Raw genomic sequence first — 288,358 nt, 5'->3', positions numbered from 1 at the left:
ATTTTCTGTATCTGTTCATTAGGAATTTTGCCTTTCTGTGCAAAGTCCTTTGCTAATTATTAGGTAGAGGATATAAAGAATGCTGTTTGAACTGAGCCTTTCTGAGTGCATGTGTTTTTCATAGGAAGACAAAAGGTGCAAGTGACAGTCTAAGCTGTGGAATCCAATCCTGGAAAAGGACTTAGTTGGTAACTTGTGGAGGACTCTATGGGCAGGACGGAATTTGATTTTATATTTGAGCAATGGAGAAGCATCATAGTTTTTGAGAAGAGGCAGGCACATGAATAGTTTTGAAATTTTGGGAGAATCTAGATCAGAACTGCTGTTAATTACCAGAAGAAACTGAGATGGGGAATCAGGCTATGTGACCTTCTAGAGGTGAAGAGATGTAGTGGCGTGAAGATGGAAATGTTAGAGTTGGTAATGGGATCGTGTCAGAGGAGTGGTGGACTTTTCATCATGGCAGATATGGGATGAAGCAAAGGATGATAAAGTCTTAAAGGGTAAGAGGCTAAAGAAGAATTTGGATTTGGGAGAGATTCTGAGACAGGACCTGGTGATGTGGTATGGGGAAGGCTGTTAATTCCAAGGCTTCTAGCTTGAGGGCACGGTGGTGCCATTATTAGAGGAGGAATACTGTAGGCAGAGGGAGTTTGTTAAGGAGATATAGTGAATTCTGGTTTGGACTTGTTAAGTTTATGATGCCCGTTGGCCCTTTAGGCTATATCCAGAGGGGGTCCTAAATAAGAGGGACATAGAATCTGGAGATGAAAATTTGTGTAAGTGGTAGTCTGGTGTGGATGAACACAGATTCTTATTTGCAATCATTGGTTAGGTGAAATTGCATGCATATATTCTGTGTTTATCTTTTTAGTAAAGAATCCATAGCATTCATTAGATTTTCAAAGGGTTCGTTATCCCAGAGAGGTTAAGAACTAGTGAGACAGAACAGAAAGACCCAAGAAGGAACCTTGGCAAGCAAGTAGTTTTAGGAGGTGGCAAAGAGGAAGCTGAGGACAGGTGAGATGTAAAAGACTTGGGGAAAAGGGAAAAATGGCATGAAAGAGAGAAGTTGAAGCTGTACACTTCATGATCTAATTAAGGTAAGTATCTATGTTGGATAAATTCAGGTTGAAATATTTTCTGAATGTGACTGAGAGGTCGTGAGGTCATCTCCATAGAGATCCTAATGGAAGCCTTGAGAGAGGGGAGAAGATGAGAAAAAATGTGTGAGCTGAGCCGAAGGAATGCCTGACTTTAGGTGTCCACAGTGGGCTAGCTACAGAAGAGGAAGAGGAGGTGTGGTCAGAGACCAAAGACCTGGGAGTCCACATTGTCAGCGGAGCCGGGGGACATAGTGGTCACTAGGAATCGGTAGTGAGGAGTGTGGAGAGCACAGTGCAGCTGGAAGACAAGCTATTGGGTTTGTTGACTTTCAGCTCTCCTAAAGAAAACATAGTTTTAACCAGAATTTCATTGTGCTCACATTCCTGCTGGTACAGTATCCGGTCCTGTTAAGGTGTCTGTGATTACGGCAGGCTAGTCAGAACCACCATTTAGTCAACGCTTTCTGTTACTTTTGTTTGTTTGTTTTTAAGCATACATTAATCAGTTCTCTTAACCACACTGCAGAGCTGGTTGCTTTCAGTAAGTGGAAATTTGAGACACAGCAAAATTAATTTGCCCACAGATACCCAGCTGGGAAGTGATAGAGCATGTCTGCCTGGTACCTCAGTGATACTCAACCAAAGATCAGAGTTGAGAAAATACATGCTTTCAATAGGAGAAAATATCTATTGTCTGCTTTCTGTGTGATTCACTTTTTTAGCCTTTTACAAAACCTTTCATGCAAGGTCATTCAGTTAGAATTCATTGAGCACCAGTTCTCTGCAAGGACTCAGGGGGCACCTGCCCTTCAGTAGCTCCTGCTCCAGACAGTGGGGTGCAGTTGGATAGGAGCCCAGAAGGCCCGTGGGGAGTCCTGTGGGGGCAGAAGGCCGGGGTGGTGTGGGGCTGCCTGTGTCTGGCTTCACAAACCTTGGCGCTGGGTGTGGATGTACGACTGGGAGTTTGCCTTGAGACGTGCACTCCAGGTAGAGCAGAATGCACATGCCAGGGCACAGAGGTCTGAGCACGGCACATCCCATCTGGTCAGGAAAACCAGAAGTTGTCTGGGAAGGGAGGGTGTGGGTGGGTGCCTTGGAGAGAAGACTGGAAGGGAGGCAGCTGGGATGGGCAGGATTGAGTTCTGAAGGACTTTGTTTTCTCAGGAGCTGGGACTTGAGTTGGTGGGTGAAAGTCACTGAAGGATGCCCTTTTTCTGCTAGGTTACTCATCAAATTTTGTGTTTCCCTTGTCTCTGACTTTCTACCCATTGTACTTGTTCTCTTTTCTTTATGCTTCCTTAGGGATACTCAGTCAGTGGGTGTGATTTTTACCCCTTCTCCAGGGAACTGCGAAATGTATGTGGGTTTTGTTTTGCTTTTTGTTGTTACATTGATTGGAGGTGTTAATGGCCTTCGGTGTGTATGTGGTGGAGGTGGACGTGCCACACGACCCACGTGCAGTGTGCAGGCAGCAGTCAGTCCCTGCAGCGGAGGAGCATCCTGTTAAGATGCCAGTGGTGTTTCCCTTCAGCCCATCCCCAAGAAAGGCTGGGCCCTGGGCAGGTCCTGCCTTCCTGTGAGAGTCATCTCCTCCATGAACTTCCTTCTTACTCTGGGCTCTAGCACTCCGCCCATCCCTCCCTTGGAACTTTGCTCGGTTTTGGTACCACCTGGTTGAAAGGCAGGACCAGCGGTAGTATAAATCCTCTACAGAGGCTCCAGACTAGATTCCTAGTTGTGCTGGCTTAACTGTTAATGTAACTTTTAATAAAGAAGTCTCTTGTATGGTTTTTGGAGCTCGAAGATGTGAGGAGACCATCTTACATGAGCAACAGAAAATCCAGAGTTTCTGAACAGCTTTGAGTGCAAGTAAAATGCAAAGAGAATTCATTTTGGTATTAGTAACACCCCTAATAATGTGCTCCTGGTGGGGACTGCAGGTGATAGGTCATTCTGCTGAATTTATTTTGTATGTTCTCAATTCTGAAGTAATAAAAATATTTTCTTGTAAAGCATCCAGGTTGAGTTTTCTGGGAACTACATACAGTTTATTCCTCACCTTGCTCGCAGCAATGTACCTACTAAGTAGAGGACGACCGACTGCCCAACAGACATCTCTAGCTACCCCACCCCTCTTCCAGCCTGCTCTGCCTGCCCACCGGCCTGACCCTGAGATGCTCTTTCTTCCTTTTTGCTTTTCTTTCCTCTTTCACTTCTTGGGGCTCCTGTACATTTGAAAACCAACATTATACCCAAGGTCTGTCTCAAATGCTGAGTGTTTCAGCACGCTCTGCACTCTGAACCCATCTGTGGCTGGTGGGAGCTGGGGGTGGGGTGTAGGCGTGAAGTCTGCATGGACTTCACCGTGACCAGCTGATTAGCATTAGTTGCAAGCTTGTCTTAGGTGCTGTGGTTTCAGTCGTTTTCATCCTGACCTTTGCGGTATATATTTTTTTCACTTACAGATAAGGAAACCAGGTCTCAGGTAACTTGTCCAGGGATCACAGGTTGTAAATGTATAAGAGAACTGAGATTTGTTCTAGACCTCAATACGTGTCATTTTTCCCCCATGATCTACTCTAGACTTTCCTGTGTTACAGCGAGTTACCTGGAAGCGTGCTTCCTGCAGTCTGAGTTCCTGAATGTGTTGGCACCAAGGTATAAAATGATGATCGTCATGACCAACTTGGGCCTGTTGTGGAGATGCAAGATGCAAAATAGTAACTTTGAACATCAAGGGCTAATTGCCTTTTACAACTCTACGAAGTTCATTTCCTTATAAGTAAGTTTGTGATCCTAATCTTTCCCTTGTGAAAAGCAGTAGCCAAAACCTTCTTGGTTTTGACTCTGAGAAATGAGTTCTGCCTTTTCCCTCTTAGACCACTCTGCATCTGTAGGTAGGGTGACTGTTCATTTCCAGGTAAAAGTTTGGGGCTTCATGACTGCTGGGTCTGAGAATCATAGATGAGGTTCAAGTCTCTAGGCTTCCTTCTTCTCAACTGATAGCTGTTTCCAGCGGATAGAAAGGAGCCTTCACTTGGACTGAGACTTCTGAGTGTATTCAAGAGGTATCCAAGGACCTTAGCTCCAGTCCTGCCATCCCACATCTCTGTGAGGATTGTCAGGGAGTCAGGGACTGCTGCAGAAATCATCTCCTTTACAACATTTACATTAATGTGTGCCAGAATTCATGAAGGTTGTGCTTGTAAAAAAAAAACAAAAAACAAAAGGCATATGGGAGACTGTATTTCTTTCACTGTGTCCATTGTGTTGGTGGGAAAGTAATTGACAGGTTAACCGAGTCTGTGATGAAGTGAGCTTGGTCATGTGATGGACACAGGTTGGAGCGATGACTAAGAGCTGAAGTTCAAGGCCTAGTAGGGGAGGCAGGTGTGTCAGCAGATGAGTTCAATCAGGGTTAAAGATGCAGTCCTGAGGGCTGTGCAGGATTGAGGGACCGGGAGAAAGAGAAGACATGCTTCTACAGGGTTGGGTGTGAAGGGGCAGTAAAGAGTTTTGGTTTCTTCCACTTCTCACAAATATTAACTCAAAATGGATCATAAACAAATAAAATGCAAAACTATAAAAATTCTAGAAGATAACACAGAAGGAAACTAGGTGACCTTGAGTTTGGCAGTGAGATTTAAGATAACATCAAAAGCACAATCCATGGATGAGCAAATGATCAGTTTGAATTCATTAAAGTTAAAAACTTCCCTGTGAAAGAATGAAAAGACAAACCACAGACTGAGAGGAAACATTTGCAAAAGACATGTCCACTAAAGAAATTTTATCTAAAATATACAAATATTGATTAAAACAATATCTTCAAAAGGAAGATATACTTATGCAAATAGACATAACAAGAACTCCAGCATCAGACATTATTACAGATTTGCAAATTATGACATACCACTATACTCTTGTCAGAATGGACAACATCCAAAACACTGACAATACCTACTGCTGGTGAGGCTATGGCACAAGAGAATTCTCATTCATTGCTGGTGAGAATGCAAAATGATATATCCACTTTTGGAAGACAGTTTGGCAGTCTTAAAAGCTGAACTTAAGCTCCACTATACAAGCCAGGTTAGTAATTGATCATTATTATTAACTGATAATAATTTTCTTATTTTGGGTTGTATATATTTTCAAGTATCACTTGTGTAATTTTGAACAGCTAACCTTTTCCTCCTCCCCCTTGCTGGTCACAGATGTTATTCTTTTATGTTAATAGTGGCTCCATTTTCTAGCATTTGTTCTATTTCACAGCTGTATTAGTTGTTTGTATCTTTATTTCTCTTGGCAGCTTGATTTTGAAAGGTACCCTTCTGGAGTTGCAGTAAATTCTCCCTAACCCTACTCCACCACCTCCCCTCCACCCCCCACCCCACCCCCCGCCACGTCTTTTACCCTTTGTGAAAAGAAATTAAAACACTCACATACTACGCAGATTTAACGATTCTTGATCTTTTGCCATATTTGCTTCATCTAATTGTTTTGCAGAATTTTTAAAAAGTAAATTACAAATACATAATTTCATAGTTGTAAATATTTCACTATGTATCTTTAAAAAATAAGACCAATTTCCTACATCATCCGAATATTATCATACTAACCAAAGTAATGGTAATTTTCCTTAATATTTCTTGTATCTAGTCCACATTGGTGTTTCTTAAATTGTCTCTTTCACTGTTACTATTTTTCCAACGAGGATCCGATGAAGAACCAGATTTCGCAACATGTTGTTATATCATAAAGTTAAACCCATATGTCTAGGAATTCAGGAAAAGTCGCCAGGGATCAGGTGAAATTGTCAAGAATTCAAGCTCACAAACCAAGCCGAAAAGCTTCAAAAATTATTTCCTGTGGTCTCAAAGATTTATGGGAAATGTAGTCCTGAATGTTTCGGGCCCACCGCTCAGCACTCTGGGAAGGGGTCCCGGGAGTTCAGTCTGCGCAAGCGCGTATCCCGCTCCGCCTTCGGTTCACCCCCTCCGCCTAAGTTGGGCAGAATCTCGGCGTCTGCGGGTAGTTGTCGGAGGCAAGGCTGCCACCGGAGGTGAGAGCATAGGGACCCGGCTCCGCGCGGCTTAGGGCCCTGCTGGGTCGGGTAGACCCTCTGTTCGCGCTGACGGGAGCGGGAAGTCTCGGGAACCTCCATTGGGCCCTCCCCTCCCCCAGCCCCGTGGTCCGGGCTGGGCCAGCCCGGCCTGCTCGAGGTGGGCCTGAATCCTGGTCAGGAGGTGTTCGGCGCTGGCCGGGTGCGGGTGCCGCCAGCGGCGGGAGGAGAATGCGCCTTTGTAACGTTCTTGATGAACACGAGGCTACTAATCGTATCTTGTGCAGTTACTGTGAGAATAAAATAAATCTGCAAAAGATTTTGAGAAGTGATTGTAAGAATCACTGTGTAAACTGCTGTCATAAGACACTGTTCCCTTTGGCGTTTCGTTTAACCCTCATAACCCTCATAAGTCTGCTTGTTATAAACATGCCTTTTTTTTTTTTTTAATGAAAGGAATTTCAAGTGGGCGGAATGATACATACTCCAGGACACAAGCTGGTAGGTAGGTGAGAGGTTGCAAATACAAATAGATTTTACTCCCTGTCTCTTGCTCTTCCTAATACCCTCCCTGCCCCCTACCGAGTTGCAAACTTAAGAGCTCTGGGCAGCCTGTCTCCAAATTCCCAAAGACATGGTTGTGAAGTGACTGCAGACAGGATCTCAGCATGTGGGAGATATGTACTGGGATTTGTGGGTTCCTCGCAGAGCCCCTGGTCAGAGTGAGGCTCTTGAAAGTTCCTGAACTGTCCAATCTGTCTCCATTCTCAAAAGCAGTCTAATAATCTAATGCAATGCTGCTGGCCAATAGAAAGACAATGCAAACAAAATGTAATTAAAAATTTTTCAGTAGCAACAGTAAAAAGTAAAAAGGGTGAAGTTAATTTTACTGATACATTCAATTAGGTACATTCAAAATATTATTTTGACTTCAGGTGTGGTAGTTGAACGCAGCTAATGGCTGCATAATAGATGGTACATTTTTAGTGAATTCCAAAAGAGTCCGATTTCTAGTGTTGGATGAAGGTTTCAAATAAGTGAATTTGTTTCTTTGGCCCCTCTGGAGTAAAGTAGCTCTTCTAAGATAGGAAAGAGGGAGTCGCAACAATAACTGCCACTTGGAAGAACAGCTCATCTGACAGACACCTCACCAGAGCTTCAGAGCAGAGGCAGAAAGTTCTAGAAAGGGGCAGATCTTGAGTTGCTCCATCAGAAACAGTTCTTGATCCCTGTATAGCATGACTGAAATTTGGTGAGTCAGACTTGGTGATGTCATCGCATGTGGAAACCATCACAGACTGTGACAGTGGACAGTGTAGACCGACTTGCAGAAGGTGGTAACCTGGGGTGGAGAGAGATGTCTGACCGTCAGGCCGCACCGGAAAAGGCTCTTTACTGGATGGCTAGTGAGGATATGATGTCCAGGCAAAATATAAGCAGCCAGAGCTGATGAAATCATAGACAGCACCCCATTCCCTTCACTCTCCCCTCACTCTTTCCAGAAACTGAGCTGCACTCACACCATGAGAATAATTAGATGCCACATTTGGTGATGGACAATAACATAGAAAAAAATTACCTATGTTCCTGAACAGAGATAATAATAAAATGATAGTGGGTGAAGAGATTTCTGTATTGGCCATTTATAGAAGCCCCAAAATACTGGGTCTGAAACGAATGGTTATAGTCACACAGAGCAGAACCAAGCACAATGATGTTTACTTAACAAAGATAAGTACTATAACCATGTTATTAAAATATCTTTTTAAAAAATTGCATCCTTTTTAGAACAAAGGATTAAAATATATATTTTTTGCATAATACATTCCATTTTTATTCAGCTCTAACTCATGGTATAAACTCAAAAAGAACTTGATTAACAACCCAGCCGAAGTAGTTTTTTGACAACATTACGTTTAACGAAGGTAGAGGATGTCGCCTGTGGTACCTGAATTTGTTTAAACCTCTGTTGTTTCAGTTTTGTTGTGGTTGTTTATATTATTGTTGTTAATTATTAGAAGGAAACATAAAGGTTTTTTGGGGGGGACTATTGAGCATTTTTATTTCTTTTTTTGGAAACTTTTTTTATTGAGTTATAGTCATTTTACAGTGTTGTGTCAAATTCCAGCACAGAGCACAATTTTTCAGTTATACACGAACATAATTAAATTCATTGTCATTTTTTTTTCCTACTGTGAACTACCACAAGATCTTGTATATATTTCCCTGTGCTATACAGTATAACCTTGCATAAAGCTTTAATTTATAGGAAAAAGAAAGCTGTTTGCCGTAGTGAAAATGCAAGGTTGAGACCACATCGTCCTATCAGAGGTGCTCATGTTCAGGTGGCGCTACCTGTGTGTGGTGTTCCCTGTCCCTTCTCAGGAATGTCAAAAGGAACATTCTCCCGTAGGGAAGCCTTTGCTCCAGTCGGTGCTGTGAGATTGTTAGACAGATGAATATAGGAGATGAGGTTTCTCATGACCCCTTTTCTCTTCTCTCCTTTCCAGCTGAACCTTCACAGTTCTTTACATTTTCCCGGGAGCAGTAGAAAATGGACGTACGTCAGGTGAGTTCAGTTTTTAATGACCTGTTTGTTTTGCAGTGGATTTTGTAAGGGCTTAAGTGTCTGTACATTAACATGGAAAAGCAGAAATAGAAATGGATAAGATGCATTCAGAGAAGATCTAGAAATACCGTTGACCCTTGAACAAAGGTTTGAACTGCTTAGGGCCAGTTACACGTGGATTTTTTTAACAGTAAATTCTGCAGTACTGCGCAGTGTGTAGTTGGTTGAATCTGCAGACATGGAACCACAGGTACAGCGGAACCACATATTCAGAGGATCGACTGTAAGTTATACATAGATTTTCATCTGTGCAGAGGTTGGGCACCCTTAACCTGCCCACCCCCCACCCCCCCAGGGTAGTTCAAGGGTCACCTGTACAGATGAATAGCAGAGCAAAGGTGGCATGTGGATATAAATAAGCAGGACCTCTGATATTACAGATTTATCAAATTGGAGCTCCAGATTTATTTGAGGTTTTTGATAGCCGTGTCAGTGTTCATGTCAGACACAGAATACTTCTTTAAAGGTTGACATTGGTGAGAAAATAAAGCCAAATGATTCCTTATTGAATGTAAAGACAATTGAAGATAAAAAATATCTTTTGTTGTTCTTCAAGTAAGTGATTTAGTTAACATCCCAGTAACAACCCGAAGATAATGTAGAATGTTGCTTTTACTTGCTCTTCAATAAAAGTAGAAGGTGTAATGCTAAACGTGAACTCAGTCAATTCTACTATTGAGAAACTCAAACACAGAGGTTAAGTTAGACATTTTTTTCTGACGAATCAACTGAATATCCTTAAATTTACTCTCCATAGATATCTTGAGTACTCATGGTACTTGGGTAGCTCAGCAGAGAGTTTAAAATTCTGTTTGTTGTCTTTCAAATGTTTCAGCCCTTTCTTTCCATTCACACTGAGACCTCTGCATGATGCCTTGATTCCTCTCACTTACCTGTGATCTCCAGTGACCAAAGACTTGATTATAATCAGATCCATTGGGTTTTGTCTAATCCTTTCCCTGGTTAACTTTTCTGTATCACTTGCCTCTACTTCTCGTATTACCATTCTGCAAAGTTTCTCCCCTAGTGTCTGTGACACCCTCCACGGACTCTGTCCTTCCCCTGCTGATGTCTTCATGGAGTCATCTGGTTTCCCTTGTCCTTTTCCACTGCTCATCCCATTTCCACCCTTGGCCCTTTAATCGTCTCTTTTGCCTCGGAATGACTGTCTTTTCTCATTAAAAAAAAAAAAAGCTTAATTGATACTCAATTCACATTACTTCAGCCTTATTTAAAGTACAAAATTCAGTTTTTTTGAGTATGCACCCAGATGTGTGCACACAACACCAAAGTCAATTTCAGAGCATTCTCATTACCTTAAAAAGCAACTGTATATGCTTTAGCTATTCCCTCCTGCAACTCCATTGCACTCCCTACCCCCAGGCCCCAGGAAACCACTAGCCTACTTTCTGTCTGTACAGATTTTCTTAGCCACTCCCTGTATTATTTCTTACAGGGCAGTTTTGCCTGTGGTGAGTTCTGGTTTTGTTTATCTAGGAAGGTTTTCTTTTTCTTTCAGCACTTTGAATCTGTTATACTACTGTCTTCTGTCCTCAGGTTTTTGATTAATAATCAGCTTTTCCTACTGTTTGTACATGATGAGTCACTTTCTTAGTGCTTTCAGTATTGTCCCTTTGTCTTTGCCTTTTTGACAGTTTGATCATCATGTGTCTAGGTGTGGATCTCTTACTCCATGTTTACGTTACTCGAAGTTTGTTGAGTTTCTTGGATATGTAGATTACTATTGTAGTATTTAATTATTTGATTGCGGTGTGGAGGAAGGTAATTAGATTTATTTTTAGAGGAGGTACTAGGAATTGAACCCAGGACCTCTTGCTCTACCTCTTGAGCTATACCCTCCCTGCCTTGGATATGTAGTTTGATGCTTTTCATCAGATGTGGAGACTGATTGGCCAGTATTTTTTCAAATATTCTTTCAGACTGTTTCTCTCCTCTCTGTCTGGGACTCTCATTATGCATATGTTTGTAAACTTTATGCTATCCCATATTTTACTTTTTGTCCTTATTTTCTCTTTGTTTTTCATACTGCATAATTTCAATGGGCATATTGCCCAGTTTGTTCATACTTTCTTCCACCTGCTCAAATCTACTGTTGAACCCCTCTACTGAAAGTTTCTTTTTCAGTTTTTGTACTTTCAACTCTTGGGTTTCCATTTAGTTCTTTTGAATCATTTCTGTATCTTTATGGATATTCTTTATCTAGGGAAATATCATTCTCATCCTTTCCTTCAGTCCTTAGACATTGTTTCCTTTAGGTCTTTAGTTATATTTAAAATAGCTGATTTAAAGTCACCACCTAGTAAATCCAACATCTGCTTCCTCAGGAGCAGTTTCTGTTGATTACACTTTTTCCTGCATATGTGTCTCAATTTATTCTTGTCTTGATAATTGGACATTTTAAATAAAATAATGTGGCAACTCTGGGAATCCAAATTTCTCCCCTCCATAGTGGTCATGTTTGAAATTTATTTGTGTGGTGACTTTTATGAATTAATTCTGTAGAGCCTGTCACTGAGGCAGTTGAAGTCTCTACAGAAGTTTCCTTAAGTGCCTGGAACCAGTAAGTCTCCCAAGTTTTTGGTAAGGGGCTTGTGTGCATGTCAGGGCATTCTTTCAGTGGTCATGCAGGCAGTTTACAACTCTGCATCAGCTTTCACACCAAACCTTAAGGTCACCTAGAGGTGAGAGCTTAGGGCCTGCTCACATCTTTCCTGAGCATGCCCAGCACTGGGCATACGCACAGCTCCATGCATGTATATGGCCTTCTAGGCTCTCAGGAATATGTGGGAGTTTTTCGGAACCTTTATAGACATCTCATTCTCCAGCTTTTCCTTTTAAGCTTTTTGATGATGCCATTGTTTGCCCCAGCTGTTACCCATTGCCTCAGGTAGTAAGTTAAACAAATGCCTTTGAGTGCTTTTGACAAATGCCTCTGGGGATAAGACTTTTTGCACTATATGACTCTGAGTTAGCTCGAATAAAGACCTCCAAACAGACCAAATAATGCGTTTTCTTGGAGTGAGTCTTTGACAGAACTCTAGTAGTTACCAGGCTGCTCATTTTAACTGCTTTTGCAGGCTAGTTCTTAAAGCACTTCAGCATTGGAGAGAGAGGGACAGGACAGGATAAGTTGAAAGGTATCACTTTCTTAGTGTGTTTCAGCCTTTTTTTTTTCCCCTTGTGTAAGTATTCCCTAGGTTGCCTTTATTAATTTCTATAATTTTTGCCCTTTTTAAAATTGATTTTATGGAGGAAAGAATTTTCTTAGATCCCTACTTCATCATTGTCACTTATATCATTTATTTGCCTAATTTTTTGAATTCAGCTGATTTTTATTCAACCAGATACTAGAGAGATGGGCAAAAATGAAAACAGTGTCACTTTTCTCATTAATTTTTTTGTTTTGTTTTGGGAAATACAGTTAACAGATCTTTTTTTTTTTTTAGATTAGAATAAAATTTTATGGGAAGTGTTCCTGTTCTTTTATTTGTTTATTTTCGTTACCAACTCCTAACATTGAGCTTCACACAGAGGAGGTATTTACTCAATAATACTGAAAATGTGAATGAATAAGTAATTGGATAAATAACACTGGGAAAAGGCTGTTTCTGTCCTCTTATTTCTTAATCTAGTTCCATTTCTTTCTATTTTTAATTGTGATAAGAACACTTAGCATGAGAGCTACCTCAGTACATTTTTATGTGTACAGTACAGTCTTGTCTGTACAGCAGATTGTAATGATTTTGTATAACTTAATGATTCTGTATAACTGAAACTTTATACCCAGTGAATAGCTACTCCTCATTTCTCCCTCCTTCCAGCCTCTTGAAATCTTTTCCATGGAAACTTTCCCTTTTCTCAGTTTCTAAGACTCTACCCTCTCATGATTGTATTATTACCCTCCAGAAAACTGCTTTTCCTCTGGCTTTGTGGCCCCTACCTTTTTTTTTTTTTTTCCTTCCAGCCTCTTTATGTTAAATATCTATTAAATGCTGTTTTTGGTATTTTTCTTTCCTCAATCTGTATGTGCTCAAGTTGCTATCTAATTGCTCCTGACAACTTCAGTTACCACCTAAATTGCTATGAACTTCTTAATGCTTGTCTTCACCCTAGACCTCCTTTCTGTGGTCTAAAACCAGGTGTGTATTCATTTAAGGGACATTTCCAGCGTTGTTTTCTACAGCCTTTTAGTAGCCACATGAACAGATCTGTCTCGCTGAAACTTCTAACCCACTTTTTCCCTTTTTCCCCCAAATATCAGTGTTTGGCGGCAGCATTCAAGAAGCTTCTCATACCACTAGATGGGACCTACACAAGAAAGTAGTTGTCAGATTGTTTGCTATTTCTGCTCTCTGATTATATCCCTGTCCCTATATCTGCTACTTAAGTGTAGATAGTTTTCTTTTTTTTTCTCTCTCTCTTTTCCTTGAAGTATAGTCAGTTCAAATGTGTCAGTTTCTGGTGTACATCATAATGTCCTAGTCATGCATATATATACGTATATTCATTTTCAGATTCTTTTTCATTATACGTTACTATAAGATACTGAATATAGTTTCCTGTGCTATACAGAAGAAATTTGATTTTTATCTATTTTGTATATAGTGGTTAACCTTTGCAATCTCAAACTCTCAAATTTATCCCTTCCCACCCTCTTTCGCCCAGTAACCATAAAATTGTTTACTATGTCTGTGCGTCTGTTTCTGTTTTTAGATGAGTTCATTAGTGTCCTCTTTTTTTCTTTTCATTTCTTTTTTTATTAGATTCCACATATGAGTGATATCATATGGTATTTGTCTTTCTCTTTCTGGCTTACTTCACTTAGAATGATGACCTCTAGGTCCATCTATGTTGCTGCAAATGGCATTATTTTATTCTTTTTATGGCTGAGTAGTATTCCATTGTGTAAATATACCACAACTTCTTTATCCAGTCATCTGTCAGTGGACATGTAGGTTGTTTCCATGTCTTGGCTATTGTAAATAGTGCTGCTATGAACATTGGGGTGCATGTATCTTCTCGAATTAGAGTTCCCTCCAGACACATGCCCAGGAGTGGGATTGCAGGATCATATGGTAAGTCTGTTTTTAGTTTTTTGAGAACTCTCCATACTGTTTTTCGATAATGACTGCACCATACTACATTCCCACCAGCAGTGTAGGAGGGTTCCCTTTCCTCCACACCCTCTCCAGCATTTATCTTTTGTGGACTTTTGAATGATGGCCATTCTGACTGGTGTGAAGTGATACCTCATTGTAGTTTTGATTTGCATTTTTCTGATAATTGGTGATATTGAACATTTTTTCATATGTCTGTTGGCCATTTGTATGTCTTCACTGGGGAATTGGCTTGTTTAGATCTGCTGCCCATTTTTGGATTGGGTTGTTTGTTTTCTTGTTATAAAGTTGTATGAACTATTTATATATTCTGTAAATTAAGCCTTTGTCAGTTGCATTGTTTGCAAATATTTTCTCCCATTCCATAAGTTGTTGTTTTGTTTTGCTTATGGTTTCCTTTGCTGTGCAAAAGCTTATGAGTTTAATTAGGTCTCATTTTTTTTTTTCTTATCTGAATTTTTGCTTTTATTTCTATTGACTGGGTAGACGACTGCCCTAGGAGAACATTGCTGAGATTTATGTCAGATAATGTTTTGCCTTTGTTTTCTTCTAGGAGATTTATTGTGTCTTGTCTTATATTTCAGTCTTTAGGCCATTTTAAGTTTATTTATATGTATGGAGTGAGGGAATTTTCTAACTTCACTGATTTATGTGTAGCTGTCCAGTTTTCCTAACACCACTTGCTGAAGAGACTGTCTTTATTCCATTGTATGTTCTTGCCTCCTTTGTCAAAGATTAATTGTCCATAGGCCTGTGGATTTATTTCTGGGCTCTGTTCTGTTCCATTGATCCATATGTCTGTTTTTATGCCAGTACCATGCTGTTTTGATTACTGTAGCTCTATAGTATTGTCTGAAGTCTGGAGGATTATTCCTCCAGCTTAGTTCTTTTTCTTCAGTACTGCTTTGGCAATTCTGGGTCTTTTGTGATTCCACATATATCTTAGGATCGTTTGTTCCTGTTCTGTAAAAAACGTCCTGAGTAATTTGACAGGGATCGCATTATGTCTGTAGATTGCCTTAAGCAGTATGGGCATTTTAATGATACTGATGCTTCCAATCCAAGAGCATGGGATATCTTTCTATTTCTTTGGGTCTTCTTTAATTTCCTTAATCAGTGTTTTGTAGTTCTCCTTGTATAAGTCTTTCACCTCCTTGGTCAGATTTATTCCTAAGTATTCTATTGTTTTAGGTGCAATTTTAAAAGGGATTGTTTCTTTACTTTTCCTTTTGATTCATTGTTAGTGTAAAGGAATGCAACTGATTTTTGTATGTTAATCTTGTATCTGCTACCTTTCTTAATTCTTTTATTAGCTCTAGTAGTTTTTGTGTGGCGCTTTTAGGGTTTTCTACATATAGTATCATGTCATCTGCATATAGTGACAATTTTACTTCTTCTTTCCAGTTTGGATCCCTTTTATTTTTCTTGCCTGATTGCTGTGGCTAGGACTTCCAAGACTATATTTAATAGAAGTCGTGAGAGTGGGCAACCTTGTCGTCTCCCAGATTTTAGTGGGAAGGTTTTCAGTTTTTGACTGTTGAGTACTATGCTGGCTATATAGGTTTGTCATAAATAGCTTTTATTATGTTGAGATATGTTCCCTCTGTACCCACTTTGGTAAGAGTTTTTATCATAAATGGATGTTGAATTTTATCAAATGCTTTTTCTGCATCTATTGAGATGATCATGGGGTTTTTGTCTTTTCTTTTGTGGATGTGGTGTATCATGTTGATTGATTTGCGTATGTTGAACCATCCTTGTGACCCTGGGATGAATCCAGCTTGATCATAGTGTATGATCTTTTTTATGTGCTGTTGGAGTCTGTTTGCAAATATTTTGTTGGGGATTTTTGCATTTATGTTCATTAGTGATGTTAGCATATAATTTTCTTTTTTGGTAGTGTCTTTGTCTGGTTTTGGTATCAGGGTGATAAAGGCTTCATAGAGTGAGTTTGGGAGTACTTGTTCCTTTTCAGTTTTTTGGAAGTGTTTGAGAAGAACTGGTATGAGTTCTTTGTATGTTTGGTAGAATTCCCCAGTGAAGCCATCTCATCCTGGACTTCTGTTTGCAGGGAGGCTTTGTATTGCTAATTCGATTTCATTTCTAGTGATTGGCCTGTTCAGGTGGTCAGTTTCTTCCTGATTCAGTCTTGGTGAACTGTACGTTTCCAGAAACATGTCCATTTCTTCTAGGTTATCCAGTTTATTTCCATGTAGATTTTCATAATACTCTCTTAGGTTTTTTGTATTTCTGTGTATTGGTTGTAATGTCTCCTTTTTCTTTTCTTGTTTTGTTTATTTGTGTTCTCTCTTTTCTTCTTGGTGAGCCTGGCCAGAGGTTTGTCAATTTTGTTTTACTCTTTCAAAAAAACTAGCTCTTGGTTTAATTGATTGTTTTTTTTTTCTTTTTTTTTAATCTCTATTTTATATATTTCCTCCCTGATCTTTATTATTTCCTTCCTTCTGCTGACTTTTGGGGTTTTTTGCTCTTCTATTTCTAATTCGTTTAGATGGTAGATTAGATTGTTTGAGATTGTTCTTTTTCAAGGAAGGCCAGGGCTGCTTTTGCTGCATTCCATAGATTTTCTGTGGTTGTGTTTTCATTGTCATTTGTCTCAAAATATTTTTTAATTTCTTCTTTGATTTCATTATTGATGCATTGTTTTCTTAGTAGCGTGTTGTTTAATCTCCATGCTGTTATTTTTTCTCCTTTGTTTTTCTGTGGTTGATTTCTAGTTTCATGGCATTGTGATCAGAAAAGATGCTTGGAATAATTTCTATCCTCTTAAATTTGAGGCTTCTTTTGTGCCTGAGTATAGATCTATCATAGAGAATGTTCCATGCACACTTGAAAAGAATGTATATCTTTTTTGGGGATGTAATGTCCTAAAAATATCAACCAAGTCCAACTGTTTTATTGTGTCATTTAGTGTCTCCATTGCCTTACTTATTTTCTGTCTGGAAGATCTCTCCAATTATGTTAATGGGGTGTTAAAATCTCCTACTGTGGTTGTGTTCCCGTCAGTTTCTCCATTTATGTCTTTTAGTGTTTGCTTTATGTATTTAGGTGCTCCTACATTGGGTGCATTTTTGTTAACGAGTGTAATATCCTCATCTGTATTGCTCCTTTAATCATTATATAGTGTCCTTCTTTATGGCCTTTGTTTTAAAGTCCATTTTGTCTGAAATCAGTGTTACTACTCCTGCTTTCTTGTTGTTTCTATTTGCATGAATTATCTTGTTCCATCCTCTCACTTTCAGTCTGTGTGTGTTCTTCTGCCTAACGTGGGTCTCTTGTAGGCAGCATATTGTAGGCTCTTGTTTTATTATCCAACCTGCCGCTCAGTTTCTTTTGATAAGAGCATTCAGTCCGTTGACATTTACAGTAATTATTGATAGATGTGTTTATTGCCATTTTGAACTTAGTTTTCCAGTTGATTTGTTATTTCCTCTTTGATCCTTTCTTTCTCTTTTTGTGGTTTGATGATTTTCTTTTGTATAATCTTGGTTTCTTTTTGTTTTTTGTGACGCTATTGTGTACTTTTGATTTGTGGATCCTTCTGCTCTCTGATTATATACCTATCCCTATATCAGCTAGTTCAGTGTAGATAGTATTTTTTCATACTGGTCTTTGGTAAATTATTCTTTGCTCTTCATGAATTCTATACATTTACTTATACATAAGGTCCCACATGTATACTATCTCCACGACTTACGTGTATCTCTAATGTGTCTCCCATTATTTACAGTGATGATGTCCAAGGAGGGATTGACCATTCTAGAAATCTCTAGAATACCCAGGATAATCTCTTGGGATATAGCAGAAAAGTTGTAAGAAGTCTGTTTACTTTTAATTTTTGTATCTTAAAAAAGATCTGTAACTTCTAAACTTTTTAAATGAATCATGGTAAGTTAAAAATCTTTGTACCTAATCGAGTAACTCCAAAGTTAAAGACAAATTAGGTCAAAGATAGGCATCCTTTATAATGATTTGTTTTAGAGCCTTAGAAGTAAACAGGAGAAGCAGTAGTTTTCAAGGGTGTTTTCTTTGTCACCTAATCCTGAACTTTTGAACAAAATTTGTTGTTTCAGGGTTCAGTGTCATTTGAAGACGTGACTGTGGAGTTCACCCAGGATGAATGGCAGTATGTAGACCCTGCTCAGAGGACCCTGTACAGAGATGTGATGCTGGAGAACTACAGCCATCTCATCTCAGTGGGTGAGCAGACTTTACCAAGTGACTCCGTCTGGAATACATTTCCTTTTTTTAAAATTAGCAAAAACAAATGGACCTTTTATAGAGATTAATATTGTTTAGGCTTTTGAGTAAGATTTCTAAGGTAACTGAAACCTTGAGAGAAACAGAAACAATGGGTCATTTGTGTTCCCGTTGAAAACTTCAAATGAGCACATTCATTTTGGTCCACCTTGGGAAACTAAAAAGCCCATGGATCTGGTCTGTATGTATAGCTTCAGTTGTTATGTTTGCAGGGTATTGCTTTCCCACACCTGAGGTGATTGTCAAGTTGGAACAAGATGAAGAACCCTGGTCCTTAGAGGAAGAATCCCTAAACCAGAGGTATCCAGGTGAGTGAGCACCGACAGAAGGAAACACCTGGGGTATTCAGACATTGAAGGGAACACTTTGAAAGCTTTTTTTTTCCTTTGAAGCAGCTTTATTAAGATGTAATTCATATATAATATAAGTCACCCATTTAAAGTGTACATTTCACTGGCATTTAATAGATTCATGGATTTGTGTAAACATCACCTGTCAGCTCTCTTCACCTCAAAAAGAAACACTGTACCCTTCAGCTACCACCTCCCTATCCCGTGTCCTCTTCAGCCCTAGCAGCCACTAATCTATGTTCTGTCTCTATAGATTAATTTATTCTGGACATTTCATATAAGTGGAATCACACATTATGTGGTCTTTTGTGATTGGTGTCTTTCACTTAGCATTACAAGGTTCATAATGTAGCACGCATCTCATCACTACTTCATCCTTTTTATGGCAAAACAGTATTTCGTTGTCTGGATATACCATATTTGTTTGTCCATTTATCAGTCTGTAGACATTTGGGATTTCAGCTTTTGTCTGTGATTGAGTAATGCTGACATAAATATTTATTAACAAATGTTTGCATGTAGATATACTTTTATTTATCTTGAGTTTATACACCTTGGAGTCAAATTGCTGGATTATATGGTAACTCTGAGAACTGCCAGGTTTTTCCAAAGTGGCTGCACTGTTTTACATTCTTGATGACAACATGTAAGGGTTCTGATTTCTCCCTGTCTTTACCAACACTTACTTGACTTCTTTTATTCTAGCCATCATAGTGGATGTGAAGTGGTATGTCATTAAGGTTTTGATTTGCAATTTTTGTAAAGCTGGACTGGCGTAACAAAATACCATAGATTAAACAACAGAAATTTATTTCTCACAGTTCTGGATATTGGAAGTACAAGATCATGGTGCCAACAGGGTTGATTTTTTTTGTGAGGCTTCTCTTCCTGGCTTTCGGATGACCTCCTCACTGTGTTCTCATGTAGCCTTTCTTCTGTGCATGCGTGGAGAAAGTTCTGATGTGTCGTCTTCTTAAAAGGACAGCAGTCCTACAGAATCGGGACCCCACCCATATGAACTCATTTAACCTTAATTACCTCCCTAAAGGCCTTATCTCCAAATACTGGGGGTTAGGGCTTCAGCATATTTAACAAATTGTCCATAACAATTTCCCTGACCAGTAATGCTGTGAAGCATCTTTCATCTGCTTATTGACCTTTGACTAAACTAATAAATAATTCCAGGAATTTTGAAAGTTATAATTACAAAATAATTCTTAAAGTAAATAAATATACCTTCAGTGTGCATATTGGCATTTTATGTTATGAAGCCATTTGAAGAGATAGCGTAACATAAAGATTGATGTAATTTAGATCAAGGCTATCTCCTAGTCACTAAATGTAAATAACTGGATTATACTGATTGGCTCAAAGGGGTATTCTCAATAAGTATCTTAGAAAGATTGTAATAAAAGGATAATAAAAGTTATTACGTGAAAATAAATTTAGGGTTTCATGTTCTGTTACCATTCAAGTTTGAATTCAGGCAGTGCATTAACTTGGAGACCTTCTAGCTCAAGGTTAAAGTAACCCTTTCAGCATTTGAATGCCTGCACCAAAAAATATGTTACCAGTGATCACAAAATAATGGAGTACTAAAAACTTAAAAATCAATAGGAGTAGGAGATTATTTCTCATCTGATTAAATAATAGATGCTGTGGATATTAAATAAGTATTCTTACAGAGGATATAAGTGATAATTGTGTTAAAGTGAAATAAATACTTGTGTATGTGTATGCTGAAGTCAAATAACAAGCCTTTCAAGTTCCCATGGAATATAATCATAAGAGTGAAAATATGGTTAGTCCAAAAAGAATACCCCAGTAAATCCAAGAAATTTAAAGTCACCACAGATAATACTCTCTTAACATATTTGATAAATCTAGAAACTGATAAAATGAGTAAACAAATTCTTTGGCATGGAAACATTAAAAATTATGTCTTTAAGCAATAGTATATAAAAGGAAATCAAATCCAAAATTGCATGACATTTATAAAATAATAAGTGTACTTATTAGAAACCTTAGGATATAGCTAAATTAGTTAATAGGTAAATTTTTAGTCTCATATTTATGTTAAATTAAAAACTAACAAGTATATACTTGTGAAAACAGAAGAACTTGAAAGTGAAATTAAAAATTAATAAACTAGGAAACAGAAATTTTAGAATGGTTCTTAGAATAGAAATCTAATAGATAAAACTTTACCCCCAAAACAAAAGAAGAATTTGAATAATAAATACAAGTGGGGATATATTTGTAAAGATTTAATGCAATATCAAACTAAATCTTATTCATAAAGGAGAGCGATGTGGGAAAGACTTGCTCTTCCAGATATGAAAGCTTTATGTAATGCTCAGGGTAGTTAAGTGGTGTGGAGCTGGGCGTGGGATAGTTTAATAAATTAGAGAACAGTAAAGAAAGCACAAGAAAAAATGTGCTATATAGATAAGTTGGTCTTTGACAGGTGGCACTATCCCCACAGAACAGTAGAGAAAGAATCCTGAGGTTACCTGGTGGATCAAACAAAAAATTTCATTCAGGTAGCTTAAAAACCTGATTATCAGAGCAAAACTAGAAATATTCTATATGATGATAAGGAAAATTTGTTTATAAACCAGCTTAAGGAGGGAATCAATAAGATATAAAAAGTATTAACCAGGGGAAAGATGGAGCTGTTTTCTTTTCTAATCCTATCTGCTAAGTACAGTTAAATATGTGCTTATATATTTAGTACATGTATATAAAACAAACGTAAGATGATGAAAGTTGGAAAGAATGAAGATGATCTTAACAATATTCAGTCTTCCAATCCATAAACAACATACACTTTTCCATTTATTTAGGATTTCTTTTATTTCTTTTATCAGTGGTTTTCAGCATTCAAATACCAAGTTTTTCTCTTTCTTTTCTTTCCTTCCTTTCTTTCTTCCTTTCTTCCTTTCTTCCTTTCTTTTCTTCCTTCCTTCCTTCCTTCCTTCCTCCTTCCCTCCCTCCCTCTCTTTCTTTCTTTCTTTCCTTCTTTCCTTCTTTCTTCCTTTCTTCTTTCGTACTATGGTAAATCATCATTTACCTGATTTCAAATTCCAGTTGGTCATTGTTTGTATATGATTGGATTTTTGTATATTGGCTTTGTATTTTGCCATTGTAAAACTTACTAGTTCAAGGAGCTTTTTTGAAGATCTTTATGTGGTTTCTGCGTAGACTTTCTCTGTCTTCATTTTTATTCTTGCCTTATTGCATTGATTGAGTAGAAGTGCTGAGAGTAAACACCCTTGTCTTTCTCCCAAGTCTTAGGGTTAAAGCATTCACTTTCTCACTTGTAAAGTATATATGTTAGCTGTAGGCTTTTTGTGTAGATTCCCTTTATTAGGTTAGTGATTGGATTTTCAATCTTGTGAAATATTTTTGCCTTAATTCATGAGTTTGTGGTTTTAAACCCGTAGATGATTAATATTATGGATTATATTGATTGATTTTAAAAAAATACTCCCAACAGTTTGCATTCTTGGGATGAATCCCACTTGATTGTGATTTACTATCTTTGTATATTGCTGTGTCCTTTGGCTCCTTTTTTTTTTCTTTTTCCAGGATTTTTGCACTTGTGTCATGGGGGATTTTGGTCCCTAGGTTTCTTTTCTTAAACTGTTTTTGTTTGGTTTTGCTGTGAGGATAATACAGGCCTCATAAAATTGTTTAGGAAATAGTTCCTTATCTTGTATTTTTTAGAAGAGATTATGTAAATTTGGTATAATTTCTTACTTAAATGTTTGGTGGAAATCACTAGTTAAAACCTTCTGGTCCTGAAGCTGTTTTCTGGAACTACATATTTTTTGACCACATACTCAGTTTCTTAAATAAATACTGATCTCTTGAGGTTATGCCATTTTACTTGTAGTTGGTTTTTGTTTTTGTTTTTAATTTTTTGAGACGTTTGTCCATTTCATGTGATTTGTCAGACTAATGCACATAGAGTTTCTCTTAATGTTCTTCTGTTATCTCTTTAATGTCTGGTGTGTCAGTAGTTATATCCCCTTTTGCATTTCTTTCTGATACTGATAATGGGGGCTTTTTTCTCTGCTGGCTTTTATCATTTAAAAAGAAAAATATATTCAAAAAAACTAAACTTTGGTCTGATTGATTTTTCCCTGTTTTCAATTTTATTGTCTTCTCTAAACTTTATTTTTGCCTTTCCTTAGCTTCAACTTCTTTTTAACTAGTTTCTTAAAGTGGAAGCTTAGGTAACAGATTGCAGATCTTTTTTTTTTTTTCCCTAGTATTGGGTATAGTCAAAAAGGTTTTCTCTTCCATTGTACCACCTTTCCTCTCTGACATTTGGCTAGAAGGAACAAGCTTTTCTTGGAGCTCTTGTCGTTGGGTTTGTTTTGCAGGTTTATCCAGCACTACAGTACCCCGTATAAAATATACGGAACACAGAAAGAAAAGCCTTGAACTTCTTACTCTGTCATTTCTTATAGTCCTAAAGTCCACCTTCATTTTCTCTTGTAGCATCTTCATTTGTTTTGGTAATTTTTTCCCTGTTTGGTCCAGGAATTTTTAATTGGAAGAGGTTGGACCCGGCTGCTCCATCTTGGCCAGCCCTGGAAATAATACCTATTTTTCTTTTTTTTAAACAACATGGATGAGGAGAGAGTGTGTGTGTGTCTTTCTGTTTATGTGTGAATTATTAAGCTTTGGAAACATGACCAGAAACAGTTGGGTACAGTGTGTAACATAACATACGACCTTAAGTTTCTCTCCATAAGAAATGTAGGACTCATGTTTTCAATTTTTCTCATTTTAGGATGTTACAGAGTTGATGTCCACATTGAGGGGAACCAGGAAAAGCAAGAGAAACCTCTGTGGCAAGTAATACTCATTGATAACAAAATATTAAGTAAAGAACAGCAGAAAGTTTTAGAGAAACCATTTAATCTCTGTATAACTCAAAATTCTTTAGGAAAAATGGCCTGTAACTCTGACTCATGTAGAATGAATTTGCCAGTTGTTTCTGAATTAATTATTAGTGGTAGAAACTCTTCCAGAAAGAAGGTTGATTCCATGAATGTGTGTGAAAAGTTGCAGCTGGTTATTCAGCATGAGAAAACTCTTACTAAAGAGCAGGCTTCTGAATATAACAGAAACGTGAAGGCCCTCGGTTACATGAAAGATCATCATACCTTTCAAACTCGGGAGCAATCTTTTGAATGCAGTGAATTTGGAAAGGTTTTGCGCAAGAAGGCTGCCTGTGTTACAGCTGAGAGTTCACAAACAGAAGAGGAGTCCTGTAAGGATAATGAATTTATGGAAAACTGTGATAAAGCAACTCTTTTTAACCACAGGAGAACTGGTAGAAAGGAGAAATGCTTTGATCTTAATGAATGTGGTGAGTCCTGCGACAGAAGCACTGCTGGGGAGTGCGGTGAGGTTCACACAGCTGTGACACACTGTGAAGGTAATGAAGGTGGGAATAGTTGGGGCAGGAGTTCACTCCCCACTCAGCCTCAGAGAACTGTTACAGGACAAGGTGCTCTTGAAAGCAGTAAGAGGGAAGGAAACTTGAGCCACAGCTCTGCCCGTGTAGTACCTCAGAAGACACAAACTGGAGGTAAACTCTGTGTTTATAATGGATTTACAAATGCCTCCTACCAGAAATTAGACCTTACAGTACATCGGAGAACTCACACAGGAGAGAAATTCTACCAGTGTGATAAATGTGGGAAAGCCTCCCATCCGAACTCAGCCCTCCGTGTACATCAGCATTGTGACACAGGACAGAAGTCATTTGAATGTATTGAGTGCAGGAAGTCCTTTTACCATAAAGCACACCTCATTCAGCATCAGAGGATCCACCCAGGGGAGAGATCCTATGAATGTAAGGAATGTGGAAACTCCTTTTGCTCAAATTCGCATCCCATACATTATCCTGGAACTCTTACTGGAGTCAGTCTCTATAAATGTAGTGACTGTGAGAGAACTTTTGCTGATAATTCAACCCTCAGAGGACATCAGAGAATTCACACAGGAGAGAAACCCTTTGAATGTAATGACTGTGAGAAAACTTTTGCCCATAATTCATCCCTCAGAGCACATCAGAGAGTTCACACAGGGGAGAAACCCTATGAGTGTAATGACTGTGGGAAGACTTTTGCCCAAAAGACACACCTCAATATACATCAGAGGATTCATACAGGAGAGAAACCCTTTGAATGTAATGACTGTGAGAAAACTTTTGCCCATTGTTCAGCCCTCAGAGCACATCAGAGAGTTCACACAGGGGAGAAACCCTATGAGTGTAATGACTGTGAGAAAACCTTTGCCCATAATTCTGCCCTCAGAGTCCATCAGAAAATTCACATTGGGGTGAAACTCTACAAATGTAGTGAATGTGAGAAAACTTTTTCCCAGAAGACACACCTCAGAGCACATGAGAGGATTCACACAGGTGAGAAACCCTATGAATGTAGTGAATGTGGGAAAACCTTCTCCCAGAAATCATACCTCAGTGGACATGAGAGAATTCACAGAGGGGAAAAACCTTACGAATGTAATGAATGTGGGAAAGCTTTCGTCTATAAGGCAGCCCTTATTGTCCATCAAAGAATTCACACAGGAGAAAAACCTTATGGATGTGAATGACTGTGGGAAAACTTTCTCCCAAAGGACGCACCTCTGTGCACATCAGAGAATTCATACCGGGGAGAAACCTTATGGATGTAATGAATGTGGGAAAACTTTCGCTGATAATTCAGCCCTCAAGGGCACATCAGAGAATTCACAAAGGGGAGAAACCCTATGAGTGTAGTGAATGTGGGAAAACTTTTTCTAAGACATCGCACCTCAGAGCGCATCTGAGGACTCGCACAGGGGAGAAACCCTATGAATGTAATGAATGTGGGAAGACTTTCTCCCAGAAGTCGTATGTTAGTGCACATCAGAGAATTCACACAGGGGAGAAACCTTACGAATGTAATATATGTGGGAAACCTTTTGGCCATAATTCAACCCTCAGGGTACATCAGAGAATTCACACAGGTATAAAATCCTACAAATGTAATGAATGTGGGAAAACTTTCTCCCAAAAGTCACACCTTAGTGCACACCAGAGAATTCACACAGGAGAGAAACCTTATCAGTGTAATGAATGTGGGAAAGCTTTTTCCCAAAATTCAACTCTTGGGGTACATCTGAGAATTCACACAGGGGAGAGACCCTATGAATGTTATGAATGCCAAAAAGCCTTTGTCCGTAAGGCAGCTCTTAGAGTGCATCACACCAGAATGCACACCAGAAAGAAAACGCTTGCATGTAGTGAATTTGGGAAGTTCTGAAGGGAGTTATACCTTGTTAGACAGCACAGTAGAGGACCCCATGTCACATGGACTGGCAAGTTATTTCCCTTAACTGTTTTCCTTTTCCACTGGGTATATAGCTTGTCTTTCCTTCATCTGGGTGGGGCTGATCATAGAGTGTGATGCTGTTACGTTTAAGCTAAGTCTGGCCTTAATAAATCACCTTAAATTCTTCCTGTCCTGTGTTTTACTGGAATGGAGAGCTATCCATGGCAGACTTGAGTGCTGTGTATTGAACATGGTAGAGCACAGGATGGAAGAAGGTAGAGTCAATAACTGGGTGAAAGGAATCTCCACTGATAGACCTTTACCAATTTTTTTTAAGCAAAAATTAAATTTTTACTGTTTGGCTGTAAGGATTTTGGTATATTGGTTAAGTGCACATAGCTTAGCCAACTCTCTGTTAGAATTGGGTGAAACCCTATGAATATAATAAATGTCAGAAGACTGTATAAGAATTTAACCTATCATTGTATATCAGAGACATTACATGGCAGAAAAAATGTCTGTCAGTATTCCTGAATGATCAGAAACATTAAATAAAAATCAGAAACCTCAGGGAAAAATACAAAAAAGCCTTTTCTGCAAAGTAAACTTCATTAAACATCAGATAATTAAGATTAGACTAAAATCTTACATTTTGATAAACTGATAAATAACACTTTTTAACAAATACTGAGTTTGCTGTAGATAAGTTTTTTTCTGAGGAAATGTATCAGTTTCAGAATTGAAGATAAAATTCTCAAGTAGAACTGTTGTACTAGAAACTTGTATTATATGTAATACCAAATTGTTTAGAAAATATGTAAGAATATTTACAAACTCACTGTGGAATGTGATGTTTTTAAAATGGAAGAATAACTTGAATTCTGTGGTCACCACCAGTATGTGTGACCAGTCTCTGAGCTATGTGGTACATATATATGAGTCTATGTAACAGAATCCATTATTGCTGGTGAGTTCTGTTAGAAGACAGTAGCTAAACCTGCTCTGGGCCTGTCCACTTTCCCTTTTTTTTTTTTTTTTTTTGTTTGTTTGAGTGACTGTCCTCCTTCTGTTGGCTTTGCTCTAACAGCTTGATGCTAGATATAGCATGGCCTGCCTACTATGTCTGAATCTGGTTCTGTCTTTTCTAGAACATTGGAGATTCATGAAATTTTCTAAGCTTTCTTGTCTGTATGTATGTGTGTGTGGGAAGGAAACCATCTGCATCAGCAAAAGGCTTGTTTATAGTTTTCATATCAGATGAAGGCAAGGGTGAAATAGTTGATAGGGAAGTCATTTGGTGTAGATGCATTCCTTGTGAATTAGGCTAAAGCTCAGTCATGCAGAAAAGGGAAGACGATAGGACTGCAGGCCTAAGATAGAGCTGACAAAATGGAGTCAGTGTGGTTCAGCCACATATTCCATACCTGATAATCTGTATGGCCCCAAAGGGCATCTGAATCTAAACTAAGAGAATATTATACACTTGTTCTAAGCCTTTCTTAGTGCACCAGAGTTATCTTAGATTCTTCCCTAATGTAACAGTTGCTTATTGGCTCCCCTCCATTTAGCAACAATCTCACATTGCCCCCATTTATATCATTAAGTTTAAAATAAACATTTCTCGGTGATGTCATTGATAGTGATAGCGATAGTGATGGTCACAAAATGAGATGACCAGGGCTTCCTTCTGAGGTCATTCCCGATCAAAAGGGTTGGGTTGTATAAGGACAGAGAAATACAGCTATCCCTTCCAGTAGGCAGCAAATGTGCATAGTCAGGCCCAGCTTGGTAAAATAAAGATTATCCAAACCATCAATCCCTTTGGAATTCTTGCCATTAATCACAGTAATAGACATAGGCTTTGGTTTTGGAATGTTTCCAGGGTCTTGGACTTTAATTTTAGCCCCACTATAGGGACTTCCAGATCTGGCTTTGAAAAAGAAAATTGTGAAATAGGGATAAATTGTACATAAATTCCTTTTTCACTCCCTATGCCAAGGACTGAATGTTTGTGTCCCCTGAAAATTCGTATTTTAAAGCCTTACTCCCTAGTGTGATGATATTTGAAGTGTGGAATCTTTGGAAGATAATTAGGTTTAGATGAGGTTAGGATGGAGCCCCTATGATGGGATTAATGCCCTTATAGGAAGGTGCAGAGACCAGAGCTCTCTTCTCCGTGTCAGCACCCTGCTCTCAGACTTCCAGGCTCCTGAACTGTGACAAACAGATGTTTGTTATTTAAGCCACCAAGTCTATTTATTGCAGCTTATCTAAGACAATCTATTCCATCTACCAAATACTAACACAAAAGCATAGTAATTTATCAAATCAAGACCCATCCTTAATCCCCTCATGTTAAGTTGCAAAGCACAACACCGAAGGTTTGTAGACCAGTCCTTTGGTCCTTTGTCACCACCTGTCTATTGAAGCAGATGTTTTAGTTGCCCATTACAATTGTTTAATAAACCATTACTTTGAAGTTAATAGAGAATATAATGTTTCCTTCCCCATTGTTGCACTGCATGGGCAATAAAGTGAATACCTTCATCTGAAGAAATGTAACCAAGAGGATAAAGTGATGCAGTATATTTTATGCCATTTCTTTGATAATATTAGAAGCATTGGCTTTAATCATTGGGCACTTGAAGCCAAACCCAGAAATGGTAGCAAGTTTTGTGAGTATCCATTTAACACCAACCAGAGCAGGAAGTACTTGATCGCTAACTACTGGATATTCTTATGAAAATTTAGCTGTTAATCTTGTGTGGATTCCCTTGTTATGTGATAAGTCATTTTTCTCTTACTGCTTTCAAAGATTTCTCTTTGTTTTTAGCTTTAACATACATAATTTAACTGATGTATCTTGGTGTGAATCTCTTTGTGTTTATCCTACTTGGAATTTATTGAGCTTTGTAGATGTGTAGATAAATTTTTTTTCTCAAATTTGGGATGTTTTCAGTTATTATTTTTTCAGATTTTTTTCCTGCTGCTTTCTCTCTATCCTCTTCTTCTGGTACCTCATTATGCAGTTATGCATAGGGGATACATTTAATGGTGTCCCACATTTCTCTGAAGTTCCATTCATTTCTGTTCTTTGGATTATATAATTTGACACAATTCATCTTTCAAGTTCATTGATTTCTCTGCCAGTTCAAATCTACTGTTGAGCCACTCTAGTGAATTTTTCATTCAGATAATGTGCTTTTCAACTCCAGAATTTCCTTTTATCATGTCTTTCTCCTTATTGGTATTCTCTGTTCTTGAGACATTGTCATCATATCTCCTCTCCCTCCTTTAGCATGGTTACCGTTAGGTCTCTAAACGTATTTGTAATCACTGCTTTGCAGAACTGTCTGCTAGCTCCCACATACGGGCCCTCTCGCAGGTAGTTTCTACTACTTGTTTTTCCTGCATACGGGTAACATTTTATTTCTTTGCTTGTCTTGTAATTTTTTTGAAGTGGGTATTTTAGATATACTGTAGCCTCACTGGCTACTGATTCTCCCACCATGGGGCTTTTTGTGTTGTTTGCTTTTTGTTTTAATGATTTGACTGAACTATTTTATTGAAGTCTGCCCTTACAGTGTCTGATGTGACCTCTGATGTCACTCCTCAGAAAACATTGTGTTAGCCATGTGCACAGTCACCCTAGGTGACAGTGGTTTTAGCAAGGCCCCCTTTATTTCTTACCCTGATTTCTCTTTTAAGCTGTTTACCTCCGTTGGTGTCACACCCCACTGTTAGCTAATTCCCAGCGATTAGTAATTTTGACTCATTTCCTGTTGATTGCCTTATCATTTGTGACAGTGTTCTGGGGCATAAATTGCTTCACAGCCTGATCCTCTCTTCAGGAGTAGTTTTTGAAGCCAGCCTTTGAGGGTTTTTTTTCTGACCCCAGGAAAGCTTTTCTTAGTTGTCTCTTTTCGCTAGTCTTCTTTGGTAAACTAGCTAGCCTATACTTTAGCTTGCTGTGGTCATAGAACTACATGTCTCCTCTTAATTGTTTACTGCCCAAATCTCCATTTCTTTCAAGAGTCTGCTTAGGTTGAAGCTTCCCCATAATATGTTAAAAATAAAGTCCGATCTTTGGGGGGAAGCTGAAGCTTAAGAGCTCTCTTTTTATGGCATGTTTCTCCCCTGCTAGGGAAAAAGATCTCTGTACCACTGCTTCAGAGCTGGAGCTGGATATAGGGCTCCTCTTCTCTTAGACGATATCCCAGCTTTATGTGGGAGGTGCTGGGCTGGGGAAGTAGCCTCTGGTCTTCTCATCTTACCTGTACCAATATGGGACCCCTGTCCTGTGAGTAGGGTTGGGGTGAGAGCATCAGGGTCCTGGTATTTTCAGCCTACCATGCTTGGAAAAGACCTTTTGCTCTATGAGTGGTGGCTGAGGGAGGAGAAGGAAGCCCCTAACCTCTTGGATGCACTTCCCTGGAATTTAGCCTCTGTGACAAGGAGCTGGGACAGTGAGCTGTGCTAGTGCTTGCCTCTCCCAAGGAGATACCATAACCCTTGACTGGAAACTCGGGGTAGGGGGAATCCATCTTCTTAGCTACACCCACCCAGAGTGGAGCTTCTGTAACACTGAGTAATGAGGAAGGACTGGAGAGAGGGAGTATAGGTCATGGCTCAAGTTCTAGAAACTCACTACTGAGATTTTATAGATATTCTTGAAGATATTTTTCTTCCTTTTCTATATATTAAGATAATATCCAGAGGCTTTAAAAGTTTTTTTTATTTAAATAATTGTAACTGGTTATGGTTGTTTCAGTGAAAAATATTTAATGAAATGTATCTAGATACCAAAATTCGAAATATCTGATACCCCCAGCCTAGTATTAGCAGGAATGCCAAGAAGAACAAAAATGTGACCTATAATGAGGATAAAAACTAATCACTATAGAAGACTCACATGACACAGATGATGGAATTAGTAGACCAAGCATGTTTAAAAATCTTTTGTAATACCTGCTATTTAAGTTTCAACATGTGAAGAGATTAAAAATTGTCATTCCTGTCCTTTTAACAATAAAAGCTGAAGGAAATGAAAATCAGATTTTCCCCTGAACCCTTCAGACAACTGAGGTCACTGGACACACTGTCCCTCCCAAATCAAGAGAGACAGGCACTTCCAGAAATACAGTTGAGATTTTCTTACCAGGTGCAGAAGCCACAGGAGCCATAAGCTGATAGGAATACTTAAATAGTAACTTTGATGAATTACTGGAGGCTGAATATGGAAAACTTTGAGAGAGAAAAACTTCTCAATTCTGAGAGTACCAGTTTTAGGGCAGCTCTGACACATTGAAAGCTTTACTTCCAGGAAACCCACTAGGTTCTCATGGTGGAGATTTGAGAAAGATTCCTCATGGCTCTAGTGGAGGCAGAGAGGGGCAGTCATTATAGAATATACCTAGAGCCTTCTCCAAAGGCATATTCTTCAAGACCAAGAAAAAAATAATTTTGTCAGAGCTTTCTCCTCAGTAGGGGAAGGAATTATTCCCACTCCAGCCCACTTTAGCCTTCTATCACCTAAGGAGGGAAAAACCAGAGTGTCAACAGGGGTCAGGGCTTCAATGAAATAGATTGAGAATTCTGCAGCAAGGAAAGAGAGTTGAGGGTTAGGGGGTGTTATACCATTGGAGAAGGGCCAGGGACACTTATAAAGGTCACACACCTGGGACATAGACTCAGTGATTTCATTAGAATATTAAATTCCCTCTCCCCCATACCACAGCACGGTTCTTACATAGTAACAGTGAATTACAACTGAAGGACTTGCAAAACACAGACTCTCTGGGGGAGAGTAATTAAGAGGATACAAAAATACATGAGAGGAAATTGAAACATTTGGTACCCATAGTTAGAGCAAATGTTAACACAGTCCAATTGTTAGCTATAAATCCTCGCACCACAGGTCTGTTTGTTTCTATTACCCAATACAACTTTTCTGTCTTTCAATAAAAAATTACAAGACATGCCAAAACACAAGAAAAATAATAGTCTGAAGAGATAAAGCACAGCCATCAGAACCAGACTCGGGCATGACACAGTTGGAGTTATCAGACAGAAAATGTAAAATCACTGAGATTACTACATTAAAGAGTCTACTGGAAAAAGTAGACAACATGCAAGAACAGATAGGTAATGGAAGCAGAGAGATGGGAACGCAGTGGAAAAATCAAAAAGGAGATGGTAGAATCTGATAAAAGTTTGAAAGCTCCTGCAATGTGGTAACAACAGCAAAACCCCCCCAGCAACCCAATTAAAAAGTGGAAACACCTTTCTCCAAAGAAAATATACAAATGGGAAATAAGAACACAAAAATATGTTCAGTGCCACTAATTAAGAAAGTGCCAGTCAGCCCCACAATGAGAAACCACATACATTGATATGGCTATTATAAATAAACAAAAAACAACAACAGAATATAACACGTGTTGGCAAGGATATGGAGGAACTGTTGGTGCATTGCTGGTGGGAATGTAAAATAGTGCATCAACGATAGGTAACAGTATAGTGGCTCCTCAGAAATTAAACTTAGAATATAATATGATTCTGCAATTCTGCATCTAGGTATATACCCAAAAGGGTTGAAGTCAGAGACTCAGATATGTGTATGTCAATATTCATAGCAACAGTATTCAAGCTAGACAAAAGGTGGAAGCAAGCCAAAGATTCATTGATGGATGAATGGATAACAATACATATACGTATATACATGTGGCATATACATACAATGGGATGTTGTTCAGGTTCAAAAAAGAAAATTCTGATACATGCTACGACTTAAATTGTGTTAGCTTACTAGGGCTGCCATACGAAAGTATCTCAGACTGGGTGGCTTAACAAACACATTTTTATGTTCTCACAGTTCTGGAGACTGGAAATCCAAGACCATGTGTTCTTCTGACATTTCGCTCCTTGACTTGTAGGTGACCATCTTCTCCCTCTGTCTTCACGTGGTCTTTCCTGTGTCTGTGTCCTTACCTCCTCTACTTACAAGGATGCCAGTCATACTGGCTTAGGGCTTGTGATGTACAGTTTGTGTCCCCATAAAATTCATTTGTTAACCCTAATCCCAATATGATAGTATTTGGAGTTGTGGCTTCTGGGAAATTAATTGGGGCATGAAGGTGGAGCCCTCATAAGTGGAATTTGTGCCCTTATAAGAAGAGTACAGAGAGAGACATAGCTTTCTTTTCACTATGTGAGGACATAGCAAGAAGCTGGCCTTTTGTAAACCAGGACAGGGGCACTCACCAATAACCCAAGCCATCTAGTCTATAGTAGTTTGTTACAGCAGCCTGAATTAAGGCAGGGCCCATCTATATGACCTTATTTTACGTTTATTACCATTTCAAAGCCTCTGTCTAAATGCAGCCACATTGTGAGGTACTGGAGGGTGGGGTAGAATTGGGGTGGGGATATAAATTCAGTTGATAACATGGAAGAACATTAAACCATTATGCTAAGCCATAAACAAAAGGATAGAATATAATTCCATTTATATGAGGTACCTAGAACTCTATGACTCTATGAGGTTAGACTCAGACAAAAAATAGAATAGTGGTTACTAGGGGCTGGAGAAAGGGAGGAATGGGGAGTTATATTTTAATGGGTTTAGAATTTCGATTTGAGGTAATGACAAAGTTCTGATGAAGATTTTATGTTGTGATGGTTGCACGATGTGAATATATATATTACTGAATTTTACATTTAAAATGATTAAAATGGTAAACTTTATGTAATAAGTATTTTGCCACAATGCAAAAAATGCTAGAAATATAACATACAGTGACAGAAGGGAAGAATGCCTTTGATGGGCTTACTAGTATATTTTGTCATAGCCAAGGAAAAACTTGGCTTGGAGATATGTCAGTTTATCAGAGGAGGAATAAGTAAAATTAAATATTTTATTTTTCATATTCTTAACTGATCTAAAACATAATTTTTTTAAAGCAACAATTGTCACAATGTGTGATTATAAGGGGTGTGTGTGTGTATATATATATATATATATATATGAAATAAATGACAGCAATGTCACAAGGAGTAGTCAGGAGAAGAGAGTACTCTGCTATCTGAACTACATGTGAAGTTATATAGTGATATTTGAAGGTGGACTTAGAACACAAAAATGTATATTGTAGACTGTAGGGCAACCATTAAAAATTCTTACAAGAAAAGTATAATTCTTTTCACATTTCCCCCACTTCATTGAGTTATAATTGACAAAATTGTGTATATTTTAAAGGTATAATGTGATTGTTTGATACATGTATACATTATGAAATAATTACCACAATCAAATTAATGAACTCATTCATCACCTCACTCATTCATCAAAGAAGTTAAGACACAACAATGTAAACTACCTATAACTCAAAAAAAAGTTTTTTTTAAGTTAGCTTTTTGTGTATGAAAAATCTTAAGACCTAGTCTCTTAGCAAATTTTAAGTATACAATACGGTATTATTAACTATAGTCAACATGCTGCACGTTAGATTCTTAGAAGTCATTCATCTCATAACTGAGTGTTTGTACCCTTTACCAGCATTTCCTCCACATTCTGGCAATCTCCATTTTACTCTCTATCAGTTTAACTTTATCTCTTTTTATTTTTTTATTTTTTATTTTAATTTTTTAGACATCTTTTGTTTTCTATTTGTTTATTTTTTGAGGGGAGGTTATTAGATTTTTACTCAGTTATTTTTAATGGAGGCACTGGGGATTGAACCCAGGACCTCATGCATGCTAGGCATGTGCTCTACCACTGAGCTCTACCTTCCCTCCTGTTTTTCTTTTTTATAGATTACACATATGTTTATGTATTGTCTTTCTCTGACTTATATGGTATAATGCCTCCAAAGTTTATCCATGTTGACAATGGCAGGATTTCCTTCTTTTTTAAGGATGAAATATATATCGCAATTTCTTTATACATTCATCCATCAGTAGATACTAAGTTTATTTCCATACCTTGGCTACTGTGAGTAATGCTGCAGTGAACATGGGAGTGCAGATATCTCTTTGGGATAATGATTTTATCTCCTTTGGGTTTACAACCAGAAGTGGAATGCTGGATCATATGTACTATGTTTAACTTTGAGGGACCTCTATATTTGCCTCCTTATGTAAGGCAAACATCTTTTAGATACAACACCTAGAGAGTGATAGATAAAATTTAAAGAATAATTGATAAATTGGACTTGGTGAAAATTATAAAGCCTCTGCTCTTCAAAAGGCATTATCAAAAAGTGAAACTGTTTCTTTGACAGATGTACAACATGATTTGATATATATTTTGAAATGATCACCACCATAAGTCTAGTTAACATCTATCACTGTACATAGTTACAAAAAAAATTTCTTGTAATGAAAAAGAATTCTAAGATCCACTTTCCTAGCAGCTTTCAAATATGCAATAAAATATCACGAACTATAGTCACCATGCTATCAATTACATTTTTATAAGCTAATTATTTTCTATCTGGAAGTTTGTATCTTTTGACTCCCTTTACTCATTCCTCCCACCCTCCACCGCTGCCTCTGGCAACCACCAATCTGTGCTCTGTATCAATGAACTTAGTTTTTGTTGTTGTTTTTAGTTTTGTTTTTGTTTTAAATTCTACATATAAGTGAGCTCATGCAGTATTTGTCTTTCTCTGTCTCACTTATTTCATTTAGCATAATGCTCTTGTGGTCCACCCATCCCGTTGCAAATGGCAATATTTCATTCTTTTTATGACTAGTATTGCACTGTGTGTATATATATATACCACATCTTTATCCATTCATCCATTGATGGCCCTAGGCTATTTCTATATCTTGGTTTTTTAAAATAATGCTGCAATGAACACAGTGGTGCATATATCTTTTCACGTTAGTATTTTTGTTTTCTTCAGGTATATACCCAGAAGTGTAATTGCCTGATTATATGGTAGTTTAATTTTTTATTTTTGAGGGACCTCCATACTGTTTTCTATAGTGGCTGCACTAATTTACATTCCCACCAACAGTGCACAAGGGTTCCTTTTTCTCCACATCATCACTCATACTTGTTATTTCTTGTTTTCTGATAATAGCCATTCTAATAGGTCTGAGATGGTATTTCCTTGTGGTTTTGACTTGCATTTCCTTGATGTTTAGTGATGTTGAGCATCTGTTCCTGTCAGGTCTTATATTTAAGTCTTTAAGCCATTTTGAGTTAATTTTTTTAAACTTTCTATTGATTTATAATAATTTTACAATGTGTCAAATTCCAGTGTTCAGCACAATTTTTCAGTTATACATGAACATATATATATTCATTGTCACATTTTTTTCTCTGTGAGCTACCATAAGATCTTGTATATATTTCCCTGTGCTATATAGTATAATCTTGTTTATCTATTCTACAATTTTGAAACCCCATCTATCCCTTCCCACCCTCCGCTCCCTTGGCAACCACTAGTTTGTATTCTATGTCTATGAGTCTATTTCTGTTTTGTATTTATGCTTTGGGTTTTTTTTTTTGTTTTTGTTTTTTAGATTCCACATATGAGCAATCTCATATGGTATTTTTCTTTCTCTTTCTGGCTTACTTCACTTAGAATGACATTTTCCAGGAGCATCCATGTTGCTGCAAATGGTGTTATGTTGTCGGTTTTTATGGCTGAGTAGTAGTCCATTGTATAAATATACCACATCTTCTTTATCCAGTCACCTGTTGATGGACATTTAGGCTGTCTCCATGTCTTGGCTGTTGTAAATAGTGCTGCTGTGAACATTGGGGTGCAGGTGTCATCCTGAAGTAGGGTTCCTTCTTCCCACTAAAATCTGGGACAAGACAAGGATTCCCACTAGCACCACTCCTATTCAACATAGTCCTGGAAGTCCTAGCCACAGCAATCAGGCAAGAGAGAGAAATAAAAGGGATCCAAACTGGAAAAAAAGAGGTAAAAGTGTCACTATATGCTGATGACATGTTACTATATATAGAAAACCCTAAAAGGTCCACACAAAAAATACTAGAGCTGATCGAAGAATTCAGCAAGGTAGCAGGTTACATGATTAACTTTCAAAAATCAGTTGCATTTCTTTACACTAAGGATGAATCAACAAAAAAAGAAAGTAAAGAAACAATACCCTTTAAAATAGCACCCGGGGGGAGGGTATGGCTCAAGTGGTAGAGCGCATGCTTAGCATGCATGAGGTCCTGGGTTCAATCCCCAACACCTCCTCTAAAAATCAATAAACAAATAAACCTAATTACCTCCCTCCCAACAACAACAAAAATTTAAAAAATTAAAATAGCACCTAAAGTAATAAAATATCTGGGAATAAATCTAACCAAGGAGATGAAAGAATTATACACAGAAAACTATAAACCATTGAGTTTATTTTCATATGGTGTTAGAGAAATGTTCTGATCTCATTGTTTCACATGTAGCTGTCCAGTTTTCCCAGTACTAGTTGTTGAAGAGACTGTCTTTCTCCATTGTATATTCTTGCCTTCTTTGTCTTAGGTTAATTGGCCATAGGTGTGTGGGTTTATTTCTGGGTTCTCTGTTATGTTCCATTGATCTATGTGTCTGTGTTTGTGCCAGTACCATGCTGTTTTGATTACCATAACTTTGTAATGTAGTCTGAAGTCTGGGAGGGTTATGCCTCCAGGTTTGTTCTTTTTCCTCAGGATTGCTCTGGCAATTTGAGGTTTTTGTGCTTCCATATGAATTTTAGGATTTATTTGTTTTAGTTCTCTGAAAAATGTCCTGGGTATTTTGGTAGGGATTTTATTAAATATGTAGGTTGCTTTGGGTAGCATGTCCATTTTAATAACATTAATTATTCCAGTCCAAGAGCATGAGATTCACCTCCTTGGTTAAGTGTATTCCTTGCTATGTTTTGATGCAATTTTAAACAGTTTTTTTTTTTCGCTTTCTCTTACTGATATTTTATTATTAGTGTATAGAAACACATCAGATTTCTGTATATTAACCTTGTATCCTGCCATGATGAAGAATTCATTTATTCGTTCTGATAGTTTCAGGGTGGAGACTTTAGGATTCTCTCTGTATAGTATCATGTCATCTTCAAACAGTGACAACCTACCTCTTCCCTTCCAAGTTAGATATCTTTTTCTCCTCCTCCTCCTCCTCGTCCTCCCTTGATGAGAGTTTTATCATGAATGGATGTTCAATTTATAAAATGCACTTGAAAAAAAAAGTGTATTCTGCCTTTTTTTGATTGTAGTGTCCTGTAGATACGTATTAAGTCCAGCTGATCAATTGTGTCATTTATGACCTCTGTTGCTTTGTCGATTTTGTTTGGAAGATCTTTCCATTGATGTAAGTTGGGGTGTTAAAGTCTCCTACTATTAGAGTATTATTGTCAATTTCTCCCTTTATGTCTGCCCAACACCTTTTATTGAAGAGACTTTCCTTTCCCCACTTTATATTCTTGGCTCCTTTCTTGTAAATTAATTGACAGTAGATTTGTAGGTTTATTTCTGGGCTGTCTATTCTACTCAGCTGATCTGTCTGCCTGTTTTTATGGCATTACCATATTGTTTTGATTACCGTAGCTTTGTAATATAGTTTGAAATCAGGAAATGTGATGCCTCCAGCTTTGTTCACCTTTCTTAAGATTGCTTTGACTCTCTGGGGTCTTTTGTGGTTCCATACAAATTTTAGGATTGTTTATCTATATCTGTGAAAAAGTCCATGCGACTTTTGATAGGGATTATATTAAATCTGGGGATTGCATTGGGGAGTATAGACATGTTGACAATATTGATTCTTCCTATCCACGAGCATGGAATTCATGTTTTTTCAATTTCTTTCATCAGTGTCTTATAGTTTTCAGGTCTTATAGTGTACAGGTCTTTCATTTCCCTGGTTAAATTTATTTTAGGTATTTTATTCATTTTGATGCAATTGTAAATGGGATTGTTTTGCTAATTTCTCTCTCTGATTGTTTTTAGTGTGTAGAAATACAGTATTGATGTATCTTGCAGCTTTCTGAATTCATTTATTAGTTCTAACAGGTTTTTTTGGTGGTGGAATTGTGTCTTAAGTACTGAAGAATTTATTAAAATGAACATACATTCTCATATACAGGTCTTGAATTATTTGATTAGCTGTGTCTGGCGAATATTTCGTCTAGAACAAGTCTTCTTTATTATTCCTAACCTAGAGATTTAATTTAAGTCACTTTATTTATTTTTTATTACTAATAGCCATAACCTATGGAAACTTGCAAGTAACTAATGGGCCATTTGCAAAAATCCTCAGCAATCTCCGTATTTTAATCAGATATTGGTAAGATTCATATGGGCAAGTTATAATTTTTCCTGAGGCAAAATTTCTCTCCAACTGTGAACCTGTGAAACCAAACAAGTTATGTGCTATCAGAATACAATAGTTAAACAGGCAAAGGATAGACATTCCTATTCCAAAAGGGAGAAATAGGAAAGAAGGAAGGGCTAATGAGTGCCAGGCAAGTCCAAAATCTTGCAGGGCAAACACCATGAATCTTAAGACTCTCAGATAATCTTCTTTGGATTAATTCTCTGCTTCCCAGACCCAGTGGGGTGGCAATATTACCCTCGCAGCTGCTTGGGAACTGCCCACATCGTGGCTCTCTGCAGTGGCCCTTCCCATGCCATGATTCTCTGCTGGGGCTTTGCCCATGCCATGGCTCTGCCAAGTGGGGATAACTGCTCACAAGGCTTCAGAGGGCCCCACTCTTATGCCTTTGGTTGGAGTTCATTTGCCATGTTGAAACCCAAGCAGTGGCTCTGGTTATATCTGAAACAGCTTTTTGGCTCTCCCCTCCTTTTCTTTTTAAATTGAGGATAGCACATATTCACAGCCTCCCTTCCTTCCATCCTGTTTTCTGTTTCCTTGAGTCCCAGTTTGCAGTGTTTCTGTTAGTATAATTCCATCTCTATTCCTGGATTCTTTTAAGATGGATGATTAAGTCCATGGTTCACATCCACACTGGTATCCTCATCAAACAATTATCTGCCACATCCTTAATATTCTCTTCAGAACAGCGTTATCTTTTTTTTTTTTTTTTTTTTTTTTTTGGTAAAACGGACCAGCTGAGAATTTTCCAGATTTCAAAATTTTGGCTTCTTTTTTGCTTAAATATTGTCTTCATTCACCTCTTACACTTTATTACAAGCAGTCAGGGAGAATCAAACCACTCCTTTACTTCTTTGCTTAGAAGTTTTCTCAGCTAAATATCCAATTTCACCAGTAGCAAATTCTACCTTCTGCAAAACCCTAGAACATGAGCATAATTCAGCCAAGCCTCTTCCCAGTTGTTGACAAAGATAGCCCTTTCTCCATAATCCAGTAACATGTTCCTCATTTCTATCTAGGACCTCTTCAGAATGTCTTTCATTGTCCATTTCTACCGACATTCTGTACACATTTATGTATTCTCTAAAAAGATGAGTTTTCACTATAGCTCTCCTCTTTTCTTTCTGAGCTCTCATCAGAATCACCCTTAAATCACCCTTAAAAGTCCTTTCCTGGCAGTATCAGCGTTTTCTAGTGTGGACTTCAAAACTCTCCAACCTCTGCCCATTTGCCAGTTTCAAAGCCACTTCCACACTTTTCTGTATTTGTATATATCACATTATATTTTAACATGTCATACATTATTTTTTTGGAAGTCATATGAGCTTTAATAATTGAATCACCAGAATTACTGTGATGTCTAGCATGTTGTGTGTTACAGCATGCTTAATGTCTCTGTAAGAGAGAAGCCCAGAGACCTGAGAACATTTATCCACACAGAACCCTATGAAGTCTGAATATATGAAGTTGTCATACTCTCAAAAATAAGCCTGTACTTGGTTGAGGATACAGGGGACCTCCAGGTACATTTTTTACAACTTCATGTGAATCTACAATTACTTCAAAATAAAAAGTTTAAAGAATAAATAGAATAGAAAGAATAAATAAAAAGAAATATGCTGATAAACGTGAGACGCAGTAAGATCAGAACCTTCAGCAGAAACATGCTGATCAGGCTTCCTGTGGTTGCCATCTTGGTTGTTGCTTAACTTGACTGAAACCCATGTCATGCCAATTATGACAACATATCAGTTGCACAGTTTATTGAAACAGTAACATTGATGTTTGGGAGATATACAATATAAGATGAACCACAGCATTTTTATATTCATAGCTTATCTGAAAAAATCATTCATTGAGGGTTAGTTGAAGATGTGGAAAGAGAGGTGTACTTAAAAGTAAATGCCCTCCCTGTCACCTCTGCTTCCACTTCCTGTGGGCTCAGTAAAGAAGGAATCAATGAAGAATTTGAAAGCGCATACACCCTACTTCTGTGTATTCATCTTTTTCCATTGATGTGCAGTGCCCCCTTTGTCATAAATCAAAGTCAGTGGACCCTAGTGATGGATCAGTGACTAGGCTTTTGTTCTTTTCCAGTGATCTGCTCTGTCATAACATCTGCATCATGCTGTCTTGATGACGAGTTTTATAAATCTTGATTGGTAGTATGGCAATTCTTTCCATCTTTATTTTTTTTAATTCTACAAGATTATTTTTAAAAGTTATTCTTGGGCTTTTGCCTTCTCTTTGAAGGTAATAATTAGTTGCCAGTGTACTCAGGAAATCTTGTGGAATTTTTGAGGAGAAATGCACTGAATATATAGATTAATGTGAGAATTGAAATGCTTACCATAGTGAATTATTACATACATGAACGTAAAATAAATTTCTATTTAACTCTACAAATTGCCATGTTTCTTGTTCTGATTGATGGGTCAAGGGAATCTGCAAATTATACCTGTCTCACTGAAGTGCTTGCGAAGTTTAAGAGAGATCAGGGGAGAAAATGTGAACATCAAAACTCCAACTTCTAATTAATTGGCATGTGGAAGACAGGCTTTATGTGATTGTCAGGTCACAACAGTTGTTCCAGTAGTTACTTCTGCAGGGTTTTTAAGGTCTTCCATGTGCATGTGAGACTCACATAAGACTCTGGGGAGAGAGGTTCTAGGCATCCAGGATTGTATGCTCACTGGAGATGCCAGAGGCACTCTGAGACTGTGGGAATACCAAGTAAACAGAATGATGTGCAGGAAGTGTGCATTTTCTCCTGTTCCCTTGGTTAATAACTGAGAATGTTTACAGAGGTTTAACTGTATCAACCACCATCAGTATACTTTATACCTATTGTGTAAACCAGTCACTAATTGGTTATGTCAATTGTATCATTAATACCCAGGATATACTTATGATGTTAGGAATACTCTTCTTTATATTTTAGAAATGATGAAATGCTTTTAAAATAACTCACAGAAAAACAGTTAGTTTTTTGAGGTGCCAGTACCGAAACTCAGAGCTCTGGTCCCAGAGCCTGCATTTTTTCCCCAGTGGCCCGCAGAGTCTGGGAAGAAAAATGCAGTATCTAGTTTGGCAAGAAAGACTGTGTGTTTTGTGGAGTCCATGGGGGAATAGTAGGTTGAAGTGTCCCTAAGTTCCCTTTACTCACAGTAGGCTGACGTGAGGTCCATCTTGTTCCTGGACATTCCTGCCAGCTGTTAACCAGATTGCTCAAGGGAACAGGCATGGCCTGGGCATCAGGGCTGCATTTTTTTTCTATCATCTAAACTGCCCAGAGGAGCCCTCTTTCCCATATACCTCCCTGGGCATCTTGCAGTGGGATAAAGACTTCTGACACTTTGTTTGCCTAAAACAGAGTCTTGTGGGAGCAATAGTCAACTCTATGGTATTGCTATCCAAGAATCTGGAGAGGGCCCAGAAACACTGTTGTTTACTTAGTTGCTTAAAACAACATTAATTTATTATATAATGGTTTCTTTGGCCCATAGGTCTGGACACAGTTTAGCTGGGTCATCTGCAAGACTGCAGTCAAGGTGCTGGTCAGGGCAGAGTTTTGTCTGAAGGCTCAAACTGGGGAAAGATTCAGTTCTAAGCTCATGTAGTTTTTATTGCTAGAATTTACTTCCTTGTGTCCACTGGACGAAAGGATTTGATTTCTTCCTGACAGTTCACCAAAGGCGTACTCAGCTACTTGCCGATGTGTGCCTCTCAACAAGGTTGCTGAATATATCAAAGTCTTCTCATAAAATGGACTCACAGTCCTAAGTAATGGTCATGGAAGTAATAGCCCATCACACTTGCTATGTTCTCTTGGTTAAAAGCAAGATGTAGGTTCCACTTCCACCCAAAGGGAGAGAACGACACAAGTTTGTGGACAACATGAGGCAGGGATCATGAGGACCACTTAAGAGTCTGTCTGCCACAAGGGTGTTTTTTTTTTTTTTTTTAATCAGTTTCTAGCAACGTGTAAGGCTTTGCTTTGTTCAACAGCTTCTCAAAATTTAGAATTACCGGAATTTGTCAAACTGTTGGGTTGGGCGATGCCGTCTTATTTTAATTAAAAAAAATAGAAATACGGTGAAGTTCATTTTCATGTATTTATTTGTCCTTTTGATAAATTAACAACTTTTGTTTTCCACTTAGTGTTCTATTTGTTTGAGTGTCTTTCTCATTGACATTAGAAAGTCTTTATATTTTCTGAGTATTCTCTGTGGCATCTGGAACATTGCAGATACATTCTGCCAGTCTGAAACTTGTATTGTCATTTTGTTGTTTTCTTTAGGGAATATATTTTCCCTTTCTCTAGAAAGATTAGAAGTATTCAATTATTCTCTCCTGTTGGGGTTACAATATTCATGATGAATTTTGTCATATGTTTTACTAAATGACTGCAATATTTATATTTTATATTTAAGTCTTTAATCCCTTAATATATACAATGGCATTATTATAAAGTGTAGAATATGGATTCGTGGTGTTTCCATACAGATATGTTTGGTCTAGCTGTTAAAATATCCGTCTTTCTAAATTGCCCTGCTGTACCACCTCTCTCATGAATATCTGTTTCCAGTTTTTCCCTCTTCAGTTTCATTAGGTTATTTGTCTCTACCTTGCCAATACAGACCTGTCTTAATTTATTTTTACCATAAATTTTAATATCCAGTAATAAGTTTCCTCACATAACTACTGCATGAGTGTTTCTTGTTTTTTTTGGGGGGGGGGAGGCTTTGTTCTTTGTCATAAGTTTTATGTCATCATATGAAGATCCTCAGGAAATCTCATTGAGGTTTTTGCTGGAATCAGACTGATAATTTGGGTAGAATGGACTTTTATTTTTTATGATTTTGACTCTTCCTATTGATATTTAAAGTTTAAATTTCCATTTATTTGTTTTCTTTTTCTTTCTTATGAATAAATTCACCTTTGAAATGGTGGGACTGTGAAATCCATCTCCCAGGGTAAGTTAAATTTCTTACAGTAGTAAATGGGGACTATAAATACATTTTATCGTTGGTCAGTTTGACCCCTAAGTTCATAGTATTTCAAGCTGCTATGTGACAGCTTATTATTAGCATATTAAATTAAACAACACTTTATTTTCATTAGTTACTTAATTACCAAGTACCTGAACCCTATGACTTAAGTTATGTCTTCTCTCCTTACTGACATGTTCCTTCTATAAAAAAAGCAAGCAAACATGTGGCTATAAATGCTAAGTATGTTTCTGTGGCCTGTATTCTTTTCCTGTGGGCTATTTTGTCTTTCACTGCACTTACATCTTGCTGTCTTAATGATTCTTAACTTTCTGATCTTGATTGGTAGTAAGTTACACCATCTTTTGTCTCCCTGCATGTAATATGTCATTTTTTTCAGGCTGCTTTCAAGATTTTTTTTTTTTTACAGCATTTTGATTATTTTATGTTAGTGGTTTTCTTTACATGCATTCCATTCGTGAGTTGTGGAGATAGATACTTGGATCTGTAAATTTATATCTTATCTGCAAATTTGGGATAATTTCAGCCTTTATTTCTTCCAATATTTTTTTTCTGCACCAATCTCTGTCTCCTCTCATTCTGACACTCTGATGACATAGTTTTTAAATCTTATGATATTGTCCTATGGATTCTTCAAGCTCTGTTTCTAATAATCTATCATCAAGTTCACCAGCTCTTTCCTCTCATTTCATTCTGCTCTTATGACCCTCCAGTGAATTTTTAATTTATGTTACAGTATATTTAGTTCTAGAATTTCCATCTAGAAATGAATAAATAGCTTTAGTTCTGAGAACATCTATTCCACTTATTTCAAGAGTATTTGCTCTGACACATCTTGGCACTTGTTTAAAATAGCTGCCTTAACACTTTTGCCTGATTATTCCATATTTACGTCCCCTTATGGTTGGCTTCTTCTGTACCATAATAATTGTTTAGGTTTCCCTAATTCTTTTTATGCCTAATGATATTGAATTGTATCCTGGACATTTTAAATGCTATTTTATGAGATTCTAGATACTCTTTAAATATTCGAGAAAAATTTTGAGTTTTGTTGTGTAAGTCAGTCAACCTGGCAAGACTTAGACCACAAGTTCTTATCAGCCTTCTTCAAGCTGTAATTCCACTGTTAGTTTAGTGTCCACAAAATTCATAATGATATTCTAGTTTGCTTCACCTGTGTGCCTCTTATATGCCAGGCTGGGACTTAGGCAATATTCAAGATCATAGTTCAGTTCTCAAATCCTTTACTCTGCCTTTTCCAGTTGGTTTCATGCATGCACAGTTTAGAAATGAATTTAGGACTTCATAAACGCAAGCTCTTCACAAACATAATCTCTGTGTTCCTCTGTGAACACTCTTGCTCACAAGGGTACGCTTCCCCAGTTTTCTGGGTAGAAAGCCCCATGTTACACACTTTTTACAACTAGGCCAACCTTGGAGACATGCACTGAAATCAAAAGCCTGTGGAGTTACCAGCTCCGACTACCTCTTCTTGAGATAAGGGGAGGATGCCAAGGAGAACTCCTTTTCCACAGAGGGCTCTTTGTTGCCACTCAACCAACAGGAGCTGCCTTTGCTTTGCCAGTAGAGAAGTTTTGGGGTACCATCTCATTCCTGGCATTTGAGAGGCCAAAGAACTCCATCTCATGAGGGCTGAGTCTAACATGCTATTTGAAATAGGGGACTTACATTTCTTGCTTGGTGCTAGGGTATCAAAAGTTTTGCTAGCCTTTGAAAGTCAAAAGAATTCCTTACTGTATGGAACCATCACCCCTGGTACTGTGAACAGAGATAGTGGGATTCTGTTGGAGTTTCCCTATCTCTGGTTGACTGCAGTTCTGGTTAAGGCTGTTCCAGAGCTTAAGCCCAGAGATATAAAAGGAAGAAGATGGTGGAGAAGGAGGAGAGGGAAGAGGGATGGTGAGGAGAGGAGGAGAAAGAAGAGAAAAGGAGGGAGGAAGGAAGGGGGAAGGAGGCAGAAAGGAGAGAAACAAATCAGGGAACTCAACACTAGATCATCCCTTCGAACCTTCCTGCTTTTATCCAACTTGTCAGAGTTCTCTAATAGTTACATTAAGTATTTATTTCAGGATTTTTTCTTATAATCCTTAAAAGGGTGTGGAGTTTGTTTACTCCATATTAACCAAATTAGAATCTCCAGTGGAGTTACGTGGAAATACAGACTTTTACTATGCCCATGTTAAAATTTTGGAGCAAGTCATTAACATGACCAAAATACTTAGGAAAAATATACCAAAGAAGTGATTCTAATTATATGATCTATTGCTTTGGGGTTTTTTTGTTGTTCTTGCTAATGTGTAGTGCTTTCATTTCTAGATTTTTATGTGTGCATTTATTTATTTATGTGTTTATGTATTTACTTATTTATACGTAGACACAGACAGAAAGACAGAGGCAGAGACATAGAGACAGAAATAGTATATAAAAAGTGTAGTACAAGGAGAATGTAAGGCTGCTTAAAATCATAGGACACATGCACAGTTCTTACTGTTGTAACTGTAGAAAAATGAATTGCCTCTTTGTCATAAAAGAGCATTTGAATTTTTCATATACTTTATCTTTTTACTCAGCTACTCAAAAATTAGTGAGCTGCCCTAAAATGTACTTAATAGAGGATTTTTCTAGTGGTTGGGTTGTTGGATCTAACTAATTGTAAACTGTGCAATTGAGATATTTCAATATGAGGAAAGATACATGTCGACGTTGCTTGTGAATACTCTGCATGGTAATATTGTTCTGCAATCTGAAATCAAAAGGGCTTTGGTCTTTATAGGTGTTATTAGAATCTATTTGTCTGCATTGTTACTTTGAAAAACAAAACAAAAAAACCTCCACATTTTTCATGGTGTTAATTTTTAAAATTGATGTATAGTTGGCTTACGGTGTTGTGTCAGTCATTCTGGTGTACAGCAAAGAGATTCAGTGATGTGTGTGTGTGTTTACATATGTGTGTATGCATAGATAGTAGTTTTGATTTGCATTACTCTAATAATTAATGACGTTGAGCATCTGTTCATGTGCCTATTGGCCATCTGTATGTCTTTGGAGAAATGTCTAATGGATTGGGTTTGTTTTTCTGTTATTAAGTTGTATGAGCTGTTTGTGTATTTTGGAAATTAAGCCCTGGTTAGTCACAGCATCCCCAAGTATTTTCGCCCAGTCTTTTTGCTTTATTTGTGGTTTACTTTGCTGTGCAAAAGATTTTAAGTTTGATTAGGTCCCATTTGTTTATTTTTGCTTTTATTTCTGTTGCTTTAGGAGAGTGACTTAGGAAAACATGCCTACTATTTATGTCAGAGAAATTTTTACCTGTGTTCTCTTCTAGGAGTTTTATGGTGTTGTGTGTTACATTTCAGTCTTTAAGCCATTTTGAGTTTTATTTCTGTGTATAATGTGAGGGAGTGTTCTAACTTCATTGATTCACATGCGGCTGTCCATCTTTCCCAGCACCACTTGCTGAAGAGACTGTCTTTACTCCATTGTATAGTCTTGCCTCCTTGGTCAAAGATCAGTTGACCATAGGTGTGTGGGTTTATTTCTGGGCTCTCTCTTCTGTTCCATTGATCCATGTGTCTGTTTCTGTGCCAGTATCACACTGTTTTGGTTACTGTAGTTTTGTACTATTGTCTGAAGTCTGGGAAGGTTATGCCTCCAAGTTTGTTCTTTTTCCTCAGGATTGCTTTGGCAAAAGAATTATAAATGTAAATTTTAGGATTATTTGTTCTAATTCTGTGAAAAATGTCCTGGGTAATTTGATAGGCATTGTACTAAATCTGTAGATTGCTTTGGGCAGTATGGCCATCTCAACAATATTAATCTTCCAATCCAAGAACATGGGACATATTTCCATTTCTTTCAGTCCTCTGTAATTTCCTGTATTTCTGTTATCCTGTCTTCTAAGTCACTTATTCATTCCCCTGCATTATCTAGTCTGCTTTTGACTGCCCATAGTTCAGCTCTTACCTCAGCAGTTGAGTTTTATGTTTTTAATTGGCTCTTCTTTATAGTTTCCTTTTAAAAATATTCTCTGTCTCTACTGATAGTCTTTTTTAGTTCCTTTATTGTACCGATCATTCCCTTTTTGATGTTATGATCTTGTAGACTATCAAGGGTTATTTCATTGATCGTTCTTCCAGGGGATTTCTCTTGTTTTTTTAATTGGGAGTGGCTCCTCTGCTTCTTCATTTTACTTATATTTCTCTGGCTCTATGGATTCCTTCTAGATCCATTTCTGAGCTGTGGTGTGTAAAAGACATGATCGGAGCGCTTCATTTGGGAAGAAGAGTAGGCAGGAGATGTCCACTGGGAAGTGCCCTCTGTGGCGCTGTCAGTCACTTGTTACGCGTGCTTCCAAAGTACTCTTTGTTGGTGCTGCCTTTGTCCCTGTCTTAGCTGCAGGAAAGTCAGCCACCTGCTCTGGTGTCCCCCGGGTTCTCAGCCCCAGGAACCAGCAGTTCAGATCCACCAATGTCAGGCACTTGGACCCACTGTAGCAAGCGTGCAGCTGCACACCTGGATTTGTAGCCCACCACAGGGTCAGCACAGACCCCAGCCCAGCCTCCACATATGGTACTATACACCAGCTTATTGTAAATTCCCATACTCGCCCCGGCCATGAGTCAGAACCCTGTTCACTGCCTGTAAGTCCCAGAGGCGCAGGTCCACAAAGGGTCCAAAGAGAGCAAACCCACCCTCTCTGCTTGGGGCTGTAAACAAACGTGGAGGCTGGGCTGGGGTCTAGGCTGATTCCCATAGCTACTAGTAGGTCCAGGTGTGTGACTAAGGCAGATCCCAGAATACATCCTGCACATACCCCCAATTGGGTTCAGCCCCAAACACGCTCCAGTCCCTCAGGCTGTCTCCAGACAGCTAACCCCAGTCCTCTCCTCAGGTCTGTCAGCTGAAGCTTGAGTTTCAGCCCCTAGCCCCCACACGCACAAGCACATGTGCCATCCTTGCCTGGGGAGCACGATAACGGCCATCTGTTCTGGTCTCTCTGTTGTGCCTGTCACAAATTGGCCACTGCATGCTCCTCTGACCCTGTAAAGCTCCCTGTCTGTCCTGGCTGATCTCCCAGCCAGTGAAGGGTGTTCCCAGGGTGAGGGACTTTTTCCTCTTTCATAGCTTCCTCCCAGGGGCACAGATCCCATCCTGATAGCTTAAAAAAAATTCTACCCACTTACATGGTGATCTTCCTTGCAGCTTTAGTTGTATGAGATCTTCTGCCAGCATTCAGTAGGTATTCTGTGAGAATTGTTTCACACGCAGAAGTATTTTTGATGTATTTGTGGGAGGAAGTGAGTTCCGCATCCTTCTATTCTGCTGTCTTGATCTCCATCCACCCCCCTCCACAGTGTTAACTTTTAAAGAAAGTTCGCCTCTAACTTATCTGTTGTAATTCAATGCAGCTATTAATTTTTAAAGTCACTATTTTTATTGAATACGTGTGGGAACTGGCATCACTGCTATGACACTTATCTTTACACAACAAGACTGAAAAGTTTTGATTATTATGTGGGAAAGGAGTGAGCTAGCACAGTCTTTTAAAGATTAACTGGGCTGCTGCCACCCTGTTGGCAGGTCCTGACTGGTGCCTCTGCAGTCGCTCAGGAAATACGGACACCCTAGAAAATGGCTCTTTTTTGGCTATACCACCAGGTTCCTTAAATACCTGCCATCTCTTTACTGAGATCAACCTGGAACATTAAAAAATGGACCATCCTTGATGATGTTCAGAAACAAAGAGCTTAAGGGAGAAAGATACTGTTTTGAAGGCCTTGAGGAGCAAACCCATACCCAGAGGAGATCCCTAGTGGTGGAGCCCTCTGAATGTTCCTGTAGGAATCAATGTTCGCAAGTCTCCCTTGTTTTTGTCACAAGATATGAATTGTGACAGGAGACGAACAAAATGGAACCAAACCAGAGGAAGACAGAGATGGAAAGGGTAAGGCCCAATCCCAGAGATACTGTTTGTGCCATGGATACAGCTGTAACTGAAGCCGCCTCTTGATCGTTACTGTTACTTGAGCTAAAGCCAGATTGGAATTGTGTCTTTGCCATTTACATCTGAAAGAGTCCTGGCTGTGTTCACTGAATGTGCTTATTCCCTGAAAACATTCGTACGGTGACCTGTTGTTTACATTTTCAATAATACAAAGTTCAGTTTCATGAAAAGGAAACAAACTCTTAATAGTTTTCTTTCTCCTAAAAATTATTCTAAGATTTACGGAAATGAGAAAACTAACTAAGCAAAATCAGTACATTGTCTCCAGAATGGAAAAATAGAATTGCTTTTTGCCCATTTAATAAGTTATCAGCATTACTAATGGCTTGCGTATTTTCATAATTTTCTCCAAAATAAATTGGCTCGGGGTTACTGTATGTTTTTTTCATGCTTATTTTATAAACCCCTATCTTTTTTTATCGATTCTGTTTCATCCATAAGAAGGAAATTATTGTCTTAATCTGTATTTTGCTATATTTGATCTATTAATCTACTATCCAATGTCTTACACACAAAAATTGGCTTTTTCCCACTTTTTTCCCCCTACATCTCAAAATAATCTTGTGGAGATCATAGGTCAGATGGATTATAAAAACAATTGCTTTATTCTGCTTTCATCTCTGTGAATATAAACCCATAAATATGTAAACTTTTTTGTCTATTTTTAACACTATGTTCCTGGTTTATTATTATTACTTCATTATTAGCTCTGAAATTCAAAACTTAACAAAGTATTTCACAGAGAACTACATTAACATTGTACTTATCTTAATGGTATTTCATCACTTTATTTAGTTTTATTTATTCGTCTTCCCCCCCCCCCCGTTAGTCCAATTGGCTTAAAAAAAACCAGTTCTTAGTTATGTTGATCTTATCTATTGTCTTTTTAGTCTTTATTCCATGTATTTCTGATTTGATCTTTGTTATTCCTTTCCTGTACTAACTTTGGTCCTAGTTTGTTTTTCTTTTTCTCATTCCTTAATGCATAAAGTTAGGTCATTTAATTGAGATTTGTTTTTTGTCTTAATATAGGTGTTTGCCACTACAAACTTCTTAGACTTGCTTTTGTTGCATTGAATAAGTTTTGGTATGTTGTGTTTTCCATTCTCATTTGCCTCAAGGCAGTTTTTGATTTCTCTTTTGTTTTCTTCTTTGACCTATTGTTTGCTCAAAAGCATATTGTTTAATCTCCACATGTATGAGTTTTCCAGTTTCTTTCTTGTAATTGATTTCTAATTTCATACCAATCTTCTCACAGAGGCCTTTGGTTCTTTCTGAGAACCCCAAAGCTTGAGATTCCCCACCTAGTATTAACTTTATAATATAATAAAAAAATAAATGTATTGAATAGATTATTGCTAGAGACATTAGATTATGATTCACTAATTTTATTAACTCAGGAATTATTTATCTACAATTATTTTTGTAGAATAGAATTTACTATTAGCAAAATTGAAGCCCACTAAAGGGAGATTAGTTACTAGAATGTCACAAGGACTTATTGATCAAGTTTCTCACAATAAGTGATACAGTTCCATGTGTAGCAAAAACTATATTATGACGACTCTATTATATGACTTTTTATTGTTTTAAAGTATTGGCACTTCTATTTTTTCTGGCTACTCCTTGCAACTTGCAGCTTCCCCTCTGACTCCTTTAAACTGTGGGCGAGCTGCTTAGAGGCTTCTCTCCTTTCTGCCTGTCTTGATTACATGTCTGCTGTCCTGTAATATGTCCATTCCTGTCTTGCCTGCTCAGTTACTTGCTATTTTATTTCCCTGTTTTACTTTTCATAGGCATTACACTCATCTGAAATTATCCTTTTTTTTTTTCATTTAACTTACTTCTGTCTTCCACACTGGAATATAAGTTCCATTAGAGCAGGGTTCTTGTCTGTCTTGTTCATTACTGTATCTCAGAATAGGTGCTCAGAAACTATCGATTGAATGAATAATGGGATAAATGAGTCAAAAACCATTTGCTCTGAGGGGTACAGATAGAAAATACAGGTCATGGCTTCAGGACACTCACTATCCAATTGAGGGCAGAAGATGTCTACATGAGAAAGTGTGGCTAGGGTGTGATTTTCACAATTGACAGGTGACTTCCGTGGATGATCAGGGCAGAGAGCACTCTTTTTTTTTTTTTTTTTGATCATATAATGATCATATAATGATCAAAGGAGCAATACAAGATGAGGATATTATACCCATTAACATATATGCACCCAGTATAGCACCTAAATACATAAAACAAATACTAACAAACATAGAGGGAGAAATTGATGAGACTACAGTAACAGTAGGAGATTTTACTACCCCACTCACATCATTGGACAGGTCTTCCAGACAGAAAATCCATAAGGCAATTGAAAGTTGGGCTTGGTTCATATTTTTAGGACATTATATCCCCCCAAAACAGAATATACATTCTTTTCAAGGGCGCATGGAACAGTCTCTAGGATAGACCACATGCATGGGCAGAAAAGAAGCCTCAACAAATTTAAGAGGCTAGAAATTATTTCAAGCATCTTCTCTGACCACAATGGCATGAAACTAGAAATCAGTTAAAGAAAAATAAATGAGATAAAAATGACAGTATGGAAACTAAACAACATACTAGTAAAAAAAAAAAAAACCAGTGGGTCAATGATAAAATCAAAGAAGAAACTGAAAAATGCCTTGAGACAAATGATAATGAAAACACAACCACACAATATCTATGAGACACAGCAGAATAGTTCTAAGAGGGAAGTTAATGGCAAATACAGGCCTTCCTCAAAAAATGAGAGCAATCTCAAGTTAACAACCTAACCTACCACCTGAAGAATTAGAAAAAGAACACTAATCTCAGCAGAAAGAAAGAAATAACTAAGAATAGGGAAGAAATAAATAAAATAAAGACTTAAAAGAATAGAAAAAAATCAATCAAACCCAGAGCTGGTTTTTTGAAAGAGTAAACAAAATTGACAAACGTCTGGCAAGGCTCACCAAAAGAAAAAAAAAAAGGGAGACGATACAAATAAACAAAATACAAAATGAAAATGGAGAAATTACAACCAATACCACAGAAATACATAAAAATCGTAAGAGAATACTACGAACAACTATTTGGCAATAAATCGGACAATGTAGAAGAAATGGATAAGTTTCTAGAAACATACAGTTCACCAAAACTGAATCAAGAAAAACTAGATCATTTGAACAGACCAATAACTAGAAGTAAAATAGAATCAGTGATAAAAAAAAAAAAAAACCTCCGTGCAAACAAAAGTCCTGGACTGGATGGCTTCAGCAGCAAATTCTATCAAACATACGAAGAAAAACTTATACCAGTCCTTCTCAAACTCTTCCAAAAGACTGAAGAGGAGGGAACACTCCCAAACTCACTCTATGAAGCCACCATCACCCTGATACCAAAATGAAAGACACTACCAAAAAATGAAACAAAATATTAGCAAACAGAATCCAACAACACATAAAAAAGATTATATACTATGATCAAGTTGGATTCATCCTAGGGACACAAAGACAGTTCAACATATATAAATCAACCAATGTGATACACCACATCAAAAAGAGAAAAGAGAAAAATCACATGATCATATCAATAGATGCAGAAAAAGCACTTGATAAAATTCAACATCCATTTATGATAAAAACTCTAACCGAAGTAGGTATAGAGGAAACATCTCAACATAATAAAAGCTATTTATGACACATCTACAGCCAGCATAATATCAAACGGTGAAAAGCTGAAAACCTTCCCTCTGAACTCTGAAAAAAGACAAGGATGCCCACTCTCACCACTTCTATTCAATATATTATTGGAAGCCAAGCCATAGCAATTAGACAAGAAGTAAAAGGGATCCAATTTGGATAAGAAAAAGTAAAGTTGTCATTATATGTGGATGACATGATACTATATACAGAAGACCCCAAAGGCTCCACACAAAAATTACAAGAGCTGATAGAAGAATTCATCAAGGTAGCAGGATACAAGAGTAACATACAGAAATCAGTGGCATTTCTTTACACTAACAATGAAATATGAAAAAAGAAAGTAAGGAAACAATCCCTTTTAAAATTGCATCCAAAAGATAAAATACTTAGGAATAAATCAGACCAAAGAGGTGAAAGACTTAAATGCAGAGAACTACAAAACATTGACTTAGGAAATTAAAGATGACTTAAAGAAATGGAAAGATATCCCATGTTCCTGGATTGGAAGAATTAATATTGTTAAAATGGCCATACTGCCCAAAGCAATCTACAGATTTAATGTGATCCCTATCAAATTACCTGGTCATTTTTCACAGGACAAGAATAAATTATCCTAAAATTTATATGGAAGCACAAAAGGCCTAGAATTGCCAAAGAACTACTGAAGTAAAAGAACGAAGCTGGAGGAATAACTCCCACAAACTTCAGACTATACTGTAGAGCTACAGTAATGAAAACAGCATAGTATTTTTTACAAAAACTAACATATAGATCAATGAAACAGAATAGGGAGTCCAGAAATAAATCTAAAAACTTTTGGTTAATCATCCTTTGACAAAGGAAGCAAGAACATACAATGGAGTAAAGATAGTTTCTTCAGCAAATGGTGTTGGGAATACTGGACAGCTGCATGTAAATCAGTGAAGTTAGAACACTCCCTCCCTCCATACACAAAAATAAACTCAAAATGGCTTGAAAATTTAAATATAAGACAAGACACTATAAACCTCTTAGAAGAAAACAGGCAAAACATTCTCTGACATACATCTCAACCATGTTCTCCTAGGGCAGTCTACCCAGGCAATAGAAATAAAAGCAAAAATAAACAAATGGGATCTAATTAAACTTAGAAGCTTTCTCAGAGCAAAGGAAACCACAAGCAAAACAAAACAGCAGCCTACGAATAGGAGAAAATATTTGCAAAAGATGAGACAGGCAAGGGTTTAATTTCCAGAATATATAAACAGCTCATATACCATAAGATGGAAAAAACAAACAACACAATCCAAAAATGGGCAGACCTAAACAAGCATTTCTCCAATAAAGACATACAAATGGCCAATAGGCACATGAAAAAATGCTCAATATCACTAATTACCAGAGAAATGCAAATCAAAACAATAGTGAGGTATCACTTCACATCAGTCATAATGGTTGTCATTCAGAATTCCATAAACTATAAATGCAGGAGAGGGTGTGGAGTAAAGGGAACCCTTCTACACTGCTGAGGGAATGCAGTTTGGTGCAGCCGTTACGGAAAACAGTATGGAGAGTTCTCAAAAGACTAAAAATATACTTAACGTATGACTCAGCAATCCCACTCCTGAACATATATCCAGAGGGAACCTTAATTCAAAAAGATATATGCACCCAAATGTTTACAGCCGCACTACTTACAATAGCCAAGACGTGGAAACAACCTAAATAAATGTCCATTGACAGGTGACTGTATAAAGAAGATGTGGTATATTTATGCAATGGAATACTACTCAGTCATCAAGAAGCATAAAATAATGCCATTTGCAACAACATGGATGGACATGGAGATTGTCATTCTAAGTGAAATAAGTCTAAAAGGGAAAGAAAAATACCATATGAAATCACTTATATGTGGAATCTAAAAAAAGAGACAAACTTATTTGCAAAACAGAAACAGACTCTCAGACATAGAGAACAAACTTGTGGTTCCTGGAGGGGAGGATGTGGGAGGGGATAAATTGGGAGTTAGAGTTATGCAGATACTAACTGATACATATAGAATAGGTAAACAACAAGTTCATCCTGTATAGCACAGGGAACTATATTCAGTATTTTGTAGTAACTGTGGTGAAGAAGAGTATGAAAGTGAACGTATGAATGTTCATGTATGACTGTGGCATTGTGCTGTACACCAGAAACTGACACAACATTGTAAACTGACTATACGTCAATAAAAGCTATATATACAAAAAAAAACTTAAAAAAATAAAATCACATCAAAATTAAATACTTAGGAATAAAGCTGAGCAAGGAATTGAAAGACTTATATGCAGAGAACTACAAAACACTGATTAAGGAAATTAAAAATAATTTAAAAAAATGGAAAGATATCCCACGTTCTTGGACTGGAAGAATTAATATTGTTAAAACACCGCCCTACCCAAAGCAATCTATAGATTTAATGCAATCCCTATCAAATTTCCCATGACATTTTTCACGGAACTAGAACAAATAATGCTAAAATTTATGCAGAATCAAAAAAGACCCTGAATTGCCAAAGCAATTCTGAGGAACAAGAAGAAAGCTGGAGGTATAACCCTCCCAGGCTTCAGAATTCTACAAAGCTACAGTAATCAAAATAGCATGGAATTGGCACAAAGCAGACATTTTTATCACTTTAACAGAAATAGAGAGTCTAGAAATAAACCTGCACTTCTATGGGGTCCATTAATCTTTGAAAAAGGAAGGAAGAATATGCAATGTGGAAAAGATAGTGTCTTCAGCAAGTGTTGTGGGAAAGCTGGATATCCATATGTAAATCAATAGAGTTAGAACACTCTCATACCATACACAAAAATAAACTCAAAATGGCTTAAAGATTGAGATGTAAGACATGACACTGTAAATCTCCTAGAAGGGAATATAGGCAAAAAATTCTCTGACATAAATCACAGCAATGTTTTCCTAGGCTATTTTCCCAAGACAATAGAAATAAATGCAAAAATAAAGAAATGGTACTTAATTAAACGTAAAAGCTTTTGCACATCAAAGGAAACCATAAACAAAAGGAAAAGACATCATATGGACTGGGAGAAAATATTTACAAATGATGCAATTGACAATGGATTGATTTCTGAAATATATATACTGCTCATACAAAACTCAACAACAAAAACCAAACCACCCAGTCCAAAAATGGGCAGAAGACCTAGACATTTTTACAGATGGCCAGTAGGCACATGAAAAGATGCTCAATATTGCTAATTATCAGAGAAACACAAATCAAAACTACAATGAGGTATCACCTCACACCAATCAGAATGGCCATCGTTAGAAAGCCCACAACAGTAAATGCTAGAGAGGGTGTGGAGAAAAGGGAACCCTCCTACACTGTTGGTGGGAATGTAATCTGGTGTAGCCACTATGGAAAACAGTATGTGGTTCTTTAAAACACTAAAAACAGAATTACCATATGATCCAGCAATCCCATCCTTCAGCACGTATCTGGCGAAAACTCTGTAAGTTGAAAATACACGTGCATCCCAATATTTATAGCAGCATTAGTTAAAACAGAAGTAACCTAAGACATGGAAGCAACCTAACTGTCCGCTGGCAGTTGAATGGATAAAGAAGATACAGTATGAATGTATGTGTGTTTGTGTATATATATAATATGTATGTATATACACAATGGACTACTACTCAGCCATAAAAAGTAAAATAATGCTTTTTGCAGCAACATGGGTGGACCTAGAGATTATCATCACAAGTGATGTAAATCAGACAGAGAATTACAAATATATGACATCACTTGTGTGTGGAATCTAAAAAATTGATACAGATGAACTCATTTACCACTAGCTTATCCCTAGTACCACGTGTCTGTGGAGAGCCCAGATTGCAGGTTCCAGGGGGACGATGGGCTCCTCTGGTTACCACAGTGAGTGGAGGCCAGCCCTGCTGCAGGCCAAGCAAGAGCGCCCTGGCAAACCAGAGTAAGGAAGACAACTTGCCTGTCTGGGAAATGCAACAATCCGCATGGCCAGGGGCACAGTTATATTGTTCCTGTTCTGGGAATGATTATGATTCTGACCAACCTCAAAGAGGCAGCTGCAATGTTGAAGGCTCTGGATCATCAGGACCTGGATGCTTCCTCCTGTGTCCATGGTGCAAGCATGGGAGAAAGTGTGACTGTATGTATCCGGGAACATTTCCAAACATTTCTTCCTGTGGGAATTAGTTATAAAGTAAAAGTATATGAAACAGAATATTGTAACCTATCGCGGGGAGCAGCACTTCAGGGTTAACATTGTAGACAGACTACTTCGAGGGTTAACATTGTAGACAGACTACTTCGGGAAAAATCTTTATCCCTTGGCGTATTAAGAAATCATCACATAATTGCGACGCCTCAACATTTTGTTCTAGAGCGCCTGGTTTATCAAAATCGGTGTGAGACTTGTTTTAAATAACAATCTGTTTGTAAAAAAAATAAAAATTTGTACTATATTCTAAGTATCATTATAGAGTGTCTTTTAACTGTTGATTAAAAATCATGTCACTTTCAACAAAATGCTTTGATGTAAATTTTTTTAAAACCAAAGGGGATCTGTTGTTGTTTTCTCTGTTATCTAATTTTTGATATCTGTTTTGTCTGAACATATAAAATGATAGAAATGTTTTTAAGATTTGCACTAGGTGAATCTTATTAAAAACAAAATATGGATGACCACAGATACAGATGTCAAACATAGATGTCTGCTTATTAATAGCTTTTTGATAGATTGATTCCCCCGTGATTTCTTATTTTGGGGTAAAGAAATTTTTCCATGAAATTAGACACACAAATCATCTGAGGCATGTATGACAGATGAATGTCCAGTGACTGATGAGAGTTGTTTAATGCACATTGTTCATTGCAATTTTGCACAGCTTAATGAACTTTGAATTACTAATGAGGAACAGCACATTCAATGTGTTATAGCAATAAAGTACTTTTATGAACATTTATCATATTTCCAGACTTTCTTGGCCACCCTTAGCAACTTTAACTGAAAGGACTAAAGAATAATTTATTTTAACTGTTTTAAAATAGTCAACTTGAAAAGGATATTTTCTTGTATGAACTTTTTCCTAATTAAGTTCATTTTGTTCTGATTGATAAACTTGTCTGCATAAGCTGCACTATTTAAAAATGATCTGATAACCTTGTGGGGGGTAGGGTATAGCTCAGTGGTAGAGCTGGGTTCAATCCCCAGTACCTCCATCAAAATAAATCAGTAAATAAATAAAACTAATTATCTCCCCCAAAACAAAAACAAAACAAAATAAAATATTTCTTTTAAAAAATGACCTGACAACCTGAAACTAACATTGTAAATCAATTACACTTTAATAAAAATAAAATTTTTAAATTAAAAAATCTGATTCTACTAGAGTATTAGATTACATACATGACCATATTTCATTGTTTTCCAATTCAAAGACATTATAAGGGAGTAAAGTGAAAAAAATAATAATTATACATTTTTTAATTAGGAGAATAGAAAAACTCAATTTCTTGTTGAAATAAGCCAAAGGAGCCCCTGTGTCAGACCTGCTCCTCTTAGAGAAAGGACTGTGATGCTGTCATGGGATGCTGGATAATCTGAGAGACTTCACCGGTCATGGATGCTTGACAGCTGTCACTAAAATAGATTTTCCAAGGCAAGGACAATAGGTTGCTTATTAGCAGTGAGAAATAAGTAGTCTTATCAAAGTACACCCTTTGGAAAGTGTTAAGTATCTATGAAGCTTACGCTATTCATTATTATAAACCAAATGATTAAATGTGCATTCTCTTCAATTCAGATATTAAGATACCCCTTTTTCAGTAGTTTTACTAAGCCATCTGTATAACCTCAAGCATGGACTAAGTGATATATTTTATATTTCAAAAATTGTTAAAGCAATGTGTTCTTTTTTAACCCTATAATGAATATAAAGTAGATCTTGACTGCATGTCAGAAAATATACATTTCATAGAATTATTTTAAAATGAATCCTTAATAACCTGTCCTTTTTAGTATGTTAGCTGAACATTAGGATGGTGTCATATCCTGGAAACATGTAATATCATTTTAGGGCATTACTACACTTTAAGAAATAAAATAATATTAAGAGGTATAATTTTGCCAAATGATATAAGAATATTAATAACTAGGAATTTGACTTGTGAAAAACCCTCATGTTATTTATTGGCTTGTTAAGAAATAAAGCAAGCCCCACAAAGCTGATGCAAGCGGTAGTGTGTGAAATAATGTGCCGGTTCCATAGCCCTCTTGGAAGTGAATGTGAGCCCTGAGGCTTCTTTCCTAGTTTATTTCATTCCTAGAGTCCATTTTTGACAGGTATTTCTTGTGTTTCCAAAGGAAACAAGTAAGCCATTTCAAGTTCAAGTCTTGTCCCCAGTAAGATAAAAAAATGTGACAGACACCATTTGACTGGATGATAATAAACCTGGACAGATATTTTTTCTCATTGGAGGCTGACGGTGTTTTAGTTGTGTTTAAAAATCTGTGATTCTCAAGCTAATGAAAACCTGAAGAATTAGTTTTGCCGATCTGCATGTGGAATATGTAAGTCTTTTGTTCAGAGGCAATGACCTTATAGGATAACAAAACTTGCCGAGTATTTGCCCAAGCAGAGAACCCCACTTAGAGTAATGCTGACAGTGTCTTGAGTGTCTGGTGGGATCTCAAGGGGGCACAGCTGATGGCATCCTTTTCTTGCTGCCAGTTTGCTAAGTGATTTCATATTCATTACGAAAGGCTTGTCAATGTGTGGCTGCTCAGGATCCTGAAGAATAGACGTGAGGTCTTTGTGCCAAGTCTCTGTGGCTTATCTGGGTAAGGTCTCAGTGAGACATCTCTGTGGCGCAGGGGAGGTCTCTGTGTACTGTCTCTAAGTCTGTGAGTTTCTCTGTGACATCTCTGGTGAGGCCACATGAGGTCTCTGCACAAGGTCTCTGAACGCGCTGTATGAGGTATCTCCCTCTTTGGGAGGTATCTCTAGGAAATCTCTGCTAAATCTGTGCTTGCTTTATATCTGAGGGTCTGTAAGGCAACACATATGCGGTCCCTGTGGGGCAACGTGTGACTCTGTGGGAGATGTCTGTGTGAGAGGTCTCTCTTGAGAGATGTCTCTATGAAGTCTTTGTGTATTGTCTCTGCATGGGTCTCCATTTCTGGTCTTCCTGTGCTGGAAGACTGAGCGGCAGGAGACAGGCAAAGGGACTTGCTTCTTTCTGTTTTCCTGCAGTTCCATCAGCATTGTCTGTCTGTGACACTTCTCCCGGCAGGAGCAGCGGGGCCCACACCCAGCTCCCCCATACTCGCAGAACTCACTTCTGGGTGCCCCTGAGAGAACCCAGCAGCAGCAGCCAGACTGAGCACCCCAGCCCCGCGCCATGCTCTCCTGAACTCCCAAGGGACCAGGGATCAACTCTTTGCCCTGAGTCCTGCTTTCACGCTTGCTGCTCACTGCTCCACTTTCAAAAACTCCTCCTTTCTGGAGGGAGCCTTGAGAATGGCGGCCCAGAGGCAGGACTTGGCTCCAGTGAGAAACAGGATGGCGAGCAGTCCTGTGCCACACCTGCCCCTCCACCCCCGGTCCCAGTGCCATATGTTGAGGAGCTCGACGGATATAGGGATTGGGGCCCATTTCTCTTGTCATCTGGATCAGGGCTATCAGCCAGAGCAGGACTCCCCACAGTGGGAAAGCCTCTCCCCCTGGAGCTGTGCCCGCTGTTTGCCCTGCATGTGACAGAAAGCATCAAATCACTCTAGAGAAATTGTTCCTCACCTCCCTGCTTTCCCGTATAGGTGGGGGCCAGAGGACAGGAAAAGCTGTAATACAAGCAGAGCAGCAGAACACCCCTGGACTGTACCCCGCCCCCAGATTTTGAAGAGGTCACCCCCACATCACCACCACCCTGTGACAAATCCTGATTTCTTCTCGTGCCAGGCTCTGGGGTAAGCGAGGACTGGGAACCAGGTAAGACTTACTACATAATCGCAAGCTAGTCTCTTCGCCTTTTAAGTCCCCACATCTCCCCAGGAGCAGTTTTTGGGCCATGTGTTTACGGAAAGGTCACCAGACTGGGAGTCACATCCTGGGTCCCTGAGTCATGGCTTTGACACCTGTTGTTAAGTCATCATTTCTAGAATTCAAGAGATGATGGTGTGTAAGCTTATTAAAGATAATGTTGAGACTGACCTCCCCCAATTTGCTTTACTTCTGCAAATCTGACCTTCTGTTTTGACCTCAAGGTAGCCCCTCTAGGTCTGTGATCGTAGAGTTGGAATAGGGTAGAGACCCTGAGGTGGGGCCATGACGAGCTACTGGACTCTTAACTTTTCCTCCTCTCCAGGCATTTAGATGGTGGTGCCATGTATGTCAGGGGGTAGCTCTCTCACTGCACATTTTTGGGCACCTGGTGCCATTCTGTCTCCTTCCTTGGATCCAACCTTTGTGCTGCACCTACATCCCACCCTAGGTTCGCAGTGTTTGGCCATCAGTTACTGCATATCCCTGTTCCATTCATCCAGAACTCCTCTGCTGGGGTTAACACAGAGGGGGAGGCAAGCGACCCACGAACAGAGCCATTCATTTATTTGGACAAGGCTCAAGACAGTCCCTCAGTAGCCTCCCCTCATAGTCTCCCACCTACACACACACAGCTGGCAGAGCCACACTTGCTGCTGCTCTAAAGTGTGGGAAATGCAGAGGTGGGGGAGGGTAATGCTGACCATTTTATTAAGGCTAAGCTAAGAGGGGTTCTTTGGTTACATCTCAACCCCAGCCCATGAGGGAGAGGAGGAACTCTTAGGGGCAGGTATTATATAGTCCCCACTAGGAGAGCCATGGGCAAGAGTTCTCCTGCTGCTGAACCCAGGGCTTACAACCCCACCCCCCCTTAAACTTCTACCCTTGTAGCTCTGAGATTTCCTGGAGCCTCAGGAGGAACATCCAGCTCTAATGCTTCTGCAAACCTACCCATAGTACCTGCATAAATTTCAACGTAGAGCAGACGCAGGAGAAAGACGGACTGAAACAAATCCTGGGGTGTGGTCTTCACGTTTTTCCCATCTTGTTTTTAGAGAGTGGTCTTTGTTTGTGTAATGACAGTATTTGTAAGGTACAATAAAGGAACTTGCGCTAAGGAGCAAGCTTGCAATGCTCCTGTCTGCCTCCCTCCACGCCCCTGCTTTCTAGAAGACGAAGTACACAGCACAGAAACCATTACACTATGCTCTTATGAGAAAAAACAAAATTATGTATTAGGGAACATTAAATGTTTTGAAAGGGTTAATGAGAAAAGCATTTTCTTTACATGGACTGAATTTTTTTTTTTGGAGACATGCTTTCCTACTAAAGGAAAGGCTGGAGAAGCATTTTATGGTTGACCAGACAAGGCACCTCCCCTTGGACAGTGCCTTGGACAGTGTGGACGGGGCCCGGCTGGGGCATCTGACACCCTTGGCCCATGCTGGCAGGGACTGACTGGAGACAAAGTGTTCTTGAGGGGCAAAGATGGGCGGCACCTCAGGCCCAGCTGCTCATTGCTGAATCTTACACTTCTCAAGGACTGTCGGTGTCTGACTTCGCTCTCCCTGGTAGAACCACCCTGGTCCTTGGAGGTGGCTTGGTGGCTGCAGGCTGTGTAACTCAGCATCCTCTCTTGTTTCTGATAGCAGGGAAGCCTGTGGTAGCAAAAGCACCCCCATGCAGGGGCTTGGAGTTCTGGTTTGTGTGCCTCTAACTTTGTGGCATGAAGGCCATGGTGAACTGCCATTTTCTCTTCTAGAATCTGTCCAACAGCCGTCATGAGTGCCTGAGCCTCAGTGGTCTCACTGTTCAAAATTGATCTGCTTTTGACTGGCGCTTGGCTCCGGGTAGTAGCTGGGACGGGCTTGCACCTTTGCGGAGCATCCCAGCCTTTAATTTTTTTCCTGGAGAAAATCCACTGGAAAAAGAGCCTTAGCCTTTTTTTGAAAAAGCTTTCTGTCGGCCCCTGCTTCTTCTCTGGCATCACCTGGAGATACTTCCTCCCAAAAGGCTTTATCATCCCCCTCACTTGGGCAGGGCGGCTCACGCTTCCAGCTTGAGAGGTCCCTGATTCTTTACACCCTTCTTCATGCGCTCCTGGTTTAGGCCTTGGAGCGTCCTCTCTCTCGTCGGCAGGGGCTGGTGTCTTGCTCTGGCTCTTCCGTAAATCCTGAAGTTTTGAAGTCTTGGGCTCCTCCTGCCCCTGGCCACTCCTTTGGGTCTTTGTGAAGCCACTTAGCACCCGGGAAGCTAACCTGTCTCCAGTGGGCACTGTCTGGGAATGGCACTGGGGCCCCTGAGAGGCCAAGTTGTCTGCAGTAGGGGACAAGTGTTTGGGACCGTCTTGAAGCTGGCTGTCTGACTGTACCTCCACTTTGGGCGTATAGTCGCTAACAACCTCTGTGCTAAGGCCTGGCTCACCTGGATGCCGGAAAACAGACATTCTAGGGAGCAGCGAGCTTTTCCTTGTCCCCAGGGCCTCTACACTCCCCATAGGTACATTTGTGGTTTGGGGGTTTGTCAACATATTTGTTCCCGAGATACCTCTAGGCTGTGGTTGAAGAGCAGGGGGCTTCTTGGCTTCCACAGCCTCCCTGGCTTCTTCAGCTCCCAAAGACTGGGACCCTAAGTTCACCCGCAGCATTGTTTCCCTATGGCTGGAGTCTTGTGAGGCCTGACCACCACTATCCTCTCTTGGTTCATTCCTGGCCGTTGCTGAACTTAGATGTGACTCTAGGCTGTCCCTTTTCGCCCCCTCCACAGTCTCTCTCTTCCAGATTCTGCCCACAAGTCTGCAGGTGAGGGACTGGGAGGGCGGCTTTCCCTCCTGTTCAGTTAGAGAGGCCTTTGGGGGCCCATAGTAGTCACCAGATGGGATCCGTTCTACAGTCCTCTGGATTTCCTCACACACAAGTGAGGGAGCTAGGAGAGGCCTCACGAGGCTGGAAACTGACTTTTCTGTTATCACCTTCTTTCCCAAATGGGCCTGCGGAGGTTTTCCTAGGAACTCCGCAAACTTGACTGTTGAGTGGGCCCCAGATACACAGGTGGCTGAAGGGTAAAAGCTAACCTGTTGAATGGGTGAGGGTTGAGTCTTTTTCAACTTAAAGAAGTTTACGAGCTTCAGGATCTTAAGGGGTAGGCCCCATCTGTGCTTTACCCAAAACCTTTTAACATGGGTGTCTAGCATCTTTCGAATGTCTGGATCAAGGAAGGAAACCCTACGGGAGGTGTTCACGTAGGGTTTCCAACCCTTCAAAACTCCCAGATTTCTGGTTTCCATGTGAGTATTGGACTTGGGGGAAGCATGATTGAGAGCAAGCCAGGATTGACACGCATTCCCAGGCCTCAGACCCTCACTGATCTGTCCTAAATTCTTGCCCAAAGGACCTTTCAGGATATTTTCCAGATTCTTGTCTAAGCGCCTTAGTAAATCAATTCCTGAGTCATTCCTCAAGAGCCGCAAGTCACTCTCTGACTCCTCAGAGTTAACCCCGTAAAACTTTACTCGGGAGCTTCCTGAGCTCCTGGAAAGATCTTCTGGGACCTCCCCCAGAATGTGCCCCAGGCCTTGGCCCAGGTCCTGGCTCAGCTGAAACCCCACCTTCTGTGCATCCTTGCTACTTTCACCTGTAAGGGAAGAGGGCCATGAGGGCCCACGCTGGCCCTTTCCCTCGCACATCCCTGGTAATTCACCTTGAAGCTGCCTTGTTTCTAAAGACTCTTGGATCCTTTGGGGCAGCTCCCACCGGTGTTGGATGAGCCACTTTTGGAGATGTTGTTCCAATTGCTTCCGGAGCTCAGGACTGATTGGAAAATTCTTAGGGAGGATAGATACTGCCCAGCTGTCCTCAGGGAGATTGGAAGTAAAGACATTAAAGGCTTCCTGAGACTTTTTGACTCCAGAGGATAAAGAACACTCATTTTCTAGTTGCTTCTGCAACAAGCACCATTCTGAAGGTTGAATCCTCAGTTGGGTTAAGAGATTGTGGATTATACTGTGCTGTAGGATAAGATACTCCACAGGGCCTAATTTGGGGTGGCGAGGAAGGTGGTTGGATTGGGAGGGAGGACTGGGGGTGGACCTGGGTTTGGACCCGAGCCAGAGGTGGGGGCTGAAATTGAGGTATTGTTGGAATAAAGGGCCGGGCTTGGAATTCCAGATGGGACAAGGGCTGGGACTGGGAAAACAGTGGAGATGTTTTAGCTTGCATTTGAACTGGGCAGGCATTCAAAATTCCATTGAAAAGGAAAGGAGACTGTGGTGCTGAAGGGCTCTCAGAGATCCAGGCAGTAGCCACCAGGGATTCACTGTGCAGAGAAGGGAGACCCCAGAAAAGCTGGTTATACTTCTGCTGTAGATGGTTCCCCAGCATACTGGGATATGAGAGCTGTGGAGGACCTGGCAGTTGGGAGGGTGTGGTGTCCTGCTCAGCATCCAGTGATTTCAACATATTCCCTGAGGAATTCAGGTGGCAGTCTGGGCTCATTCGTTTTAGATATGATTCATCTTTTTCTTTTTCCTTCCAAATCTTGATCTCAACTGTCTTTGTGATTTGTATCTCCGGGAGCTTCTGGTCATCAGAGCTGAGCAAAGAGGGGCAACTAGCCTCTGTCTGTCTGTCTGTGAGGCTTGCCTTTGGTGGGTCGTGGGAAAGGTGCTTTTTCTGCGGTTCACACTGTGAGGAGGTCGCGGGGCACAAGGCTTTGGCAGCTGCCTGCCACCGGGACAGGGCTGAAGTGGGACAGCTTGAGTGACCAAGGCCTGAAATGCCTGGGGCAAGAGAAGGTGACCAAGGAGTATGTGGAGACATGCTCTGTGGGACAGTGCCCAGTGGGAGAGCCAGAATTGAGTTTGGCAGTGCTGGGGCTGTGAGAGGTGGAGGGCAGCCCTCTGAATCAGGCGGACATGGTAAGGGAGGAGGAGGAGCAACTGGACAGGGTGAAGGGCTGTCAGGGGGAAGGAAAGGCTCTGATGGCTGAAAGGAACTCAGTAATGTGTGTGGATGAACAGAAACTGAGGAGGCTGTCGAGCCTGAAGAATTGCTGGAGGCCAGCGGTGGAGGATGTGTGGTCAGAGGAGCCAACAGGGACATGGCAGGAACAGCTTCTTCCACAGGTTCCCCGCATAGCTGGTGGGCTCCAGCAGGCACTGCTTTGCAAACCTCACCAGAGGGGTCCTGACGTGAGGGCTGATGAAAGCTGCCCTTGTCAGGGAGCTTCCCGACGCGGCTGCAGGAGATGGGAGGCAGAAGCTGCAGCCAGGAGCAGATGGGGCCCTGGAGGGCTGGGCAGGCCAGGCAGGGGGGCGGGGGGGGGGCACCTCCTCTGCCCCAACACTGACTTCATAATGCGCCTGCTGTTGCTCACCCCAGGGCTTTAGCCACACCCTCTCATGGCTCCCCATCCCTGGGCTGGGATCATTTGTAGGTTTTGAGAGGAAGGAGGACCCAGGAAAGAAGGGGAAGATTCTTTACCTTTGTAGAAGTGAAACCATGTTGGGAGTGCTCTCCAGTTCCTGCAGATAGTCTCTGCAAGCTGAAAATCAGGAGACTGGGTCATGCTGGGGAAGGCAGAGGCCTAAGAGTCTTTCAGGAGACTGAGGAGTGCCAAGTCCCTTTAAAGGCAATCTTTGAGGTATTACACTCTGGAGCCCAGGCATCAGTGTCCAAGGCCATGTGTCCCTGGCAGTGATGGCAAGGCTCATGGATGGGTTTGTCATTTGCAAAGTGCTTCCACGTTCACTACCCCCCAGTGGCCCTTATCACTGCTCTGTAGGGGAGAAAGGCCAGTAGTCATCTCACAAAGGAATCTGAGCAAAGTTAAACAACTTGTTCATAGTTGGACCTGGAGGTCCCACCTCCCAACCAGGCACCATTGGTCCCCTACAGCCCACAGACCCCATTTCCAGGCCCTTCATGGCTTCATTCTGAGCACAAATTTCTGGGAAGTATCCAGGCTCAGATCTCCTTCCCAGGAGCCTCCTCAAAGCTCTATTTTCTGAAGAATGGACTCTGCCACTGGTATCCTCAGAGACCATGGAGCTGGGCCCTCAGGGACAGGAAGGGTGGGAGCTAACTCTCGGGACATGCAGGGCTGAGTGGCAGGGGCTCACCTTTCAAAGCTCCGCTTTTTCTCCTGTTCCTGCTCCTCCCCTTCGGCTGCACTTGAGGCTGATTGATGAGGGAAAAAAAGGCGGGGGATGGCACCAAATTTTAACTCTCCTCTTCTAAGACAAGATGCCCAGTGTTCATGGACAGTGTGACTGTCTCTAACTCATGGAGCTCTGTGGGGTTTCTTTCCCTTTTATTTAATTTTAAAGTGGGTAACAATATTTTCAGTTTTTCTTTGAAGAATGCAAAGAGGGATTTTCTAAGTGATACCTACTACGGATTTCCTCTGTCACTGTTTCTCTCATCAAGAAACACACACATCCTCAGACCTAAGTGCCCATGTGACATTTGTTCGATAGGATTCTGCTTCCCAAGGCCAGACCTGCACTCCAGCCTCTGCTCTGAGGCTCTCGGGGGCTCAGCACTGCCTCAGATCAGCCCCAACACAGAGGAAAAGCTCACTTGTGACACCTGCCATGGGAAGGTGGCTTGTGAACCAGAGCTCAAGGATCACTCTTCCTGCAGAGACTAAACTCTGAGGAATCCAGTCCTGAGCCGCTGGTCGCTGCGTTTGGGACTTGCCCTGGACTCTTGATCTCAGATCCTGGGCTAGAAATCCTCATGTTCACCCTAACCCCTGTCTGGCCTGGCTTGTCCCTAGAAAAATGATGTTCTATACTTTCCTGGGAGTTCCTATCCTGGGTGTTACTCTAGGTGATTTAGGAAAATGGAAATAAGAAGAAAAAAAAAAAAAGATAATCTCCGTTGGGCTTGAGCTGAACCCCGAAGATTCCTTACCTTCTTGATGTTTCTTTGTTGCCTGGGTGGTGGTAAGGATGGACTCCCCGGCAAGCAGGGGAGTAACAGGAGGAAAAGCCCCAGTCCGCAGAGGACGGCGAAGATGGTATCCGTAACCCAAGAAGTCGGACTGGAGCTCAGCCAAGTAGCAATAACGCTGTTCAAAGAGAAGAGATTCTCCATCTTCTGAACTGCACGGTTGCCTTCAGGCAATGGGGCACTGGGAGTCTGCAGGAGGGCAAAACCTCCTGTCTGCATCACAAAGCTATGGCCTTGTCACAAAGGGCTCCTGTGGATGGAAGAGGGGCATAAGAGGACTTGGCTGAACCACTCCCCCTTCCCCACCATCTGGCCTCAGTGGTCCCTGCACCTCCTGGGGTTTCTAGATCCCTCCTTCCAACTTCTCTCATCCTGTCAGAGAGGCCTCAGCCAGTTTTCTATTCTTTCCATCTGGAACCAGATACTACCTGGTTCCCCCATCTTTTAGAGCTCCTGACTTGAGGCCCATCAGTTTCAGAGCCTCTGACAACCTGATGTTGACCCTGAAATTTTGGCTGTATTTCCCCAGGATGTCCTTTGTACTCAACTCCAACTTCCCCACATGATGTTTGTGTCTTGTATAAATCCAGGCACAGAGTTTAGGTTCCTTTCACACTTACTTAGTTTTATGAACTCTGAGTAGTGTGTGTTTTAGACCATTTTATATCAGAAGGACCTCCACAAAAAAAATTAATTTTTTTAATTCATAAGTATGAAAGAATTACAAGTAGTTAAACTTTCAAATGATATTCTTGTCAGTTTGTAGCATTTCTTGTTTAATTGCAGTGTAGTTGATTTACAGTCCTATGTTAATTTCAGGTGTACAACAAAGTGATTCAGTTACATATATACATACATACATACTTTTTCAGATTCTTTTCCATTATCGGTTATTACAAGTTACTGAATATAGTTCCCTGTGCTGTACAGTTGATCCTTGTTTATTTTATACCTAGTCATGTGTATTTGTTAATCCCAAACTTCTAATTTATCCTTCCCCCTGCCCCTTCCCTCTTTTGTAACCATAGTTTGTTTCCTATGCCTGTAGGTTTCTTTCTATTTTGTAAATGAATTCATTTGTATCAGTTTTTAAGATTCCACACATAAGTGATACGGTATGATATGGTATGATATGGTGATATGGTATGATATCTGTGATTCTCTGGTCTGATTTACATCACTTCCTATGATAAGCTCTAGGTCCATCCATGTTGCTGCAATGGCATTATTTCCTTTTCTTTGGCCGTGCAGGTCTTTTGCCTATGTAGGTAGGCTTATTCGTAGGTATTTTATTCTTTCTGATGCAATGGTAAATAGGGACTGTTTCCTTAATTTTTCTTTCTAACATTTCATTGTTATTGTATAGAAATGCAACAGACTTCCGTGTATAATTTTGTATCCTGCAACTTTACCAACTTCATTGATGAGTTCTAGGCGTTTTCCTGTAGCATCTAGGATTTTCTATGCAGAGTATCATGCCATCTGCAACAGTGACAATTTTACTTCTTTTCCAATTAGGAGCCCTTTTATTTCCTTTCCTTCTCTGATTGCTGTGGCTAGGACCTCCAAAACTATGTTGAATAAAAGTGGTAAGAGTGGGCACCCTTTTCTTGTTCCTGATCTTAGAGGAAATGCTCTTAGCTTTTCACCATTGAGTATGATGTTAGCTGTGGGTTTGTCATATAAGGCCTTTATTATATTGAAGTATGTTCCCTCTATGCCAACCTTCTGGAGAGTTTTTATCATAAATGGATGTTGAATTTTCTCAAAAGATTTTTCTGCATCCATTGAGATGTATTCTTCCATTAGTTAATGTGGTGTATCATACTGTTTGATTTGTGGGTATTGAAAAATCCTTGTATCCTTGCAATATAGCACTTCTAATTCTGGGGTTATTAGCTTTAAACTGCACAAAGCTTTTGGGACATACTGCGAACACACATGCACACGCGTGTGCGTGCACACACACACTCATCCTTTCTTAAGCCAATCCAGTACTTTTAAATCCAAGAATCCAAAATCTTCTACTTAAAAAACTCTTTCATATGTTATCTCTACCCAATTTATTCTCAGTTTGCAGAAATAAGACCATCCCCACTCTCCACATAAGGTTTGAAACATGTTGTCTTAATCCATTAAGGTGGCTCTAACAATATATCATAGACTGGGTAGATTAAAAACAGAAATGTTTTTTATCGTGGTTCTGGAGGCTGGGAATTAAGACAATCAAGTTGCCAGCATGGTCACCTCAGAGGGAGAGCTCTCTTCCTGGCTCAGCCAGAGTCTTCTCTCTGTGTCCTCACATGGTGGGAGGAATAATGAGCTCTCTGCGGTCTCTTCTATTAGGCATTAATCCCATTCATGGAAGCTCACAAGCACTTTCCCACGGCCCCACCTCCCATCATCTTTAGGAGTTAGGATTTCTACATACAAATTTGCGGGGGGCCAGAAACATTCAGCCCTGTGCACTTCTGCTACGTCCAGAAGCCAGGAGTGGGTTCACGTGAGCAAGGCACTGGCCCTTCAAACCTGCAGGATGAAGAGGAGGAAGGATCAAAGCCTTGGGGTGGAGTCATGTCTTCAAACACCCCTAGCGTGTTTGGTACATATTTTCTTTCTAAATGTGCCTCGCCTTCCCCTTCTCATTTCCTCCAGACCCCTGACGCCTCAAGCCCAGCCTGAAGCACACAGAGGCAGCTGTAAGTCTTACACAGAATTCCCTTATAATGCCCCTCTCCATCCTCTCTGCGGTAACGCTGGATTCACTGAAGGATTTATATGGTAAATTTGTCTTAATGCTCCATGTGGGCTTTAAAATAACCCCCTGCTTGTTGGTAATAATGTTTTTATATAGCTCTAGTGGGAACATGGGAATGTGAGTTTATTCGGCTGTATTGCCATGAACCTGCAGGGTCACAAGTGTATCATCTTCTACATGTACTATTGCTCCGACAGTCTAGTCTTTTCCTCCTTTATAATAGGCTCACTTTGAATTCAGTCATTTATCAAAATTTAGACTTATCTTCTTTGCATTCATATTTGCCCTCTACAGGTCTTTTATTACTTTATTTTCAGTGTGTTTTGTTTGATACGGTTTTTTTTTTTTTTGACATTTAGAAATCTTATGACAGTTTTTACCTTGATTTAATTTTTGTTCTATTGTGATTTATTTCTGCCATCTGATATTATGCCTTATTATCTTTACTTTCTTTATTGCTACTTTTTGCCCCCCTTTGGGGGGCATCTTCCACTTTGTAGATCAAAGGTTCTTCTATTTGTTTGAAATTTGGGACTTTTTCAGTATTGTAATGGTTTTATATCATGAATTTAATTTCTATCTCAGTTTCTTAGCTGTGGATGAAAAATGTTGCCTGCCACATTAGTAAACAAAGGATGCTGCAGCCACCAAGCCAGCAGCCACTGCAGCCACCTGCAGCTATGCACCCTGAGGGGATTCAGAATGGAGGAAAATAGGATACGGGCCCTAGACAGTTAAGGTGTAGATCAAAGGAATGATTTCAATGAGCCTAGCCTCTTGCATCTCCCCATCCATAGAAAAGAGCTAAATTGATTAACTTGAGATACCTGGTTTTCTTTAAATAGCAGTTATCTTTTAATGTTCCAACCACTTGGTTTTTTGTTGCAAAACCCCCATATAATCCTGGCTCCTCCCTTACCTCTTTTGAGCAGTCCTTCAGCGTGCTCTCCGTAAGTCCTCTGGAAATCCACCAAATAAAACATAATTCTCAACTTTTGGATTGTGCCTTTTTTTTTTCCCAGTTGACATACCTACGTCAATATTAATATCATCTCAGCAAACCAAACAAGTACTCCCACCTCCTCTGATTTTGCTTTCTCCATCATGACAGCACCTATTTTAAGGAGATATTTCCTGGAGCCTTCCTTCTGGGCTATTTTGCGTGTGCTACGTTTTCTTCATGTGTTTGTTGGGATACAGTAAACGTCACTAACATTCACCCTCGTTTCTGCAAACCTAACAGCATCTTCCCAGGTTGATTTTTCCTCCTATTGGACCTTTTCCTCTAGGGATATTTTCAGACAGATTTATGTGAAATAAAACTTTTCAGGACTTATTTTCTAACAAAATCTTTCTGCGTGCCCTTATATTTAAAAAGACAGTTGGTTGCATACAGTTTAAGGCTTAAAATTGTTTCCTTTCAAATCTTTAAACATATTACTCCATCGTATTTTTTTCCTCCAACCTTGCTGGTAAAATTCCTAATGTCAATCAAAATCAATTTTTCTTTAAAGGATGATCTGACTTTTCATTATTTTGACAGAATGTTACAAAACACAGTGAAAATTGCTTTGCACCTATAAACTTAACTAAAATGCAAATGTAATATGAAAGAAATTAAAAACTTCTTGAGACATTCAAGTATACAGGAAACTGAAAAGAAACTGAACAAAGAGCTTCTCATTAGATTCAAGTATGATTGGATGTCCTGGGAATGAACATGCAAGGAATTAATGCTGACAGCTGGCAGCAGGCCTGGTGAGATGTCTAAAATTAATCATTTATCAAAGAGAACAATAAGAATTAGGCTATCTTCGTGATATGTTGAAAGAGGTGCTGTTTCTTTTTAGTCCTTCAAAATAAAAAGTAAGTAAAACTCCTAAACAATAAATAATGCACCATACATGTATAAAACCTGCAGGAAACTACCGTATTTTCATGAATATAAAAGGACAGATCTATCGTAGGTTGAATTCCCTTTCAGAAATGTCTTTTAGAATTGATGGCATACACTGTTGAGATGACATGATTTCAAACAATCAATGGAGAAAAAAAGATAATTAATTTACCTTCTCGATTCTTGAAACCTGGATTTTTTGGAGGCTTAGTGTATTCACATATGATTTCATTGCCTTGATATGGATCAAATCATGCTACCTGCACCTGTGGTTATTAAAAAAAAACACAAACAAAAATAATCATGATGTTGTCAATTCCTTTGAGATTCCACGATGAAAAGCAACCTATGGATAAAGCATGGAAGGCTTTGTTATATTATAAAAGAGAATGTAAATTACGTAAAACTTGACGATATAAACATCAAACTATATTTGCTAAAGGTTGAAAGCCACGATGGGAAATGCTGCAAAGAAGAAAAGTTGAGGACAAATCTCCACACATCCTGCTAGGCCCATCAATGTTGCACAAAATGGACAGACAATATATTATTTAAGCATAATATTAAGAACAGTACATTATAACCAAAACCAAAAAATTACTTTAAAAACTTAAAATTAGAGATTAAGGAACAAGCAGAAAATATACTTTTTGGAGAAGAAACTGGGAGAAATGAGCTATATTCTCTATCATTCATAAGAAGTCCAAATTGACGAAAACTGATCAAATGAATTAGATGATTATATATAGCATTCTTTAGAGTTCAAGAGAATAGTACATAAACAAAAAAGAAAATGGTAAAGATAACTTCCCCCTGAATGGTAGAACCAGGGCATGTGGAAAGAAAAGAAAACATATATATATACATATATATATATATAGTCTTCATTTTTTTAACTTTTTTACAGTCAGTTACAATGTGTCAATTTCTGGTGTACAGCTCAATGTCCCAGTCATGCACATACATACATATATTCATTTTCATATTCTTTTTCATTAAAGGTTATTACAAGATATTGAATATAGTTCCCTGTGCTATACAGAAGAAACTTAGGGTTTTTTAAATCTATTTTTATATATAGTGGCTTACATTTGCAAATCTCAAACTCCCAAATTTATCCCTTCCCATACACATTCCCCTGTAACCATAAGATTGTTTACTTTGTCTGTGAATCTATTTCTGTTTTGTAGATGAGTTCTTATCTAGTGTCTTACCATGTTTGAAGTTAGACATTGCTAATCTACGTGTTTTGTAAAAACAAGAATACCCATAAAACAAAGACATGGCTCTATGTTCTGCTTATCTGAGAATTAAAACTCTTATAACAGAAATAATGGTAAGTTTCACACTTTTAAGGAAGAGGGGCCTCTTGGAAGCACCCAAGGACAGGGGGCAGTGTTGGGGGCTGGAACAGGGGTCGGGGGTGACCCGGCCTGCCCAGGGTGAACACACACGCTCCCTTGTGCACACACACTCATACACACCACAGGAGCGTAGCAAGGGTTTTCTTTTCTGTCTTCTGAGTCTTCATGTCTACAGTGGGGTTTTTTTTTTTTGCTGTTTATTTTTTTCTCTGACAGACAGTGACATAAACTGAGATAAACATCTGTACCCAACACCTCTCCTAAGGGGCAAAGGGTCCAACCCCGACGAGCAGAGGGGGCAGTGAGGGCAGCGGCAGCAGCAACGCCCTGACGGCCAAGGTGCAGGCCTGGTTCCAGCCCTGCTTCCCTATCAGGCTGTCACTGCCCCTTCTCTGTGCCTCTGAAAATGGGCTGGGCTACAGACCTACGGTCCCTTCCCACCTCTAATATCCTGGATACTACGACAAGGGAGAAACTCCCAAACAGGATCTTAACAGAGAAAGAGGGGAAGAGTGAGACAGCCCACGTGAGGGACATCTACTTGGAATCTTGCTTCCTTGTTATTGCAGGAGACAGGATGTCGAGAGGCCTAAGGCAAAAGGAGATGTCGAGGCTGGGCGAGGTGCCCGGATGGGCTCCAGGTGGTCTGGGGGCAGTGATAGGCTTTCTCTGAGACTGGGCCCTTAGTAGGAGTAGGGGTTTGCCATTTACCTGGCATGTGGAGGGTGCCAGTGCCCGCCAGGGAAGTGGGTCTCAAGAGAGATGGGCACACCGGGGAAGGAGAGGCCAGGCCCTGGGGCAACTGTACAGTGTAAACTGGACCCGGGCAGGGCAGGGGGACCTATAGCCCTTCTGCGCAGTGGGAATGAGGCTAAGTGGAAAGGTGGGGGCTCCAGGCTGAGGGGCCCCTCTGGTCAGCCTGGCCCATCAGGGAGCCCCTTCAGATGCCCGAGCCCCAGGAGGGACCCTGGAAGGTGTGGCCTGGGACAGAGGGTAGGGCACAGCAGGTACAGGGAGCAGCCTCACCCACGCTGAGGTTATTGCAGGGTCCCAGGCCTCCAGAGAGAGGGCGGGGCTCATGAGGGAGTACTGGGTGAGGCTGGGCTCCTCCTGTCTGTTTTGCTGCCTGGGGCCCTGAACCAACCTGCTGGTGCCTCCTGGCCCGGTTCCGAGGGGTGTGTTGAAACACAGGCCTGGACGCCCTCTGGCAGCTGCCTGGTGGGAATCCTTGTGCAGACTTACTGAGGTGTCTGGATGCAGTCACCGAACATACAGGCTACGTGCACACCTGTGCACATTCACCCTCTTCCAATTCCATGGCGCCCCATCCTCATGTCCACACTCCAGTACCAACAACCTGGGAGACATGGGGATGGGGTCAGCCCCAGGCTAGCATGTTGGACCCCAGCAGAAACCCAGGAGAAATTCCTGGCACAAATCACCTAGCTGCCTGCCTGAAGCCCAGGACACTGAGTCTGGGCTGGGGCGGCAAGGACTGAGAAGATCTGAGACAGGTTCTCTGGGCGGCAGGCAGCAGGTGGAGCTGGGCCTGGCCCTGTGCTCTGCACGCACTCCCCCGACCCAGGGATGTTGAGGCCACTGCCCTGAGAGCCCTTCAGTTGTCCTGATATCCCTGTGGCGGAGGGGGGAGGCTGCCAGAACCACACCTCTATGGCTGGGATCTCAGCAGGCCTCCCTCTTTGTGGACTCAGTGTCCTCACCAGGAGACTGAGAAGAGGGTAGTCACTGGATCCTTGGGGCCTGTGCCTACACACACAGGCTTCAGCAACATCCAGACATTGCTATATTTTGCAGGGGGACTTGGTCCCTCCTCTCCAGCCTCCCAGCAAAGGGGCAAGTAGCAGCTGAGTCACACCCCTGCCCTCAGCTCTTCACCCTCCTCCCAGCCAGCGCCCAGGGGTCTGAAGCCCATTCTCTGACCCAGTATTTCAGTCTTTATGTGCCCAGAGTGGGCAGCTGGGGGGGAAGGGCAGGACCAGGGGTGGGACCGCAGGAGGATCTGCCAGGGGGTCACAGGGCAGGAGCAACTAGTCGGGGTTCCAGGGTTCAGGGAGGTGTGGGGGAGTCCGCCAGCAAGCTCCCTTGCTCCTGGTGTCGGGGCTTCTGAATCCTCCGCCTGTAGGGCTTGGTTCCCACAGGCGGGGCAAGAGGTCTTTTGGTGGCGATCTCACCAGCCCGCCCCGGCCGGGCGCCTGTTTCATCTACCGCTACTCCCTCCTGCCACCGCGCGGCCTGGCCGGTTTGGCCCAGGGCGGCTCCCCGCGCCCCCGCCTGGCTGCTGCACGGCGCCCGGGCCGGAGGGCGGCGGAGGCGGCTCAGACGCAGATCTCGATGGCCATGGCCAGCACCGTCTGCCCTCTGCTCTTGTCCCGGCGGCCGTCGGTCCTGCCAGGGGACCCGGTGTTGGGGGGGTGGGGTAGGCCTGGCTCGGGCACGGGCACCGGGAAGACGACGGGCCTGGGCCCGACGGCGCACGTGGCGCAGGCCGGAACAGCTACCGCTCTAAGTCTGCACCGTCCGCTTGAGCGGCCTGGGCGCCTCGAGGCCCAGCGGCCCGGCGGCCAGCGGGCAGTTCCCCGGAGGGCTTGCGCGCGCAGTGCGAGGGCCGGCGCTGCAGCTCGGACGTGAGCTCATGCTTGAGGAAGTGGAAGACCTCCTTGGCCGGCTGGCAGCGCTCAGGCTCCAGCGCCAGGAGCCGCTGAAACACACCCAGCGCTGACTCTGTGAAGCGGCGCCACTGCCACGGCAGCCCCCGCAGGCGGCCCCACTGCCAGCGCACGAACTCGAAGAAGGCATCAGCGCCCGACACCGCCTCCCGCGGGAAGCTGCCGGTGAGCACGCCGAAGATGAGCACGCCAAAGGCCCACACGTCCACTGCCGTGTCCACCGCGAAGCCGTGGGCGCGGCCCGCCTGGCACGCCTCAGGCGCCGGAAGCAGGAAGGTGCCGCTGACCCGCTTCAAGCGGCAGGCCCACGCGGCGCGTCATGCCCAAGTTGGCCGGCCAGCTTCACGCCGCGGCTGGCAGCGGAAGAGCAGGCACGTTCTCCAGCTTGATGTCGCGGTGCATGAAGTCCAGCGCCAGGCCCAGGTGCTGCACGCAGCGCTTCACCGTGTCCTCGGGGAGCCCCACCTAAGGAGAAGTGATGTCCAACAGGTCCCCAGCGGGCGCGTACTCCTGGGTGAAGAGGTAACAGTCTTCGGTCTCAAAAACCACATGGAAGACCTTGATAATGAAGGGGCTGGAAGAAGAGGCTGTTCGTGATGCTCACCTCTCGCAGGAAGTTCTTCAGCTTGGTATTTGCACTTGTTCACAAACTTCAGCGCCGTCTTCGTGCCTGTGCCCTTGTCGGCTACCAGATCGACCTGCCCATAGGCGCCCTTGCCCAGCTCCCGGTCAAGTTCCTACTGCTTGGTGACGTCACTCGCGGCCCGCGTGCAGAGGGTCAGTGCGGGCACCCAGCCCTGGGGCAGTCCCTGGCCCACAGCAGGGCAGGGAGTGGGGCGGCTCGGGCTCTGGGCAGCCCATGCTCATCTCCCTGGGCTGGGGCCTCGGGAAGCCACAGCAGGGGGCCTGGGCGCCGTCTCGGTTTTCGTTGTCAGCCCGGCCCTGGAGCTTTGGTGGGGTAGGAGAGTCCCTGAGGCCTCTTGCTGTCTTCAGGTCCCTAGATTTGGGATTTCTGTGTACCGGAATTGGGGGGGTGTCCAAGATCCTTGATCTAGGGGCATTCTGAGCTGGGTCTTCGTGTCTTGAGGTGTGGAGTTGTAGTGAGCAGGATCTTGAGAAGAGGTCCCCACAATCCTGGACAAGGAGGTTACTGCATTCTAGATCTTGTGGGGGCCCAGATTGAAGAGGAGGAGTCCTCACGGTACCGCAGGGAGGTCGCTGTCTTCTGAATACAGAGGTAGTCTCCACTTTCCCCGGCTGGGGAGTCGCTCTGTGTTGAATCTGGATAGGCACCCCGCTTTCCTGGCTGTCTCTGGATCCTCAATGTGGTGGGGGGATCCCCGTGCTCCCAGGCTGCGGGGGCTTGCTGAGCTCCGGCCACCGGCAGCAGCTGGGAGGAAGCCCCTCAGCCGCAGGGGGACTGCGTCGCCGCGGCTACAAGCAGCGCGGCCCTGCGGTCCTGGACCCCGCGGCCTGGCCCAGGCTCTGGCTGCGGCTCCCGCTCGCACTATGCCTGGTGCTCGGTCCCGGCCCCGGCTGCTCTCCCGGGTTGCGCTCCACCGTGGCATCACGGTTCCGCCTTCCAGCCTGCTCCTGCCTGCCTGGCTCTGCCCTAGAGAAACTTTAAAGCGAGATATACATTCTGATTATCCTAATACGATTTTGGTATTACACATATACTTCAAGAACACTAAGAAAATAAAATGTAGGAGTAAAAACAGGTATCATTTCCTCAATACGGTCCTTTTTATGAGGGCAATTTTGCTTAATCTGTTAGGAACTCTCATGTTATCCACTACAAAGTCACAACCATTATGAAGTGTGGCCAAAAGAGTATAAAACAGGGTCTCTTGAGATGATGAGCAAATAATTTTGAAATAAAATACTGGAATGAATGAGCATTTCTCTAAGCAGAAACAGTGGAGTCCCTGAGAATAAATCATTAAAGGGCTTGGAGTTCTAGGAAAACATTTTTTTAAGTTGAAGTATAGTTGATTTATAATACTGTATTAGTTTCAGGTGTATAGCAAAGTGACTCAGTTATATGTTTTCAGATATATAAAATACATATAATTTTTTTTCAGATTTCTTTTCCATTTAGGTTATTAAAATATATTGAATATAGTTCCCTGTGCTGTACAGTTAATCCTTATTGTTTACCTACATTATATATATATTTATCGATGTGTATTTGTTAATCTCATACTCCCGATTTATCCCTTCCCTCCTTTCCCCCCTTTGATAACCATGAATTTGTTTTCTACGTCTGTGAATCTATTTGTTTTATAAATAGGTTCATTTGTATCATTTTTTTAGATTGTACACTTAAGTGAGATCATATATTTGTCTTTCTCTGTCTGACTTACTTGATTCCATATGACAATCTCTAGGTCCATCCATGTTGCTGCAAATGGCAGTATTTCATTTTTTTCTATGGCTGAGTAATAGTCAATTGTGTATCTATATATACCACGTATTCTTTATCCAGTCATCTGTTGATGGCACATAGGTTGATTCCATGTCCTGACAATTGTAAATAGTGCTGCTATGAACATTGGGGAGTATGTATCTTTTTGAATTAGAATTTTCATCTTTTACAGATATATGCCCAGATGGGATTGATGGATCATATGGTAGCTTTAATTTTTAGTTTTTTAAGGAAACTTCATACTGTTTTATTGTTGTTGATTTTTTAAAAATAGTTTTTTTCAAGAATTTTAAAATTTTAATTTATTTTAGCAGGGTGGGGGAGGTAATTAGGTTTTTATTTATTTATTTTACTTTTAGAAGAGGTACTGGGGATTGAACCCAGAACACTATGCATGCTAAGCATGCACTCTACCACGTGAGCTATACCTTCCACCCTCCTATTGTTTTTCTAGGGGAAAAAAAATTAAATGGTCTGGGCCACGTAGAACGAAATGAAATAACTGATAATGAATATGGTAGTGAAATTTTGTACTAACTGGCATAAATGGTAGGAGTTGATTAATACTTAGGATGGTGCAAAAGAACAATGGTAGAAATGATGACACTTGGAAGACTAAATATTCTAAGAAACCCATTCCTATGAAGTACATAATAAAATATTTTAAAGCTTCTGTCTTCATGTATGGCTCAATCAAAATAAAGAATTTCTTCAGAGACCTGAAAGAACAAGTAAGAATGATTCCAGAGATCTGACTGGTTATCTAAATTGGCATTTTCCCTGGAGTGCCTCCCAGTGACTAGTGGTCCAGAGCCTGGGTTTTTAAAACTCAAGAGCCCCTAATTTGGAAGACAGAGACTCATGCCCAAACAGGGGGAAATATAGGCTACACCAGCTCCCACATAAATCCAGGAGTTTTAATAGGTAATGTTTTAAGTACCCGAACTAGGAAAATTCCACCCCTGTAAGGAAACAGTAAAAATGTATGCATGCCTTTTCCTTAACCCCAGTAAGATAGGGGATTTTTAAAAAAGCTTTCCATGATAATTCTTAAATGATAGCCACATGCATTTGGGGCTTGAATTCATAACATGTGGCCTGAAAAGTATCAGGGTAAGAAATAAACTTCCTGTAACTTAGGAAACTAATTGGTCTGAGTGTTACTGAGTCCAAACTCTGCTCACTGCAAGGCAGGCCAATAAATCAGGAGACGAGGTGTTGGGGCAAGGAATAGTGACTTTATTCGGAAAGCCAGCAGACTGAGGATGGAAGACTTATGTCTTGGAGAACCATCCTCTCGAAGTCAGAATACAGGTTCCTTATATACAGGGAAAAAAAAAAGGGGGGGGGATGGGGTGTGGTTGGTTGGTGCAAACTTTTTGCTGTAGGAATTCTTTCTTCCTGCAGCTGTCCACGTGGGCCAGGTCATGGAGCTCCTGCAAAACCTCCAGCAAAACAAAGGCTACCCTCTATTCTGCAACTTGTTATCCTTATATAAGTGCTGAAGTGTTAATATCCTTAAGGGTCAGACCCTTGAGAAAAAGCTCTCCTGTTTACCAGCCAGGCTAAGGGCACCATTCATTTACAAAAGGTGCAGAGCTAGCAAGAATAAACCCAGGAAAAAGGGCACAGTTGTTAAAAAACTAACGGAACAGATCCAAAATAGAGTCAGATCTCTTCTATTACATGAGCACTGAAGCCATCAAGAGTGTAAAATATGTAAAGAAGAAATTTTTTTCCTCCTGTGTTTCTCTCTTACTCTCACACCACTGCCACACAACAGTTTCATTCCCAGATGTATGGATTTTTCTCCCCACCACAAGCAATTCTCTGTGATACCTAGTGTCCTACAATTCAATTCAATTCTGACACTAACCAGAGACCTTGTCAAATCCCACAGGTTAAGGGCCCAGTCCCGCAAGACTCCCCAACCCACACCATTTCAGATGCCAATCACAAGCCCAGAATCCATGCTTCTGACTAAATCAGAGGTTCCCACAACCTCCTTCTGGAGTTCTATTAATTTGCTAGAGGGGCTCACAGAACCCATGATAACTGCACTTGCTTACTAGATTACTGATTTAATATAAAAGAATATAACCTGGGAATAGCCAGATGTAAGAGGGAAGGTATACAAGGAGTGAGGACTTTCCGTGCTCTCTGGGAGCACACAACTCTTCCAGGAAATCTATGTGTTTGTTAACTCAGAAGCTCTCTGAACCACATACCACTGGGATTTTTTTTTTTTTTTGGTATATTTTTTTTTACTGAAGTATAGTCAGTTTATAATGTGTCAATTTCTGATGTACAGCATAATGCTTCAGTCATACATAAAGATATTTATATTCATTTTCATACTTTTTCACCACAAGATACTGAATATAGTTCCTTGTGCCATACACTATAATTTGTTTATTTATTTTATATATATTAGTATCTGCAAATCTTGAACTCCCAATTTATCCCATCCCATTCCCTTCCCCCAGTAACCATAGGTTTCTTTCTATGTCTGTGAGTCTGTTTCTATTTTGTAAATTAGTTCATTTGTCTTTTTTTTTTTTTTTTTTTTTGAGATTCCACATGTAAGTGATACCAGATGGTATTTTTCTTTTTCTTTCTGGCTTCATTTAGAATGACAGTCTCCAGATCCATCCATGTTGCTGCACATGGCATTATTTTATTCCTTTTTACAACTGAGTAGAATTCCATTATATAAATATACCACAACTTCTTTATCCAATCATCTGTCAATGGACATTTAGGTTGCTTCCATGTCCTGGCTATTGTAAACAGTGCTGCTGTGAACAATTTGGGTGCATGTATCTTTTTGAATTAAGGTCCAGGAGTGGGATTGCTGGATCACATAGAGGCTTCATCATATAGGCATGATCCTTCATTCACTCCATTTCCAGACCCTTTCCTCTCTAAAGAATGATGAGGGCAGAAGGATGATATTGAGAATTCCAAACTTAGAATAATAGCTTGGTCTTTATGGTGACCAGCCCCCATCCAGGAGCCCATCAAGAGTCATTTCATTAGAACAGAAGATAATGCTGTCGTTACAGCAACCTGAATCCCCTCAAGAGACCAAGCGACACTTGGAGGGTTGGAGAACTAAGGTTTATTACGCCGGTGGGCCCAGAGGAGTTAACACTGCAAGCTCTGGACCCCCTTCTGTAGGTTTACACAGGCTTTCAATAGGGTTTTAGGTTTTGATTAACTTTGTGCCATATGCAAATGAGGTGTAAGAAATGGACCAATCAGGAGCGAGCTTTTGGGACCCAATGGAATTTTAGGGGTAAGTTTCATTTTCCTACAAGCAAGCCGTTTCTTAGAAGTGCAAAAGTTGGAAGGCAATGGCCCTGCCTGGGAGGTCTTCCTGGTCCCTTTGTGGGTTTTGCCCCTTCACTATTACTCAGGATATTCCAACAGATTTAGGAACTCTGTCAGAAACAGTGTCAAAGTCCAAATATCAGAACAAAAGATGGTCCTAATGCTCTTACCACTCAGGAAAATACAAGGGTTTTAGGAATTCTGTGCCAGGAACTGAGGGCAGAGACCAATATATTTCTATTATTTCACAGTAAATATTAACATTTAGAGACTACAGGAGAAAAGTATAAACATGGAAATTTGTTTTGCAATATTTTAAGTCTGAAATTATTTTAAAATAATTTCAATTTAAATAAAATAAAAATTTCAGTAGTCAAATCATTTATATAGCTACCACCTCAACCTAATTTCTTTCTATTCCACTTTCTTAGCCACACTTTGCAAAAACAAATAAAAAATTCCATTCTTATCTTTTTCCATGTCTTCACTTCTAATCAGTTCTCTCCTTCAAACTATCATTAGTCCACTAAAATAGCCTTAAATATGACCATGAATGAATATTTGCTGCTTAACAATGGACATTAAATACTATCTGTTCACAAAAGACTTAACTTATTTTTATTCTAGACCAAAGCTTTCCCATGAACATCTGACTCATGTACCCAACTGCCTACATGGCATGAGATACAGCAAAACAATTTTGTGATTTTTTTTAACTTCTCCCCCCAAATCAATTCTCTAGTGTTCCCAATCAGTATCCATCCATTAAGGACAAGGATCACTCCCTGTGGAAATAATGAGAGGCAATAGAAGTTCCTAAGATACTGGAAATATTCTATTTCATAACTGAATAATGGGTGCAGACGCTCATTTTATTATTCTTCTTAAGCTATACATATATAACAGTTATTTATACGTTTGATCTGTTTCAGGTTATAAACTATTTCATACAGATGTATTTGTAAATGAGTGAGATGAACAAGTTCTTGGAAAATATAACATCAAAACTGACCAATCGAAGAACTGGAAAATCTTAATGCAACCCTTACCATTAATTATGTTGATAATTAATAATTCTACAAGGAAAATGAGGCTTAGATAATGTTACAGATAATTACCATAATACACAAATTATTTGGGAGAAGAGAGGAAAAAGACCACTCTTCAACTCTTGTAGTTGAGACTAACACAAACTTGATATTGTTTATCTCACTTGCGCACATATGAAAGTGAATATAGCAATGTATAAAACCCATAAACAATCCGAGTTAGTGAGATAATGTGTTTAGTTTAATTGTTAGAAAATCTATTACTGAAATTATCTTCACGTTAACAAACTAAGGAGAAAAATTATCATTGTCTCAAAAATTATTTGACAACATACAATAACCATTCATGATGTCTCAAACTAGGAATAAAAGGCAACTTCCTTAATCTGATAAAAGGAGTCAACAAATAATCTATAGCTACAGCATATATCATACTGTTTGGTGAAACATTGAAATCATTCTTTTTTAATACCAGAAAAAAGACAAGAGAACTATTGCCACTAAACTGTTCCCAAAGTTTATATGCAAGAGAAAAGGGCCAAATATATCCAAGACAATCTCATAGAGGATAAGTTTGCAGGAATGGGAGGTGGAGCTTACTCTAACATATATCAAAGCTACTGTAAAATTATAATACCTAAGCCTATGAATTGCTATTGCAACAATCTATGGTCATATGAAAACCAGAGGTGATATTAAAGTGGGGAAATAGTGTATAAGATAAATTGCATAAACAACTGAAACCGATATGGAAAAATCAGAATGGTTCCCTATCCCAAAACTCACACAAAAGGCTAAATGAACAAAGGACTTAAATACAAAATGCAAAAATGTTAAAATCTCTTAGAGGAAAACGGAGAACAACTTACTATGTTCTGGACACACTATGCATACTATATACTATATGCTATGTGTAGTATGTATATGTGTAGCATGCAAACGTATAAGCTTATATGCAGTATATAAATGTTTGCTTCTTTACATATAGTCACTTCCTTAGAAAGTCAAAACAGTATTCTCTACTACCCTCATATTCTTTACCCCGATGAATCACTGCCCTAACATGTCTCCCCTCTCCAGTGTCCTGGCTATTCTGCCTGAGTTACTGAGATGTGTAGAAAGGGTATTCTGGATACTTTCAATCTTTAAATTCTCCCTCCCTCCCTCCCTCCCTCCCTCCCTCCCTCCCTCCCTCCCTCTCTCTCTCTCTCTCTCTCTCTCTCTCTCTCTCTCTCTCACTCTCACACACACACACACACACACACACACACACACACACACAGCTTTGGTTTCTAGAGCTATTAAATTACTATTAAGAAAGTGGGCACATCCCAAACATACAAGTTCATAAGCTACTTTTCTCGAAGCATCCTCTGTTCTGAGATGACCTGACATCCTAGGAATGGGAGCGTGAGAGAACTCAGGTGATTTGTCTTTCCAGTTCGCAGATTGTTGCCACTGCAGAGGTTCCCCAATGGGTCTCTTATCTCTCCTTAACTGTCAAAAAGACAGCTTTCAGGTTCTTAAAGAGACAGTATCAAATTATAGATTACTATTGCTTAACATCTTTCTGAATACAGTCTCTATTCCTTGCCCAGACACTTCATCTCCTGATTTATTGGCCTGTCGTGCTGTGCGCAGAACAAGTTTGGAATCAGTAACAGATTTCCACCTCCATGCACTTCCCCGGCCCTCCCCACACATTAAGAAACTTCACTACACTCTAGCATGGCTTCCATCACCTCAAGCCCATGCCCCTAGGATGTTCCAGCCCCCTTAAAAATTCCTGCCTGAAAAAGCTCAATATTCCCAAAAGAATTTGTTGCTGCTTCTAGCCAAAACCTGAGTCTAGGCCACTGACATCCCTTTTCTTACAGCATTTCCTTTAGAATCTAAACTTGCCACTGTTAGTTCTTCTTTTACCACTGAGATATAAATCTTCTACACAAAGAAATGTTTATCTCAAGGACCTTGGAACTAGCGCTTTGAAATGTAGTTATCAAGACAGATAGGACCTCTCATTATGCTGGACACCTTAAACTCACACAGCGCATAAACTCACACAGTGCAGTGTGTTAATTATACTTCAATAAAACTGGAAGAAGAAAAACATAGGACCCCATCTCCCAGTCTCTGTGGAAGACAAGGACTCTAACTTCCATGAGCACCAGTCAGCAAGCACAGAAGGTTCAATCACATGGACCGACGTTCCCACTAACATCCTCCAATACTTGTTCTTTAGCGAACCCCAGTGTTTAAAAAGCCTCCTGCATTTTTTCCCCAAGGAGTTGAGCTCAGTTTATACTGAAATCTCTCTCCTCCATGGCAGCAGTCTGAATAAAATCCCTCTTGGGCCTTTAGCAACTGTCCACGTGTTTCTGACACGTCTCCATGCTGCTAGACTCTGCACTCATTGGATGACACGTTTGTTTTTTAATGTTTCTTTTTAGGGTGACTGATTGGATTCTCGATCTTTTTTTTTTGCCTATTAGCCTAAGGTCCTCAGCTGACTTCAGTCCTAAGCAGCAGCCTGCGCTGGGAACTGACAACTGAACTGACAACTGCCCTCAGCCTGTGCTGACACCTGGTCTAGGTGTGCATATCTCTGCTCTGCCTGGGACCTGTCTGTGGCCTGGCAGCACCAGCCCTCACTTCACCTCCCCCAGCTCATCCCTGCCACAGTGAAAGTGTGGACTAAGCCCAGGTCTGGGAGGACAAAAGGATCCACATACTCTTTTTTTAACTCTTAGTATCAACTACAGTGAACCAGTGTCTGCGGCCAGCCACCCCATTCAGGCTTGAGGGTCTAGAAGATAATTTCCATTTATATCATTAAATGCTTGGAGAAAACATACCCAATGACATACACAATTATAATGTTCCTCTTTTTCATCCTTTCTGAATATGACTATTGTTCTCAGCTGGTACCCAGACCTTGGACACTGATCAGATGCTACTGTTTGGTGCTGAGTGACCATAAGCTTCCATACTGCTTTCAAAAGTTCGTCTTCCTTAGAATACCCATTGCCTTCTAAGACACAAGGAATGAAAAGAATCTGCTGGTAAATGTACTAGTCGCAGCATTTTCAGTAAGAGCGCTCACTTACAAACAACACTTTAAAAAAGTTTAATTCACTTACATGTCTAAGGTATACATGCTTATATGTATGCCTATATATGTATAAACACAGAGTAAAATTCCCTGTAGCATATTAATAATTTAAAGAAATTTTTAGCACTCAAGTTTCAGATTTAACCAATAGATCAGTTCGATGTTGATAGTTTTGAAAAATGATATTTTCCTTATTTTTAGTAATGTTGAGAAGGGAAAAGCTTTCACTATGTTTTTGAATTGTGGTCGTTCTCAACTTCTTTTCCTTACACTGAGGATATTAAAATGACTATAACACTTTTACACTCCTTTAACTTGAACATTTTTTGTTCAGCTACTGCAGGCGTACTAAGTGATCTGGCAGCACTTAAGGTTTCTTCAACAAAATGATGCCAAATATATTTAAAATAACATAGGAAGTATGTTTTTATCACATAAGGTCATTTTCTACTTGATGCAATTGGCAACTCCCTTCAGTGTTACTTGTAAAATTGAAGCAGAGGGTAATATTTATATACATGACAAAATATTAAGAATGCAGAAGTGAATAACAGGAAAAACCAACTCATAAAACTGACATGTCTAAATTAGAAACACTCATCTCCATACGTACCCCCTTAAAGATTATCCTCAGAAGTCTCTGATTCACATTTTTGTCCTTTACAACCTTCCCTCCCATATGCATTACCTTCGTAGACACAAAGAATGAAAAACCTTCTGCTGTTAAAACTACTCATGCCATTTTCAGTAATATCACTCACAAAATACATTTATAAAAATTTTTAGTTTACTTATTAAGGCTGACACTGCTCTTGTTTAACACCAATTCAAAAATGGGCACAAGAACTAAACAAGCAATTCTCCAATGAAGGCACACAAATGGCAAAAAGGCACATGAAAAAGTGCTCTATATCACTACTTTTCAGAGAAATGCAAATCAAAACTACAACAGGGTATCATCTGACACCAGTCAGAATGGCCATCATTCAAAAGTCCACAAACGATAAATGCTGGAGAGGCAATGGTGAAAAGGGCACCCGCATACACTGTTGGCGGGAATGTATCTGGTACAGCCATTAACGAAAACGGTATGGAGATTCCTCAAAACACTAAAAATAGACTTACTATATGAGCCAGCAATCCCACTCCTGAGCATATATCCAGAGGGGGCTCTAATTCGAAAAGAAACCTGCACCCCAACGTTAATAGCTGGACTATTTACAATAGCCAAGACATGGAAACAACCTAAATGTCCATCAAGAGGTGACAAGATAAAGAAGCTGTGGTATACTTATATAATGGAATACTACTCAGCCATGAAAAAGAATAAAATCATGTCATTTGCACTAACATGGATGGCCCTGGAGAATGTCATTCTAAGTGAAGTAACCCAGAAAGAAAAAAAAATACCGTATGATATCACTGATATGTGGGTTCTAAAAAAGAAAAGGGAAAAACGACCTTGTTTACAAAACAGACACACACTCACAGACATAGAAAACAAACATATGGTTATCAGACTTGGGAACTGAATGGGAAGGGATCAACCGGGAGATCGAGATTCGCAGATATGAAGTGGTACATATAAAACAGATAGGCAAGGTTACACTGTATAGCACAGGGAACCATACTTGTTACCTTGTAGCACGTTACGGAGAAAAAGAATATGAATATGAGTAAATGTATATTCGTGTATGACTAAAGCACCTGCTGTAAACCAGAAACTGACACAACATTGTAAATTGACTATACTCCAATTTAAAAAAAAAATAAAGTAAATTGCCTAGAGAGCCACACACCACGTATGCTGCCACTCTGTAAGGCGGAAGGAACTTCCGGTTCTTGCTTTCCTGCCAGAGCCCTGCAGGGAAAGTCTCCCCACACCCACCCAGGCCCACCTGCCCGCTGCCCTCTGCCCCTCCCCCACTACAGAGTGTCCTGAGCCTCACATTCTACTGTTTAAATTCAAACTTCACCTGCCTTTGCTTGAATTCCGAGCATCTGCTGGAGCAGTTAACTCACTCTCTGGGTCCTCGTCTGCATTTCTCTCATTGAGGCTACCAGGCAGCGCTGGTCTGTGCCCACGTCTGTGGGAATGGCTTTACAAAGAGGTAAGCCTGAATGCTGGGGATATGTTCTCAGAGACTCTGCCACCCCTCAAATCCTTGGGGTTCACATGTGATATTTCACCGTGGGCACATTAGAGGTGGACTGAAGTGGAGGAAGGAGAGAGCCCTGAACGCCCAAGGACATCTCACCTGGGGAGCCTGGGGAGATGGTGGAAACCAAAGATCACAAGGGGAGGAGGGCTCATTGAAGGTGGATCAAGGAGGCTCAGGGGAATTGCCCTGGGTGTGGAGAAGGGACAGCAGCAGGCAGGGTGGTTCTTTGTAGAAGGGAGACAAGCCACTGTGAAACCTGTGTGTCAGGGTTAGTAGGTCTGAGCTGGTGGCACAGGGAGGGTCATGGGGAAAGCCTAGCCCTGTACCTTGTTCCTTAGGCACCTGGAGCTTGCCCCACGATTTCCTTCTAAGGGATCTGAACCGGGGCATCCTGTATCTAATAGGGGCACGGGGAGAGAAGGGCTTAGCCAGAAAACTATTCAAAGGGGGGATCTGTGGCCACATCTGCTATGAACTGCTTTCTCCAAGAGCTAGGCAGGAAGTTACTCTAACTGCCACAGCCCAGAACTTCTCCCCTCCTTCCAGCCCAGAACCCGCTCCTCAGTTCAGGTAACTGTTTGTTGCCTTGGATTCCGCAGGGGATGGGCAACCTCTCAGTTTCAACCAAGACAGGGCTCGAGGCCCCCAGTTGTTCTGAATTGTTCTTCCTTTTGTGGAAACGCACTTCTGCAGACACTTGTGATAGTTGTCCAGCATCTCAGGGAGGACCGTCAGGCCTGCCTGTGACATGAGAAGTTTGTTCACATTTCACGCCAGCATTTCATGGACAGGGAACAGACGTGGAGTGCGGGTGGTGGTGGTAGAATATGAACGAAGGCTGTTTCCTTTTTAAAGGAGAGGAGTGTAGCCCGGGAGCAGGAAGACAATCTTCTGTGTTATTATTAAACACCCTATGGCACCTGTTCTGATTCATTAGGGGCACTGGGCTGTGTGCCTTGTTCTCCTGAACAGGGGTCTGTTCCAGACAACTTTATCAATGAAGGCACCTGGCTCGTGCCTTCTTAGTCTGTCTTCACATCCCATCACTGGGAAATAGAAAGGGAAGGAACACAGGAACTCTGTATTCCTTGGCCTTTTCTACTCCTCTGCGGCCATCACTGGCTGTGAAAGGATGGAAATCGCACATGTGGCTGCTTCTCAGACCCCTGTTCCAGGAGCAGAACTCCTGAGCGATGGCAGTGACTCTGGGCACTGGGGATGGGGTGGCAGAACCCGGCCCACGTTAAGTGTCTGCCGTGGGTGGCCCTGACGTCACGTGCACGCTGGGCCAGTGTGTTATGGATTTGCATCAGGGTTCTGCGGGGAGAGATGTTTCCAGCATTTCTGCTTTGTTGTGTGAGGCCAGGAAAGAAAGAAAGAAAGAAAGAGGATTTATACGGAACATCAGGAAAAAGAAGAGTAAGGAGGAGGTGGAACCTTAATATTTTAGACACTGCCTGGTTCACAAAGGCCCTTTGGGCGCCTACAACTTCCCTTGGAGAAGCTCTCTACCTGCTAGTGAGCCTGCAAAGGAGCAGGTGTCCACCCACCTCCGAGACTTGGGAGACAGCCTGTGAGAGTCAGGTGCAGGGGAATTCCTTAGGGAGGCCCTGCGAGTCGGTGCTTGCTGAGGCTATTTCTTCCCAGCAAGCAGGGGTCAGGGACCTGGGTGAATGGGAGCAAGTTCCCTACTGGAGTAATTCCCAGTTAGAGGTCAGAGCATGAAAACCAGTCCAAGACATCTGCACACGGCACAGCCTCCCCTGTCCAAATGTCCTTCACCTGCTGACACTGACTCTCTGATTCCCCAGAGAGCCCCAGTCCTGGTTGCCCATTCTCCTCCTCCACTCACCCCTTTCCTTTGTCTCAACAGCATCTCCACTGCTGGGAACGGATGTGCTCATGAGCACTGGTGCCTCCGTGTCTCCATTCACGGCACTTCCCTTTCCCCCACCCGCTCCTGGCCCCCAACACCGGCCACCCTGGGAGCAGCACCTGCCACCTTCCTTGACCCCATCGTTCCCTCCTGGCACCACCCTGCTGCTGCCAGCTTTCCCCACGACACCTTTGGTGGCTACTGGTGGCCAAGTCCCCACTGCCACTGGGCCTTGCAACATCCCTGTCTACGCAAGATCAGAAGGGAGGCCAACAGAGTTCCCTCCGATGCAGAGCTTCGTTCTCCCTCCAGGAACTGTCACCTGGGGTGCACCAGGGGCCCTCAGTGGGACTGCTACTTGCCCTGCTCCCCTGTCCTCAGCACCCCAAGTGACCACCCCAGCTGTCGGGGTAACTCAGGCTGGCACGGGAGGCTGGGCCCCCGGCCGTCCCTCTCAAGCTCCACCACCACCTGTACAGCTGGCCCCCAGCGTGGCCCCCATCAACACTGGGCCACGGCCACCTGGCGCTTCCAGGGAGGGGAGTCTGGCCCCCTCCCAGTCTCAGCCACCTCAGGATGACTCCTTTAGCTGCAACGACATCTACAAGCACTACCGACGTTGGCAGCGCTTCAAGAGCCTGGCCCGGAGGCACCTTCCCCAGAGCCCTGACGCACAAGCTCTCTTCTGCTTTGTCATGTGAGTCAGTTCTCGGGGGCACATGAGCTCATCTGGAGTTTCACACGGAGGACCTTGGGGTGCACTTGCAGGTTGCGTTTCTAGGGATCCCGAGAGGGAGGTCTGAGGGTGATGTCCACGCTATGACAGGGCACACTGTCCATCATGCGCTCACACTTCCAGTCCATGACACCCTTTCAGTGCCTTCTCTCAACTGACCCCACCACCCTAGGCGAGTCCAGTTGACTTTACCTCCCATGATTATCTTGGGAATATTTACTGAAGACTGGCAGTCAGAGAGGGTGCTGGGCAAGGGGAGGAGCCATGGATGGGATGCCACCCTCTCCTGTGCTGCTGTCTCGTCTGAACAAAGGACTTGAGTGTGGGATGGCCAGGGGACGCCACTGCAGAGGAGGGGGAGGATCTACAGGGCCCAGGGGAGAGCTGTATGCAGGCCTGGTCCTCATTCTTCTGGACAATTCTAGCTGAAACACGGAGACTGTAGAGCTCTCCCAGGGGCAGGGACTGTCTCCTACTAGAGCTGTGAGCTTGACAGGCATTTCCACCTGACACGGGGACAATTACAGGTGATTCAGAGGACTGGGCAGGAGGCCCCGTGGGCTCGTCTGTGAACGCTCAGTCATGCTGTGCTGGGGGACGTGTGGTCCATGATGCTGGGTGGGGTCAGGCTGGTGGGGACTGGGCTGTTCACTGAGACTGACTCTGAGGGCTCACAGCCCAGTGCTTCGGTCCCTGGCCCGACTCAAGCCCACCATGACGCTGGAGGAGGGACTGCGGCGGGCCGAGCAGCAATGGGAGCGCACAAGCAACTTCGACCGCATGAATTACTATGAGATGGCGGCAAAGTGAGTCCGTGTCCTGGGCCCAAGGGCTGTGGTGGGTGAGGGCGACACCCCAGGGCAGGATCTGGCTGTGGTCAGAGAGGAGGAGGGAGGAGGGAGCTCCCCCAGCACAGGGTCCCCGCAGCCCAGAGGCCGGACTCCTCTCCAAAAGCCACTCCCGCACCCTGACAGCTTGGGTCTATTCGTCCTCTGCCCGGGGCTCCGCCCTCTCCTGAAGTGGCCTTCTTCGCCTTGATGAAGGGCTCACCCGGGGTGGAGTGGGGAAACTGTCAGCCCGGTGGGGTCACACTGCAGCCCTAGTGCCTGTGCAGGGAAATGTGTTCCACCCACCAGCCTGCTGCCTCCTTAGTGCTGAGGGGCTGGCGGCCACTGACATGGAATTTGGGACCCTCTCTCCTCCTGAAGTGTGGCCTGACTTCGTAACCCGGTGTCCCTCCTGAGGAGGCTGGGCAAGCCAGCGTGTCCTTCACCACGAGGGTCTCTGGCTCTTTCTGAGACTTCTTCGTGTTAATCCCCTTTATTCAAAAAACCAAAAACAAACAAGCACTTCTCAGAGGAAAGGAAAGCCTCTCCACTGACCTTAGGGTTCACACCCTACAACCTGTCCTGGGCCCTGTCTCCAGGCTTATGTTCCAGGACTCTCAACCTCAGCCCAGGATCCTGGATCCGGGCAAGGACCCCCGTGGGGAACACATGCCTGATCTGGCCTCTGGCTGTCAGCCCTTCCTGTGTTTCTGGACACGGGCAGGGGGCAAGTGGAGGGTCACCTGTGGGCCTTCCGTCCAGGCCTGGTTCAATTTATGGACCTGGGTCTATGCTGCAGAATGCCCTGCAGTGCTGGGGAGGCAGGGGTGTCCCCAGATCTGCTATGTGCCCCAGGAGCAGCTCCCCGCTGGCGACACCACCTCACAGGGCCGTGACCACCCCCAGCACATCTTCTCCTGATCCCTCCGTCCCTGCAACCTGGGTGGGCTCCAGAGCCCAGGCCTTTTTCTCAGCATGGCCTGTGCCACCCTCACCCCTCAGGTTCAAGGAGATTGAGGCTGAGGATGAAATGCAGCCTCAGCACTTGCAGTGCACGAAGGGGGTGCAGGGCCTGCCTCCTCCAGCCCCACCGAAGCTGGAACCGTGGGGGCCCCCGGCCCCAAAGGTGGGCCCACAGCCAGGCACTCACGTGCCCACTGGAGCTGAACACAAAGGTAACAGGGAGCTAGGGATGGCCACTGTCCCCACATCAGTCCTCTTCCCTCAGTGGGGCACTGGTCTTTCCACCTGCACAGCCACCCAGAGCGGGTCTCGGCTGCCCTTTGTCACTACGGGGTATCGACTTGCTCAGTTGTGGAACTCCTCTCCCACCTCCCTGTCTGAGGGCCCCACAGAAAGTCTGCCTCAGAAGTGGGCTGGATGGGGAGATCACTGGAAACCTGGAGGCTGCACACGTCCTCACACGTGGCTCTCTTAGATGCTCCCACTTACCTCTCCCTCCTCACACCCTGTCACTGAGTGGAAATGCAGGTGGTCTTGATCCCACCCACACCCACGTCCATGTCCCCCAAACACTGCCCTACCCGACACGCGCACTTCATGGTCACGAGCTGGATGCGGCAGCCCCTCACCCTCCTTTCCTCCTCCCGCTCTGCCTTAGCCTGCGTGCCCAGGAAGGCCAGCCCCACGGCCAAAACCAACCACCCACAGCCAGACAGATCCCGGCAGCCCCCAGAGACCAAGGAGCCCAAGGAGATTCCCCTTGAGGCTCTCAGCGAGTATGAGGACATCTTGGAGGAGCTGCTGGGGCCTGTCCTCTCAGCCACTTGGGAGCCAGAAGCAGCATGCCCTGAGGACGGGACCTACCCGGACCCGGGTCTCCTGAGCTACATGGACCAGCTGTGTTCCCAGGAAGACTTTGTCACCAAGGTGGGCTGGGCCTGGAGCCTGGGGGCTGCAAGATTCCAGGGACTCACACTCTCAGCACCCAGGATTGGGGTTCTGCCCAGGCCTTTGGGACTTAAGCTCTGCTACTTGTCCCTGAGCTCTGGGGGGGGAGGGGGGGCTGACTGCCACGGTGCTGTAAAACATGCCAACTTGTAGAGAATGGGGTGGGTCTCTGCTGTTCACTTTTGCTCCAGGTATTCGTGGCTCACAGGTTACTCCTGGCCAAGGACGCTCACAGCCACTTCCTTCCATCTTAGGTGGAGGACATCATTCACCCTCAGTTCCTGGAGGACTTACTTTCCCCAGAGTCACAGCTGGATCCCTTGGCACTGGCTGAGGAGTTAGAACAGGAGGAAGGACTCACCCTTGAAGAGGTGAGCCAGAGGAGGGGGGACATTCAGGGAGACAAGGGAGGGAGGGACTCCAGGTACAAGAGGGAAGGCACGGGACACCCAGGGAACCAAGGGAGGCAGGACCCAGGTGAGCCAGGGAAGGGATCGGACCCCAGAACAGGAGGCCCACAGGGCTCTGCTAAACCTTTTCCTGCCTGGAAGGCCTGGCACTGTGGAGGGCCTGCTAGGGACTGGGGGGGCAATGCAGGACCACAGGAAGGAGAGGACGGGGGCCCAGTGGGAAAGGAAGGACACACAGCAGGGAATAAGGCCCAGGAGGACAGCAGGAGTGCTACAGTGTGCATTCTTTGATTGGACTCCTGGAGACACCCCCCTATCTGTCCCCCAGTGCCACCATTCCGCTGCCCAGTCCTCCTCCTCTCCTCACCCGTCTATTTGGGGCCAGTAACCGTCCACTTCCCTCCTAACAGCTGGTGCAGAAACCACTCCTGACCCTGAACGAGGAGTTGGGCGAGTCTGATGTCACCCAAGATGCCCAGAGGCATGACCACGGCCCCCAGCTAGGGGTCAGCGATGAAGAAAGCCCACCAGAGACTGAGTTCAAGCAACTTGCGACGAGCAGCGGAACAGACAGTGGCCTCCTCAGACCCAAACTCTATATCCACTCTCCAGGACATGAGGCTTTCCCTACATCCCAGGCTGGACAGCCCCTCTCTCCTCCCCAGGGTCAAAGGCACACTGCACCGAGCCTGGGACCCAGGGACACCTCAACTGTCAGAGAGACCTCTCCTCTTAGGGAGGACGCAGGGCCAGGGCCAGGGCCAGGGGATGGGTCCAGGGAGAACAAGGAGGAGGTTCCCAGTCTGGACTTTATCTTGGCCACTCAGTACTGCCTCATGCCCTGGGGAGGGAAGTCCCACAGCTCTGCCCCAGGGCCCTTGAGATTTCTCTGCCCTGGAGTTCAGGGGGCTCGCCAAGGCCCCTCCCCTCAGAGGATCGGACCTAGCGCAGCTCCTCCACCAGCTGCCAAGCCTAGGAAGCGGGATCTGTGTGGAGGCCAGGGGTCTGATGACAAGCTGCCCCAGCCCAAGCCTGACCTCGGGCTCTCTGGGACGCCAGCCTTGCCTCCGGGGCTGGTGCGCCCCTCACAACCAAAAATGAGGAGGTGTGACCCATTTGTTGGAGGGAGTGGGAGGAGGAGGAGAAAGAGGCACTGCAACAAGTAATAAGCCTCCAGTGCCAGGTCCCCAGGGGACCTTAGGGGCTCTTCCTCATCCAGTGCTGAGCCTGCTGATGTACAGGACAGGGAGGGGGGCAGGGAGGGAGTGCGGGACCATGAGGGCCAGGGTGCGGTGGGGTGGGGTGGTGGCAGTTGGAGGGTGGGGGAGGTGGGTCTGGGCGGATGTGGCTGGGAGCAGCACCTTGGGGTGATATATTTTAAATGGGAATAAAAATACTTTTGTTTGCAAATGTTCTCAGACCACCGTAGTCTTATTCGTGTCTGGGCTGCTCCACAGAGAGGGCTCCTCAGAGGGAGGACGAGGCGGTCCCCGGAGCTATGGATCCACAGGGGGCCGACTAGATCTTCCTCCACATTGACACGGGGTCCTCAGATGCTCCTGGGAGCCCCCAGCTCTCACTGCCCCCAGGAACCCCTGCATCATCCTCTTCTCTCAAGCCTGCTTGCCCACGGGCCTGTGCGACATCCCATCATCACCTATAACCCTGAACAAACTAGGGATGGAGAGCTGTTTTCATGCCTTTCAGCCCTCTGCACGCTAACCAGTTCTCTAGAATGGAGCCTGGAGACAGCCCTGGTCTTTGGGCAGCTTCTCTCTGCTTCCCTGAAGCGGCCGGATGACAGGCCAGGGCTTCCTGCCTCTCTGCCCCGTGGTACAGGGAGCCTCCTCTAGTCTCCTGGGATTCCTGCAACGTGGGAAGTGGTGGAGGCAGCTCCCTCTTAATCCCAAGGACACATGGGGAATGGGCTGAGAGTAAGTTCATGGGGCGTCTGTTAAAGGCGTGTGAAAGGGGAATGACAGTGGGCGCCACTGTGGGATTTGTGGGATTTCTGTGCGGGAGCATCCTGGTCCAGCTGAGGGTTTCCAACACGCTAGGCTTTGACTGCTCATCTGGGCACTGGTTAGCTGTATGGTGTGTTTAGTTCGCGAAAATTTATCAGGCTGTGAGTTCTGATATCTGCACTGTTCTGCGTATATATTACATTTCTACTAAAGTCAAAAGTTAAAAAATAATAAATTTTAAAGACTTTTTTGAAGTAAAACAAAAAAGAGAGAAGCAGAAAAGAGCAATTATCACAAAACGGAGAATAGTGGTCACCTTTGAAGGGAATTTGATAAGACGTTTCTAAGATACTGACAATGTTCTACTCTACAATTGGCACAATAATCACATTATTAATTTACTATTTTTTAAACAGGTACGTTTTACGTCTGTTTCAGTACGTGAAAATGAAATTAGAAGTAGTAAAGAAAATACAATAGTCCAATAAATGTAAAAACAAGTAAAATTAATTCCTAGAAAAATGAAAAGTATCAACAAAAAACAGAAAATGAAAAATCATGTAACCGTTTGTTAAAGAATTTTTGAATCAGTAGTTTAACATGCTCCCATCAAAACCAGACAAACAAAGAAAATTCAGGTTCAGATTGCTTTACAAACAAGGTCTACCAAACTTTAAAGGACTCAATCATCCCAATTTTACAGAAAGAGAAACAGAATACAGAAAAAGAAGGAATACCTCCTCACTAATTCTCTAAGGATGGTCTAATTTTGACACCAAAACCACAGGAGAGCATGAGAAAGGAAAGACCACGGGCCCATTGCATTCACGAACACAAGGAGAAAACCCCAAGGATTTATGAGCAAACCAAAGCCAGCAGCAGGCAGTAGTGATGATGACCTAGCTGGGCTTAATCCCAGGAATGCAAAACTGCTTCAGCATTAGAGAAACCTTTTCATGTTACCTGAAATTTGTAACACATGAAAGAAGAAAAATCACATGAAAATTTCTAGAGAAGCAGTGAAAAAGCATTGTGGAAATTCAACAGTCATTCAGGACTTTCTAAAAATCTGAAGGAAAAAAACTAATATGGAAAACCACACGAACACCGACAGAACTCACAGCCCTTCTCATTCAATGAAAGCTTTACTTTTAACATCAGCAATGCCCACTCTCACCACTGCTCTTAAGACAGGAAAAAAAAAAAAGTCTAAGTAATGAAAATAAACCAAATTGTCATGGTTTTCAAATGATATGCTTGTCGTAAAAGAACTTCAGCACAAATCACTGCAATAAGACTTTAGCAAGGTTGCAGGATATCATAATATCAACTGGTGAAAGTCACATGCCTTTTTCAAACCGAGTACGGACACAAATTACAGTAACCACAACAAACATCAGGTAGCCAGGAATCGATTGAACAAAACACATACAAGAGGAATAGCATAAAAGTTTACTGGAAAAAGTACTTGTGGAAACAACGCGGCATCACCTAGTGAACACGCATGTGCCCTCCCACCCAGCAACTGCACCCCTGGGGATGCGTCTAAGGAAACTCTCCTGTATCAGGAGAGCTGTACAAGGTTATTCTCAGAAACACTGAATAACAAGAAACAACCCGAATGTCCATGAATAGCAGAACGAATAAACTGTGGTATATTTATACGTGGAAGTAGGGAAAACGATTAACTATACTCAGAAACACGATGAGTGAACAAAGCTACCTGAAGAACACACACAGTGACTCCACGCACATAAAATTCAAACCAGGGAATGCTAAGCACGACACTGCTTAAGGAGCATCACAGGAGGGGGACATACATGAAGGTGCTTAACGGACAAGAAGCGCTGAAGAAACAGCAGTCCCATGGGGGTTGTAGGGAACCACCTGGAAGGTGGGCCAAGAAACACAGACCAGCACAGCCAGTGGTCACACGGGGAGACTCTCCACTGCACGATGAGGTCGTCACAATACCATCTCACAGCACAGAAGAGTTTCCAAATGCACTTCATGAAGCAAGTGTAACAATAACCCCGAACCACACAGCCTGCACACACACACACGAAACAGACACGACTTACGAAGAGCAGGACACAATATTCAACTTCTAGCAAACAGAACCCAACAGCACGTTATAAGAGACAATACAACAAATACCAAACACCAAGCGGGGTTTACTCCAAGACTGTAAAGGAGGTTCAACAGAAGGAAACCATTAACATGATCCTCGTGTTAGTAACACTAAACAGAGTGCTAACCTCTCGTTAACGATCATCTTCATGGAGGCAAAAAACACACTTGACAAAATTCACTCATTTACGTGAAAACAAGCAAAATGTCAAGTGCTGGCTACTGCCATAAATAAAACACACCTCAGCTCAATGCCAGCATCTTACTTAACAGGGAGACACTAGAGGCTTTCCTGCTCAAGCCAGAAACCACGGAAGGCCAAAATACTCGCCAATTTACGTTAAAATAGGTTAAGTATTAAGTTCTAGGATGTGGGAGAAACATTTACCAGCTCTTGAATGCTACATCCCGCCTGCTGGGGTAACCAGAAGCACTCCTGAAGTTTCTATGAAACTTTGGCCTTCTTATGACTAATTTCTGTGAAGGGCTCTTTCTACCAGTTATGTCAGAGTGGACAGAGACTCAGGAATGTCTTTTCTTTCCAGCTCACTTGGGACTAAAGAAAGAATTTACAACACTCCTAAAGAGTATCACTTTTACCATCACTTGAATGGTAAGGGATCAGAGCTGTCCTGAAAGGATGCTTCAATACATTAGCGAAATACAAAACAGGCGGAATGGCTCAATATGCAATACCACGTAAAGCCTCTCCAGACGGGACAGAATCAAAAAGAGGTGTCGGGAAGGATGTGAAGAACTGAAGCACCTGACCCCTGCCGACAGAGTGTAAAATGGTGCTCTGGAAAATGGTTTGGTGGTTTGTTAAAAAAAATTAAAAACACGCCAATCTGCCGAAGTGTCAAGGCATTAAAGCCAAAGCGGTGTGAGGAACTGCTGTGTCCTGAAGGGGACCAAGGAGACAGGAGCTAAGTGCACCATGCGCCCACCAAGCAGGGTCTGAAAAGCAGGAAACTGTCCTGGGCTGGCGCTCACTGCCCGACGGGCACGGCCCGTGTTACGGATATGCAGGAGGGCCGTGTGCGGTGTTCTGGGGAGCCGGGGCACTGTACCAACAATTTACTCTCAAATGATGCAGAGGAAAACCTTCTTCGTATTGTTCTTACACTATTTTTATACACTTAAGATGGCCAAAAATTCTGTTAAATATACAGCATTTAAAACATCTTAACTTATTACATAAAAAAAAAAATCACACACACAAAAAAATCATACCCTCCCCTTACACTCTCTCCCCTTTTCATTATTTTGGTTTTCTTCACAGCACCTACCAGTAGCTGAAGCATCATGGGCACAGGACAGTCCGCCTGCCCCTCTGAGAGTAAACTCCTGCAAGCGCTGGGACCGGGTCTGGTCTCCATGCTGCTCCAGTGCCGGCACAGTGGCCAGTGCACAGGGTGTTCACATTTGTTCAATAAGTTAACCTGTAGTCTTATTACGGTTTAAAATAAATTCATTTACCATCCCCTCCCCCAACACACGCACACGTCACTCCCCCACAGCAACTCTACCCCTGTGTACCCAAGAGAAGTTAAACTGTATGTCCACATCAGAACTTAAGAGATGAATGTTCATGGCAGAGTCATTCACAGCAGACAGAAACTGGAGACACTCTGTCTATAATCTAGTGAAGCCATCCAATTAATTACTATTTGAAAACAAAAAGCAACAGAACTCTCAGGCCTGGCAACCTGGCAATAACATAGATATAAAATATTATTAATATTTTAATCAAGAAATCGAGAAGACAAAATAAAAAATAAAAATAGATGAAAACCAAATTTCTTCTCTCTAGCACAGGGAACTACATTCAGTATCTTGTAGTAACCTTTAATGAAAACATACAAAACTAAATATATGTATATGTATATATATGTATGACTAAAATATTATGATGTATACCAGAAATTGACACACTGTACCTGACTATAACTCAATTAAATAGTTTTTAAACAATAAGTAAATAAAAATATCACTTATTCAAATATTATTAATATTTCAAGTAAGAAATCCTTTATAAAACCAGCATTCTTAACCAACATTTACTAAATACTAGTAAAGCACAATATAAATTAAACTTATATTAAATATCATCAATCTGAAGGTTCAAGGCTATAATCTGGACCCAGGATTCTAATATTCTAGTACTTGTAGTTGGATCTTACATGAGAAAGGAGAAAAAAAATTACACTAAGAGGACTTGACACTGCACCTAATAGAGACTAAGTCACGTAGGTCGACGACCTGGATAGAAGTTACCACATCTAAATCATTTTCAGACGAGGAAAAATTCTTATCAGATTTAAAAAAAAAAACAAAAAAACCCTTTCAACTGACATGTCATGAAACTAAGGACTTTCTTCAGTACACATATAAGCAATCATTCCTTCTAAGGGCCCGAGGGCATGATGGGCAATTCCTAGCCTCTCACAATGGAACCTGGTGACTGGCACACTTACCAGCAGGTGCACAGCAATTAGATCTATGCCAGAGAAGCGATGCTGTGGGCCATACAATCTTTACCTTCAAGGACCTTATTTTCTTTAGACCTGTCCTAATTTAATTTCCCTTATGGCTCCTAAGGCTCTGAGTTCGAGTGAATCTTCACAGCTCTATACTGTGAAGCCCTCCGTTCCTGAAGAGAATGAAAATATTCAACTCTTTTTCCTTTTTTTTCTTTTTTAAGAATTTTAACTAGTCTTTTCACTTAGCTAGCATACTTGGTGAAACATTCCCTCTACGCATTTCTAAAATTAAGACAATGCAAATTCAAACACGATTCTGAAATACCTTTGCTTGTAAGAGTAAAATACCCTAAAATTCCAACTTTATTATTAATAACACTAAGGAAAACAGAGACTAATAAAACGGCTCTGGCAACGGAAAAAGGATCTCAGTCTACAATCTCAAGTCTCACTCTTTAGTTGTGAGACCTTAGGAACTGGCTTCACCTCTAAATACTTTCTCATCTGAGAGAGCACTGCCCTTCCCTCTCTGCAAGGTGGCTGTTGAGGTAACATGAGGTAACAGTACCTAGCACAGTACCTGACACGAAGTGTTCAGAAGTAGTTTGCTTCCTTCATTCGGCACAAAGGACACACTCACATGAAGGTTTAGGTGTAAGAGAGCCTACACTTCCACAACTCTCCATCAATACAAAATACAACATGTAGTTCGTTCTAACACAACAACAACAACAAAAACAGCAGCAGCAACACCCTCACCCCTATTCCACCAATGCAGCTGAGGAATCGGGAGCCAGACAAGGTAGCTTAGAAGTACTTTTGCAAGAACTCCATTAGGACTGCATACACACTGAGCACTAGAGCTGTAACAGGGAAAGTCCAAGTCATTGTGCTAAAGAGTCTGGATGCCTTTATGCTAGTACGAGAGCTCACGAGGTACGGTAAAAGGGGGAAAAAGTCAGATTAGGCCGAATTCCAAATGACCCCTTAAGACATAAAGACACCGATGCTGACTTATCCTTCCTGAAACATCAACAGTACCAACCCCAAATCCATTTAAAAACCTCAAGATTGAAACATTCCACACCAACACTGGTGCCGCTTCCTGCCGTTTAGACAGCCTGAGCAGGAGAGCACCCCCGGAAGGTGCTGAACCAAAGCCGGCCGCGGAAAACGGAGGCGAGGGGGGCAAACACGATGACGATTTCGGGGTTGTGCACACACGCCGCCGCCAAACGCTTTGCAGACCGCGGCCGCCGCCGCCGGCACCTGAAGGGAATTCGCGACTTCACAGTCGCACGTCAAGGGAAGCCCGCGAGGCCAGCACACGGGGGTGATGGGCCCGTTCCCGTCCTGGGGGGTCCCTGGGTGCCACGGTCTCGACCTCTTCCCCACCCCCCCCCCACGGGTCCCTCCCCGACTACCCGCGCCGAGCGAGGGCCGCCCAGGGAAGGGCCGACCGGAGAAGCGCCGCGAGCAACGCTTCAGCCCGAGCGGCCCGGAACGACGCGAGACCCTCGGCGCGCGGACAGCAGAGCAGCCCGGCTGGGGTCGGGACCGGGCTCGGGGTCGGGGTCGGGGTCGCGGGGCCGGGGCCGACGCCGCAGCTGCGGGCAGGCACGGCCGGCACGCTAGGGGCGGACACTCACCACTCGAAGCCGCGGGAGTCCTCGCCGAGGTGGCAGGTTGCTGCAGCGCGGCACCCGGTCGAACACCTGCCCGCGGACAACCTCGGGGCGCGCGCGGCCGCTGCCGGCGCCGCCGCCATGTTGGCTGCCGGGCCGCCGCCGCTGCCGCCGACGTCGCCGCCGTCGCCGCGCGGGGCACGAAGCTCCGCGGCCGCCGCCCGGCCAGCGCCGCGCCTCCCGGAGGGACCGCGCCGCCGCCGCTGCAGCCGCTGCAGCCGCTGCCGCCGCTGGCCGCGGCAAGCAGGGCCGGTGTCGCTCTGGAAAGCCGCAGGGCTGCCAGCCGCTCCAACTGACCGCCGACTGCCCGACGAAATGACCCTTGGGCGGGCGGAGGGATCCGAGCGGCAGAGGCGGGGCTGGGGCGGGGCCGGGGCGGGACCGGACAGCCCGCGGGCGCGGATTGGCTCCCGTGGCCCGTTTCTTTTTCTTTTCCTTTTCCTTTTTCTTTTTCTTTTTCTTTTTTTTTTTTTTTAACATTTTTTATTGATTTACAATCATTTTACAATCTTGTGTCAAATTCCAGTGTTCAGCACAATGTTTCAGTCATTCGTGGACATATACACACTCATCGTCACATTTTTTTCTCTGTGAGTTGTCATAACATTTTGTGTATATTTCCGTGTGCTATATATAAACAGTGTAATCTTGTTTATCTATTCTACAATTTTGAAACCCCAGTCTATCCCTTCCCACCCTCCACCCCCCTGGCAACCACAAGTCTGTATTCTATGTCGATGAGTCTATTTCTGTCCTGTATTTACGCTTTGTTTTTGTTTGTTGGTTTGTGTTTGTTTTTGTGTTTTAGATTCCACATATGAGCGATCTCATATGGTATTTTTCTTTCTCTTTCTGGCTTACTTCACTTAGAATGACACAAACCTACAGCCAGCATAGTACTCAATGGTGAAAAACTCAAACGCTTCCCACTAAAATCTGGGACAAGACAAGGATGCCCACTATCACCACTCCTATTCAACACAGTCCTGGAAGTCCTAGCCACAGCCGTCAGGCAAGAGAAAGAAATAAAAGGGATCCAAATTGGAAAAGAAGAGGTAAAAGTGTCACTATATGCTGACGACATGTTACTGTGTGTAGAAAACCCTAAAAGGTCCACACAAAAGCTACTAGAGCTGATTGAAGAATTCAGCAAGGTAGCGAGTTACAAAATCAACGTCCAAAAATCACTTGCATTTCTTTACACTAACAATGAAATCAACAGAAAAAGAAAGTAAAGAAACAATCCCCTTTAAAATAGCACCCAAAGTAATAAAATACCTGGGAATAAATCTAACCAAGGAGGTGAAAGAATGATACATAGAAAACTATAAACCATTCATGAAGGAAATTAAAGAAGACTTTAAAAAATGGAAAGATATCCCATGCTCTTGGATTGGAAGAATCAATATTGTTAAAAGGGTCACACTGCCCAAGGCAATCTACGGATTTAATGCAATCCCTACCAAATTACCCAGGACATATTTCACAGAACTGCAACAAATCAGAATAAAATTTATATGGAACCATCAAAGACCTAGAATTGCCAAAGCATTACTGAAGAGAAAGGAAGAGGCTGGAGGAATAACTCTCCCAGACTTCACACAATACTATACAGCTACACTCATCAAGACAGCATGGTATTGGTACCAAAACAGACATATAGACCAATGGAACACAATACAGAACCCAGAAATGAACCCACAAACTTTTGGTCAACTAATCTTCGACAAAGGGGGCAAGAATATACTTTGGATTAAAGACAGTCTCTTCAGCAAATGGTGTTGGGGAAACTGGACAGCAGCATGTAAAACAATGAAGCTAGAACACTCCCCTACACCATATACAAAAATCGACTCAGAACGCATCAAAGACTTCAATATAAGACAAGATGCAATAAACCTCCTAGAGGAAAACATAGGCAAAACATTATCTGACATACATCCCAAAAATTTTCTCCTAGAAGAAATACAAGCAAGAATAAACAAATGGGACCTATTGAAACTTACAAGCTTCTGCACCGCAAAGGAAACCAGAAGCAAAACAAGAAGACAACCTACGGAATGGGAGAAAATTTTCGCAAATGAAACCGACAAAGGCTTGATCTCCAGAATATATAAGCAGCTCATACGACTCGGTAAGAACAAAACTAAACAACCCAATCCAAAAACGGGCAGAAGACCTAAACAAGCAATTCTCCAAGCAAGACATACAAATGATCAAAAGGCACATGAAAAAATGCTCGACACCACTGATTATCAGAGAAATGCAAATCAAAACTACAATGAGGTATCACCTCACACCAGTCAGAATGGCCGTCGTTCAAAAATCCACAAATGACAAATGCTGGACAGGCTGTGGAGAAAGGGGAACCCTCCTACCCTACACTGCTGGTGGGAATGCAGTTTGGTGCAGCCACTATGGAAAACAGTGTGGACAGTCCTCAAAAGACTAGGAATACACTTACCATACGACCCAGGAATCCCACTCCTGGGCTTGTATCCAGAAGGAACCCTACTTCACGATGACACCTGCACCCCAATGTTCACAGCAGCACTATTTGCAATAGCCAAAACATGGAAACAGCCTAAATGTCCATCAACAGGTGACTGGATAAAGAAGATGTGGTATATTTATACAATGGACTACTACTCAGCCATAAAAACCGACAACATACTGCCATTTGCAGCAACATGGATGCTCCTGGAGAATGTCATTCTAAGCGACGTAAGCCAGAAAGAGAAAGAAAAACACCATATGAGATCGCTCATATGCGGAATCTAAAAAACAAAAACAAACAAACACAAACAAACAAAAGCAAAGCGTAAATACAGGACAGAAATAGACTGATAGACAGAGAATACAGACTTGTGGTTGCCAGGGGGGTGGAGGGTGGGAAGGGATAGATAGACTGGGGTTTCAAAATTGTAGGATAGATAAACAAGATTAGACTGTGTAGCACACGGAAACATACACAAAACGTTATGATAACTTCCAGAGAAAAAAAATGTGACAATGAGTGTGTGTGTAGATGTCCACGAATGACTGAAACATTGTGCTGAACACTGGAATTTGACACAACATTCTAAAATGATTATAAATCAATAAAAAAATGTTAAAAAACAAACAAACAAAAAAAGTGAAATGCAGAAATGCCTCTTAGTTTAAATTGATTTTCCTTGCCAGCAATGCCAAAATAAAAGAAGGAAATGAAATAAGCCTTCAAAAAAAAAAAAAAGAAAAGAAAAGAAAAGAAAAGAAACATTCCACACCAACACTGGTGCCGCTTCCTGCCGTTTAGACAGCCTGAGCAGGAGAGCACCCCCGGAAGGTGCTGAACCAAAGCCGGCCGCGGAAAACGGAGGCGAGGGGGGCAAACACGATGACGATTTCGGGGTTGTGCACACACGCCGCCGCCAAACGCTTTGCAGACCGCGGCCGCCGCCGCCGGCACCTGAAGGGAATTCGCGACTTCACAGTCGCACGTCAAGGGAAGCCCGCGAGGCCAGCACACGGGGGTGATGGGCCCGTTCCCGTCCTGGGGGGTCCCTGGGTGCCACGGTCTCGACCTCTTCCCCACCCCCCCCCCACGGGTCCCTCCCCGACTACCCGCGCCGAGCGAGGGCCGCCCAGGGAAGGGCCGACCGGAGAAGCGCCGCGAGCAACGCTTCAGCCCGAGCGGCCCGGAACGACGCGAGACCCTCGGCGCGCGGACAGCAGAGCAGCCCGGCTGGGGTCGGGACCGGGCTCGGGGTCGGGGTCGGGGTCGCGGGGCCGGGGCCGACGCCGCAGCTGCGGGCAGGCACGGCCGGCACGCTAGGGGCGGACACTCACCACTCGAAGCCGCGGGAGTCCTCGCCGAGGTGGCAGGTTGCTGCAGCGCGGCACCCGGTCGAACATCCTGCCCGCGGACAACCTCGGAGCGCGCGCGGCCGCTGCCGGCGCCGCCGCCATGTTGGCTGCCGGGCCGCCGCCGCTGCCGCCGACGTCGCCGCCGTCGCCGCGCGGGGCACGAAGCTCCGCGGCCGCCGCCCGGCCAGCGCCGCGCCTCCCGGAGGGACCGCGCCGCCGCCGCTGCAGCCGCTGCAGCCGCTGCAGCCGCTGCCGCCGCTGGCCGCGGCAAGCAGGGCCGGTGTCGCTCTGGAAAGCCGCAGGGCTGCCAGCCGCTCCAACTGACCGCCGACTGCCCGACGAAATGACCCTTGGGCGGGCGGAGGGATCCGAGCGGCAGAGGCGGGGCTGGGGCGGGGCCGGCGCGGGACCGGACAGCCCGCGGGCGCGGATTGGCTCCCGTGGCCCGTTTCTTTTTCTTTTCCTTTTTCTTTTTTTTTTTTAACATTTTTTATTGATTTACAATCATTTTACAATCTTGTGTCAAATTCCAGTGTTCAGCACAATGTTTCAGTCATTCGTGGACATATACACACTCATCGTCACATTTTTTTCTCTGTGAGTTGTCATAACATTTTGTGTATATTTCCGTGTGCTATATATAAACAGTGTAATCTTGTTTATCTATTCTACAATTTTGAAACCCCAGTCTATCCCTTCCCACCCTCCACCCCCCTGGCAACCACAAGTCTGTATTCTATGTCGATGAGTCTATTTCTGTCCTGTATTTACGCTTTGTTTTTGTTTGTTGGTTTGTGTTTGTTTTTGTGTTTTAGATTCCACATATGAGCGATCTCATATGGTATTTTTCTTTCTCTTTCTGGCTTACTTCACTTAGAATGACACAAACCTACAGCCAGCATAGTACTCAATGGTGAAAAACTCAAACGCTTCCCACTAAAATCTGGGACAAGACAAGGATGCCCACTATCACCACTCCTATTCAACACAGTCCTGGAAGTCCTAGCCACAGCCGTCAGGCAAGAGAAAGAAATAAAAGGGATCCAAATTGGAAAAGAAGAGGTAAAAGTGTCACTATATGCTGACGACATGTTACTGTGTGTAGAAAACCCTAAAAGGTCCACACAAAAGCTACTAGAGCTGATTGAAGAATTCAGCAAGGTAGCGAGTTACAAAATCAACGTCCAAAAATCACTTGCATTTCTTTACACTAACAATGAAATCAACAGAAAAAGAAAGTAAAGAAACAATCCCCTTTAAAATAGCACCCAAAGTAATAAAATACCTGGGAATAAATCTAACCAAGGAGGTGAAAGAATGATACATAGAAAACTATAAACCATTCATGAAGGAAATTAAAGAAGACTTTAAAAAATGGAAAGATATCCCATGCTCTTGGATTGGAAGAATCAATATTGTTAAAAGGGTCACACTGCCCAAGGCAATCTACGGATTTAATGCAATCCCTACCAAATTACCCAGGACATATTTCACAGAACTGCAACAAATCAGAATAAAATTTATATGGAACCATCAAAGACCTAGAATTGCCAAAGCATTACTGAAGAGAAAGGAAGAGGCTGGAGGAATAACTCTCCCAGACTTCACACAATACTATACAGCTACACTCATCAAGACAGCATGGTATTGGTACCAAAACAGACATATAGACCAATGGAACAGAATACAGAACCCAGAAATGAACCCACAAACTTTGGTCAACTAATCTTCGACAAAGGGGGCAAGAATATACTTTGGATTAAAGACAGTCTCTTCAGCAAATGGTGTTGGGAAAACTGGACAGCAGCATGTAAAACAATGAAGCTAGAACACTCCCTTACACCATATACAAAAATCAACTCAGAATGCATCAAAGACTTCAATATAAGACAAGATGCAATAAACCTCCTAGAGGAAAACATAGGCAAAACATTATCTGACATACATTCCAAAAATTTTCTCCTAGAAGAAATAAAAGCAAGAATAAACAAATGGGACCTATTGAAACTTACAAGCTTCTGCACCGCAAAGGAAACCAGAAGCAAAACAAGAAGACAACCTACGGAATGGGAGAAAATTTTCGCAAATGAAACCGACAAAGGCTTGATCTCCAGAATATATAAGCAGCTCATACGACTCAGTAAGAACAAAACTAAACAACCCAATCCAAAAACGGGCAGAAGACCTAAACAAGCAATTCTCCAAGCAAGACATACAAATGATCAAAAGGCACATGAAAAAATGCTCAATATCACTAATCATCAGAGAAATGCAAATGAAAACTACAATGTGGTATCACCTCACACCAGTCACAATGGCCGTCATTCAAAAATCCACAAATGACAAATGCTGGAGAGGTGTGGAGAAAGGGGAACCCTCCTACACTGCTGGTGGGAATGCAGTTTGGTGCAGCCACTATGGAAAACAGTGTGGGCAGTCCTCAAAAGACTAGGAATACACTTACCATACGACCCAGGAATCCCACTCCTGGGCTTGTATCCAGAAGGAACCCTACTTCACGATGACACCTGCACCCCAATGTTCACAGCAGCACTATTTACAATAGCCAAAACATGGAAACAGCCTAAATGTCCATCAATCAGGTGACTGGATAAAGAAGATGTGGTATATTTATACAATGGACTACTACTCAGCCATAAAAACCGACAACATAATGCCATTTGCAGCAACATGGATGCTCCTGAAGAATGTCATTCTAAGTGAAGTAAGCCAGAAAGAGAAAGAAAAATACCATATGAGATCGCTCATATGTGGAATCTGAAAAACAAAAACAAACACAAACAAACAAAAACAAAGCGTAAATACAGGACAGAAATAGACTCATAGACAGAATACAGACTTGTGGTTGCCAGGGGGGTGGAGGGTGGGAAGGGATAGATAGAATGGGGTTTCAAAATTGTAGAATAGATAAACAAGATTACACTGTATATAGCACACGGAAATATACACAAAATGTTATGGTAACTCATAGAGAAAAAAATGTGACAATGAGTGTGTAGATGTCCACGAATGACTGAAACATTGTGCTGAACACTGGAATTTGGCACAACACTGTAAAATGATTATAAATCAATAAAAAAACGTTAAAAAAAAAAAAGAAAAGTGAAATGCAGAAATGCCTCTTAGTTTAAATTGATTTTCCTTGCCAGCAATGCCAAAATAAAAGAAGGAAATGAAATAAGCCTTCAAAAACAAAAAAAAAGAAAAGAAAAGAAACATTGCACACCAACACTGGTGCCGCTTCCTGCCGTTTACACAGCCTGAGCAGGAGAGCACCCCCGGAAGGTGCTGAACCAAAGCCGGCCGCGGAAAACGGAGGCGAGGGGGGCAAACACGATGACGATTTCGGGGTTGTGCACACACGCCGCCGCCAAACGCTTTGCAGACCGCGGCCGCCGCCGCCGGCACCTGAAGGGAATTCGCGACTTCACAGTCGCACGTCAAGGGAAGCCCGCGAGGCCAGCACACGGGGGTGATGGGCCCGTTCCCGTCCTGAGGGGTTCCTGGGTGCCACGGTCTCGACCTCTTCCCCACCCCCCCCCACGGGCACCCCCCTCCCCGACTACCCGCGCCGAGCGAGGGCCGCCCAGGGAAGGGCCGACCGGAGAAGCGCCGCGAGCAACGCTTCAGCCCGAGCGGCCCGGAACGACGCGAGACCCTCGGCGCGCGGACAGCAGAGCAGCCCGGCTGGGGTCGGGACCGGGCTCGGGGTCGGGGTCGGGGTCGCGGGGCCGGGGCCGACGCCGCAGCTGCGGGCAGGCACGGCCGGCACGCTAGGTGCGGACACTCACCACTCGACGCCGCGGGAGTCCTCGCCGAGGTGGCAGGTTGCTGCAGCGCGGCACCCGGTCGAACACCTGCCCGCGGACAACCTCGGGGCGCGCGCGGCCGCTGCCGGCGCCGCCGCCATGTTGGCTGCCGGGCCGCCGCCGCTGCCGCCGACGTCGCCGCCGTCGCCGCGCGGGGCACGAAGCTCCGCGGCCGCCGCCCGGCCAGCGCCGCGCCTCCCGGAGGGACCGCGCGCCGCCGCTGCAGCCGCTGCCGCCGCTGGCCGCGGCAAGCAGGGCCGGCTTCGCCCTGGAAAGCCGCAGGGCTGCCAGCCGCTGCCGACTGACCGCCGCCTGCCCGACGAAATGACCCTTGGGCGGGCGGAGGGATCCGAGCGGCAGAGGCGGGCCTGGGGCGGGGCCGGCGCGGGACCGGACAGCCCGCGGGCCTGGATTGGCTCCCGTGGCCCTTTTCCTTTTCAAAGCATTTCTTCCTCCACTCGGGGTGTTTCTTTCTGGTTCTGAATCATTCTATTATTTCCTCCCCATCTTCCCCTCCAGTAAGGCCACACATGCCCCTCCTCCCGGTTCTCTGTGGTCATAACTATCACCTCTATGAATGAAGGTTAAAGGACCTTCTGGAGCATACACCCGGCAGATATATGGGCCCCAGAAAGAACACTGAACTTACTATCAGGAGACCAGCACTCAAGCCCCAGATCTATTATTGGCTGTGTGATCATGAGAAAATCATTTTACCTCTCTGAACCTCCTGGTGCTTATCTGCAAAATGGAACGGAGAGTCCTCCAAAGTTCACTGTGTCTGTAGGGGAATCTTCCTTTGAAGGCAAAGGCCTAATTCTTTCATGACATCCTTAAAAGCTCTCCTTCCAAAATTCTAAAACCAGTTTCCATTAAAATTGTTTATCAGCTTCTGATGAATACAATTCCAAATCAAGGACTTTGGGTTTCCAGGTCCACATGTAAGGAACTTGGAAGTCATCTCCCATCCACACAACAGGAGCAAAGATGAACAGAATGAAAATGAACAGCGCTTCTTAGATCCATCAGAAAACTGACATCAGAGGGCAAACCTCGCCCCCCAAATGGAAGAGACAGACAGGTAGACAGAAAATCACACTCTACTGGAGTTGAAGGTCAGAAGAAGACAACTTTGCAGTAACTAGTCCCGGGTTCCTTTAATCTAGCGTTTCATGTCAGATTTGCAACAACAACAAAAAGTTGGCAAGGCATATTAAAAGGCAAAAACAAACCAAAGCAAACAAAAAAACAAAAACAGAACAAGACAAAAAAACCCACAGATTGAAGAGCCAGGGCAAACATCAGAACCAAATTCAAATATGGCAGAGATGTTGCAATTGGCAGGCTGGGACTTTAAAACTACTATGATTAGCATTCTAAAGGTGCTAATGGAAAAAGCAGACAACATGCAAGAACAGATTGGCAGACTGGTCGTTAGAGCAGTGAGATGGAAACTCTAAGAATCAAAAGTAAAGGCTAGAGATCAAAACACCATAACAGAAATGAAGAGGGCCTTTGGTGGACTCATCAGCAAACTGGACTCAGCCAAGGAAAGAATCAAGGAGCTTGAAGACATCAACAGAAACTTTAAAAACTCCAATTCAGAGAGGAAAAAGAAAGAAAAAGATAGAACGAAATACCCAAGGACCGTAGGACAATAACAAAAGGTGTAATGTGTAAGTATTGGGAATACCAAATTAAAGGGTTCCTCTCACGCTCATGTGCTGCTCAGCTGCCACGTCCATGACCACATCACTCTACCCTAAAAAACCGGCACTGAACTAGGAAGCCATGCTTTTGCTTGTAACTCCTAACATTGCCATACCATATTAAATTATCTCTGTTTCAAAGATGAAAGACTTCACAAGGGGTGGGTGAGGATTTGAGGCAGGGACAAGGGGCCTTACCTAGCTTCTCTGCAACCTCGTTGGCCTCATTAAGTTGGGCTTGAAGTGACTTCTACCTTCTCCCCTCTTCTTCTGCCTGAATCTCCTGCACCGCAAAAGACGGCTCACTCAAACCATTGGGCTGTAACCAGTGAGACCTCAGAGGTGATTTTTCTTCATGGTATAAACTGGAAAGTCTTACTCCACTTCCAATGGAGTTTTGCCTGGAGCTGGAGAAAAAAGTGAACCAGAGAGTTTGGAGTAGCACGTGGAGCAGTAACCTCCCTGCTGTCCCTCCAAGGTCACGGTCTCGCGGTCTCCTGACTATACCATTTGTTCTGTTCCATCACTTCCTCTTTATTTTAATCATCTTCATTATAAATACCCTCACAGAAGGTCTGCCACCTCCTCTCCTCTTTCCTCCCATCCCCACCCTGCATCCCATTTGCATCCTGCTTAGGATTCTTGGGTAGCATCCTTCTTGAGAGTGACATTCATGGCCCTCTGTGACCAAGTGAGTGGATCTCTCACTGCACCATTCTGACCATTTCCCTTCTTACTGGCCACCACGTTTATGCAACCACAACCCAAGACATCTTCTTATTTCGTTGTCTCTAAACATATGATGCTCCTTCTGCTGGAAAGATCTCTCCCCATTCCTGGACTCAGTAATCAACATCATGTTCTAAGATTCAGCTCAAGTGTCCTCTCCTCCAGGAAGTCTTCCCTGAGAAGCCGGTCCAGGTTGCATGCCTCTCCTAGCTTCTCCTCCACAGCACGGGCATACCTCTGCTACGCCACTTCCCTGGACCGCCACTGCTTCCTTAGTGGCTTTCAAATGCCTACACGGCAAGAATTGTGTCCCTTTCTCCAAGCTTGTTGCCCAGTACACTATATGGAACAAGGTTTGTTACATGAATAAAAGTATGAATGAGTTGAGAGAAGGTAAAATCTCAAAAATAAGTTGTGAAAGGCAGGTGACTGTGAATCATAAGAGAGAATAAAAGAAGAGAAAAAGCAGAAAAGAAAGAAAGCAGTAAAGTTCTATGAACTGTTTTAAACATAATAATTGGGATGAATTAATGTTTTGGTCCAGATTCAGACTTTTTAGGAAATGCAGTTTAAGAAATGCCCTTTGAAATGCATTTTTTGAAAAAACCTTAAAGATAAGAATCAGTTATGGCCTTAAATGGAATTCATCTCTCAAAATGCTAAATCCATTTATCAAGCCAGAAAGCAAACATTAAAAGGTGGAAAGCTTAGAAAGAGATGACTGAAGAAAGATCAAACCTAGCAGTTGTATCAATAAAAGCAAATGGATCAGGCTTTTTCCATTAAAAGACAAGACAGACGGGGTCAAAACCCCAAACCGGAGTATGTACAGTCTACAGTCTACACACCTAAAATAAAATGATCCAAACGGACTCAGGTAACAGCATGGGGAAAGACATGGCTGAAATATTAAAAAGGGAAAAATATGGAAAGTGGAGTCTCCCATATTAATAGAAGACAAAGTAAAAATCTAACGTAAAAGACACTACGTGAGACAAAGTTTTTGTTTTACTAATTAATTTAAAATTTCCATTTAAAAAAGATAGGTATAAAAAAGTCCTTTCTTGGCACTATAAGAAGTCAATATTGTTGATCAAGTGAGGTCAGTTTACGTCCATTAATTTTAGAATGGAGCTACATATAAGAAACATCCAAAAGAGTTGAAAAAGTTAAACATGGGCACAGTCTAAGTTTTTTTTAATTCTAAAAGGATATAACAAATACATCAGTTCCTTCTCCCTCACTCCCATCCGATATTCTAACAGCAACATTTTCAACTCTTTTCTTCTCTATACCACAGGACTTGCTAAAACCTTACCCAAATGTAAGCGATCTAGTTGTATCATTATTTCCATCATCACTGTTAAAAACAGCCTCATTAGTGCACAGATCAATGCGAAGGGGCCGACATGGATGGCCATTTGCATCACTTTGCGGAGTCCTGCAGGCCTCAATGCCAAGGCTCTCCCCTGATAGAGCCACTCTGAAAGTCTGTGCACCATCATGGTGGGGCCTGCTTACCCTTCTCCTGAGAGGGAACGGGGTGGAGGGGAGCTTTGCTCTTTTCCTGCCCACACATTCCTGGCCTGGCAGGACCCAGGCAAGTCCAGCTTCGGCCCACCAGCTGGCAAGGCCAGTCAGCCAGCAGCCCCACTCACTCCCACAGATGGTGACCCAGGTGGACAGGTGTGCCAAGAGAGCAGGCTCCATGGGGTTAACACTGCCACACAAGGGAAAGCTCCAGCGCTCTCTCTTCTCTCTTCCAGGTCACCCTAACAGTCCACTTCCCTTACAGCATCACAGCCAGCTCCATGACAGTGAAACCCCTGCGCAGGCAAAATGTCATCCAACACCAAGTGGCAGGGCAGGAAAACAGGATGAGGCACCAAGAGGTATCCCGGACTTCTCGCCACCCTCAGAGCTCCCAGGAGGTCCAGCCTCAGGGTGCCATCCCACCCACAGTGCCTTCGAGTCACCGTGTCCCCTGTAGGAAGCTACCACCAGACACTGCAGACCCTGCAGCCCTCTCCCCTCAGCTGGTAAAGGCCTGGGCAGCTGCGAGGAAAAGTGCCGCCCCGCCCCCAAACCCAGGGTTGGGGGTGGGGAAGAGGCGGCAAACTTCAAAGCTGCAGCTGCAATATGCTTTAAAAAAAACAAACCTGAAAACCAGAGCGGCTTCCCTCGTTCCTCAGAGCTACCTGGGGTCCACCTTGACCACTGGCTCAATCTCACTCTGCTCTGCCAGGAGGACCTGGCTCTCAGACCTCGGTCGGGAGTATTTCCTCTCACGCGATCGCGGTTGGGCTTCAGCTCTTGCTTCCTCAGTTTCCCAAGTTCACCCACCACCCAGAGGTGTGAAAGATTAGTTTAAAATGATGTCACCTGTCGCAGACAAGTCACATCTGACACACACCCGCATGGCCTGGACTGCGAGTCGCGGAGCATCCCTGCGGTTTGCGGTGGGACTCCCCGCCGAGGCTAGCCTCCCGGAGCGCCCCCTCAGGCTCGGGCTCGGCCCTGGCCCTGGGAAGCCCGCCCGCGCATCGTTCGCCGGGTGCAGAAATCCTACGGCCCGTGAGCCCTGGGCGCGCCGCCGGGCCCCGCGCGACCTCCCTGGGAATGCGGCAATCAGGCGAGGTAGGCGTGTGTGCTGGCTCCGCAGCGAAGCCGCAGCTGGCTGGGGCGCTGGGCTCGGGATCTGCCTCTTCTCCCTCTCCCCACAGAGGAGAGGCCTCTCGGGAGCTTCCAGCGCCTTGTTGCGTTAGGATCGCATTCCCCCTTCCTTTTCCCTTTTATCTTAGTTTCTGCTTCACATGCAAAACGGGAGATCGCAAGAGTCCATGCCCAGAATTCTGTCCACAGGCAGAGAGAGAAGTATGAATGGATGCTGCCTTTTGATGAGGAAGTCGACTGGGGAGGTCTCTGCGCACGGCACGCTCCATCAAAGCCTGGGCATTGGCCCCTCCACTGCTTCAGTGCTACAGGCAGAGAGACACCTAATTGACCACTGGGAAATCAGGTGCCAGGAGACCTGGGCAGGCTGTAGCCCCAGGGATTGAGCGCCTGGCCCGTATAGACAGCTTCGATTTACAGCCCAGTGAAGGGGGGGGGGGGGCGGGGAACTGCGGCAGCCAAACCTTCCGGGCAGCAGGCAGGATTGCACCAACGCTCTGCAGATAGCCGCCGGGCTCTGTGAACACTTCCCCGCTCCACTGGGCTAAAGGGAACCTGCTAAAAAGAATCAATCCCCTGCTGCCAGCAGCAGTGAGCTGCAGGACTCAGACCCCAGCCCCAAACTCGGTGGCGCGCCGGGAACCGGCCACAAAGTGGGCCCTGTGCGTTTAGACAAGCCTGGGGCTGCGGAGGATCCCGGATCCGGATTGCTGGTTCCTGTGCGTTTCCTTCTCCGGTAGCGTGACGGCTGGTGCTGCGCATTACCCGTGCCCGGAGTGGCGGCGGGCTCGGCACATCACCAACAGGCTGGACCGACCGCGGCTGCTCAGCACCGCACCCCCGTGGCTCCCTTCTCACCGCCCCGGTCCGTGTCTCTAGCCAGCAGTAGAGGAAACAGAGACGCAGACCATGCCGACTCCTCCAGGCAGGGCAGGAGAGAGCACAGAGACTGGCGTGGAGCATGTGCCCAAGCGTAACGGAATTAGAGCGGCTGGAATATTGAAACATTGTGTTCCCTCCCCTTGTTCATCTCCGGATGCTGAAATCTTGCATCCTGGACACAACTCACCCTGCCCAGGCTTAAAAACACTGCAAAGATGATACCTTCGCAGCGATGTACGAATCTTCAGGGAAGGGTGATTTACTAAACCAGCTCTGAGGTTGAACCAGAGTTAAAAACCATGTCAGCGTGTGCCCGTGCCTTAGGCTGGCAGATGCTGTATGTTAACAAGCACACGCAGAAGACAGAAAGCCATTTAGGGCCACTGAAAACACAACACTTGTGGGATATATCCTAATATATAACAAGGGAAAACCAGTGAATGAAAATTATCCAAAATATGCCCTGTGGAGGCAGTTTTTGGTAATTTGTCCTGATGACTTGGAAACTTGGGAAAGCGTGACCATTTTCTGACCAGGCCACCTATTTTTCAAATAGGGAGATTTATGTCCTGTGCAGATTTGTATGCAAGAGCAGTACTGTGTCCACAAGGCCCCTGAGTCCTCCAGCATTCACAAGTTGTGGTCAAACACTCAACTTGCCAAGGTCACGAGAAATCACAGGGTTTGCATGAGCACTGATAGAGAGTGCTCCCTAATTGGCATTACGATGAATTATGATTGTGGTCACATAAAAGTATCACATCAAACCCAACTGAGTCTGGGTTGGCTGCCCTCCTCTAACCCTACTCACACCAGCCTCCTAGGGGAGCTGCCAGCCTCCAGCAAAGACTGGAGGATCTGGCTGGGGTCCCCCCTGAAAAGAGAGCATGGCTAGATCAGGAAGGATGAGGTGGGAGGAGTGGGCATGGTTGCTCCCCAGGGAGGGTGAGAAGAGAGTCGTGAACCCCAAAGTTCAAGGGGTGCATAAGTGGAAGATAAGAGGCCACCAGAGAGAGAGAGGGGAGTCTGAGAAGCAGGAGAGGAGGGGCCAGAGGCCCCTCTCAGACGCCCGAGGGGCATAAGGGGTTCATGAAGGCAGCATGACCAAGAATGTCAAACGTCACTGAGAGGTCAGTGGGAGCAGCTCCCACCGCTCCTTAGGCTTCACGAAAGCCTGATGGGGAGGCCACAGCAGGTGTGGGGTGGGTGGGAAGGCCGGTCGGAGCCACTGAAATGAAAAGGGAAGTCTTTTCCTTAGACTTGCTCATCAAAGGACCAGTGGCACCAGCAGCACCTGGGAGCTTGCGAAAGGCGCACAGACAGACCTGGAGAGCTGTGTTAACCAGCTCCCTGACACACTCCACTAGGGCACGGGAAGCCCCGTGTGTGGACTCAAACCACTCAGGCCCTGAAATGAGAATTTATGGCTGGACAAGCAAAATGGCCACCCCCTACTGCGATCCCCAGCTAGATCCTGGGGCGCTGGTGGCCAAGTCACTAGTTACACATCCCGAGGACCTGCCCTGTGTTGCTCCAGGTTTTCAGAGTGGCTCTATCGAGGAAGAGCCTTGGCAATGAGGCCTGCAGGACTCCACAAAGTGATGACAATGGCCATCCATGTCAGCCCCTTCGCATTGGTCTAACTAATGAGGTTTTTAACAGTGATGATGAAAATAATGATACAACTAGATGGCTTACATTTGGGTAAGGTTTTAGCAAATCCTGTGGTATAGAGAACAAAAAAAACTGGACTTTGGTCCCAGAAAGACCTGTGCTTGAATCTTAGCTTCTCCATCTCTTAGAGGTACAGCGTTTGGAAAATTATTTGACTTCGCTGAAACTCGGTTCCCTCAGTTGTAACATGCAAACAGGATTGCTTCATTTATAAAGGGTTGTTAGAAAGAGTAAATAAAACAAAAGCTAGAAAGCACCGTAATGGTGCCTGGCACGTAATAAAAACCCAATGAAGGTGGTTCCTTCCTGTGTTTGAGGTCTTCCTGCACATGTTTCTATTACTGTTTCTCTGGGGTCCCCATCCCTGTATGGTGGTTAGGGCACCTGATGCTTCCTATGGCTCGAAGTTTCAAACAGAAGCACTTACTGGACATCTCTGAGATGCTAGGTACTGTGCTGGGTCCTGGCAGGGACAGGGCAGACTCCGGGCCCTGTGGGAGCTGGCATTCTAAGGGTGGAGTTTCCACCCCAGTCCATGTGGGTGTCCCACTTGCTTTTACTGGAAATGAAGGGTACCGGGCCTCAGGAGGAAAACTGCAAATGTGTCCTCCCTTAGACAGTGATGGTCTAGAGCAGGGAGCAGCTAACTCGTCCTGCAAAGGGCCAGACGGTAAATATTTTAGGCTTCGAAAGCCATGCAGTGTCGGCTGCCACGATTTTACAATTTAAGAAATTAAACTTTAAAACTCCTGGCATTATTTGTACTTCCGGCTGATTTTCTTTCTTTGTTTTCTTCTTGTATCAGAAGTTTTCTTCAGAGGTCTGGTGATTCTCTCCTGCTCATATTTAAGAGTGAAGCGCTAAATAACTAACTAAAGTCTACATCAGTGGAACCTATTGACTTCATTGTATGGTAAACGAGTGGCCACCTAGCTTTTCCTTTGGGAAGTGAACGTCCCTGTGGGTAGGTCTTTTCTCTGGCTGTGCAGAAGGATTTAGTTTCCGCAGCCTCGCTCCCAGAATTCTGAGGCTGGTAGATGTTCTCATCATTCTATGAGTAGACTTTTTGCCTAATTCCCCTGTATTCGGTTCTCCATCTCTCCTGGCCCTGTTCTACCGTCACTGAATCTGAGTTTAAAGGCTGTCAGTTTCAACTGTTAAGAAGTATTTGTCTCTTGCTTTATATTGGGGATAATTGCTGACTCTGTAGGATAGCGTGGATAGTGTAGAGGATGTTGGATCTAATTGCTTCTCATAAAAACTTTCAAATAATCCCCTAATTGTCAGCCCAACCTCACCCCTGGCTTCTTAGGTATCTGCTTCCTCTAATTCCTAGGGCTTTCCGGCACTCAGCCCGGCGACGCCGCCTGCTTCTCATCAGCTTCCCGTCTGCTGTAAGTGGGATGGACCTTTCTCCATCACTAGGTTGTGGGTGGACCTTTCTCTCATTACTAGCTTATTTAGCAGCCATCCATTCATGCTCCCTCTTCTCGTAAGCAGTGTTGCTTGGGGTTGTAGAAGTCTTCAGGCAGTCGTCCATCTTCAGTCTACACAGCTTTGCCTTCTCTGGGTTGCATATAAATGGAATCATGCAATATGTGGTCCTCGGTTTCTGACATCTTTCAGGTTCAACCATGTTGTAACCTGAATCCACAGTTTGCCCCTCTTAATTGCCAAATAGTATTCCCATGTATGAATACATAATATTGTGTCCCTCCACACACCAGCTGATGGACATTTGGATTGTTTCTACTTTGGGGCGTTAATGAATAATGTGTCTAGGAACCTTGGCCTGTAATATCCTCCTTATTGGCGCCCCTGCTTCCCTTCTCCTCTCTTGTCCCCGGGGTCAATTGTCCACACACAGAAGCCAGAGCCATCCTCTGAGAACATCAGATAATCACGTCCCTCTTTGCTCTCAATCCTCCAATGGCTTCCCTTGACCCAATAGCATCTGAAATCCTTACCATGGCCCTCCAGGCCATGGGGACCTCAGCCCCGGCTGTGTCTCCGGTCGTGTTTCTCACCGTTCCTGCTCGTGGCCTGTGGCTACGCTGGCCTCCTCGTCCTTCCCTTAATGTCTCAAGGCCTTGGCCCCTGCTGTTCCCTTTCCCGGCATGCTACTTCCCTAAATATTTACGCGGCCTCCTCCATCACTACAGCCGGGTCTTTGAACCCACTTCGTTTCCCAGAAGAGGCTTTTCCTGAGTATCCCTTATAAATAGTGTCTCTGGCCCATCTTACTTCTTACTTACTTACTCACTAATTACTAACCGTCATTTCACTTCTACTTTATTTTCCATCCCATCTGTCATCATTAACTGACCCAACACTGTATAATTATTCGTCTACTTTCTCCCAATCCTGTCCCATGACAGCACATTGTCTTTTTTTTTTTTTTTTGTCTTTTGTAGTTCTTTTCAAAAAAGATTTTGTCTTTTTCACTTTTCCACACCCCAGCACCTAGAATAGTGTGTAGCCCCTGAAGGTTTTATACTAACTAAAAATAAAAAACACTAAATTTTTGAGGCTCCCAAATAATTTATTCTATGAACCACAAGTCCTTATTACATATTAATACAAAAGAGTTCCCTCTTTACTTTCTTGTTACATAGTTTATAATAATCAAATAAAGTGTCAGTCTGAACCCTGTGTCTTGACATTCTAATCTTTCCCTGCTGATATTTGAGAAAGCTCTCTGAACGCATCGCTTTGCTCTGGCCTTTCCACTTGAAGGCATCAACAGGACAGCCCTGGTTTCCAAGCCTCTGCCTCGATCTGATCTCAGGCACAGCATGTGTGCCCTATAGTGAGAGGGGGAGAAAGCCCAGGAGTCTTGCTAAATCAGGAGGTGGGCTTCATTATTCTGCAACCCCAGTAAAGCCCACGTATGACTTACGAGACTCCCACCCTGCTCTGACCTCCAGGCCATCCCTCATGGCCTGCTCACATTTGTCACATCAGAGGATCCCAATATCCTCACACAATGCATTTCCACATACTCTGTTTTTTTTTTTTTTTTCTTCCTGCCTTGGTTTGTCTCAGCCTTATTCTCCATCCATCAAACTTTTCTTCTAGAACGCTTCAGAATTCAGTTGCTCATAAGCCCCACTGCCACCTCTCATCTGGACCGTGGCGACAGCCTCCTCACTGGTCTCATTGTGTCCACTCTGGCCCCTAATTCTACTCACTATACTAGAATTGAAGAAATCATTGCAAAGCAAAAATCACTATATCATTCTTGAAACCTTTGATGGCTTCCAGCATATTAGATTTTTTTAAATTGAAGTATAGTTGATTTACAATATTGTGTTAGTTTCTGGTATGTAGCATAGTGATTCAGTTATATATATTCTTTTTCATCTTCTTTTTCATTATCGGTTATTACACTTGGACATTGACCTTGCCTTATGGAGGCTACACCTCTTGGCTTCATCTTTCTTTTTGTTGCTCTGTGTTCTGATGCTCCAGTCACCCTGGGCTTTGTCTATCAGTCACCCCAAACTCATTTCCTTTCTGGGCCTTACACAGGCTGTTCCTTCTGTTCTAATCTCCCCACAGCTGTTTCCTCATCACTCAGATATTAACTAAAATGTCTGCCTTTCAGAGAGGCCACCCCAAACATCAGGTAAAACCACCCTCAGAAATTCTCGACTTTGTCTTTTCCATGATAATTATCAGCATCCTGCATGATCTTATTTCTTTCTTTGCATGTTTGTTCCCTATCTTTTCAGCACGATATGAACTTTTATGGGCAGGTCTCTGGCTTATGATTAGAACAATATCCAGCTCAAAATCAGGGACTCAATACACAGAGGAAGAAAAAAAACTAACATACCAACCAAACTGGTCACGTTGGTTTCCTTGAGCACAGAGGGCAGGAGAAATGAGGGGGGAAGAAAGACCGTAAAATGAAAAGAAAACTGTCCGTGATAAGAATGCATGTGTAGTGAAAAATGTTTCGCATATGCATAAAACTAAGCATGTCTGAGTTAGCGTGTGTATCTTGGTAAAGAAAAAATTATTTATGACACTTGTTCAAGATGGTAAGGAAGATTTTATTCAAAGGGGCTGCTACAATGGGGTTTTGTAGTAAGGGAGAGAGATAGGGCTCAACTCAGAATGAAACAAGGAAAGGTGAGAATTTATAGCCAAGAAGCAGCTCAGTGGATAGAAATTTACTGGCAGGAAACCTCAGTAAGAAGGGATTCTGACAGCCAACTTAACGCCATTTGCAGCAACATGGATGCTCCTGGAGAATGTCATTCTAAGTGAAGTAAGCCAGAAAGAGAAAGAAAACTACCATATGAGATTGCTCATATGTGGAATCTAAAAAAAAGAAACAAACACACATAAATACAAAACAGAAACAGACTCATAGACATAGAATACAAACTTGTGGTTGCCAAGGGGGCGGCAAGGGAAGGGGCAGACTGGGATTTCAAAATGTAGAATAGATGATCAAGGTTATACTGTGTAGCACAGGGAAATATATACAAGATCTTCTGGTAGGCCACAGCGAAAAAAAAATATGAGAATGAATGTATGTATGTTCATGTATAACTGAAAAATTGTGCTCTAACCTGGAATTTGACACAACATTGTAAAAAGAGTATAACTCAATAAAAAAAAGTTAAAAAAAAAAAAAAAGAAGAAGGGATTCTGGCTAAACCAACCTAACAGGATTCCTGCTGAAAGCAGGCAAGAGTGATCAGATATAAACTCAACACACCTGGAAGAGGTCTTCCCGTAGTTGGCACCGCTGCCAATTCGTTAACAGCATGCTGGGCAAGCAAATCCCTGTAGGGGAGTGTCCGGGGACATAAGTAACCGAGAATACAGGTCAGAGCCACCATGGGATAGGAGGTGAGGGTGTCAACAGCGATGGGGAAAGACTACCAAAGACAGAAGTCGCCAGGACAGCCCTGCCCCAGCTGCCCAGCGGCAGCGTCTCTAGTCCTCGTGAAGCAAGTCGCCTGGAGTTATAGTTCAAAGCAACTGCATTGCAAGAGCAGGATGTCCCAGAGGCGGGAGGGCCTGACTCCTTGGCCCTCGTCACCACGCAGCTCTGTGGCTGCCAGGGAGAAAAGCCCCGGGACAGAGACGTACAAATCTTCCACACATTTTTAAAGACCTTAGACGTGCAGAGGAGACCAACAATCTCAGTACGCTCAGAGCTGCCCTGGTTTTAACGCTGAGTGTCCTAAGTCTTGGGAAACGCCTAATTCCAGGCAAACCAGGCCAGTCGGTCACCTAATTAGAGGTTGTAAGGCAGGAGGTGGGGTTTAGCATCACCTTCCTTCCCTGTTCACTGATAACGTGAGATGCTGTTTAATACACCTGGCTTGGTTTCTATAGGGAAGCCAGACATCGAATTAATAGGTTGCTCATATTTGATAATTAACTGGGACCATATGCAATCTACATGATTACCTTGTTTCCTTTATACCATGACACCAAATATCACATTATTATTTTTTATTATTGTCTCTACTACTGGATCAGTAGGTAATAAAGTATTTTTAATACACTCCAATGAGAACATTTGTAAAAAAATTTTATTCTCCACGTACTATTTCTAAAAACTTTCTAAGAAATTCCATTACTGAGAATTTTGGGGATGGAGGAGGTGGGAGGCAATATCTCTTGGCTATTTTTTTTTAATTTTATTTTACTGAGTTACAGTCAGTTTACAATGTCGTGCCAATTTCCAGTGTAGAACACAATTTTTCAGTTATAAATGAACATACATATTTTCATTGTCACATATTTTTTCACTGTGAGCTACCACAAGATCTTGTATACATTTCCCTGTGCTGTACAGTATAATCTTGTTTATCTATTCTATACATACCTGTCAGTGTCTACAAATTTCAAACTCCCAGTCTGTCCCTTCATATCGCAATGTCAATGAAACTATATCGCTCTTTGAAAAGTTTAAAAAAATCCGTAATTTCTCTGATCATTCCATACTTTATTATCTGTAATTTTCCAAAACATCTATTTTCATGATTTGAAAAGACATCTGTCTGCTTTGGTGGTTTAGATTGTATTTTCCTCTGAGTTTACCTTCTCCGTTTTATGGGTTTCAACAGGGTCAGTGGTTCTCAAGTCTGATTATAAGAAGCCCTAGCTTTCCAAGGTACAATTGGTCACTGGTCTCAATTCAGGTCATGGCAGTTGCATTTCTATGGAAATAAAGCTCAAGTTAGAATGACACTCTGATCCAAAACTCACTAATAGCAAGTAAATCATAACCCAGTAAGTAAAATCTTAAAGGCAGAAATACCACAGTAACCCACTTTGAGTGTTTAAAGGGTCATGCTCCCTGCCATTGTCTTTGGGATTATGCAAGGAGAGTAGAAAACAGTTCATCCTTGTTTAGTCGATGAGGACACTGTGTCCCATGGAGATGAAGTAATTCGGTCAAAGTGAAACTGGTTTTAGTGGCTACATTTATGGGAACTGGAAAATAATGGGAGCATTGCTGGAGCTTCACAATGGCGTTGTAATCTGATTTCAAACTGCTGAGTCAACGTATGAGGGCAAGGACTTCAGAAACTAGACAGCAAAATGTTCTTAAGGGGAAATGAGAGACAACTTTATTCAGCACTCTATTTTTTTTTTTTTTGCAAAAGATTTAAAATAAGAGTTAATAATGTTGATGCACTGAGAGAACCATGGAGCACTTCCATACTTTCTCAAAGAATTATAGTGAAATCAGATTATCCCAGTCTTTCCCAGCCTGTTAGTAACAATGCTACCACAAATGTTAACAATCTTACAACTCTGAGCGCCTCACTACCTGCTCATGCTGGCACGCAGTCCCTACCAAAATATCCCCCTGCTCTTGTGAATAAGTCCCCAAGGGCACATCGGTAGACTCAAATGCAAGCCCCTTCTCTGCTGGGCCTCTCTCCCTGGTTGTAGTGCCCTTCACTGCAGCTCTCATGACCTTTGAGCCCAGTTGTGCAGGCTCAGCCGCCCTGTTGCCCCACAGTGCCCAGATGGGAACAATGTTCCTGTCACTCCAGGTCAAGGTGGCTCATCTGGGCCCCGATCCTCCCGAAGCCTACTGAAACTGCATCAGTAACACAAGGCTGTTTTGTTCATTACTCACCCAGTTTTACAGATCCACAGAGAGGAAGGAGAGTGTGGCTCAGGGGCAGAGCGCATGCTTAGTATGCACAAGGTCCTGCGTTCAAGTCCCCAGTATCTCCATTAAATAAATAAATAAACCTAATTACCTTCAAGAAGAACTTTTAAAACAAATCCAATTTGTGAGATAATATCAACTTGTGGTCAAGATCTCTGGGGTCATTCTGCCTCGAGTTGAATCCTGGCACCACCATTCATTGGCTGTGTGGCTTTGAGTGCCTTATATAACTAATGTCTTTATTTCTGTTTCCCTGAATTTGAAATGCAGATGATGCCTACGAGTTTGTCCTGATGCACTAATAACTGTGTATTAAAGGGCTTAGTCTAGGCCTGACTTCAGTTAGCTCTCGATAAACGTGCTGTTATTCTTTCTGTCGACACTGGTAATTGTGAATAAGACAGGCTTGTACTCGAGATGCTTCCAATCTAGTTGGATTTATTTGGGTCAGCTGAGTTTATTTCAATTCAACTCTTTGTAATAGACAAATAATGCAAAGTATTTTTCTCAAAAGTGTAAAACTCTACGAAGAAAGAGAGGCTGTTTAGTACACAAGTAACTGTAATAAAGACAGTAAAAAAGAAGTGTGCACCAGGGAAAAGGTAGTAGACACAGGAATAGTGGCCAGGAAATCTAAAGTTTATAGTAATATAATCCAAGCTACATTGGTTGACCTGCGCTTCCCAAGCACACAGCATGGGGAGCCAGGATGGATTCAGATTTTAGGAACTTTCCACCTGTTCAACTAAAGGCAGTAAGTAATAGGGACAGAAAGATGAGTTCTGAGCCAACAGTGCTAAAATCAAATCAGTGGGACCAAGATCAGCTGACCAGGCTGAAGGGCAGGGCAACACTAAACAAGGGGGGCACCACAAGGCCCAGTGAGTCAACAGCAGAAAGATGAGGGTCTTGCAGGGCAGGGTATAGCTCGGTGGCAGACTGCACGCGTAGCATGCGCAAAATGCTGGGTTCAATCCCCAGTCCCTCCATCTAAAAATAAATAAATAAACCTTATTACCTTCCCCTTAGATAAATAAAATTGTACAAAAAAATTAAATGTTTAAACAAAATTTTTTTAAATAAATACACTTTCTCCTCAGGACTACCTCATCTTAGATATTGACCAAGAAGCCCCAACCCCATGCCCTAACATTGTTTTTAAAAAAAAAAAAGAAAAAAAAGATGAGGGTCTTGGCTGTAGCTTCAGCTGGAGTTTGGATGTCCAGAATTTTTTTCCCGGGCAGTGGTTTTCAGTTTTTCGCTTGTTGCCTCTTAAAACAATGTTAAACAAATAAGCAAACAAATTAAACCTATTCAACTCCACATACATTTTTAGGTTAACATTTAAATCGCTTATATCATTAGTTTATAGATACAAAGAATATATTTTTCCAGGATATTGCAGGCAGGTTTTAACACACTTTTGTCAAATTCTTGGGATCAATTTGGCTCTTTTATTTTATGGAAAATAAACACCCTTTGACCTATTTGCCAAAACTAGCCCTCATCATCAAACAAGTCAGCCAAATTGTGTTGTGTCCAACTCACATCTTGACAGAAAAATTCTTATTTTATTGTCTAGTTCAGATAAATATGGTCTTAGGAGGCTGAGTGAAGACTTGACAAGAGCCTGTTGCTTAAATGAGAAATCACTCTCTCAGGGTCGAGGTTTCCTTAAACTGTCCCTTTGCTTGGCCCTTGGAAGCACTGAAGTCCATGGTGCACGATCAGATTTGAGATGGATGGAGAATCTTTAGTGAAGTGGGTGAAGGATGACTGTGGAAGGGGATGTGGGAAAGAATTGCCAAAACAGTGACACTTTTTGGAGCAGGCTAGCTGTGGGAAAGAGTACACGCCTCAGGCAAGAATCTGAAAATTCATTATTTAAAAGGTATCAATGGCCAAGTCAGCCCTGGAAAAATCTTCCCATGTCCCAAGGAGTATACATATCCCAGTTAATAACAATAACCTAAGTTCCCTCAAGTTCAGACTACGTACCAGGATTGAATGAATTAAAAAGTACACTGTCAAGATAGCCAATAACAGTACTAAGAAAAATTACTCCAAACTTGGAAATAAAACAAGGAAATGCCATATCCATCTACGTCATGCTAGAAGACAATTGTTTTCTTTTGTATTTATTTTTTATTGAAGTATAGTCAGTTTACAATGTTGTGTCAGTTTCTGATGTACAGCTCGATGCTTCAGCCACACGCGGGTATACATACATTCGCTTTCATATTCTTTTTCACCGTAAGATACGACAAGAATATTGAATATAGTTCCTTGTGCTACACAGAGAAGACAATTGTTGAATAACCCCACCTAAGAGTCATCTAACTCTAGGGAGAAGTTTGATTATTTACTTTTAACTATTTATTATTAATTAGCCCCAGATACTTTACAGCCCTGCAAAGTGAGAATTTATCCCATAAGAAACTGATGAGCTGATTTTCTTTTCCATGGTGGGAAAATAAGATAAGCCCAAATGTTACAGCTTAACTGCCCTGTAGGATATTAAGTAGGGCTGCATCTAATTTAGCAATTTTAATTTATTATTCCTTTTTGTTCTCATTCATTGTAGCAATCATAGTTTTTCAAATTCTCTTTTGAATTCACTTTATGGGTTCCCTTATTAATAACATAATGAAATATTGGTATGTGCTCACCATCTCTTTGGGTTAGAAGTATGTTTCTAACATTTGGACAGTTACTTGTTGACAGAGAAATATACACAAAGTAGATAGAAGGTACAAGGAAAGGATATGTGATACGGAAGAGGAGATATGACAAAGCCCTGGTAGAGATTATTCCTGAGTTGAGGGAGAAAAGGAAGCTATTCTATACAGAGAAAGCCTCAGGTATGGGGGCACAACGACATAGGTGTAGAACGGTACTAGATGATGAGGCTGAGAGGTGGACAAAAGCTACCCTGGGCCATGCATGTCATGCTATTGGGTTGGATGGAGCCTTGTCTTGTATAAAAAAGGGAGAACTTGAAGAATTTTTAGAAAGGAAGTGACATAATAAGATGGATTTGTATTAGAAAGACCAATTTTGTATGAAGAGTGCATGCATAGGTGGAAGTGAACCCAAAGATAAAGACACTAAACTACTGAGAGATGAGAAGGGTATGAATTTAGGCAGTGTCAGTAGGAATGAGTAGGTGCAGAATGATTTGAGATATAGAATAAACAGGACACAATGGTTGCCTCAATGTGGGGGTGAGGAAGGAGGTGAGAAAAGGCACAAGTAACATTTGGTAATTGATTATGAGGGAGTGGCAAGGCGAGGGAGGAGCTGACCTACATCAGCAACAATTAAGGCTGTAGGCATAGAGATTGTATCAGGTGGCAGCAACACACATATTCAGCATGTGGAACACAAAGAACTAGGACAAGAGGGAGAGTCGTTAGATTTCTAAATTTTACATAGTTCACATACATTGTCTGCCTGGATCACTCAAAATTCCATCCTTCCATATGAAATGTTTGCCCACTCGACCTGATTCTGAATCATCCTAGTATGCATAACAGCTTAACATACTTTTTTCCAGAGGATAAGTCACTTTTGCCTTTTAGCCAAATTTTCCATATGTAATGCTTTGCTGGATGGAATGAAAGGAATTGAAAAGATTATGTAAAGCTAGTTCTCCATTAAAAAAAAAAGTTAAAGTGAATCTTTTCAAACAAAGGACAAATACAGAGTTGTGTATACGTGAAAGAATCTAAAATCATCGACAATTCAGTGGCAACAAGCACACTCACCACCCAAATCTTAGTTTCTAAGAACTACTCTGGAAGAAAAGGAAAGAAGAATGGCTGATTCTAGGGTTGGACTGAGGAGATACAAAATTAACCTGGAGCATCTTGTAGTGTCAAAAAGTAACAAAGTTCTAAAGTAAAAATAGTGATTTCTCAAAAGGACACAGAATACCTGAAAGGCAAAAATAGGACAATCTGAACAACAAAATAAATAATGATACAATTTTAGGCTTAGGTTGACTTTTTTCTTCTTTCAATACTCTAAAGATGTTGCTCCACTCTCTTCTACCTTGCATTGTTCCTAGTGAAAAATATGGTCTCATTCTTAACATTGTTCCTCTGAATATAATGTGTTTTTTTTTTTTTTTTTGCTTGGGCTGATTTTAAGACTTTCTGTTTACAACTAGTTTTAAGCAATTTGATTATGACGTACTTTGGTCTAGTTTTCTTCTTGTTTCTTCATGCTTAAGGATTATCGAGCTTCTTGGATCTATGGGTTTATAGGCTTCATAAAATTTGTAAAATTTTGGCCATTGTTTTTTTTCAAATATTTTCATGTCCCTCCCTACCTATTCTCATTTGGGGACTTGAATTCCATGTTAGGTCAGTGTGTGAAGTTGCCAGACACTGAGGCACTCCTCACTTTTTCCCAGATTTTTTCCACTCTGTATTCCATTTTGCATAGCTTCTATTGCTGTCTTCAAGTTCACTAATCTTTTTTGCTGAGTCCAAGCTGTCATTAATCCTTTCCAGTGTACTTTTCATCTAGACATGATATTATATACTACATTGCCAAAAAAAAAAAAAAAAACCACAGCAGGATTTCTTTGTATAACTTGAATGGCTGGTTCTGTGATTCTGCTTAGAAGAGACATGGTTGATATGACAAATTTCTTTAGAACTGATGTTTTTCCAGGACGCTTGTCTTTGAATAGCCCTTCTAGGAGCTGCCTAGAAGGAAGACTTCAGGTCTGTTTATGTGGTTGAAGAAGTTCTTTTGGACGTATGTGTATTTATGTGTGTGTTAAGGGGAAGGTGATGGAGAATGGGAAGGAATGCTGGGATATCAAAGGAAGTAAGGCTCACATTGATGGTGGAATCCTGGTGTGTTTCACTCCTGTACTCCTGAGTACAGTTCCTTTTACTCTCTGTTTTCTTACTGTCTGCCAAGGCACTTCACTCACAGAACCTCAACAATTGCTCTATTTCTCTTTCTAGCCCCATGACACTACTAGAAGCATCAGTGTCTTAATAAGCAGTTCCCAAACTTTAGCCTCAGCAAAAATTCCACTATTCTAGGTGTTCCACTTCTTTGTAGAGGAGCTGAGCAAATCTGGCTGTTATAAGTGCACTTTATTAGCTGCTCTCACATCCAGTCTATAAGCAAGGCCTTTCGGTCCCGTCTCCAATCTGTCCCTTTCTCTCCTTCCCTATTGCCATCACCCTATGCAATCTCCACCATATCTTATCTGGACTATTGAAGTAGCCCTATACCTGGTTCTCTTCCTTCTGTTCTTGCCCTGCAAAGCTGCCAAATGAGTTTTTATCCATTTGTTTAATTATTTCATTTGAGCAGATTCTACGAGTTTAACAGTTAGGTCAAAAGGAATATTTACATAAAAATTTGGCTTATATTGTCTAATTTGTTAACTCCAAAACGTTGAACCAACTTACACTTCACCGGTAGAGTATTTACACCTTCGCCAACTTCAAATATTATCATTGTTTAATCTTTGCTGTTATTAAAATGGAAAATGATGTTTCATTGTCGTTTAATTTACATTTCTTTGGTTACCAAACAGACTGAATATATCTTTTCATGTTTTTTGGCAATTTATACTTCTCCTTTTGAAACTGCCTTTTTCGTGATTCTTTGCTTATTTGATGGGGAACAGATTCGGAGAAAGAGATTTTAAAATGATATATAGAACTCTTCATAAAATACAGATACTAACCTTTTCACCGCCCTATATGTTACATATTTTCTCCCTCAAATTTATTTTATTGCTGCCTTTATTTATTATTTTTTAACCAAGGATCCAAGAAAGGTTGTTTATATTTGGTTGTTAGGTACCTTTAGTTTCTTTTTAATATGGAACAGTCACTCAAAAGTTTTTGTAGGCATATAGTCTCTTACTTCTCACTGTTACATACTGTTCTATATATGCACCTGTCACATTAAATTTATCCATCTCCCTTCTAATGGAGGCCCAGCTTGTCTCCCATACCCTCCTCCCACAAGTAATGGTACAATACAAATTCTTACCAATATCCTCTTATGATCGATGTAAGAATTTCTCTGGCATACATAAGCATGGTTTGTTGGGTTGTTGAGCAATGCATATTTACATCAATAAGAATTACCTGTTTCTTTCCAGAAAGGTTTTATTTTACCAGCCTAAATTCCCACCAGCAGTAGACTACTGAGACTTGTATCTTGTTTGACCATTTACTGGCAGCAAAGGTAAATTTCTAAATATATCTCATTTGGTCTCCTCCATATGTAAATGAAGATTAAAATACTTACCTTATAATATTGAGATGAAGATTAAAGGTAATAGAACATGTAAATCACTTAGCACCAAACAATCACTCACTAAATACTAGCCGGTGTTACTATCATGTCTCTCCTATTAGGTTTTCTGCTCCTTGATGGCATGTATAAGTTTTCACCTACTTCTGCCTGTCTCTCCTCTCCCATCCCTAATCTCTGAATTAGTAATTGCCATGGGGAGGGTACCCTTATTAACCTGGTAATTTATTTCTAGAAATGACAAGCTGAGTGGCAATAGTCTTGATTCCAGCGTATATCATAAAACATTTTGGTAAGAAGGAATCACATTTAAGTAGTTTATTTGATTAGATTCTGTGCAGTCAAGGATTAACTCAGCAGGTCTGGGTTGCCCAAAGCCTACATATTCCAAACAAAGGTTTGGCTCTTGACTGGCTTCTGGGAGATAACCTCTAAGCCCTTGGAATACCCTTATAAGCCTGATAAGAATGGCTTGATTTGCCTGGAGTCTTGGGCTACGCTAGGAAGTTTATGCCAACAATGTGATTTACGATGGGGGCTTTTGGCCACTTGGTATCAATTTCATCTCTGGAGGGGCTGAGGCCTGAGTACCTAAGGTCAGTCACTTGATGCTCCATGCTATATGACTGACCCCCAGTAAAAACCTTGGATCCAAGGCTCAGGTAAGCTTCCTGATTACCAGAACTTCATGTTCATTGTCACACGTTGTTATAGTGTTAAGGTGTAATTAAGCAATGTCCGTAGACACCATTCAGAAAAGTCAACTGGAAATGTATGTGGTCTCTCCTGGACTCAGCCCTATGTGCTTTTTACCTTTGCTGACTTTGATTTGCATCCTTTCACTGTAATAAACCATACCATGAGTTTAACAGCTCTTCCTTTTTCAATGAAAATTTTTATTAATTATTTTTCATGAATTTTCTCCAGCTTTATTGAGGTGTAATTCATGAATAAAAAAATGTGTGAAAAATGTTAGTGTTCAACTGTTTTGATAGTCATATTGATCAATAGTCACCTGAGTCAAGCTATTTAACATGTCCATCACCTCATACAATCGCCATTTTCTTCCTTTCTTTCTTTCCTTTTCTTTTCCTTTCTTTCTTTCTCTCTCTCTCTCTCTTTCTTTCTTTCTTTCTTTCTTTTTCTTTTACTTTCTTTCTTTGTGATGAGAATACTTAAGCTCAAACTTCTTAGCAAATTTCAAGAATACAATACAGTACTGATAACCACAGTCACACTGCTGTAGGCATTAGGTCTTCAGAACTCATCTTGCATAACTGAAATTTTATACTCCTTGACAAAGATCTCCCATTTTCCCATCCCCCAAGTCCATAGAAACCACCATTCTACTCACTTGTTCTAGGAGTTTGGCTATTTTAGATTCCACATATAAGTGAGATAATATAGTACTTGTCTTTCTGTGTTTGGCTTGTTTCACTTAGCATAATGCCCTCTAGGCTCACCCACATTGTCACAAATGATCATATTTACATCTTTTAAAATGATGAATAAAATACAATTGCATAGACATATACATGTATATAACACATTTGTTTAAACAGTCATCTGAAGATGAATGTTTAGGTTGTTTCTATATCTTGCCTATTGTGAACAATGCTTCAATAAACATGAGAGTACAAATATCTCTTTTAGTTTCTGATTTTATTTCTTTTTCATATATACCCAGAAGTGGGACTGCTGGATCATACAGTAGCTCTATTTTTTTTTTTTTTTTGGAGGGAAACTCTATACTGTTTTCCACATTGTACCAATTTACATTCTCACCAGCAGTGTCTAGTGTTCACTTTTCTCCACATTCTTGCAACACTTGTTATTTTTTTGTCTTTTCTATAACAGCCATTCTAACAAGTTTGAGGTGATATCTCATTGTGGTTTTTATTTGTATTTCCTTGATGTTTAGTGAAATTGAGCATCTTTTCATATACCTGTTGGTCATTTCAGGTTTTTTTTTCTCTTAAGTTGCATGAGTTTTTTATATATTCTGGATATTAACTCCTTATTGAATATATAATTTGAAAATATTTTCTCCCATTCAGTAGATAGCTTTCTCACTTCGTTGATTATGTCCTTTGCTGTGCAAAAGCTTCTTATGCAATCTCACTTGTCTAATTTTCCTTTGTAGCCTGTGCTTTTTTGGTATCATATAACAAAAAATATTTGTCTGGATTTTCCCCTACGTTTTCTTTCAGTAGTTTTACAGTTTTAGGTCTTACGTTTGAGACTTTCATCCGTTTCGAATTGATTTTTATGAACAGTGTAAGACAAGGGTCCAATTTCATGGTTTGCATGTGGATATCCAGTTTTCCAAATACCATAACACATGTGTCTTTCAGTGAGGGCCATTACTTTCCTACAGCCTTGGATGTTGAATTAAATTGTGTGGAATTCCAGCTTTTTGACTTTGATTAGTGCAGAATTAATTAAAAGGTAAGAATAAGGGTCTATTTAATTCTTATGGTGTAACTGTCAATATAATGCAATCAACAATACATCTCCTAAAAATTGCTTTTATGGCTCTCCAAATCAAGGGCCCAGACTTCACAGTGCCATCATCCAACATTACTTACATTGTTATATTTTTGGCAATGCACTTTAACTGGGATTGGCACAAACTGGTATGTATGTGGAGGATAATCAATAAAGGTAACAGGTTCATCCTGGCATTTAAAACAAATGGAATTGAACATTTTTGTGTAGATATAGAAGGCAAAACCAGAATCAAAGCATGGCTGAAATAGGCAAGCAGTTTGGGGTTTAATAAAAGGACACAATTCCAAAAAATAACAGCCATCCATAAATAGATTGGGTCTATTTAACATATCCTCTTCCCTGGCTATATTTAAGAACAGGGTAGATGACAACTGGCCAACCTCAGGCCGGTTGTCGCCTATCCCGTTGGGGGAATTTCCTACTCTCAATTTAAGGCCGGTGGCTTCTAAAATCCTGTCAGTTTCCTAGTGCTGACTAAAGAGTCTTCAGTCAAGGCCAAGTAGCAGTAAAGTCCCTGACAGAAGGGGCAGTCTAGGTAGACTACTTGAGCTCAGGAAAAGAACTTCTGTGTTTTTTCAGGAAAAACTGATTCTGGACACCAGTATGCTTTGGGAAGCAATGTCTGATCAGTGAGTGTAAATGAAGCTGTAACTCAGTACACCAAGTGCTGTTGACTTGTGTCCTCTCAAAATTTATATGTTGAAGCTCTAATCATCAAAGTGGAGATTTGGGAGGTAATTAGGTTTGGACAAGGTCACTAGGGCAGAGATCTTCTTGATGGGATTAGTGCCCTTATAAGATACACCAAAGAGCTTGCTCTCTTTTTCTCTCACGTGAGGACACAGTGAGGTGGCCATGTGCAAGCTAGGAAGATCTCATCAGAATCTGACCTGCTGACACCCCAAGCTCAGACTTCCAGCCTCCGAAACGGTAAGAAATAAATTCCTGTTGTTTAAGCCATCCAGTCTATGGTATTTTGTTATGGCTGCCTGAGCTAGGGACACTAGCGCAAGGCATGGGAGGGACCTAAGCCGGTGGATATACAGTCTACCTGAGTCTCTTGAATAAGGAGGAAGACTTATGTTCTTCAGAGTTTCAAAGTGTTTATCGTCTTTGAAGGAAGCATTGAATGCTCAAATATCTAACAGGAAAAAATACTCTGACTATATTTGTACCCCTAATTTGTGGAGCAGGTCCTGTCTGTTGCGTTAACTCTTTAACTAGCCAAGTTGCTTTCCTTTTATAGTTTAGGTTGGCGTCTGCAAGACAGTATGTGGTATCCTGCCAGTAATTATAACACTATTTATGGAGTCACGATTAGTATTAGCAGATTTCTGTACATCAGCTACTTATCTTATCCTAAGAGGATCAGAGGCTTTGAGTAATCTGTTCATATTCACCATGTTGGTACCATCAAGCAGTTCTGGACTGGAACAAAGACCTGGTATTTTCTAAGACTGCCCTTCCCATGAATCCCACCGTCCAGGTAAGCTCTCCATCAACTTCTTTTTAGATTTTGGAAAAGGAACAGAATATTGTAATTATAGTGCGTATGTCACTTCTTCGGTACGGTATTCCAGACCTGGGAGCTCTGTTTCTGTGTCAGAAAGTGCCCATCTCTACAGCTGTTGAGAGCAACAGGAAAAAGTTGTTTGGCGATTTGGTGCCGAACCAAGACGAAAAGTGCCATACAGGAACCCTCCCCACCTGAGCCTCCCAGACTCGGCTTTTCTCAGGAAAAAGAAATACGATTGGCGGCCCCGGGAGATGACGCACTTCCGGCGCGCTGCGAAGACCGGAGCCAAGACTGTCGAGACGTGTAGGTGGGGCCTTAGGTGAGCGGGCGCTGCGGGAGGATTTGGGCGCAGGCGCCGAGCTTGAGGCTGGAGCTGAGATCCGGGGCAGGGCTGGCTGCCCCGCGCCGGCCTGTGGGGAAGCGGGGGCGGGGCCGGCGCGAGGCCTCCTGACTGCCCTGGGCCGCAAGTGCTGCGGCGGGCAGCTGAGGAGTTGGCCTCCGTGCGCCGGCTGCGGCTGGTGGCCTCTGCCGCTGCGCTCCTCGGCTCGCTTCCTCTACGGTTCCGGCCACGACTGCCCTCGCAGCCCTTGGCGTCGCCACTGGCGCCGCCGCCTTCCCAGCAGGCCGCTTTGGGCCGCGGAGCCCATGAGAGCGCGGGCCCCCCCGCCGCAGTTGCGGCGTCGCTGCAGTCCCGGAGCGCCCCGAGCCGGCGCGGGCATGGCCGTGGCATGAACGCCGAGCCGCCGCCGGAGCCTGAGGAGAAGGCGGCCTTGGAGCCCGAGGCGGGAGCCATGCCGGAGAAGCGCGCGGGCGCGCGGGCCACGGGCGGTAGCTCGGTGAGCGCGGGCACGGAGCCCGAGCGCGTTGCTCAGCCCGGAGCCCGGGGTCCGGGGAGGCTGGGCGGGGTCGCGGCAGGAGTCCGGGAACGCTCAGCGCGGGGGTGGGTCCTCGTCCCCTGGGGGAACCGTCCTCTCGGGCTCCGAGAGGGGCTCTGGCTCTCGGAAAGCCTGTCCTTTCCCGAGTCAGCCAGCTGAATTCCTCACTGCTAGGCTTTCCCAGCGCTGCTCGTGGCTAGACAGAAATTTAGGCGACTTGGTTATTGTTTCAAAAGACGCCCGACATGGGCCCGGGAATATAACTCATTTGGCTCTTTCAGAATTCTCCGTACGTGTTACGGTCCTACTTTGATGGTGCACTTTCTGGCTTGAGCTTACTTAGAGGATGTATGGAGAGCCTTCAGAGCCGGCCTTAGGCCCTGGACCGGGAAGTTGGCGTCGGAGGCTGAGCAGCGCCTCCCTGTCCCTTCCCGGTTCTCTAGGCGGTCGCACAAGCGGTTGGTGACCAGGAAGATGGTATCAGAGGAAGCTGCCGATCCTAGGGCCCGGCTGAGGAGCATGTTCAGGCTAGTGTCTTTCCAATTTCATGTGATACTCAGATGACTTCCGAAACACTGGTTTAATCGGCGGAACAGGCTTTGCCAGAGGCGCTTTGGTTTTTGACGGTGAAACTAAGCATAGAGTCTGTCATTTCTTAAAAGACCTTTTTCTTTGGTGGGGGTAGGTCTATTGGGACAGGAAGTATAGAAACATTACAATAAGTAGAGGCTAATGCCAAGGAGACTTTTTTCCAAAGGAAAATAGAAATTATAGGAAAGTTAAATACATGCAGTCGGCCTCAGATTTTTAGCTTATGTATTTTAGTTTGCTTTTAAAGAATGCTAAATGATGTTGAAGGCTCCTCCTTGCCCAAGTGACTTCTTATTTGGGGGGAAAATTAGAGGTTCCTCATTTCAAAGATAGAATTTCTCGGAAGTTTTTGTTTTTTGGCTTTTTTTTTTTTTTTTTGGTAGAGGGAGGGAATTTCTATAGAACTGGTTTTTCTCCTTTTATTTTTGATTACATAAAAAGTGGACTTATCATTTTCTTGCCTCCTAAACCAAACCCAGCTACCAGCTCCTTCTCCTGTCTTTGAATTGATAGACCGTAATTGTAATTACTAACCAGTGGCCATCCTCGTAACGTCCTTCGTCCTTTCCCATACCCTCATGGCGATACATTAGTAAGTCTAGCTAAGTTTACAGGTAAAGATTTTAGGTTTTTAATCTTTTCTGCATTCCTTTGGTTCAATTCCTCAGCATTTGTAACCTAGATTTTGACTCTCTCGATACTCCTACTTACTTTGCCATCAGATTGCTCTCCACAGTGTTGATTAGTAGGATCTAACATGTAAATATGATCATTACTGTGGTCCTACGTATTTTCCTTGGTCCCCCTTTCTTAATAATCTAGCAGGTTGAAGCATTATAACATGATTAGGTGAGCATGCTTGGAATCCCAGTTACCACCTTTTATTACCTGTATAACTTTGGGCAAGTTACATAACCTCTCCAAATTAATAATAGTGTTTGTCTTAGAGGATTGTGAGGGTTGCTACAACCTGGCACCTAGTAAGTCCCAAATAAATATTACCTGTTACTATTTCTCAGTATTTTTGGCATGCGTGGTTGGTCAGAATGTGTAGGCGATCCCTGTCTGATAAAAGCATTCAGTTCTTTCCCATTTACTAATCGATTCAGGAACTAGACTCCCAACCTAAAAATTAAACTTGCTAATTTTATGTGTCTAGAGCAGAAACTTTTGAGGGATGTTTACTTAAAGAAACTGAGACAGTTTATTCCCTGATTCCTTTTCCTGTGAGTCCTGATGCTAATTTGGGCACAAGTAGGTGCCTGTTCAGTCTTTCCTTGTCTCTGAGGGTGCACCTAGTCAAGTATTGATAAATTGCAGTGGATACTGACAGTGAGTTTTCTTGGTGCTTGCTCTGTTTAGTGAGATGACTAGCATGGGCAGGTAGCAGGGTTCAGCCACTGATACTTTTTGAAATGTGGGTTGGCAGGAAAATCAGTGAGTGCCTTTAACCATATTTATGTTCATGTCATATGCCAGTACCCCCAAATTATGCATCTTTACTATTTTAGTTTCTTTCAAGCATTGCTTTCAGGTGCTACATTCTTCAGCCCCCGTGATTTGACTTCATTTTAATGTGTAGAAATTTCCTTACGGCTTGATTTTAGCATATTCATGGCTTCAGGTTCTTAATGCTACTAGTAATCACAGTCAGCTGACAACTTTTTTGTACCTTGTTTGGCAAAGATATATTGACTTGAATAATAGAAGGGAGTCGAATATTCCAAGAGATCATTGCATTGCAGAAAAGGGAGGTGTGTGTAGCAAACAAGTTCTTGTTTTATTGTCCTCTCTTTGCTCTATCCTTCCCTAATTGTGGGTGTACATACACCTTGAAATGATGTGTCAGAATTATTTGCATTATCATTGAATGCACATTTTCCATAATCAGGCAAAAGAAAAGTCCTGTTGGAGTCATTTACCTTTGAGCATCTGGTAAGAATTAAGGATTTGCTGCAAAGAAAACAAAACCAAATTTAGCATACTATGTTTTTCAGAATGTTCATGGACTCCAAAAAGCCAAAACCTGGATACCAGTTAAGATTCCTAACATGGGGCCTCTCAATATCAATACCATTCTGGTGACATTTGATGTCTATTTAGCTGATTTTTTCTCAGACTGTTTCAGAGGGGTCCCTATAAAGGCTAATTCTGATTTATAAGAACAAGAATATTATATATTAATAGAGACAAAATGGAAATATTACTGATGAGCAGCTTCTGTTACCCAAAAAAGGCTTAAATGACTAGGTGTATTTTATTTGTAAAAAGGTGAAAGAGGACCTAGGGCCATTTTAGGGGAAGTTTTTTTTATTATAGCTTTCACTTCTTAACACCGTTAGGAATCAGTATGATCATTTCAGTAATAAAATAGTGCTGGGACATTGGCACAACCAAACTCTGTCAAGTAAATTATAGCAGGTAAAAGGAGAAACGAAAAGCATTTGTGAGCAGTTGATCTGTTCAGTTTATAAAAGTGAGTGCATTGTGCTGTTTCGTGTTTAGTACTGTGCACATCTCTGGTCAGCTTTCTCTCATTAAGCCTAGCCTTTGTCAAAACACAGCCTTGTTGCTGTTGTATTGTCCTTAGGTCCGGTATAGAAAGCTTTTTTTAGATCTTGCTTCTTCGAATATCTTGAGCATCTTTTCCCAGTTTTTCTTACTAGATTCAGTCTCTGAAGGCAAGGGACTATAGCTGTGTGTCTTTTAATCTGAAATAGTCCTTTAGCAGTTGATCAATAAATGTATGTTAATATAGAAGTTAATCATTCAGTCTGGTTTAAACCAGGGCTGTGCTTATTGATGAAATTAGCTTGTTGCTTTTATGTCTCCTTTGGTTGGCCTTATAAAACAAATTGGAGAGTTCCGTTTTATTTAAAGAGTTTGTGTAGGATTGATAATACAATTCTAGAACTTTATATTTCTTGGCTTTTGTGGTTTAATGTAGCTCTAGAATAATTTTGATTTTCTCCTGATTTTGGCTTTTTCTGTCAGTTTTAGTAAGTTGTGTTTTGCTAGAAATTTGTCTGTTTCATCTAAAATTTCAAATCAATTGTCTTAAAGCTGTTCCTGACAGCCTCTTAGGCTCTTTTTAACTACTATAGCTTCTTTTGTCTATTTTAAAAAAAATTGTTGATATTGGTAATTTATACCTTATCTTTAAAAAAATTAATTTTCTAGGGTCTTCTGGATTAATATTCACACATTTTCAAGTGACAATAATATCATGTCTTATTTCTGTGTATCTATATTATATGAACCAGAATATCGAGGAAAATGTTCAGTAGTAATGGTAAAAGTGCCCAGTGTTCTCTGTGTGACAGGAATATATATTTTCCCCACTGCTAAGGATGATGTTAGCTTTTCTTGTATGAGAGAAACATACTTCATTACACTATGGAAATACATCTTTTTATTCCTAATTCTCTTTCTTGCCTGTGTTCTCTCTCTGCTTTCCCCCTTCTTTCGCCTTCCTTCCTTTGCTCCCTTCCTCCTTCTAGTTCAGTGTCTCATAGAACCTTCACAAATGATTTATGGAATCTGAGGTGTGCCCTGGAGAAAGAGGTTGTGGCATAGCAAGGGCACTGATCTATGAAAATTGGGAGAGAAATACCGGTAATCAACTACAATAACAGTTTTCAACCCTGCAAAAACATAACATCTGTGAAGTTGGGTCAACTTCCTGCCTAGATGCCTGACTTTTTTCTATGTAGCTTTGTATTTACTTGTCTTTTGAAAATAGCTTCATTGGAATACAAAAACTGTGTATGTTTATAGTGTACAGATTTGTGATTTGATGTGTGTACTCTTGTGAAATCATTACCACAACCAGGATAGTGAACATATCCCTCACCCTGTAAGGCTTCCTTGTGCCCGTCTGTGCTGCCTCTCTCCACCCCCACCTCTGGAGGCAAGCATTTATATGCTTCCTGTTACTATGTGTTAGTTTTTGTTTTCTAAAGTTTTGTATCAATGGACTCATACAGAATATATTGTTTTTCTGTTTGGCCTTTTTCAACTTAGATAAATTATTTTGAGATTTATTCATGTTGCTATTATATAAATCAGTAGTTGCATTCTTTTTTATTGCTCAGTAGTGTTCAGTCATATGTACATAAATACAATGTACCATATATATGTGCATATATACAATTTACATATATACAGTTGAAGGTATGGGTACTGGTACAGTTTATCCCTTAATCGCTTGGTGAACTTTTGGTTTCTCACCATTTTTTCTTATTACAAATAAAGCTGCTACGAGCATTCATGAACCAGTCTTTGAATGGAATATACTTTCTTTTCTTTTCCACTCCTAAGCCAGTTTTTGTTATTACAAATAAAGCTGCTGTGAGCATTCATGAACCAGTCTTTGAATGGAATATACTTTCTTTTCTTTTCCACTCCTAAGTATTTAGTAGATTTAGTGTAAAGCAAATACTTAGGTGTGCAGTGGTTGGATCATATGGTAGATGTATTGTTTAACTTCTTAAGAAACTACCAAACTTCTTAAACCTTTAAAAATTCAATTTTAAATTTCACATTGCCACTAGCACTATGAGAGTTCCAGTTCATCTACATCCTTGTCAACACTTGGTCAGTTATTTTTATCCCTTCTAACAGATCTTTAGTGGTATCTCACGGTACTTTTTTTTTTTTAACCTCACTTTGGCTAATTATGTTCAACGTATTTCCATAAGCTTACTTGCCATCTGTATATCCTCTTGATGAAGTGTCCATTCAAGTCTTTTGTCTATTTATTTGTTGTTGTTGGATTGTTTATAATTGAGTTTTAAGAATTCTTTGTATATTTGGGTTGCAAGTCTTTAATCAGATATTTGTTTGCAAATATTTTCTTCTGAGCAGTTTTTATTTTGATAAAATTTAACTTTATGAATATGTTCTTTCATGGATTATGGTTTTGGTTTCATATCTAAGAAATCCTAACTCAGTGTCACAAGGATTTCCTTCTGTATTTTTAGAATTTTTTTTTATTTTACAATTGTGTTTATAACTCATTTTGAATTAATTTTTTATGTGGTACAAAGCATGGGTAGGAATTCTTTTCTTGTGTATGATAACCAATTGTTATCACATACGTCATCTGCTGAGAAGACTTACTCACTAAATTGCCTTTGCACCTTTGTCAAAATTCAGTTATCCATATATGTGTCAGTCTATTGTGGATTCTCTGTTCTGTTTCATTGATCTATTTATCTTTACATCAACACCACTCAGTTTCTATTACTGGAGATTCACAGTAAAATTTGAAACAAGTAGAGTTTGTCCTTCAACCTTGTTCTTCTCTTTTAAAATTGTTTTGACTATTCTGGGTCTATTACATTTTGGAATTACACAATCAGCTTGTCAGTTTCTGCAAAAAAAATCTGCTAGTATTTTCATTGGGAGTATATTGATCCTGAAGATCAGTTTAGAAAGAATTGTAAACAATATTGAGTCTTCTGATCCATAGATGAGATATCTCTTTATTTTACACCTTTAATTTCTTTCAGCTGTGCTTAATTTTCAACAGTGTTTTTTGCATCATTTGTCACATTATCCCAAATATCATACCTTTTTGGTGCTATTAAACATGTAATGTAAATGTAATATAAATGTACATTCTTAAGAAATTTTAAATTCACAACTGTTTGTTGCCAAAATATAGAAATACAGTTGATTTAAGAAAAAATTTTAATTGTAATATATGTAACAATATTTACAATTGAATTATTTTAAGTGTGCAGTTCACTAGTGTTAAGTATATTCACAGTGTTGTGCAGCCAATTTCCAGAACTTTTTCATCTTCTAAAACTGAAACTCTATATTCATTCAATAGCAACTCCCCATTTATCCCAGCCCCTGATAATCACCAGTCTGCCTTCAGTTTCTGAATATTGACTACTTTGGGTACCTCGTATAAGTGGAATCACTTATCTTTTTGTGTCTGGCTTATTTCACTTAGTATAATGTCCTCAAGACATGTTGTCTTCAAGATTGTTGATGTATGGCGTGTGTCAGGGTTTTCTTCAAGACTGGATAATATTCCATTTCCTGTATATGCCACATTTAATTTCTCCCTTTACCTGTTGATGAGCACTTGGGTTGCTGCTATCTTGTGGCTATTATAAATAATGCCACTGTGAACAGGAGTGTACAGACCCCACTTTGAATTCTTTTGCATGTCTACCCAGAAGTGAAATTGCTGAATCATTGGATAATTCTGTTTTTAATTTTTTAAGGAACCACTAAACTGTTTCCCATGGTGGCTGCACCATGTTACATTCCCACCAACAATGCACCAGGGTTATAGTTTCTCTGTATCCTCCTCAACACTTGTTATTTTTTGTTTTGTTTTTGTTTTGAATAGTAGCCATGCTGATGGGTGTGAGGTGATACCTCATTTTGATTTTGCATTTTCCTGATGATTAGTGTATGTTGAGTATTTTGTCATATGCTTATTGGCCATTTGTATATTTTCTTTGGAGAAATGTATATTCAAGTCCCTTGCCCACTTTAAAATCGGATTATTTGAATTGACTCCTTACCATATACATGCTTTGCAAATATTTTCTCCATAAGTTGCTTATCCCTCTGTTGATTGTGTCCATTGATGCACAAGTTTTAAATTTTCATGAAGTCCAGTTTATCTGCTTTTGTTGCCTGTGTTTTTTGGTGTCATATCCAAGAAATCATTGTCAAATCTGATGTCATGAAGCTTTTTCTCTATGTTGTCTTTTTTGTTTTTAGAGATATGACAAAAGTTGTATTTAGCCCGATTCAATACCTGGTTAGCAACATTCCTTATATTCAAGACCTATTTAATTCAGTAACTGTATATAATAAAATACATCTGGCATTCAACAACAACAAAACGAGGCATGCTAAAAGACAATCAAAATAATACAGTTTGATGAAACAATTTAAGTATTAGGACAAGACATATTTAGAATTACTAGATGCAGAGTTTAAAATAACTATGATTAATCATTGAAAGATCTAATGGAAAAAACAGACTTTGTGTTAAACCAGATAAGTTCTATCATCAGAGAGAGGAAAACTTTGCTATTGGCAAAAGCAGCAGCTCCACTGGCCACCAGTTCTATCATGTGACTGGATGTATAGCCTAGAGTTGTTGGTCAGCCATCTCAAAGAGTCTAAATAAATTGGCCTTTTTGCTCAAACTCTCTGGGGCGGATTCTGTTTCTTATGAATATAATTAACACATTTTAACACTTGGTATTTTTAAATGAAGACATTCAAAGTAATTTGTTGCTTTTCTTTTCACATTATATTTTAACCTTTTAAAAATGTGTCTTTCACAGTATTGTATCTTTTAAGTTGAAGTGTAGTTGATGTACAATATTGTATGTTATAGGCATACAATATAGTGATTCACACTTTTTAAAGGTTATACTCCATTTATAGTTATTATAAAATACAGGCTATATTCCCCACGTTGTACAATACAGCCCTGTGGCTTATTTTATACCCGATAGTTTGTACCTCTTAATCCTCCACCTCACCCCTCCCCCTTCCTTCTCCCTACTGGTAATCACTAGTTCCTTCTCTATATCTCTGTCTGTTTCTTTTCCATTATATTCACTAGTTTGTTATATTTTTTAGATTCCACATGTGTGTGATCTCTTAGAGTATTTGTCTTTTCCTGAGTGACTTATTGCATTTACTATATTGTCCTCCCAAGTCCATCCATGCTGTACACCAGAACATTTTAAATCAACTGTATTTCGATTAAAAAGCAACCAACCAACCAACCAACCCATTTAAAATACAGGAAAAAGAACTGAACAGACATTTTTCCAAAAGAGGAAATGCAGATGGCCGACAGGAACATGGAAAGTTGCTCAACATCACTAATACCAGGGAAATGCAAATGAGGTATCATCTCACACCTGTCAGAATGGACATTGTCAAAAAGAACACAAGTAACAAATGTTGGCAAGGATGTGGAGAAAAGGGAACCCTTGTACACTGTTGGTGGGAATGTAAATTGGTGCAGCCACTATGGAAAACAATATGGAGGTTTCTCAAAAACCTACAAATAGAACCACCATTTGGCCCAGCAGTTCCACTCCTGGGTATATATCCAAGAAAAACAAAGACATTAATTCAGAAATATATATACACCCTGCTATTAACAGCAGTGTTATTTATAATTGCCAAGATACGGAAGCATCCTAAGGGAACATCAACAGATGAATGGATAAAGAAGATGTAGCATATGTATATGATGGAATGCAACTCACCCATAAAAAAGAAGGGTATTTTTCCATTTGCAGCCCTTCACTTTTTTTTTTTTTTTCACTTCAAAAACCAGAATTTTATAACTGGCATAAACATTCCCATTACATCAAAAATAGCAAAATAACCTAGAAATAACCTTAACCAAGGAAGTTAGCTATACTGTGAAAACTAAAACATTGATGAAGGAAATTGAAGATGATATAAAGAAATGGAAAGATATCTTATGCTCTTGGATTGGAAGAATCAACATTATCAAAATGGCCATACTACTCAAAGCAATCTACAGATCCAATGCAACCCCTGTCAAAATGCTCACAACATTTTTCACAGAACTAGAACAATTTCAGAATTTATATGGATCCATAAAAGACCCCAAATTGCCAAAGCAGTCTTTTGTAGGTCTTTTTTTCCTTTTTCTTCTTCTTTTTGTTCTCTTTTCTTGTGATTTGATGACTAGAGAAATTCCTTTAACGTTTGTTGTAAAGCTGGTTTGGTGCTGAAATCTTTTAGCTTTTGTTTATCTGTGGAGCTTTTGATTTCTCCCTCAAATCTGAACAAGAGCCTTGCTGGATAAGAGTATTCTTGGTTGTAGGTTTTTCTCTTTCATCGCTTTAAATATTTCATGCCACTCCCTTCTGGCCTGAAAAATCAGCTGGTAACCTTACGGGAGTTCCCTTGTATGTTATTTGTTGCTTTTCTCTTGATTTTAACATTTTCTCATCCTTAATTTTTGTCAATTTGATGATTATGTGCCTTGGTGTGTGTCTCTTTGGGTTGATCCAGCACTGTAAGTTTAAAGTGTGCAGCATAATGATTTGACTTACATACATCATGAAATGGTTACCACAATAAGTTTAGTTCAAACATCCATCATCTTGTAGATACAAAATTAAAGAAATAGAAAAAAATTCTCTTTCTTGTGATGAGAACTCTTAGGATGTATTCTCTTTCTCTGTATATGAAAGATGTAACAACTTGCATATATAACATACAGTGGTGGTCATTATATTTATCATATTGTGCATTACATCTCTATTACTCATTTAGTTTGTGCCTTTGACCACCTTCATCCAGTCCCCCCTCCCCCAACCTCTCCTTCCCCTGCCTCTGGTAACCACAAATCTTACCTCTTTTTCTATGAGTTTGTTTTTGAAGTATAACTGACCTACAACACTATGTTAGTTGCTGTTACACAACAAAATTATTTGGTATTTCTGTACATTTCAAAATGACCACCACAGTAAGTCTAAAATATGTCACCATACAAAGATACTGCATATTTATTTACTATACTCCCCACACCGTATGCAACAGTCTGTATATATGTGATTATTTTAAGTTGCTGATCTCTTTTAAGTTCAAATGCATTTTAACAACCCTGTATTTTTAATCCCTGTACCCCACATTAAACTGCTTTTGACATCATATTTTACATATTTTTGTTTTGTGTGTCCCTTACTAACTGCTTGTTGTGGATATAGATGACTTTACTAATTCTGTCTTTAAACCTTCCCTACTAGCTTTATACATGGCTGATTTATTTATTACCTTTATACCTGTATGTTTGTCTTTAGCAAATAAGATTTTTACCAAAAAGATTTTTCTTTTTATAATTTTCATGTTTCTAGTTGTGGCCTTTTCTTTTTTGCTCAGAGAAGTCTCTTTTAACATTTCTTGTAAAGCTGGCTTGGTGGCACTGAACTCTTGGATTTTGCTTGTCTGTAAAAGTTTTGATCTCTCCATCAAATCTTAGTGAAAGCCTTGCCAGGTAGAGTATACTTGGTTGTAGGTTTTTCCCTTTCATCACTTTAAATATTGTGTCACTCCCTTCTGGTCTGTAGAATTTATGCTGAAAAATTAGCTAATAGCCTTATGGGAGTTCCGTTGTATGTAACTTGCTGCTTTTAATAGTGTCTTTATCTTTCATCTTTGCCATTTTAATTACCATGTGTCTTGGTGTGATCTTCTTCAGGTTGATCCCGTTTGTGATGTCTGTAATTCCTGGACCCGGAGGTCTGTTTCCTTTCCCCAGTTAAGGAAATTTTCAACTATTATGTCTTCAAATACGTTCTCTCTGCACCTTTCTCTTTCCGGGACCCCTATAATTCAAATGTAGTACGCTTGATGTTGTCCTGAAGGTCTCTTAGACTTTCCTCATTTCTTCTTATTCTTTTTCTGCTTCTGCTTCAGTGATTTCCACTGGTCTGTCTTTCATAATGCTGATCCATTCCTGTGCATTATTCAATCTACTGTTGATCCCTTCTAAGTGTATTTTTCATTTCATTTATTGTATTCTTCATCTCTGGTTCTTCTTTATATTTGCTTATTGTGCATATTATATATGCACAAAAGTTTAACTTTCTGTTAAACACAAGTTTTTAATTGTAATGGAGTCCAACATAACTTTTTCTTGCATGGATGGTGACTATAGTGTTGTGTATACAAACTCATCATGAAAATGAAGGACCTTATTTTTAGGTCTACGAGCTATTTTGAGTTACTTTTTTTAGTGTAGTAATATGTACATAACATAGGATTTACCATCTTAACCATTTTTAAGTGTATAGTTTGGTGGCATTTAAGTACATTAAAATTGTTTTGCAAACATTACCATTGTTTATCTCCAGAACTTTTTATTATTAAATAATTTGTATTAACAAAACTCGGTATCCACTAAATTGTCTAACTCCCCATTTCCCCCTCCTCCCAGTCCTTGGCAACCACCATCTACTTTCTGTCTCTATGAATTTGATAACTCTAGGTACCTTGTATAAATAGAATCTTACAGCATCTTTCTTTATATGATGGGCTTATTTCACTTAGCATAATGTCTTCAAGGTTTATCCATGTTGTAACATGTCAGAATTTCTTTTTTTATTGCTGGATAGTATTCCATTGCATGCATATACCATATTTTGTTCATAGACGCATCTACCAGTGGACACTTGGGTGGCTTCTATCCTTTGGCTGTTGTCAGTAATGCTGCTATGAACATGGATATCTCTTTGAGACCCTGCATTCAGTTCTTTTGGATATATACCCAAAAGTTGATAGAATTGCTGGATCATTAGGTAATTTTTTTTTTTTTTTTTTTTTTTTAGGAACCCCATACTGTTTTTCACAGTGGCTATAGCATATTACGTTTCCACCAACAGTGCACCACGGTTTCAGTTTCTCTATATCCTGTCAGCACTTGCCATTTCTGGCTTTTATATTTGTTTTTTAGTCATAGCCATCCTAATGAGCACAAGGTAATATCTCATTTTGCTTTTGATTTGCATTTCCTTAATGGTTAGTGATGTTGAGTGTCTTTTCATGTATTTATTTGTTTTTTGCCTGTTTTTTAATCAGTTTTTTGTACTTGTGAGGACTTTTTTATGCATTCTGGATTTTAATCTCTTATCAGATACAGGATTTTCAGTGTTTTCTGCCATGGGTTGTCTTTTCACTCCATTGAATGTCCTTTGATACACAAAAGTTTTCATTTTGATCAAGTCTGATTTATCTATTTTTTTCATTTTTTGCTTCTTCTTTTGGTGTTACATCTAAGAAATCATTGCCAAGTCCGATGTCATGAAGCTTTCTCTCTTGTTGTCTTCTAAGACTTTCAGAGTTTTAGCTCTTATGTTCAGGGCTTTGATCCATTTTGAGTTAATTTTTTGTACGTGATGTAAGGTAAAAAGGTTGTCTTCATTCTTTTGCATGTGAATATCCAACTTTCCTAGCACCGTTTGTGGAAGGCTGCCCTTTATCTATTGAATGGTCTTAGCACCCTTGTTACAAATCATTTGACCAGTATGAAAATATTTATTTCTGGATTCTGGTATACCCCTTTGTTCTATATGTCTGTCTTTTTTGTTTGTTTGTTTCAGTATGCATTTATTTATTTTGAATATTTTAATTGAAGTATAGTCAGTTTACATTGTGTTAATTTCTGGTGTACAGCACAGTTTAGTCATATAGGAACATACATATATTCATTTTCATACTCTTTTTCACCATAAGTTACTACAGGGTATCGAATATAGTTCCCTGTGCTGTACAGTTAAAATTATTGTTTATCTATTATATATATATTAGTTAGTATCTTCAAATTTTGGACTCCCAATTTATCCCTTCCCATTTGCTTCCCCCTCTGGTAACCATAAGTTTGTTTTCTATGTCTGTGAGTCTGTTTCTGTTTTGTAAATAAGTTCATTTGTCTTTTTTTTTTTTTTTTTTTTTGATTCCATATGACATTTTTCTTTCTCTTTCTGGTTTACTTCACTTAGAATGACATTCTCCAGGAACATCCATATTGCTGCAAATGGCATTATTTTATTAATTTTTTTATGGCTGAGTAGTATTCCATTGTATAAATATACCACAACTTCTTTATCCAGTCATCTGTCAATGGACATTTAGGTTGCTTTCATGTCTTGGCTATTGTAAATAGTACTGCTGTGAACATTGGGGTGCATGTGTCTTTTTGGATTAAGGTTCCTTCTGGATATATGCCCTGGAGTGGGATGCTGGATCATATGGTAAGTCTATTTTTAGTCTTTTGAGGAATCTCCATACTGTTTTCCATAATGGCTGCACCAAACTACATTCCCATCAGCATTGTAGGAGGGTTCCCTTTTCTCCACACCGTCTGCAGCATTTATCGTTTGTGGACTTTCGAATGATGGCCATTCTAACTAGTGTAAGGTGATACCTCACTGTAGATTTGATTAGCATTTCTCTGATAATTAGTGATATTGAGCATTTTTTTATGTGCCTATTGGCCATTTGTATGTTTTCATTGGAGAATTGCTTCTTTAGGTCTTCTGACCATTTTTGGACATTTTGTTGTTGTTGTTGTTGTTGTTAAGTTGTATGAGCTGTTTATATACTCTGGAAATTAAGCCTTTGTCAGTCTCATCTTTTGTAAATATTTTCTCCCGTTCCATAGGTTGTCATTGTATTTGCTTATGGTTTCCTTTGCTGTGCAAAAGCTTGTAAGTTTAATTAGATCCCACATGCTTATTTTTGCTTTTATTTCTTTTGCTTGGGTAGATTGTCCTAGGAGAACATTGCTGAGATTTATATTGGATAATGTTTTGCTTAAGTTTTCTTCTAAGAGCTTTACAGTGTCTTGTCCTATGTTTAAGTCTTTAAGCCATTTGAGTTTATTTTTGAGTATGATGTGAGGGAGTATTCTAACTTCATTGGTTTACATGCAGCTGTCCAGTTTTCCCAACACCATTTGCTGAAAAGGCTGTGTTTACCCCACTGTATGTTCTTGCCTCCTTTGTCAAAGATTAATAGACCAAAAGTTTGTGGGTTTATTTCAGGGCTCTCTCTTCTGTTCCATTGATCCGTATGTCTGTTTTTGTACCAGTATCATGCTGTTTTGATTACTGTAGCTCTATAATATTGTCTGAAGTCTGGGAGGGTTATTCCTCCAGCTTCATTCTTTTTCTTCAGTAATGCTTTGGCAATTCTGTTTCTTTTGTGGTTCCATATAAATTTTAGGACTTGTTCTAATTCTGTGAAAGCTGTCCTGGGTAATAGGGACTGAATTAAATCTGTAGATTGCTTTGAAAAATATGGCCAATTTAACAATATTAATTCTTCCAATCCAAGAGCGTGGGATATCTTTCCATTTCTTTGTCATCTTTAATTTCCTTAGTGTTTTGTAGTTTTATGCATATAAGACTTTCACTACCTTGATCAGATTTATTCCTAAGTATTTTATTTGGGGGGATGCAGTTTTAAAAGGGATTGTTTCTTTACTTTCCTTTTCTGATATCTCATTGTTAGTGTAAAGAAATGCCACTGATTTCTGTATGTTAATCTTGTATCCTGCTACCTGGCTGAATTCTTTTATTAGCTCTAGTAGTTTTTGTGTGGAACCTTTAGGGTAGTCTATATATAGTATCATGTCATCTGCATATAGTGACAGTTTTACCTCTTCTCTTCCAATTTGGATCCCTTTTATTTCTATTTCTTATCTAATTGCTATGGCTAGGACTACCAATACTATATTGAATAGAAGTGGTGAGAGTGGGCATCTTTGTTTTGTTCCAGATTTTAGTGGAAAGGCTTTCAGCTTTTCACCATTATTATGCTGGCTATAAGTTTATGTTTGTCTTCATACCAGTACCACACTGTTCTGATTAGCTTTGTAGTATGTTTTGAAATCAGGTAGTATGAGAACTGCAGTTTTGTTCTTTTTTTCCCAAGATTGTTTTGGCTATTCAAGATTCCTTGAGACTCCATATAAGATCATGACATCTGCAAACATAATTTTACTGCCTCCTTTACAGTTTGGGTGCCTTTTATCTTTTTCTTCCCTAGTTACTCTGGCTAGAGCTTCCAGTACTGTGTTGAATAGAAACTGTGACAGCAGGTCCTGTTTTCTTGTTCTTGATTTTAGAGGAAAAGTGTTTTCAGCCTTTGACTATTGTGTGATGTTAGGTGTGGATTTTTCATATGTGGCTTTTATCATATTGAGATAATTTCCTCCTATGCTAGGTTTTTGGATTTTTTTTTTTTATTATCATTAAAGGGTCTTAATTTTGTCAAATGCTTTTTCTGCATCCGTTGAGATGTAGCATGTGGGTTTTTTTTCTCCCCTTTATTTTAATGTGTTATATTGCACTGACTGATTTTTATATGTGAACTGTTCTTACATTCCAGGAATAAATCTCACTTAGTCATGGTGTATATTTTAATATGCTGGTGAATTTGGGTTGTTAGTATTTTGTTAAGGATTTTTGCTTCAGCAGCGTAGGTGAAATCAGTCTCCAGTTGTCTTTTCTTGTAGTGTCTTTGTCTGGCTTTATACGGATTACACTGTCTTCATAGAATGTGTTCATAAAATGCGTTCATTTGTGAGAAGAGTTTGAGAGAGGTTAGTGTTCTTTAAATATTTGATAATTTAACAGTGAAGCCATCAGGTTCAGGTTCAGGGCTTCTCTTTATCAGGAGGTTTTCGATCACTGATTCAATCTCCTTACTAGTTCTAGGTCTACTTGTATGTTCTAGTTTTTCACGATTCTGTCATAGTAGATTGTGTGTTTCTAGGAATTTGTCCCTTTGATCTACTTTATCCAGTTTGTTGGCTTACGCTGCCCACAGTACTCTCTTAAAACTCTTCCTTCATTTCTGATTTTAGCAATTTGTCTTCCCTCTAGTTTTTCTTGGTTAGTTTTGCTAAAGATTCATCAATTTTTTGCTATTTTCATAAATACCAACTTTTGATTTTGTTGATTTTCTGTGTTGCTTTTTCTATATTGCATTTATTTCTGCTCTAATCTATTATTTTTTTCCTTTTTCTTGTTTGTGGTTTGTTTGCTCTTTTCTGGTTTCTACCTGAAAAGTTGTTGACTTCAGATCTTCCTTATTAATCAGGCATTTACAGCTATAAGTTTCCCTGTAAGCACTGCTTTAGCTGGATTCAACATTTTTTGATATGTTCCGTTTTCATTTTTGTTCATCTGAAAGTTCTGTGACTTTTCTTTGTGATTCCTTTTTTGACCCATGGCTACTTGAGAGTATGTGGATTAATATCACATATTTATTAATTTTCCAAATTTCCTTATGTTACTGATTTCTCATTTCATTACATTGTGGTCAAGAACATAGTTTGTGTGATTTTAATTCTTTTAAATTTATTCAGACCTATTTTATGGTCTTTCCATGTGTACTTCAGAAGAATGTGTGTTCTGCTGTAGTTGGATGGAGTGCTTAATAGTCATCTAGTTAGTGTTACAGTGTTAACTGAAATCTGCTTCCTTGCTGATCTTTTGTCTAATTGTCCTATTATTCCAAGTGGGTATTGAAGTCTCCAGCTATTGTTGAATTGTCTATTAGTGTCTTTTATTTTTAAAAGGTTACAAATGCCAGTGGGTGAGGGAGAATGAATGATTTAATGGTGCATAATATAAATATCTTTGATATTGATTATAAAGAGGTCCTATAAACCAATACGAAAGATTACAGTCTTCAATGAAAAAAATGTGCAAGGATGAACAGACAGTTCATAGAAAAAGAACTATAAATTCCTGATAACCATAGGAAAGAAGCATAACTTGTAAGCAGGGAAATGCAAAACAAAATAAGATAACCATTTAAAAATCTAATTAGGAAATGTTTAAAAATTATGTGCAGTCTTAGGATATGGGGAAACAGGTATTCTCAAACACTGTTAATGGGACAAGTTCTTTTTAAAGTTTTTGGTAGCTTTTTAAAGTTTCGGGGTATTTTTATTTATATTTTGTTATGAATATGCCCCTATACTCATAATCCTACACCAACAGTTGAAAAACACAAAATCAATATTACTTCACCTGCATTTTCTATAAGTGGTCCTTAAGTGTCAGCTGAATTGAATCCAAGCTTTTATTTTGGCAAGATAATTTATAAGTGGTATTATTTCTTGTATCACATTGTGTAGAAAATAACCTTTACCTTTCTTTGTGATACCATGAATGAGCAGGTTCCAGGTGTTAGCCTGATTATTCACCCACAGTTTGAGAGCAATTGCTTTGCAGTGTGGAGTGGGTAACTCAGAATTTCCACCCAAATAATTCAGAAGTTACTAGTAAATGCATGTAAGCTCTTTACTTTTTTAAATTTATTTTTGCCACCACTTCTGCTTTTATTTTTATGCTGTAGATTTTAAAACAGATTACAGATATCTTCTCATTTCAAAATTAAATATGTTAGTATGTGACTATGGTTTAAGGACTTCAAAAAAAAAATCCTTCTACACTGGACTTTGACACAACATTGTAAAATGATTATAAATCAATAAAAATGTTAAAAAAACTCTTATTTCAGTCCATTATTACAATGAATATAAGTCTTGAGGATCATCTAATATCTATTACATTTTCAAATTTCCATGATTGACTCAAAAGTTTGTTTTGTATTTTTCTACTTTGAGTTAAAACCCGAAGTCCACATATTGCCTTGGTTAATACTTCTTAAATTTCCTTTAATCTTTATACTAATGTAGTATGTAGTTCTCCTTTTTTTTCCCCCTTTGCACAATACCATTTCTTTGAGGAAACTGGGTCATTTGTTTCAAAATTTTTTCTACATTCTGGGTTTTGCTGTTTAAAAGACCAGAGAAAAGACATTACTCCCAGAAGAGCTCCTTCCATCTCACATGTGTTTTGTTGATTTCTTGTTATAGTGGGTTGGGGGAAGGGTCATTTGGGACAAATCACTGAACAAAAACAAAAATCCTTTTCCTTCATCGCATTTACATTCCCATTCCAAGAGAGGTAGACAATAAACAAAAATGAATCGTAAAGTTTGTTAGACATCTTCTGGGAAACAATAGAGGATAACAAGGGAATAGGGAGATGGAGGACCTTGATGGATGTGTAAGATGTGTGGCTGCCAGTGGGAGGCTGGGAGGCTGGGAGGCTGGAGCAGAGGAGTAACATCTGATTTACTTTTAAATGGATTGCTCTGGCTGCACTGCAGGGGGTGAAGGAGCAATGGTGGAAAGCTACTCTGTAATTCAGGGCAAGAGATAGTGGAGGCTTAGATGGGGGAGAGCCAGGGAGCAGGAGAGGAGTCAAGGACAATGGCGAGGTTTCTGACTCCAGTGGCTGGAACAACTGATACAGAATGTCTTGTCACTGCCAGAGGCTGATTAGTTGCTACCATTTCCATTCACAATTCTATTGGGAAAGGACTGGTGAATCCTGGTGCTTTTTGAAGGTTGTGTTATATTAAAAGTCTTTTGATTTTTTTTTTAGTTGTTTGATGCTTAGTTTGTTTTTTTTTTTAATTTTGTAAAATGCTTCCTGTTTTGCAAATGTCTTATTTAATGGCATTTAAAATTACTTATTAGACATTGCAAACCTTTAGAAATTTACAGATTTGGATTTTTAAATTTTTATTAGGGGAAGGTAATTAAGTTGATTTACATCTAATAGAGGTACTAGGGATTGAACCTAGGACCCTGCTAGGCATGCACTCTACCACTGAGCTGTATCCTGTGCCCCCCCCCAGGTTTGGATTTTTAATAACAACTGTTAATGGCTCTTTTTGAAAATTTTTAAAACTTAAAAATTAAAAGAATAGTAAAATGAATAGTCATTCCCATTATCTAAATTCAACAACTGACAAATTAGTGAAATTTTGTGACATATGCTTTAGAAAGGTGTATGTGTACCTTTTTTTTAACCAAACCTTTTAACAGTAAGTTGCAGAAACAATGCCGTATGATTATCTAGATTAGATATAGAGCACATATTCAAAATTTTTCCTACTGTCCCCTTTTCATCCAGGAGCCAGTCCAGGATCCCCCGTTAGGTTGTCATGACTCTGTCTTCTTTAATCTGTACGAGTCTCCTACCTTTACTTTAGTCTTTTATGACATTGATACTTTTAAGGAGACGAGGCCAGTTGTCTTGTAGAATGTCCCGCAATCTGGATTTGTCTGATCATTTCCTCATTATTAGATTCTAATTAAGCCACACAGATGTGCTTTTTACCTTTTGAAGACTTAAAATCCCTGGGATTTTACGAAGTCTTTTGTAAGTATCAGTTTCAGTTATGACAAAATGCTAGTAAAGCACTTGATCTTATAATAACCATTGTCACAGAGCCAGAGAACATTAAATTGCACGGACCTTTAGATTTTATCTCCAGAAGTCACAGACTGCAGGAAACTAGCAGAATTAGCACAGTCTTAAAACAAAACAGAAACAGAAACAGAAAGCTAGAATTTGAAACCTTTAGGAATGACGTGTGATTTCAGACTTGACCTAGTCCTTTTCGTTCTTCCCCTGCCCTCTGCCATTGTAAATTACCTATGCTGCCTTGAGTCTTTTGAGCATGTGATTCCCTGCCTACCTCTCTGATGAAGCTAGGGAAACTTCAGGCTTAGAGAGGCCAAATTGCTAAGGAACACATACTTAACAAGAGACAGAATATTCAGATCCTGGAACCCCAGTCTCTTGAAGAACCAGTTAATTTTCTACCAGAGCTCCAGTGATTTGCATTAATGGAACAAATAGAAAGTCTGTGATCTTGGCACCTTCTGTGATTAAGGAAGATGAAGAAATTAGGGATACCACCGAATGAAGTTCTATCTTAAATATAATACCTTTCTTCCTTTTTTTAGCTACAAGGCTTTGGCCGACCAAGTGTATACCATGCTGCTATTGTCATCTTCCTTGAATTCTTTGCGTGGGGCCTGTTGACAACTCCAATGTTAAATGTAAGTATTGCTGAACTCTAGGTCCTTGTTTATGAGATCAGAGACATTCTTGCGCATATGTCCCCAGGGCTATATGTCTAGGTATGTGTTTGAGAGTAGTTCTAGACAGTGACGTCAGACTGTTTACCACTGAGTTGTTTCCACTGTGTAGACGGTGAACCACCTGAAACAAAACACCTGAGCTGCCTATTAAATATTCCTGGGTAGCAGGGCCACTGCCATTGAACCAAAATCTTGGGAGTGCTATGAATGATCTACAGTATGTATATTTAGGAAAACTGTTAAGATGCCCTAGAGGAAATTATTGCAAAACTTTGTTGAAGTTTGTAACTTACTTTATATAGATGTGATGGCCTTTGACTTAAGAGTATAGTAAATAGGAGATTGGTAAGTACCTTGTAACAATGACTGTGATGAATGTAAGAATGTCCCAATTTCCATTTTTGGTAGCTGACCTACAGCCATGTCTTTGCAGAGACTGTTGAATTTCTTAGCAAGAATTTGGATGTTTGATGTATGGTGTTGTTAGAGGGAAGGGAAATGCTGAAGAAAAGATAGTGGTGCAGATTTTAGGTGCCTAGTAACTACTGAACACTTAGTTTTAATAAAGACATTTTTTAATTGGCCTTACATTTCAGTTGTCTTAAATTGTTCTTTAAAAATCACTGGTGATTAACTGTTCCCAGTCACCATTTTGCCTTACCAGAGGATCTCTTTGTTTATGGATAATCTTTGTTCCCAAATTAGGTTTAGAAAATAGAGAACTTTAGAGGGTGGCTATCAGCCTTACCTATAACTTTGCTGTACACTTGGATGGAGCAGTCAGGTTAAAAAATTTGCCTCTGTTTTTAATCCTCTCTTTTATTCTTTCTCATTGCATTGCCTTTTTCTTCATAGTGCTTACTACGGAAGGTAACTGGTTATTAGTTAATGGGGATGAGTGGTCCCCACTTTAAGTTTCATGAGATCCTGCCTGTCTTTGTTCATCACCGTGTCCCTAGTGCTTGTGGCACGGCTGACACTCAGCATGTATTTTCTTTGAACAAATGTTTGCATTGCAGGTATACACATATATGTCCTTGAGTGATTGCTTCTCCAAGACGTATTTTTAGCATAAAGACACACCAGGCCACTCATTTTAACAAACTGCTTTTAAATTTTGGCCTTGGTTCTCTGATTTTCTTACCCACAGTTTCTTTAGGTTGCAAAGTTAACAGTTTCTAAACAGTATTTTTCCGAGGCAGTTAGTTACTTATAATCTGTTGTAATGGTTCAGCAGGTTTCTCAATATAGAACAACCCTGTAATCATTCTTTATTTGGTAAGAATTCAAATTGAAATGAAGAATACCTCAGTGTTTCTGATACGGTGTCAGAAATTCTAAAACCTCCCTCCAGACAGTTAAAAATCCTTGGGGCTTTTTGACCCTTGACCCCTTTAAATCTATTTCATTAGTTATTTAATGTGCCCCAGGACCTGATGCACCTTCTTCCTTCTTACTGCCCCAAGCAGATAATTTTCTTAAGGTTTCTGTGTCCCTGTTAGACCCTGGAATGCAGTTTTGCTGCTTGCAGAGATTTGGTTAAAATGAGCATTTCTATGAGGAGTATAGAGTTGCTAGCTCACTGTACAGTGTCATAGAGGAAGTGTTGCTCAATTAGTAGGTATGGTTCTCTTTTCTAAGCTCTTGGTGTTGCTAAATTAAGCTAAATGTCCTTTACTTTCCTATCTCCCCAGCCTTTACACCATAGTTTGCTAACTCTGTTTCTTTTTTGATGTCAGGAAACTGGTTCACTTCTCCTTTTGAAAAGATTTTCTCTGACATATGCCCTCCACTTGCTGCCTTTTCTGGTTAGATAGAGAAGTGACAATGTTAGGTTGTTTGATAAGGAAGGGACACAAAAAGAGTTTATTTCATTACAGCTGGAGTTTGTCATTTTTTTAAAGAAAATTTTAAAGGGGGAAGGTAATTATGTTTACTTAGTGATTTGGTGTGTTTTTTTGGAGGAGATACTGGGGATTGAGTCCAGGACCTCCCAGCGTGCTAAGCATGTGCTCCACCACTTGAGCCATCCCCTCTCCCCTTCATCTGGAGTTTGTTATCCTCTTCCTTTATGCTGGGGTTTACTATAACCCAGTTCTAGTTCTTGGAATCTGGATTCTTCACCCACCATGCTGTAACTATAAGGATGGTGGTTCATGTGTATGTTCTTTTTTTTTCCTCCCCACTTGCTGTAGCTAATGGATAGCACTCTGTGCTGTTTCTTCCATCAAGGAAAGAAAAACAGTCTTGAGATCAGAATTGGGAGATACAGAACAGTATATTCATATTCACATTTTGTCCAGTCTGACTACCTCTGCATCCTAGCATTTATTAGGACCCTCTCTTTGAAGTACTGTAGAACAGTTTACTTCTTAGTTATTTTCTCTGTGAAATCTGTTGCCCGTCTCGTGTGGCCATGTTCTAGATTACAACTTAGTTTGTTAATTAAGCATCAGAAAGGTCTCCACTCTTAATACACTGAAGCAAAGCTGCAAAGTTGACCTCATACAATGGCTTTAACCTTCTTGTAGCAGTAGTAGTTCACACATAAAAATGACCTCTCTCTCACCTTACAGCCCTGCCTCTAGTCCTGTCCAGAGGGCCTGATCTCATTTTATTGTAAATAAAGTGCTCTGATTAAACTTATTTAAAACTCATCAGGTATATTTAAATAGAGCATTTATTTCAGTGAAGATGTACTTAATATTAGTTCCTGTGAAGAATTTCATTTTTGCATTTTGCAGATTTTCTTTTGCAAGCTGACCTTCTTGGACCCCTGCTAGAGATTCTAAGGGCTTAACCCTATCTTCTCTCTATATAGTATCTAAGAATCCAGCGAATGCTCTTTAAACACTTTCCTGCCGCGTTCGGTTTTCCTATCCCTTCTTACTGACTTACAAAATAAGTGTTCATTCGACAAACATACGCTATCTTGTCAGCCCCGTTTGCTCCATAGTCCAGCCCTTCTGCTTTCTTTGCTTTAATCAGTGTTTCTTCTTGGGAGCTGAGGTGGGTGGGATGGATAGGGCTGTTTGTCAGGCATTTTTGGCATAATACTCAGACACTTTGAGGCATGATTTGCTCTCCACATGAAAGGAAGTAAAATTCTAACGTTGTCCCATTGAAACTGTCTTGCTGTCAGGATTCACAAGGTGTTGCAGGCTTATCTTGTGTTTTAACAGTTTCCTATTGGTGTATTGACCAGAGTACCCAGAACCTACCCTCTTGTGTACCTTATAATTACTAAAATAAGTAGCATTCACTAAAGGGTCTATAACATATGACGGTAGGGTGTTAAATCTTTGCTTTTTCTTGCACAGCTGACTGTTAGAATATAATGAGCATTAACTAATGTCGTTTATTTCTGTCTTATTGTGTGTTGTATGTTGTAGTCTGTAGCATACTTTTATACCTAAAAACTTGGGAATGCTTAAAAAAAAATACTGACTTCCAGTTTACCTAATTAATACAATTATAAGAAGACTTGACGTAGAAATATAAATGAACCATTGGTGGGTTTCTTTGTCTCAAAATTTGGCATATAAAATATTTGATGTGCATTCTGGTCTTTTGATAGATTTTTCCGCACTTTTAATATAGCATTATATTGCTTTCTGGCGTCCATTGTATCTGATGGGAAGTCAGCTATTAATAAGTACTGTTCTTATGTAAGGGGTCTGCAGACTATGGCCCAGAGGCCTGATCTGGACCACTGCCTGTTTTTATGTGGTCTGTACACTAAGAATGCTTTTTACATTTTACATAGTTGGAAAATATCAAAAGAAGTTATTTGATGACACATGAAAATTGCATGTAATACAAATGTTAAGTATCCATAGTAAAATAGTGTTGGACTGTGACAATGCCCATTGATGTTGCAACTTTTGGTCTACAATGGCACAGTTGAGTGGTTGCAACACAGACCATCTTCCCTAAAATATTTACTGTGTACTGTGTGTTCCTTATTTGTAGAATAATTTTGTCAGTCCCTGCTATGAGTGGTAATTCCTTTTTTTTGTTGTTGTTGCTTTAAACACTTTCTATCTTTCAGCGATTTGACTATGCTATAATGTGTCTAGGTGTGCATCTTTTTGTGTTAATGTTACTTGGTGTTTGTTTAGCTTCTGGGGTCTGTAGATTAATATTTGTATCAAATTTGGGTAGTTTTTGGCCATTATTTTTTCAAATGTCTTTGTTGCCCCTTTGCTCCTTTCCTTTGGGACTGCCATTACACTTGATAGTTTCACAGGTTTCCGAAAATTACTGTCAGACTTCTGACTTTTGCTATAACAGGAGATCAGCAAACTCTGCCCTAATAAAGCTGGACAAAACAGTCAAAAATAACCACTTCAGTGCTCTGTAAGTTCAACCATAGACACACAGCAGAGGAGCATTTATTTACTAAGCTACTGAACTCCCGACAAGAACAGTGAGTTTGCAGTTCTGAGCTCTAGCCTTTTGCCATAGTTATAACTATCAGTGTAACAGTTTCTGAGTCCTGTGACTCAGGACTTTTAGCAGATCACTGAAATCCATTCTGTTGGTGATGGACATTGGGGTTTCCTGTGCTTGCCTATTACAAGTATTGCTTTAGTGATATTTCCTATATGTCTGTGAATAATGTGTACATTTTTTCCTCTTTCTTGTAATATATATGTAGGAGTGAAATGGCAGGGTTTTGTTCAGTTTGGGTATATACTGCCAAAAGTTTTCCAGAGTGGTTGAATCAATTTACCCTCCAACCAGCCGGGCTCCACAACTTTATCAATTGGTATTTCATTTTAGTCATAAGTACAGTGTGGCCTTAATTTGCATCTTCCTAATGATCAATGAAGTTGAACACACCTTTATGTATATATATTTTTTACTTTTTAATTTTTCAGTTATATTAAGTAGAATTGTTACAATTTGCACATGTACAATATATTGCATGTAAATACATATACACAATATACTGCGTATATTTTTTTAATTTACAGATATGTAGTTTATTATTTCTAAGAACATTTAGAGTTTTAGCTTTTTAAACTTACAGTTATCAAAGGAATAAAGCCAACCACAAAATCAGGATTAATTCAGAAAGTTACATACACTCTGCTATTAATAGCAACATTCTTATAATTGCCAAGATATGGAAGCATTGTTAAGTGCACATCAATAGATGAGTGAATAAAGAAGATACAGCATATATATGTAATGGAATACAACTCACCCATAAGAAAGAAGGATATTTTGCCATTTGTAGCCCTTCACTTTTTTTTTCTTCTTTTCACTTCAAAAACAAGGATTTTATAACTGGCATAAATATTTCCATTGCATCAAAAAGAACAAAATACCTAGAAATAAATTTAACCAAAGAGGTTACCTGTACTCTGGAAACTGTAAAACATTGATGAAGGAAATTGAAGATGATACGAAGAAATGGAAAGATACCTTATGCTCTTGGATTGGAAGAATCAACATTATCAAAATGACCATACTACCCAAAGCAATCTACAGATCCATTGCAACCCCTGTCAAAATACTCACGACCTTTTTCACAGAACTAGAACGATTTCAGAATTTATGTGGACCCATAAAAGACCCCAAATTGCCAGAGCAATCTTTTGTAGGTCTTTTTTTTTCTTCTCTTTCTTCTTTTTGTTCTCTTTTCTTATAGTTCGATGACTAAAGAAGATCTTTTAACATTTCTTGTAAAGCTGGTTTGGTGGTGCCGAATTCTTTTAGCTTTTGTTTATCTATGAAGCTTTTGATTTCTCCATCAAATCTGATTGAGAGCCTTGTTGGATAGAGTGTTCTTGGTTGTAAGTTTTTCCCTTCCATCATTTTAAATATATCATGCCACTCCCTTCTGGCTTGTAGAGCTTCTGCTGAAAAATCAGCTGATAACCTTATGGGAGTTCCCTTATATGTTATTTGTTGCTTTTCTCTTGATTGTAATGTTTTCTCCATATCTTTAATTTTTGTCAGTTTGATGACTATGTGCCTTGGTGTGTTCCTCTTTGGTTTGATCCTGTGTGGAACTCTTTGCACTTCCTGGACTTGGGTAACTTTCCTTTCCCAGGTTAGGGAAGTTTTTAGTTATTATCTCTCCAAAATTTTTCTTAGGTCCTTTGTCTCTCTCTTCTCTTTCTGGGACCCTTATAAGGCAAATATTAGTGTGCTTTTTGTTGTCCCAGAGTGCTCTTAAACTATCCTCATTTCTTTTCATTCTGTTTTTCTTTTTTCTGTTCTGCAGTAGTGATGTCCACTAATCTGTCTTCTAGCTCACTGATTTATTCTTCTGCCTCGTTTAGTCTCTTCTTTGTTCCTTCTAGTTTGTTATTCATTTCAGTGATTTTATTCATCTGTTTGGTATCCTATATATCGTCCAATTCTTTGCTAAAAACTTTGCTCTGTGCATCTATACTCATCTTGAGTTCTCTGAACATCTTCGCCATCATTACTTTAAACTCTTTCTCAGATAAATTGCCTATCTCCTCATCACTTATTTCTTCTGGAATTTTATCTTGGGCCTTGGCCCGGAAGATACTCCTCTGTCGCCTCATATTGTCTTATCTTTCTGTTTGTATTTTTAGGTAGGTTAGCTATGTTTCTCGACCTTGGAGAGGTGAGGTGGCCCCCTGTGGGAGAGGTCCTATGCGTCCCAGCAGTACACTGCTCTCTTGTCACCCAAGGGCCAGGGTCCAGCTGGACCCAGTGTAGTGTCAGGCTTGTGTTTGTGGACTCCTTCCACAGACTTTGGGATTGTTGTTTTCTTATTTCTGGTATCTGTCTCCTGGTGATGAGGCTAGACTAGAGGCTTATGCAGGTTTCCTGGCAGGAAGAGTTGGTGCCTGCCCACTGCTGGGTGAAGCTTTGTCCTAGACCTCTGGTGGGTAGGGCCATGTCTAGAGGCATTTGTGGCTTAGGAAGTCTGCTGTTGGGTGAGGCTAGGTCTTGGTGCTGATGATCCAATCAAGATGTCAACCTCCAGGAAAGCTCATGTAGATGAACACTCCTGGAATGTCAGCCACCAGCTTTAATGTCCCCTGGGTGAGCTGTGGCTGTCACCTACCTCCCCAGGAGACCCTCCAAAACCAGCAGGGAGATTTGGCCCAGGTTCCTACGAAATGACTGCCTCTTTCCTTGAACCTGGTGCACGTGAGAATCTGTAGGCTTCTTGAGAGAATGAAGTCTTTCCCCTAGTCCCATGGGGCTTCCTGAAACTAAGCCCCACTGGCCTTCAAAACCAGATATCCTGGGGTCTCCTCCTCCTCCCAGTGCAAGAACCGCGGGTTGGGGAGCCTGACCTTGGGCTTAGAAGTCTCACTCCTGTGAGGGCCTCTGCAACTTAATTATCCTTCAGCTTGTGGGTCGCCCACCTGGGAGGTATGGGGCTCTATTATATGGTGAGCATGCCCATCCTACCATTCCACTGTGGTTCCCTCTTTATGTTTCCAGTTGAAGATATTTTTTGCTAGGTTCCAGGTTTTTTTGATGATTGTTTAGCAGTCACTTGTTTCGTTGTAGTCACACCACCTTTATGTATATTTGTCTGCCATGTGAATATCTTTGTGAAAGATGCTCTGGTGTTTCATCTATTTTAAATAATTGAATTGTCTGTCCTTTTCTTACTAGTTGTAGGAGTTCTTTATATATTCCAGATACTAGTTGTTTTTTAACTCATATGGATGTGTTTTAATGATATCTTTCCCCCCTCCTTGGATTGCCTTTCATGCTTCATGGTGCCTTTCGATGAACAGAAGTTCATAATCTTTATGTAGTTCAATTTACTGATTTTTTTGTTACATTTAGTTGCTTTCTTAAAATCTTATTTACAAAACTTTCTTCTTCCACAAGGCTTTATTGGTCTATTTTTCACACATAGATCTACCATCCTTCTAGAAAAAAAAATTGTATTTTATAGGGGTCAAGATTCATTTTGATACCATGTTAATATGTAATTGAACTAGCATCGTTTATTTAAAAAAAATCTTTCTTTCCCCTCTGTATGTGTCAACTCTGTCATAAATCAGGCAACCATATCCATATGGATTCGTTTCTAGGTTTTGTATTCTGTTTATGTATATGTCCTGTGTTGTATACTATGCTGTGTTGATTTCTATAGCGATATCTTGATATCTTATATAACTTCCAAAGCTTGGTTCTTCTTCCTCAAGATTGCCTTGGCTGTTGTAGGCCTTTTATATCCATATACATTTTGTAATCAGCTCTTCAACTTTCACAGAATAACTTGCTGGGAATTTTGAATGTGATTGCATTGGCTATAGATTCATTGAGGGAGACCTGACAACTTTACAGTATTGAGTCTTCTAATCTACATGGGATGTGATCCTTTTATTCAGTCTGTAAAACTTTCTCTAAATCATATTTTACGTTTCTCAGTGCATGAATTTTTCACTAGATTTATTCCTAGGTATTTGATGGGTTTTGTTATTTTAAATAGTGTAGTTTTAAGGGTTTAATTTTCTGTTTGTTGCTGGTACATAAAACAATTCATTCCCATGTCTTGACCTTGTGTCTAGTAATTTTGCTAAATTCACTTATAGTTTATTTGTGGGTTTCATATATACGTTCATATCTTTTGTGAATAATGAGTTTTTAACTCCTTCCAATCCTTTTCATTTTTATTTCTTTTTCTTTCTTTGTTACATCGATTGTGACATCCAGCACAATGTTGAATAGACACAATCATCATGGGCTTCCTTATCTCATAGATGATCCCTGGTGGAAAGCAATCTGAAATTCACCACTAAGTATGTTTGCCGTAAATGGTTTTTCTAGACACTCTGTCGGAGAAAGGAAGTTGCCTTCTGTTCCTTCGCTGCTTATTATCATGCATGGGTATTAAATTTTATCAAATGAAGTTTCTGCATATAACCAGATAATAATTAGATTTTTCCCTATTATTCTGATGTCACCTATAATGACTTTTGAATATCAAGCCACTCCTATATTGGAATAAATTTCACTTAGTTGTGAGATATATATGTATATAATTTTTTACTATCACTGGATATGATTTACTAATATGTTGTTCATATCTTTGCATCTATGGTCACAAGAGAAATTGGAGTGTAATTTTCTTTTTGTATAATGCCCTTGTCATGTTTTAGTATTAAGATTTTGTTGACCTTGTAAAACTTAATTTAGAAAAGATATCCCATTCTCTGAGAAAATTTGAGTGAGTTTGCTGATATTTCTTCTTTAAATGTTTGGAAGAATATGCTTAGGCTTTTTTTGTTGTTGTTCTTTTGATTATTTTAGCAAAGATTTTTAATACATTTAATTTTTTTTTTAATGAGATGTGACTATTTAAATTTTTTGTTTCTTCTAGTGTAAGTTTTGGTTAAGTTGTGTTTTCCAAAGAATTTTTTCACTAAATGTATAAGAGTCTAGTTTATTGGCAAAAGGTTCATAATAATTTCATTTTTTAAAATGTCTTCTTTTAAATTGGGGTCTAGTTGACATTATAACATTAGTTTCAGGTTTACAACATAATGATTCGGTGTTTGTGTATATTGGAAAATGATCACAACAGTAAGTCTAGTTAACATCCATCACCATACATAGTTACACATTTTTTGTGTGATGAGAACTTTTAAATTTACCTCCTTAGCAACTTTCATATATGCAATACAGTAGTATTAATTATAGTCAGTAGGCTATATATTATATTTTCATGACTTATTTGTCTTTGTCATTATAAAACTGGAAGTTTCCACCTTTGACCTTCACTCATTCTGCCCACTCCTTACCCCTCGTCTCTGGCAGCCACCAATCTATGATCTTGGTTTCTTCTTTTGGGGCTTTTTTTTGTTTGTTTTTCAGACTCTACATGTAAGTGAGATTACACGATATTTGTCTTTCTTTGTCTATTTCACTTAGCATAATTCCCTCAGGTTCCATCCATGTTGTCACAAATGGCATAATTCCATTTTTTTTATAGCTGAATAGTATTCCTATATGTACACCACATCTTTTTCATCTGTTCATCCACTGATGAAGACTTCAGTTGCTTCAATACCTTGGCTACTGTACGTAATGCTACAGTGAACTCAGAGGTACATAAATCTTTTCCAGATAATGTTTTTTGTTTCCTTCAGATAAATACCCAGAAATGGAATTGCTGGATCATATGGTAGTTCTTTTATTTAATTTTTTGAGGAACCTCCATACGGTTCTCCACAGTGGCTGCACCAATTTACATTCTCACCAACAGCGCACGAGTTCCCTTTTTTCCACATCCTTACCAACACTTCTTATTTATCGTCTTTTTGATAATAACCATTGTAACAGGTATTAGATAATGTATCTCATTGTGATTTTGATTTGCATTTCTGTGATAATTAGTGATACTAGGCATCTTTCATGTACCTGTTGGCCATCAGTATGTCTTCTATGAAAAATGTCTGTTCAGATCTTCTGGTCATTTTTTAATTGGATTGTTTGGGGGTTTTTTGCTGTTGAGTTGTATGAGTTCATTATATATGTTGGATATTAACCCATTATCAGATACATGATTTGCAAATATTTCCTCCCATTCAGTAGGTTGCCTTTTCATTTTGTTGATGGTTTCCTTTGCTGTACATAATCTTCATTCTTGATATTAGTAATTTGTTTTTTTCTTGATCAATCTTGTTAAGAGTTTATCACTTTTACTACTTTTTCAAAGAAGTTACTTTTGGCCTTATTGATTTCCATTATTGAATGTTTGAATTTTATTTCATTGATTTCTCTTCCTTTTTTTTTTTTTTTTAATTACCTCATTTCCTTATTTCTTCGGGTTGGATTTGCTATTCTTTTTCTGGCTTCTTTGTAAAGAAGCTTAGAACATTGATTTCAGCCTTTTTTTTTTTTTTTTGCTTTTCAGTTATGTATATTTGAGACTTTAAATTCCTCTCTAAGCATTAATATTAATGTAACTGTAACTCATGAAGTTTAAGATACTGTACTTTTATCACCTTTATTTTTTCTAATGGATTACTTTTTTCGATGGATTACTGCAAGTGTATTGTCTAATTTCGAAAATTTTGGGGTGTTTTCCAGCTTGTGTTATCAGAGAACATATTGTGAATTATTTCAGTTATTTTAAAGTTGTTGAAGCTTGCTTTATATCCTAGTATATGGTTAATTCTGATAAATGTTCCATATGATCTGAAGAGAACAAGTATTCTGTGGCTGGAGTAGTGTTCTACATATGTTAACTATTTTAATTGTGTTTGATGCGTTTCATATAATCACTGAAGTTTTTGTCTACCTGTTCTATCTTTTGTTGAGAGAGATATATTCATCTCCCATTTCTTTCATTATTGTTATGCAACTAAATTCTGTATTTTTTGCTACTGATTTTTGTATGTTCATCTTGTATCCTGCTACCTTGCCAAATTCTTTTATCACCTTTAAGTAGTTTTTGCATGGGGCTTTTAGGGTTTTCTATATATATAGACCATGTCATCTGCATACAGTGACAATTCTAACCTCTTCTCTTCCCATTTGGATCCCTTTTATTTCTTCTTCTTGCCTGATTCCTGTGGCTAGAACTTCCAAGACTGTTGAAGAGAAGCGGTGAGAGTACGCATCCCTGTCTTGCTCCAGATTTTAATGAGAAGGCTTTTAGCTTTTCACCATTGAGTATTTTATGCTTGCTGTGGGTTTGTCATAAATAGCTTCTTTTCTTAATTAAAATTTTTAAAAATTTCTTTTAAATTTTTAAAAAATATATTTTTTATTGAAGTACAGTCACTTTACAATGTTGTGTCTGTTTCTGGTGTACAGCACAATGCTTCAGTCACATAGGAACATACCTACATTCGTTCTCCTATTCTTCTTCACCATAGATTACCAGATACTGACTATGGTTCCCTGTGCTATACAGTATAAACTTCTTGTTTATCTATTTTATATATATTAGTATCTGCAAATCTCAAACTCCCAATTTATCCCTTCCCACCCCCTTCCCCTAGTAACCATAAGTTTGTTTTCTATGTCTGTGAGTCTGTTTGTTTTGTATTTTTGTTTGCTTGTTTGTTACTATTTTCTTGTTCATGATGTCTTATTTATTTATGTATCTGATTACCTTTTAAAAAATTTTTTTAAATTTATATTCTATTCTTTTTTAGGGGTAGGTAACTAGGTTTTTATTTATTTTAATGGAGTACTGGGGATTGAACCCAGGACCTTGTGCATGCTAGGCACACATTCTACCACTGAGCTATACCCTCCCCTTCTCTGATTACCTTTGATTATGTGCTTGTCATTATGTTTGAAGAGATACATGTATGGTTGATTTGAAGCCTAGATGATGGCCTTTTCAGAAGTGATTTTAGATTTTCTTCTTCTAGACATTTGGAGGTGCTTACCAGTCTGGATCACTATAACCCAGATTTAAGGCTTGAAGTTTCCTTGATTACCTAGGTGACATGAAACTGGGCTGCAGGTCCATACCTGAATTTATATAACTCTTTGTAGTACATGATTAAAATTGTTCATGGTTGAGGGGGTAGACAGTTTAAGAATTTATTTTTGCTGCAAATGCTTTTGTAGCGAAAGCAATTGAATGCTGGACATACCTTTTTACTTTCTTGCTTTATTTAGATTTCTGCCTCACTATTTTGTTACATTTTTGTACTTCTAGGATATTTTCCATGTTTAATTGATACTGAAAATTTTTCATTGCAGGGTTCATTTTATTTACCTACCCTGCGATTAACAAAGGCAGAAATCTTCCCCTTTACTTTGCCTTTGAATTTGTCCTGATTTTTTTTTTCTGGTTTTTGTAGGTTCTACATGACACATTTCCTCAACACACATTCCTCATGAATGGTCTCATTCAAGGTGTAAAGGTAAGAACAACTTTTGTGTGGTTCACAATGAACCAAAGCCAAGAATCCTTAGTAATTTAACTCTGGAATTTTAAATGGAACTTGGAACTTAGGGAAGCAATTACTGTTCTTACATTTTGTAAGTAAAAATTTTAGCTGGATTATCAAAGTCAAAATAAAATGCAGCCCAAATCCATAAGGCCTGGTTTATTGGTAAAAGCAGTACTTTATTTTAATTAACATGTACACAGCATATGAAGGGTTTAATTATGTGAAGTTTTAATTACGCTATCAACAGAATAAAATGGGCAAGTATAAACAATGTCTTCTTTTGAGATAGGCTTTGAGATTGAAGAAGAAGGAAGCATCAACATTTATTGTTGGGCATATAGTCTTTTGGCAAGGCTGGTGTTCTAGCCATAACTTTCTGAGCTCTCAACCACTTGACTTAACAAGCCTTATTAATTCATTATTTGAATTTTAATGTGATACTCTGAAAGGCTTATAAATAAGGGGCTAAAATACAATGCTATGTTCCAGGCCCACTTTGTAGTAAAGTATATGGGTATAGCATCAAATTTGCCCTTTTCAACTTAGGTAATATCAATGTATGTAATTTTACTTTGTGCTGAACAGCACACTTAAAATTATGCCATAGTAATTTGCTGAATTCAGCCATAGGAATTTGTTGAATTCATAGCTTTGAGCAGCATTAATTGTAATGAATACTATTTATTCTTTGCCTGTTTTCAAGAAGAATTTGAGAATGCTTACAGTAATAATAACATAAATAAAATTAGGGCAACTTAAATAGGTTTTTAATTTGAGGAGAAGGAATATTATCAAGAATCTGGTGTGTGTTCATGTAAGCACCAGTTGTGAGCAGTTTTCATCTACATGATAAAAAGAAAAACTAAAAAAGTGAGAGAGAACATTATCCTTACAGTAGATTCTTGTGGGAAGTTACTCCACAGATCTTTTTCTTCTTGTTTTATGGAGCTAATTAAATGTGTTTTAGTCTGGTTCTGCAAAATAAAGCCAGTGAGGTTCATACCCTAAAGCCAAGTGGCGTGCTTATTACACTTAGAGATATCCATATCATTATTCTAAAAAAAAAAGAAGTATTTGGACTGATTGAGGGGCATGGACAAGGGCTTATTTAACTTCAACAGCTATTGAACTTCAATTTATTGAACTTAAATAAGAGTTTAGTAACTGCCTGCTGTTTTCAGGGGTGGGGATATGATGAGAGAACCCTACAGCAAAGCATAACTGTCTTAATATGGATGTGAGCACAGTGGAATGAATATGGCTTAAAATTGCTTTAGCATTAAATCTTCATTCCGCATCTTATTAACTGTGTTACCTTAGTCATGTAATTTAACCTCTCTAACCTCAGTTTCATTAATGAAATGAGAAAGAGGAAAGATCTCTAATAGGGTGATTATGAGGATTAAATTAGCTAGTATTTGTAAAGCTATTAGCATAGTACATTCATATGTTAAATACTCAATATGTAAAAAGCAAAAACTATTAGAAGGAAGTCTTGGTGACCATTTTTCTTACCAGTTTGGGGAAAGAGTTTCTATTTTTAAAAAGAAGAATTCATAAAGGAAAGGATTGAATCATTTACATCAATATTTTAGCTTTGGTAAGTCAAAGCCACCATCCTCAGACTTAAAATACAAATGACAAAATGTTGTTTGCAACGTGTGTAGAAGGAGGAATACTTAAAAACACTGTTAAAGTCAAACCATAGGAAAAGGACTGATACCTCTGAAGGGCACAGAAGGGTATAAGCCAGCAGTTTACAAAAGGTAGCAGTGTGAAAGTACGTTTAGCACTAATAGGCAGTGAATCCCAAATTAAATGTGATGTTACTTTCATATACATGTTGGTAAAGCAATTTTAACTGATAAGAACTAGTTCAGTTTGTGGTAAATTGGATCCTCATACACTGTTGATGAGAGGATAAGTTGGTATAGCTTTTCTGGAAGGCAGTATTTTAACAGCCTTAAAATATTTATATATTTTAACAAAGTAATTCCATTTCTAGAAAACTGTTCATATCAAATAGAGTTTATTCAGAGATTCAGGTAAAGGGCTATTTGTAATAGTAAACATGGAAACTTTTAAAATGCCTTAAAATTAAAAGAGTAATTATGTTGTCGTGCAACCGTATAATGTATTATAGGTATCTAAAGAACACATTTTTCCATTTTCAGCAACAAAGATGGACCTAGAGATCATCATACTAAGTGAAGTACGTTAGAGAGAGAAAGACAAATATCATTTGATTATATTTGGAATATAAAATTATACAAATGAACTTATTTACAAAATGGAAACAGACTCACAGACATAGAAAACAAACTTCTGGTTACCAAAGGGGAAAGGGAGGGGGAGGGATAAATTAGGAGTTTGAGATTAGCAAATACAAACTACTATATATAAGAGAGAGAAACAACAAGGGTCTACTGTATAGCACAGGGAACTGTATTCAGTATCTTCTAATAACCTATAATGAAAAAGAGTATGTATATAACCGAATCACTGTGCTGTACACCAGAAACTAATGACATAAATCAACTATACTTCAATTAAAAAAATAAAGCTATCCAGTATGGTTTCAGGTTTGTTTTGACCAAAATAAATGTAGATAAGCAGGGAGGGGGGGATGATTAAAAAAGGACTCACCTGAAGTTTGAAAGTGTATGGATTTTTGGATGATTTTTAACTTTCTTCTTTATATCTTTTGCTCGTCTTTGTAGATTTTCTACAGCTAACTTTTACTTTGTAAGTTTACTATCATAATGCATGGAAGAAAATGTTTAGATTTGGGCTGAGCATCAATAAAGGATATAAGTAAACAGTTCTGTTCTGTGAATTCTCCAATTTTAGGCCTTTTTTTTTGGTGGGGGTTGTTACTGCAGTAGCTTTATTGAGGTAATATTTACCTACCAGGCAAGTCACTTGTTTAAAGTGTACATTTTAGTGGTTTTTAGTATGTTTACAGAGTTACGCAGCCATCAGCACACAATTTTAGAACATTTTCATTGCCCCCAGAAGAAATCCTGTGTCCATTAGTAGTCACTCCTATTTTCCCCTCATCTCTTCAGCTTTAAGCAAGCACAAATCTACCTTCTGTCTGTCTAAATTTGCCTATTCTGAACCTTCTGTGTAACTGGAATCATACAGTATGATGGTCTTCTGTGACTGGCTTCATTCACTTACATTGTTTTCCAGCTTTGCCTGTGTTGTAGCACGTTTTAGTACTTCATTCTTTTTATGGCCAAACATTTTATGGACATACCAGTTTATCCATTTATTGGTTGATGGACATTTGCGGCTGTTGCAGTTTTTTATTATTGTGAATAATATTGCTGTAAACATTTCTGTACAAGGTTTCATGTGAACGTATGTTTTTACTTCATCCTAGGTACATACCTAGGAGTAGAAAGGCTGGGTCATATGGTAACTTGAGTTTCTGTGAAGTATGTTTTCAAATTAACTTCTCTCTTAACCCTGTTTCTGGCAAGTAATATATGTTCCTCATCTCCTAGACTTCTGACAGATGGGTGGCTCAAGCCGTGGACAGCAGTTTCTTTTATAGCTACACTTACTCCCTTCGCAATATCGTCAGACTATCACTTTCAGCTCTCAAATAAATACCTTCCTAGACCTTGGTTTGGAACTCCAACCTTAATATCCAGTTGCCTAACTGACATTTCTATTTCCTTGTCTAATAAGTATCTCAGAGTCAAAACTAAGTTCCTAATCTTCCCCTCCAGCATGACCAACTCACAAGCCTTCCTCGTATCAGTTACTGGCCATGCCATCCTGGCTCAGGCCAAAATCCCCGGAGTCCACCTTGACTTCTCTTCCACGTCCCAGACCCAAACTGTCAGCAAATTCTGTGGTTCTGCCTTCAATAGGTACATAATCAAAAAGCTACCTGGTCCCCCCTCAGTAGAGATCCTGATAAAATATAAACCAGTTTGTGGCATTCTTCTTGACCAGCCCCACCCACACCCCGTTTTCTCCTTTGGCAGCATCCCTGTTCTCTCCTCCACTTTCTGCTGACCGTGCTCCAGCCACAGCTTTCTCAGCCTGTGCTGGCCCGAGGGCTTTGCAGTTACTGTCTTCTCGTCTCTGATTGCTCTTCCCAGATTTTGGCAGGCTTTGCTCCCTAACCCTCAGCTCTTCACCCAGATGTCACTTCTCAGCGATGCCTTCACTGTTATCTTAAATAATGTATCCAGTTCTCATCACTCCCAAGGCGTCTTCTCTGCTTTATTTTTCTCCAAAGCATCTCACCTCTGATATACTATATATTTTGCTTTATCTTTATCTTGTTACTGTGTGTTCTCACTCCTCTTTTAGACTGGAAGTTTCATAAATACATGGGTTTTTGTCCACTTTGGTCACTCGGGGCTGTCCCTAGCACCTACAACAGTTCTTGGCACCTGATAGGCACTTAGTAAATTTGTCAAATTAACATTTCTTTCTAGTCTTCTATGTGTTTTTATATGGTCGTGTGCAGCTTATATGGAGACTAGAACTGTGTATCTTTTTTCTTATATTACTGGTCACTAATTATATCATAATAATTTTCTCATGACATTAAAACTGCATGGAACACAGGCAGCCTTCTCTTTGCACGTTTCCTCATGCACAGATTTCAGTTACCATGGTTCAGTTAAATAACGTGAATCCCCCAACAGCACAATTCAGATTTCCATTACCGGTGTATTAACTGTGAGTAACTGCATAAAGTACAGACTGCTGCTAACTCCTTAGTTCACAGAACACTGCGTAAGTAACAGGTGTGTATCATAACTAGTCATGACATTTTAAAGTGGTGACTGGTCACTGTGCATTTCTTAGTTCATGCACGTACGGCAGGGCGTGCAGTAGTGTTCCCTCCTTGTCTCCAGTGATAAACCCACATGATAGTTAAAAAAACAGATCATTGAAAGAAAGAAGTGACCAACAAGGATGAGAATGCAGTAGAGAAATAGTAAGAAGGATGGAAGTGAGATTCAACTAGAACCTCAGAGGAATTATAGAAGAACCAGCTGGCTGGAGAGACTCTAGACAGCCAAAAGAACTTAGTGATGCTAAACTTACCGGCATAAGTGAGGGAAATGGTTGTGATGAAAAGAGTGAAGATGTCCCAGCAGTGGAACTGATGCCAGCAAAAAGCTTCACATTAAAGAAACTCCCAGAGATGATATTGCATGACATTGAAAGCACAGAGGATACAATGTTGGAAGCTGATCCAAAGTTAGAAAGGCATTTGACACTTTTCCAGTGCCTGGAAGATACTGCACATCGTACGTTACATGACTTACAAAGAAGATAAGCCCTATTCAGTTGACTTGATAAGTTTTTTCACACACACACACACACAAAAAACCACTTTAATCTTTAATAGTTTAAATTGTAGTGCTCTAAATAAATACTAGTTTTACTATTTCTTTAATTGCACTAAACATAACTGATAGTAAGAGTTTTCATTGTTCTGACAAAAATTTCTAAAGGTCATAGGATAAATCAGTTTTCCACATTGAATAAAATCTCTTTACATGTTTTCAGCTTGCATTCAGTTTTTCTGTCCTGCACTACCATGCAAATCAAAAACTTCCAGAATCGTTGGAAATGATTATATTATATTCCCTTGTATGAATGTGCCATAATTTATTTACCCATTTCCCTATATTAGTGTTTTCTAATTTCAAACTATTGAAGATAAGTCTGTAACAAATTTTTTTAAATAAATATATTTTTATTGAATTTTTTAAAATAAATATATTTTTTATTGATTCCTTTTAAAAAAAGAGAGTTGTAAAGGTATGTCTGGTGAGTCAAAAGGGCATTTTGGGGCATTTTTTTTTTTTTTTTTTAAGATCTTGAGTGTATAGTAAGTACCACATCATCTCCGAGAGCAGATGTGCCATTTCACACTCCCATCAGCAGCGTGTGTCTGTCCCAGCATGCTCTAACACAGTCTTTATGGATCTTCACCAATCCTGAAAATGATGTCTCGCTGTAATTTTATTTGTTTTTCTTTGATTACAAGTGATGTTGGGTATTTTTACATTATATGCTGGCTACTTCTATGAAGTGCCTTCAAGTTCTTTTTTTTTTTCTTTCTTTCTTTTCTTTCTTTTTTTTTTTAAGTTCTTTATTTTTCTAATGAGGATTGTTCAATTCTTTATTTCTAAATAATGTATTTTATGGTAATCCCTTCACACTTTAATGATTATTGGTTTAGTACCTGTTCATCTTAACGGTTACAAAGGGAAAAACTCACATTTGATCCCACTTCTCAGAGTCTTTCCAACATTTTTCAATAGCAGCTTTTATTTTTATGGAATTAAAACATGCAGTGGACACTGTTAAGTGATTAGCAATGAGAGGTTGTGTTAGGGTTCTCCAGACAAACAAGACCAATATAATATATGTAAAGAGGTTTATTTTAAGAAACTGGCTCACATGATTGTGGGGCTGGCGAATCTGAAATATGTAGAGCAGGCTGGAAACTCAGGCAGGAGTTGATGCTACAGTCCTGAGGCAGAATTCTTTCTTCTCCTGGAAACCTCACATTTTGCTCCTAAGGTCTTCAACTGACTAAATGAGGCTTCCATTATTACTGAGAGTAGTACTGCCCTTTATTTTAAAGCCAGCTGATATTGTATATGTTAGACCACATCTACAAAATCCCTTCACGGCAACACCCACACTAGTGTTAGATTAAATAACTAGGCACTATAGCCTAGCCAAGCTCATGAAACTAACCACTGAAGAAGTTCTGGCAACACTTTGTCGGAAGTATAACCAGACTGAGATGCCGTGGTTTGACTTAGTAGATGAAGTCTGGGTATGACTGCTGGTTAACGTGAGCAGACGGAGTGACTATAAGCATTTTCTTCATTAAGACCAGCTGGTCTGATTGCTCGATGTCTACCTTGAAATTTATTGAAGCTTCCCTCTTTAGCATGTTTTATATTTATTACAAAATTAGATATATCTTCATCAGTGTCCCAAAGTAACTAAACTTAAGCGGGCCAGATGTCCAGGGTTGATTTACACCTGGATCGATCAATATGAAGAGGGTGCCTGTAAAGTGTGTAGTTTTCATCTTGTCTAGCTTTGAAATCCCAGCAAGGGCTTGGAAAGGGGGAAAAGTAGAAGGCCCACCAGTCCAGCCCAGGGCTTGGCCACAGGGGTTCACATGCATTGCTTCTTATCAGTCTAGACTTGACGGTCAAGTGTGACCTAGGAGATGGCCATGTAGGTCGTCTGCCAGGACATTCTTCCAGGGGCATTTAATACACCAAGAATTTCTCTAATCCTAGGAGTTGCTGCTGAATTGTCTCATCCTGCTATTTAATGAATTAAATCATCAAGCAGTACATAGTATAAGCATGCAGAGAAACTGTTGGCTGATGTATTTAAGAGTTAAAAAAAAAAACAAACAAGATGCCTTTGAAGTCCCCTTACAGCTACTCTTTAGGATTACTAAATACAGAAGTGCTTTTCATACATACACACAATAATTCTTGCTTTCTTAATTTGGACCAGGGACTTGGATAAAAGACTATCCTTTTAATTATCTGTAAACAGAATGGTTAAAACAGCCTACTTGAGAGAAATGACTTCATAAATTTTAAGTAGTTTTTTTGAAACAGACTGCTAATTTATCCATTTGTTGAAACATGTTTAAGAGAACTTGCAAGTAGGTAAGTCTAGTATTTTATGTGCTTTCAGATAGACACTCTGAAATGTGGGTAACAAATTAGTGTGATAATTGGTTTGAATTATGGGCTTATTGGTTAGGCTCAGCTCCTAGAGCCACATCACACCTGGATTGAAGCCTGCCTCTACCTCTCACGAGCCCTGGGCCTTAGGCTAGTTCCTTGCCCTAAAGCACCCAACTCACAGCGTAAGGCATTTGTGTGAAGTGCACAGAGCGATTTGGCATATGTGAATGCAGCTGTTATTCTTAATTGGAGTCAACTTGAAGTAGTGGCCCTACTACTTCTGAGGTTAAGGGAAAGCCTGTTTCTTTATGTTTTAATTAAATAAAATTAATTGCCCTTTCATATGCTTTTGTTTCTGCTTTCTTTCCATGAATCTTCCAAACTTCTATTCCCTTGCCCCTCCCCCCCAATCAAAACAAAATACTCCAGCCTTCTTGCCCGTATTGTTCTTTCCTTGAAGTCTCAGAATCAGCTGTTCTTTGACCCTCCTCATGCTTCACAAATCCCTCCCTGGACTAAAGTCACTCGTGTGTCATTTCTCACTGGCCCTGTTAAACTGATCTGCACCCTGGGAAGGGAAGCTCTGTCCCGTGCAGGGTCTCAGTGGGTCCTCAGTCAGAAAAGTGACCCCTGTTTTAGTACTTTTTTTTAATGTAAAAAGATTTGTGTTTGTCTGTCGTATAAATAAAACCCACAGTTCTGTTGGTGAAATTTTCTTTCTATTAAGGAAATGAAAGAGAAAAGTCATCATTAGTAAAATACTGTATGAAAAAGCAAAATGAATGATAACACCCCCATATTATTTGGGGGTAACCTATGTCTGTATGTTGTAGATTCCTTGTGGCTTATTTAGGAATACTGAAGAGTTATCATGAGATACAAAATTTTTCATGAAATAAATGAAGATTTTCAGAAGCAGTTATATGACTGCACTTTATTCTTCATTGTTACCACTGTTCTCTCATGCTCTGTTCCAAAGTTAATTATATATTTGAAGGTAAACAAAAAAAAATTTTTTTGGCTTTAAAACTTTTAAGGGTATTGGCCCAATTATTTTAGTCAAATATTTGCCAACTGCATATGTTAAGGAAAACTTATGCTTAAAACTTTTTGCCATTCTTCATATGCTTTAAAAAGTTTATTTGGTAATTGCATTTAATTGGACAATAAGCTTTAGTTGCTATTTTGTCAAATTAAAGCCTGTAAGGCCATGTCAGAATTACTGGCCAATTAATTATACCACCTTAAGAACCTGTTTGGCCTGGGAATCTAATTTACAAAAGTGACTTATTAACTGTTGGCTGATTTTGCCACCCGCACCTGGACTCCTGCACACCATGTTTTATCCAGTACTCATTGGACCATGATAGCTTAGTTATGATACCATGGCTTAGTACATCAGTCCTCATTGTTCTTGGATTTCATATTTGCAAATCTACCTACTTAACTAAATGTGTTGGTAACCCCAAGATCAGTACAGTGATTTTATGGTCACTCATGTGTGGGATAAGGGTGGAATTTGAGTTGCCCAACTATGTTCCCAGCTGAGGTTGAACATGGTGACAAACCTTCTTATTTCAGATCTCATTGTCTAAACATGTCTTTTTTGCCGTCCATTTAGTGCCACATATTCTGCATTTTTGTTCTTTCAGTTGGCAGTTTCTCTGTTTAAAATGGCTCCACGTGTAGTGCCGAAGTGTTGTCAAATATTTCTAAGTGCAGGAGAACCTTGATGTACCCTATGGAGAAAATACTGTGTTAGGTAAGCTTCATTCAGACTTGAGTCATAGTGCTGCTGGCTAAAACTTCAGTGTTAATAAATCAACAATATACTTATTAAATAAGGCATCTTTAAACAGAAACACACATAAATCAAGGTTATGTATTGATAGGTTAATGACACTATGTGGCCAGAGGCTTGCAGGAACCCAGCCTTGTATTAGCTCTAGCAGCAATGGTTCTGTATTCTCTCTCTCTGTCTTTTTTGTTTGTTTGTTTTAGCATAGTCCGTTGCAATGTTACAATTTCTGGTATACAGCACAGTGTTCCAGTGATGCATATACACACATGTATTTGTTTTCATATGCTTTTTCATTAAAGGTTATTGTAAGATTGAATATAGTCCCCTGTGCTATACAGAGGAAATTTGATTTTTTAAATCTATTTTTATATATAATGTCTAACATTTGCAAATCTCAAACTCCCAAATTTATCCCTTCTCACTCCCTTTCCCCTAGTAACCATAATATTGTTTACTATGTCTGTTGAGTCTGTTTCTCTTTTGTAGATGAGTCCATTAGTGTCCTTTTTTTTTTTTTTTTTTTTTTTTAGATTCCACACATGAGTGATATCATATGGTATTTTTCTTTCTCTTTCTGGCTTACTTCACTTAGAATGATGATCTCTAGGGTTCATCCATGTTGCTGCAAATGTGGCATTTTATTCTTTCTTATGGCTGAGTAGTATTCCATTGTATAAATGTACCACAACTTCTTTATCCAGTCACCTATCACTGGACATGTAGGTTGCGTCCATGTCTTGACTATTGTAAATAGTGCTGCTATGAACATTGGGGTGCATGTATCTTCTCGAATTAAGAGTTCCCTCCAGACATACGCCCAGGAGTGGGATTGCTGGATCATATGGTAACTCTGTTTTCAGTTTTTTGAGGAATCTCCATGCTGTTTTCCATAATGGCTGCACCAAACTACATTCCTACCAGCAGTGTAGGAGGGTTCCCGTTTCTCCACAGCCTCTCCAGCATTTATCATTCGTGGACTTTAGAGTAATGGCCGTTCTGACTGGTGTGAGGTGATACTTCATTGAAGTTTTGATTTGTATTTCTCTGATAATTAGTGATATTGAGCATTTTTTCATGTGCCTATTGGCCATTCATACGTCTTCATTGGAGAGATGCTGGTTTAGGTCTTCTGCCCGTTTTTTGATTGGGTTTTTTTGTTGTTGTTAAGTTGTATGAGCTGTTTATATATTCTGGAAATAAAGCCTTCGTCAGTCACATCATTTGCAAATATTTTCTCCCATTTCGTGGGTTATCTTTTTGTTTTGTTTATGATTTCCTTTGCTGTGCAACAGCTTATGAGTTTAATTAGGTCCCATTTGTTAATTTTTGCTCCCTATTTCCATTGCCTGGCTAGACTGCCCTAGGAGAACATTGCTAAGATTTATGTCAGAGAATGTTTTGCGTATGTTTTCTTCTAGGAGGTTTATAGTGTCTTGTTTTGTATTTAAGTCTTCAAGCCATTTTGAGTTAATCCAGTGTTGCTGGCAACCTTATAGAACATAATCAGTGTGAATAATGAAAATTGACTGTATTATTGCTAAATGTAGGGCTTTGATGTCAGTATGGTTTTAAGTTTTAAACATTTCGTTCTCATTTGTAAATTGTGGTCTGCATCTTTAGGACTGATGAAGTACTTTCCTAAGCAAGGTATGATTGTCCTTCTCAATCTACTGCTCTTATAATGCAGCCTCATAGGATCTAGGGTTAGATTGGGTAGTGAAAAAACATCCCTGGGACAGAGGAAAGTCTTTGATTTTTAGGAAATACAAGTTTTCCAAATAGGCAAGTATTTTATTGGATTGTATTTTAGTATCTTAATAAAAATGTAGGTTCTCCTAGGGGGTATTTTCAATATCTATTGTCACCAAGAGTTTGATTTAAATAATAATAATTTAATGAATAGATGAAATTACACCTTAAATCCAGAACCTAGAAGGCAGTATCTTTTTTCTATAAACACTGCATTATTTTAAATAAAACTTTAATACTCGGCCTTCTCATATTCTTTGTTTTAATGGCATTCATTTCATATTTTAAACATGTATGTATGAAATCTGAAATCAGAACTGTCTAAAAACTTTTCCAGGGTTCTTTGTGTTTATAGGGTTGTTACTGTTTTTGTGTTGGCTTTTGCTTCTACTGCCTTGTCCTCTTAAATTTCTTAACATGCTTTTCTCTGTGAGTTATATACTACTGGAGAACTCAGGTATTTGATACTTTTAGGGAATTTTAAAGCAACATAAAATATTTTTTCTAAAATTCATGAAACTGATAGTTGCACGTCATGAATTTAAGCCCTGCTTCTGCGGTCTTTCAGCTTAGTTAAAGGAAGTCATTTAACCCTTTTGATGAGTTAAGAACAGACCGAATGCCCTGGAAATCCACTGTGGTTTAGAAATTACAAGACTTGATGCTGTTACAGAATCCAAACTCATTCTGCTCGCGACACGACAAGCCAGTAAATCAGGAGACAAGGTGTTGGGGCAAGGAATAGTGACTTTATTTGAAAAGCCAGCAGACCAAGAAGATGGCAGACTGATGTTTTGGAGGACCATCTTACTCCAGGCAGAATTCAGGCTCCTTTTCTACTGAAAAGGGGAGGGCGTGTGATTGGTTGTTGCAGACTTCTTGGTGTAGGAATTCTTTGTTCTTATTGCTGTCCATGTGGGTCAGGTCATGGTGCCTCTGTAAAACCTCTAACAAAACAAATGTTATTTTTTATTCTGCAACTTGTTATCTTTATATAGGTGCAAATGTGTTAGTATCCTTAAAGGTCAGAGCTTGAGAATAGGTTCTCCTGTATATTTCAGGCTAAAGGCAACATTGTTTTACAAAAGGTGCAGAGCTAGCAAGACTGAGCCTAGAAAACAGGGCACAGGGTTAAAACCAAAGAAACAGATCTAATACGGAGTCAGATTCTTTTCTGTTACAATGCTTGAGTATGAATTAATACGTTATTTCAGAAGAATCAAAAAGCTTTTTTCCTCTCACCTCGTCTTCAGTTTTCTTGTCTCCTGGCCCGTGGGCCCTGAGTTTAATGGTGACTGATAGAGGGTTAGAATCCAGTTCCTTTTCTCAACTGTGTGACCTTGGAAACTACTGAGTTTATTTCCTCTTAATACATCTGTTCAGTTTACCAAACCTCTTTGAAAGCCCCTGTTACTAGGCCCTTTGATAGGCACCAAGGGTACAGAGATGAAAAGAAACCATCCCTCTGACCTTAATCTCAGTTTCTAATCCAATAGAGAAGATAGACAAATAACAAGTCATTGTAGTAGAGTGTCAGAATAGAAGAGATATGTATCAGATGGGGGGGTGGGGATTGTTTGTTTTGCACATCTCAAAAAGCAGAGTTAATTCTTTGATTCTGTTTGAGTAGCTAAGAAAATAGAAGAGAAGTTGCTCCTTGCCCAGAGTTGTGAAGAATGACTAGTAGTTTACCAGGTCCAAGTGTGGAAATTGCACACAGGCAGAGCAGGGGCGTTTCCAAATGCTCACTGGCATAAAGGAACATGGTATGTTCAGAAAACTTAAGAAGTATTGCATATAGCCAAAACACAGGATGTCTGTTTAGGTGCCAGATTTTGGAGGGTTCTATTTGTATGCTATGATGGGGAACTTTTAAAACATATTATAAAAATTCAAATACACAAAAGGAGAACATAATATAATGAAGGACACTGACGTCAAAAAGGAAATTGATATTTTGCCTACATTTTCCTCTAGGAGGTTTATTGTATCTTGTCTTATGTTTAAGGAATACTGCTCAGCCATAAACACCTGGTGAACTTAGGATACAGCAACATAACGCCATTTGCAGCAACATGGATGCTCCTAGAGAATGTCATTCTAAGTAAAGTAAGCCAGAAAGAGAAAGAAAAATACCATATGAGATCACTTATATGTGGAATCAAAAAAAAAAAAAGCATAAATACAAAACAGAAATAGACTCACAGACACAGAACACAAACTTGTGGTTGCCAAGGGGGCGGGGGGTGGGAAGAGATAGACTGGAATTTCAAAACTGTAGAATAGATAAACAAGATTATACTGTGTAGCACAGGGAAATACATACAAGATCTTATGGTAGCTCACAGAGAAAAAAATGTGACAATGAATATATATATGTTCATGTATAACAGAAAAATTGTGCTCTACACTGGAATTTGACACAACATTGTAAAATGATTATAAATCAATAAAAAATGTTCAAATAAAATAAGAACTTAGAAATAAAAAAAAAAAGGAAATTGATGTGGGAGTGGCTAGCTGGCACTGGCACTTTGTGTGACTGGCAAATTGTGAGGAAGTAGTAAAAATTTCTTTACTTCCGTCGCTTATGTGTGGTGTTCTTGCTTCCCGTTAGCCTAACTCTTGTGCAACTGGCATTATCTCCATCCTAAGTTCACCAGGCAAATAGAACTTTAACTTTGTTGGAAAGAGAACCTACTTTTCTTACGGGCGTTAGTATATGGATACTCATCCTATTTATCCCTATTAGCTTATAAGCCCTTTGAGAGCAGAAGGTATGTATTCACTTGAGGGTCTTATTTTCACCAGCTAATTCAGAGCTTTGCACAGAATAGATATGCTATACATATTTATTAAACTGAATTAAGTTTCTGGCTTCTCTTTTGCTTGGTGTTTGTTCACCTCAGAGGTCAACTGTGGGTATATGTATTTCACATCACCTCTCTTCTCCAGTTTCTCCCAGAAAACAAGCTGTTTTCCCTCTCTTGCCTTTCAAACAGCACACTTAGGAACTTTGTTGGAATTTTTTTTATAACAGGTTATGTTTGATGTTTCAAATTAATTCTGTTTGGAGGCCACTAAAATGAATTGGAGCATTTAGAAGTGCGTTTAGAAAATAAGAATTACAAGTAGTTGGGGGATCATATTATAAACCTGACCTTTGCTTCTGCTTTCTCCCTCTCCAGGGCCTGCTCTCCTTTCTGAGTGCCCCGCTCATAGGCGCTCTGTCTGATGTGTGGGGGAGGAAGCCCTTTCTCCTCTGCACTGTCTTCTTCACCTGCTTCCCAATTCCACTGATGAAAATCAGCCCCTGGTGAGTGGCTTGGCCCTCCATCATGACTGTCTCTTTTGGGTCACACGTGAACAGTACATCTGCAGAACACCTTTTAACCATTTCAGAGCAACAGTACCTGTTTTCATTTGAACTCTTTGGTAATACAGAAGGCCAGTAGGCAGTTGCCATCATGCCCATTTTATAAATGGGGAAATGAAGACATAGAATTAAGTCAAAGATAAGTTACTTAGGTGAAGAAACAGGAGTAAAATATGTCTCTGAAGGCGGCTGTTTTTGCCAGGAGGTAAGTTACAGGGTTGGGTCCTGGGAGGGGGCTGTACTGCCTCAACCGTGGCTCGTTTGACCCTGCACATGTGTTGTTTTTGTCAGCTCATTGCTCTAGGGCACTGGCATGAACATAGTTTATATAGAAAGGCAGGAGGCACTTTTGTGTGTACTGTATTAAGACCAGTCGCTTATTCTAAATCGTAATACGAATTTTAGTTCTCATTTTTCCATGATCAATAGGGAAAGAATAGTTAGCTCTTCCCTTCCAGTTTTCATGCTGCTGCCTCTGTTACTTATTTGACCGATGAATTACGTTACGTCAAAGTGATGACTGTGTACCTGTCTTCCTCATGTATATAAAGGAAATGTAATGTTTCATCATCAAGTATTAAGCTAGCTTTCGGGTTGAAAAATACTTGCTCCTATTTTGTTTAGAGATTTTCCTTTTTTAAATCAGGGTTGAATGTCACATTTTATTAGACGCCTTTTGCATGAATGGTGATCAGTTGAACTTTCTCCTTAGATCTGTTACCATGATGAATTATATTAATATATTTCTAATATTGAAACATCCTTATGTCCTAGGATTAAACCCTACTTTTTGATCTTTGAGATTGTGTTTGCTAATATTTTAACTAGATTTTTTTAAGCTTTTATGTATATGAAGGAAATTTTTAGTCTTAATTACATTAATTTTTAAAATATTTTCTGCTTTTGTATTTATGCCTTTTTTCTTAGCTAATGCTAGGAAATTTAGAAAGTTTTTATTACTGTTCTGGCTACCTTTAAAACTATGGCTTTAATGAATACCCCTTACTCTTTCATTTTTTTAAACTGCATATACTGACACCCCTTGAGCAATGACAGAATTAGTATGTTTCTACTTCTTCCTGTTCATGATGATTATGATTTTATTATAATCAATTTTTGTTTTTAAATATACATGCATTTTTAAATTTTATTTTTTGGTTTACAGTCTTTGCATGGTATCCTTGACTCTGGTTATAAACGTATGTATACGTTACCTCTCTTACGGGTACTTACAGTCATCTTTTTATAGGTGGTATTTTGCGATGATTTCCATGTCTGGAGTCTTCTCAGTCACGTTCTCTGTGATATTTGCCTATGTAGCTGACATCACCCAGGCGCATGAGCGAAGTACAGCTTACGGATGGGTAAGATAACATTATGTTTTTTAACCAGAGAAATAAATTACTAAAAATGCACTGGAAATTGAGACTTAAAATAAGTGTTAAATATTGGCTTACATAAAAGAAAATCTAAAGCAATTGAAATTTAAAAAGAGACTTATGAGAAGTTAAAAATAATAAGATAGAAATTGCTAGTAATTTATTCTCTGCTTTTAGGATTGGAAGATTGGCAGGAATGTGTGAGTTGTCAGTTGCAAAGTTTTTTTAAAATTGTTGCAACTTGTTTCTTGTTAGCTGATCCCTTGAGGAACCATAAACAGTAAACAGGTGCTAAGATCGTAAGTCTCTGGGCACCTAATCAGCATTGGAGAGGCAACAGAACCTCAGCCATGTTAATCCATTGTTACTGTATTGCTCATTGTGTGACTCAGGCACTAAGTTGCGACATGGTACCGCAGGAAAAAATCATTCATTCAGTAGATAACTGTTGAGTGCATAACAAAAGTTATAGGAAATCTTTTTACAGGATAATTGAGTATTAGACACATCACTTGTAGTTTTCTTAGGCAAGATAATGGCATTGTGGTTATGTAGGAGAAGAGAGACCAGTAGAAGATGGCAGCCTGAAGCCCTTTAGTTTAGAGTTCACAACTCTGAGAACTGCTTAAGTGGTTCATGGGGAAAAGACGACAGGTGAGCATTTGTGGGTATGTGTTCAATGCGTGAACCTGTTGGGGCATGTAGGTGTTGTACAGGAAAAATGTCCCCTTTTTCCCTTCAGGTTCTTTGGCTAGCATAATAATTAAGTTTACATAGGACAGATTAACAGGAGAAAAACATTTAATTTTGTATGTATAGGAGTCCCACAAAGACATGAGAGACTCAAGGGCAATCAAGTAATTGGGGCTAATTAACCATCCTGAGCTAAGGAGGAAAGAGGGTAGGGGCCTGGGGCTCCAAAGGAGAGGAAGACAGTTCACAGGAAGATGAGAAGAGCAAATAAGCACCTGGTGCACAGATGTCTGCCTGCCCCGCGGGTAAGCCATTCTGCTGGGGAGCTACCTTTGGAGTTGTCCCTCCTCCCAGTGTAGGCCGCCTCTCTAAATTCTTTTAGGCTGTTAAGGAAAAGGTTAAAAAGTGTTTCCTGCGTCTCCTGGGTCTTAACCAGCTTTCAGCTCGAAACAGTCCACGTGCCAAAATGGCACATTTTGGGGTGGCTTATTCTGCCTTCAGTGTGCATTGTGCTGTTTTCTCAACTTTTCCTGTGTTTCAAATGTTTATAGTAAGAAGGTAGAAGAAGAAAGATGATCTGGCTAAGTTGTTGAGTAGATTGAGGGGGGTTGAATGCCAGAAACTCAGGTTACATCTCCCCTGAGTCTCATTCTTTCTTTTAAATGCCACTTCCTGAAAGATAGTAATTAGTCAATTCAGTGTTGACTGACTGAATCGTATGAATCAGTGATGGACCTGTAAGTCGGTTAAATGCTTTTCACAGCACACAACAGCAGTTATTACTTTGTTGAATTTAGATATCAGCAGTTTAAAAACACCTCCTTTGACCCCACTTGCCCTCTAGCTACTGCCTGCTCTCTCCTTCCTTCCCTTTTTCCCCTCCTCCACCCAGTGTCTCTCTTGTCATGTCCTAAAACAGGGCATCTCTAGAGAGCTGTGGAAGGGACAGAGGGAGAAGCAGATAGGAAGGCTTCAGAGAAGGCAGGTTGTTCAGGGTGGGCCCTTAAGGGCGGATGCGGAGTTGAGGGGTGCCGAAGCCTCGTTTATCCTGCTGGGGCGGCTTTTCTCAGCAGTGCGGAAAATACGCATTGAGATGCTCATTTTCTCCAATTTTATTAATTGTTGTTCCTTGCTTTCACCAGAAAAATCATTTGCAAAGCTGTTGCGCTAAGCAGCAGTACTTAATGATCTCAGAGAGAGAGTTCTGGAACCAGAGGGATCAGGACTTAGTTCCCCTGTCTCTTGCTCAGTTCTTCATTTGTAAAATGGCAGTTACAATGATGTCTGTTCGCAGGGATGTTGAGAGATGTTAGTGAGAGGAGCTCCCTGCGGAAGTGTGCCCTCTCAGCCACCACGTGAGCCTGCCTGGACTTGTTCACAGGACTCAGGATTTGGCCAGTGATTAACCTTTACATTTACCTCTGACTGTCAGGAGTTGAGATGACAAAACTGAAAAGAGAAAAAGAAAAAAAGCTTGAAGTCTCCCTCTCTTACAGATATAGGAAGATTTATTGCCAATTAATTACAAGATCATCAGTCAAGTCCAGCTGGAACTCTGAGGAGCATTTTGAGATCTGCTGAAGAATATTTATGTACACCTTCCTTACTGAAACTCCTCCAGTAAACCAAGAAAAGTGGTCATTCTTTCAGTGGCTGCAGTAATGAAACTATATGAAGTGACTTAACGCTCATTGAGACTGTTGTGGTGAAGTCATCCTTTAGATTTGCTCCTCAGAGTCATATGAGTGTTAAGTGAAAGAGGGATTTCGATAAATTCACAAACGAAGCAAGTTGGCTGCTTTGAGTTTTAAGAAAGACACAACATTTTACATAGAATTCCATGGAGTCATAGAGCCCAGAAAACCATTTATTCATTCAGCAAGTATTGATTGAGCATCGGCTAGTTGAGAGTTACGTAGCTAATGAAATAGAACGACTAGGAAACCGCTGCTGCTCCCTGTCCCCTTCTGATATTTAAGACTTTTATTTCCATATTCCACGTGATTAAATTGGCTCCCAGAATATTCACTATTATATATTTTAATAACAGATCTTCCCACTAAACTTGTGGTTTCTCACTATTGCTATACTTATGTGATAGTTCTGTTTTACTTTTTGCGTACTTGAAGAAATTAAACTAATCTTTCAAGTGCTGTGCCCACTTCAGGGTACCACTAAGAGAAGGGAGGGAGGAAGATGAGGGTATTATAGGTGGGTATTAGCAGAGGGAAGGATGGCTGGAGGAAATCCTGAGCACCGTAGGACCTATCCAGATGGAGCTGTGTTAGGAAGGGAGTTTGGACCTGCCCCTCAGTGTCTGAGACCATTTGCTCTGCGGTACCTTCTAAGTTATGAGCCTTTCAGCTCTTCAGATACATAGACTTGTAAATTATAGTGCACATTTCTTCCTCTGTTTTGCAAGACTTAGAGTCTCATCAAGGTTTCGTTTCTGCTTTTGGTAGTTTCAGGTTTTCTCTGTGGCAATTTACAAATATTTGAATTACAGAAATACCACAAAATAGGGCACTTCTTCCTCAGAGCAGTATTGCAGGGTACGTTACATGGATGGGAAAGATGAATTTAAAAGTTTACCATGGTTTGGAGTGCATCATTTATTAATGAACATGAATCTCATAATCAAGTCATTCTTTCTCCTTTGCATCTGAAGCAGTTACTGTAACCCCTTTGAATTTGTAGGGGAGTGTAGTAGAAGGCAGTCATTTTCTACTCAAAACTGAAGTATCAAGTGTGTTTTTATATATTAAATTATTGTTATATAGATAATAACTTAATTTCATTGCTCTTAATGACCAAATCTTGAGTTACTGAACAATCTTTATCTTAGAAAATGTCCAATTGTATAGAACAGAATTATGATAGTAGAGTCTTTTTGACTCCATAATGTCTTTTTGATCTGCAATGAAATAAATGATTGAGTGTTTTCTTCTGTCTACTCCATGATCTTTAGGTCGTTTGCACTTGGAATGCTGTGGAATTACAAAAAGCAGCTTCAGCTGAAATTTAGAAGCTTTAAGGCTGACTGTGCATTTTAGTGAGAAAGATTAATTTCAGAGATTGAAAAAAGGCTTCTAGTCCTTGTCATCTATGTGCACTTAAGACATTACTTCTTTATTTGTACATTGAGTCATAGAGTGTTTTCTCAGTGTACATAGTCATTTGATAAGGATTAAGATAAGGGAATACTCTTACGAGTAAATGAATGGATGACTCATTTCGTGCAGATATGATATTGTTAGTATTAGCACCTGAGGACCCCGCAGCAGTACTGCCATGGCACATTGAGGACGCCACAGCCATGCTCCCCTAGAACTTAAGGATACTGTGACAGTGCTCCCAAAGTTGTTTGCATGACATTGCAGTTCATCATGTACTTACGTGATTGCCTTGATCTTCTTAGATAACTTGAAAAAACCCAAAGGGCAGGAGCTCTGTCTTCTTAATTATCTGGCACATAGTAAGCACTCAATAAATACTGAACCAAGGAATTCCCATTCCCCAAATTAAAATTCTCTATAACCCCACTTTATCCCCAGAAAAAAATTTTTTTAACTTTTGGTTTTTTATAGTATTTTTGGTTTAATACTAATTTCAGATACATTGTATTTTTACATTGTGGGGGCGGCACGTAACGGATGAATGAAGAATGGCATTGGCTAGCCAGGAATCATCATTTCAATCATAATGCTTTCTGTAGTTTCTATTAAAAACCATTAGAAGTTTAGATGACCACTTATAAATGTGCTTTTGACACCCATTGGAGACTGTCCATTTCAGCTTAGGAACATTCAGATTACAGTCCAAAATAAAGGGAGCATTCGACCTGCTCGTGGGAAAGAGTGAAGCAGCTCCACATGGATTCCAGTTGCAGGTGTGGTCAGTTGGCTGTGTGGTCTCTGCTATTAGGTGGAGGTTGGGGGTGACAGCATGAAGGAGATCCCCAGCCCAGGGGCCTCTCATTAAAAAGCTCCGATGTCTCTCTAAACAGATTTTTTTTTTTTGAAATTTTTTTATAGCCTTTTCTAAGACTGTCAGGGATTTTTTTCCCCATCTTGGTGCTAGTAAAGTGGTCACCAAAAGGATGAAATGGTGAAGATAGTACATGTTTTTGGAAGATGAAATTATGAAGTTAAACTTGCACAGTCCCTGAGTTATTTGTAGACATTTATCATCAGCCCTGCAGAAATGTTTTTTATACCTTTCTCTCTACATCCCCATTCCCCAGTTAGACTAAAGCGTGTATGTTTATTTATGGGGAAGGTTTAACAGTTTTTATTTCTAATAGGATCCTCCTCTTTTTCACTCATAGCTTTCTAGAATATCTCCAATTAGTTAATTGTGAACAAATCCTTAAAACAAAATTACTTAAATTCTCTTTCATTCTTAAAAGTTGTATGCAACTGAATCCTTTTGTCTTTTTAAAGCCAAGGGAAGGATGGCTTTAGGTATGCACCTGTGAAACCCTGGATGAGAACAGGAACATAGGTGTGCACCTGCAGCATAGGGAACCCTGGGTGAGAGTGTGCTTTTTCCATAGGTCTCAGCCACATTTGCAGCCAGTCTGGTCAGCAGCCCAGCTATTGGCGCATTGCTCTCTGCCAGTTACGGAGACAGCCTCGTTGTGCTGGTGGCCACAGTGGTGGCTCTTCTGGACATCTGCTTCATCTTGTTGGCTGTTCCAGAATCTCTGCCAGAGAAGATGAGACCTCTTTCCTGGGGAGCTCAGATTTCGTGGAGACAAGCAGATCCTTTTGCGGTAAATACAAACACTAAAACATTTACTTTCTTACATACGTCTTTCTGAGCCATGTAAATAAAAGAACATTTCTGCAGCCTCAAGCATCCTAGCAGTTGTTGATCCATTTTTTTTCTCCAGTAAAAATAGAAAAAATTTAATTGCTAAGTAAGGGACTGAGGTAGGCTGTACACCAAAGAGTATATATAATTTATACTTCTTAAATCCAGCATGTGGTTATCATAAGGGAAGGGACAAGAAATTCTTGTCTGGTTAATTCCTGACGAAGGCTTGAGAAGGAAGATTTTTTATTTCTTTTTGCACAGTTTTCATCCCTTTTTTTTTTTAAGCAAAATGAATGTAGCCATTTGAAGTGGTTGTTTTCATTCACTTAAATTCAAAAGTGTTAAATGCATTTGAACTGACTGAAGTAGTTATTTTTAAGTTGTTAATATACACCCACTTTGAACAGAGATTTTAAACTTATCTTTTACAAATTGGATTCTTTGTTTTGTATTTTGTTTGTTTTTTGGCATAGGGGAATTCCATTAACAACAAAAAAAAGTGCTGAGAAAAAGAATCTTCCCTCTCTATCTGGTTTGAAATTGTTCTTGAAGGAAATACGTGCAGAAAAATACAACCAGTGATTTGATTTTTGCTTTTTATCCCCTAAGTTTATCTTTTCGGAAAAACACATGTAACAAAACTAACCCATGAGAAATTCTTTTCTAAAAAGTTCCCTCAGTGCATGAGCTGGGTACCCTGCTCTTTCTGTTTGTGCTATGATGTCAGATATCAAGAAATAGGTGTGGTGCTCCCTTTGACAGCAGATATACTAAAATCAGAATGATACAGAAAAGCTTAGCATGGCCCCCGTGCAAGGATGACGCACAAATTTGTGAAGCGTTCCATATACATGGATGGATGTTATATTATTTTCTCTACTCTTCTCTGGGTTTGCAATATTCTATAATAAATGATTTTTAAAGATAAAGAAAATGTGCCCTATGGAGTTGGTCTTGGCAGCTGAAATCAGCGGGATCAGGTAATGACCACAGATGGAAATCACCTCCTCCCTCTTATTCAGAGTTTTTAATCTTTATTATACCAGCTGTGAGAAAACGAACCATGAAACTTTTTCTGCAAAGAGTTAGTATAAATTGGCAAGCCTTATCTTTGTCAACCCTGCGGGTTTGCTTGGTTGGTACGATACAGTTTGTCTTGAATTGGTCTGCTCTGATTTAATTGTTTAAAAGTGGGATATAACTTATCTACGTGTATGTTTTCTTGTCTATGCAAAGTTGGTATGGCTAGATACGTGATCTTATTTCATGACCGTTTAAACTTTATGTATTCTAGTTATTCCGTATAAGAACTGATCATCTGCTGGGAATCGACTGTTACATTATGCAGCACGCCTGATGACTCTGCCCGTCGTATCACTACAGAGTGGTGCTTCCCTCTGTGATAAATACGATGCAGCTTATATAGGAAATGTCTTAACAAATGCATATATCAAATACAGAACTTTTGAAGCAACCTTTTTATTGAAAAAAGAAAACAAACAACAATCTTGAGGAAGAATTGAGCCCAGCTTTTAGAACTGTTGAAGTCAAAATCTGCATTGAAGTTCCTTGAGGCATGGATCTGGTAAGTAAGATTAAGGGGGGTCTCTAAGCTAGGTGGGGCTTTCGCTGCAAGTAACAGGATGCTTGGTTTACAGAGGCTGAATTCTAAACACACTTGGTTATCTCACAGAGTCTGCAGTTGAAAAGCCAGGACTGGTCCAGCTGCTCAGCCATCTCGACAAGGCCTAGGCTCTTTCCGTCTTTCTACTCTGCCAACCCCAGCATGTGGCATGTCGTTTTTATGGCGGTAAGATGGTCAATGCAGGAATGCGCAGCATGAAAGCTTTCAAAGGCAGGAGGCAGTGGCTGGGAGAAATGGAGAAAGCTGGTGTGGAAGAAACAAACAAACAAATCCCTTTCCTCCAATGGCTCTCTTCTTTTCCAGCAAAGGAATAACTTTACAAAACCTTCCTATCAGACTTTATCCATGATATGCCTGGGCTTGGTAAGTTACTGAAAGAGCCCACATTTTCTTGGAGTTGTAATTTACTAACCCCAGGACTAATAGCTTCAGCTGATCTTTCTTAACCTTTGAGGCTACAGACTGGAACCAGTTTTGTATTCTTGGCGAGGCTGGACTACATTTCCCAGCATCTTTCTCCCGTGCACTTCTGGTTTCCCTTCCATAGGGCCCTGGTGACATTCACAGGGAACTTGAATTGCAACCTGCCAGGGGCATCAGAGCTGAACCACTCCTGTCAGGAATACATATTGAATGCCTGTTACGTGCCGAGAGCTGTGCTGGTTATGAAAAGTCCTCTGAAGTACTCTTGGAGACTTTCCGGTGTAAATCAGGGATAAGTTTGGTTCTTTTTTTATTTTATTTTTTTCTCTTTGTGGAATGTATATACAATGGAATACTATTCAGCCATAAGAATGAGTAAAATAATGCCATTTACAGCAATGTGGATGGACCTGGAGATTGTCATACTAAGTGAAGTAAGTAGGCAGAGAAAGAAAAATACCACATGATATCACATCATTGCTCAAAGTTAGATGTCCTGGTTACGTTTTGCTGAGATTTACTTTAGCAAAGAAGGATGTCTGATTTGTCCTTCCTGAAATATCCTTGAGTGCTGTTTCTCCTTTGCCGCTCCTTCCCTGCGGGACCAGTCCCACACTATTTTGCTTTTTCTTCCTTCTCTTTGCCTTTTCTCCTACCAGATTCATGGCGTATTTTGTCTTTTGAAGAAGGCGATGTTCTGTCAAAGTTCAGCAGGTGTTCTGATTGGCTGGGTGGGTCCATGGATGTCAGACTTGGTGTATTTGTGGGAGAGGATGTGCTACAAGTGTCCTTCTACTGTGCCATCTTGGCCTTTTCACCTATCTTGTTTTTTTAAAAAAATATGTATTTGTGTATTATTTTTCTCTGTCCACTGAAATATTAGTCTAGGAATAAAAAAAGATTGCCAGCCGTATCAATAAATGGAGGATGCTGTGGCCATCAAGTCATCAGGAACTACCACCACCCCTGACAGTGAGCAGAAGGAACTTAGGATGGAGTCTGGCCTCTCCAGCCAACCCCAGCGGTGCCCCCTGAGGGAACTGAGGATGTGGAAGAATAATACTGGCCCTAGGTAGCTAGGTGCATATCAAAGGAATGATTTCAATGAACCCAGGCCTTTGAACCTTCCCATACATAGAACAGCGCTAAATTCCTTCACTTGAGATATCTGGTCTTCTTTAATTGACAGTATTTTCATGTTCTGACTACCTGGTCTTTGTTGCAAAAACTCCTATATATCCTGGCTTCTACCTTGCCCCTTTGGAACAGCCTCTGAGAACAGTGATCTGAGAGGATGTGTCTTGGGCTTAAGTCCTCAGGAAGTCCACCAAATAAAACATAACTCTTAACTTTTAGGTTGTGCATTTTATTTCAGTTGACCAGCTCTACAGGAAGGAGGACCCTGCCCACTTAGTGCAACAACAGCACCGCCCTCAGCATCCAGAGCCACGTTTCAACATGGTGGATTTTGTAAAAATGTTTGTTGGATGGCTGAGCTCAAAACCCAGGATATCTTTCACCTCTGTCTCATACAGTCATAATATTCTGTATCCTTTCTTCCATGACTACTTCTACCTCCATCACCTTTGCTCTGTATCAACACAAGGAGTTTCCTTCCTTCCAGTTTTGCCCATCTCTAAGGGCACAGGACACAGGAGACTGTCCTCTTATAGGCAGGGATCATGTTTTATTCATCTTTGCATCCTTTGCACCTAAGATTATGTCTGGCATGTACTAAATGCTCTGAATGAATTTTCTTCTATAACATTTGATAGCACAGAATATTAGTACGATATATCATTATCATAGTGCTCCATTGAAGTTTATGGAAGGAGTGGGAAATAATCTTCAGTTATTCATTTCCCTCTAAGGACATCCACTATAGAGTCAGGCTGTCTCAGCTAACCAAGCTTCATTATAAGTTCAAATTTGTGCACCAGGTCAACAATTGCCTAAATAAGTCTCCAGTGGTCTACGACCATGAACAACTATTTGAAGGCATCTGTGGGAGTGATCTCACTTACACTGTTGATGCATCCAATTAGGAAATACCCAGGGAACCTCATGGTAACATTGCTCAAGAGTATCATATACAAGGCAAGTAAGTCTACTTTAGAGCTTAATTTCTTCTTCATTGCTGTTACAGAGCAGCAACAGGTAACCCGATTTAGGTAAAATAATAAGGCTGACAGACAAGGCTAATACTGTGATTACTGTTGTTTTGTGAAGTCTGGCTTCTCGTTTACAGATTTCAGATTACAAATGATTAGTGTAAAAAAATGTGGCATACCATAAGTTGACGTCAATGGATGATGTTAATTCAATTGAGTGTAAAAATCCTAATGAACAGAAAGAGCAACTTTCTCACAGTTGGGTGGTGTGGTGCTCTGGGAACTAGACACTTGGTCATTGTCCTAGATTCCTTGCACACAGCTCCTAAAACCCTTGGGATCTCTGGAGTGAGAAGTGCCTTTTGTGTGCTAATGAGATGATCAGTAGCTGGGGGTCCCTGGATGGCTTCTAGAGGAGGGCTGGTTACCCGAAAGACAAAGGCACAGTTACAGAGTTAGAATTTTCAGCCCCACCCTGGACCCCTCGGAAGGGAAAAGAGCCAAGAGACTAAGTTCATTCACCAACAGACAATGATTCAATCAGCTGTGCCTGTGTGATAAAATCTTCATGAAAATCTCTAAACCATGGGGTCTAGAGAGCATCTGCGGCCAAACACACTGAGATGCTGGGACAGTGGTCTGTCTGGAGAGGCATGGAAGCCCTTGTTAGCCTTTCCTTTGCCCCAAATATCTTGCTTGAAGCTCTCTTCCATTTAGCTGTTCTTGGATTTTAGCTTTTTATAATAAACTAACAGTACAGTATACTATAGTTTAAACATATTATATATATGATATACTATAATGTATAGCACTTTCTTGAGTGCTGTGTCCTTCCAGTGAGGTGGGGGAGGTCATCAGGACCCCTCAAATTTTAGTCAGCCAGGCAGAAGTATGTGTAGTCTTGGCATCTCCTTGTGGTTGGCATCTGAAGTCAGGGAAGGGGGAGTCCTGGGGGGACTAAGCCCTTAATCTGTGGGGTCTGTACTAATGCCCATTGTTAGTGTCAGAAGAGCACTGAATTGTTGAATGCCCAGTTGGTATCTGGAACGTTGGAGAATTGGTTGGTGTGAGAAACTCCCCCAACACACACATTTGGCTTCAGAATTGCTATGAGTAAAAACAGCTCAGCAGGTAGGTATATTTTTCTAGAGTGAAGTCCTGGTTCTTTCATCTCTTTCTAACTTTAGACAAGTTTCTTAAGCCTTATTGTACTTCCTCATTTTGAATAGGTTATTGTAATTCTCATGTGGGATTAAATAAGACAACATTTATAGAGTGCTAGGGCAGTGCTTATCAAGCAAGTCTCAAAAAAAAATCTGCTATTATTAACTAAAGGGATTGAAATGGCTTTAATTTTCTGTGATCAATCAGCCCAACAGGGTTTAATTGTCCTCAGATGGTCCAATTAATCATATGGAAGGAACTATATGCACCAAAGGAGTTTGAACACTTAAAAGAGAAGTAGCAGAAGAGTATTTGACTGACAGGAAATAACCCAGAGAACATAATTTCTACTAAAGCATAGAAGACATTGGATGGTGTAGAAAATGGTGCAACTGAAGAGTGTGTCTCTTCAATAACAAAAAGACAAAAATGATCTCATTTACAAAATAGAAACAAACTCACAGACATAGAGGACAAACTTGTGGTTTCCAGGGGGAAAGGGGACAGGGAGGAATAAATTGGGAGTTTGAGATTTGCAGATACACACTACTGTATATAAAATAGATAAACAACAAGGACCTACTGTATAGCATAGGGAACTATACTCAGTATCTTGTAGTAAACTATAATGAAAAAGAATATTAAAAGGAATACATGTATGTTTATGTATGACTGGAACATTATACTGTGCATCAGAAATTGACACATTGTAAACTGACTGTACTTCAATAAAAAAAAAAAAGGAGTGTGTCTCTTAGAAAGAACAAGAGATGGAGAAGTCAGGGAAGTAGAAAAGGAGGGTCTTAAATCTTCAGTTTAGAAGCCACTGGCAGTTCTGGGAACCCCTGATACAATGTTTGAACACATTAGCAGCTGAAGTTGCCTCTTAATAAGATGAACTCACAGATCTATTAGAGTGGCCTTGGCTGTGTGGTTGATTTTAATAAAAAACTTTGATTTTTGTTTTAGCCAAGGAAGAAGCTGGTTATTTTTTCTCATTTAAAAAGTACACTTGCTGGCATTTTCCTGAGTGACCAATATCTCGTGTCAAAGGCATGCAGGCTCAGTTCATGTGGGAAATACCTGTGCTGTGGTTTGTCTCTTGTTGTCTTGTGGGAATATTACACTGAAGGAAAACTATTAAAATAGCAATAAAAATCAACTTACACTTAGCATCAACTACAGATCCAAGATTAATAACAGGTTGGTATTTTCTGCCTCCCTGAGAGGCACCACAAGACTGAAAAATACGGCTGTGATACATGTCTTTAGAGTCACTTAGGAATCCAAAAAGTCACTGTTAGGAATAATTTATTGGTTCCCCGACACATCAGGCTCATTATCATGATCTAAGTACCAGGCTTTGGTACTATTTGTAGTTTTTAGGTAGGTCATTAATGAAAGCTAGAAAAAGGAGTGAGTGTGAAGTCAGTCTCTGAGGTTATTTCACACATTCTCTGTATGGAGGTAACTGAGTGAGCCACTTGTGTTTGTAGAGAAACCAGAAAGCGGGCCATCCAGGTAAATGAAGGGGAAGCTCCCGTAGCCATTGCCAAATATGCTTGACTCTTCAAATCAAAATGCAGTGATTAATGTCCACAGCTATAGAAATGTTATTGCAACACTATCTCAGGGGAGAGATGGACATTGAATGCATAGGTATAAGGAAGAATTTTGAAATTCAAGAGAAGCTTTTACAAGTTTTCAAAGCAAACTCCCCAAATCAAGGAAAGGTAAATCAATATGGTTGTAAGAAAGCACCTAATTAAAAAAGAAAAAACAAACTGAACAGATACTTTTCTCCCTTTGAGTTAGTTATTTAAACTATGTTTTTCAAACACAAGTATATAATGATTTTATGATTTCTTAAATCAACAATATTTTGCAATGCTCTGATTCTGGCTAGAGTGCAGGGGAAGAGAGGGTAGCTGTTCAGGAGGGGAAGTTCTAAAATCTCTGGGAATTAGCCTGTGGGACCTGTATCGACTTGTGTCCAAATGCTATCAGTTGGTTTACAGGGTCCAATACTACACGCGGTCCACTAGCTGACAATGTAGTAGCTTCTGTATGTTTCCTGTTGGAAAGAACAACACTGAGGGGCTTACAGAAAGCATTTCCCACGCAGAAGCACAGCCAGATTCCCACAAACTTTTCTGTATCCTTTTGTGAATGAAAAACATTGCCAGCCATTCCCATTTGGAAGTGGTAAAAGCTACTCATTCTCCAAAATGGTGGTAAGACAATTGTCCTTCTGAGGGTGAATATTCCACAGACCATAACTTGATTCTTAACCCCTATCTTAATCTCTACTCCATCCCAATCATCATTCTCCAAAAATATAAAAAATCAAAACATTGCTGATGTCTTTGGAAATTCTTACATGTTAAATTGATTTTTTTCAGTTACACAGTATAGAAATTCCCACTCAAACTAGCTTAAAACTGTAAAAGGAAATTATTGTCTCATATTAATGAAGATTCAAAGGAAATTTTGAACCCAGGAGAGGCTTAATGGAGCAATTCCAAGGAGGTTACAAACACTCAGCTCTCTGCACCTTTGCTCAACCATCAGTCGTACCCATTTCATCCCTGAACTGTCCAAAGAGACCCAGTAGCAGCCCAGGGCTCTCCTCTGGTGACAGCAAGTTTCCATGGAGTTCCAAACCTTGCAGCCTCACACTGTATCAGTCATGGGAAGAGAGAAAACATCTATGCTTCAGAAATCTCAGTAAACATCTCTTCATGTCTCATTAACTGTGACTGGGTTATTTCCAACCTCTGAACTGGCCAGAAGAATAAAATTTGTTGACTGGCCAGTCACTTAGGATTCAAGGCCATAATTTGGAGTGGAGTGGACACTAGTCAAACACTTGACTGTTACTAGGAAATATTTAGTATCCCAAACCAAAAGTATTCTTCCACTGGAGGGGAATGGATGCCAGGCAATAACAGCAACAACCCCACAAATGGCTATTAGAGCTGTTGCACATAGTGTTCTAGAAGAGGGAAGACAGGGAAGGGACAAAAGGTAATGCTATCAGGACAGCACATAAGATCCAGACATTATTCTAAGGTCTGTAAAGCCAAACTGATCAAGAAAGAATTAAGTGCCTTAAAAAACTAAAAATAAACTTACCATATGATCCAACAATCCCACTACTGGGCAGATATCTGGAGACAACTCTAATTCAAAAAGACACATGCACCCTAATGTTCACAGCAGCACTGTTTACAATAGGGAAGACATGAAAACAACCTAAATGTCCACCAACAGATGACTGGATAAAGAAGATATGGTATGTATATGCAATGGAATACTACTCAGTGGTAAAACAAAGAATGAAATCATGCCATTTGCAGTGTCAACTGAAATAAATGCACAACCTAAAAATTGAGAATTATGTTTTATTTGGTAGATAATTCTGAGGACTCAGCCTGGGATGACAGCCCCTCAGATGGCTCTGAGGGACTGCTCCAAAGAGGCAGGGGAGGAGCTAGGATATATAGGAGTTTTACAACAAAGACCAGATAGTTAGAACATTAAAAGATTACTTGTTAACTGAAGACCAGATATTTCAAGTTAAAGAATTTAGCGCTTTTCTATGTATGGGAGGGAGCAAACATTTGGGCTCATTGAATTCATTCTTTTGACAAGCACCTAGCTGTCTAGGGCCAGTGTCCTGTCCTTTCTTACTTCTGAGTCCCCTCAGAGGGCACCATTGTGAGTGGCTGCAGAGGCTGGGCTGCAGGCTTGTGTTCACTAGAGGATGGTGGCAGCCGCTGATGACTTGATGGCTTCAGGATTCTTTGTTTACTGATACGGTTTGCAGGATTTTTCATTCACAGCAGCAACATGGATGGACCTAGAGAACATCACATTAAGTAAAGTAAGTTAGACACAGGAAAACAAATTATATGAGATCACTTATATGTGGAATCTAATTTAAAAAGTATAAATTCTATTACAAACCAAAAACAGACTCATGGACATAGAAAACAAACTATGGTTACCAAAGGGAAAGGGTGGGGAGGGAGAAATTAGGTGCTGGGGACCAACAGACACATGTTACTACATACAAAATAGATAAACCATAAGGACCTACTATACAGCACAAAGAATTATATTCAATTTCTTGTAATAACATAGAAAGGAAAAGAGTCTGAAAAGAAAAAATATATATATGTGTATGTAAAACTGAATCACTTTGCTATACATCTGATACCAACATTGTAAACCAACGACACTTGAATAAAAATTCAAAACAAAACAAAACAAAACAAAACAAAAATATTTCCAGCAATATCAGAATGCTGCAGCCATCAAGTCATCAGCCACCACCACCACCACCACAGTGAGCAGAGGGAACTCAGGGTGCAGATAAGCAGGCAGCCTGGCCTCTGCAGCTACTCCCAATTGTGCCCCCCTGAGGGAGCTCAGGATGTGGAAGAACAGGATGCTGGCCCTAGACAGCTACGGTGTATGTCAACGGAATGATTTCAATGAGCCCAGACCTTTGAACTTTTCCATACATAGAACAGTACTAAATTCCTTCGCTTGAGATATCTGGTTTTCTTCAATCGACAGTCTTGATGTTCCTACTGCCTGGTCTTTGCAAAAACTCCTATATATCCTGGCTTCTACTTTGCCACTTTGGAACAGTCTTGGAGTGATCTGAGAGGCTGTGTCCGGGCTCAAGTCCTCAGGAAGTCCTCTGAATAAAACATAACTCTCAACTTTTAGGATGTGCATTTTATTTCCATCGACAGTTTCTTGAAGGTTCAAACCTAAAAATGTTTGGGTGTGTACCTGGCATGTTCAGAGTAATCAAATCTTACAGATACATGGAATCTGAAGATAGCCACATTTCCAAATTCAGAATAGTTGTCATGGACAGATGAGAGAGAGACTTTCCTTGCCATTTTGCGCAGGTTGAACAAGGAAACTGCAGGGTTCACTTTACACTGTACTTGTTCACTTGACCTGTGACACCACTCACTTCTACAGACCTCTTAAGCAGGCCTAGAAAGGTCTTCAAAAGTCATCAGTGACAGTCTGCTACCTTCAGACAGGTGACACTTGGTTCCTTGTGACATTTGGTTCCTCTGTGAAGGTTACTAATCTAATGCTGAAAAGCCATATTTGAACATGTTTCTCTAGGACATCAACTTAGTTGGACCATGAATCAGACCATAACATGTCCATTAAATAAGGGAGTGAAAAACACAGTTACCCTAAATGTAAGCACAAATCTTGTTTCTGTTCTAATAAAGATTCATTATATGCTGTTCCATGAAATTTTCTTTCAAAGCAGTTGATTTACTAGAGGTAATGTATCAAAGTGAAGAAAAGGCTTGGAGAGTTAAGTAAACTCCAACAACAGCTAAACGATACCACACTAAATTTGTAAGGTCACCATGGAAAGGTCCAAAGGTGGCTGAGTTACAGACATAACGTTGACTTTAGAATGAGTGTTCTACCAAGACCCATGAGATTCTGAGACAGGAAGAGAAAGACGAAAGGACTGAGATGGGCTGATGCACCCACAGCTGAAAACAGCTGTTGAATAGCAGCAGGCATCTGGGAAAGAACCTGCTGTTTAGCTCAGAAGCCAGAAACACCTTGGCATCACCTCTGGTATTGGAATAAAACCAAAGTCTGGGATGGAACATTCCTGCCGTCATCTGTGAACTGGCTGTAGTTTGGAGAAGCTGAGTGAATCTTGGCCAAACCATCTGCCTTGTGCATTGTTCTGTTCCAGCCCCTTATTGGACAGGAAGTACCTGTTGGGCAGTAATTTCACATCAGGTTACGGTGCTTCATGGTGTTGCTTGAGCAGAGAACTCAAAAAGAGGGAAAAAATCTCCAGAGAAAATCTCCCTGGATATGCCTTGGGGCTGGATGGACCCACAGGGAGGCTGGGGGTTTCTACCCACTTTCCTCGATATCTTAGTATAAGGGCTTCCAAAAAGAAGTAGAGCCCTGGTCTAGCAGAAGAAAGACAGCTGGACAGAACAAAATAGGTTGCTTGGTGAAGGCCAGACAAGGTATTTTAAGATTGATTTAACTTACAGTTTTACCAGATTCATTGTTGTAATTCCAGTACCTCACTCACAGCCACATTTCCATGATGTTTGGTTGAATGGATGGTGACTCTTTTGAAATGTGCACCGTATGAAATCACCTGAGTGCCAGCGAAAGTGTGAGGTGCCCACCTGCCTCCCCACACCCAGGACACTGCTCCACTCACACAGCCCTGCAGTAAAGGCTGGAACAAAAGAGTCTTTCTTCTTAGCAGTGCCTGGGGATGGGATAGTTCCACTTCCTCCTTAAGGAATTAAAGGAGCAAAGGAGGAAACAAAAGATTACTCAAAAATTCCTGGGGCAGGGAGGGTATAGTTCCGTGGTAGAGTGTGCTAGCACGCATGAGGTCCTGGCTTCAATCCCCAGGACTGCCATTAAATAAATGCATAAATAAATAAACTTAATTACCTACTGCCCCCCCCGAATAATAATGAAAAATTAAAAAGAAAACAATTCCTGAATTCTGAAACCAAATGGAAAACTTGCTGTTGATGAAGCAGCTAGTCTGAACTAGCTTGTAAATAAAACCCCCACTTTCTCAGACTGGGAATAGCTGAAACAAGGAAGCCTGGCCAAGGACTTTTGGCCTTTGGATTTGAATGGCTGCCAAAAAAGGGGGAAAGAAAAAAGAGCAAGAAACCCAAATGTAGCCAGTAAATAACAACACCGCCAACAACAGTGACAGCAGGGTTTTCTTTCTTTTTTTCCCCCAAAGGACTAACACTCTATTTTTTAATAATAGGCCAAATTCTTCAAAAATGTTGATGTCTTAAAAAAGAAGGAAAGGCTGAAGAACTGTTCGGGATGAGAGGAGACTGAAGAGCAATGAGGACTAAATGCAGCAGGTAACCCCAGACCGGACCCTGCACTAGAGGTGAAGAAGTGCTGTCAAGGACATTATGGGGTCAACTGGCAAAACCAGAATACCAGCAGAGGTTGAGATCAGGTATCGTATTAGTGTCCAGTTTATGGACGATTGTATAAAATAATATCCTTATTCTAGGAAATCCACACTGAAATATTTAGGGACAAAGGGCCATGATGTAGGCAACTTACTTAAGAAAATTAAATTAATTTAAAAAACTGAGGTGTAATTGACTAGGGTTTTCAATTTTATGATATATTTTTATCTGTTTTTAAAGAGTTTTTTCTTTCTTTTTTTTTTTCTCTTTAATGGAGGTATTGGGGATTGAACCCAGGATCTCATGCATGCTATGCGTGTGCTCCAACACTGAGCTGTACCCTTCCAACTTGTAATTATTCTTATAGCATGCTAGTCAACATGATTTACCAAGACTAATACATGGCTACACATTCAGCTGACCAAGACCATAAAAGAATATTGCTTACACTATACAGCAGGAAGGGGTTTTATATTTACTGAAATCAGTGCTTCCCAAATTCAGGGCAACACTTAAGAACCACTTATTTCAGTGCAATTTAATTTGATACAAGTGGGTGTTCTAGATTGAGACGATCTGGCTCCAATCCCAGCTCCACCATTTACTGCCTGAGTGACTTTTAGCAACTTACTTCCCTCCTCTCTGCTCCAGTTTCTTCATCTATAAAACAGGAATAATAAAAATACCTACCTCTCAGTGTTGTGATGAAGAGTAAATGAGTCAGCACTTTCAAAACATAAGCGTGCCCTCACAGCAAAAAAAAAAAAAAAAAAAAGTGACAATGAATATATGTATGTTCATCTATAACTGAAAAATTGTGTTCTACACTGGAAATTGACAGAACATTGTAAAATGACTATAACTCAATAAAAAATGTTTAAAAAAAATCCACAAGAGTGCCTGGCAAACACAAGAGTGCCTGGATGTTAGCTTTGGTTATTCATTAAATGTGGCAACACAGGAGACAGAAGGAAAAGAAGATGTGTGTCATAAATCCGAATTTGGACTTTGATACTCACCCATCACACAGAAGGGTTTGGGAGCAAACCTCAGTCTTCCTTGCCATCCTCTGTACCCACAGCAGCAGCCAGCAGATCAGATTCAAATGATGAACTCCAAACCAAAGGCAACAATCATCACGAACTCCTAAAGTATCAAATGAGACACATCAGAAAGAGGCATCATGAGAAGAGCACAGCAGGAAGCTCTATGTATATTTCTGGACATTCGGACACTTCATTTAAAACACCTAGATGTTACAGTCTAAAGTTAACATCTCCCCTTCTGCAAGTAGCACTAACCCTGGAGGACATCAGAACCCCACTCTGTATTTCCTGGTGTGGAATGATATCCCTTTTCTAGTCACTAACACTGTGCAAACTTAGGAGTCAGTTTTCATACTAAATGTGCAGGCTGAATTACAGATCCACCTTTTCTGGAATAGACAGTCATCCTTCAGTATCCTCAGGGGATTGGTTCCAGGACCCCAGGAAATATCACAATCCATGGATCCTCAGGTCCCTTATATAAAATGGCAGAGTATTTGCATATAAGCTATGAACATCCTTCCATATAATTTATCTCCTCTAGTTTAACTATAATACCTAATACAATGTAATTCTGTGTCAATAGCTGTTAATACAATGTAATGTAAGTAGTTGCCCTCATGTGATTCAAGTTTTGCTTGTTGGAACTTTCTGGAAATTTTTTTCCAAATATTTTCCATCCATGGTTGGTTGAATCTGCGGATGTGGGATCCCTAGATGAGGAGGGTTGACTGTAGCGTGTAACTGACTTTAGTTCCAAATGAAATACGTGAGATGAAAGGGCACACCCTGAAAACCCTGAAAACCCAGCTTTACAGTTTTACAAAAAACAGACCTTCATTTTGCTGCAAGGAGATCCCGAAGCCCTTAAGAGTTCTCAGAGAACGAGAAATAAATATTTATGAGTGTGCTGAGTTCTTCTGCTATGAGGACAAAATCTTCTAAGAGAGCAAATTTCAACATCACTATCTCATGTGGCACATAAATCCTTTGCCAGAAATGTGACCTTGATGCCTCCAGACCTGAAGCCTGTTAATTACTATGCTGCTCTTTGGTGAGAGCTGCCTAGAAAATACCACTTGCTCCAGCAAAATGACTTTGAGATTATTTAGGAAGAGCTGTGAGTGAACCCTGGGACAGGCCAACTAAAGTAGCTCATTAGAAAGTGGGTCACAGAAGGAGAAAGCAGATGGAATTTACTAGAAGAAAGCATCTCCCAAGCTAGCTTGTCACAGGCAACTTGTGGTCCTTTAAAGAGAACAGGCACCGAGTTTATCAAAATCTGCTTTCCTTACAAAAATATTTCCCTCTCTTGTTTTTAACAAGGGTTGATGCAGCATTTATAATGTGAAACAATATTTATCAAGTGATTCTTGTTATAATTGCTTAATTGTAAAGGTGCTACATGGTCTTCATTAAAATGTCCCAATATCACAGAAATATACAGCATAGACAGTAAAGGTCCTAATCCACCCTCCATTCTCCTACCCCACACCCCCAAATAAAAATCATCGTGAAATTTAGAAAAACGGCATTTTTGTTGCAAGTTTCAGGCAAATGCTTGTTTCTTCTGTTAGAGTACGTGATGATGTGTTGTACTTTTGAAATGCTTAGTAGAGCTATATCATTCTAGCCTTCTGTTATTTTGCACTAAGTAGTCCACAGGTATTTCTCATGATGGGAAATAAATCTCCAATAACATCATCACTTAGTTCCAGTGACCTGTGGGCTAAATCTCCCAAGATGACTATGCACAGATAACCAAAATCATGGTCAACATACACTCATTGATGAGATGAGGTTTGGATTTGTTTTGGCTTTTAATTTTGAGTATATCTCTAGGTAGTCTGGTTTACTAATTCATCAAGGTGGTTACAATGCCACCTTAGGAAGAGTTGGATGTGAACCCTGGGGAAAGGCCAGGCTTCTTTTTAATCCAGCACATCTTTCCCACATAGAAAGCACACGGAGGTCCAATCCCAGTTTAATGGCAGGTCCACTTTTTCATCTCTCCTCTGCCTCCTACTTGTGCCAGGAAGCTTGGCAATTCACTGGTGAGAGGTTGTATTATGAAGGAAGCTAAGAAAATCCCACTTGTGGCCTGAGCAACTAGTCACTACCATACCATACAACAATTTTTCTTTCACGGGGGCAGTTGAGACCAGTAGAGGTACAGCCATTATTCCAGTAAGGTAGGTTCTCATCGCACCAATTCTGTGTTGTATCCTGAGGCAGGATACTTTGCAAATTCTTTACTCAGGTACCCTTGTTCAGGAACATTATTTGCGGATTTTTTTCAATGATGTTAGGAAGAATCCTTCATTTCCAAACAAAGCAAGAGGACGTTGTAATTGGATTTCAATATGGGATAAGGATTTCTGCCTTGGGGAAGTAAAACTAGGGTCAGCATTCTCCTCTCCATACTAGAACATTGATTACTATTCTTTATCAGGTCTTGGTTTTAGATGATGTGAACAATAACTTCAAAAATCTCCAGTCACTGTGTGAGCAGTGGTGAATGAGGGACCTCAGCCAATGGGTGTGGAATGTTTCTCAGTCCCAGGGATGCAGGCCGCTGGGGATGCCCAAGATATAAGCCTCTGTGATTGGGACAAAAGTATGAAAACCACCTTGACTAGATTCTGTCTCTTATTCCCTGAAATTTCCACCTTATTTCCATCAAAAGGAACAAGGTGCTACTGAGCCAGAGAAGAGAAGGCATCTCAAATCCGACAGACACAACTAGTGGGAAATGGAATTGTGAGGTCACTTTTTCTCTCTCTTTTTTCATTTCCCAGCTTTGTTGAACTATAACTGACAAATAAATACACACATACATTGTATAATGGTGGCCTCAATCAAGTTAATTAACATATCCATCACCTCACATAGTTAACATTTCTTTGGTGGTATGAACACCTAAGATTTAATCTCTTAGCAAATTTCCCGTATATAACACCACTGTTAACTATAGTCACCATGCTGTGTATTATGCCTGTAGGACTTCTCTTGCATAACTGAAACATTGTACTATTCACCAATATCTCTCTTTCCCCCGCAACCCATCCAGTCCCTGGCAATAACCATCCTACTCTCAGCTTCTATGAGCTTTACTTTTTAGATAGTGAGATCATGCAGTATTTGTCTTTCTGTGTCTGACTTATTTCATATTTCACTTAGCATAATGTCCTCCAAGTTCAAACATGTTATTGCAAATGGCAGGATTTTTTTTAAGGCTGAGTAATATTCCATTGTGTGTGTATGTATATACACACATATCAGTCACATGTTATTTATTCACTTATCCATGGATGGACACTTGCATTATCTCCATAGGTGATATCTCATTGTGCATTTCCCTGATGATTAGTGATGTTGAGACCTTTTCATATACCTGTTGGTCATTTGTATGTCATCTTTTGAGAAATATCTATTGAGGTCCTTTACCCAGTTTTTAATTTGATTATTTCTTTTAATTTTTGCTTTTGAGTTAGGGAGGTTCTTTATATATTTGGATATTAACTTCCTGTCAGATGTTTGGTGTGCAAATATATTCTTCTATCCCAGACTTCACTCTGTTGATTGCTTCCTTGGCTGTACAGAGGATTTTTAGTTAGATGCATTCTCAGCTCTTTTTGTCTTTGTTGTCTGTTATCTTGGAGTCATATCAAAAACAAAACAAAACAAAACAAAAACCACATTGCCCAGACCAATGCCAAGAAGCTCTTTCTCTATGTTTTCTTCTAATAGTTTTATAGTTTCAGGTCTTGTGTTTAAGTCTTTCACCCATTTTGAGTTGATTTTTTTAAATTAAAGTATAGTCAATTTACAATGCTGTGTCAGTTTCTGGTGAACAGCATACTGTTTCGGCCATACATATACGTTTTGAGTTGATTTTTTGCATGTGGTGTGAGATAAGCATCCAATTTCATTCTTCTGCACTTGGATATCCAGTTTTCCCTTTCATGATAAAAATTCTCAGCAAGTTAGAAATAGAGGTGGATTATCTCAATTTGATAAATAGCATCTATGAAACCCCTACAGCTAACATCATACTTAAAGGTGAAAGTCAGATGCTTTCCTCTAAAAATCAAGGCCAAGGAAAATGCTAGTTTCACCACTTTTATTCAACATAGTTGAACAGTGTAGTCACTTCAGTAAGGCAAGTAAAAGAAATAAACAGCACACAAACTGGCAAGGCAGATATAAACAGTCTATATTTGTAGATATGATTGTCTATGGAGAATTCTGCGAAGAATTTGCCAAAAAAACTCTTAGAACTGACAAAAGACTTCAGTAAGGTTGTAAGACCCAAGATTACCATACAGAAATCAATCGCATTTCTTGTCACCTATCTTGATTGTGGTGGTGGTTTCATGGGTGTATACATTTATCAAAATTTATCAAATTGTACATCTGAAATACGTGTAGTTTACCGTACAGGAACCATACCGCAATAAAGGTGTTTTTAAAAAAAGAACTTAGCCAAAAAAGTCAATCACAGTTCTGCATACTAACAATCAGGATGTGAAAACCAAAATTGAAAGCACAATATTACTTACAATCATTCCAAAGAAAATAAAATGTTTAGCTATGCACTTAACAAAACCTGTACAGGCTATGTGTGCTGAAAATATACAAAGTGTTGATAAGAGAAATCAGAGAAGATTTAAACAAATGGAAATATGATGTTCAGGAATTAGAAGATATTAAAAGATATCAACTCTTCCTAAATTGATTCATAGTTTTAATGAAATTCCTATCAAAATCTCACCAAGTTGTTTTTGTAGACATAAAGAAACTTACTCTAAAATTTATGTAGAAAGTCACAGGTCCTACAGTAGTTTAAAAAATCCTGAAAAATATAATTAAGTAGGAGAAACCATTTTACCTGATATTAAAGCCTCCTGTATAGCTCTAGTAATCAAAACTGTGGTGTTGGCAGAGGAACAGACACACAGAGAACAATGGAACATAATAGAGAACTTGGAAATACACTTAAATATGCTCAATTAATTTTTTGATAAAAGTACAAAGGCAATTCAAAGGAGGAAGAAATCACCTTTTTAATAAACAACGCTTGGACAATTGGACCACCATCAGCACTAAAATGAAGCCCTATATCCCACACGTTACACAATCAGTTAAAAATGGGTCATGGGCTTAAATGTAAAAACTGTAAAATTTTTAGCAAATATCATAGGAGAAAAATTGGGGTATTTGGGCTAAGCAACAATTTCTTAAACTTGACACCAAAGTAATGAAAAGAAAAATTGTTAAATTGCTCTTCATCAAAAGTAGAGAGGATAAAAAGCCAAACTATAGACCAAGAGGAAATATTTGCAAACCACACATCTGACAAAGGATGGGTCTCTAGAATATATAAAAACTCTGAAAACTCAATAGTAAAAAGCAACTCAACTAGGAAATGAGCAAAAGACGTGAACACACATTTCACTGATTAGAACAATGGATGGCAAATATGGAAAAATACTCAACAACTTTAGCCATATGGGAAGTGCAAATTAAAACCACAATGTGATCACAATAGGCATCTATCAGAACAGCTCAAATGAAAAATGGTGCCAACACAAGATGCTGGGGACAATGTGGAGAAACTGCTTTCTCTCATGCATCACTGGTGGGAACATAAAATGGCAGTCCCTCTGGAAAACAGTTTGATGGTTTCTTACAAAACCAAACATATAGTTACTATATGACTCAGCAATTGTACTCTTGGGCATTCATAACAGGGAAACGAAAACTGATGTTTATACAAAAACCTGTACACGAATGTTAGTAGTGGATTTATTCAAAATGACCCCAAGCCAAAAACAGCCCAGATGTCCTCATCATGTGAATGGTGAAACAAGCTAGGTTACATCCATCCCGTGGGATACAACTCAACAATAAAAATGAACGAACTACTGGTAACACACAACAACTTGGATGCATCACTGGGGAATTATACTGAGAGAAATAAGGGAATCCCCCAGAGTTTACATACCATCTTATCCCAGCTACATAATGTTTTTGAATTCAGAAAATTTTAGAAATGCAGAACAGATCAATGGTTGCTAGAAGATGGGGATGGTGAGAGGAGAGGTGTGTGGGTGGGAAGGAGGATGTGGGTGTGGGGATTGAGGGGAGTGGGGGTGAAATTGTTTGGTGTCTGGACTGTCATGAGAGATACAGGAACCTCCACATATGTTAAGATTGCATAGAACTAAATACCCATATACAGATGCATACATCCACCTATAAGTACTCCATACAATACTGGGGAAATCTGTATAAGATTCATGAATAGTATCAATATTATTACCCTAGTTGTGATATTACACTAGTTTTACAACATGTTATCGTTTGGGGAAACTGGGTAATGTGTACATAGGATACAGCCATAGTATTTCTTTCTTTTCTTTTTTTTTTTAATTGAAGTATAGTCAGTTACAATGTGTCAATTTCTGGTGCACAGCACAATGTCCCAGTCATGCATATACATACATATATTCATTTTCATGTTCATAGTATCTCTTACAACTAACTGTACATGAGTCTAAAACTACCTCACAAAAATTTTAATTAAAAACAAGTCTTTGCCCATCATCCAGCCAATTGGGGATGGCACTGAAGAGGCAATCTGTTCCTCTTCAAGTCCAGATGCTGGATCTCACTGTGTCCTGGTTTCATGGTGCTCTCTAAGTGACCCTTGGGATGGGGTCTCTTGATTTTATTTTCAAATGAGTTAAAAATACAAACATCTGTTATGCTCATTGGAAATGACTTAGATTTGGGATGAAGTTCTTCTGACCTGGGTGGGGAAAGCCAAGATCCAGCTTCTGCCGCCTTCACTAGGATAAATCATTGCATTTTCTCTTGCTTGGTTTTAATGGAAATAAAATGCTCTTTATTTACTGAAATGGTTGCTAAAGAGATGAGTGAATAATAGAGTACTTGACCTACATGGAGGAAGTTGTAATGTAAAGCTGGTGTTATTAGCAGTGGTCTGTACCCCTTTTTTGAAGATCCTAGAAGCTTGGCTTTGACAGCTCTCCATGGAATGGGAAGTGATGTTTATTTTAATCACCTGTCCTGAAGGACCTGTAGTGCTTCCTTAATTGCCCTCAGAGAATTTTGGTAAAACATAGAATATCTTCCCTGTTCTTCTTAAACACTTAGGAAATGCATATAGAAATTAAGAAACCAGAGAGGCAGGGGTAGAGCTAGTTTTAGATTCTATTTAGAATATCTATTGAGAATACTAGCCTAGCATTAATCCTCCTTTCTAGATACTAAGGAGGAATCTTCATGTCACACCCGAGACCTGTGATATTATTTCTTGACATATGACTGCTGTAGTATTTGAGATTTAAATTCTTGCAGTTATTTTGTTTTTGAGTTACTCCAAGTGGTTTTAGGTATAGATTGATTTTTTTGCACAAATTCAATAATGCCTAACAGCTCATGTTCTAGTTGTTTTCTCATTAATTAACAGCACTGTTCATGTTTTAAAACACAGTGATCTTTGTCTAATCTACAAGCTGTCTGCTGTGACCATTGTTTGTTCTGTTTTTACTTCATCAAAGAGCCTTTTTGTGAAGATGAAATGCTAACATTGTAAACCCCATGACATTTGCACCAGTTCTTGAAGAGCTGTGGCTAATTAGATGTACAACATTGGAATGGCTGCCTTTACTCCGAATAGCAATATAATCAATTACTAGCTGTCACTCCTTTTTTTGTATGTAACATTTCCAAAAATAAAATAAAATAAAATAACATTTTCTGCAGTGAAAGGATGTATGACATCAACTGAATCATAAATTGCAAAGAAAGGCATCAGTCAGAAGGATTGCAGTTATAATTCTTAGTAATTTGGAAAATTCTACTAGTATAACGCCTGTTAAAGAAATGAAGTTAAGATCTAGGGATGGTGCTACACTTAAATCAGGATGTGGAAATACACAAAAGTAAATCATCTTTTGGATTCTTGCCTCTTCGAAGGGCAGAAAAAGACCCTAAACACCTGCATACTATTACTCGGAGGCCGTCACATGCCATCATCAGTCTAGCTGGCTTTCACATTTCCCTTTACTTATTAGAGCAATCAATTAACTATTTGTGTATGGGAAGAGAATTTAAGGAAATGGATGTTTTTATCAAAGGGATTGATTTGATCTGGAGTTGAGGACAGAATAGAGCACCACATTGAAGGTGGTGGTGAGGGTGTGATGGAATTGACTAGGTAGACACTGGGTAGGGTTGTGCAGAGAAGGCAGGCACAGAAGTAGGAGCAGAGTGAGAATGGGAGATGCAACAAGGTGTGAAGGGGCATCCGTGTTCCTGCCTTTGCAAACAGTGGTTGAGGTGGTTTTGAAGCCGTGGGCTGGCCTTGTTGGCTGGAAAGCTTAGGAAGACACCAGTAGATGACTTCATTTCAGGAGCCCTGGGAAAGTCTAGTGCCTCCTGAGGTCCTCCACTTCCTGGTTGGTTGATTCCCCAAATTTCTCTAGAAATAATAAGTTTTCCACACCTGTTAAAATGTAAATGTCCCTCTGAAAAAGAACTCATTTAACCACATTTATAGGACCGTGTTCATTTATCCCGCAGGCTTTTCAGAGGGGCATGGGGAAAGTGTTCGAAAACATCCCAACCCAAATGACTGATTCACACTGTATCACCAAAGAAGGACCAGGGGCAGGTTCTTATCAGGTGTTGGGGCCACAGGAAGAGAGCAGATGGGCCAGGGGCAGGAAGTGGGTGGCCCCTGGTTGGGGAAAAGAGCAGGACATCCCTGGTTCCCCCACAGTTCAGCCTAGTGGAGGTCCCATGTATCCTAGTTGTTAGGGGAATGCCATGATGAGGACTCCTGCCTTCCTGGAGTGACTTTAAACACTTAGGAATGAGTTGGTTGCTGCCAAGTGCTTAAGTGACCAGCTGGTGTGAGGGAGTCAGGTGACCCCTCCATGTCAGTGTTTCATCTTCTCAAAGTCACATCTACAACAGGGTGAAGGATGGCTTAGGCAATCCCTCCACCTGCACAGGGAGGGGATGTGGGTCTGTCTGTAGGTGCTCTCCGCTGAGGTGCCCAGGCTGGCAGTGCACACAGTGAGGAACAGACAGCAAACTCACTGAGTTCTTCTTGATCCCCCACCCCAAAACCAAATGATACCTTAATTGGTTTAAGGTTTATATACCAATGAGTCTGCATGAAGCCCTGTGTTTGTATAGCAGTGATCAGAACTAAAGCACTGAGTCGTGAACTCCAAACTAGAAAAATTGAAAACTGTTGCACCTTGAACTCAACCCAGATAGTCATTCTGCTACGGTTTTGCCAAATAATCACAAAATGAACCAGTTCAATTTGGAATGTAAGCCAGAAGTCCTGAATCATATCAGAACAGGAACACCAAGAGTGCCTCCGAAAGGAAGGAAATCAAAACTAGTTTTCATTTGATTCAAATGGCTAATTTGTCAATTTGTCATTATCCTATTGGCTTTTCTTTCTTTCAAGAATTATATGAGCTATCTCTCCAAAGAATTTAAAATTTGAATTTAAAGTGAACATTGCCACTAGAAATAAAATGAGGCCATTGTACTAGTTTTATAATAAGAAAGTATGCAAGAGCAGTGGGTTTTTCTTACTTATAAAAATGTAAAATACTTGTAAAAATTTCAATAAAATTCCTTAAAACAAACAAATAATGTATTTCAATCAAGACATTTCTGACCTTAAGAAATTGGTATGTGCCAGCCAAGTTGATGATAAAGCAAATCTCATCTTCTATTGGTGATGTTTCTCTTGACGTGGTCACCTGTGACAAGACAATAAGTGGAATAGTATAACGGGCTGAATGTTTGCTTCCCTCAAAATTTCATATATTGAAGTCCTAACCCCCCTAATGTGATGTGTTTGGAAGGTGGCCTTTGGAAGGTGTCTAGGTGTAGATGAGGTCATGTGGGTGGGGCTCTAGTGATGGGATTAGTGCTCCTATAAGAAAAGGGAGTGATATTAGAGTGCTTTCTATCCCTACCATGTGAGCTCAGTGAGAAAACAGGCATCTGCAAGCCAGGAAGAAGGCTCTTACTGGGGAACCAAGTCAGCTGGCACCTTGACCTTGGACTTCCAGCCTCCAGACGTAGGAGAAAAATCACACCCAGTCTGCAGTATTTTGTTATGACAGCCTGAGCTGATTAAGACGGGTGGCTTCTGTGCTACTGAGAGGGCTGAGAGTCTGGTCAGGACCAAATGTGCTTTTGGAGAACTTTCAGTACTTTGGCTTTTCTTACTTGGGAGTCACATCTCTACCCTCACAGCTGCCCTTGCTTGGACCAAAGAAATTGCTCCTGTACTGAGACATCCCTTGCCTTCCAGAAAAGCTGCCCCTTCCCTCTTCCTTTGGGGTATCTGCATTGTTTAGTGTAACTAACTGTTCTGCAACATCTACTTCATTTTTAAGTGTTCTGCTTTAATGGGTCACTTAACAAATGTATACTGAAGACCATGACCATGCAGGATAGAGAGGTGACCAATGGATCTAGCCCCTTGGAGGAGCTTATAACCTGTTTGGGATGGTAAACTACATTCACTGGGAAACTCACCCAATGACGTACACCTTAGTGCATGAGGGGTAGTCCCTTGAAATGCTCCTCAGCCTTTCTGGTACCTCCTCTGCCTTGGGGGGCCCTCACTGGATATTTGTTGATGTTTCCTTCAGTTCAGAACTTCGGGTTCAGCAAGAACTAATCAGCATACTGCCTTATCAACGCATTACAATCAAAGTTCTGAAAAGGAGCTAGCTAGAAGAGAAATTGGCTTAATGGGTCGATTTTTTTTTTCTAATCTGCCTCTGTAGCATCACTGATGCTAATTGTGATTGGAGAGTTAATGGCTTCCCACCACAAGATGTCCTGATGTCACTGTGGGCTTGTTTTGAATCCCATTAATTCATTTTGAGGAGAAATAAATAGGAAGTAATTTGAAAACACTTGTCAAATTCCAAGAAAGAAATTGTCTCTGTATAATGACTCTGATATGTTTCTCAGCTTTTCTGAGCTATTCTATTACATCTAATCAACGATTTTTTTGTATTAGGAAAATAATTTTAATTTTAGTTACCGTAGTTTTAAATGTCTTCACGCTTAGTTTTCCCTCATTTTTCTTCTTCTAATTACTTTTATTAATTATAATAAACTTAAGAGGCTTCCTTTTAAAAAAGAAAAATGCCAGAACGTTTGGCATTTTTTAGAAGTTCAATTCGCGCTGTTATTTAAATGTAAAAACACGTGGGTGAATCTGTAGTACTAAAGACAAATAGATACCCAAGTGACTAAAAATAACTACAAAGACCCTAAAGTCAAAAAACAAAGATTTTAGTATTCACCTGAATCACCCAGCTCATTTGTACGTGAATGTCAGTTCGATTTTACTTGCCTAATTTTTCACAATTTCTGCTAGAGCCCAAACGGCTGCAATTTATTCACTTCAGCGAAGGTGTAATGGAACTGACACGTTGAGAACTACAGGTGGTAGCTGAGGGTCCACGTCCATTAGGGAGGCGTGCCCGCGCCCAGGGGCACTGTGGGTAATGTAGTCCCGCCCCGAGGTATTGTGGGTAGCGTACTTCCGCGCCGCGCTCTGGTGGTTCGGTACGCTGTGGCCATCGTTCCACGCTTGTCATCAAGCCTGCCCTTAGCCGCTGACTCTCGGGGAGAAAGGGTCGGGAAAGCACGGAGAGGGTGAGCGCGAGGGCGGGCGGTGTTGGTACGCTCTGGCCGAGGGTTGAGATTTGGTATTTTTCCGGGCGGGGTCGAACGAGGGTCTCGGGTCTCGCGTTATCTGGCGGGGCTGGGGGCCCGGCGTCCTGTCCCAGCGGCCTCGGAACTGGTGCAGATGACTTTGGGGGACAGAAGCACTCTTCGCCCGGAGCAGACGTCCCCACTGCTGGGCGCGCGATTCGGGCTTCTTTCTTGGGTGTTAATTGGGCCTCGCGACTGGGTGGTGCCCACCGTGGTGATGGAGGTACCGCTTGGCCCCGAGGAGCTGGAATTTGGGGGAAGCGCCCAGACTCGCCTTGATGGGAGGGTGGGCTTGGGTCAGCGGCCTCGTGGCCCGCGGGCTCCCGGAGGTATTTGGAAGGGTCCAGTGAGGGTAAGGCGTACCCGGGTTTGCGTCGAGTGTCTTGCGAAGTTGTTTGGCTCCTCTAGCCTTGGGGCTCCTCTAGGAACATGGGGTGGAGCAAGTGGAGGGGAGCCCATGGGGTAGGGAACTTTCCCCCAAGCCCCAGGGGACTGGTGACTGGCTCCCCAGATTGCTGTGGGTGGGGGAGGGGAGTGGATGATAAGACATCCAGACGGTTTATTTTAAACTTTGCATTGTGAAAACATTGTAAACATACGTAGAAGTAGCCGTGAGGTTTCATAGATAAATCACTTAGATCTACCACTTATTAGTGAGAAAACCCTGTCCTTTCTCCCCCAAATCCTCAACCCCAAGTGTGGATCTCTTTGGGCATTGCTTCTCCCCAGGGGCCGATGCCAGCCCTGCTGCAGGAGTTCCGGCTTCCGAAGGGAGAGTTCAGGTGCTGGTCTACCTCTTTCTCAGCGTCATCTTGAACGAAGTACTGAACCTCCTGGAGCTGTGGTGAGTGTTAGAAAGAGGTAGAACTGGTGTCTGGCACAGGCTAATATAACGTTCATTTCAGTAACATTTAATAACGTTCATATGTATTTTTACTAAGACCTGTAGGCGCTTAGAAGACTAATGTCATGCTGGGTATCAGCATAACATCACAGCAGGTTCATTCTAAAACCACACTCCAATTCTGTTAATCATGTTGTCCTTCCCCTCCCTGCCAGGTTGTGATACCTTCTTTTAGTGAAGAGCTCCCTAGCTGCAGCCTTAGGGGTTTCCAACCTGTTGTCTGGCCTGGGAGCGAATCCTGAGGCTGAAGCTGCTGCTTTTGCACCAGGTTTGTCTTGAGAGCACTCTGTACTCCCTTAGATCCTGTTAGGGCGGAGAGCATTCCTAGGGGCTTGGCAGCCTTGCCTCAGATGGGTACCACTTCCTTATTGTGCTCTCTTGGTGTCGTCTTTGCTCACAATGGAGGATGCATTGTTTTGCCCATGCTTGATAACTTGTGCCACAGTAATATCCCTGCTTTGGGGCACAGAGCTACAGATGGTTTCCTGGGAAGCCAGGTCTATTCTTGAAGGGGTACATTCCTGCCCAGGTGTCCTGAGGCAAATTCCTCTGCACCCATTCAGGGCCTTTCTGTCTTCCTGGTGTTCGTTTCTGCACTGTCCTGCCTTGCTTCTCTCTTCGTGTATTCACGTTGCTGTATTCTCAGGGCCTGGGAGTGCTGGCAGAACAACGACGGTGAGAAGTACTGTTCTGAGAACAGCAGTTCTGTGTTGGCAGTGTGTTTCTGTTCACCGTCATATTTTGTTTCCTTAGCTATCTTGCACATTAGGTAGTTGAATTCTTATTTTTTAGAGAGGGAAATGGTGTAGTAGAGGATTAAGTAACTTTTACTCTGAAACTAGCTGTTTGTTCTTTAACTTTCAAAGTTTTAATGAAAATTTAAAAGTAGGTGTTCTATTTTTCAAGTTTGTCTCATACATCTAAGGCTCATAAGGATAAAAATTTGTTCGTTCTCTCCTGATCGTTGGGCTGATCGTCTAAAATTTTTATTTTTTCTAATGGCCTTTCTAATACGTAGAGGTACTGATTTGCATTTCCCCGATGATCTGTGATATTTAGGATCTTTTCATATGCTGTTGATCATTGAACCCTTTCTTTGCAGAAATGTTTGTTCAAGACCTTTTCCATTTTTTAGTCAACTTATTTTTGTTAGCTGGAGTTCTTTATATATTCTGAATATTAACCTTTTATCCAACATATGATCTGCATCTATTTTCTCTCATTGTATAGGTTGCCTTTTTACTCTTTTTTTTTCCTTTGTCGCACAGAAGTTTTAAAGTTTAATGTTGTCTCGCTTGACTTCGCTCTTGTTGCTTGTGCTTTTGTTGTTATAGCCAGTAAATTATTGCCCATTCCAACGTCTTCAAGCTTTTTCCCTGTTTCCTTCTAGGTATTTTATAGTTTCAGGCCTGGAGTTTAGCAATTTTAAGATTTGCAAATAATCAACCTGTGGCTTTTTAATTCTCTTTGTAGTTTCATTTATATTTCGTTGATTTTTTTCCCCTTATTTTTTCTTTTTTAAAATTTCCTAATTTCTTAAGGTGGGATCTGTTTTTGTTTTTAAAATTTTTCCTTTCTGGTGCATTCATTTAAAGTTTTTCTTTTAAGAACTGCTTTAAGCTTCTGTATTTGTTTGCTAGGACTGCCATAATAAAGCACCACTGACTGGGTGGTTTTAAGTACAAAAATTAATTTTCTCTCAATTCTGGAGCTAGAAGTGAAAGATCAAAGTGTTGGCAGTGTTGATTTCTTCTGAGGCCCTTCTTTGGGTTGTAAATGTCTCTCTTCTCCCTGTGTTTTCATGGTCTTCGCCCTGGCCTGGTCTGTGTTCAGATTTCCTCTTAGAGGATACCAGTTATATGGGATTAAGACTCACCTTAATAATACCATTTTAACTTAATTATCTCATTGAAGACTCTAGGTAAAAATAAAATCACATTCTAAGGCGCTGGAGGTTAGGACTTTAACGTATGAATTCGATAGGGGACACAAAACACTATATAGTAACAATACTAACCAAATCATAAATTTAGTTGTGATATGGTTCAAGATACTATTTTTATTGGAATTATTCAGTTCAAAATATTTGTGACTGTCCCTTGGAACTTTTTCTTTCATCCATATCTACTTTAGACGACTCTTGTGTGATTTTTAGTTACAGAAGTCTTCCAGATAGTTTACTGTTACTGATTTCTACTTTAATTCCATCTGGGGCAAAGAACATATCCTGTTAAAATTTTAGTCCTTTGAAATTGGTGATTTATTTTATGTCTTAGGATTTTATTTACCTTGGGTAGTATTCTGTGTGCCCCTTCTGCACTTGTGGAGTTTGGTGTTCTGTAAATGTCAATTGATCAATACTGCCTGATAGTGTTTTTTAAATATTGTGCTTCCTTACTTTACTGTCAATTTGCTTTTTCATTTACTAAGAGTTATAGTATGTTTTTTAAACTATGATTCTGATTCTGTTTCTCTTTTTCACTTTATCATTTTTTTTTCTCATGAATTTTCTCCCAGTTTATGGCTTGACTTATTTTACCAGTATCTTTTACAGAACAGAGGTTTTTAATCTTAACACAATCCAACTTACCAGATTTTTTCTTGCATGGTTGTGTTTTTGGTGTTATATGTGAAAAAACATTGCCAAATTATTTTCTAAGCGTTTTATAGCTTCACATTTTAGCTTTAAGTCTATGATTCATTTTGAGTTAGTATCTGTGAAAGGTATAAAGGTCTGTGTCTGGATTCTTTTTTTTTTTTTGATATCTGAATGTTCATTTGTTCCACTACTGCCATTTGTTAAAGAGCTAACCCTGTCTCCATTGAATTTCCTTTGCTCCCTTGTCAAAATTCAGTGGACTCTATTTGTGTCAATTTCTTTGCTCTCTATTCTGTTCCATTGATCTATTTGTCTATTTTATAAATTTATTTTTTGCCAATACTACACTTTTTTGATTACTGTAGCTGTGTAGTAAGTTATGAAATCTCATCGTGTCAGTCTTTTGACTTTGTTCTTCTGCAGTGTTGTATTGGCTCTTCTGGGTCCCTTGCTTCTCCATATAACTTTAGAACCAGTTTGTTGACATCCTGAAAGTAACCTGCTAGGACTTTGATAGACTGAATGTATAGATCAAGTTGGAAAGAACTGACATTTTAACAATATCAAGTCTCCCTACCCATGATATGGAATATTATTATTATTTTTTAGCTCTTCCTTGATATCTTTCAGCAGAGTTCTGTAGTTTTCCTCATAATAGATCTTATACAATTATTTTGGATTTATACCTAAGTATTTGATTTTTGTGTATGTTAATATTGTAGTGTTTTTGATTTCAAATTTCACTTATTTACGGCTGGTATATAGGAAAGCAATTATTTTTTGTGTATTAACTTGTATCCTGCAGCCTTGGTATAATCACTTGTTAGTTCCAGAAATTTCTTGTTGATTCTGCGGGATTTTCTACATAGACAATCAGGTCATCTGCAGACAAAGACAGTTTTGTTTCTTCCTTCTCAATCCATGTGCCTTTGATTTTCTTTTCTTGTTTTCTTGCATTAGCTTGCAATTCCAGTATGGTGGTGAATAGGAGTGGCGAAAGGTAACATTCTCTCCTTGTTTTTGATCTTAGTGGGACAGCATCTAGTTTCTCACCATTAAATATGCTGTTGGCGTCAATTCTGCACTCTTTTTTCTTTTTTTTTTTTTTGCACTCTTTATTTAAGCTTAGGCAGAATTATTTGCAGAGGGTGCCAGCACAGCTCTTTTTAGCCTAAGCCTAACAGAATTAATATTAATTGTTTAATGTCATCTAACATGCAGTTAGTGTTCAGTTTTCTTTGATTGCCTCCAAAATGTCTAAACAATGTCCACACATTGCATTTCTTTGATATGTCTCTCAAGCCTCCTTTTTTCCCATAAGACCTCTTTTTATGCTATTAACTTCACATTCTTTTAAAAATTGCAAATTATGCCAATTCACCCTTAGTGTTTCAGCATCATTTGTTAATAGTGACTGTTTTTGTATGTCCAGAATATTATGATCATACCTAACAATATTCACAGTAATTCTCCAACATCATCTAATACCCAGTTCATATTGAATTAGCCTTCTTAGTCCCCTAAGTATCTTTCAGTTCATTTGTGCAAACTAGTCAATCAAGGCATACAGATACCACATGAAGAATGATTTATCTCTTAAGTAGTTCCGCAGTAAGGAAAATCTCTCAAAAATTTCATCATGAAATTGACTTGTTGAAGACCTAGCCCATTTTATGACTGCCCATTCTTAAGTTTCAAGTCACATTTCAAATCTTGGGAACCTAATCTTGGAATATATAAGTGGAGGGGAAGGTGCAACTAGGTTATGGCTTCCACCCTGCTTCAGGTCTCCCCCCGGACGTACATTCTCTAGAGCGCTATACCCCTCTTTCTGTTTTTAGTTTCCTGGGCCTTGTCCTTTGACCTCAGGGCAGACGTGGATGGGGAACTTCTGTAATCAGTATGATAGGTCCTTTTATTTCTCAACATGAGTGCTTACCTGTGGACATTCTGAGACGCTTTTCCTCTGAAGAGTTTACCCAGTGACTTAATAGTCTCATCCAGCTTCTGGGGGCTGAGGGCTTCATTTCCCAACTGGAGATTGGGGCTGAGCCTGCTGCTGGCCCAGCTCTGGGAGCCTTATTTATAGGACACTGGTTAAGAGTGGGCTGCCCCGATGCCCTCTGCAGCCTGCCTTCCTTACGTCCCTGTCACCCCTGCTGAACTGGGAGGCTGGATACAAGGGTACTCCTCCCAAGCACACCCTCATTTCTCTTCTCTTTCCCCAGCTCTGCTTCTGCAACTGGACTCTTCTCTAAGAAGAGCACTCAGCAGACCAAGAATATGGCGCCAGGTCTCCTGACAACCAGGGATGAGGTGAGTCCTGAAATTTCTTCCTAGCTGTTGCAGGATGGACCCATTGCGTTTTCTTGTCCTGTAAATTCTGTGTTGGTGGTAGACCATACCTAGCCCTGATCTGGGAGATGTGACTTACCTTTCCTGGATCCTTTTCTCAGACTCCTCTGCTCCATTCATGACTCATGCATTCACCAAGTAGCAAAATGTTATCAGCGTAGTTAAAATACAGACGCAAGATATTCATGCTTATGTGCCCTGTGATTCCCAAGGCAGAAAAAAGGGAAGGAAATCTTTCAAGGGAGGAGCTGCCTGAGCTGCCTGAGCTGCCTCTGACAGATTTGGCAAGTGGAAGAGCTGAGGGAATGTGGCAGGAAGCCAACCATGTCTCAGAGACTGGGCGAGCTGCAGACTGTCCCTCACCATGTTGGAAGCTTGAAGCAGCAGTGACCTTTTGTCACTTGAGTTTGTGTAGAGGTGACGGTGCTAGCCTGCTGTCTCCTGGTGATTCATGGATAGATTTAGTTTGGCTGGCCTTGTGCTTTTCCACACTTGAAAACTGGAAGATTGCACCTAAGTCCTGAGTCTACACTCATGATGTGTGTGACAGGTAGCTGGAGCCACACCCCCTTGTGTCCCTTGACCCCATGGCCAAGGCACCTGCTTCATTTACTCTTTACTGCCTTCATCCACTCTGAGCCTGGATGGAGGTAGTAGTTCAGCCAGAATCCTGAAAGCCAGGCTGAAGAGTATGGACTTGAACTTGGAGCAAGCTGAGTTTTAAAGAATTTTGAGCAGTTTGCCAAGTTGAATTCAAGGATTTGGGAATAAATAGTAATCAAATGAATTATTAAAGGAAAGATTTTCTAAGCCTTAAGACTAGGGAGCATGTAAACTTGACAGAACCAAATGGAATTAACATGTATTGACCACCTAAGCAGACGCCGATTGAAGTAAGTGTGTTGATTATATCATGTATGCAAGTTAGTGTCAACTGGGCTAATTCCGTTTTCCATTGCCTGTTCTGTAATAAAATTGGCAAGTGTAGAATTTTTTTTGCAAGATCTGAACATGATCTTAATACTGAGCTCATATGGTGGATATTTGCCTATTACTGTATCGGTTAAAAGTGATTGGTTTTGATGTTGTCAGACATCACCAAAGGCTGGATATTCCTCAGTTTTCACATCTTTTAAATCTTTGAGAGAAATTGTTTATGTAGTACATGTGATTCAGAATGTTCCCTAAGGTAGTAAGGAGAGCTTTTCTTTTGTATGTTTCTCTTTACCGTTTCTGCTGTTAATAGAGAAGCATTCTTGGCCAAAAAGAAACATTACTTTTCCTGTCCCTTCTGTGCCACTTCCTGTGGGAGATTTAGCACACCTTGAGCCTTACCCTGTCTAGAACCAACATCTCTCAATATATATTTTTTCCTTTTATTCATTTCCTCCTGAAAAGTTGATGCCAGGGCATGAGCTTCTGAGTGACTTTGATGTTTAAGGTGAGGTTTCCATACCTGGAAGAGTGTCAGGCAGTCAGAACGTACTTGTTTCATAACGGGAGCACAATCTTAACTTCTTTTGAGAGCACAAGAGAGCAGTGAGGTTTGTTTGTTTTGTTGTTTGTCATTTGAGATAAAGAAATTACATATCTTAGGGTTCTCTACATTGCATTTTCAGGTGCTTTTTTTGTGTGAAGTCTGAATTATGTAAAAGAATCTGACCTATATATACATCATGACATTTAGGCATTTTTCTTAAGGGCTTTTGCCTGAGAGAATAAATTGGAATCTACATTAGAGTTCTGACATAGAAGGGGCTGTAAGCTGTTAACTGATAATTAATAGTTAGCATTCTTATATTTAATCTTAAAATGTATTTTTGTGTATCTGCTGTGTATAGGAGCATTTGATGGTGTACAAACAGTGCTATCTACAGCACAGCCTCCATTCTTACAAGAGTGCCAAATTTAGGGGTTTGCCTATCATTGGAATTAAACGTTTTTAAAATTGTTGATTGAGATATAATTCACGTTCAGTAAAATTTGCCATTTTAAATAATGTAATCCAGGAGGTTTTAGTATATTCGTAAAGTGGTGCAACCCTCACCACTCTCTCATTCAATAATGTTTTCATCATCCCCCGAAGAAACCCCGCACCCATTAGGAGTCACTCCCCACACTTCCCTCCCCCAGCTCCTGGCAACAACTAATTTATTTTCTGTTTCTATAGATTTGGTTGTTCTGGATGTTTCATATAAATGGAATCATAGAATATATGGTCTTTTGTGTCTGTTTTCTTTTACTTTGTGTTAATATTTTCAAGTTTCATCCATGTTATGGCCCAAATCAGTAATACTTCACTCTCCTTTAAGGTTGAATAATATTCTACTGTATAGATATATGACACTTTGTGTATTCATTCATCAATTGATGGACATTTTAGTTATTCGTATCACTAGAATTAATTAATATTTTTGGTCTGTGTGCATCTTTGATAGATTTTGATGATAAAATTGCTAGTGTATTAAAACTAGCGACTACCTCAGTGTCATACCTTTAAAGATGAAGAAACCACAAACATTCACATTCAAATCGATGGCTCTACAGTTTAAAAACATCCCCAGATTTTCACTATTTCATCCCACTATTTCTCAATCATTGGAAACTTAACCTGTTCTCAATGTTTGAGAATCTGTTTCTGTGGGAAATTTTGTTCATGAAATGAATTTTGGACTTACCGCACAATAGAACCGAGTGAAACAACATGAGTGTTTTAAATCACATAAGCGACAACTCTTGTGGTAGAGTGGCTGTGTTCCTTTGTCTGCTTTCAAAACCCTCCAGCAGGATGATGCTACAGCTTCTTTCCTCTCTATTGTACCCCTAGCTGCCCTTTACCTCCTGCTGGCTGTTTTTCCCTGCTCATATCACAGACTTTCTCCTCCTCCCTGCTCAAGGCATCTGTGTTCCCCATCTCCCTATATGCTTCATCTTCATTCTTAGCCCTCTGCTCTTTCCTTGACTATTCTGACTCTTAACCCATGTTTCAGATTTTAGTAAGTTTTTGAGATACAGTTTACATACCATAATTCACCTTTTTGCTGAAATGATCAGACAAGGACTTTAAAGTCTCTATGTTAACTATGTTCAATGAGGAAAAGGAAGATGTAGTATTATCAGATAAAACCAACTTCAAGACAAAGAGAAGAACATGTGGAATAATAAAGAAGTCACTTCATCAGGAAGACAAATAATAGTTATGTGTGTATATATCTAACAATTCCGCTTCAAGATAGTTGACAGAATTCAAGGGAACCGCCCCCCACCCAGTACTTGATAGAACAACTAGGTAAAAAAATCTGTAAAAACATAGACGATGTGAGGAAGACTAGCAACTGTGCTATCCTGATTGGTAGTTACAGAACACTATACCCCTCCTATTGCAGAATACGTATTTTTTAGAGTACATTTGGTATGCTCATCAAGACTACATGCAGGTCGATAAAGGAAGTCTTAATAAACGTACAGTGATTTAAAGAATACAGAGTATTTTCTGTGACTCTAATAGAATTGTGTAAGAAATCAGGAATAAGTTATCTAAGTAAATCTCAAATATTTGTAAATTAAATAACACATTCCTCACTAATTCTTACATCGAAGAGGAAATTGTAGAGAAATTAGAAAATATTCGAACAGAATGATGATGGGAATACAACATATCAAAACTTGTGGGAGGCCAACCTGGGCAGTTTTGCCTTGCTAGCCCTCCAGCTGTGCCCTCCACCACTCCTGGAACTAGGATGTCTGTGCTAGCCCCACCCTCAGCTTCCAACTTGGAGACACATGCTCTCGCCGATGAGGTTACAAGGTTTAGCACTGAGGATAAGCAAGGGGGCTTAGCAGTTGGGAAGTGGTTGGAACAAATACCCTACAGGCCTTACCTGCTTGGTTTCTCAGACTTGGACAGAGGCAGCTACACGTGGCCCCAGTTGCAAGCTTGCCAATTGCCTGATGAGCCACTTGGAATTTTGCTGCATTTCTTGGGTCTCAGACACACTGGGCCAGAAAGCAAGGTCTCCTTTGCCTAATGAGAAAGAAAACTTTAGGACAGAAACATAGGCTCTGCCTTCAGTGGACTGATGTTGAGAACGTTCACATACACAAGCTAAGTCAAAAGAGGCAGCCCTACAAGATGGAGACAAAGCATCTTCTTTTGTAAAAGCAGAAATCACAGATGATGCTTTCTTCTTGGCATTGGGAATAACTTGAGGAGTGGTTCTCAGGAGCCTGTGTTTAGGGAGAGCTTGTAACACTGGCTCAGGTTAGAGTCCCTGAAGAACTCTGTTGCGTTTCTGGCAAGTCACTCTGCCCCAGATAATTCCATAGGAGCAAGAACCCGGGGATTTGATGAGGGTAGGAGCAATGCCAGTCTAAGCTCCGACTTTCCTACAAGGAGAGTAATTCTTCAAGAAGAAGAACCCATGAATGTGTCATTTGTGGCAGAAGCTTCATGGTTGTTATGCACTCAGGCAATATCAGAAAATTCATTCTGGCGAGAAACCGTTGTGTGTGATAATGGTACTAACTGCTTCACTGAAAGCTCAAAACTTAGTATCAGAGGATTCATACTGGAGGGAAAAACTGTTCAAGAGTACTGAATGTTTAAAAAGCTTCAGTGAAAATTCTGATCTTCAGCATTAGAGATTTCATGTTGGAGAGAAACCTTATGAATGTAACAAGTGTAGGAGAATACTCAAATTCCATCTCAAATCTCTTGGCATCAGAGCTTCCGTTTAGAAGAGAAATGCCAACAATCTGGTAAGTGTGACATAGCCTTTAGTTAGAGCTCACTCCTTGTTCTCCAACTCATAGGGAGAATCCCTGTTAGCCTAAGATGTATGAGAAACGCTTTTATCTGTGTCTTACATATGGCTCAACACCAAAGAATCTACTTCAGAGAGAAGCCCTACAGGTGTAGTGAATGTAAGAGAGGCTTCTTTTTGAGCTCACAACTTGGACAGAACCAGGGAACTTGTAGCATAGGAAAAAAGCCATACAGATGTAGTATCTGTAGGTAGTGCTTCAGCCTGAGCTCCCACCATCCTTACCACCACAGATTCCCCTCTGGTGGGAAGCTCTATGGATGTAGTAAGTGTGGGAAAGCCTTCTGTCAAACTGGAAACCTCATTCAGTGTTGAAAACTACACTAGAGAGAAATCCCACGTGTTAGTCTGCTAGGGCTGCCATAAGAGAATCATGGACAAAATGGCTTTAAACAACAGAAGTTTTATTTTCTCACGGTTCTGGGAGCTGGAAAATCTTAAAATCAAGGAGCAGCTAATTCAGTTCCTGGTGAGAACTCTCTTCATGGCTGTAGATGGCTGGTCTCGGGCTGTGTGCTCACAGCAGAGACAGTTCTTGTATCCCTTTCTGTTATGAGGAACCATGCCTATTGGGTCAAGGCCCCGCACCTATGACCTCACTTAACCTTAATCCTTAGAGGCCCGATCTCTAAACGTAACCAAGTTGGGGCTAGGGCTTCAACATAATCTTGGGAGACATAATTCAGTCCATAGAATTACAACTTTGGACCCTCAAAATTCATGTCCTTCTCACATGAACATGATTTATTTCATTTTAACAGCCCCCCCCCCAAATCTTAACTCATACCAGCATCAGCTTCAAAGTCCAAAGTCTCATCTAAATATCTAAATCAGACATAGGAGGGACATAAATAGAGGTACCATTCATCCTGAGGCAAAATTCCTCTCCAGTTGTGAACTTGTGAAACTAGACAAGTTATGTACTTCCAAAATAAAATGATGAATAGAAGTAGGATACACATTCCCATTACAAAAGGAAGAATCAGAAAGAAGATAGGGTGATGGATTCTAACCAGTCCAAAAGCCAGCAGGATAAATTGTATTAGATCTTAAGGCTGGAGAATAACCCTCTTTGGTTTGACGTTCCCCTCTCCAGGCCCAGTGAGCTGGTAGTGCCCTTTTGGCTCAGAGAGGTGACCCTCCCCATGCTGCAGTCTGAGAGTGCGGTGCTGAACCCAGGGAGTAGCAGCCTCGCTTCCTGGGCCTGTGATGGGATTGGAGGTCCTGACAACTTATGAATAGCTTCCAGGGTCATTGTTCCCTTTCGTTGAAGTACGATGCATGTGTGCAACTTCCTGTTCCTTCCTGTTTTCTGAGTTGACTTTAGTCCCAGCAGCAGTGTTTTTGCTGGTCTACTTCCACCTCTTCCTGGCTTGTGCTGAGATAACTGATTAAATTCATGGTTCATACCCATACTGATCACATTAGCAAATTGTTGTTCAGACATACCGTCTTCAGAATCAGTTTTCTCTCTTCACTTTTTTTTTTTTTTTTCCAATGTGGGAAGGCTTAAAATTTTCCAGTCTTCAGGTGTGGTTCCTTTTTACTTAATTTCTTCTTCAGTTCATCTCTTTTCACATTTTACTATAAGCAGTCAGGAGGAACCAAGCCATTCTGTCCATGTTTGAAATCTCCTCAGTTAAATACCCAGTCTCATCACTCACGCAAATTTCAACCTCACACAAAATGTTAGAACACAGTTCAGTCAAGTTCTTTGCCATGTTGCAGTAAGGATCACCTTTCCTGCACTTTCCAATAACCTGTTCCTCATTTCCATCTGAGACATCACCAGAATGGCTTTTCATATCTATATTTCTGCCAATATTCTTTCCATGATTATTTATGTATTCTCTAAGAAGGTGGAAATTTTCTCTTTAGGTCTCTTTTCATTCTGCACCCTCATGAAGATCACCTCTGACATTTGTGTTTCTACCAACAGTCCCTTCACATCAATCTCAGGTTTTTCCAGCACGCACCACAAAATTCTTCCAGCCTCTACCCATCACAGTGTCAAAGCACCCCACTGTCAGTACCAAAATCTATATTAGTCTGCTAGGGCTGCCATAACAAGTGCCATAGACTGGTCACTTAAACAGAAATTTATTCTAACAGTTTTCAAAGCTTGAAAGCTAAGATCAAGGTACTGGCTGATGAGGTTCCTGGCAAAGGCTTTCTTCCTGGTTGCAGACTTGCTGCCTTCTCACTGAGTCCTCACATAGAGACAGAGCGTGAGCTCTCTGTCTCTTCTTCTTAAAAGGCGTAAACCCTCTAAGGACCCCACCTTTATGAGCTCATGTTAAGCTTCCTTGCGGGCCATATTTTCAAATATAGACACATTGTGCGCTTCAACATATATTTTGGAAGGACACATTTGAGTCTACAGCACCACACAAATGTTATGAATGTGGAAAGCCTTTAGTCAAAATTCACAACAAGTAACAGAGAATACAAAAGTGAAAATTCACAGAGGGGTGGACAGAACCCTTTCAATACAGTGAATGTGAAACTCTGGATTTGTTCAATGTCAGAGAACTGATAGAAGGAGAGAAGGTCTAGATAAAGGTGACATATAAGAAGTTTCCATGTGCTAAGCCCACATGGATCCTCACTGCACATTAGAGCAGTGACACCACAAAGAGTCAGGAGCATTGGGAAGATTCTGATGATACTCAGTGTATGCAGGATTGTGAAAGCCCTGTTAATAGTCTCAGTTTCCAGTTTGTTGAAAGTATTGATTCTGGGCCATCTACTAGGATGTGGAAAGTGTCCTTGGGAACACATCTTCTTGAAAATGACTTTAAAATTTTTTGTTGTGAAATTCACGTAACAAAATTAGCCATCTTCATATGTACAATTCAGTGGCATTTAGTAGATTAACAGCATTGTACAGCCATCACCTCTGTCTAGTTCCAGCATTTATTTTGTCATTGCTCTCAAAGGAGTCATTAAGCAGTCAGTCCCTATTTGCTCCTCTCCCCAGATACTGACAACCATTAACCTGCTTTATGTCTCTATGGATTCACCTGTTGTGGATATTTCATATAAATAGGATCATACAATTAAAGAAAAAACAGTCTGTGCTATCCAAAATGGCAGAGTAAGGAAATCCATGGCTCAAAAGCAACTGATGAGCTGCCAGAAACTGTTAACTTTTAATTATCTTTTGTATAACTTTGGAATATTGTCAAAAACTGGAAGATCTGGTGAAGACAGTAGCTCCTACTTTGTGGCAGGAGAGTACTGTGGCATTTTAAACTGCCCGCCTACCAACTATCCATGAGGAAGCCCAGGCACAAGGACTCCACATCAGCTATCTTAAATGTGCATAAAAGCATAAAGGAAACCGTGGACGTGGGAGGAAAGGAACTAGGTCAACAATGCTTGCACAAATAGAAAAAAATCATAAAGAGAAGTTGTGAAAAGGAATCAAATAGAAATGCTGGACTGCATAGTTCAGTGACTGAAGTGAAAAATTCATTATATATATTCAGAGCATATTTAAACAGGTGAAATACAGTCATTGCACTTGAAAAAATACTTCAACTGAGTTCACCCATTCTGAGGAAAATAGAAGGTAAAGAATAATGAAAGATGAACAGAGCTTGAGAGGCCTATGTGACACCATCAGGTGTATGTACATATAGAAAGTAAAGAATAATGAAAGATGAACAGAGCTTGAGAGGGCTACGTGGCACCACCAGGTGTATATACATACACATAATGGGAATTGTAGAGGGAAAGGAAGAGAACATTCCAAGAAATAATTTACAGAAACTTATGAAATTTGATAAAAGGCATAAAGATATATTTCCAAGGCACTCAACCAGCTACCAGTAGGATAAACTCAAAAAGGTCCACACTAAGAAATAGAGTCAAATTGTCAAAACCTAAACACAGGACTTTGAAAGCAGCAAGTAGTTGTTACCTACAAGAAATCCTCAAATAAGATTAACAAGTGATTTCTCCGTGGAAACCATGGAGGCTACCAGTCAGTAAGATGAGATTTTAAGTCTAGAAAGAAAAACTATCAACTACGAATTCTATATCTGATAAATTATTCTTCAAGAATGGAGAAATTCAGATGTTACCAGATAAAACCTGAGAGAGCTCACTAGTAGGCCTGCTCCACACACAGACACAAGCTGAAATGAAAGGACACTAGATAGTAATTCTAAGCCTAGGAAAGTAAAATGAACACTAGTACATAGGTTAATATAAAAGCCAGTAATAATATGCTTTTTGTTTCATTTATAACTTCTGCTTTTTCTATATGATTTAAGGCAAACATATGAAAAGCATTAACATAAGTTAATGGGCATTCAATGTATAAGGATGTAATCTTTGAGAATTACAAAATAAGGGGGAGGGATGGGAAAGTATAGGAGCAGAGTTTTTGTATACTGTTTAAACGAAGTTGTTAGATTTTTACAAATTTAGCATGTGAATTATAATCTACACGGTAACCACTAAGAAAAGATTTAAAATATATACAGAAAATGAAAGAAGGGAATAAAAGTGTTACATTACAAAAAATTAATATTTTAAAAAGCAGTAATGGAGGAACTGAGGAACAGAAGACATACACAGAAAATAAATGGCCAAGTGGCAAAAATAAATCATTTTTTATTAATCACATTAAGTGTAAATGGAATAAACTCCTCAATCAAAAGGCATAGTTTATCGGGTTGAATTCAAAACTCAAAATCTGCATATACTGCTTACCGGGGAGACTCACGTTAGATACATAACCATAAAGGGGTTGAAAGTAAAAGGGTGGAAAAAAGATATTTCATAAAAACAATAACCAAAAGAGAGCTCGAATGACTTTATCGTGAGACAAAATAGATTTTAAATCAAGAAAAGATGACAAGAGATGAAGAAAGACATGATATATTGATAAAAAGTTCACTACAGAAAGAAATAAGAGATATATATACATATGTATATATATATATATATATATATGTGTGTGTATGTATGTGTATATATATATATCTATACACACACACACACACACACCCCTAACAAATATGTCCCAACATATATGGAGTAAAAAATGGGCAAAATTGAAGAGAAAAATAGTTGTACAATAATGGTTGGCGACTTCAATACCCAACGGTCTATACTACACATAGCAGACAGACAAGAAGTGAACAAGAAAATGTAGAACTTGAACAACACTATAAATCAATCGCGCCTAACATTTGCTTACAGAACACACCACCCAACAACAGCAAAAAATATAATCCACTCAAGTGCACATGGAACAATCTCTAGGGTAGGCCATATATGTTAGGACACAGGTAAGTCTTAATAGTTTGAAATAATTGAAATCAGACAAAATAACTTTTCTTTTTACAATGGAATGAAACTAGAAATGAATAACAGAAAGAACTCTGGAAAATTCACAAATATGTGGAAATTAAGTAACATACTCTTAACCAATGTATCAAAGAAGAAAAATCACAAGAAAGTTAGACAATTCTGGGAGAGACAAATGAAAATGAAATCATGATATACCAAAAATTATGGAATACAGTGAAAGGAGTGCTTGGAGAGAAATTTATAGCTGTAAATACATAATTAAAGAAGAAAGATCTCAAATTAATACCCTAATTGCATGACTTACATAACTAGAAAAAGAAGAGCAAACTAAACCAAAGCTGGCAGAAGGAAGGAAAGAATAAAGGTAGAGCAAAGACAACTAAAATAGAGAACAGAAAAATGATTGAGATGTCAACAAAACCCAAAATTGGCTCCTTAGAAAGATCAACGAAAGTGACAAAACTTTATCTAAATTGACTAATAAAAAGAAGACTATTAAAAACAGAAATAAAATTGGAAATGTTATCATTTGTTAAGAATAAAAATGATTATAAGGGAATATTATTCAGAGCTGTATGCCAACAAGTTGGCTACCTGAGGTGAAATGAACAATTTTTTAGAAATGCACATCTATCTAAATCTCAGGAAATAATAGAAATTCTGGATAGATCTGTAACTAGTTAGAATATTGGGTCACTAATTAAGAAAAAAACCCTCCTTGCGTAGAGAAGCTCACAATGAGATGGCTTCACTTGTTAATTCTACTAAATGTATAAAGAAGAGCTGACACAAATCTTTCTCAAACTATTCCCCAACGTACTGGAGAGGACACTTCCTCACTCATTCTTTGAGGACACATTGCTCTGATTCTGGAGGTCTCAGACAAAGACATTTCCAGAAAAGAAGACTCTAGGTAGTATTCCTTACATGAACATAGAGGCAGAAATCCTCACCAGGATATTCCCACAGCAAATTCAGCAGCCCATTAAAAGCATTCTACCATGTGACCAAGTGGGAGTTACTCTCAGAATGCAAGAATATTTCAAAATCTTAAAATCCTGTAATACACTACCTTAAGAGAGTGAAGGCTAAAAACCACATGATAATCTCAATTGATGAAGAAAAAGCATCTGATGAAATTGAACGCTTTTTCATGATAAAAACATTCAGTAACCTAAGAATAGAAGGGAACGTCCTTAACATGATAAAGACTTCATTATATGTAAAATCTACATTAATACTGTCCTTAATGATGAAAGACTGAAAGTGTTTCCCTGAAGAACAGAACAAGATAAGGTTGCCAGCTTTTGCTACTTTTGTTCAACATAGTATTCACAGTTCTAGCTGAATAATTAGGCAGAAAAAGAAAAGGCATCCAAATTGGAAAAGAAGTAAAAGTATTTTTTCATTGAAGGCATTATCTCAAATCTACTCAGCCCTAGAGTGTGCAAAAAAAAAAATTGGTTAGAACTAATAAATAAATTGAGGGTATTTGCAGAACACAAGATCAACACAGAAAAGTCATTTGTGTTTCTGTACACTTCCAAAGAACTATCCAAACAGGAAATGTTAAAAATTTCATTTACAATAGTGTCAAAAACTTCAGCAATAAATTTAACCAAGGACAGCTTTATGTACACCTTAAACAACACAACATTGCAACTCACCTATATGTTAATAAAAATAAATTTAAAAATACCTTTCATGCTTGATATAAATAAGAAAATCTATGCTAAAATTTATCTGGAATCTCACAGGACCCTGAATAGCCAAAATGATATTGAGAAAGGAAGAGGAGTTTGGAAGACCCACATTGCTTGATTTCAATATTCAATACTTCATACCAAGCTACAAGCAGTGACAAAACGCATACTGCCATAGGTAGAAACAGAGAGATCAATGGAGCAGAACTGAGACCCGAGAAAGATATCCCTCATATATCTATGGTCAGTTGATTAAAAAAAAGTTTTTTTAATTCAGTTATTTACTTTTGCTGGTGGAGGTAATTAGGCTTATTTACTTATTGATGTATTTACTTTTTAAAGGAAGTACTGGGGATTGAACCCACGACCTTGTGCATGGTAGGCAAGCACTCTAACACTGAGCTATACCCTCCCCTATGGTCAGTTTCATTTTGACAAGGATGCCAAGACCATCCAACTGGAAAAGAACAACTTATACAAGTGGTGCTTGAAAAGCTGGATATCCACAGCTGAAAGAACTTGAGATGGATGAAAAATTAGAAAGCCTCTGCAGAGAAATAGAAGATATAATGAATCCAGTATATGGAAGTTTCAGAACTGAGAAATACATACCTGAAAGAAAAAGCTCAATAGATGGGCTTATCAGCAGATTAGAAGTAACAGAGAAGTCATTGAACTAGAAAATAAAATAGAAGTTATCCAGTCTGTCGAAAAGGAAGAAAGCATACTAGGCAAAAAAAAAAAAAAAAGAATAGTCTCAAAAACTGTGGGAGTATAACCAAATATTTAACATTTGTGTCATTGCTGTTCTGGAAGAACAAGCAAAGAAGGGTAGGGTTGAAAAACTATTAGAAGACTCAGTTGGCTGAAAACTTCCTAAATTTGACAAGATATAAATTTACAGATTCAAAAAGCTGAGTGTATCCCAAACATGATAAACCCGCTATAATCCATGCCAAGATAGATTATAATGAATCTTCTGAACGTTAAAAATGAAGAAAACATCTTGAAATCGGCTAGAGAAAATAACACATTTCTTATAGGGGTAGAACTATTACGGTGGTAGTGAATTTCTCATCAGAAATGGCAAAGGTTAGATGGAAGTGGTGCAATGTTTTTCAGGTGCTGAAAGAATTTTAAGCCCCAAGTCCTGTATGAAATAAAAATATTTTTCATAAATTAAGGGAAAGCAGGACATTCCCAGATGAGGGAAGACTCGGAATTTATCTCCAGGAGAATGAGGAAAGGTAATTTTATAAATGAAAAGGAAACAGAGGGAACCTTGGAACATCTGTGTGCAGTAAAGAGTTAACAGAGCAGCTTGAGACTGCTTTGGCTGGCATTGGGATCTTGCATTTCAAGCAGGCTGGTATCATTCTCAGAATTGATACGAATGGCTCTCTCTGCCTAAAACTATGCAAACAGCATGGTTTATGCTTTCCTTCTAGAATCTTGAATTTTGGTATGTGCTAGGCAGGTGCCTGAGTGACCAGCCTACCATTAAAAAAGTTGGGCGCTGAGCGTCTAATAAGCTTCCTTGTTAGACAACATTTAATGCATGTTGTCTCAAATCCTTGCTGGAAAATTGTGTCACGTGGGACTGGGAGAGGATTCTTGGAGGTTTATTCCCAGTTTCCTCTGGACTTTCTCTCATAACCATTTCCCTTTGCTGATTTTGCTGTGTATCCTTTTGTTGTGATTATAGCCAGGCATGCAGCTATATGATTGATGTTTTGAGTCTTTCTAGTGAACACCAAACTTGGAGATGGTCTTAGGAACCTTGCACAATCAGGAAGGAAGAAAACACCGTAAGGAAAAATACAGGTGACTGGAGTAGGTACTCGTCTTACGTATGATTTCTCTAAACTAATTTTGATGGTTGAAGCAAGTTATTACATGATCTGAGGTGATTCTAAATGTATATATAGGAAGTACTTAAGAAAACTAGATTTTAAACAGGAAGGGCAAGAGTATATAATGGGAGGTAAGGTTTCCATACTTCTAGCCAGTAAGATGACAATCCCAGAAGACATAAGTTATATATACATGATGTAGCACCTAGACCAACAACAACAAAAGCTATACAAAGAGATACACCAAAAAGCACTATAGATAAATAAACACAGAATTCTTAAAAAAAAAAAAAAAGTTCAAGAAACCCGGGAGTCAGTAATACGGAAGCGGGAGCACAAAGAAGAAACAAAATTAAAATGGTCTAAATACATCAACTAAAAGTAAGAGACTGGTACAGTGGATTAAAAAAACTGCGGTTAACTATACTTCAAAAACAAGAGCTTTTGTCTCATGACTACAGCAAAACCACAACTGACTGCCAAACAACCATGAAAAAAAAAGAAAAAGACTGGAACCCAGCAAAAAAGATCTTCAACTGGAAACGTAAAGAGGGAACCACAGTGGAACAGTAGGAGGGGCGTCCTCATGATATAATTTGGCCCCATACCCCTTGGGTGGGCACCCACATGCTGAAGGCTAATGAGTAGCAGAGACCCTCCCATTGGAGTGAGAGTTGGAGCACCATGTCAGGCTCCCCTGCCTTGGGTTCTGGCATTGGGAGGAGGAGGAGACCCCAGGAAATCTGGTTTTGAATCCCAGTGGGACTTATCTCCAGAAGCCCCACAGGACTGGTGCAAACAGACTTCACTCTCTTGGGAAGCATACATAGAATCTCACGTGCACCAGGTCCAAGGGCGGAGGCAGTGATTTCATAGCAATGTGGGCCAGACCTGCCTGCTGGTTTTGGAGGGTCTTTTGGAGAGGTAGGGCATGGCTGTAGCTCACCCATGGGACATAAAAGCTGGTGGCATATCTTCTGGAAATGTTCATCTACATGAGCTTTCCTGGAGGCTAACATCTTGATTGGTTCATTAGCATCTAGACCCAGCCCCACCCAACAGCCTTCAGGGAAGCCTCAGGCCAAACAGCATACAGGGTGGGAACACAGCCACACCCGTCAGCAGACTTCCTAAGCCACTAAGACCTCTAGATATGGCCTTACCCACCAGAGGTCCAGGACCAAGCTTCACCCAGCAGTGGGCAGGCTTCTGCCAGGAAACCTATGTAAGCTTCTAGTCCAGCCTCATCCAACAGGGAGTATATATCTGAAATAAAACAACAATCCCCAAGTCTGTGGAAGGAATCCACAAACACAGGCCAAACTACACTGGAACCAACTGGCTTTTGGCCCTTGGGTGACAAGAGAGGGGTGTACTGCTGGGATGCATAGGACCTCTCCCACAGGGGGCTGCCTCTCCAAGATCAAGAAACATAACTAAGCTACCAAAAAATACAAATAGAAAGATAGTAAATATGAAGTAGTAGAGGAATATCTCCTAGGCCAAGGCACAAGATAAAGTCCCAGAAGAAGAAATAAGTGATGAGGAGATAGGCAATTTATCTGAGAAAGAGTTTAAAGTAAGGATGGTAAAGATGTTCTGAGAACTCAAGAGAAGTATAGATGCACAGAGTGAAGTTTTTAGCAAAGAGTTGGAAAATATAAAGAATACCAAACAGTTGAATAAAATCACTGAAATGAATAACACACTAGAAGGAAACAAGGATACAAGGAAACAAGAATAGACTACATGAGGCAGAAGAATGGATCAATGAGCTAAAAGACAGAATAGTGGAAATCATTACTACAGAACAGAAAAAAGAAAAAAGAATGAAAAGAGATGAGGATAGTTTAAGAGAACTCTGGGACAACATGAAGCACACTATTATTCACATTATAGGGATCCCAGAAAGAGAAAAGATGGAAGGACCTGAGAAAATTTTTTGAGAGATAACCAAGAAATCCCCCAACTTGAGAAAGAAAAGAGTCACCCAAGTCCAACAAGTGCAGAGAGTTCCACACAAGGTCAACCCAAAGAGGAACACACTGAGACACACAGTAATCAAAGTGACAAAAATCAAGGATGAGGAGAAAATATTAAAATTAGCAAGAGAAAAGCAACAAATAGCACACAAGGGAGCTCCCATAAGGTTATCAGCTGATTTTTCAGCAGGAACTCTACAGGCCAGAAGGGAGTGGCACGATATATTTAAAGTGATGAAAGGGGAAAACAACCAAGAATACTCTATCCAGCAAGGCTCTCATTCAGACTTGATGGAGAAATCAAAAGATTAACGTAAACAAAAGCTAAAAGATTTCAGCACCACCAAACCAGCTTTACAACAAATGTTGGAGGAACTTCTCTAGTCATCAAACCGTAAGAAAAAAGAACAAAAAGAAGAAAGATTTTTTAAAAATCTACAAAAGATTGCTTTGGCAGTTTGGAGTCTTTTATGGTCCCATATAAATTTTGAAATTGTTCTAATTATGTGAAAAATACCGTGAGTATTTTGTCAGGGATTGCATTGGGTCTGTGGATTGCTTTAGGTAGGATGACCATTTTAATAACATTGATTCTTCCAATCCAAGAGCACAAGAAATCTTTTCATTTCTTTGTGTCATCTTCAATTTCCTCCATCAGTTTCTTCCATCTTCAATTTCCTCCATCAACAGTTTTCAGAGTTTGGGTAACCTCCTTGGTTAAGTTTATTTCTAGTTATTTTGTTGTTTTTGATGAAATGGAAATGTTTATACCAGTTATAAAATTCCGGTTTTTGAAGTGAAAAGAAATAAAAGTGAATGAAGGGCTGCAAATGGCAAAATATCCTTCTTGCTTATGGGCAGATTGTATTCCATTACATATATTTGCTGTATCTTCCTTATCCATTCATCTATTGATGTGCACTTAAGATACCTCCATATCTTGGGAGTTGTAAAGAATATTGCCATTAATAGCCGGGTGTATGTATCTTTTTGTATTCTTTTTTTGAGGTTGGCTTTATTCCTTTGATAACTATGTAAGTTAAAAAGCTAAAGCTCTATAAACATTCTTAGAAACAACAGTACATATATGTAAATTAAAAAATATGTGTAGTATATTGTGTATATGTATTTACATGCAATATATTGTATATGTACAGTCAAATAGTAATAATTCTACCTAATAAAACTGAAAAATGAACTCATAGGGGAAAGATCAGATTTGCAGTTACCAGAGGTGGGTGCTGGGGGCATTTGAATCAGATGAAGGTAGCCAAGAGATACAAACTTCCAGTTATAAGATAAATAAGTACAAAGGATGTAAAAAAATTTTAACTTTAACAGCTTTAATATTAATTAGAACAATTAATATGATTAATTAGAACAAACAATGTGATGCTCTGCATGTAACAGCCTTCTTCAGATATTAAAAATCTTAAGTGCCATGTTTACGGGGCTTCAGATGGGTTCTGTTCCTTATGACCAAGAACGTCTTTGGGAAGACTTGGTTTCTCCCCCAACTCCATTACATCATGTTTCTGGTCTGTCTCAGTGTCATAGTTCTCACAGCTGTATTTCTAAATTTCATTCTGTCTATGACAACCCGCCGCACACACGAGTGGAGAAGATGCCTATGTAGCTTCCTCTCTGCTGTACATTATTCCTACTCTTTGCTTCATGTTTTTCCTCCCCTCCCATGAACCCCCAGTCTACCAGGTTCAGAGATACCTTGGCATTCATGATAGGATTTGACCTATTTTTTGACTTGACTGACTGACTGACCCAAGATGACCACTAATCCAAGTGAAACTAATAAAAGAGTTCCAGTTAAAAGAGAGCCTCAGACTATCTCCAGATGGCTAGAAGTATCACATGTAGACCAAGGAGCTGGGAATAGCTGTCATCTACTGTTGCAGACTGGAGAGCAGAGAAAAAGGGTCTTTTAGAGGGAGAGGAATTGAGCTGTTGGAGAGCGTCTTGGTTCTAGTCTAGTTCCAGAAGCCCAGTCAGCTGCACATTGCCTTGGGTCTTGGGAGACATCTGGTACATTAATTATAATTCATCTCTTCCTTCAGAATGAAACAGTCAGTTTCTATTATTTGTAACCAAAAGAATACTATCTAAATATGCCAGAAAATATATTAAAATCTTTATTTGAAAAAACCCTATATGCTGTCTAAATCCAATTTCAAGCATAACAGTGTAGACAAGTTAAAAATAAAATGATTTTTCAAAAAGATGCATTATGCAGGCATTAATCAAAAGGCAAGAGTTGCTATATTAATATCAGGCAGGGTAGACTTCAAATTAAAGAATGTTACCAGACACAAGGTGGTGATAAATGGGTCAGTTCATAGAGATCCTCAGTGTGTATGCATCAAATAACAAAGCTTCAGAAGGTGTGAAGAGAACTGAACGGAGAAATAGATCAACAGTTAGGGACATCAACACCCTTCTCTTAGTGATGTATAGAATAATTAGACCCCAAATCAGTAACAACTCAACAACACCATCAACCAACACAATCTAATCAACATTTATAGAACATTCCACCAAACAGTAGCAGAATGCATGTTCTTTTCAAGTGCCCACCGAAACATACACAGTAAGACCTCCATATCCATGGAATCCCCATCTGCAGAATCAGCCAACAACAGCAGATTGAAAATTTTTTAAAGAAAGTTCCGAAAAGCAAAATTTGAATTCACCAGAAACTATTTATGTAGCATTTCCATTGTATTTACAACCATTTACATAGGATTTACATTGTATTAGGTATTATAAGTAATGTATATGGGAGGATATGTGTAGGTTATATGCAGACACCATGCCGTTTTATAGAGGGGACTTGAGCATCTGCAGGTTTTGGAATATGAGGGGGTCCTGGAACCAATCCCCTGTGGATACTGAGGGACACCTGTACCAAGATGGACATATCCTGGGCCACAAAACATCACATAAAGTGTAAAAATTGATTTACTTTAACAAATTTTTAAAAATTGAAATTATGCAAAGTATATTGTCTGACCACAGTGGAATCAAACTTAATAAGAGAAAGTTAACAGAAAAATCTCTAAACACTTAGAAAATAGCGTACTTTTAAATAATCTGTGCAACAAAAATGATGTCTCAAGGGAAATAAAAATGCATGAAAGTGAATGAAAAGGAAAATACAAGATATCAAAGTACGTAGTGCACAGCTGAAGTTGTCCTTAGAGAAAAGTCTGTAGCACTAAATTTGTGTGTTAGAAAACAGGGAGTCTGAAGTCAGTAATCTAAGGTTCTGCCTCGAGAACTTAGAAAAATAAGAGCAAAATAAACTCAGAGGGACAAATGGAAGGGCATAATAAAGACAGGAACAATAAAATTGAAAATAAAAAGAACAGAAAAGTCAGTGAAATAAAGAGCTGATTCTTAGAAAACAATAAAATTGAGAAACCTTTAGCAAGACTGGAGGAATAGAGTAGACACAAATTACTGGTATCAGGAATGAAACAAGGGATATTACCACATCGTCTATAGCCATCAGAGAATATCTACCTATAAATTTGACTGCTTAGATGAAAAGGGACTGATTCCTTGAAGAACAAAAACTACTTTAATTCAGCCAATATGGAATAATTTGAACAGGCCAAAGTTCAATTTGCAATTTAAAACCCCCCACAGAGACAATCTATAGGCCTGGTGATGTTGCTATGGAATTCTGCCACATTTTTAAAGAAGACTTTGATTTCTTAAAATAGGAGTGAGGACTTTCCAATTCACTTTATGGAGCAGGTATGATGCTAATAATAAAACTAGATAGACAATAGAAAAAATGAAAACTACTGGTCAACATCTCTCATGAATATAGACACAAAAATCCTTAAATTATTAGCAAAATGAATTCAACAATATATAAAAACAGTTATATACCATTACCAGGTATGATTTACTCCAGGGATGCAAGACTGATTCCATATTTGAAACTCAGTCAAAGTACTGTCCATATTAACAGGCTGAAGAAGAAAAACTACATGATATAATTTGATGATACAGTACAAGCTTTTGACAGAATTCAATAGCCATTTGTGGCAAAAAAAATTTTTAGAATGATAGAAACTTGGGAATTTTTCTACTTGATTGGGGACATCTAAAAAAACTATTGGTAACATTATTTTTTGTTGTTGTTAACATATACATAACATTTTCATCCATTTTAAGTGTCGACTTCAGTGGCACTAAGTACATTCACAACATGGTCCAGTCATCACCATTCTCCATTTCCAGAACTTTTTCATCTTCCCAGAGTGATAACTCTATCCATTAAACAATAACTTCCTATTCCCCACTCCCCTCCAGTCCCTGGTAACCTCTGTTTTACTTTGTTTCTATATTGTCTGTTTCAGGTACCTGCTGTAAGGGGACTAAAACAGTATTTGTCCTTTATCACTGGTGTTTTTCACTTAGCATAATGTTTTCAAGAGTAATCTCTGAGGAGGGAGGGTATAGCTAAGTGGTAGAGTATTCGCCTAGCATGCACAAGGTCCTAGGTTCAGTCCCCAGTATCTCCATCAAAATAAATAAATAAGCCTAATTACTTCCCCCCAAACAAACAAAAAACCCCAATAAAACATTTAAATAAGTGAAAAATAAATTTAAAAAAAGAGTAATCTCTGATATAGCATTTTCTTCTTTTTTAAGGCTGAGTAATATATAATTGTGTTGTATATACATACTGCATTTTTTTTAATCTACCTGTTGGTGGACATTTGGGTTGTTTCCACTTTTGAACTATTGTGAAAAATGCTGTTATGGACATTGGTGTACAGGTATCTATTTGAGTCCATGCTTTCAATTCTTTGGGGTATGTACCTAGGATTGAAGTTGCTGGATCATATGGAAAATAGAACTGTTTAACTTTTTTTTTTTTTGTATATTTAACTCTTTGAGTAATTGTTGAACTCTTTTCCATAGAAACTACACCATTTTACTTTCCTCTAGAAATGCACCAAAGTTCCAATTTCTCCATACTCCGCCGAAATTTGTTCTTTTCCTTTTCTTTGGTAATAGCTTTCCTAATGGGCATGACATGGTATCTCTTTGTGGAACAGTATTCTTAGTGCTTTGAGATGGAATGCTTTCCTCTTCATCAAGAACAAGGCAAGGATGTCTGCTCTCACCACTCTTCACTGTTGTGTTAGAACTCCTACAATAAGGCAAGAATGGGAAATAAAATACTTACAGGTTATAAGGCAAGAAATAAACCTGTCCCTATGTGCAAATGCCATGACTATATAGAAAAATCTCAAGGAATCTAGGAGAAAAAAATACTCCCAGAGCTAATAAGTGAGTTCACCCATGTTGCAGGATTCAAGATAAATATACAAACAATTTATTTTCATATCATAGCAATGAACATATGGTCACTGAACTAAAAATACAATACCATTAAAATTACTGAAAAAAAAGAAGAAATTCTTAGATGTCAGTTTAACACAACATATATAGGATTTGTACGCTGAAAACCACAAAATGCTGATGAAAGAAATCAAAGAACATCTCAGTAAATTGAGAAACATATCATGTTTGTAGATTTGAAGAGTCAACATGGTAAAGATGTCAGTTCTCCCCAGATTAACATACAGATTTAATGCTAATCTTACCAAAATTCCGGCATGGTTTTTTGATAGATACAGATAAGATTATTCTAAAATTTATATGGAAATGCACATGCTCTAGAATATCTAAAATAGCCTTTAAAGTGAGGAATAAAGTAGGAGCAATCAGTCTCCCTGATTTCAGGCCCTGCTGTATATACACAGTGTTCAACACTGTGTGTTTCACAGCATCATAGTCACAGAGATCAATAGAACAGAACAAAGAACCCCTGAAAAGACCCACCAGCAATGTGGGAGGAGGATTATTGTTTTGAACACAGGGCACCAGGGTTCAGGCTGAAAGCAGGATCTATGGATCTCACGTGGGTGCCCCATGAGAATCTTACTGCTGCCTTGGCCCTGGTTAGTGGCTTAGGTTAAGCTGAGTAGTGGGCATGGATGGCTTCTGGATGAGCAGCGATGTGTTTGTATTATAGGCATTAATGGCCTTCAGGGATGTGGCTGTGGCCTTCACCCAGAAAGAGTGGAAGCTACTGAGTCCTGCTCAGAGGATCCTTTATCGGGATGTGATGCTGGAGAACTACAGTCATATGGTGTCTCTGGGTAAGGAGAAATCTGTCTCATGTCTTGGACTCTCTGCCTGTCTGCATGTTAAGATTTTTATATAGCAGCCATCATGCTTTTAGCTCAGAAAGAAAAATAGTATTTTTCCTACACCCCCAGAGAATGTCTGGATTCTGTAGAGTTGAAAATAGTGAAGTGTTTGTGTGTGTGTGTGTGTGTGTGTGTGTGTGTACGTACACATGTGTATGGTGTCTGACACTGCATTTCCAGCCCTCTTCCAAAGCTGAGCCCTCCACCAAGGTGACCTTGCCTCAAATGGGGGAACGTTTGTATTCATCCAAGCACAGTGGAGACTCAGTACACCGCCTTTAGATCCAGGCTTCATCGCTCCTGCCCTTAGACACTCCCTCTCAGCATTCAGACAGTATTTGCCCCCGACTTGGTGCTTCCCTGCCTTGACTTCTGAGTTACTGCACTCCCCAGCTGACTCTGAGTTCTGTGACGGCTTCTTAAACCACTAACCAAGGTCACCTTGGTTTTTTTCCCTGTGAGTAGGAATTGCCTTTCCTAAACCAAAACTTATCACACAACTGGAACAAGGCGACGAGCCCTGGAGAGAGGAGAGCGAATATCTTCCGGACCTTTGTCCAGGTGAGTGGGAAGCAGCAGGCAGACAAGGAGACAGGGCAGGGAGGCGCTTGGCTGGTGAAGAAAGAGGAGCCTCTGAGAGCTTCTGGAGAGGAAGCTCTTCTGCAGGCCTCCATTCTGTGCTCTCCTGCTCAGCCCAGACAGGGCTTCCCTGGAATCCTCCCCAAGGGAGCCACACTCTGCTCACTTGGTATCCCTTTTCCAGCATGTCTAGGAGCCTCCTATTCTTGAACTTTTGTGGCTGGGCCTAATCTTCAACACAGCACTTGAGAATAAGTCATCTGCCCCTGCTAGAAACTGTCCAGTTACTGCTGTTAACCTGGTAACTGTTCGCTGCCTCAGCTCTACTTCATAAATTCCCATAACTTGTTTCTTTTATTTTATGATGGATTATTTAAGATTACAATGGGGTGTGAAGAATTATACAGTGAATGCCAGTATTCCTTCCCTTCAGCCTAAGAAATAGACCGTTATAAGACCAGGTGACAGTCCTGTCCCCTCCCTGGTTGTGTCCTGCTGAATCCCGCCCCTGAGAATCTGACTTCTGCATCAGCATGCCAATCACTGCCTTCATCCTTTTTCATTCATTGGGGGGGGGGCTTTCAACTATATAGAGAGTTGTTTTGCATGTTTGTAAACTTCTCTGCACATAGTGTTATATTGTATACCTCCTTCTGGAACATGCCTTTCCACCGGCTTTATGTGAGATTCATGTTAAAATGTGTAGGTTTAGTTTACACTTTTAAAAACTGTTTTATACAAATCAATTACATGAAAATTTTCATGTAGTTGAATTATCAGTTCCCTTCTTTTGGACATTTAAGTTATTTCCAATTTTCGGCTATTCAATAATGTTGCTATGTATTCTTGTTACTTCCTTGGAAACACATGTTAAGAGTTTCTCTGAAGACGCATACATGAGAGCACAGTGTCTGGTCCGTAGGCGTGGGTGGCTTCAACCTGATTGTGTTACACCGCATCGTGTTCTGAAGCTGTTCAGTGCTGTCTTATATTCCCAGCAGCAGGGATGAGTTCTTGTTCCTCATCTTCGTGTTTTTCACCATTTGTTTGGTTTGTGGTGAAATTTCAGAGGGGTTTGGCCTCCTAGTGAGCACGAGCATCTTTTCCTGTGTTGACTGGCCACTGGTGCCTCCTTTTCTGTGACTTGACTGTTCAGAGTAGTTCCCTACTTTTGATTTGGGCTGTTTCTGTTACTGATTTGTAAAGATTCCATTTTGGGAACATTTATCTCTTTAATCCAATTGGAATTAGTTTTATTTGAATGTTGGGAGGTAAGGATAAATTTTTGCCTGAGTTATCTTTTTTCAGTGTTTTATTGTCAACATTCCTGGCATATTATTTTTTTATTTTGTTTTGTTTTGTTTTTTGCTTCTAAATACAACTATATATCTGGACTTGGACTTTATAGCAAACTCAGTGTTTTTTTCAAAAAGAACTATTATATAAGCGATAATTATGGTATAATAAGAAATGTTATTATGGTATAAGGTATTATATGGTATAATACTTAAGGGATAATTGTAAGTTATGTTATCAAATTATAAAATTTACTGCATATATTTAAAGTGTAAAAGTTGGTAAGTTTTGACATACATGCACAGCCATGAAGCCACTGCCATGTTCCAAATCCCAAACATACCTGTCACCCCCAGAGTTCCCTTGTGGCTCACTGTAATCCCTGTCTCCTGCCCCTCCCTGTCTTCCCCCTCCTCCTGTACCCAGGCAACCACTTAGCTGTTTTCTATCATAGATTTGTTTGCATATTCTAGAATTCATGTAAATTGAATCGTACAGAATACATACTGAATTCTTTCACTCAGCATAATTATTTTGAGTTTGATCCCTAATGTTGTATGTATCAATAGTCTATTTCTTTTTATTGCTGAGTAGTGGTATAGAGATCACAGTTATGTAACCATTCATCTACTGAAAGGCATGTGAGTAGTCTCCATTTTCGACAAACACAAATAAATGTTGTCTGTCCAAACATTCATGAAGAATCTTTGTGTAAACATATACTTTCATTTCTTTTGGATAAATACCTGGCCCTGGAATGGCTGCGTTGTACGATAGAGTGTATATTTTTTAATGAAACTCACAAAGGGTTTTGCAGACTGGCTGCACTGTGTCACATTCCCACGAGCAGTAGATGAGAGTTCCAGATGCTCCGTGTATTTGTCAGCAGTTAGTAGTACTATTTTAACTTCAGACATTTTCATAGCTGCGTAGTGGCTTCTTACTCTGTTTTACTTGGCATTTGCCTGATGACTGATGATGCTGAGAATCTTTCCATGTGCTTATTTTACCATCTGTGTATCTTCTTTGGTGAAATGTCTTCTCAAATCTTGGCCTATTTAAAAAGTTGATTTCTTATGTTTTTATTATTGAATTTTGAAAGTTCATCATATATTCTGTATAGAAGTCCATTATCAGATATTTGATTTATGAATATTTTCTCTGTGGCTTTTGATTCTCTTAATAGTGTCTTTCAAAGAGAAGTTCTTACCTTTGGTGAAGTCCAAGTTTCAGTTTTTTTCTCTCATGAATTTAACTTTTGGTGATGTATTTAAGAAATATTTCCTAAAATGAAAATCAAAAAGAGTTTCATATGTTTTTTTCTTTTTAGAAGTTTTATAATTTTTACTTTACGTTTAGTTTTATACCCTGTTTTGGGTAAATTTTTATACTTGGTACCAGGTCTAGATACAAGTACAATTTTTTTCTCATAGAAATATCCAAATTTTCCAGCACTATTCTTGAAAAGACAACGCTTTCTTTACTGAATTTCCTATGCACCTTTGTAGTAAATTAGTTGTGTATGGGTATTTATATGGACTCTGTTTTTTTCAACTTCTCTCTTTACCTGTCTTGATGCCAATACCACATAGTCTTGATTACTGTAGCTTTATAATCAAGTCTGGAACTTAGAAGTATAAATCCTGTGACATTTTCTTCAAGTTGTTTTATTTATGCTAAAACATAGTTATTCTAGTTATTCTTTGCATTTCCACATGGATTTTAGAATGAGGTTGTCAATTTTCACACACACACAAGACACAAAAAAGCCAGCTGTGATTTTGATTGGAACTGAGTTGAATCTACATCAGTTCAAGGAGAACTTACATGTAAATAACATTCTGATCACTTCTCGGCCTTTTGGCTAAGATCAAGTGTAGTCTCCGTTCTTATCAGTTTAATAGCACTCTGTCATCCAATATATGAACGCAATCTGTCTCTCCATTTTTATGGGACTTCTTAATTTCTGTCTGTCAGCATTATTTTGTAGTACACAGGTCTTACGCATCTTGTCAGATTTACCCTTCTGTGTTTCATATTTTTGATGCTATTTAAGGTACTTTAAAATTTCAGTTTTCAGTTGTCTGTTGATATAATTTAGAAATACAGTTAGTTTATGTATGATGACCTTGTATCTGGTAATTTTGCAAAACCTACTTCTCAGTCCTAGTAGTTTTGTAGATTCTGTCATATTTTCTACGTAGATGATTTTGTTATTTGTAAATCAGTGTAGTTTACTCCTTTCCATTCTTCATGTCTTTAATTTATTTTTCTTACCTCGTTGCACAGGCGAAAACATCAGTGCAGTGATGAATTTAAGTGGTGAGAGTGGACATCCTTTCCTTGTTCCTGATCTTATGGGCAGTGCTTTCCTCCTAAGTGTAAGTTTTATACCTGCCCTTTCTCAGCTTGACAAACTTCCCTTCTATTCCTTGTTCAGTGAGTTTTTATTTGGAATGAGTGTTGGGTTTTGTCAGCTGTTTTTTGGCATCTGTAAAGATGCTAATATGTGTTTTTCTTTTTTAATCTTTCTTTTGGTAAATTATATTGATTGTTTTCCTGTTAAACCATCCTTGTATTTCTGTTAATACAATGCACTGACTTTATTCAGATTTCTCCACTTTTACCTTCACTTTGTGCGTATATGTATGTGTTTTTGGGTTTTTTTTTTAAACATTTTTTATTGATTTGTAGTCATTTTACAATGTTGTGTCAAATTCCAGTGTAGAGCACAATTTTTCAGTTATACATGAACATATATATATTTTCATTGTCACATTTTTTTCTCTGTGAGCTACAATAAGATCTTGCATATATTTCCCTGTGCTATACAGTATAATCTTGTTTATCTATTCTACAGTTTTGAAGTCCCAGTCTGTCCCTTCGCACCCCCGCACCCCCTTGGCAACCAGTTTGTATTCTATGTCTGTGAGTCTATTTCTGTTTTGTATTTATGCTTTGTTTGTTTTTTGTTTTTGTTTTTGTTTTTGATTCCACATATGAGCGATCTCATATGGTATTTTTCTTTCTCTTTCTGGCTTGCTTCACTTAGAATGACATTCTCCAGGAGCATCCATGTTGCTGCAAATGGCGTTATGTTGTCGGTTTTTATGGCTGAGTAGTATTCCATTGTATAAATAGACCGCATCTTCTTTATCCAGTCATCCATTGATGGACATTTAGGCTGTCTCCATGTCTTGGCTATTGGAAATAGTGCTGCTTTGAACATTGGGGTGCAGGTGTCATCCTGAAGTAGGGTTCCTTCTGGATATATGCCCAGGAGTGGGCTTCCTGGGTCATATGGTAAGTCTATTCGTAGTCTTTTGAGGAACCTCCATACTGTTTTCCACAGTGGCTGCACGAAACTGCATTCCCACCAGCAGTGAAGGAGGGTTGCGTATATGTATGTTTATTTAGTTCTGTGGAACTTATACATGTACGTTCATGTAACTACCAGTATATTCAAAGAAACAGGACAGTTCCATCACAAGGATTCCTTGTGCTATGTTTTTATAGCCATAGCTCACTCCTCCCCAACCTCACTCCCTCCACCTTCCTCTGGCAACTACTAATCTCTTCTGTCTGTACCATTTTGTCATTTCAAGAATGTTATAAAGGAAATAATATTGTATGTTACCTTTTGGGATTGCTTTTTCTCATTCAGCATAATTCTCTTGGGACCCACCCAAATGGATCTCGTGGGTCCATTACGTGTATCAATATTTCATTCCTTTTATTGCTGAGTTGTAGTCTGTGGTATGAGTGTACTACATTTTGTTAAACCATTCACCCATTGAAAGACTTTTGGGTTGTTTACAGTTTGTGGCTAATACAGATAAAACTGTTGTGGTCATTTATGCGTAAGTTTTTGTGTGAACATAGCCGTTTCATTTCTGGGATAAATGCCCAGAAGTGCACATTGCTGGGCCGTGTGGTAAATACACGTTCAGTTTTGTACAAAAGTGCCATAGTCATTTCCAGATCACCTATGCCACTTTACATTCCCACCAGCAGTGCTGGAGTAATCCAGTTTCTCTGCGTTCTTTCCAGAATTTGGTGTTAACACCGTCTTTTACTTTGGCCTTTCTGACAGATTTCTGAAGAGGATGCATTTCTGTGTAGCTGTGAGCCTCTAATAATTTTGTTGTGAGGTCTGTTTTCAGTATGGATGGTTGTCCCATTTTTCTTCTGTGTGTGTTGCCTGTTATCCCTTTAATTTGGGGTGTGGCCAGTGTTGCGATCAGAGCCTGCCCTAGTTGCTGAGCGGGACCTCCTTTTTGTTCTGTGGCTGTCACAGCCCTGACAGGGGTGGGTCTGTTCCCCTTTTCTTTTGCTGGAATGGAGGCTTCCAGACTCATTTCTGAGCTGTGGTGCATGGTAGACAGGAATGGGGCGCTTCAGGGACTCTTTGTTGACTCTGCCCTTGTCCCTGCTTTGGCCGTGGGAATCATTCTGACAGATTTCTAGCAATGTCTCAGTTGGTATGAGTGGGGAGTTTAGTGCAAGCAGTTCCTCTCAGAGAGAGCTGGGTAGCTGAGCATATCTGAGCAAGTGCACTCTATCAAGGCTTTACTCTTGTTGGAAAAGAGACTTGTGTTCTCCCCATGGGCAGCTTAAGAGCTTAGGAGTCCCTGATCATGGGTGGCCATTGCTGTCATTTTGTGAGGTCTTCATGGCTTGTCCTTAGCATCTACTCATTCCCTTCAGATGATGTCTGTCCCTCAGAGCGGTTGCTGGGTGTGAGTATGTCTTAATATCTGATGTGACCACTGAGTGGTCTCGGCAAAGACAATCAAGTGGAGAGAGGAAAAGGATGGTCTCCTGGGTCGGCTCCTGTGGGTGGTCACCAGGCGGGGACCCACAGACTCAGGTCCAGGGTGTCCACTTGAGCATCTCCAGACACTGCAGTTGGAAAGTGCCAGTTCCTGGCAATTCACCTCAGCTTGGTGGGCCCCGTGAAAGATGTTTGGCTCCTAGAGTAACGGGTAGCATGTATATCATTCATTACTGAAAGTTGATTATTCTTTCTTTTAAGGTGGGGCTTACTTACAGGAAATGCAAAATCTTAAGTGTAGTAGTCTCTGAATTCAAACAATGGATATAACTCGATAACCCAAACTTTATCAAAATACAGATCATTACCCTTGGGGCTCATCCCTGTAAACTCTTGCCCTTATCGGAGGTACCAGTGTTCTGATTTTATTTCACAGTAGATTAGTTCTGCCTGCTGTACAATTTTTCGTAAATGGAATCCTATAATAATACTTTTTTGTGTAAGGTTTCTTTCGCTCAGTATAGCTTTTAAGCACATTGTTGCATACATCAGTAGTGTGTTCTTTGTTTAACACTGAATAGCATTCTGTCATATGAATATAGAACTGTTTATCCATTCTCTTTGATAGACACCTTGATAGCTTCCAGTGTTTAGTCAGTTTGTAAAAGCTGCTATCAACATTCTTATGCTAATTTTTTGTTTGTTTTTGGTAAACCTTTGTTTTGTTTTCTTTGGATAAATACCTAGGGTATGTGCTGGGTATATGAGTTTCCTTCGGTTGATGTAACAATTTACCACAAACTGAGAGGCTTAAAACAAAGAAATTTATTCTATCCCAGTTCAAAATCAACCTGTTTGCAAGGTTAGTTCCGTCTGGAGGTCCTAAAGGCCAAGCTGTTCTTTGCCTTTCTTCTAGCTTCTGGTGGTTGCTGTCAACCTTTGGCTTGTAGCTGCATCACTCCAGCCTGCCCCTGTAGTCACATATCCTTCTTCCTTCTCTGTGTCTCTGCATCCAAATCTCCCTCTCCTTGTACGGATACCAGTCAATGAATTACAGTTCACCCTAATCCGGTAGAACCTCATCTTAACTTGATTACATCTGCAGACTGTATTTCAATATAAAGCCACATTCATATGTTCCAAGTCAAGATTAATTTTGGTGGGATAATAGTCAACCCAGTACACTGGGTCATAGGGTAACTGTATGTGTAGTTTTATAAGAAATGACTAGACCTTTCCCAAAGTGATTGTACAGTTTCTCATTTCCATGAACAAATGTATGAGGGTTCCTGTCACCTCGCATCCTCCCTGACAGTTTTCATTTTATCTCTGGTGTCGGATGTGTAGTGGTATCTCGTGTGTGTTTCCATCTCCCTGATTGTTACTGATGTGGAACACTTCTATGTACTTTTTAATCGTATGTGTGTATATATATATATATATATGTTTACTATAACTTACTTTGTGAATACATTCAGATCTTTTGTATTTTTTAAAATTAAGTTTTATGAGTTCTTTATTAATCCTGGATACCAGTCCATTGTCATTTGTCCATTTTGCAAATATCCTCTCTATCTGAAACTTTTCTGTTCCTTTTCTTAACATAACTTTTGATGAGATGTTTAACATTGAGGAAGTCTAATTTTCTTCTCTTTTTAAATTCTTATTGTTATGAAAATAATCTATATTTTCTCTTAAGTGCTGTATGGTTTTAGCTTTTATATTTAGATCTGTGACCCATCTTGAATTAACTTTTGTGTATAGTCTGAGGCAGGAATCAGTGTTTTTCTTTTTCATATGGATACAGAGTGGTTCTAGCACCATTTGTTGAAAAGTCTTTCCTTTCACTCATTGGATTGCTTTGTTGAAAATTCAGTGATGGGCTAAGTATGGGTCTGTTTTCTGTTCACACTTTCTGTTCTGTTGCTTTGATTAATGTGTCTGTCCTTTAACCAAACCACACTGTCTGTATTACTGTAGGATCACAGGAAGCCTTGAAGTCAGGTAGTGTAAGTTCTCTTCCTTTGTTTTCTTTTTCAAGATTGCTTTGTGTAGTCTAGGTCCTCTGAATTTCCACTTAAATTTTAGGATCAGCTTCTCACTTAACAAAAAAGAAGAAAAGAAAATGTGGGCTATGTTTATTATTGAGATTTTAGTGTATCTATATATAACTTGGGGGAGAAATTACATCCTACCAATATCAAGTTTTACAAACCACTACCTAAATCTTTTCAAATTCACTTTAGCAAAATAAAAATTTGTGAGATGCAGCTAAAGCAGAGCTTAGAGGGATAGCTATAGCTGTGAGTGCTTACAGTGGGAAAGAATAAAAGGTCTGTGATCAGTGAGTTAAGCTTTTGCCTTAAGAAGCTAGAAAAAGAGGAGCAAAATAAATACAAAGTGAGTAAAAGGAAGGGAAGAATGAAAATAAGAGCAGGAATCTATGAAATATAACAACAGAAAGATGTGCTAAGCCTAAATGCTGATTGTCTGAAAAAATCAACGGAATTATATATTGCTACGTAGACTAATCAAGAAAAAGAGAAAGAAGACATTAATAATCAATCGGGAATGGAAGAGAAGTTACCACTACACTTCAGACTTTAAGACGATACTAAGAGGATATCATGCACAAGTTTATACTAACAGATTGAACACCTTACACGAAATGGATACATTTTTGAAAAATACTGCTGACACAGGATAGCACAAACTGAGAAATACTGTATTTATGAAAGTAATTAAGTTGGTGGTGGATCTACAAACCTGTACTAGTTATAAAAAACATTCCAAACTGAATCCAACCATGTTTAAAAATAATTACACACCATGTGCCCAGTGGAATTTATTTTACATATGCAAAGCTCAGCATTAGAAAATGCATACTGTAGAATACTAGTCACTTCATATTTATGTACCCTCTGATAAGATGGAAGCTTTCTGTTCAACTCTCCTACTTTGAGTTCTCACCAAAATCACATTTAATATCCATATTTTTACCAACTGTCCCTTCTTGTAAATTTAGGCTTTTTCTAGTATGCACCTCAATACTCTAACAGCCTTCACCACCTAGTTCCAAAGCCACTCCACAATTTTAGATACTTATTATAGCAGCATCCCACTTCTTGGTACCAAAATCAGCATTATGGTTACTGGGTAACAGAACCAATAGGATGTATATGTATACACACACACACACACAAGAATGTGAGGTGTATTATAAAGAATTGGCTCATATGGTCATGGAGGCTGAGAAGCCCCAAGATCCACGGTCAACAAGAAGAAGACTGAGGAGAGCCTATGGTATAATTCCAGTCCAAAGGCTAGCAGACTCAACAGCCAGGAAAAATTAGTGTTTTAGTTCAATTTTGATAGGAAGAACAAACAAACAAATCCCATCCCCCTCCCCTACCCCTCACCCTCTCCTGTCACAGCTTGAAGGTAGGGTGGAAGTGTTCCCTCTTATTTGGGAGAGGGTCAGTCTTTCACAGTATTCAGGCCTTCAACTGATTGGATGAGGGCCACCCACATTAGGAAGAGTAACCTGCTTTACTTAGTCTTTCCATTTAAATGCTAAAGTCTTCCAAAAACATCCTCAGAGAAATACCCAGAATCATATTTGACTAAATGTTTGGGCATCCTGTGGCCAGTAAAGTTGATACATATAATTAACTATCACATTTGCTAATATTTTTTTTTTAATTGAAGTATAGTCAGTTTACAGTGTTGTGTCAATTTCTGGTGTATAGCTTAATGTTTCAGTCGTACATGTACATACATACACTTGTTTTCATATTCTTCTTCAAGATACTGAATATAGTTCCCTGTGCTATCCAGTAGAAACTTGTTGTTCATCTATTTTATATATAGTAGTTAGTATCTGCAAATCTCAAACTTCCAATTTATCCCTTCCCACCCCCTTCCCTCGCTAGTAATGTTTTGTATAGCCTTTATTTTTTATCGTCTAAAAATCACTGAGACGATATATTATGAAAGATGTTCAATTTCCAGGGATTAATTCTGATTAATGCTGAAAATGTCTTCTTTATACATGTTTGGACGAAGTTTCAAAATTCTTTAAATGGTTTAAAAGCAGGGAATGCACAGCATTCTTTCTTCTCTGGTAATCAATTCAGTGTCTACGGCCATTCATTTTTTCTCATTGCTATACTTTTTTTCCTCACAGTTGCAGCTGCAGAAGGAAAAATTTCTTTAAGGGGCCATTAGACATGATTTTCTTTTTCTAAAATTTCTTTTGGAACATTTGAGTTCACGTCCAATTACTGAAGTAATTACTGGTCTGAAAAATCAGTTGGCACAAGAGCAGCTGTAGATTGTAAAATAGTTTATAAACTGAGTAATTTGAATACATTGTGTAAATTTTTATGATTAACTGAAAAGCATTACCTTGATAAAATTTTACTTTTTATTTCTCCCTTTATTGAGCAATTTCTGTATGTTTAAAACCATGTTAAGGATTAGGGTTTCCCAAAGTGGACATTGTAATTCTTGTCATTTTTAGTTAAAATTTGACACATTACTAGATAGGCACAAAAATAATGCTCAGTGCTCTTCTTAGAGGCTGTGACTCCCAGAAGAGCAGCATTAACTGTTTCTGAATCAGTCGCCACATTGAACACAGAAGACCCTGAATGGCACACCTACAACGATATGCAGTTTACCACTGATCTTAGACTTTGTGATCCAGCAGGAACACAAACAAGCCAAGGAGAATGCAGTGTCTGCCTTTCTCTCCCCATCAAATCCCAGACAAGTTGACAATAGTGCAATACGGGAAGCTCAGCTGTCGGAACTCCAGAATTACAACCATGTATTTATTGGAAGCTGCTGGCCAGAAACGTACATACCTGCCCGTGAGTTTTGAGAATGTGGACAGCCTAACTCCACAAAATAAACTGATAGTTCACTGAGCTAAACTAGAGTACACTCGCTGATGAGAAAGCAACCATGGTGGGTGCCTGATGGCCGGAACTGCACGCCAAGACTGAAGGGATGTTCAGTTTCACAGTGGAAGTCCAGTAGGGTCAGCACTTATGAATACTTACCAAGGCCATTTCACAGGAACCTCTAGATGCAGCAACACAGGCACACCCATACAGAGGGTGGGGAGGGGAGGGGAACTACGTTTAATAAGCAGTTCGCTGAGGAGGAAACGTAGGGGGTTGAAGTGTTAGGAAGGGATTGCATGGTGGCTGTTCTTGTCAGTATTGAAAGCTAGCATCTGAGACCAGGTGGAATCAGTACTCTGTAAAGGGTCACATAGTAAATATTTTAGGCTTTATGTTCTTTGTTGCAAGTACTCACCTTTGCCATTGTGTGTGAAAGCTGCCATGGACACTACGTAAAGACTGAGTGTAGTTGTGGTCCAGTAGACCTTCATCTGCAAAACAGCTGGCTGGCTGTAGTGTGCTGACCCATGTTGTTGGTAGTTCATAAAATACACCTCTTTTTTGGTTGGTGAAGAAAGCATCGGGTGAATCTGGAAAGCCTAGTGTACTGAGTTTATTTAAGGTTCATGCTATTTTCCATCAGCTTCAGGTGGACAGAAGTAAGTGAAATGGAATAAGGCAAACAAGTTTGATATCTCCCTGAGCTATTTTAGGTGGAAGAATTTCCTTTCACAGCAGTTTTTGAAACACTGAGAAAAGCAGGTCTAGAACTGATTGGGGTCACCAAGAGCCAGAATCCTTTAAGGGGTTGCAGGCCTAGACTGAGTCTCTGTGTTTCACTGCCAAGTCCACACACCATGAGAGAGAACCCAGCACGTAACCCTCTAGGAAACCCTTGTTTAGGAGAGGAAGCACCTTCAGTTCATTTCTCACGTTGGTCTCTAACCTGTCCTCCCTACTGCCTACATCTTGGGTACTCTAGGTGGAGAGACTCCCTTTTTTGACTTAAGTCTTTCTTTTAGGAACAGTCCTGTAAAGAAATTTGTAGGAAGTTATGTAGTTTTAACTCTCGAAGAAAAGCATATGTTTATAGATATTGTTTGCCTCAGTGTTAATGACCGTGGCTTGTAAGATAATCGTGCTGGGGAAGTTGTAACTCTAATGGCAATGATTTACATGGCTAGAGCTGCCTGCGATGCTTTCTTGAAACTGTTTAAGCCAGGCTAATATTTAGAGCTGGCTCATTTGTGGGTTTGATGTGTTATAAAAGGATATGTATTAATGTGTCACCATGGGATGGAAGGTACGTCTGCTGAAAATCTTTGTTGTGTGAGCATCTGAGGAGTGACTGCTGGAGAAATGTTACCGTCCACAAGGTACCTGTTGTGAATCTGATTTAGACTTTTTCTCCAGCAGAACCAAGAACAGAATTCCAGCCCTGTCTCTGCTGCCCGGTGGCTTTTTCCAGTCCAGAGTTCCTCAGTCAACATGTTCTATGCAGTCACTCCCCTCAGATCTTCCCAGATTCATCTGCAGCAAGCCACTTCTTCGAAGCTCCAAGCTGCTTGAATGACAAAGCAGAAGATGGTGAGAGAGAAAGCTCTGGCACTGTATTTGGGAGGCTGCAGCTGAGCAGGACTTCGAGAGCATTCTTAATCCCATCTCAAGGTCAGACAGTAGACCAGGAATGCAACAGTGGTGGAGGAATAGAGCGGGGCATGAGCCCTGAGGAGGCAGACACAGTGTTGACAGAGGCAGACATCTCAGAATCTGGAGCAGTCATATGTGAAAAATTCAGACTAGGACTTAGCCCAGAGTCAAGCCTCTTTACTCTCCCAAAGCATCATGTGTGTCCTGAATGTGGCAGAAGCTTCTGCCAGAGGTCAGACCTCATCAAGCACCAAAGAACCCACACAGGGGAGAAGCCATATAGCTGTCAAGAGTGTGGGCAAGGCTTTGGCCGGAAGTCCTCTCTAACCATACACCAGAGGAAACACTCAGGGGAGAAGCCCTACACGTGCAGGGAGTGTGGGCGGCACTTCAGGTACACGTCCTCCCTAACGAACCATAAGAGGATACACTCCGGGGAGAGACCCTTTTTATGTCAGGAGTGTGGGCGAAGCTTTCGCCAGAAGATTGCCCTTATCCTACACCAGAGGACACACTTGGAGGAGAAGCCCTTTGTGTGTCCAGAGTGTGGAAGAGGCTTTTGCCAGAAGGCATCACTCCTCCAACACCGTAGCTCACATTCAGGTGAGAGGCCCTTCCTGTGCCTGGAGTGTGGGCGTGGCTTCAGGCAACAGTCACTGCTCGTCAGTCATCAGGTCACACACTCTGGGGAGAAGCCTTATGTCTGTGCTGAGTGTGGGCACAGGTTTTGCCAGAAGGTCACCCTCATCAGACACCAGAGGACACACACTGGGGAGAAGCCTTACCTGTGCTCTGAGTGTGGGCGTGGCTTTAGCCAGAAAGTCTCCCTCATGGGCCACCAGAGGACACACACAGGGGAGAAGCCTTATGTGTGCCCTGAGTGTGGGCGTGGCTTTGGTCAGAAGGTCACCCTCATCAGACATCAGAGGACGCACACAGGGGCGAGGCCTTACCTGTGCTCTGAGTGTGGACGTACTTTTGGCTTCAAGTCACTTCTCACCAGACACCAGAGGACACACTCAGGAGAGGAGGCTGAGGTGTATAAAGTATGTGAGCAAAGACTTGGTCAGAAGACCCACCTCACTTCTGACCAGAGGACATACTCAGGAGAAAAGCCATGTGTGTGTGAAGAGTGTGGACGTGGCTTTGGCTTCAAGTCAGCCCTGATCAGACACCAGCGGACCCATTCAGGAGAGAAGCCATATGTGTGCCGGGAGTGTGGTCGTGGCTTCAGCCAGAAGTCTCACCTCCAGAGACATAGGAGGACCAAGTCTGGCCATTACCTCCTGGCACAAGAGCTATTCTGACATTGCCTTTCCTTTCCCTGTGAGTGTGAAGATGGCAGAAATCACTAGGAAATGTTCTGCTTTCCTGAAATAGAGAAAAAAATTTTTGCTTTTTCTTTCAGTGTTTATTAGATAGTTGGTCTATCATTTAATTTCTTAGCAGCAATCCTCTGTATGGACTTTTGTTTTAATAAACTGCTTGTTTACAAGCTTGCACACCTAGTTGTGTACCTCATTCACTCATCTGTCAAGAACCGCAAGGTATTCAACCTCTAGGGAGACGAGAGAATCACTGTATATTTTGTTCTAGACCATAGTTTCTCTCTTTCTGTAATCTCCAGAGCCCTATAAATACCCAATCTGACTTGGCTGTGTCCCCTTACCTTGGGCACTGAATGGTCTCTACAAGATAATTTTCCCCAGGTCCAGATACTTTGCTGGTTTAAAATCTAGAGGCAATAAAAAATTAATAAAGTTTAGTGTACAAAATTTTTTTTAAATTTACATGGTGAAAAATACCATAAGTGATATCAAAAGACAAGTAATTGGAAGGAAGGTATATCAACATATAAATCAGCTTCTTTCCAAGTTGAAGAGTTAATATACCCACTTTATAAGAACTATTAAAAATCAACGGGAAGATACCAGATGTCCTATAGAATAATGGACAAAAGACATGATCAGTTTACCAAAAGAGGTATAAACTAATGAAAAGATATTCAGCTTCACTGATGATAAGAGAAAGGAAAATTACAACTGTACTGGGATACCATTTCTCACTCATCAGCTTGACAAAAACTCAAAAGCCTGGCAGTACACTGTATTAGTGAGGATATGAGGCAACAAGCATTTTCATACATTGTTGGTGGGAATGCAGAATGGTAGAAACCTTTTAGAGGAGAATTTGGCAATATTTAAACTGTATACACATACCTATTGACACAGCAAGCACACGCCTAAGAATCTATCCTGAAAAGTCACTTGCAGTTTTATGAATACACACATGCACATGGTTATTTTTCACAGCATTATTTATAGTTGCAAAATATTGAAAACTGCTTGATGTTGAAGTACAGAAAACTGTATACGCTGGAGCATACACACAATGGAGTAAAATACATCTGAGAAAAAGACTGAGGAAGAAAATACTAATGAAACATTATGGAGGAAATGTTAAGTGAAAAAAGCAAAGTGCTAAAAGCATATAGTTTGTTACTTGTGTAAGAAAGAAAGAAAAATAATGAACATAGTCTTTGACTGTATCCTCAGTCTTGGGCAGACAGGATGTATGTATGTGTAAGAATTACAAATAAGTCCTAAACTCTTCAGTAGATTTGTTTCTCATAGCAGGATGGTAAAGCAGTTTTGAAACTATTTTTATGCATTTTAGGATTGAGCAAATGAATTCATGTGTCTGTGTTGTTGGGGGCCAGGATTGTCTTCATGGAAGGAAAGTCATACAAATGTGGAATGGGACAAAGCAAGGAAGAATCCCATAAGAATGAGCAGGATTTGGAAGTATTGGTGTGAACTTCAGATTCATAAGATTTGTACCTGTGTGTCCATGCATATTTGTGTACATATTTGTTTGCATATGTATATATACACACATGCATTTTCTACCTCTGTCTGCTGAAAAGACCAAGAAGCAAGAATGCTCCAGTAGCAGTAAGCACATCTAGCATCCAGATTTTAGCCTCTAATGCCATTTTCCACTGGTGGAAACCCTGGCTTCTTGGATTACTGGCTGCTTCCAGGGTTAGGACAGGGTAAGTCTGAGATGATTCCGGATCCAGAAAGACAGAGTGAGTTTGAAGGGATTCCCACCCACTGGCCAAATCTGGGACAATTTTAGCACCAAACTAAGTGCACTAATGACTTAAACCACTGGGAAGGGAAATAAAAAGAGAATCTTACAAGCCCGTAACAATAATAAATACATAAGTAAATGAAGTCTACTATTTACAGTAGAATGCCAGTGGAAACTGATAACTTCACTTTTTTCTCCTAATACTAACATCTTACATAATCATGGTACCCTTATTAAAGGTAAGAAATTAATATTAGGACATCATTGCTAGAAAATGTATATTATATTCAGGTTTTCCACTATTGGCCTTTTTTTCTGATCTAGGATCCAATCGAGAATCTGACACTGCATTTAGTCATCATACCTCTTTAGTCTCCTCCAATCTGTGATAGTTTCACAGTCTGTCTTTTACAGGTATTTTGTTGAATGCCCTTCAATTTAGGATTGTCTGAAGTTTTCTCAGTAGACTCACATCATGGAATTTTAGGAAGAATACCACAGAAATGAAGTGTCATGATTGTACCATATCAATGGGTACATGATACCAACATGATTTATTCCTGGTGATTTTAACCCTGGTCACTCAGAAAAGATGGTCTTAGACAGGCTTCTCCACTATACACTCAACCATTTTTCTTTTTGCATACCTAAGTAATTGGTAAGTGCAGCTCATACTTCTAGGAAGAGGAGAATGGACCTTGTGACTAGAAGGACAGCATAGTGACAGTGCTTCTTACATTCCCCCATCCTACAGAAGAAAGTGGCCCAGTATTTCCTGGCTCTGAAACTATCAAAAGGCAGCCCATACAGGCTCATTCCTCCCAGGATGGAACAGAAATCCTGCTGAGCTCAGCAGCACCAGTTCAGGATACAATGCAAAATTAACCACCGTACCAAGAACCAGGAAATCACAAATTAGTAGAGACAGTCAACTGACACCAATACTGAGATGGGATATTAAAGCAACAATTGTGAAAATGCTTCAAGCAATTACAAGTTGTCTTGAAACAAAGGAAACAGTACAAGATTTTAACAAAAAGCAGAAGTTATACAAATAATCGGATGGAAATTACAGAGCTTTAAAATAGAAATTTTGAAACTCATTTGATAAAGTCAATGGTATGGTAGATATGACAGAAAATGGAATTGAGAATTGAGAACAGGTCAATAGAACTTAGCAAATCTGCACAAGAGAGTAAACAGCCTAGGGGGGAAATAAGAACCTCTGCGACAAGGACAAAAAAGCTAACATTTATGTTATCAGAGTCCCAGAAAGAAACAGTGGGATTGAAAAAATATTTAAAGATGTAATAGCAGAAAACTTCCCATTTTTAGCAAAAGATGTAAGTGTGCAGATTCAAGAAGCCAAACTGCTATGAAGTAAATCCTAAGAAATCCACACTAAGACATCATAATTAAATTGATAAAAACTAAAGACAGAAAGATCTTGAAAGCATTGCCCACAAGAGATAGAGGGAACACAGCAATTTAGATGACAGAAGATATCTCATATGAAATAATAAAGCTCACAAGGAGATGGCACAACATTTTTCTTCAAGTGCTAAAAAACTCAACTGCAGATTGTATATCTAGTAGGACTATGCTTCAGTAATGAAGTAAAATGAACATGTTTTCAGATGAAAGAAAACTAAAGGAATCTGTTGCTAGCAAACCTACCCTTCAACAATGGCAAAAGGAAGTTCTTCAAGTGGAAGTAGATTATAAAAGAAGGAATACTGTAGCATCAGGAAGGAAGAAAAAATGAAAAGAGCACAAATACGAGTAAATATGCTTCTACCCTCAAGTTTTTTAAAATCACACATGAGGATTGAAGCAAAATTTATAACATCTGATACTCTATAAAGTGATATTTAAAAGTGGAAAAAGTAGAGGGGCCTAAATGAAAGTAATATTTTCACACTTCACCCCAAGTGGTAGTATATTATAAGGCACATATATTGAAATACTCTGAGCAACCACTAAGAAAACTACAAAGGGATACACACACACACACACACACACACACACACACACACACACAAAACACTAAGAATGAATCTAAATGGAATCTTAAACAGTTTGTCAACCCACAGAAAGGCAAGAAAAAAGAAACAGAAAAATGAGACCCAGAGGAAACAAATATAAGATAAATAATCAAACAGCCAACTTAAGCCCTAACATATCAGTAAGTAAAAGTTCTAACTACAGCTTTTCATAGGAGAGATTGTGAGGGTAGATTAAAAAGCATAAGCTAACTATATGATGTTTATCAAAGTCAATGACGTAGGTAGATTGAAAGTAAAACAAAAAGACATACCATGCAATCATTAATTTTAAAAATCAGAAGTTTCTATATTAGTATAAGATAAAGTAGACTTCAGAGTGAAGAAATTTACTAGAGGCAATCAGGGACATTACTTAATAATTAGGAATCATTCGAGGAAGATAAAACACTCCTAATGTGTACAAATCAAATCAAAGATATGAAGCAAAAACTGATAGAGCTGAAAGAGAAATCGAGAAAATTCATTATTATTATTGACAATTGTTGGTATTGTTCTATCTGTTGTTAGTCTGTCATCAGTTGATAGAACTACTGGAACAAAAATCATTAAGGATGTAGTAGACCTGAACACCATAATCAAACACCAGGATCTAATTGATATATATATAGATCACTCCGCCTAAGAACAGCAGAATACATGTTTATCAAGCACCTGTGAAGCATTCACCAAGACAGTCCATGTCCTGTGCCATAAAACACACTTCAACAAATTTAAAAGAAATTAAATGATTAAGAGCATGTCCTTTAACCAGAATGGAATCAAACTAGATATAAATAATAGACAACAGGAGAACTCCCAAAGATGTTGAAATACGACAACACAGTACAAAGCTGTAAGTCAAATAGAAAGTCATTTCAAAGGAAATAATTTTTAGAAACACATACAGCACTTAATGCAAAAACAACATACCAAACTGGTAGAATGCTGCCAAAGTCAGGGTGAGAGGGAAATTTATAGCATTAAATGCTCACATGATACATAGAGAAATGGTTCAAATTAGTAGTTTAAATTCATACCTCAAGAAACTTGAAAAAGTGGAGCTAAATAAACCCAAAGGAAGCAGATGGATGGAAATAATAGAGATAAAAGGAGAAATCAATGTGATTCAAACAGAAACACAAGAGAAGGAAACAAAAAGTCAGTTCTTCTAAAAGTAAAATAAAGTTGATTAATCTCTTGTAATTATGACAAAGAGAAGAGACGATACAAATAATATCAAGAATGGAATGGGATATCACCATAGATCCTGTAGCCATTAAAAGGGTAATAAGGGAACACGATGAGCTGTTTTACTATACTCATGAATTCTGTCTTGGACAACATGGACCAATTCCTCAAAAAAGTCACATACCAAAATTCTAGACAAAATAGATGATCTGAACAGTTACACAACCATTAAGGAAACTGAATTCATAGTTTAAAATTTCCTGAAAAAGAAGTCTCAAACCCAGGTGATTTCACTGGTGTATTCTACCAAACATTTGAGGAATGATTAATACCAATTTTACACATTCTCTTCCAGAAAATAGAAGAGGGAACGTTTCCTAATTTTATGAGTCTAATACTATCTTGATATCCAAAACAGACAAAGAAAGTGTAAAAATGTAAAATTATACACCACTGTTTATCATGAAGATCATGCAAGAATCCTCACAAAAAATTAGCAAATTAAATTCAACCGTGTATAAATAGAATGGTACGTCATGACCAAGAATTTGTTCCACATATTCAAGAGTGGTTCAGTATTAGGAACTCAGCAGTGAAAAGCAGTGAACTGATGAAAAGAACAACCTGGATGAATTTCCAGAAGACGATGCTGAGTGGAAAAAGCCAATTCTAAGAGGTTACATATTGTATGATTCCATATGTGTAACATTCTTGAAGTGACAAAACTTTGAAGAATATAGTAATGCTCCTGGGTTAGAGGTGAGGTTAAGGGAACAGGAGGGAGGTGGGTAAGACTAAAAGGGCAACATGAGGGATCTTTGTGGTGCTGAAACTTTTGTGTCTTCACTCTAGTGGTGGACATGAGCATGTGATAAAATTGCATGATATAAATACACACATACAAATTCATATATGTGAAGCTGGGAAACCTGAATATGACTGATGAATTGTATCAATGTGAATATTTTTGTTAAATTCTTGTACTATAATTTTGCAAGATGTTGACATTGGAGAAAACCATGAAGGGCACAGGATCTCTCTTATTTCTTACAATTGTGTGTGAATGTATAATATCTCAAAATTAAAAGTTTAATTAAAAAAAGGAACAAAGGTCTATTTTAAGCCATTTAAAACTATGTAGAGACTTCTGGTCTGATCTGGATGTCCTCCATCCCATTAAGGTTAGAGTAGAATTTTTAGGATGCATTTTAGGCCTTTTTTGTTTTGTGAATTTTACAAATTGGGTATTTGGGTTAGTTGAAACTCACTTATTCTTGCTACATTGAAGGAGTTAATGGTGCAAGATAAAGAAAAGATTCTTCCTGGTTCCCAATGCACAGGCCTTTCTCCTCACTGCAAACTCTCTTAACATGATGGTTAATTCTTTGCATCAACTTGCCTGGGGTGCAGTGCCCAGATATGTGATCAGCCATTCTGGATGTTTCTGTTAAGCTGTGTTTTGAATGATATCAACATTTAAATTGCTCAACTTTGAGTAAAGCAGATCACCCTCTATAACATGGGTGGGCTTCATTAAATCATTTGAGGGCTTTCATAGAACAAAACTAATCCTCCCCAAGCAACAAGGAATTTTGCCAACTGAACTACCTTTGGATTCAAATCACAACTCTTTCCTGAGCTCCAGGCTTGCTGGCCTCCTTGATCAGACTTTGGAGTCACTGTCCCTCCAAAATTGAGTGAGCCAGTTCCTTAAAATGAATCAATGTCTTTCTCTATACACATCCGGTTGGTTTCATTTCTCTGGAGAACCATGACTCATATACTTTATCCTTCTGATGCCTTCCTCTTCTTTCCCCTCCTTTCTTTCCTGGAAGCCCTCATCACTTTGTCTCCCTCTGCATATGGACATGCTATGGCTTGCTTTGTCTTCAGGATGATATTCTAGGGCCTTTGGAGTTTGCTCTCCCCTCCCTTTCTCTCTCTCTCTCTCTCTCTCCTCCCCTACTTTACCTTCTTTCAGTCCCATGTTCTTATATTTGTCACAATGATCAGGAAAAGAAATGGGTGGTGGTGGGATTTTTAAGTTTATTAATTATCCCTATCTCTCAGGGAAATTGGAAGGATGTAGATAGATGATAACAAGTGAAATTCTCCACAAACGAGCTGCCTCCACAATCCATGGTTTACAGATTGGAATCGTCTAGTTGGCATGGCTCTGGAAATCTAAGGAGGGTTTGAAGTGCGGGTAGAAGCATAGAGACTTAAGCTAGCAGGAAGCAGAGATGTCATCACCCAGAGGGATTCCCAAGATACACGGAGACCCTTTGTAACTAAACAGTTATGCCAGAATGCTCTGACCGCCAACCCCCAACCCCCAGCAGGCGGTGGTGTACTTACCCCCGCACAACATACCTTAGTTGCCTCTCTTGACACATGTATGACAAGAGGACCCTCCAACCAACTTCAGTTAATTTGACGTTTTCCATCATTTTGATATTGTTTCACTCCTGCTCTTCATCTTGCAAAACTAAACCAACAGTAGTACATCCCTGAAACTGTACCTCATAGCTTGGGAACGCAGCCATTGCAAAGTAGAATGAAAAACTAAACAAACAACAAAAAAAGCCTGAGGAGTATGCTTATTGGCAGAATCAAAACACAAAAAGACTCTTGGAAATTGAAGGTATTCTTAGTAAGTGAGGCAAAATTAAGCTTATTTTTCCTGAGTATACGAAAGCCAGCAATATTTATTTCTTCGTATGGAGACCAGCTAGTATACATAAAGTCATAGTTTCATGTCCTCCCTTTTTTCATATTTAACCTTTTTTCTTCTCAGCATCATCATTCCGGTGTATGTATTATGGAAACATTCTATAATCGTGCATAAATAATGTAAGATATTTAAAGCTTTAGTTTTCAATCATGAATAAAATTAAACTTACCGTATTAAGGTGATATAAATTCCATGTTGGTAATGTAAATTCCAGAATTTAACCTTTTAAAGACCAAAAGTGATTGTGCATTCAGGGGTTGGCATGCGTCTGCCTGTGGATCCAGTCTGGCCCACTACCTGTTTCTGTAAGTAAGAGTTTTGTTGTAACATGGTCCTACCTGTTTGCGCATTGTCTGTGGCTGCTTTCACGCTCCACCGGCGGAGTTTATTATTTGTGACAGAGAGGATATAGTCTTTAAAGCCTAAAATATTTACTGTCTGATGCTTTGCAGAAAAAGTTGGCTAGACCCTGATATTTGTAGGAAGAATAAAAATAAAGTTATTGCATGGGAAGCAAGGATGTTTGTTTATTCAATTTTAAAATTCTGATTCACTTAGGAAACTTTAGCCAAAACATATTTGTCAGTGATTTTCAAGGTTTAGGCAAAGCCCTTAGATGTTAAATTCAAATCATTATAAAGTAAAAATACGTCACACCTCTATGGGAAGTTGTGTGTAGGAACAAAAAGAAACTCAGTCTGACCTTGACCTTAGAGAGCTAAAATCTAATGGAAGAGGCAAGAGAAACTTAAATTAAAAGTTAAAGATAAGAGATTTAAATAAAAGTGACTGGAAAAAATGCCAGTCCTGATGTAAAAATCTTCAAGGAACACATTTTTAGAATTTACATGGACTTTGTAGAGGAGTTTTAAAGATTCATGTGATTTGTGGAACTCTCTTAAATCACTGGTTTTCTGATTAGTTTGGATGCATGTTTATATTTTCACCTTAATCTTATTGTTTTTGTTTCATTTGACCAAGAAAACATACGTAGGAAATTTAAGATATTTACATCAATCAAGCTTTTTGTAGGAAAGTATGCCAGATTGTATTTAAAGTATATTATGCTAGCATTACTTGTATATTGTGACAATCATGGAGATGATAAATCACAAAAATTGTCTAATATTGAAAACATTTATTCCTTTACATTTATGGACCAAGTCTTAAAATTCTTTTAAATTGTTTAAAAGGGAATGCCTAGCATTCTTTCTTCTCTGGTAATCAATCCAGTGTCTACAGCCATTCATTTAACTCATTGCTATACTTTTTTTTCCTCACAGTTGCAGCTGCAGAAGGAAAAATTTCTTTAAGGAGCCATTAGACGTGATTTTCTTTTTCTGTTTCTTTTGGAACATTTGAGTTCATGTACAATTACTGAAGTACTTACTGGTCTGAAAATTCAATTGGCACAAGAGCAGCTGTAGATTGTAAAATAGTTTATAGACTGAGTGATTTTGGTACATCCTGTAAATTTTTAAGATTAACTGAAAAGCATTACCTTGGTAAAATTTTATTTTTTATTTCTCCTTTTATCGAGCAACTTCTGTATGTTTAAAACCATGTTAAAGTTTTGGGTTTCCCAAAGTGGACATTATAATTCTTAGTCACTTTTAGTTAAATTTTTACACATTACTAGATGGGCACAAAGATGATGATGGGAGAACAGTCTTCTTAGAGGCTGTGACTCCCAAAAGAGCAGCATTTACTGTTTGAGAATCAGCCGCCACATTGAATACAGAAGACCCTGAATGGCACACCTATAATGATAGCAGTTTACCACTGGTCAGACTTTGTGACCCAGCAGGAGCACAAACAAGCCAAGGAGAAGGCAGCGGCTGCTTTTCTCTCCCCATCAAATCCCAGGCAAGTAGACAATAGTGCGATACTGCAAGCTCAGCTGTCAGAACTCCACAATTACAACAAAATATTTATTGGAAATTGTTGGTTTCAATGAGCTAAACTAGAGTACACTCGCTGATGAGAAAGCAACCACGGTGGGTGCCTGATGGCTGGAACTGCACACCAAGACTGAAAGGATGTTCACTTTCACAGTGGAAGTCCAGTAGGGTCAGCACTTACGAATACTTACCAAGGCCATTTCACAGGAACCTCTAGATGTAGCAACACAGACACACCCATACAGAGGGTGGGGAGGGGAAGGGAACTACATTTAATAAGCAGTTCGCTGAGGAGGAAACATAGGGGGTTGAAGTGTTAGGAAGGGATTGCATAGTGGCTGTTCTTGTCAGTATTGAAAGCTAGCATCTGAGACCAGGTGGAATCAGTACTCTGTAAAGGGTCACATAGTAAATATTTTAGGCTTTGTGGCCTTTGTTGCAAGTACTCATCTTTGCCATTGTGTGTGAAAGCTGCCATGGACACTACGTAAAGACTGAGTGTAGTTGTGGTCCAGTAGACCTTCATCTGCAAAACAGCTGGCTGGCTGTAGTGTGCTGACCCATGTTGTTGGTAGTTCATAAAATACATCTCATTTTTGGTTGGTGAAGAAAGCATCGGGTGAATCTGGAAAGCCTAGTGTACTGAGTTTATTTAAGGTTCATGCTATTTTCCATCAGCTTCAGGTGGACAGAAGTAAGTGAAATGGAACAAGGCAAACAAGTTTGATATCTCCCTGAGCTATTTTCGGTGGAAGAATTTCCTTTTACAACAGTTTTTGAAACACTGAGAAAAGCAGGTCTAGAACTGATTGGGGTCACCAAGAGCCAGAATCCTTTAAGGGGTTGCAGGCCTAGACTGAGTCTCTGTGTTTCACTGCGAAGTCCACACACCATGAGAGAGAACCCAGCACGTAACCCTCTAGGAAACCCTTGTTTAGGAGAGGAAGCACCTTCAGTTCACTTCCCATTTAGATCTCCCACCACTTCTTTAGACGGCTACACTCCATCCACTCTGTGGCCGAGAGCCCCACAGTATTCAGCCTCTTGGGGGACGTGGGGGGAATCACTGTGTTGCTTGTTCTGGATTCTGGTTCTCTGTGAAGGGAGAGCAATATTATAATGGCCTTCATTCTCTACCCTTCTTAAGCCCTCCAACAGCGGAATGAGAGCCCCAAGCCACACACTTGGCTTCCTACACCACCAGTGATGGGTATTGTCTCTCAACCCCCCAGCCCTGCAACCCTTCGTCCCATCCTATTAGCTATGCCCGTGTACAGTGATACAGCCCAAGGATTCAGGGCCTTCAGCCACACCCTCCCTAGTCCTCTAGTCATGGGCCAAGGATCTGGAGCACCTACGCTTTTTTTTTCAAGTTTCTTTTAATAGACTTTATTTTTTTAGAGCAGTTTCAGGATCACAGCAGAATTGAGCAGAAAATACAGATTTCGCACATAACCCTCCCCACCCACACATATATACTCTCCTACCCTCAACATCCCTCATCACCGTGGCATACTTCATACAGTCGATCCGTGCGCGTGCGCTGCCCGGCCACGCCCCTCCCCCCACTCGCGTAACAGGCAGGCAGGCAGGCTGCCGTTGGTCGAGCGGACGGCGGCTCCGCCGGGCTTCCCGAGCGGTGCCCGTCCTGCTCCCTCCGGCAGCGGCGGCGGCTGCAGCGGCAGCGGCGCGGCGCCTCCGGGAGGCGCGGCGCTGGCTGGGCGGCAGCCACGGAGCTTGGTGCCCAGCGCGGCGGCGGCGGCGGCGGCGGCCCGGGAGACAACATGGCGGCGGGGGCGTGTGCGCGCCCCGAGGTGCTCCGTGGGCAGGTGTTCGACAGCGGGCCGCGCGCCAGCAACCTGCCACCTCGGCGAGGGCTCCCACGGCGTCGTGTGGTGAGTGTCCGCGCCCCGCGTGCCGGCCGCGCCCGCCCGCGCGGGCCCCCGCCCGGCCTCGGCTGGCGCAGCTGCGGCCCCGGCCCCGCGAGCCGAACCCCGAGCCTGGCGGCGACCCCGACTCCATGCGGGCTGTCCCGCCATCCGCGCGCCGGGGCCTCGGGTGGGGCCGGGCCGCTCGGGCTGGGGCGTTGCTCGCAAGCGCTTCCCGGGTCGGCCCTCGCTGGGTGCGAGAGGGGGTGGGTGGGGGTGGAGCATAGGACCCCGGTAGGCACGGACCCCCATGTCAGGAACCGCCCCACCCCACCGCCGGGTGCTGGCCTCGCGGCCCTCCCTTGACGTCTGATTGTGAAACTGCGAAGTCCTTCAGATGCTCGCGGCGGCCGCCATGGTCTGGGAAGCGTTTCGCAGCGGTGTGTGCGCTCGACCCCAAAATCATCATCTTGTTTACCCCTCTCGCCTGCATTTTCCGCAGACGGCTTCGGTTCAGCATGTTCGTGGTGCCCGGGATTCTTTCCTGCGCAGGCTTTCTGTAAAGCATGAAGAGGGCACCAGTGTTGGTGTGGAATGTTTCACTCTTGAAGTTTTTAAATGGGTTTGGAGATGGTGCTATTGGCGTTTCAGGAAGGATAAGTTAGCATCGATGTCTTGATTTCTTCAGGAGTCATTTGGAGTTGGGCCTAATTTTAGTTTTTTCCCCGTTTTACTGCGATTGAGCTCCCGTACTAGCATAAAGGCATCCAGATGTTTTAGCACAATGACTGTGGACTTCCCCTGTTAACTGCTTTAGTGCTTGGTATGTATGCAGCCCTGCTGAAGTTCTTGCAGAACCACATGCAGGCTCCCTCTTCTGGCTCCAGATCCCTCAGAAGCGTTCGTGGAATGAGGGTGACTGTGTTATTGTTGTTGTTTTATTAGAACCAATTACCTGTCGTATTTTATGGTGATGAGTTGTGGAAGTGTAGGCTCCCTTATACCTAAACCTTCATGTGAGTGTGTCTTTTGTGTTGAATGAAGGAAGCAAACCGTTTCTGAACACTTCGTGTCAGGTACAGTGCTAGGTACTGTTACCTCATGTTACCTGAACAGCCACCTTGCAGAGAGGGAAGGGCAGTGCTCTCTGTGAGATGAGAAAGTATTTTGAGGTGAAGCCGGTTCCTGAGGTCGCACAACTAAAAGAGTCAGGCTTGAGATTGTAGACTGAGATCCCGTTTCCATTGCCAGAGCCCTTTTCATTACTCCCTGTTTTCCTTAATTAGTGTTATTGATAATGCCCAGGAAGGTGGGCGCTGTGCTGTGGGCGACTGGGGTGGGGTGCGGCAGCGGCGGGACTGGGGCTGCCCCGTGCTAGCGCGAGGATATGCCTCCACTTCACGCTGTCGCTGCCGCCGCCCCCGCACATTCAGCAAGAATCATGTATGAATGCTAAATCCAAGAGGAAAACTTGGATAAAGAGAAGCATATTTGCATGGTCTTAACATCTCATGTTAGCTGTTTGTTAAACAGGCAAGGATTCAGAGAGGGAAAAATAGTTTTTTATGTATGGTTGAGAAACCACAACACTGACTAGCAATCAAAATTAATACTACCAGTGAGGGCTCACACTTAAAAGCGTCTCTTCAAAAGCGATCTCCTGACAAGGACAAGACCTTGATATTACTTATGTCCTAATCCAGAAAGACTGCATCATCTAAATCCTGCCATGAGAAAACAACAAAAGAAACTGAGAAGCATTCTATTAAATAAACAGGTCTCTAGTCTTAAAAAAAAAAAAAAAGAAAAACAAATTAGCACCATGAAAGACTGAGGAAGTATCTTACACTGAAGGAAACAAAGAGGTATCACTAAGTGAAAAAAGGGATCCGAGACTGGATCTTGTGTTAAAAGGAAAAAAAATGCTATAAGGATATTATTGGTACAACTGACAACAGATATGTGGGTTAAGGACTGGTGCGGAAGCTACATTTCCTGAATTTGGCTGTGCTGTGGCTATGTTAGACACTATCTTTGTTCTTAAAAACTACATACTATACTGAAATATTGCAGGTTAAAGGAGCATGGCATATGTAACATTCTCTCAAATGATTCAGAAAAAATAATACTAAAATACGTGTGTGTGGGGGAGGAGAGAGACACACAAAGGGAGAAGGATAGAATTAAAAAATAAAGGAAAAATAGCAAAAAGTTAAAAATTAAACTAGATGAAGAGTATATGAAAGTAATTTCTACTCTTTTCTTAATAACTTTTCTCTAAGTTGAAATTATTTCAAAATAGAAAGTTTAAAAAAACTCAGCAGTTGCTTATGAAAAAATATATTCTGGTGATAGAAGTCAGATCAGAGGTTGCCTATGGTTGTGGTTAATTGAAAAATGTGTTAATTAACACAGGGGATGTGGTTAATTAGAAAAGAGGCCTGTTCTGAGAAATGGAAGCATTCTGTATTTTGACTGCTATTTGAAAACACAGAGGTATACATATGTCAGAATCCACTGAACTGTAGACCTAAAACCTGTGCATTTCATTAAACTTAATTATACCTTAATTTTTTAAAAAGCCAATAAGGAAACAAAGGTTTGGGATGACGAGAAAATTAATGATCAAAATTCATAATCATAAGATTATCTAAAAATGAATTTGAGATTTTGAATTTATTCTGTCTATGTGACCTGAGAAACCCTAAACCAAGGACTTAATTTTGTAAATCCTCCCTAGATTTTACTCACTACTTAGGTCTCTTAAGATTCCCAGAGACTAAGATGACCTAATTATTAAAATTTTTTGTACACCAGAAATTGACACATTATAAACTGACTATAACTCCATAAAATGTTTTTTAATTAGCAAATACATTGGGAAATAAGCCATCATAAACAATAATAAAAATCAAAATTAGCCTCCAGTGGATTTCAGATATGTAAAATAAGAATGTTCTAAATATTTACAGAAATAAAAAGTGTAATTAAAACATGTCAAGAAACAAGATACCATCAACACAACCAGGCAGACAGAAATTGGATATTCTAGGACTTAAAATTACTTGCTCTGTCATTAAGAACAGAAAATAAAATGTTTCTATTCTCCAATTTCAAGAAAGAAAAGGACTGACTGTTCTTTGACATTAGTCAACCAATCTCTAAAGTATTCTTTGAAATTCAGCAAATCCTTAAACACTCCTGCTTTTTTAGGTCTGCAGACTTCCCCTAAACCAGATACAACTAACTGCTTTGTTTAGAGAGCCCATGTCTAACATGCATAGTCCGCCCTTGCTTAGCAAGTAATACATTCAACTTCTTTATTTCAGACATTTTGCATGGGTTTTGGCTTCAAGTATCTTGAGTGATGGTCGCTACCTTAAGAGAAGTCAACAGATTAATGTAACGTCAAAAGAAAGTATTAGTAAACAATACTCAACTTATAAACAAAAATATTCAACTGAAGCACAGAAATTTTTAAAAATGAGAAAATACAGAAAAGAAGATGAGACATATGGCACACTAAGAGGTCTAACATAATAGCTGGAGGCAAAGAGGATTAAGAATGGCCAAAAATAATAGATAACAACTGAGAATTTTCTAGAACTAATGAGTGAAATCAACCCAGATTCAGAAGTATAAATGCAAAGCAAACCACACTTAAGCATATTATAGTAACATTTTGAGCAGCTGAACAAAGAGAAAACCTTAAAAACAGCAAGGGGGGGGGCGGGAAATAATGTATTACACCACCAAAAATATTAACTATCTAGCAATAAATTGAACGATATATGTGAAAGAACTAAACATTGAAAACTTTAAAACCTTCTTGAAAAAGGAATTGAATAAGGGGAGGAATAATTTAGATGAAAGAGAGTAATTAAAGAAATGGAAGGACAATTCACATTCATGGATTAAAATACTCTAAATTGTAAAGACATCCATTCTCCCCAAACTGATTTATAGATACAAAACAATCCCATTCACAATTCCAGCTACTCTTTTTGTGAAAATTGATAAAGGAATCCTACAATTCATAGGAAATGCAATGAGCCAACAACACCCAAGGGAATTTTGAAAAAAGAACAAAGCTGGAAGATGAATGTTGTCATATACTAAAATATCTATTATAAAGTTACAGTAATTAGGAAGTGCTGGGGGGAAGATACAGCTCAGAGGAATAGTGTGTGCTGAGCATGCTCAAGGTCCTGGGTTCAACCCCCAGTACCTCTATTAGAATAAATAAATAGGTAAACCTAATCACCTTCCTCCCCCACTCCCCCCAAAAAAGAAAACAGAAAACATATTTTAAAAAAGAAGTACTGACACAAAGGCTGGGAATCAGGCAAATAGAACAAAGAATCTACAACTACACTACCCCATATGGTAGTGACTAAGCACACATGGCTATTTAAATTTGAATAGATTAAAATCAGTTAAAATTAAAAATTCAGTCCTTAGCAGCACTAGCCACATTTCAAGATCTCAGGAGCCTCAAGAAGCTAACAACTACTGAATTGAACAATACATACATGAACTTTTCCATCATGGCAGAAAGTACTATTAGACAATACTTATCTAGAAAGATACACACAAAGTTACTTGATTTATGACAAAGGTGATACTCTAGTGTAGTGAGGGAAAAGCTGGTCTTTTCAATAAATTGTGATGGATCAAATGTCCATATACAAAAATAGACAAATAAATAAATAACCAATTGGTCCACCATCACCCCTACATCATACCATATACAAAAATCAATTCCAAGTAGATTGTAGATTGAAATGTAAAAATAAAACAAAAAATTTTATAGGAAATTATCTTCACAACTTTAAGAGTAAAAATTTCTAAAATAGGATGTGAACAATGCCAGCTATAAAAGACCAATACCAATAAAGAGTATTTAACACAACATTAAAACTGAGAACTTCTGCTTATCAAAAGGTGGCGTCACTAAAAGAGTGAAAAGGCAAGCCATAGGCTGAGAAAAATCATTTACAACACATACCTGACCAAAGACTCATCCAGAACACACATCTGGTAAAAGACACAATGATAAAAAAGGCAGGCAGCAACTCAATAGACAAATGGATAAGACATGGATAGCCAACAAAAGAGGATATCCAAATGGCTAGTAAGCATATGAAAAGGTGTTGTGCTTCATTTGTCATCAGAAAAATGTAAATGAAAATTCAATGGCTACCACTCTATACCTATCAGAATACCTAAAATGTACTTAAAGATAGGCAATATGAAGTACTGGTGAGGATGTGGGACAACTGGAACTCTTACACACTGCTGATACAAGCATAAATTGGTACACCCACTTTGATAGATGTTTGACTTAAGTTGTAAGTTGAATTGTGTCCTCCAAAATTCATATGTTGAAATCTTACCACCCTGTCCCTCAGAATGTGACTTGATTTGGAAACACAGTCTTGCCAATGTAATCAGTGAAAATCAGGTCATTAGGTGTGCCCAAACCCAACATGACTGGTGTCCTCATAAAAAGGACACACAGGGAAGATGATATGAAAAGACACTGGAAGAAGATAGACATCCAGAAGCCAAGGAGAGAGACCTGGGACAGAGTCTTCCCCCACAGCCCTGAGAAGGAATCAACTTTGCCAACACCTTGAGTTTGGAATTCTAGCCTTCAGAACTGTAAGACAATCAATTTTGGTCTTTTAACCCACCCAGTTATGGTACTTTATTATTACAGCCCTGGCAAACTAATACAGACAGCATCTACTTATACAGTATGTGCATATCTATGACTCAACACTTCTTCTGGTATATGCACAATAGAAATGTGTATATACTGTTTCCCAGAAGATTTGTGTAGGGATGTTCATAGCACTGTTATTTGTAAGAGCCCCAAACTAGAAACAATCCAACTGCTCAGCAACAGTAGATAGCATAAATAAATTATGGTATATTTACACAATGGAACTTTATGTAGCAATGAGAATGAACCAGTTACAACTACATGCAACAGTATGGGAGGATCTCACAATGATGTTGCGTGAAAGAAGTATATGTGAATAATTATGACAGGGTTGAACATGTTAAAGTACTCTGTGCTGTGAGACATCATGGTATTGGTTACCTTTGGAAAGGAGGGAGGCAGTAGTGATCCGGAGGGGGCAAAAAGAAGGTTTCTGGAATGTGGGTTATGTTCCATTTCTTGATTTTGGTGATGACTATACTGTGAAAAATCTTCAAGTTGTATGCTTACGATCAGCACACTTTTTCCCATGCATGTTATACATCATTTTTAACAAGTTCTTTAAAAACTGAATAGGTGAGTTAACAGATCAGGACAGCTGAATCATAAACTATAAGGGAGATCTTTAAAAATAGCCATAATGTAGCACAAATAGACACAGAAAATAAGAGACATTAATGGAAGCATAGGATAAAGTGAAAAGATCAAGAATGAGTCTAACTGGAATTGCAGAAGATAATAAAAAGAATGGGTGAGAGTCAATATTTGAAGGAGTAAGAATTTTCCAGAATCAAGGATGACACAAATTCCAGATTTAAAATGTACAATAATCCTAAGTAGAATAAATAAAAAGAAGACCATAGAGAATAAATTATTGTGAAACTGCAGAAATCCAAATACAAAATTTTAAAATTAGATGCAGATAAAATACTGTGGAGGGTGTGGAGAAAAGGGGACCCTCCTTTGCCATTGGTGGGAATGTAATTTATTGTAGCGATTATGGAAAACAGTATGCAGATTCCTTAGAAAATTAAAAATAGATTTACCACATAATCCAACAATCTTATTCCGGGGCATACATCTGAAGGAAACTTTTTTGCAAAGATACATGCACCCCAATGTTCAGAGCAGCACTTTTACAATAGGCAAGACATGGAAGCAACCCAGATGTCCATTGAAAGACGAATGGATAAAGAAGTGGTGGTATATATACACAATGGAATACTACTCAGCCATAAAAAAGAAGGAAATAATATCATTTGCAGTAACATGAGTGGACCTAGATATTATGATACTAAGGGAAGTAAGCTAGAAAGAGAAAAACAAATACCATATATCACTTTTATGTGGCATCTTAAAGAAAAGACAAACAAACTTACATACAAAACAGAAACAGACTCACATAGAAAACAGACTTATGGTTACCAGAGGGCAGAGGAGGTGGGGGTGGATAAAATGGGGGAGATATATATAAAATAATCACTGTGCTGTACACCAGAAACTAACATAACTTTGTAAACTGACTATACTTCAATTAAAAAATAACAAATAAATAAATAATAAAATCAGATACATATAAAAAGATGATCAACAAAGGAATGAAAGTTAGACAGATTCTTTTTTTTCTTCAAAAATTTTTCAACTTACAGAGAAGCCAAAAAGAGTAATACAATGAACACACTTATACCACTCAAAAGTTAATATTAACATGCTGTTAATATTTTGAATAACCCACTCAAAGTTTCCCTAAACATATACATGTCCTTCCCTTTTGGGAAAATGTAAAAAGTAGGCTGTAGATAGTAGGATTCTTCATCCCCAAGTTCTTTATCATGTATTTCCCAGGAACAAGAACATTCTTCTACTCAACTACAACACCATTACCACATCTAACATAATCAACATTCATTCAATGATATCACTCTAACAGAGTCCAGATAAAGTTTTCCCTGCTAACCCAAACATGTCCTCTAAAACTTTTCTTTTTACTTATCCAGGATCTAACCAAGTTTTACGGACAACTTTCAGATGTTCTAACTCTTAAGTCTCTCTCAATTTAGAACATTCAAGCCACTTCCCTTGGTTTTTCATGACATTTAATCATTTGAAGAGATCAGGTCAGTTGTCCTGATACAATAACCCACATGTTTAACTCGTTTGACTGTCTCCTCATGATTATCAGGTCAAGCATTTCCAGAAAGAGCACCACTTAGGAATGCTGTAAACCTCCTGTGTGTCCCATTATGCCCGTAGATGTCCTGCTATAGGTGATACCAGCCTTGACCATTTTGTGTAATTTTTCCCTTTGTCATCAATAAGTCACTTGTAGGGGTAACACTTGGAGACTTGGAAGCACACTTTTAAAGGCAACTGTGAAAGCTGGAAGACAGCAGAATACAGCCTTCAGAGGGCTAAGACAAAAATGGCTATTAAAATAGAGCTGTAATGCCAACTAAAGTGTCTTTCAAGAATGAAGACAAAATAAGATACATCCTGAAATTATCTCATGATCCAGTAAAAGAAATTAATCAGAAGACTATGCATACACAAAAAGAATTTTTACAGAGTGTTGTTTTTTATACACTTGCCAGGGAATTAACATCTCAGCATGTCTAGAAGAGAGCACCTTGCCTGCCATCTCTTCTGAGGGCAAAAGTGATGCCATGTTTCTGGAAAGGAAGCAGCTTTGCTCTTAGTTTGTCTGGCAAAAAATCCAGCTCTTTGTAGGATTCACTTGCCAAACAAGCAATCTGAGGTGTAAGAGTCTTTGTTATGTTATGACCTCTGGGCATGATGATCCTAAAAACAAAAAAATCACAAGACAGAGAGGTAGGAGAAATAGATATTACTAAGTGTATTAGAGAATTAAACATAAGTAATAATATTAAAATACTTATCAGTAGCCTTGATATATGATCTCCATAGATACTAACTGGTTAAATCATGTGTCCAGGATAAGCTATTATGAAAATTCTAAGCAGAGTCCAAAAGCAATTATTTCATGCACTTCCTAGAACTAGCATTCTCCATTTCAGTTGTATTTCTAACTGAGCCATTATGCAGCCACACTCCTGTTTTAAGTAATAAATGCATTATTGAAAAGTTAGGGAGGGGAGGGTATAGCTCAGTGGCTGAGCACATGCCTAACATGCACAAGGTCCTGGGATCAAGCCCCAGAGCCCCCATTTTAAAAAAAAGTTATGAATCAACTAGATTTTTACAAAGTAAATAATTCTTAAAACAAGAGATGAATTTATTATAGAAAGATGAATCCTTTTATAATTAATCCTTTCATAGATGTATATTTTCATATTATAGTAGATCTAATAAGGAAAAATTGTACTTTAAAAATAATAAAATGCAAATGCATTAACTCCAAATTTAAAATAATTAAGTTACCTCAATACTGTTAAGAGATATTTTAAAATATTAAAATAACTTCTTTAATTACTTGAATCCACAGTATAAACTCTGCCTGATTAGCACCTTCCTCACCAGTCAGTTTCCACAGATATAATTTCAATATTTTACCACAGAAAAATTTCATGTATCTGTAAATTCCTAGAACTCAGCAAGAAAAAAAGCCCAATTAGCAGTCCATCACCTTAACCACTCAGCCACCTCATCCATAAAAGAAGCCGAATTAAATCTAATCATAACACTTTGTATTTAGATTGGACTTTTCATCAGTTGATATATAATCTCATTTCCTTTTTAAAACAAATTTACTTTCTTCCTCCATTACTTGCAAACTGATAAAACTGCAGCCTCCCTCATCCCCAAAAAGTGATCAGCCTCTGTGTCCAATGTTGAAGGGTCTCAGGGATTCAGCAACTGTCTTTTAATGACAAACAGGAACTGCCTGCCACAATCTAAAGAGGCAAGAATCACACCTCACAGAGCTTATGTTCTTGAGGGGGACAACTGAAAATAAATAAAGAAGAAGATTGATTACAGTACAGTACAAACATCAGGAAGGAACTTGAGAGGGTAATGGCCACTTTAGGGAGGCTGACCAGCAAAGGCCTCTCTCAGGTGGCACTTGGTCTACTGTCTGAAAGGATTTGAAAGAGCAGCCAGGGTTCAAGGTTGAGAAGGAGGCTGGACTTCGTCTTCTCACCATGACCTGCCCCACCGCGGAGCTTTAAGAAAAGAAGGAAAAACACCGCTTAGTGAAGACATCCATGTACAGCAATGAGTGAAATCTTTAATCAGGGGGAACATACCTTTTTATTTTAATGGCTTCTTTTCATTTGTCTTGATTTAATATCCAAGGAATCTTCCAGTGTACTGTCCATGTCACTGAAATGTTCCTTAGGAGCGGTGAGCACTTCACTGGGGACAAACTTTAAGCCACTGTTAAGGCCAAACACTTGGAAAGCGGTGATAAAAGGGCACATAGTAACTGACCACATTTAAGAGAAATATTTAGGCAGAATGAACAAAAGCTGATTGCTCCCCTGGAAAAAAAAAATTCTGTTGACCGTAGCGCGTGAGAAGGCGGCCCTCCCCGCTGGGCCGTAGGCGCCCCGGCGGGGCCAGCGAGGCACTGCTGCGGGAGCGCGCGGAGCGGGGCGGGCTCCGGGCGCCCCGGCCCGCCTGGCCCCGCCGCGGCCGCTGCAGCGGCACCCGCTCCCTCGTGCCCACCGCGCCCACCCGGGGCCGTGGGGAAAGCAACCCCTCGGGGCCTAGTGGGAGAGGCGGGGGGAGGGTTCCCGGGTCCCAGCCGTGGCTGCTGCTGCTGCCCTTGCGGCCCCGGGGACGCGGGACCAGCCTCAGCAGGCCCGCCGGGAGCGGGCCAGAGCGTGGCTCCGCTCGTCCCCCGGGGGCCGGCGTCGGTGCCGGGGCTCTCGGCCCACCCCGCGGCCGCGGCCGCCCGCCTCGCACCCCGAGGGTTTTCAGAGAGGAAAGAAGGCATTCGGACCAGTCGGTGAAATGTGAGTTAGTGATTTTGCCTGTGGGGCAGAAAAAGCACAATGGGAATATTAAAGAGAAAGTTGAATGACTGTCAGTGCCACAGACCTCGGGGATCAGATTTACACACTTCATGGTTGAGCCTTAGGCTCTGCCCCCAAATCCCTGTGTGTTTGAAGTTTTTTTTGTCGTTCTCTTTATTTGTTGTTGTTGCGGGGTGCAGAGGAGGGTGCCTCTGTCCTTTGAGCTGCTTTTATGCGGAAACGTCAACTGCTGAGGCTCTCATGTCCCGTCTACAATTGGCACAGGGAGTCAGCTAAGTGAAAGGGTAAGAGGTGCTTTCTAAAATAGTGAAGCTTAATTCATAGCAGGTGATTATTCTAAGATTTTCCAGAAAAAGTATACGTGTGCATTTTTGTGTGTGTATGTGAGTATATATGTGTGTGTAGGTATGTATATCTCTAAAGGTATAGTTTGCCTAATTGTAATTCTGAAGAAACTCTTTGCTTTTAGCCTAAATGTCATTGAAGACAGGAACTTTTAAATAATGGAAAGATGGTTACAGTCAAACTGGCAGCCCACCTGCTTACAATATTTGAAACAGCAAAATCTGTTTAATGTATAACATGGTAGGTTACCAGTGTAACTAGAGGGATTGGGCACACCTTGATTTAACAAAATTTGACACACTTGGCCATATTTGAGAGGGAATGCTTCTTCCTCGTGTGTTGATTGAGTGCTCATCTTTTCAGTCCTTGCTTTCCTGTCTGAGTGAATATGTCCTTAAGTGATGGTTATGGAATATGGATGATTTGTTGTAGACATATCTGTAATCAGCAGTCAAACTCTAGGCCCAATTCTTAGACTTTACTTGGTACCAGAATAAACTTGGGTTCTGAAGCAATATCTAAGCTTTGATTAAGTGTTTGACCATTTCTTCCAGGTCTGAGAAGACTATACTGGCTAAAGGATCTTCCATATTCCATAACTAACATTCCTAGAATTGACAGATCCATAGATTCAGGACCTGGAACAAATTTGGATGTGTGTTAGAATTAAACCATGAGCCATAGAACTGTGAAAGGTAAATTCCCTCAGCGTCCCACGAAGTACCTCTAGCTTACATCACTCAGCACAGCTTTGTCTCAAACTCTTTGGTTAACTGATGTTACATAAATTGTTATATAATGCTTTCCGATCTCATGTGCCTTATGTACAGAAAAGACTGATGAGACTGTAGGAGACTTCTATATTCTCTTATCAGCTGTGGGCCCCCCATTATGAGCCTCAGTTCTTCCCTCATCTATAAAATGGGAGTGGTGATGCTTAACACATGGAATTGTGAGGATTAGAGATGAAGTATATGAAGCCCTTAGCATCGTGCCTGACACGTAGTATGTATGATTTTTTTACACACTTTTTTATTGAGTTATAGTCATTTTACAATGTTGTGTCGAATTCCAGTGTAGAGCACAATTTTTCAGTTATACATGAACATACATACATTCATTGTCACGGTCTCTTTCACTGTGTAGTATGTATGATTAAATAGTGTTATTTTCATGCATATTAAGAGAATGAGTTTGTCATTCCGACACACACGGTGTTGTTGCAGCCTGAGGACATGTTCTGTTAGTGAGGAGAACTGTGGGGATTTGCCTTGTATGAAGTGACTGCCAGTGCAACTTGTAGTTAACCATTTTTAAAATGAAAGGTATGTGGCAAATTGCTCATCAGGTGCAGAAGAGTTGTTTATTTTATGGAAGATTTTTTGTGTTTTCATTAGAATGCAGGTGTTTGTGGAATATATTTCAAATGGATTATCTGGAATTAAAAAGTGTGTGGTAATTTCAGTGATAAATTACTGTAATATCCTTTAAATTTTATTTAGCTGACATGTGTTTCACCATCTAGTTTATACAGCTGGGGTCCATATTCATTGTGTTAGCAGGGTGCCAGGAAGCAACCGTTGAACTCCTTAATATAGTTAAGATTAAGCAAGTTATTTGAATTCGTTATGGCCATAGGCCGACTACTATTTTGTTGCTGTTTTTAATTCTCATTATTTATCAGTACTTGAGTGTTTCTCTTCTGTGGAACAACATGCCAGACACACTGTTCCTCTCTCCTCCCAGGCACTTCTGAAAATGCATTGGATCTTCATGCATAATAGTGTCCTTGGAGTCTGTACAGTTAGACAAATGGAAACAGTTCTGTTATGAAGTCTTCTGATAGTAATGCCTGGCCAGGGTTCAAGGTAGCTGTACCTTGTGCTGAATAGTGAGCTGAAGTACGTAGCATTACAGCAGGCCTCCCAAGTTACTCAACCCAGTAGGGTTGGATGTTCCTTTGAAGGGCCTTACATGGCAGCAGCAGTAGAAAATTTTATAAAATTGAAATTAGCTTTTTTCAAATACTGTGCAGAAGGCAAGAATTGCCAAGCAATGGAAGAGATTTTCTTGTCCTGGCACTTTAGGATACCTAATTATAACCATTTGAATTAATATTAAGATTTAATTCCTTAGAAATAAAGACGTACTGAGTTAACATTCTGGAAAATGTTACAACAATAAACACTGAAAACTCATGGGTTTATGATATTGTTGCTATTTGGATTAGAAAATCTCACTGTTAGCACTTTCATGATCTATTGTAAATACGTTGGGCAAAGAAGTGTGGTTACAAATGGGAGTGAACTTTTCAAATGCACTTGCAGCCCCAAACCAAGAATCAGTACACTGTCTTTTTAGTCATACTTGCATACAGTGATGGTAACTTATTACTTATAAGTTAAGATGAATAAACTAAGGTGGTTATCATAAAGGGAAGGGAGCATGTGAGTTTTTTCCTCAGTGTAATAGTAGTCTTTTTTCTAAAAAAGTAAAATAATCTTCCACTTGATTCCTGCTAATTCTGATAATGTTTACTAATAATACAGATATGCAGAAAGAATCAAGCCATATAATCAAACAGTTTTATTACATTAACTTTGCTTCTCAAATAAGGGTATGTTATATAATTAAACAAATTTGCTTGTACCTGATAAGACATGAGCATGTGTATTTTTCTAGGATTTAATTCAATCATTTATTGGCTGATGGTTGAAATAAGATATGTTATTTAATCCTGGCTCAAAACTAGCTGTCTACCTTATTTTCCAGCAGTTTGGTTTTTTTATTCCCAGATTTTATCCTTTATTATTTTGCCTCTTCTTACCTCCTTTAGTTTCCACACATTCCTGTTAACTTTTTTTCCTGTGAGTTTTGAAAGCCCACACTTTATGATCTTTGTTGTTCTCTCTTCACCGTCTAAATTGTAGATTTGTAACTTTTTAATGTCTAATCTGTAAGCCTACTTCTGCAAGCAAGTTGTGAGGTTTTTGAACCTATGTATTTCATAAATATTAGACCATGTAATGTGTTTAAGTGACTCTTCTTACAGCCTGCTTGACTCATGTTTTCATCTACAACTCCCTAGAACTATGTCCAAAAGAAATTAAGTATAGAACATAAACTCCATTTGTTTTTATTCTTGACCTTTGTTCTTAAAAGGCAGTAATTTGGTATTGTCTAAGAGTTTAAAGTGCTGTAATGTGACTTCTCCTAAATTTTGTTTGATGAGTGAGAGATGTAAATTACTTTTGTGGGCTAGTTGTGCAATTAACTTCACTGACCTGCCTTCCACATGAAAGAAATTCCATAACTGGTATAAAATATCACCTTACACTCCTGAGTTAGAAGTTTAACTAACTGCATATTTACCTTGTTGCCTTGGCCCTCACTGGGAAAGGAGAACAGATTGGTGGTTACCAGGCATTAAGAATGGGTAGGGGGAGCAGGACGGTTGTGACTGTAAAGGGTTAGTTAGCATGAGGGATCTTTGCAGTGATTGAACAGCTCTGTATCTTGTGGTGATGGTTACATAAATCTATATACATGGTATAAAATTACATAGGGGGAGGATATAGTTCAGAGATAGAATGCATGCTTAGCATGCACAAGGTCCTGTGTTCAATCCCCAGTACCTCTATTTAAAATAATGAATGAATAAACTAATTACCTCCCCCCCCAATTACATGGAAACACACACACAAAGGATTGCATGTAAAATTAGTAAGATCTGAGTAAAATGTGGATTATATCAATGTCAATCCCTGGTTTTGATATTGAACTACATTTAACAGTCATCCCTTTGTATCTGCTGGGGATTGGATCCAGGACTCCCCTTGGATACCAAAATTCATGAATGATCAAGTCCCTTACATAAAATGGCATTGTATTTGTATATAATCTACTCACATTTTCTCTTCTACCATCTCTCGATTACTTACAATATTTAGTGTAATGCAAATGCTATGTAAATATAAGTACAATGTAAATGCTATATAAATAATTGTCAGCACAAAGTTTTGCTTTTGGAAACTTTCTGAAATTTTTTTCTGAAGTATTTTTAGTCTAAGGTTGGTTGAATCCAAAGATGTGGAGCCTGTGGGTACAGAGGGCTAACTGTGTACTGTTATCATTGGGGGAAACTGGATGAAGTACATAGACACTTGCTATACTGTTTTTTACAACTTTGTGTGAATCTAATTATTTTCTTTTCTTTTTTTTTTCTTTTTTAAAGTCAGGTTTATTGAGATATAGTTTGTACAGAAGTAAAGTGTAATCTTTTAGGTTTACAGATCTGTAAGTTGTGACAAAGGTTTACTGTAAACATTAACACAATCAAGACAGAATATTTTCATCACCTCAAAAGGTTCTCTGTAGTCAATCTCCATCCCCCACCCCCTGAGCTGCAGGAAACTATTGATCTGATTTCTGTCCCTACAGTCTAAGTTTTTACTCTGTAAAATAATTACACACTCACAAGAAGTTGCAGAGCAAGCCCATGTACACTTCCGCCAGCTCCTTCCAATGGTAACATCTTATGAGACTATAGAAAAGTAGCAAAGGCAGGAAGCTGGCATTTGTGCAATGCAATTAGACTACAGACCTTATTCTGATTTCACCAATACTACATGCATTAGCTTGTTTTAAGGAACATAACTGGGCCATAGCATGGAATTTGGGTTGGCAAGACAAGACTCGGAAGGAGAACTGCAGGAAGTGCAGGGAATGGAAAGGACTGGAGGAAGCGTTTCTGGAGAACAGAAATCATTTGATGAACAATTTGGTATGAGTGTTTAAATTACTCCTTTTTTAGGAAATGCAACTTCCTATTCGGCAGGAGAGCAAAAAGGTTGTTTTAACTGAAGGGCCTGACCTCTAGTTGAATTGAGGAAATGTTTCCTCCAGGCATGAAAACCCCTAATAACTGTAATATTCCTGCTTACTCTTATTCAAACAGGAAAACCCCCCCTTTTTTTTTCCAGTCAGATTCTTCATTTTCTTATTTTTGCCTGACTAAAAACAATAAAATAACTGTCAAAGATCTGATATTCCCTTCAGGTTTAGCCAGCCACTTGTATGCTCTCCTTAACAGGATTAGTTAACAGTTCCCCAAACCGAAACAAACTAAACGTCTAGACTCACTTCTATTCCTTCCTGGAGCTCAGCAGTGTTTTTCAGCTCTCCTACCTGCTCCAGCATTTTATCTCACTACATCTATATATTTATCTGATAATGCCTTAATCTCTATAACTAATTTATTGCTAGACATCTTCTACTCATCACAAAACTATAGGGGTGGTGGTGTCTTTATTTTTACAACCCAAGAAATTGAGAGTCCTAAAAGTGTGGTATCCTGATCACACACGCAGTTCCGTAAAATGCTTACAATGGCGCCAGCACAGGGAAGCATTCAGTCGGTGTTAGTCAGCCTTGTTTGAAGCCCTGTTCTCCCTGTCCCCCCAAACCCCAATTACAGCCTAGGTGAACCACTTTCTTCAATAGCTGTGCTGGGCTGAATTTAGGCAAAAGCTTCATACAGGCATTGGAAATACCTCTGGTGACCAAAGTCCTCATTTAAATCCCAGTTTGTTTAAACATTAGTTTGGCTGATACCTAGTTCATCATTCGTTAGTACCAAATACAGCCCTTGGGTAGAGCTGAGTGCCTTAATACCTATTTCCTTGACTTTAAAACCAGTTTTTTTAAACCAGATATCTCTGAAATCAAGAAGTGTCTTAAAATCAGACTTACTGAAGTATGGTAACAAAGTGTGTTTTCACTGTGTCCTGTGCTAGATATTTTATATACATTTTAGCACTTAATCCTCCAAATACCTGTTGTTATTTTTGTTATTATCATCATCTGGAATCACGCTCATTTTGAAGACGGAAAAGTCAAGGCCCAAGGAGGCTGTCATTTGCGGCAGATCACAGAGCTGGTAATGGTGGACAAGATTGTGAGTAATCCCCAAACAAGTAGGACTTTAGAATTCAATTTCAGTAGACTAAGCTTAGGAATACAGTTCTAGTTTATGCAAAACAAAAAATAGAAAAAGAATTTCAAATATAAAAGGGTAAATTAAAATAACAGCCCCCCCCAAAAGACAAACGGAAGCTCAGCAAGGTTACAGATTAGAACCAGAATCCACTGCAGATCTGTCTTGACTCCCAAGTGCAACTTTCCACCAACCACGCTACCAACTAACACAGTGGTTAAGGAGCAGTATAAATACGTGATGAACTAATAATGCCTGA

At 40.1% G+C, this 288,358-nt stretch overlaps 6 protein-coding genes, 1 long non-coding RNA gene, 2 other non-coding genes and 1 pseudogene across 21 annotated transcripts in view; 6 read left to right on the top strand and 4 right to left on the bottom strand.

Moving 5' to 3' along the window:
* The window catches only part of LOC102511492 (NUT family member 2G), a 113,421-nt gene extending 16,549 nt beyond the window's left edge, over nt 1-96,872 (top strand). Inside the window, exons 2-8 of one of the 2 annotated variants that reach the window (XM_032477385.1) lie at nt 61,859-62,030; nt 91,698-92,397; nt 93,114-93,242; nt 94,266-94,438; nt 94,885-95,153; nt 95,429-95,545; nt 95,995-96,871. In XM_032477385.1, the coding sequence (XP_032333276.1) occupies nt 91,727-92,397; nt 93,114-93,242; nt 94,266-94,438; nt 94,885-95,153; nt 95,429-95,545; nt 95,995-96,750 (2,115 nt within the window). In that variant the 5' untranslated portion in view covers nt 61,859-62,030; nt 91,698-91,726 and the 3' untranslated portion in view covers nt 96,751-96,871. Of the gene's footprint in view, nt 1-61,858; nt 62,031-89,061; nt 89,774-91,697; nt 92,398-93,113; nt 93,243-94,265; nt 94,439-94,884; nt 95,154-95,428; nt 95,546-95,994 lie in introns of those variants that run through there. The other variant, XM_032477384.1, reaches the window with a different exon arrangement.
* On the top strand, nt 8,132-33,676 carry LOC102523873 (zinc finger protein 658). The gene is given in 7 exon segments (XM_032477383.1): nt 8,132-8,142; nt 8,682-8,740; nt 18,030-18,156; nt 18,429-18,524; nt 23,371-25,199; nt 25,201-25,323; nt 25,325-33,676. Coding segments are annotated over 6 exon segments (2,763 nt in total). The 5' UTR covers nt 8,132-8,142; nt 8,682-8,725; the 3' UTR covers nt 25,898-33,676.
* LOC102523619 (spermatogenesis-associated protein 31A6) lies at nt 63,297-69,573 on the bottom strand. The gene is given in 5 exon segments (XM_014565136.2): nt 63,297-66,051; nt 66,053-67,316; nt 67,562-67,622; nt 68,200-68,257; nt 68,996-69,573. Coding segments are annotated over 5 exon segments (4,260 nt in total). The 5' UTR covers nt 69,254-69,573; the 3' UTR covers nt 63,297-63,432.
* Nucleotides 75,678-78,783, bottom strand: LOC116663010 (annotated as a pseudogene).
* A 13,886-nt stretch (nt 96,873-110,758) lies between the features above and the next one.
* LOC116663347 lies at nt 110,759-112,085 on the bottom strand. The gene is made up of 3 exons (XM_032479086.1): nt 112,056-112,085; nt 111,508-112,014; nt 110,759-111,124 (listed from the first exon to the last, which is right to left on the bottom strand). The coding sequence occupies exons 1-3, from the start codon at nt 112,083-112,085 to the stop codon at nt 110,786-110,788; spliced, it is 876 nt and encodes a 291-aa protein (XP_032334977.1). The 3' UTR covers nt 110,759-110,785.
* A 1,044-nt stretch (nt 112,086-113,129) lies between these two features.
* Nucleotides 113,130-118,139, bottom strand: LOC116663012. The gene is made up of 3 exons (XR_004319012.1): nt 116,123-118,139; nt 113,614-113,641; nt 113,130-113,517 (listed from the first exon to the last, which is right to left on the bottom strand). It is a non-coding gene; the product is annotated as an uncharacterized LOC116663012 (long non-coding RNA).
* An 18,860-nt stretch (nt 118,140-136,999) lies between these two features.
* LOC102524456 (hippocampus abundant transcript-like protein 1) lies at nt 137,000-205,223 on the top strand. 3 transcript variants are annotated; one of them, XM_032477397.1, is made up of 9 exons: nt 137,000-137,508; nt 157,517-157,612; nt 170,440-170,502; nt 184,986-185,113; nt 186,423-186,537; nt 191,801-192,019; nt 193,358-193,648; nt 193,757-193,873; nt 204,230-205,223. In XM_032477397.1, exons 1-7 carry the CDS (start codon nt 137,401-137,403, stop codon nt 193,418-193,420), a joined length of 792 nt encoding a protein of 263 aa, XP_032333288.1. In that variant the 5' UTR covers nt 137,000-137,400; the 3' UTR covers nt 193,421-193,648; nt 193,757-193,873; nt 204,230-205,223. The 3 variants fall into 3 exon arrangements, with proteins under 3 accessions (XP_032333288.1, XP_032333289.1, XP_032333290.1); XM_032477398.1 differs by lacking the exon at nt 204,230-205,223 and adding an exon at nt 195,015-195,480; XM_032477399.1 differs by lacking the exon at nt 204,230-205,223 and adding an exon at nt 194,012-194,526.
* Nucleotides 157,543-259,743, top strand: ZNF169 (zinc finger protein 169). Of its 10 annotated transcripts, none has more exons than XM_032477387.1 (8): nt 157,543-157,612; nt 170,440-170,502; nt 205,471-205,600; nt 217,967-218,081; nt 222,969-223,056; nt 244,855-244,981; nt 245,498-245,593; nt 258,008-259,743. In XM_032477387.1, the coding sequence occupies exons 3-8, from the start codon at nt 205,573-205,575 to the stop codon at nt 259,546-259,548; spliced, it is 1,995 nt and encodes a 664-aa protein (XP_032333278.1). In that variant the 5' UTR covers nt 157,543-157,612; nt 170,440-170,502; nt 205,471-205,572; the 3' UTR covers nt 259,549-259,743. The 10 variants fall into 10 exon arrangements, with proteins under 10 accessions (XP_032333278.1, XP_032333279.1, XP_032333287.1 ...); XM_032477389.1 differs by lacking the exons at nt 157,543-157,612; nt 170,440-170,502; nt 205,471-205,600 and adding exons at nt 216,997-217,177; nt 218,297-218,409; nt 221,701-221,740 and having other exon boundaries at nt 258,005-259,743; XM_032477391.1 differs by lacking the exons at nt 157,543-157,612; nt 170,440-170,502; nt 205,471-205,600 and adding exons at nt 217,245-217,460; nt 218,297-218,409; nt 221,701-221,740 and having other exon boundaries at nt 258,005-259,743.
* Nucleotides 192,810-192,916, top strand: LOC116663432. Its single transcript, XR_004319687.1, has one exon. It is a non-coding gene; the product is annotated as a U6 spliceosomal RNA (small nuclear RNA).
* LOC116663411 lies at nt 248,752-248,934 on the top strand. The gene has a single exon (XR_004319663.1). It is a non-coding gene; the product is annotated as a U2 spliceosomal RNA (small nuclear RNA).
* Nucleotides 259,744-288,358: the final 28,615 nt, after the last annotated feature.

The sequence above is a fragment of the Camelus ferus genome, chromosome 4 (assembly GCF_009834535.1).
Source record: "Camelus ferus isolate YT-003-E chromosome 4, BCGSAC_Cfer_1.0, whole genome shotgun sequence".
Taxonomy (NCBI): Eukaryota; Metazoa; Chordata; class Mammalia; order Artiodactyla; family Camelidae; genus Camelus; species Camelus ferus.
Note: the sequence above shows the minus strand (reverse complement) of the source record. Positions and strands in the feature narration are given on the sequence as shown.

Bases quoted from the DNA above. Each gene is read 5' to 3' on its own strand.
- LOC116663347 (XM_032479086.1), bottom strand. From the start codon at position 112,085: ATGACCACAGAGAACCGGGAGGAGGGGCAT. The intron at 112,015-112,055 runs GTGTGGCCTTAC...AGGAAATAATAG, and splicing joins AGAACCGGGAGGAGGGGCAT to AATGATTCAGAACCAGAAAG. The intron at 111,125-111,507 runs GTGAGTGTCCGC...AATTCCCTTCAG, and splicing joins GACTCCCGCGGCGTCGAGTG to GTGCCGGCGGCGGCGGCCGC.
- ZNF169 (XM_032477387.1), top strand. From the start codon at position 205,573: ATGAGAAGAGCACAGCAGGAAGCTCTAT. The intron at 205,601-217,966 runs GTATATTTCTGG...GCTTCTCCCCAG, and splicing joins AGCACAGCAGGAAGCTCTAT to GGGCCGATGCCAGCCCTGCT. The intron at 218,082-222,968 runs GTGAGTGTTAGA...CTCTTTCCCCAG, and splicing joins CTGAACCTCCTGGAGCTGTG to CTCTGCTTCTGCAACTGGAC.
- LOC102524456 (XM_032477397.1), top strand. From the start codon at position 137,401: ATGAACGCCGAGCCGCCGCCGGAGCCTGAGGAGAAGGCGGCCTTGGAG. The intron at 157,613-170,439 runs GTAAGTATTGCT...TGGTTTTTGTAG, and splicing joins TGACAACTCCAATGTTAAAT to GTTCTACATGACACATTTCC. The intron at 192,020-193,357 runs GTAAATACAAAC...TATGTATTCTAG, and splicing joins GACAAGCAGATCCTTTTGCG to TTATTCCGTATAAGAACTGA.